This window comes from Camelus bactrianus, chromosome 11 (genome assembly GCF_048773025.1).
Source record: "Camelus bactrianus isolate YW-2024 breed Bactrian camel chromosome 11, ASM4877302v1, whole genome shotgun sequence".
Classification (NCBI taxonomy): Eukaryota; Metazoa; Chordata; class Mammalia; order Artiodactyla; family Camelidae; genus Camelus; species Camelus bactrianus.
The window spans coordinates 10,219,726-10,508,083 of NC_133549.1; the positions used below are offsets into that span (position 1 = coordinate 10,219,726).

The following is a 288,358-nucleotide window of genomic DNA, read 5'->3' on the forward strand; positions in this document are numbered from 1 at the left end:
TGTAAGAGCCCCTCCTCCAGAGCCCCCACTCCGGGGTCATGAGGAGTAAGGAGGTCTGTGTGTGGTGGGGCGGAGGAAGCTGCTTCCATAAAGGGGGTGGGGGAGCCTGGCTGAGGCCTCCAATCAGCCTTGGCTCAGGTGGAAGGGCGCCAACAGCCTGCTGACAATTCCGCATGCCCTGGAACTGGAGGTGAGTGCCCAGCGCTTTTGCCTGGGGACACCCCATTTTTGGTTGGATACAGACCCCTCATCCTGACAAGAAGCAGGGTCCCCAGGCCAGTGCCAGGGGTCTCACCCCCATGAAAGCATCTCACGGAGAGGTCCCCGCGTGGCCCACCTGGCCAGGGTCTAAGGAAGCTCAGAGACAACCTGGCCGAGGCCTCCTCTGCTCGGGACAGAGGTGCCCAGGAGGTTCCGGGGGTCATGCCTGGGCCTCCATGATCCACAGGTGACTCCCGAGGCCGCAGCTCCACACTGAGAAAAACCCCAGCTGTTATTCTTCTTTTTTAAATTTTTTTCCAATTGGGACAAAAAAGCTATTATTTAGTTTTGTTATTTTTCTGGTTGAAGTTCCAAGGGTCGAAGTGGGGGCTTCATTCAATCCGCAGGCTCTCGTGGGAGCTCAGCCACAGGGACGGTGGTCCTCCAGCCTCCCTCTCCCCGGCTCTGCCTCTTCCCCCATCAGCGGCCTCCACCCGGCGGGTCTGGGGGCCTGTGTTTCCAGAGCCCAAGTCTGGCCATCACTGTGGGGAAGTAGCCTCTCTCAGCCTGAGGGGAAGACCCCAGGGGGCTTCCTGACCCTGGAGAGCGGGGTCTGCTAACGGCAGCTGGAGCTCATGACTTTCACAGCAACTCACTTGAGAACACCTTCACCCGCGCCTTTCTCTGGGGCGTTTCCTGAATGGGGCATCCTGGATCCTCCTCTGCCCCTCGACTTCCCTCACACAGGAATCCAAACCTCTCCAAGCCCAGAGGCTGTTCGTTTCTCCTCCTAAAGTTGCATCAATTTGTGAGCCGCACAGAAGCCCCCCATTTCTTACAGCTGGCCTCCCGTGGACCCTTCAGGACCACAGCACCCCTCTTGTGACCGAGGGCGTTGGTGGATCCCAGCCCCCCGGGAGCACCCTCACTGTCGTAATGGCCTGTGAGGGTGCAGTGCCTCAGTAGAAGGGAGACCCATGACCACCTCCCCCAAGGATGTCCACCTCCTGGTCCCGGGAACCTGTGAGCACGTCTCCTTACACGGCAAACAGAAGCTAAGTAGCAGGTGGAGTTAAGGTTGCTAATCTGCTGACTTTGAGACGGAGACTCAGTCCTGGATCACCACGTGAGAACCTTTCCCAAGGACGTTCACGGAGGAGGGGGCAATCATGCCAAAGTGTACGAGATGCAACGTTGCTGGCTTTGAAGACAGAAGGGGCCAAAAGCCGAGGAATGTGGACAAGCTCTAGAAAGAAGCTGGGACAGGTGTGGACTTGGACTCCGCCCTCAGAGCCTCTAGAAAGGAGCCCAGCCCGGCAGACACCTTGATTTTAGTCCAGTGAGACCTGCATCAGACTTCTGACCTCCAGAGCTGGGAGACAGCGCGTGCGCGTTGTCTAAACCATTGGGTTTGAGGCAACTTGTTAGAGTAGCAACAGGGAACTGCTAGGTTCCGGAGAGATTTTGAGGGCAGATGGGACATTTAGGAGTTTCTCAGTAAATGTGGCTTTGACAGGTGCCCAGAACATTGTTCCCGTGGGACTGGTTTTGTGGAAAAGTGGGGTGAGCAGGTTTTAATGGAAAGAGTAGCAACCTGTGCACAGGTCACAAGCGAGCATCTGGCTTTGTCTCCAGACGCACACACAGAGGTCAGCATGGGGACCGCCTTCTGGTCTTCTGATTCGACAGTGTCCCCGTGGCTGGGACGGACAGAGAGCAAAGGGAAATTTAATTTTAAAAGAACCTTTCAGATGGCAAAGCTCTGTGACGGGTATCATCTCAGATGAAGCCTTTGGACTTTGCCATGAGTTTTTCTGTCACCTTAACAAAGTAGGATGGTCACACAGGACAGGCAGCTTGTGATCGGGCCAGGAGGAGCCCTGACCTTGAAGTGGCACCTGCCAGGACAGAGCCTCATGCCCAGAGTGCAGACCCAGAGGGTGGTTTGGAAGAGTTGGAAGGCGGACCTCCTTCTGGTGAACGACCTGGTCCCTCCAGCCCTCTCCCGGCCCCTCACACTGGTTCCCTCAGGGTGACCCTGCATTTGAGGGAGGTGGAGGAAGGACCTGGTACCACAGTGACGGGCCACATCTTGGCAAGGCGAAGCGGTTCTCCTGTGCCAAGAAGAAAGAGCCATGGAGCCAGGACTTTTTGTTTGTTTTGGGGAGGGTAATTAGGTTTATTTATTTACTTATTTATTTTAATGGAGGTACAGGGGATTGAACCCAGAACCTTGTGCATGCTAAGCACATGCTCTGCCACTGTGCTATATGCTCCCCCAAATGCCTCAAAGTCCAATCCAAGCTCTGTTGTCTACTATGATCTCGAGCCAATCGGGGTCCTCCTTGAACCCTCGGTTCCTCATCTTTTATAGGGAGAAGACGACCTTCCTCCTGGTGTGACTGTCAGGGTCTCCTCATAACACCCAACAGCTAGCTGAGTGCCCACCAGGCACCAGCCCCTGCCAAGCTCCTTATCTGCCTTACCAAAGGGGATAAAGTCTGGGGAAACGCTTTGTAAAGTACCTGGAGCAGCTGTAACAATTTACCAAAATCTCGATGGCTTAAAAAGACAGAAATGTATCACTCACAATTCTGGAGGCCAGAAGTCTGAAGTCAAGACGTCGCCAGGGCTGCCTCCCTCCAGGGCTTCTGGGAGAGTCTGTGCCCTGCCTCTTAGTACTGCTGCCAGCTGCTGGCAGTCCTTGGCTGGTGGCCCCATCACTCCAATTTCTGCCTGCATCTTCACATTGCCTTCTCTCCTGGGCGTGTCAAGTCTCCCTCTGCCTCTCTGTTAGAAGGACACTTGTTATTGCATGCAGGGCTCTCTTGCACAATCTAGGATCCTCCCTCCTTATCGAGATCCTTAAATTAATCACAGCTGAAGAGACCCTTCTTCCTTATACGGTAACATTTACAGGCTCCAGGAATCAGGACCTAATTAATATCTTTGGGTGGCCGTCACTCAGCCAACCTGCAGCAGTCTGTTCTCTGGTCCCTAAAGATTCATGTCCATCCCAACTGCAAAATATACTCATTTCATCCCAGCATCACCAAAGTCTCAACTCATTACAGCATCAATTCAAGTTGAAAAATCTGGGGGGTGATGGGTAGATCTCAGTGGTAGAGCTCATGCTTAGCATGCAAAAAGTGTATTTTTATTAAGAGTATGTGACAATACTTTTTAGCACAATTGTATCTTAGTTAATTATAGGCAAGCCTGACTGATGACCGTCACGCAGGCCACCTGGCCCTTATTTTTATTTTTTATTTTGAGGGAGAAGGTAATTAAGTTTTTATTTATTTTTTTAGTGGAGGTGCTGGGGATTGAACCCAGGACCTTGGGCATGCTAGGCAGGTGCCCCGCCCCACCTGGCCCTTACTGAATCGGCTTTCCAGCTCCTTTTTCTTTCTGGTCTGTAGGTCATCTCTGGCGGATGGCCGGCGTGAGTGGGATTATGATGGGGAGAGACGGCCGATTTGGAGTCCCTAGGGCAGCGGTCCACAGCGGTTTCTTTCCCTTCCGTGCAAGGGCCTTAGCAAACGGGGCCCCCCCAGCCCGCTCCAGAACCCATCCCCCACCCCAACACTGAAGAGCGGGAAGGGGTGGGGGCACCCACCCCTTAAGCAGGTACCTGTTTGCTCACAGCAACATGTGAGGCAAATCGCTTTGCACAGGGAAGTGGCTGAGCTGGGCTCCCGGCCTGGCCACCAAGTCTGAGCTCTTCTGTCACCCGGGCCCCCAAAGAGCAGGGTTTCCCAGGAGAAGACCCACAGGTTCCTACATGAAGGTCAGCCTCTGGTGAGGAGGCCCCGTCGACAAGGGCACGCGCCCTGATGGCGCCAGCCGAGTCCCTGCAGAGCAGGAGGAAGCAGGCTGGGACGTGGCCTCGCGGTGTCAACAGTCCTGGGAGTAACAGGCCCTCCTTCCAGACACAGGTCCATGTGCTTCTGTCCAGTTACCGCGAGACCAGGACGTCCCGAGTCCGCAGGTGTGACCGGGCTCTGCCCTACAGCAGTGTCCCCAGTGACCTTCTGCTCAGCATCTCGCCCCTCTCTGGATTCTTCAGGTGTCTCCAGATGCCCGTTGTCCCCTCATCCTCTTCTGGGTGCCTCTGATTTACCAGTTCTCCCCAAAACTCACCTGTCTGGTCCGCAGAGCCAACCGGCTAGGTGCGGGCCAGCACGGCACAGGGCTGAGCCTTGAGTGCACTGAGAAGTCCTGTCTTTTCCTAGCAGGAAAATGTTTTAATAGAAAATGTCTTAGGGAAAAGCATTTACGAGTTCTTCATTTCCACGATGACAGCGCGACTCACAGAAAGGGCCCTGGGCCGGGCATCAGAGCGCAGCCATGGTCTTGAGATGGAATGGAGGTTGGGGGCAGGGGGGGTGGTCTGGCTCATTTGCAGGTGTCTGCCCGCCCCGGCTGTCTGTGAGGCTGTCATCTTGTTAATCAGGGGAGCTCGGTGAGCAGGTGATAGTCAAGTTAAAAAGCACCGTGGCTCTCCCATCTAGAAGACACTTCTATCCAAGGGACAACTGATTTTAATGATAATGCAGCAGGTGGTGTGACAGATGGACAGGTAGCGATAGCTTGAGGCAGGGGGATCTTTTGCAGTCTCTCAATCCCCTCACCCTGGTAGCCTCTCCCTGTGCGAGCTGGCTTTGGACCCTGGCCTCTGAAATGCAGACCTGAACCTTGCCATCTGCTCCTGCCTCACTGATGTGACCCACATGCATGTCAGAGGCCCCCCTGCCACAACGGGTTTCTAACTATGGAGACATCCCTCACAATCTGGATCGTCTGTCTCTTGGGCCAACTTGGCTAAAGTAAAAGGAGGCAGCAGTGAAAGACTGCATTTGGGAGCAAAAAAGTCTGAGTTTTTATTGAGAGAGAGAGAGAGGCAGCTAATAAAATTCAGGTCAGGTATGTGAGATTCAAGCTGCCGGTCTGAACAGCTCTTTCCCCAAAACTATCATTATGAAAAGAGACTTTCAACAGACAAGAGCATTTATCACTGGCAACTCTGCCCCCAGGCCTCCCTCGGTGGGAGCCACCGGTCCTCTGCAGGAGCCCTGCTTCCCAGGAAGGGGACGGCATGGTGCGTGCTTCCTGCCGGGAGGGGTCCAACACGCGGGGACCTCAGGAACCCCCCTCCTCCCCTTCCCCAAACTGAGATTTAGATAGTCTCTTACCTTTAGTTTAAAGTGCTTTCTTTAAACACATTTCTCAGTTCGACTTCCTTCCCATTCCTGGGAGGTGGTGGATGAGGGCCCGTCTATGTTGTTTTATCACCTAAATCCCTGATCCAGGAGGGAAAGAGCAGAGCTGGTTGGAGGTGTGTGTTCAGGCACGTTCCACACAGACATACCCCCGAGCTCAGGAACGAGCCGCTGTCTCTGCCCAGAGCCCGGGAGCCGCTCGGGGTTCGATGCCCTGGCACCTGCTCAGATCAGGTTGTTCCCTGCCCCCCAGAAGCTCTCACCGTCCCTGTTTGAATGCTTTTTGCAACCCTTATTCATCTTTTTTTGCCTACTTTTATCTTTTTAAGTTCTGTCACTGAGAGGTCTAAGTGACACTAAGAATTCCAAATTAAAATCACGAAGTGCAGACCCGTGATACTACAGCCCTCCAAGTCCCAGATGGGGCGAGTGGTTTCCGGATGAAGCAGGTCAGAGGAAAGGCCCAGGAGGAGATGTACACCATGCTCCTTCTCTAATATCATCTCTCTATTTTCCTGATGAGAAAACAGCACAGGGAGGTTGAGACACTTACCCAAGGTCACACAGTCAGCGTCCAAGCTTCATCCCGTGAAGCTGGCCGGGCAGCAGTCTGGTTCCAGAGTCCACAATCTGAACACCACCCTCCACTGCTCCCCCACGCTGCCAGGTGACCCAGCAGCCACCTTTACGTGAAGAAGTGTGGGGACTTCCTCTAACAAGGGCTGTGAGCTAGTCTTGGCCTGAACCAAGGTGGGTGCTTCTCCAAGTGTGGTCCTGGAACCAGTGGTGTCACCTTCACCGGGGAGCTTGCTGGAAATCCAGTGACTCAGGAATTTTAGGGGTGCAGCCCAGGGATCTGTTTCAACAAGCCCTCAGGGGACTCCAATGCGCCGAGGTTGGAGAAGCTGGAACAGTTCACAACCCGGCCACTACTGCCCTTCCTTGGGGAGCTCTCCAGACACAGAGATGCTCAGCCCCACTGGTCTTGGGTTGGTGTGGGCATCTGTTTGGGTTTTGTTTGTTTTTCAACTCCCAAAGGAACTGCAATAAGCAGCAAGGTTTGAGAATTATGAGTGTCATATGAAGGGCAGGATTTTGGAGTCTGAGAACAGGGTTCAAATGACTGTTCTGCTGACCACAAACCAAATGACTCAGCTCTTATGTAAGCTTTCGACACCCCTGCTTTGTTCACCTGCCGAACAGGTGGAAGTGAGGGTCGAAGGGGGTCACTTAAGGCAGTTGGCGTGGTTCTTGGCCAACGACACGGGCTCTGTGAACATTAGCTCTCGTCTTCCAAATCAGCAGCCAACCCACACTCCCCAGCTGGTGCTTGAGCACATGGGGAGTGTTGGAAGGAGGGCTGAGATGCTGGGAGCCCGACCTTAGAGGGTCCAGTGCTGAGGGCTGCCCCCGTGGAAGCATGCACTCTGTGGCATCTGGTTTGGAGCTGGCAGGAGGCCAAGCGGAGCTGTGCATGTGGCTTTGGGGATTCGTTAAGGGCAGCAGCCCGTGCTGGTCGGTCAGGGCTGCTGGAACAAAGGACCACAGTCTGGGCGGCTTAAACAACACACATTTATTTTCTCACAGCTCTGGAAACTTCCAGATCAGGGTGTCGGCAGGGGTGGTTCCATCTGACGCCTCTCTCCTTGGCTTGTCCGTGGCCGTTTTTCCTCTGTGTCTTCACCCCATCCTCTCTGTGTGTGTCTGGGCCCCCATCACCTCTTCTTATAAGGACACCAGCCATACTGGATTAGAGTCTACCCTGATGAACTCATTTAATCCTAAAAAACGTATCTCCAAATGCAGTCAAATTCTGAGGCAGTGGGGGGTTAGGACTGCAAAATATGAATTTGGGGGCAACAGAATTGAGCCCCTAACACCCTGCTTCCTGGCCCCCCAAAATTCACATCCTTCTCATATGCAAAATAAATCCCCCCCCCAATAGTCCCAAAGGTCTGAACCCATTCCAGCATTAACTGTAAGGTCCAAAATCTCATCTAAGTATCAGCTAAAGAAATGGAAAGATATCCTATGTTCATGGATTGGAAGAATTAATATTGTTAAAATGTCCATACTACCCAAAGCAATCTACAGATTTAATGCAATCCCTAACAAAGTACCCATGGCATTTTTCACAGAACTAGAATGAATAATCCTAAAATTCATATGGAAACACAAAAGACCCTGAATAGCCAAAGCAATCATGAGAAAAAAGAACAAAGCTGGAGGTATAATGCTCCCTAACAGGCTGTACCACAAAGCTACAGAAATCAAAACAGTATGGCACTGGCCCCAAAATAGAGACATAGATTAATGGAACAGGATAAAGTGTCCAGAAATAAACTCACATACTCATGGTCAGTTACTCTATGATGAAGGAGGCAAGAATATACAATGGAGAAAAGACAGTCTCTTCAGTAAGTGGTGCTGGGAAAACTGGACAGCTACAAGTAAAAGAATGAAATCAGAGCATTTCCCACACCCTATGCAAAAATAAACTCAAAACGGATTAAAGTCCTAAAGGTAAGATCAGAAATCATAAAACTACTAGAAGAAAACATAGGCAGAACACTCTTTGACATTAGTTGTAGCACTGTGCTTTAGGATCTGTCTCCTCAGGCAAAGAAAACAAAAGCAAAAATAAACAAATGTGGCATAAACTTAAAAGTTTTGCCCAGCAAAGGAGACCATTGACATACTGAATGGTAGGAAATATTTGCAAATGATACAACGGATAAGGGATTAATATTAAAAATATATGAACGGCTCAGACAAATCAGTATCAAAAAAACAACCAACCTGATTAAAAAATGGGCAGAAGACCTGAATAGACATTTTTCCAGAGAAGACATACAGATGGTCAACAGGCCCATGAAAAGATGCTCAACATCGCTAATTATCAGAGAAATGCAAATCAAAACCACCGTGAGATAAAACTTCACCCCTGTCAGAATGGCTCTTGTCAAAAAGTTTACAAATAACAAATGTCAGCGGGGAAGTGGAGAAAAGGGATCTCTTGTACACTGTTGGTGGGAATGTAAATTGGTGCAGCCACTATGGAAAAGGGTATGGCGGTTCCCCCCCAAATTAAAAATAGAACCACCATATGATCCAGCAATCCCACTCCTATATATATATCCAGAGACCATGAAAACACTGATTTGAAAAGATACAAGCACCCAATGTTCACAGCAGCATTATTTACAATAGCCAAGACATGGAAGCAACATGAGTGTTTGTCAACAGATAAGTGAATAAAGATGTGGTATATGTTATATTAGTTTCAACATAGTAAATATATATATATATATATATATATATACACACACACATATACCCCTGAATATGTGTGTGTATTTACCATGTTGTACACCTGAAACTAATATAATATTTACATCAACTATACTTAAATAAATAAAAGAATAATCCTCATTGGCTCACTGTCCTTCTTTCTGGGCGCACCCCTCAGCCCTGAACTGAAATAGAAGAGGGGTCAGGGCTGCCCGCTGGTTGTGCCCCAGGCCAGTGTGACAGTGGAGGTGCTGTGACATTGATTTGCCTTCAAAGTCATTCTTCCCTCTGCTTGGAGGATGAGGCATGTTTGCAGGGGACGGTTCTGTGGTCTTGTCCTGTAGAATCCCAGAAGTCCAACAGCCTTCCTTCATTTCATCCTGTCTCTTCTCTGGTCCCCGTCAGTCCAAGCTGGTGGCATTTCTGCTGGTACAAAATTCTCAGAAACCCAGAGATGGGTCTAATGGGTCCAAGCCATCGAACCTGAGGGTCTTCCACGGTCTTCCCTGGATAAGCTCCTCTCTATCTTGGCTTCTGCTGAGATGGCTGATTGGATCTGTAGGTCACGTGCCCATAATCTCTTTAGCAAATATTGCCCAACTCACTCTGCGTGTTCTGTCCCATTTTTCATGATGTACATAGGTTGAGAATTTTCCAAATCCACAAGTTCTTGTTCCTTGTTCAATTTACCTCTTCCCTCTTGAATTTTACTAGAAGCAGCAAGGAGAAACCAGGCTGTGCCTTCAATGCTTTGCTTAGAAACCTCCAGAGCTATCTACGTAAGCTGATCTTACAGGTTCTACTTTCCACAAAACATAAGAACACAGTGCAGCCAAGTTCACCACCCCTTTATGACAAGGATGGCCTTCCTCCAGTGCCCCGTCTCTTGTCCCTCGTTCCCACCTGAGACCTCACCAGGAGCACCTTTAACGTTCATGTTTCTGCCAACGTTCTGTCCATGATGACAGACGTATACCTCTAAGACAAGAAAAACTCTCTCAACAGATCACCTCTTTTCTCTCTGAGCCCTCGAAAGAACCAACCTTTAGCAGGGAGGGTATAGCTCAGTGGTAAAGCATGCGCTTAGCATGCATGAGGTCCTGGGTTCAATCCCCAGCACCTCCATTAAAGTAAGTAAATAAATAAAACCCCCCTAATTACGGCCCCCCCCAAATGACCTTAAATGTCCATGTTGCTCCCAACAGTTTCTTCAAAGCAACCTAGACTTTTTCTAACATGCTCTGCAAAACTCTCCCAGCTTCTGTCCTTTAGCAGCTCTGAAGCCACTTGCGCACTTGTCAGAGCTTTGTTACAGCAGCAGCTCATTCTGATGGGGAGGTCCGCATTTGTCTGTTAGGGCCACTGAGACAAAGTCCCACAGGCTGGCGGCTTAATCAACCGGAATTTATTTTCTCATAGTCCTGGAGGCTACACGTCAGAGATCAAAGTGTTGGCAGGGTTAGTCTCTTCCGAAGCGTCTCTCTTGGGCTCATGGATGGCTACCTTCTCCCCGTGTCCTCCTGCTGGTCCTCCCTCTGTGCTTGTCTGTGTCCTCATCTCCTTTTCTTATAAGGACACCAGTCAGATTGGACCAGGGCCACCCTGATGACCACACTTTATAATCGAGTCACGTCTTTAAGGGCCCTGGCTCCAAAAAACATTCTGAGGTCCTGGGGGTTAGGATGCTGAGGTCCTGATGTCACCTTATGGATGTGGTGGCTGGGGAGGACACAGTTCTGTCTGTAACAAGCCTGATCACCTGCTCCTCGCTGGTCGTGGGCCCTGGTCGCGAATCCGGGGACTTGTCACTGCGCCCACGCACTCGGGTGTGGGGCCAGGTTGGTGTCGTTCCTTCCGCCGCCTCCCGCTGCCATCGGGCTTCCTCTCAGTCCCTGGCCGGGATTTAGCCTCCGCATCTGGATGGACGTCTTCTCCGCACTCCCGCCCTCCTCCTGTGCTGCCTCCTCTTCTGTGCCGCTCGGAGGCCACGTGCTGGCAGGCTTGGCGCCCCCGCTTGTGCCCCTAGTCCTCGCACCCCTGGCAGTGACATTCCGTTGGAAACTCAGCCCCTCTAACAAGCATCTCCCCTGGCCCCTGTCCTGGGCCCTGCCTGGACTGCCCACACGTGCCCAGAGCCCGAGGCAGGGACCACCCCCGGCAGCCCTGGGCCAGGGGTGCTTTCACATCTCACCTCTCATCTTGACAATGACCTTGTGAGGTGAGCGAGCTGCCCCCCTTTCACAGGCCTGGTGAAGTGACTTTCCTAAGGTGATCTGGGGGATGGGAGGCAGGAATTGGCCAAGAGGGCCCCCCTCTTCACTGACAGTGTCCCCAGAGCCTCCCTCCCACCGCAGCCACCACACCCCTGCCCCAACCCCGCTTTCCTCTTGGGCCACCCCTCCCAGCCTCCTCCCAGCGCCTCCTGCCCTGGGGCTCCCGCTGATCCGGTGTCCTCTGGGCCTTGCTCTCTGGCTGGACCAGGAGGACTCTCACTGGGGGGGAAGCAGGGCGAACCGCTTAACTGATCGGAGCCTCCAGTTTCTCCAGTGGTGAGACAGAGTGACAACTCCTTTGCAGGCTGCGAGGATGAGCGTGATTTGGATGGTGGGGCCTGGCCATCCTGGCTGGTGTCACTGCCCCGCATCCTTCCCCTGAAGGAACCTCCTTATCCAACCTGTGACGTGCGTGGCACCCCTTGGGGACGCTCACTAACAGGCACACTCTGTGCCCAGCTGCTCCTTCCGCTCCATTCTGCAGCCCCTGAGGAGGGGCCAGGCAGACAAGAAACATCTTTTAAAAGGCCCTGCTTCTCTTTACCCTGGTTCCTTGCTCCCGGCCAATTTCCACCTTCTCTCCCATGTGGCTCCAATAGGGAGAGAAGTTGGGTGGCAGCTCCCAGGCCCCTTAGGCCACGTGTGGGAAAGTCAGACAGTGGGGGGCCTCCCTGCACCCCTCCTGGCTCAGCCTCACCCAAACAACCTCCTGGGGCCCCTGTCAGCCGTTATTTCTCAATGTAAATGTACGTTTGGTGACAGCGAGTCTCTGGGACCTTGGATCATGCAGGTCCGTCCTCAAGGGGGCTCTCGTCCCACTTTGAATCAAGGTTGGAGCCAGGTCCAGGGCCAATGTCAGCTTGAGCCCTGGGCAGCCTCCTGACTGCCCCGCGATTCTCCTGGCTTCACACTGCCCCCTTCTCCATCTGTCCTGCAGCAGGAAGACACAGCCGCTGAGGCTGAGAGCTGGTCCCAGAGCAAGGTGTGCACCACAGGTGTCATCTCCACCCGGAGTCTTAGAATTTAGGGAGTCCAGAAACTTAGATGGGGAAAAATGGCATCTTTATTTTCATAAACCTCCAACTGAATATAGCCAATTAACTGGGAACTTTCACTCCCCCCAAAAAGAAAAATCACAGATATCTTGATCTCATGTTAATTGCAGACTTTAAAATACAGCTTATGCTCATCACCACCCTGAAATTCCAGCAGCAATGAGACAGGAGGCCTTGTTATTTAACACAGGAAGAAACATGTATCATAGAAATATTTTGATAACCGGCTCAGTCTGACTGGTCGTCCTTGTGGTCTCAAATCACATGTCTCGCTCACCTGAAATCCTTCTCTGAAGAGGCCCTGTGTGGCCAGCAGACACCAGAGGACGAGGGTGAAGCTGCCTCTCAACTGAGGTCCCAGGAACCAGGGACCGCATGGCTGCCCCGCCCATGCACCAACTTCCAGAATTTTCAGTGATGGCAAACGCGGTGGGCGCTGCGATTGCCCGAGTAGCTGCCCCTCCCCTCTGACCTCCTAGTCAGCAGGACCCAATCCATGGCTGAGGACGGTGGCCCTGGGAGGTGACCACTGCCAGGTGTCCAGGCAGCTGAGCCGGTTCTGGGCAGTGGGGGCTGAGAAGTCTTAGCGGGTGGGACGGTCACTGGGGAAGGTGTGTCCGCCCTCGGAGAGGAAGGGAGGGAGGGAAAGAGAGGGAATGAGAAGGATGTACAAAATGCTACATCTTCACGGTGTCTTCCTGCATCTTGGTGGGAGGCTGGGGAGGTGGGGGGTGGCCGGGCAGAAAGCAGTTTGTTCACGATTAAGTCAAGTCCCAGGATCAACATGGAACCCTGTCCACTTTGGACTTCCTGTTATACGAGATAATAAATGTCTCTTAATTTATGCTGCGTTCAGTTGGGATTTGACAGCCAACTGAAGGTGCTTTCAATAGAGAGTTCTCTACAATTCAAGGGCAACGTAGGCAGTTCATTTCTGGAAGTTCTTCAGCGAGCCTGCACCGGCCACTCTGAGTTCTCACATCTGGCCCTCAGTGGTGACCCCCTCCCCCTTTGATTCTTTTTCTAATTAGGTTTCTTATAATTTTTAACGGAGGTGCTGGGGATTGAACCCCGGGACTCAGGCATGCTAAGCACACGCTCCACCACTGAGCTCTCCCTCCCTCCCTCCCCCAGCTGATTCCTTCCATCACCTTCAGGAGGCAAGCGCCTTCCTAAGACGCAGCCTATTCTCCTAACTGCATTCCAGGTCTGGTTCACCTCCCGTGGGTGTCACTGGGGTGAGGACCGTGCTGGTTCCTGCAGCCCTGTCCCCGCGTCCAGGGCCGGGGCCCACACGTGCTCGGGCGGGACTCGCCGAGCAGGTACTTCTCATTACAGATGCAAAGGCTTTTGGAAACATGATGTTTATCTTTTGCAGGCACACATATTACAAACAAATCAAATACATATATATTGTATTATTAGTAAATTGCTCAGGAGTATGTAAGAATATCTAGAAGGATTTTCCTTTTCTCTCTTAGGTAAGTCCAAGGACAGAAAAGAGCATATGAGAACATTTTCTTTTTCTTGCTGATTATTTTAAAAAATGTGAAATATACTGCAGTCAAATAGCCGAGTTGGGTTATTTTATTCTACATATTTTTTGCAAATCTGATCCTCTCTGCTCATTGAGATCTGCTCCCCACCCCCCCAGAATCAGTTCAGACTCCTTCCTGAGCATTTGAGACCCCACCCCTGCCCAGACCCACCCAATCCCGACCCCAAACGCCCCGCCTCACCCTGCTGGGCACTCTGTTCATCCTTTTCTGGAATTTAACACGTTTCCTCCCCTCCTAGGTCTTCAGGGTATCAGGGCAACATCGAGAGTTTCTCAGGAAGTATTTATTGAATGGATAAAATTTTCCCCGTTGCCAAAGCAGGAATCAAACCCACACACACACCACCCCCAGGATTTCTAAAGGGCTCTGACGGGTACTGCACAATTATGCTAAAAGCCCTTCTTTCTAGATGGCAGAACAAATTTTGCTTGTCTCAAATGATGGAGAAAGGGGCTGCATAAGCAGGGCCTCCAGAAGTTTTAAACACTTGTTGGGGTCCTCTTTTCAGCTTCCCCAGTCTCAGTCCAAATCGCTAAAGAATTGGTCAGTGTTCTGTTTCCCTGACACCCCTGTGGGGTTGTTCAAAGACAGGTATTTTTAAAGGTCGAGGATGAGGGGGAAGAACTCAGCCTGCCTCGGATGGAACTGGAGAGTCCAGATAACAGGTCAATAGTGTGTCAATTTTAAATCAAGCTGTGAAAATATGTGCCCCTCAGCTTCTTCCCCTTTCCCCCTCCCTTGGTTTGGAGTGTAGGTCCTGGGTTGGAGTGCCTGGGGCTGACCAGGTGAGCATCTAGGAGTGGCATGACTTTGAGCAGGTTAGCCTGTGCCCTTGAGCAGGCTAAGGGCTTCAAGCACCAGCTTCCCCAGCCATCTGTGACAAGCAGCCCATGATGCTGTCTCCCAGGTTACGGTGAGAAGATGATGAGGATGTGTTTAAGGGCCTGGTGGGTCACAAATGCTCCACAAATGATAAGGGTTCTTATTACAAATGAGAATCAACATCCAAAGAGCAGAGCAGTAAAAGGTGAGTGCATTTGGGAAGCATGATAAGAAATGGTAACTGAGCAGCTCCCCCACCGCCCGACAGACCATAATCGCCCTCCTCAAACACCAGCCACATCCATCCCATAGAGACCAACAGGGACCGCGGCCGCCAAGCAGCGAGTTATCTATAAAGTATCTTCTCTTTATTTAAGTTAAACAATTTTCAAGGATGGTTTCCATCTATAAAATGGACAAAGTACAAGCTCTGTACAGCAGTTCTTTTTAAAAATCAACTGGAAAAAAAAATTACCAAACTATATTTTGAATTTGCAAAACATACTCACAGATACCATCATTTGAGCTTTTATGAAGACATAGGAGAGACCAGCACAGAGAAGACAACTAACTTGGCCACACTTTGCTCGAGGGGCTCTTAGGGGAGCATTTTTACTTGTAAAAACAGGAGTGGGAGGGCGGGAGAGTCCTGATGACTAGAAAGTAACGCAACCACAGTAAGTCACTTTGGCACACTGTGTCATGTAAACATAGCTCACCCGAGGGAGCCCTCCCAGCCCACCTCCGCTCACAACACCCGAGGCTGCCGCCCCCACCAGCTCAGGGATGGGGCGCTTCCCCCCTCCACTGACCAGGGCCGGGTGGACCCATCGTGATGGTACAATGTCTGTAAGACTTCTGGGTGGGGTGGAGGTGTGTGGGCAAGAGATTTGTCAAGAACCTGATGAAAATTTGTTTTACTTTAAAACCAAATCTGTTTTCCATCAGTGGGACTGTTTTCCCCTAACAGTAAGTAGTAGCTCAGGTGACAGGGCCACCTTCAAGGCGGCGCCTGTACGTGGCGGGGGTGGGCGGAGAAGGAAGCAGGGGCAGTGACCACGAGAGTGACCAGGGAGCCACTCTGAGGATGCTGCGGCCAGTCTCCTGTTGCATGTGGGGACACCTCGGAGGCAAGAGGGGCTCTGCAGGGACATTCCTGGGTGTCAAGGCGTAAGCCCAAGCACCTCCTCCTGTTATGACTTTTAATTCCCATGGTTTATACGGACCTCTCTGCTTCCTTGGCCACGGGCTCCTGTTTCGGGCCCTTGATCCTCAGTCGTGGAGCACTGTTTGGGCTCCACTTTTCCTGATTCTTGACCCAAGGCCCCAGGAGGCAGGCAGGTTCCAGGAACCGGATGACCTTGACAGTGGTGCCAGCACACCAGGGTCCTTGCCATTAGCCCAGTGCTGACTGTGACAGCCTCCCACCAACACTGGGGGCTGGGGGACTGGTTTTTTAATTCATTTAACCCCTGAAGAAAAGAAAGTACATCTAAAAGGACCCAAAGCAACATTTGTCAAAATAAGTAACCCATCCAGCTTTACAAATACTGGGGGCATGAAAAAGTGGATGCCGGCACAGAGCACAACTCCGAGCTGAAGCCAAACAGAGATGCCGAGATCTGAGCCTCGGGGCAGCACTAGGCTCCTGGGGAGGGGGGCACAGCAGCACCTCCTCACCGCTAAGGCTGGGGGCGGGCAAAGGAGGCCGCTTTCTCCCTCTGAGAGAGCCCGGTCCCCCCTCCTCACGACCGTGATCTGATGGGGCGGAGAATTTACAAGATGAGGATGACCTACAGAAACCACAGGGGGCTGACCCTACATCCTTTCTTTACATATATATTTATATTTAATGTCCCACCGTAGAAAAGTTCATACCCAAATATAGCAAGTACACCACATGAAGGAAGGGTCTGCGCTGGGGAGACAGGAGGGCAGGGAGAGGGGACCACGACGTAAACCTGCGAACCGGCGTGATCGCTATGGAAACCGTACGTGATTTCAGTGGGACCCGAGTGGAGACTTCGGAGCGTTTTCCTCGCGGTGATGCAGCAACTGCGCCCCTTGCCTCCCATCCTCCACGGTGCACGGTCGCTGTCGATGCGGATCGGGCGGGCGGCGGCGCTGGGGGGCGGGCCCGGGCCTCCGCCCTTCAGACCATGATGGAATACTGAGGTATATAGTTTCGCGGAAAGTTTAGGAAACGTGATCAAGGACGTGAACGCCGCCTCGGCCCGACGGCGCGGGGGGACGCGCGGCCCCGCGCTCTCCTAGGGCTGCAGGTTGAGCGAGAACTTCCACTGCTGCGACAGCGCCGGGCCGCACACCTCCACGCTCAGGCCCCCGTTCTTGGCCGAGCGGCTGTCCAGGCACAGGTTGCTGCCCACGTGCCGCAGCTTGGAATTGCCCTCGATCTGCTCCCATTTCTGCAAAAGACAGGAGGGCACCTTACAACCTGAGCAGCCGCGAAAGGGGACAAAGCACATCCGCTTTCAGGGTCTGCGTTCAAAATCAGCAAACTTTAAAGGATGGGAGTTTGCAAGAGATGCTGCGGGGCGCCCAGTTAGAAACCTGCGTTCTCTGCATGGTCCGCAGCTCAAAACCTCCTATCCGAGCCCTGCTGGCGACCAGCTCCCTGCCCCATCCTTTCCCGTTTGGGTGTCTCCTCTTCCAAGCCCCATGCTTAGGGCACCTGCCCCTCTCAGTCATAAAAAGGACTTGATGCAGAGGGAAATTTCTTGTATGAACTTTGCATTCATCCACAAGACGGCCTCATCTGATATCCACCCCCCCCCCCCAAGGAACTGGCCAGCTCCAAGAGGGCCCAGGACTGCCCTGGGGAGGCCGGCATCCCTGCTGAGGCTGTGCTCAGGCACCTCAGGGCTCCCCCTTACCCTGGGGGCCTTGTGCTGGACCAGAGGAACGGGGTCAGGCGAATTGAGAGGGAAAGGCGCGCTGGTGTGGACAGAACACCACGCTAGGGAACCGATGTCTCTAAGGTCTGTCCTCTCCGCAGGTTTTGCCTCCTCGGTGGGCATGAGAGGCCTATCTCAGCTGGCCTCGAGTCCCCCAGGCTCTGCACGGCAGGCCCAGGTGCCACCTGCCCGGTTCTGAGTGCGCCACTTGTGCGGTGCAGGATGGACAGCCTTCCTACCTGGGTGTGTGCACACCTGCGCCCCCGTCCACCCAAGCCGGCCAGCCAGGCCCACCAGGGAACAGGCCCACAGCCCAGCCATGGGCAACCCTAGGGCCTCTCACTCTGTTGTTTATCCCCTCACAAAAAAAAAAAAAAAATCTTTGCTTAAAAAAAAAAAAATTAAGGTGCCTCCTTCCCAAAGCTCTCCCTTCATTAATGTAGTCTGCGATTCTAATTAATTTTCCACACTGTTTGCACTGAAGCTCCTTTCCATCAGTATTTTGCAAATCCTTTTGACAGGGTGGAATTCAGTGTTCTTGCTCTTGCCTTCCTTTCCCCTATGACTGTAAATTCACACATAACACGAACACACAAATGTGCCTAGAATCCAAATGTCAACTGGCAGGACAGTGTGGCCTCCGGACAGAATGGGGTGAAAAGCCTCCTCTCAAAGGGCACAGGAATGAGGCGGGGAAGGAGGCAGAGCGAGGCCGGGGGGAGCCCAGCGCCCTGGGGACCGACCCACGCCAGGGCCCTGCAAGGATGCTCTCGGAGGGACCGGGGGATGCCTATCAAGTCAGCCTGACGGCCTGGAGTTTCCACCTATAGTGGTACACAGTGCGACCGATGGGCGCAGGGCAGGCTACTGGTCCGGGCCCATCATCTCCTCTGCTCCTGCCCTCTGTGATGTCAGTCATTCCTCCTGCCCTCTTTCCACCTGTGTCACTCTCAGAGGCCAGGGCTCGCCTGACAATGAAGGTGGCATGGATGGGCTCCGATTCCACTCTCTGGAGGGGCTCTGTGTGTGTCCCAACATCAGCCAAACAGAGGGGCCTAAAAATGCCCAAAGCCCAGCTCCGTCCCCAGAAGGCAGCGCCTGCAGTTCAGAGCCTGGGTCCCTGCAGGCTGTGGGGAGGTGGAAGCCCCCTGATGGGGCTGGGGCCTTCTCCAGTGGGCGAGGTCTCGGGGTTGACAGTTTAGCAGACCCTCACTCATGTATGCCATGTGCCCGGGAAAGCACATCGTTTGCAGGCCTCTCTCTGGGGACATGAGCCTTTCGGGGCTGAGAACCTGGACGTGGGCAGCAAGCTCTGACTAAGGGTAACTCCTCCAAGGGCTTACGCATCTGTCTTTTAAAAAGGTTCAGAGACCAGATAAAGTCATCACTTTATCCCTCCTTTAGCCACAGACATCCCTGTCCATCACACCCGCTCAGCCTGACACCGTGCTCACCAGTGCCGACGGGTGGGTCCCAGGAGGTTGGGTCCAGGGGACAGTGGCCTCTTTGTTTAACAGTCCCTCCTGGTCACTCGGGTACTACAGCCATGTGACTGAACATCAATACAGATGGACCCTAGGGACTGGCAAGTAGTGAGCCGAGCCCTGCAGAGGGGGCGGGGGTTCTGCAGAGCAGGGAGGGGCACCCAGGATGGGGTGGGAGGGACAGATGAGAAGTGGCCCTTTGCAAGTGTTTCCTGATAACCGGGATCCCAGCAAGGGACCTGATCCCGGCCCCGGTCTTCCCAATGGACACTGGATGGGAGCCCTGCTCTCCAGGCCTCAGTTTCCCTTCTGTGACATGAGCGTCAGACTAGATGCCGGCGGAGGTTCCTGGCTCCAGCAGGCCACGTGCCTCAGTCTCCCCACGCCCATCTGTCTCGTAAGGGGGGACGTAAGAAGACAGAGGGACATACTGCACTGTCCTCTGGGGGCTGCACCAGCCATCCCCCCACAGTTCAGAAAAGGCTCTGCCCCCAAGGTACCTCAGGGTGCACGTTGGAGAAAGACGCTGGAAAGGTAAACTGCGAGCTGAGAACTGGCTGGAAAAAGGAACAGACACGCTGGAGTGTGTGGGGTCTCATCCCTTTGAACTCTCACCGTTTACAATTTTGTAAACTTTAAAAGGAAAAATATTTAATGAATAAAGAAAAGTATGTTCAATTTCTCTCTAAAATATCCAGTGGTGTGGGGACGAGAAGGAGCATGTAACTGGCAAGAAGTGACATCCGGCCTGTGGATAAGACGTAAGGGCCGCTTCTGGGGGGGGAGCACGAGGGGCTGGGGAGTAAGACACACACGTGACTACATGCAAAGCAGATGAACAGCAAGGACCTACTGTGGAGCCCAGGGAACTGTATTCAATACCTTGTAATGGCCTAGAATGGAAAAGAACTTGAAAAGAAAGCATGTATGTATGTATACATGTGACTGATCACTGTGCTGTACACCTGAAACTAACACTGTAAATCAACCACACTTCAATAAAAAAATAAAGAAAAAAAAAAAGAAAGAAAGGCCTCTTTATACACCTTTTATAAAATATAGGTCTTCCTTTCAGGGCTGGGAGCTCACCAGTAACCGGCATGAAACAGGGTGAGAACACCCTGGAGACATTACCGTGGGTTCTAGATGGATTTGTAGGTCAGTGTTGCACTAACTTTTTGTGATTGAAATCACAGACTTTCATTTCATTTTTTAAAAAAAACTTGGGGGGGAGCAGGTAACTAGTATGTATGTATGTATATATGTGTGTATGTATTTACTGGAGGTGCTGGGGATTGAACCCAGGACCTTGTGCGTGCTGAGCACGCGTCCTACCACTGAGCTATACCCTCTGCCCTCATTTCATTTTTAAAGCAGAGTTTTAAGTCAGAACTTCCGCTCGCTCAGGCTGGCACCTCTCCCAGAGACCAAGGGGTGGGCTCTGAGGTCTGGCCGCGTCCCAGCAGGGTGTGCTGGCCGTGGCTGCCTGCCTGCCTGGCCCAGCTGTGCTCCTGGGTCTGCAGAGAAGCTGTTGCCCTTCCTCGCTCCTGGGCCAGGGCTCTGCGCCTCCGCAGGAAGCTAGGGCTCCCAGCACTCAGACACACACACACCGGCCACCAGCATCTCCTTCTGCCGGGTGTTCACTGGCGTCACCAGACAAATCCTTTCGAGGCGCCCATGTCTGAGTGCCTGGGCGTGACGGCTGCTTACCTAGCATGCCACGGTGAGGAGGAAACGACCCCAGGTGTGGGGACCCTCCGCTCCAGTGCCCAGCGCACGGAGGGTCCGTGCAGGCCCCCTCCAGAGCTGAACAGACAGATCACAAAACATGACCCTGCCTTTTCAGTCTTGTTGGAGGAGAGGCACAGATATAAGCAGATCAATCCAGAGGTTATGGAAAGAAAGCCCAACACAGATGGCCTCCCAGGAGAAGTAGCTCACGGGGCAGAGGCGAGAGAGCGAGCCGTCCGGAGCAGCAGGGCGGCAGACCAGCCCTGGCAACCCCCACGTCCCCACCTGTCACAAGCATCAGGGTCGCCCACGCGTCCCAGCACGGAACTTGCTGAGCACCTGCCCCGTGGGGGCACCCCACAGCACGTGGAGACGCCGAGGAGCGTGGGCGTTGAATGGGGCAGCCAGGCATCATTCAAACAAACACGCAAGTGCCCCCAGCGATCCCGGCCCGCGGGGCCCGGGCTGGACCTCGGGCGCCGGGTGTACCTGTCTGCTGTCGTTCTCTCGGCAGCCCTGCAGCTTGATGAGCGAGCCGGGCGCCCGGTCCACCACGGTCAGGCACAAGTCCATGTGCTTCACTGACTTCTCCTTCGTCAAGGCCCACTCCTGGAACACAGAGCGGAGGTCAGGGGCTGCAGGATGAGAGGATGAAATACGGGAGAGCCCGGAAAGAGGGCCGGTCATGCGGGGGAGCGAGCTTCAGAAAGCCCCGACCAACTCAGGACCAACAGACGACTTTGTGCCTAAGAGCAAACCTCCAACGGAGGAGGGGGGAGGGGGCCTCACAACTGAGCGATAAGTTGACCAGGTGACGTGTAGAGTGCTCTGGGGACCCAAGGGACAGACGTGAACAGCGTTAGCGCCTTTAGCCCAAAGGCAGCGCGGAGCCCCACGCCTAATTTCCCATCACCGAATGTGAGCCGCACACATTGCAGCTCACGCTGGGGTGCCCACAAGGCGGACCGTTCAGGGGCAACACTCCCTCGGGATGACTCCGCCCCCACGCAGGTGTGGTGTGGAAACAGCATTCATGGCCGTGGAGTGTCACGTCTGGCATATGTAGCCTCGTCACTGAGCACTACGTTGGCTGAATGATGCCCAGGAGGCGCCGTGCGACCCCAGGAATGGCTCAGGTGTGCATGCACGAGGCACTCAGCGGGCCCCAGGGGCCTGTGCCATGCCTGGCACGATGTTAGACAACCGCCCCCGAGAGGCTACTACCATCCCCATCTTACAGATGGGAAGACTGAGCCAGAGAAGGCTGAAAGAACTTGCCTGTCATCTTAGAAAATACACACACACCCCTTTAGGGCTGAGGCAGGGCTGAGAGCAGAACCACTTATTCTGACACTAAACAAGACCACGTGGAGGGCGGAGGCTGGGCGGGGCCACAGCTAAGACAGGAGACAGCTTCTGACCATCACGCGAGGACGTGGCCGTTTCAGATGGATAAAACCCAAGTGAGCCCTCAGGATCCAGAAGCAGCGAGACCTCTTCTAACTCGGAATCCCACCAGGGGTTCCCTCCCAGTGCCCCCTGCGGCTGGCTAGAGGCCCAGGAAAGCTGCTGCAGTCATCTGTCTGTCCAGCCATTCACCCATCCACCCCGGCGACTGTCGGCTGAGCCCCTGCGACGACTCAGGTGCTGTCAGAGTGCTGGGCCCCCGGCAGCAAACACACAGGTGAGGCCTCACCCTCCAGAAGCTCCCTCCCCAGTGGGGAGGGCAGGTGACACATGTGTAGTATGTAGCGCTGGGCACTAGCAAGTGCTTCAGACAGATTTTCTTCTTTCTGTGCGCAAGGAACAGAGCGAAGGGCGGGAATGCATCCTGGAAAGAAGCCTCAGTGCTCAGTCCCTAAATCACCTTGGAGCAAATGGTCTGCGATCAGGAGACCGTCAACACTGAAGGCTCTGTCCCGCCCACAAGGCCCATGAGCAGGCGTCCAGCTGGGAGGAGCCGGGTGCAGGGGCCGAGGCTCGGGCCCCATCCGGGACAGAAGGGAGAAGCCCCCCCAGCCTGGGCGGGCTTCCTTGTCCCCTCACGGGAGTCAGGCTCCTCATTCCCCTCGGCTTCGATTTTCTCACTTTTTAATTAGTGCATTTCAATCCGTGAGGAATTCTATGAAAAGTTGGTTCCAGGTTAAATAAATTTGGGAAACCTTGAATTTGGGCCACTTGTCTCTCCCGCAAATTCACAAGTGGCCGATGAGAGGCTCTGACAAGTCCTGGAGGGGAAGAGCTCGCTTGGCCTGCTTCCCATGGTTCCCCAAACTTGGATGCAGACAGCACCCCGGCTGGCCCCACTTGTCCCTTGGCTCTGAGCTCTGCGGAGCCTCCCTGAAAGGGCCGTATGTCGGCCCCCGAGGGGCACTTCTCATCTTCCGCGATGCTGTCCCCTTGTGGGGTGGGGGGTGTGGGGTGGGCAGGGTGTGTGCTTACAAAGCACCAACAGGCACCAGAGAGGTCCCGGGAAGGAGACCCCCACTGCACCTTCCATCGCAAAGACACCCCCCCACAACCCCCACCTGGGTAAGAGGAGGGATGGGTGGGGAATCTCTTTAAGGAGAAAGGCTTCCCATTGTTCTTGGAAGCAGGTGTTGGAAGATGTTGAGGCATTTGCTGATCTGCAGTTAAAGCTCATATCTGAATATTTCTGTAACCTTCTTGCTGTCGTGGGCTTCATTATTTTAAAGCAGACATTACACTGAATTCTAGAAAAACAAATTCAGCAAGGCAAACAGCAGAGGGAGTTGCCACTTCATTCCTCGGTTGCATTTCAATGATCTGAATTTGCAAAATAAAGTTCATAAATATTTACAGAAATGCTTTTTTTGAGCTGCCACTCCTGTGTGTCTGCTGAGGCCCGGCCAGAAACCAGATGACAGATCACTCCCTCGGAGCAAGGGCCTGATCTTCCACCAGGAAATGTTATTCACCCCTTGTTTCTCTCAGTTTGCGAAGCGCCCTGGGAGGTGCGCAGCTGGACACCTGCGAGCTGCCTGCTAGAGCCCAGCTTCCTGCCTCCCCCGGGACTGCACCCCACCTGATCTCTAAAGTAATTACAGTTACATAAAGTAAAGACGGTACATCCCCGGTCAACTCGCCGCGTTCCAAGTGCCCAGTCCCCACAGGTGGCCGGTGGCTGCTGTGCTAAGTGGTGCAGATCTAGAACATTCTCATCACATACAAAGGACCACTGGACAGCACTGATCTGGACGGTGGCTTGCTGGCCCAGGCTGGTCCTTGGAGGGGAATGCTCCCCGTGAGCACATGGAAGAGTCACACCGCCTCCCGTTACCTGCTCACGCGTCCTTCCTGCTGGGAACCCCTCCCTGGCCAGCAGCTCATGTCAGGTCAGCCACTCCAGGGCCCTTCAGACACTCTGCTGCTCGCTGACCCCAGACTCATGAAGTCAGGCTTTCTGGCCGTGGGGCCCAGGATCAGTCTTTCCCAGAAGCTCCTGGGCTCTTCCTGCCCGCAGTCAGGAGACAGCCGAGAGCCAGGGGGGGTCTGCTGCCTCCGGATGGCGGCTGGAGCCGGAGGGGGACCACCCCGCCCCGTGCCTCACTTGTCTGACTGCCCGTGTCCGGGCCGCTCCGAGCAACTGTGAAGACACCACCACCAAGTGGAGAGGGGAGGCTGCCGTCTGCCTACACACTCCTCCGGAGGGTGTGGACCAGTCAGCTCCACACAAAAGCAGGCTCCCTCTTCCAAAAACCATTCTGTTTAAAGAAGGCTCCGGAACCAATACATCTGGGATGCACTGAGTTAAAGTGCCTTTTTTTTTTTTTTTTAAACATTAGGCCCCCTGAGAGCAGGAGATGACAGCACATAGCCCAGCCTGACCATTTTTGTGTATGAAACCCTCATTTTACCAAATCCTTATTATCTCATGGGAAAACCACCTTCTCGAACATTGTCCTTCTGGGACACACAGGCCCTCACTCACCTCTCTCCTCTTGCATAAGGACAGAAGGTGGCGGGCTTTTATATTTAAACTGTTTTTCCTACAGGCAGCTGTGGTGGCCGTGGGACACAGGCTGGTGTAGGCGCAGACGTGGGCACAGAACAGGAGCTCCGGGCGGGATAAGCACACACCCCGGGGAGGACAGAGGAGGCAGGAAGACACCAGGGAGGGGAAGACTGAGGCCGCCCTGCAGCAGAGAGCCCTGCCGAGGCTCCAGGAGGACCCCAAGGCCGGCAGTGAGAGGGTGGCCAGCGGGACCCGGGCACCTCCTCGCCTGGGCCGTCTCCAGGCCCAGGAGAAAGGCGGCAGCAGGGCCGTGAGCTCAGGGCTCCCTCCTGCTCCCCTCGCCCCTTCGTGCACATACCTGGTTGCCCCCGGCATTGTGGCACTCGTAAACCCCAACAACACCGTCAGCAAAATGTCCCAGAGTGTCCAGGCAGTTGGTTCCCTGTTGCAAGGCCCCGAAAGCTATATCCTGGTGGTCAGGAACCCTGGAACCAACGAAAGAGTCACTCGCTCGACTCAGCAGGGCCACTGCCTCGGTTCCCACCCCCTCACAGGGCTCAGAGCCGTTGTCGTGGGTCAAACAGGACAAATCAAACAGGCAGAGCAAGGCCAACTGAGTCCCGAGGCAGCATGGCTCTGACTTTCTCTATCTCTAACCCTAAGTGAAGACTTCAGGTTGAAGCATCCTTTCTATTTTGTACCAAGGACATTGTTCTGGAAAGGAAACGCTCCTTTTCACGGTCACGCTGCTGGAAGTCATTCAGAAAAGCAATTAACGTGGTCAGAGCCTGCTGCCTGGAACTTTCAGACAGACTTAGGCTTGACCCCCATCTAGAAGAGGGGAAAGCACAAATGAGGGTGTCGGGGGCCCAAGAGAGCAGGCGGGCACAGAGGGTGCGGCCACACGCTCCAGGATCAGACCTGACTTGCAGCCCGGCCCTGGCCGCGCGCCGGCTGTGGGAGCGATTGCTCAGTCTCTCGGTCTGTCTAAGCCCCCGTTCCCTCTTCTGCTGTCCTGCTAAACAGGTTTGCTGCAAGGATTCCACAAACATTCCACCCGAAGCACTGAGCACAGAGTCCGGCCCACAGGAAGCACTTAGTAGACGGGAGTGATTGTCGCTGACATGGTCCAAACACTAGGCTGGTGTCTCCCTCGTCCGGCACGGGCAGGGGTAGCAGCTCCACCCACTGGTGTGGTGCTCAACCCTTCCGATGTGGTCTTAGGTGGCGCGTGGCCCCGTGTCACCCCACACAGGTGACCTCAGCATGAAATTGTGCATTTAATGTCATTCCATCTGGTGTCTGGTCGCCAGGGCACAGGCCACCAGGAAGCAAAAGCCCAGGGGGTGTCATTACAGGGCCGCCGCCCACAGCGGAGAGGCCCTCGTCGGCCGGGGGAGGGGCGGCGACCAGGGGCTTCCCACTAGTGGCCGTCCTGCCCAGAGGGGGCAGGGAGAGGACGTCCGGCTCCTCCCCTCCCCTGGGAGTGCAGCGTCGGGGGCCTCGCTTAAGCAGAGCAAACAGTTCCAACGAGCGATGCAGGTGAACAGGGTGGAGAGGCAAGGCCGCGTGACCTACGCTCAGGCAGATCTCAGGGACACGGGCACTGGAGGGACCGTCAGCACAGAGGAGACTGTGGGTGACTCCGGCATTCACAGCCCCCGGGCTGGAGGTGAGTGACCTGCTGCAAATGCCCTGGGGACATTCAGAAAGCGTGTGCTGCATTAAGGCAAACCCTGTCTGAAAACCTCTTTAAGAGGACGGAGTTCAGATGGAGCCTGGAAGCCGCAGACCTAGAGGTCCTCTGATGGGTACCTGCGCTCCCTGAGGACCCGAGGGCGTTCATTTAAAATGAAAGGCCAGCTGCAGAGACGGCTCAGAGGACTATTTCTGCCATTATTCATCCTCACAGAGGGGAGCAGGGGCCAGGGTGATTATTCCCATGACACACATGGTAAAAACTAGCCTGGAGAAGGGAGGCATGAGGGCGGGGAGCAGGGTGGGGGTGGGGGGCCGTCCTCCAAGCTCTGAGGAGTGGCGTCACCTGCTGGCCCGCAGGAGGGGAGGAGATGGAGCTGGCTGGGTGTCTGCCCCCAACACCAGGGCGAGAGCAGTGAGGAGGGTGAGGCTACAGAGCCGGAAGCGGGCAGGGAGGACCTGAGGGCTGGCAGCACAGAGCGCCCACCTTGGGGGCCGGAGCTGCCCCCGGCTACTCACAGAGCAGGGGAGATGGCATCCTCAGGGTCACTCAGCCATCATTCCACCAGGGGGACCGGCTAAATGAGGTGGCCCCATGGGGATGTTCCAGGTCTATGAAGAATGGGCTGGGGGGGAACCCCAGGAGAGCCACAGTTCATGAGCACATGTCGGGGGCCTGGGGGTAGTGGTGGGGCCCAGCCTCCGGCCCTGAGCATGGCCTCCACCCCACCTCCAGGCCCCGTGCGCCCCAGCACTGGCCGCGTCTGCACCCTCCAGCGTGGAGCCCGGCACTGGCACTCACCTTAACTCTGGGTAGACGTTTTCAAGGTACCATTTGAAAGGCTTGCAGCCAAGCTTCTTCCTGAGCTCCAGTCGGCTCTGGATACTGGAGAAGAAGGAGACAAGGGTCCTTTACCAACTTTAGGAAGGGACGGGCTGTCTATGTCAAACCTGGAAATCTGCCGATGAGAGCAGGGTTGGGGCAGGCAGTGGGGACCGCATCACCATGCTTCTGTCCCCAGGACCCTGCCGTTTCCCACATGCCCTTGCCAGCCATGAGCAGTGACCCCACTTTGGCACCTTGGTGGCTGTTCTCAGCTCTGACCACAGAATGATGCTTAGGGTTTAGGGTGTGGGCTGACCCCCCATCCCCCACCCCAAGGATCCCAAGCAGCAGCAAGAAGGGTGCGAGTCACACTTACTTTCCGTAAGGGACGTTTCTGGCAGAAGGCACGGCTGCATAATAGAAATTTTTGTACTCGTCCATCCAGACCTCTGCTGCCCGGCGGGTGTTACTAGAAACAAAACACACTGAGCTGGGATTTGCTCTCTTTCCATCAGCATCACCTCGTCTGCACTTGTCAGCCTGCAGCGCTAAGGAGGAAGGTGCTTCTGGTGTGGCGGCGGGGGGGGGGGGCAGTGTGGCAGAGGCATGTGCACAGAGCGGAGAGCGGGCTGTCCCCCCAGCGCCCCGGGCTGCATTTGTCGGGGCTTGCTGAACAAACAGAACCCGCCTCCTCGGTCTTTTACAGAACACAGCCGGTCAAAGAGCGAAAGTCAACGTTAGAGTTACAGCGCCGGTAGGTATTTTAAGGGGAATAGGGTTGTGCCATCAAGAAGGACAAAAGAGAATTACTCTGCAATAACTCTTATTATGTATCCACAGAGGGCTGGTGCCAGGAAGCACAGCCAAGAAATCCTTGGCCTCCATTCTCCTTGGCCTCTCTCATCATGGCTGAAGCAGAGAGCTACCACGAGAGAGCTCCAGGGAAAAGTTAAGAATAGACTGGAGTTATGATTAAAACGGCTGTTGGCAGACCTGAGCTGAGAGTGTCCTGTTCGGGGCCCGGTAGCTTCTGCCCCACATTTGGGGCTCCCCCTGCACAGTGCTGGCGGGGGGCAGAGACAGAACAGGCTTCTCCGGAAGGCAAGCAAGCCCACGTGTGTAGATCTCACAATCACGGCCAGAACCACGATCCACGACCAATACGCCCCCCGGAACGACCTACCTTGAATGTACGACACGTACTGAAAGCCACCACATTCACAGGCGGCAGCACCTTCTCCTGCCACCGTTCTCCCTAAAGCATCTACGAAGCAGCGTCCATACAGTGAACCTCTGCTCCCCTGTCCCCGGACTCCGCTCCGAAGAGGACTTGCCCCCTTACGCTTAGAGCCAACGCTCTAAGAACCCAGGCGGAAGGCACTCTGTTCTTCCAAAGCAAATACATCGGGGAGGCGATGTTCACCTTTTCCAATACCTGTCCTCCTTCAGAAAGGTCTCTTTTACATGGTGGGCCTTCCGGGGGGTGCAGGTACAGCTCAGTGGTAGAGCACATGCTCGGCATGCACGAGGTCTTGGGTTCAATCCCCAGGCCTCCCATTAAAAATAAATAAATGAACCTAATTACCACCCCTCCCAAAATAACATAACATAAAATAGTGTGCTTTCAAATCATCTGAGCTACAATTATTAAAATCATTTCTGTGTGGGGTGTGTATCCTTTACATAAAGTGATCTATGTGTCTTTTTTCTTTTCATGAAGTGGAAGATGGGCTGCTGTTCAGAACACCTGTTAGAGGCAGACGGGGCAACACGAGTCCCCCTGCCCTCTGACCAGGCAGTTTCTGCTTCTAGAAATTCACCTCCAGGAAACAATCACCTGGGAGTGAGAATCCGCTCAACTTGGCATCATTTATAATGGCAAAACCCACACCAAAACAAACCCCCCAAACTACATGACCATCAACAAGGAAGCGGTCAAACACACAGACTCCCCTGTGGCCATGAAAAATACACGCGTACATTTTACACGCTGCCACAGAATGATGTCCCTGACTTTTTGGGTGAAAATAAAATAGATAACAGGACAGATATGTGTGCAGAGGGAGGAGGGGGAGGAGGGGGAGAGCGATTGAAGGATGTTTCCCCCAAATTATAAGGGTGCTATCTTTGGTAACGAGATTGGTTAAGTTTTTACTTTCCCTGTTAAAAAATACCTAGATACAACAATTATTTAAACATTAAAAATGTAGGGGGAGGGGATATAGCTCAGTGGTAGAGTGCATGCCTAGCATGCACGGGGTCCTGGGTTCAATCCCCAGTACCCCCTCTAAAATAAATACATAAACCTAATTACCTCCCCCAAAACAAAAAACAGATTAAAAAACTCAATAAATAAATTTTTTTTCTAAATATTAAAAATGCCAGGGATACAGGATCACAGGTACTATTTCTCAGAAGAGTCGTTAAATGTCCCCAGTGGGTTCCAGGGCCTTGTGAACGGCCCGTGCCTTCGCCTGTGCCCGGTCAGCCTCTAACTGGCTGTGTGCCTCCTGTGCTGAAATGAAAACGGTTTGAGTCCAGAATCTCCTAGGTCCCTTCCAGCCGTAAGAGTTTTAAGGTTTTCTGAATTGGAATCACACAGTGGTTTTATTATTATTCTTTAATGGAGGTGCTGGGGATTGAACCCCAGACCTTGATGCAGGCTGAGCACGCGCTTGCCCCTGAGCTATACTCCCCCCACCGCCCCACGGTGGTTTTAAATCACCGAAGCCATTAAGTGATTAAGTTGGTTCTGAGCCCCCACCCGCAGCACAACCCTTTCCTGTCTGCCTCACAGGACAAGCTTCACGTGCTGCTCAGCACCGGTTTCAGCTCGTCCACGCAAACGTCTATGAGGCTCCTACTGTGTGCCCAACGGTCTCCTCGGGCTGCGGGGCTGGGCGCCTGGAGGCCCCCCGTCCTCTCTCCACGCTCCTCCCGCCTCAGCCGCCCCTCCCGCCCCGCTCCGCGCAGGTTACGCACCCGCACCGGGCAGCAGGCCGCGGGGAGGAGGGTGGAGGCGCAGGGCAGGCCGGCCCGCCAGTCGCACTGCGCGGCGGTCACCACGCCGGCCGGGTCGGTAAGAAAGGAAGTTTAAACCCGCGTTTTCTGTATTTAACGTCTTCGTAGTACCCCTCCCCATGAAAAAGTTAGGGCTCACTGTGAACCACTAAGTGGAAACCCAAATACCCTTCTAAGGCAGCTGCCCCACGGCCCCGCGGCCATTGTGCCTGGGACCTTGCCTGGCCTTCGGGGAAACTAATCAGCACACACGCAGGCGCCTGCACAACACTCTCCAAACTCTCTAAAGAGGCTTGTGAGGGGCTGACTGGAAATGCAGCTGTGGGGGAAAAGGGGAGGAAGCGGCCTGTGGTTCTCTATCACCTGGTCTCCAGGGATGTGGGTGCCACAGCCAAAGGTATGACGGGAGAGTCTGCAGGTGTCACCGCCAAGCTCTCCCGAAAATGACAGGTGCCCAGGGCACACGGGGTGGTGGTGGGGGGAACAGGGCAGGTCCCCACGCGGCCACTTCTCCATCCCTTCATCCCCGCCTCACTCTCGCTCGCTGAAGACCTCGACCTTCCATTCCAGAACCTACTTCAGAACCTGTGTCTAACCCCAGCAACCTCAGGTGCTACCTGCACTCAGGGATCCGGATAAAAGGATCACACGCACTCCAGAGCCGAACCCTCCCGTGCCTCAGTTTCCCTCACTCCCAAGTGGAAATTAGTAACAGTCTGTAGTTTGTCAGGTCTTACGAGGATCGCGTTACGTTAATATTTGTAACGCCCTTAACAGCCTGGCGCACGTGAAACACTCCACAAACATTAGCTTCCGTGGCCAAGTCCCAATTTTTAGACAATGAAAATATTTACACATTTAATGCCACATATTAGAGGGAATTGCAAGAGAACTTGGAGCTGGAAAGGGACCTCAGAAATAACATGTTCCACCTCTTTAAGATGAGAAAGAGGGCAGCGAGGGCCTTGCCGAAGGCCAGGCACAGGGGCCCCCAGATCCGGACCCTGCGTCTGTGTCCTCTCCACACCTCTACCACGTGGACTCCTGGGCTGTGAAATACAACGGAGCCGCTTTCCTTCTAAAAAAGAGGGCTTTTCATCCTTAAGGAAAAGTGTGTAAGGCAATGTTTTGTGTATTTTAACAGCCTGTTTTCTGAAACCTCCTGCTTTGATTTGGAACATCTGATGTGTCTCCACAGGATGTTTCTGGGAAGAACCCCACACTACCCCAGGGGAAAAGCATTCAGGTCACCGCTGGTTTGATTTTGTAGAGTTCATTGTGTAAGAACATAGTTTTGTTTTTTGTAAAGAGCAAAAGTGAAGTCGAGACAACATCTGGGAAAAGATCTGTACCCCTGGAGAGCAGGCACTTTGCTCAGAAGCACTATCTGATAGTTGGCTTTTTAAAAGTTTCCCAGAATGCAGATTCTTTACACTAAAAATCCGGTTTCTGTACAAGACACACGTCCCAATGAAAGTCTGAGAATGCCAGATGAGAGATGAGCTAGTCACCCTCCCCTCATGCATGCCCACCTGCTCTGAGGTTTCCTACGTCACTAGGGGTGTCCCATCAGCCGACTGTGTGACTGAAAGCCTGGGTGTCACCCTGGAGTCCTCACTCGTCCTCTCCTGTCACGGCCAGTCCGTCAGTGAGCACTGCCTGCCTCTGGACGCAGCTGGAACCTGGCCCCCAGCGTCACGGCTCCAGCCCCCATCCTGGCCGGCTCGTCTTTGCCTGGGGTGCCGCAGCAGCTCCCAGGGGCCCCCCACCTCTGATGCTGCAGCGGAGGAGAGAGACGCTCCATTCACACCATCGGCTCATCCTGGTGTCGTCCTCACTACCCTCTGCCCAGTGGTGGGAAGGATCCTCTAATGCTTAAAATGGAGAAGTCGAGTCCTTGCTGAAAACCCACAGCAGCCTCCTCCCGCATCAAAACACTGCCAGGTTTCCCTCGACCTGCAGGGGTGCAGAGCCGGCCGGTCTAGACTCCCGCTCCCCTCACTCTCGGGGTTCCACCCCACCTGGCATCCTTCTATTCTGCAGGTTGAGCTCAGCCCCGAGGACCTGCTCCCCCAACAGATGCGCTGTTCCCCAGGGGCCCCCTGGCACCTCCATCCTGCCCTTCAGGTCTGGGACGAGCGCTGGTCCCCAGAGGGCCCCTCCCTCCGGGTGCATGCCGCCCTGCAAGCCCGTCCTCCGGCGGGACCACGTTTCACCTAGTTCGCAGCATCCCTCAGTGTCCGAGGTGATCTTTTCAGCTGTGCCTGTGCTGGGCTGACTCCTCCCAGCTCCCCGAGGCCAGGCTGGCTGGCTTGCACGTGGCTTTATCTCCTGCATCTGAGAGGTCCCGAGGGAAATAAGTGGTTCCCCCCAGCCTGGTAATTTGCTGTCTTCCTTTTGAAAGCTCTTCATGTATTTGCTAAAATCTGTCATCTACTGTGACTCATCTCTGTGTACTGCAATGCCTTTTGGGCTTAAATTCAGTGTGGTCTGACTTTAATACTGTTCATAGGTTGCACCTTGCATGGTTATATGTGATTTTAAAAAGTCTCAGTTCTCTTCTTTAATATCTCCCCATAACACATTTCAGGCGAACAGTTTGGTGATCTCTCACATGTGTGTACATTTGTGCAGCTAGGACTATCAGGGTGCAGACCAGCCCCATCGCCCCCACCCCGAGCCCTGGCCACCCCAGGGCTGCTCTCCATCATGACAACCGTGTCTCCCTGAGACTGAACTGGATGCCAAGGAGCCTTTGGGACCAGCATCCATCACACGGCATAATGTCCCTCTCTATAGTTGCCCCTGGTCACTGTGGAGTGGCGGTGCCTTGAAGGACAGCTGTTTCCACACAGCCCAAGGTCTGCTCCTGTTGGGGGTGGGGGCGGTGGGCCATGACCTTGGCCTTGGCTGAGCTCAGCCTCTTGGCCACTTACCGGGCGAAGACGGTGCCGCTGCCGCCCGGGAAGGTGTAGGGGTGCTGCTTCCGGAACACGTGTCCCACGCGGCTGCAGGGGATGATCTCCAGGCTGCCGCCACACTGCCACACGCGGAACGAGATCTCTGCGGCCGAGAGTGACACAGGGTGACCGCCGGAGCCTGGGGCCGCCCGACAGGGTGCAGACACCCACCCACCACCACCACCACCATGGGGGCTCCTGGCGCCCCCGACTGCCAGAGGTGATGTCAACAAGGAGCAGCCTCTTTCCAGAGGGTCCTGACCGTCCCCCGCTGGGGACACCTGACACCCAGGCCTCTATGCTCCATGGCACAACTGAGAAAGTATGTGCAGGGCAGGGGGTGGGTGTCAAAACTCAAAATTAGTTTGAATACTGGGAACATTTCACAACGTATATGTGTATCCGACCAGGTGTTTACCTTAAATATATACAATTTTTAAATTGTCAGTGAAACCTCAATCCAGATGGAGAGAGAAAAAAGACTGAAGGAGAGATCACACGTCACGAAGAGTGTGTCTGCCCTACAGAGGGTTGTTTTACGGACAATTTAAAGTGGTGGAGACGAGGAAAATAATTCATGCTGAACAAACTACCCACACTGCGACATTTACTATCTTAGATTTTAGCGCTGATCAGAATTACGGATGCCGGCTAGTCTTTGTGTCGCCAAATCCCATGTTCTCACGAAAGAATCCTATTCCAAATTAAAAAGAAAGAACAAGCTGGTTGAAACACTTTTCAGACTAGAAGCCTTGGCACAAGAGTGATTCCCTGGGCTACGGTGAATAGAAAGGACTGTGGGCATCGGACCACATCTGTCCTGTAGCATCACAGACATTGTGGATGAGATGCGGGCAGGATTCCTCCGTAGCTGGCTCATGATCAGGGACATGACATTTGCCCCTGTAAGCGTCCACACTGTCAGAAAAGGCAACCTGGAGATGTGTGAACGGCCGTGACTCAAAGCACGAAGTGCCCACACTGAAGCCCTAATGTCGATGTAACAGGCAGCCAGCTGTATCCACCACCTTCCTCTAAAGCTCACTGTAAGTGCACTGATACCAGCACGCATCTGGGCTTTTCCATCCGGGACAAAAATCTCTTCCCTTACATCGCACAACATATTTTGTTCCTGAGCATCAGTCAGCAGGCGTCCAGCCAGCCAGCACAGCCCAGCGGCCAGGAGCAAACGGTGACTGACAGCCCTCGCAGCCACCTGGAGGAGGCAACACAGATTCTACCCGAGCAGGGAGGGGACACCTGGAGCTGATGCTGGTCACCACGATGTGCACATGCACGCGGCCCAGAGCATCCTCGCTTGGGAGAAGCCTGGATGCGCTGGCTTCTGGGCACACAGGCACCCCCACCAGGCTCCTGTCCTAATCGCCACCCATCTGAGCAGCTGCAGCCTGAGCCAGAGGTCTGACCAAACGTGGGAGATGGAGGTTAAACAGGAAAATCAAGATATAACATTCTGTAAAGTTAAGATTTTTCTTTTTTTTCCCCTGAAAGACTTCCCTGAAAGTCTTCATATGAAAGGGTCTTTCGTCTACATCACTTGGCATCCCTAACAACGTGGCGGGCAGCAAGACAGAACGATGGAATCAGCAGTCACCGCCGCCCGTGCAGATGGATGGGAAACAGGTGGGGGATCCCTGCGGACCACGCTGTGAGGCTGGGAAGTCCTCCAGACCAGGCTTCCTGCTGCCACGGGTGCCCAGGCTGCAGCTGACGGCCCGTGACACCCACCCAGGGGCAGAACAGCATCCATTTCTACCATTTCTCCCTGGATCCAGCAAACTAAAGCCAGAAACACCTCCCTCACTAGGAGCACGTAACACCCACAGCTGCTGTGAGACTTTACCAACCATTCCCTTGCACCATTAGGAACGTGTGCTCACGACCAAGCCCAGGCAGTGACAGCTCTCTGACTTTCCTTCTATAGTGTCAAACAGAACCTGACTAGAGGTTCTCTGGATCCAGGGAAATAAAATTCAGATATACAATGGCTTGCCTGGAAAATTCAAAATTGGGGGCAGCGGAGGTCCCCTGGCTTCTGTCTGGGAGTCTGTTAAATGGATTTTTATGGCTAAGTACATGCACAGTGACAGTCAACTCTGAACCCACGGAGCCCTGCCACGTAGGGCTGGTTACTCAAGAGCGCTCAGTGGCTTTTTGAGTAGGCAGTCTGTCCCTGCATCTCGGCTCTGCTAACAACCAGCTCTGAGAAGGTCAGGCTGGACCTCGGTCCTCCCAGAAAGCATGAAATGAGGTGATGCCCAGGAGGCAGTCACACCCTTGCTAACACGGACATGCCGAGAAGGACGAACAGTCCCCAAGGAGCCTAAACCCTCCATCTCATAGGGGCCAGGGAGCTGGTTCTTTGTCCCCTATTCTTGCTTCAGGTAGACTTATACTGTTGGTCAGGGGGCCCGGGAACACTAGTAGATTTGGGGGGGCACACCTGGAGGGGCTGTTTGGATTTTACTCAGGCATCCCCAAACCCCGTTTCTCCTAACACAGGCCCTCAGGCCGGACAGCCACAGGGGTATGCAAGCGGCACCCAGAAAATCAAGCTGGAGCAGTGCCGAGAAGGGAAGGACTCACACGTCAGGGACCTCCCCTGCTGATACCTTGTGCTGCTTCGCCCCTCAGAGAAGACCCCTCCAGAGCGGCCGTATGGGAGCCAGTCCTGGGGAGGGGGTGCCCGGAGGCCAGCAGTGCCCTGCTCCTCCCTGTCCCACCTGAGCCACTCAAGCCCTTCCAGGGAACTTGCAGGAAGCCCAGGTCCATAAACACGAAAACCAAACCAACAATGAACCTGGAGATGGGAACAATCCCTTCTCGCTGGTCTCCAGGTGCAGCAGTGTCTCCTTTGATATTTAATTCAACACTCTTTTTACACGCTGACACCAAATGCTGGCTGCCCACCCAAGCCCACTGCTGCCAAGCGTGTGGTGCTCTGGTCACCCAGGGGGCGGTGCTGGCTGCCGGCTCCCCCTGAGCCACAGGCGCCGTGAAGCGAGGGACACTCGGAGTTGTCTTCAGGACAATCAGCCTTCTGGCGCCTTTCCTGCGCAGAAGACCTCAGTCCAGTCCTGCCTCCCTGCCAATGCAGTGTTAAGAAAACCCAAAGGAGTTTGACTCGGGGTCCTTCATCCTGTGCAGTTACTGAGTCAGCCTCCACCAAGCCGGTTACACCCCACCACGGGTGAGGCGCCATCGCTCACAGTGACGCCATAAAGTGAGATAGAAATAATGGGCTTGTCTAGTTTAGTCTTTTCTTTTAAACTAAAAAAACCAAGAAACAAAGTCTCTGTTAAAAGCAAAAACTACTAAAAATGACAGTGGCACTCCCTCCTTTCCCTGCCCCCCGCTTCCTCCAGGGTCCATCCACCCAAACGAGAATAAAATGTAACAGCATTCAACAGCCGAGGAGACTTAGCTTAAAAGCTTCAAACGAAACAAACAAAACAAAATGAGACTCTTTTTATCTTTATGCAATAAAGATAATGCGGCTGCCAATACAGACCGAAGTCTATATAATTTCATTGTCCTTAAAACAAGAATAAAAATGATTTGGATACGTTATTAAACAAACAAACGAGAACCGTTCACAAAGTGGTCAAGAAGGGAGGAGATGCCACGGCCTCTCCACCACGTCCGATTCCCATGACCACAAGGCAGGCAGCGCAACAGGCTTGGCTGGGGCTCACCGTCCACCCCACGTGGCTCAAAATGGATCTCAGAGCCTGAAACCCCTGCCCTCAACTCCTTGTAAGCTTGCTTGCCAAAGCCCTGGATTCAGATGACATTTAAAAGTGTGCACTTTCCTTCAAAGACTGAATCTGTACTCTCGCGTCCTGCACTCTTAAGGCAACATATTCTAATGCCCAACTCAAGACACTTCTAAGAGTGAAAACTTATACTTTATAGGTGGACTAATTATGTCTGATAAATGGTCACTCTGACATCTTCCAAAACTTCCCCCTATCGGCACCCTGTGTGCCAGAAACTCTCGCTTAACAGTCTCTTCAAAGCTTCCACATTTCATTTCTGCCTGTCTCAGTGGGCAGGAAGAGACCACAGTCTCCCCAGAACTGGAAATGGTGTGGCGTCCGAAGACCAAGACTCATACGTACCCAGGTTCTCTCCTCCCCACACATCCATCATCATGTCATACTTCCCCAGTTCTTCAAAATAGAACTTATCCATCACGAACAACCCTCCAGCAATCATAGGGGTTCTAAAGAGGCAGAGAGGGTGGGAGGGAAGAGAGGGAGAGGTCGGAGGTCAAGGTTAGATCGCCAGCATTCGAATGCCAAGGTCAACCCGACAAGCTGACATTAAGAACAACAGCATAGCCAGGGTTCGTGGCTCAGAGCTCCAGGTGCCCCTCTTGGCTTCACCCCGACTGTCTCCAAATGCCCCCCACTTGCCCGCTCAGATGCTCACAAGTGCAAGGGGCTGCCCGAGCCACCCCATGAGAGTGGCCTGGGGCTGGGACACTCACTGACAGTGGCCCCAGGCAAGTGCTCGGCTTGTCTGTGATACCCTAGAGGATTACAAAAAATGGCAGGCGCAAAGCACCCAGCACACTTAGGACATGATCCCCTCAGTGGTCCTTAGTCCCCTCCCTACCACGGGGTAGCTTCTGCCTCTGTCGGATGGGACTTTCGCCTTCCCCATCAGCCTGGGACAGGCCAACAGACGGCTCACTGAGCCCCAGCCCTGCTCCCCAGGGAGACGCTGGGAGAGTCCAGGCTGCACGTCTGGACAGGGGGTGGGCAAAGTCTACAGGAGTACGCGGTGCTGGTGGTGGCAGCAGGGTGCCCCCTCAGCCACGTGTCGCGTAGAGGCATCCTGACCCCAGCTGAAGCTGGCTGGCAAGGAATCCACATGGAGGGCAGGGGCAGCTGCGGGGCCCACGCACACCACCCACCCTCTTCCCCGAGGTCAACTTGGAGACCCCGTCCAAGTTGCGGAAAATGCTCTACATGAGTGACAGGAAGGACATGGAATGCGCAGATTTGCCATCTGCATGTCCGTATGGAAAAGAAATCTCAAAGTACTTCATTCTATGATCTGGTGGCCAAGCCCCTCCCTGGAGCTAAGACAGCGGAAACAGAGGCCAGAAGGTAAGAGCTCAACCGGCTCCCCAGGGAACGTGGGGCGGGAGCCTGGTGTCCTTCACCTGTGACCCCAGGTGAGGGCAGCCCCGGGACGCCTGGCACTTACTTTATGGGGGCGACCGGGTTCCCTTGCCGGGATCTTCTCTGCTCAGGTGTCATGTAATCCCATTTGAACACCAAGTTCCAGTCAAAACCTGCCGGTCACAGAAAAGAAAAGAAACACAGGGTGCTGTAAGGATGGGCTGTTGCCTCCTGGTACCTCTAGATCTCCCAGCATAGAAATATTTGGTATTTACAGACACACAGTACTATACATGACAGAGATAAACAAGGACCTCCGGTATAACACGGGGAACTATATTCAGTTTCTTGTAATAACGTATAACCCAAGAGTCTGAAAAAAGTATATACGCATGTGTACGTATAACCAAACCACTTTGCTGTACACCTGAAACTAATACTGTAAATCAACTATACTTCAATAAAACCCAAAATTCAGGGGGGGAGGTATAGCTCAGTGGTAGAGCGTGTGCTTAGCATGCTCGAGGTCCTGGGTTCTATCCCCAGCACCTCCATCAAAATAAATAAATAAACCTAATCACCCAGTCCAAAAAAAATGCCCACAAAGTTAAAAAAAAAAAAAATGGAAACCACACAAAAGAAAAGGACAAAAAGAAGATGCGAAAGGAAGAGAGAGTGACTGGTGGGCGGAGCCAGGGCAGGGCGGCCAGCGGGGCAGGCGCACAATGAAATCTTGTCTTCCCGAGAAGCTGACCCCAGACAGAAAAATGCGGGTCAGGCTTTTCTAAAATCAAAACGCGTAAGAATGAATGTGAATTGAGAAAAGATGTGGAACCTGTGAGGGATGCCACTGCCTGTGCCAGGGCTGTAAGGAAGTGAGAAGAAAGGGCAACGGGCCAAACAAACCCACGTCTGCTGCGTGCCTCCAACACGTCCCGGGCAAGGGGAGGCAGGGGAGGGCCAGGATGATGGGTTCCCGGGGCCTGCAAACTCTGTCTCTTCACCCTCACCTGATGGCAACCGAACTGACTCTAAGGTGGGAGAGGAACACTTTCAGATGACAAGGAGCCAACAGAAGTAGCAAAGGGGACAAGCAGGCTTCAGTTTCTGATAACGTGGCCCCTGCCCCGGGGTCACTTTAAGAATCCACATGTTGCACAGGGTGGCAGAGCCCAGGCCTGGTATCTGGACGTGGTTTGTGGCTTTGCAGGCCCCTGGCCCACAGCTGTCAAGTCCTCACTCAGAAGGTACCAGCACACCCCACCTGCGGCCACTCTCCAGAGCCTGAGGGGCCCCTTCCTGGCAATGTGGCTCTAGGTACTGCGTTTCCCAGGGCCTGGCAGCCAAGCCTAATTACTCTGGCTCTCCGCCGTCAGGCCTTCTGTCTGCAGGGTGGGTGCAGCTCCCAGGTTTGGATTTCTCTGTGCTCTGAATCCAGGGTTTACCTGCCCTGATGGTCCCGGGGGCTGCAGCCTGAACAGGGCAGGATGGGAGGCAGGGCCTCGGGGATTCCTGGGCCAGCATAGAATCCTCTGTGGCTTAACCTAAAGGCACGGGACCAAAGAGCGTCCCCACTGTCACTGCAGAGTGGAGCCGGCTAGCAAGGAGGGAGCCGAGGCTGGCGGGGCCAGGCAATGAGGACAGTAATGCATAGAGAGAAAACCAACACAGACCGTGGAAGTCCTAGCCACAGCAATCAGAGAAGAAAAAGAAATAAAAGGAATCCAAATTGGAAATGAAGACGTAAAACTGTCACTTCGCAGATGACATGATCCTATACGTAGAAACCCTAAAGAAGCGACCAGAAAACTACTCATGTTGCATTTTATGAGCCTGGCTCTCCCCGGGCAGAGCCTGCCTCACACATGCCCGCCGCCAGCCAGACAAACAACGAACGTCCTGGCTGCGCTGTTAACAGAAGGTGAAGGCCTGGACCGGCCAGCTGACATAACATTACCGGCATTTTCTGGAATGTTCATTATTATTTTATTACTTTGCTCCAAAGAACCAAACGATATTTGATTTTTAAAATCTGCTAAAAACATCACCCTTGCTTTATTTATTTTTCCCCTAAAGGGATTTAGTAAGATGCTCTTAGAGTGACTCCGGCCTGGTTCTTCCGGTCCAGGAGGAGGCCTGATGGGCACCTCACTGTCCTGCACCTGCTCAGACAAGAGCAGCTGCTGTGGGAGAGAGAGCCCACCACAGCTCAGCTCCTGCAGATCTCTGATTGGTAAGACATTGTGGACACTATTGCTTTCTTGATACCCAAGGACCCGTCCTCTTTAAAGCCCCCGCATCCTCACCATCTATTAAGAATCCCCCCCGAATCCTACGTTCCCCAGCCTAAGTGCTGTCCTCCCTGCACCACCACCCTCTGGCCGAGGCCCTGGGAGGGGAGTGGCCGGGTCACGTCGCCGCCCTCCTCGGGTTCTCAGACGGGGATGCCAAGGAGCAGAGGGGACACGGCCCACCCAAAGGGGCATCCAAGCCCGGGGCTCCCCGGCTGGCCCCAGTGTTCTGTTCTCTGAAGGTCCCCCCAGTGTCACAGTCTTGTTGGTGTCCACTGGCCCTCTGGCCTGTGTGTGTGTCAGGAATAGTTCATCTTCTTATTGGCTCAAAATGTGAGAAGGTGGGAAACGAAGTCCCTCATTTTACATCAAGACACCGAGGTGCTGGGCAGCTGGAGGCGAGTTCACCGATCTCAGGTGTGAAGGTCAATAGCGAGGAAATCACACACAGAGAAGGCAGAGGCTCTGACGTCTCTTTCACATCTCTCTTTACGGCAATCTTAGCTGAATTCTTGGCTCTCAGTCGAGATCTGAGAGGCAAGGCTGCCAACTAGGTGAGTTTCAGAGCACGAAGCATTTGTCATAGGGCTGTGAAGGAGCCCTGCGGGCACAGGTCACCCTCCCCCCCTGCCAACAGCCCCGGGGACACAGGGACCACTGGGAGGAGCCATACGCAATGTGACCAGCTCCTGGAGCGGGCCAGCGTGGTTCCTGTGCCTCCATCAGCATCGTGAAGCACTTCCCAGGACCGGCGGTGGCCCAGGTGTGGTCCAGGAGCCCTGGGAACCTCAGGCCCTTTCGCGGGATCCGTGATGTCAAAACAACTCTCATATTTATACTAAGACCTTACAGGCCCCTTTCAACATCATGATCTCATTCTTTCCAAAGTGCAGGACGGAGTTTTCCGGAAGCTGCAGGACACCCATCAGCACTAACGGACAGAAAGATGTCCTTGCGTCGTCTCGTGTTTTCACCCTTTCTTGGCCTCGCTTTCTGACACATCACATGCTGACAGGTACAGCCCGCATGCACAGAGTCCTTGGGGCCTTCGATGATTTTTAAGAAGATAAAGGGAGTATTAGACACATCACTCTGGGGCTCCGTGGAGGTGGGTCTGAGGGCCACATGGAGGCCACTCAGACAAGAGGCTCCCTGGGAGGGAAGCAGAGATGAGGTCGGCAGGCCTTGGGGCCCAGGAGTCAGGGGAGAGCTGGGCAGATGGGTTTCCAGCAGAATGAGAGCTCCGCACACACGCCTGTCACCCGGCTCCCAGAGGGGAAAGCTCTGCTCACACGCCAGATGTCTCAGTGGCAAGGCAGGTCACCCCGGTGAGAAGAGGAAAGGCAGCGGCTCTCCAAGGGAAGCGAGGCTGTTCCCCCACCCCGTGAGCTCCCGCCGGGGGAGCACACATGCACGGCCCTGTGGAAGCTCTGTTGCCGGCCCTGTGACCCCAGGGGGGAGCAGCGCTCGGACGTGCAGACGGGCTGGGCCCCCAGCAGCACCTACCGCCCTTTAAGTCCGCGGATGCTCCCACGTACTGGAAGTTGTCCATGTTGATGACATCGATGATAGGGGACACCACGCGGGTCCTGTCCTGAAACGTGCCAAAGACAAGAGCAGTGTCAGTACCAACCAGGACCCAGCGCAGAGGAGGCCTGAGTGTCAGCTGTCCCAGCGCACCTGCCTGCCCCCAATCCCCGCTGGGCCAGGCGTCCACACACAGCCCCGCGCTGTGCCAGGGACCGAGGGCGTGAAGGATGCTCCCCAGGGAGAGACGCCCGAAGGCAGCCCTGCCTTTGTTCACCAGCTGGGGACAAGCGTGTTGGGAGCCTCTTGGACTGTTTTCCCAAATGTCAAACTTCAACCAGGGTACCTTTCACGCTGATGGACTCTAAGCTCAGCTGTACTTAAACACCAGTAATTAAAAGGCCCTTCGATGGAGGCATTTCTTCACGCCACACTGTCATCGTGCTGGTCGGAGTTTGGCAGGTGACACTGCCCCATGCTGACAGTGAACAAGAGAGCGAGTGCTTTCCCGAGCCGAGGAAAGAACTTGATTCAGCCAGAAGACGGACTTCGGAAAACAAACTAGGAACAGAACCAGCGGAGCTAAGAATGTAAGACGTCGGAGGACCGCACTCTGAGCATGTCACAAAGTTCCCGCACCACCCAGGTGCAAATCTACAGGGAAAAGCTGGTGCGATGGGCAGAGAGCAGAGGATGAACAGCGCGGGCCTGGCTCAGCCCAGCCCCAGGGGCGAGCATCACAGGATGTTACCTGTACCATTTCCTTTACTTTGATTTCTTTTGATAGGACTGGAACTGGTGAGGACTATTCTCAACTCTTTCCTATCTTTAAATTAGATAATTAAGTAATCCTGACAGTCTGATCACAGAAGCATGTGGCCTCCCTGCGCCCTGGGATCTAGGGGGCAGCTTTCCTCTGGCTTCTGCGTCCCTGGGACACAGCCTGGTAGAGTGAGAAGCCGGGGCTGGGGTGGAGGGCCCCCAGGATGGGACCTTTCAGCTGGGCGTGTGCATGTGTGTGAGAGGGCTTGGGAGGGATTCAGTGAAACACGCTTTGCCGTCCTGGCTCTGCCCCCTGTTTGATTTTTGGTTACGTTATTAAAGTTCCCTGAACCCCAGTTACCTCATCTGTCAAAAGGAGGTCGGGGGGACCTGTGTTAAAGGTAATGGACAAAGTGTTGGGCACTCAGTAAGCGGCAGGGGACGTGATGATGGCGATACTGGGAGCGCGTGCTAGTTCACCTCTCCTGGCTCACTGCCCATCAGCCACCCTTGCTGTGGTGTGAGAAGAATGACTTGTCCCCTTAATACGTCTCTAGTATTTTCATTAAGTTTGCTCTATTGTCCCCAGGAAGTAATTCCTTAGTAGGGAGGAAAGAAAGTCAATAAAACAAGCAGAAGGCAAGAGAAATACGACAAGAGGCTGAACGCAGTACTAGTGAGGGTGACGCCAGAAGGCACAGGTGCACAGTCCCGGATCACCCGCCTGCTCCAGGGCGGTCACTGTGTGGGTGGAGCTGGCCCTGCCCCACGAGCCTGCAGGCCGGGTCCCAGAGCATCGCTGCCAGGCTGGAGGCCAGGCCGGCTCCGTCCTAGGCACTCTGCTCCCTCTGAGCTTGGAGAATTGGTACCAAGCTTCAGGCAGGGAAGGAAGGCCCTCCGAAGAAAAGGGCTGTCTGAAATTAACCAGGCTTTCACCAGCCTCTGCGGACCCTCACCTCCTACTTGCCAAATGATTATTTTCCCTACAAAGAGATTTCCTACAGCGGATACCGTGCTCTTAAACAACACCCCAGAGGAACTGTCCCCTCTCCCACGTCACAGAGACCCTGGGGCCCGCCTCACCTCGGCCACCCTCTCCAGGAGGGGCTCCAGCCAGTGCTCGTTGCACTCACAGTGGCTGTCCAGGAACGTCAGCACCTTGGCCTGGGCCGCGTCGGCCCCCCGCACCCGCGAGCGCATCAGGCCTGGGGAGCAATTTCCAAAGCACATCAGGGGAGAAGACCTTGGGTTCCAGAGAAAAAGGGACACCCAGCACCTCCTTGGCCACCTCCCCACTCATCCCTCTTGCCGGGCATAGAGTTCATCGTGAACTTGAACTTGAGTGGTGGGATCAGCACTGCCCTTCAGTCACCGAGATAACAGTCCTGCCAGGACTTTTTTTACGTTCACTGGATGACTAAGAAGACGACTTGGGACGAGGGCCTTCCGCGGAGGGCCTTTGCATAATCGAAGTCTCCTTTATCAAGGAACTGAAATGTGCAATTTTTAAAACCACTTTCCTCGGACACAGCAATAGAGTTTTCTAATTAACGGGGAGAAGGAAAGTGTCACCCAGACGCTTCAAGTACTGATGGCGCCAATTTTAATGATGATAATTTAATGACAACAGTGTTGCCGACGCCTTTGCCTTCTACAACTTACCACAAGCTGAATGAACATAAATGACACAGCCCAGTTGTCTGGCTTTTGCCAAATGAAATGAGTTACGCTACTGGCCAAATTACACAATTTACCCTTGTGATCTGTCGTTAAAATACATTTTTTTATTATTGCACAAATTTTTAGCATAAATAATATATTTATCACTAGACGGTGTGGTCATAAGTGGCTTCTGCTACGCATGCAGGGTTTTATATGTGGAATACGATGCGATTATTCACAACCAGTGAGGACAAGGGTTCTAAGTTCTTCACACACAGTGGTCAAAATGGGTTTTCAATGATTCTTAAAAAGCTGCAGGCTAGAGTAGGAAAAAAAGGCAAAAGATTTCCAGTTTTGCAATTATAAAGTAGCTCGTATTAGGCAAACCCTTACTCAGAGGACAAGTACATACCCTGAGCAAAACGGAAGTGCAACTGTTGGAAAGAGACAGAGTAGCCAGAAGAGGGCAGAAACGAGAGGGGTTTCAGCCCTTCAAGGAAGAAAATCACACAGAGGGAAATCCAGGTTTGGACGGCATTTCCCCTGACATTATTCTCCAGTCCACTCCAGTGCAGCCTTTTTGGCTTGAGCTGTCAGGGGATAGAGTCTGGGGTTTCTAGAGTGGCTGGAGACAGGAGGAGATCCTGGAAAGAAGGTAAGCCCCAGATCTGGTGAGAACCCCCCCCCTTAAATCCTTGGCTGACTCCTGAACCTGCAGGTACAAAGGACCCAAGGAGGCCATGGAAAGAAACAGCCAGAAGCTGAAAGAACTGAGATTTCAGCTGGTATCAGGGACGCAATGTTTGGCACTTGAGTTCTGCCAAATTAGAAGGGCCCGGTGAACGCCTCAGTTCTACAGACACTCCACAACGAACACATTTAGGAATAGAGACTATGTCTCAGGAATAAGGGATTCACCCAAGATGTACTCATTCTAGAAAAGTACCAAGACAGGCCTACACAAGTTCAAGGTCACTGAGCTTTAATTGACCAATGTAACAAAGATCAACACTCGAAAGACCACAGAATCCAGTATCTCTACAACAAACCAGTCACAATATCCAATATAAAATTTAAAAATTAGCAGACATGAAAAGAGAAAAATGTAATCCATACCCAAGAGAAAAAAGTCAATAGAAAGTCATTCTGAAATGACTCACACGTTGAAATCAACGGACAAAGATTTTAGAGCAGCTATCATAATAACTATGCCCAAGAACTTCAAGGAAATGATGACTGTAATGAGGAAACAGATGGGGGATCTCAGCAGAGAAATGAAAACTTTAAGAATTAAATGGATATTCCAGAACTGAAAACTACAATTATGTGAAATGAAAAATTCACTGACTGGGTTTAATAGCAGATTATGGATGTCAGAAGGACCAGTGAACTTGAAGATGCTTCAGTAGAAACTGATCTATTTGATGAACGCAAAGGAAAAATACTGAAAGAGAAAAAAAGCTTAAGTAATCAATGGACAGTAAGTGGTATAACATATGTGATATGTGTACTCAGAGGCCAAGAACGAGCAGTCTGCCCCACTCCAGGGCAACCCAACACGTCCAAGAATGAAGTAGAAAAAAATGCATGAAGAAGTAAAAGGCCAACAGTGACCCAAAATTGGTGGAAAACATCAATTTACATATTCAAAGGGATCAGCAAACCTGGAGCAGAATAAATACAAATCAAATCAAATCTAGGCATGTCATAGTCAAACTGCTAAAAACCAAAGACAAAGAAAGAGACCATCTGGAGAGGAGGGGTGGGGGAGGGGGCAGAGGAAGGGTGGGGCCGTGGCCCCGGAGCTGGGGATAACAAGAGACAATCTGGAAATCAGCCAGAGGAAACAATCCGTAACACACAAGAAATCAACTATACAGATGACAGCCACATTTTAAACATGAAAACAGAGGCCAGAAGACACTGCAATGACATTTTAAAACTGCTGAAAGAAAAACAAATGGTCAACTCAGAATTCTATTCAGAGAAAATATTCTTCACTAATGAAGGAGAAAATGGGCTTTTCTGATAAATAGAAGTTGAGAGATTTTATTGCCTACAAGAAAAAAATAAAATTCTAAAGGTCCTCTGGGCTAAAGGGAAATGACACTAGATGGAAACTTGAATCTATGTAAAGAAATGAGGATCCCAGAAATTAAAAATACAAGGATAAATTCTGCAGTCCATTTATATATTCTAATTTTTATACGACAACTGATTATTTAAAGCAAACATTTTAACACTGCACTGTGGGGTTTAAAACATATAATAACAACACATGATGAAAAACACATGATGACAAAGATACACAAGACAGTAATAGAAATGGAAATAAACTGTTGCAAGGTTCTTACATTTTATGTAAAGTGGTATGGACTCTAAATAGACTGTTACAAGTTAAAGATGCATATTGTGACCCTCAGAGCAACCACTGAAAGAAATGTAGAATTAAAAAGCTACAAGAAGAATGAAAATGGAACACACACAAGAATAATTTCAAAGTATATTACAAAGCTATAGTAATCAAAACGGTATGGCATTGGCATAAAAACAGACACACAGATCAATGGGATAGAATGGAGAGCACAGAAATAAACACAAACATATGTGGCCGTTAATTCACAACAAAGGAGCCAAGAATAGCCAATGGGGAAAATACAGTCTCTTCAATAAAGAGTGTTGGGAAAACTGGACAGCAAGATGCAAAAGAATGAAACTGGACCCCACCTTACACCACACACAAAATCAAAATGGATTAAAAGCTTGAATGGTAAGACCTGAAACCATAAAATGTCTAGAAGGAAACAGAGGTAAGTTCCTTGACATCTGTGGCAGCAATAAGTTTTTGAATTTGACACCAAAACAAAGGCAGTAAAAGCAAAAATAAAAAGGGACTACATCAAACTAAAAAGCTTCTGCACAGCAACATCCAAAAAACTATTCACAAAATGAAAAGGCAACCTATGGAATAGGAGAAAATATTTGCAAATCGTGTAAGTGATAAAGGATTAATATCCAAAATATATAAAGAACTCGTATGACTCAATAGCGCAAAAAAAAAAAATCCAATTAAAAAACAGACAGAGGAATTGATATTTTTCCAAAGAAGACACACAAATGGCTAGCATGCACATAAAAAGGGTGTTTAACATCACTAGCCATCAGGAAATGCAAATCGAAACCACAATGAGATACCACCTCGCCCCTGTAAGCATGGCTGTCATCAAAAAGACAAGAGATGATAAGTTTTGGTGAGGATGTAGAGAAAAGGGAACTATTCTGCACTGATGGTGGGAATGTAAATTGGTGTAGCCGCTATGGAAAACAGTATTGGGGGGGGGCTTCAAAAATCAAAAGTAGAACTACCATATGATCCAGCAATTCCAAGGAAGTGAAATCATTATCTCAAAGAGATATCTGCAGCCCACGTTTACTGCAGCATTATTTATAACAGCCAAGACATGGAAGCAACCAAAATGTCCACAGATGGATGAATGGATAAAGAAAATGTGATACATAGACACACACAGAGGAATGCTATTCAGCCATAAATAAGAAAGAAATCCTTCCATTTGCAGTGATAATGTGGATGGGCCTTGAGGGCATTATGTTACGTGAATAAGTCAGACAGAGAAAGAAAAATACTGTATGATCTCACTTATATGTAGAATCTAAAAAAAAAAAAAAAAAAAAAAGCATAGATACAGAGAACAGATTGACGGTTGCCAGAGCAAGGGCGTGGGGGAAATGGGTGAAGGTGGTCAAAAGGTACAAACTTCCAGTTACAAGATAAGTAAGTCCTGGGGATGTATACAGCATGGTGACAGTAGTTAACAATACTCTATTGTATATTTGGAAGTTGCCAAGAGAGTAGATCTTAAAAGTTCTCATCACAAGAAAAAAAAATTTGTAACCGTGAGGTGATGGATATTAACTAACCTTGTGGTGGTGATTCCTTCACAGTATATATAGACACATCAAATCATTACATTGTACGCCCCATAGGATACAATGTTATAGATCAATTATATCTCAATAAACTGGAAAAAATCAATTAATTAGGCAGAATAGTAGGAACAGAGGAATAAAAAGCACAGACCGTCATTCTAAGTGAAATAAGCCAGACAGAGAAAGAAAAATGCCACATGATACCACTCATATGTGGAATCTAAAAAAAGAAAAAGAAAAAGAAAAAAGAAGACACTAATGAATTCATCTAAAGACAGAAACAGATTCACATAGTAAACAATCTCATGATTACTGGGGGAAAGGGATAAACTGTGAGTTCGAGATGTGTAAATACTAGCTACTATATATAAAATAGATAAAAAACAAGTTTCTTCTGTGTAGCACAGGGAACTATACACAGTATCTTGTAGTAACCTACAACGGAAAAGAATATAAAAACAATGATATGTATGTGTATGTATGCCTGAAGCATTATGCTGCACACCAGAAACTGACACACTGTAATGGACTATACTTCAGTTAATAAAAAAAAGCACAGGAGACAAACAGAGAACTTGGCCTATAAACATGGTTTCAACCCCACTAGTCATTTAATAGGTGGCTGACGTTGAGAAATTAGTTGTCACTAAATGGCTGGATGATCTTGAGAAAGCCACTCAAACTCTTTGGGCTTTAATATTTCCATCTGTAAAAGGAGAAGGACTGGTTTTCAGCTTTCAAAGTGTATCAGTATCACCGAAGCAGCTTTCAAGATGCAGATGTCCTGGCCCCACCCCTAAAAATTCAAAAATATTTCTTCAGTTGTGGGCAGGATCAAGGCCTGGCCCTCTTTTAACTTCCCTAGGCGATTATAATAATTAGCCAGATTAAGATGGGTGGCACAATGAAATCACCAGCACTAAATGAGCCCAAGGCTGCTCCTTCACTACCATGTTTTATGCCACTGATTTTCTCCGATCTACCGGTATCTACATGAGCACTTGGGCGTATGTTGAAATATATGGGTACACACACACACACACACACACACATGCACAGGTATGCATTTGTGCGTGTGCGTCTTCTCACTGGACCGTCACATTTCTTCACCTGTTCCATCAGGCCTTCCGTGATCTGGCTTCCCACAACTGCCCCTCCTCATTCCTTCCCAAACAACACATCCATGTGGGTTCTTCCCCGAATGAACAGCCTAACTTAAAGCAAATGGTAAGTTTATATTCAGAAGCATTGCTTTTGATTGCTAAGCAGGTTAAAGGCACTCTTTGATAAGGCTAGCAAGTGATTTGTTAGTTACAAAATGCCAACGTGAAAAATGTCTTTTTTTTCCTCCTCCTCTTTTTTTTTTTTTTACCCCTGTGCCAACAGACACTTTGGGTTTGAATTCAAAAGTTACTATGTAATTTCTTTAGGGGCAAACACAATGCGAGACTTTGGTTTGATCTCGAGAGTTTGGTTTAATCTAAGCTTGGGAAACAGATGTGAGTTCAGCAAACAGCGCTTGCTTAGAGGCAAGGCTGACCCCGTTGTTTATGCATCTTGAACATCTGGATTGATGATCTGGGTCGGTTAAAACATAGTGTTGATGATACTGCCCTAACAGGCTGAACTGCTTTTACTGACTGGATTCTTGCTAAGAAAAACTGCATTCCTTGACTCCAGCTGGACTGCACCGGGGACCAGCAGAGAGAGAATGTTCACTGCTCAGAGAGCACAACCACCAGTCTCGGGATCAACAGACTCATCTTCAAACAGCAAAAATGGCACATGATTTAAAGCTCTGTGGTTTTCCTACAGAAAGACTTCTCAGGGCTGTGGAGGAACCCAGAATCCAGCCGCGGAGCTCTCCAACAGCACAGACACCCTGGGTGTTAATTACACTGAGATTCCAGTTTCCCTTCCAGACACTTCAAAGCAATGCTTTCCCCTCTGGAGTCTCTCTTCTAACTGCCAATAAAGTGGACTTGATGAGCCCAGCTCCAGCCAAGCCAAGACTGACAGCAGGCTCAGAGGCTGGCATTTGCAAAATCCAATAAGCATGTAATTACAGTGCTCTTCCCCCCTCCACCCCTTTTTTGGAGGGTTCACCTTCAGCTGGCTGTCAAATTTGAATCCCAATTATTTAATCACATGCCTGGAGCATGGAGTCATTAAAGTTCTCATCGCTAAGTCTCTGTTTTTCTTCTAAATGCTAGTACTCAGGGGACTGATAAGACTTCTGAGGTTGTGAAAGAAAGAGAGAAGCCAGTTTTCTAAACACATAAATAAGAAAGCAATTTGAACTCTGGCCCAAGTACACAAACAATTTCAATTAGTTAAGCTTTAAATGTCCTTCCTGTGTTTGCTGGGAGAGGCCCCCAAGAGGCTCTGCTAGGGGCAGGCAAAAGGATGAGACAGTTCATTGTTCTTGTAGCGGAAACATTTCTGCAAGTTATTACTGGGCTCAGGAAAGGTCAGAATTCAACCGCCTTGGTACCAAATTAAGAGAAGTCTTACCTTCTCGCCGATCATTTCTGAGAACCCGCACCTTCTCAATTTTCCCCAAGAGGGCCCCGTCTTCGGCTGGGAAGAGGAAGGAAGCAAAGCGATCTGAACACGGCAGGCAGGCACAGTGCTTCTCCACCACCCACACGCTGATGATCCCCTCGGGGCACCGGAGAGGCACCCTCTTTTCCACAGCCCCGATTTCTGGCCTTTTCATGAAACTGGTCCTTAGCACCCACGGCGCAGGAAGGCTGGCGCCCGGGAGAAGAGCCCGGCGCGGGCCCGGGGGCGGGGGTGGGACCCAGCTCTACTTACGGTCATTGCTGTAGTCGTCCACCAAGATGATTTCTTTTATGAGGTGGGGCGGGCTTTTCTTAAGCACACTGAGGAAAGACAGAAGGATGAAGCTGTAGGCCTTTTCGGGATATCACTCGGAGTGGGCAATTCTCTTAGGGCTCCAACCCTGGCTGGAGAAGCCCATTAGCCACTCTTTGTGCTGCACAGTCAGGTGACCTGTCTGCACCCCCAAAGACAGCCCTGGCTGCACTGGGGGCCTGGCCCTTGTCCAGCATTCCTGCCAAGGAACGCCCCCCTCCACCCACCATTAACCACAACCAGTGGCATCTCCTGGCCTCACCTGACCACTGTCCTCAGCAAGGCTGACCTGGCTTCATTGTGAAACGTTATCACCACGCTGGTGGCTGGCAGATCCACCCGCCACTGCTTCCGCTGACACCTGAAGGAAGAGAAAAAGCGTCCTGAACAAAAAGCCTGGAGAAGCCAACGCAAGGCTCCCGATGGCCCGGGCAGCCAGACCTGAAAGATGGGTGCTCCGGAATGGACTTGGCGTCTGCAGAAGTCACTGGCCTATTTTGAGACACAGTGACAATGGGACATAAGGAAACAGAAGAACACAATCAGAGCAACATTAAAAAAAAAAATACTTTTACTGAAGTATAGTCAGTTTACAATGTTGTGTCCATTTCTGCTGCACAGCACAGTGCTTCAGTCATATAGGAACATATATGCCTTTTCATATTCTTTGTAACCATAAGTTCCTACAAGATAACATTTTAAAAAAGGAATGAGTTCCCTGAAAAGTAACATATTGAGAACATCTTTCTAACATGTTGGGAAAAAAAGCATGTTTCAAAACAGTGAAATCCCGTTTATTCTCACATGCAGACACACCTCTGTGGATGTGCTTTCCACGGCTCGCGGTGGCTATTTTTGAGGGGCGGAACCAACTGTGTGCCGCTGCTCTTTTCTCATTTCCTACTCTGCCTGCGACAAGCATGCGGGACCACGTGATTCTCTGCAAAGTTGCATCCGGTCCTGGGCACCACCCCACCGACTGCTCCCCCTGCCCCTGGACAGGAGGACGCACACCCCTCCCCTGGCCCGACTGCATCCAAACGGTGCAGGTGACAGAGGTGCAGGCTGGTGCGTCCGAGGGAAGAACGGATGGGCACCTGAGCACGTTGCTCCCTCCGTGTGCTTAGGGCAGCAATGAAAGGACCCAGGACGGCTCTGAATCAAGTCGGTTCAGGCCTGCAAACTCCGGGCAGACTACAACAGGCACGTCTCAAGTCTGGGCCCTGCAGACGGACCCGAGACTGCAAGGGCCCTGAGGGGCTATTTACAAACACGACTATGGCTCTAGGCTGATGCTACCAGAGCATTGTCCCCCAGGAGACGGAAACCACCTGAAGGCGACCAGGCTCAGCAGGACCCATCACGAGGGGCCCTCAAGTCCCTCGAAGGCTCCATGAACTTGACGGACAGACCAGTGCTGTTGAGGTGACGCTTCCAGAGAATCCTGAGACGGCAAGACCCCTGCGGCGGGCTGACAGCGCCTGAGGACCGCCGGGGACAGTCCAATTGTGGTGTGAGTGTATTCAGAGAGATCCCTGGCTGGCGAGACTGCTGATACCAGCCTGAAAAAGAGGCTGGGCCGACAGCTAAAGCGTCTTGGCCTCTGGGAAGCAGCTCTCAACCAGTCTTTTTTTTTTTTTTTTAATTGAAGTCTAGTCGGTTTACAATGTTGTGTTAACTTCTGGTGTATGGCATAGTTATTCAGTTATACACATATACATTCCTTTTCATACTCTTTTTCATTATAGCTTATTACAAGACATTCAATATAGTTCCCTGTGCTGTACAGTAGGCCCTTGTTGTTTATCAGTTTTATATGTGGTAGTTAGTATCTGCAAATCCTGAACTTCCAATCTATATCCCTCCCCACCCCCTTTCCCCCCGGTAACCAAGAGTTTGTTTTCTATGTCTCTGAGTCTGTCTCTGTTTTATAAATAAGCTCATTTGTATCTTTTTTTCTAGACTTTACATATAAGTAATATCATATGGTACTTATCTCTTTCTGGCTTAGTTCACTCAGAATGACGATCTCCAGTCGCCCAGTCATTTTGGACCCAAGGTCAAGAGGCTGAATGGTCTTGCCTGCAGCGGGGCAGGGACTATCAGCTGGCCTCCAGGATGCGGTCCCTCCACGCTCATCATCTGAGAGTCCCTGCACTGGTACCAAAGGAGCTGGAAAACCTTCTGTGGGTTTCCAATACATTTTCAAGAACTCGTTTTACTCCTTAGCGCGTATGTGGTTGACCACAGCTGTAAACAATCTGCTCCCAGAATTAAAGGTATCTACCTTAAATGGGAAATCCGTAGGAAAACGAGAAAGATTAAAAAAAAAACAAAACACTTTGGTGCTCAGCCATGGCTAAAAGCGGGTAAGCAATTCAGATGCTTGGGCAGCAAGTGACCAGGAATTCCACCCGAACGGGCTCGCCTTGGAGGACAACGTTCAGCAGACACTGATTTTCTCTCCCTCACGACTGGGAAAACTGCTTCAGAGAAGCATTTTGAAAATGAGCAAGAAAAGCAGTACAATTAAAAAGCAATTAGGTCAGATCACAAAACGGGCTTTTGTTTATTTTAGTTATACGGAGAGCTTGATTTTAATTAACCGTGAGACAAGTATGTAACACAGCAGTGGCTGTTGTCTGGGAAAAGAATGGATTCTGGAATTAATATCAAGTATCACCATGGCTCCTGACGGCTAAGTCTTTCATGACAAGTAGATGGACAGGCCAGGGTGGTGGTGCTTTTTTTTTTTTTAATTCCATTTCAAGAATTTGCCAACTGTTACATTAAGGAAGTAAGACGTTAAGAATCTCCAAGGTTCGACTATAAACAAATTACCAACAAACGTCACTCCCAAGAACTCGATCTGTAACGCTAATGAAATAAGAACTCTGCGATGGGAGGCCAGTATCCTCTGCAATTAGCTCCCACTTGACACGGCGGGAAGGGCTGAGCTGAGCAGTCTGCGTTGAATGACTTACTGAACATGGGCTCCTGCAGCCACGTGAGATTTCAAAGAGACAGAAGGCAAAGAGACAGAAGGCAGCATTTTTCATGCTCAAATCATAGTAAACCCAACCGACCCAATCACGTCCTATTCTCTCAGTTTCCTTTTCTCTGCAGGAAGCCTTGTCTCCCACGAGCATCTGGAAGTCGTGAGGGGGCTCTGGAAACATTTTTCAGAACACACAGGGCTGCCGCGCTCCCATCATTTCATTAAAATTCCTCTACATGGTCATAGGGCACCAAGTTTTGCTCGGGATCGGCCATCAGGACGTTTAGGAGGGCTCCCATTTTTGCGGTGAAGAAGGATGACAAGTAGAAATGGAGGAAGACTTCGGCCCCCGTGAGTTGAAGAACGTTATATGCATGTATATGAATTCAGATCCTATGTCCTCACACTGAGCCAAGGAAAGAGGGGGAGGGGGGCGGCTTGAAGACTTTCTTTAAAAAGAAACAGACTAAATCTCACACGTCAAGAGCCCTGTCCCTGCCAAGCCGTCTTCACCGCTCCAGGGCTGTTGAAAGGACGCCCAATATAGAAACACGCCGGGGGGGGGGGGGGCGGGCTGCCGGGGGTCCTCTCAGACGCGGGCTTTCTTTGGGAACTGAGTAGAAGCCGTAGTTTATTTGAAATCAGCAGCAAGAAGAGCTGGCGCTTAGCCCTGTGCTCCCTCCCAGACGATGCGTGGAAGCCAGATGATGCTGAGGCCGGGCTTTGGGTCCAGCTCACTTGGGTCTCCAAGGGTCATTCTGGTAACTTCTGGTCCAGTACAATGGAGACTTGGAAAAAACTGGACACGTAAGGATTTTTTTTTAATCCCCAGTTTAGTTTTAAATGTCTCTGAGACCAGATGGCTAGCGTTATCTGAACTCCTGATTGGCTGGGAAAGGAAAGTACGGTGCGAAGGATGAAACTGCCTCGGGGGAGGCTTGTCTCTGATGCAGATGTTACACTGGAGGTTGGTCCAGACACTGATGGATGAGGACACGCATGTCTCCAGACCGGGCAGCCAGGCGCTCTGTTTAACAACACGAAAGGCTGGTCCACGGGAAAGAGCACAGAAACACGCTCTCTACCCCGCACCCCGTGTGCCCTCCCTCACCCCCTCCTGGGCTGGTCCAGCCTGCGGTTACCGTGGTTACCCACTGGGCGACCTGAGGCCCTTCATCCCTCCTCAGCTGTGAAAATGGCACTTACAATCTTGATGGTTATTGGGGAAATCAAACGATGATGAAGGACTCTGAATACTGCAAAAGTCCCTGTAACCCTAGCGAGGGTTAGAACGTGCACGTGGCCGCTGTGTGCCAACGGGGACTGCTGAGCCTACATAAGCATCTTCGGGTTACCCAGCACCTGGCACTCAGCCCTTCTCTGAAGCCAGTGGGGTCCGTGGAGAAGGGTTTGTAGACCCCATGACCCCTAAGCATGTGACACCCAGCCAGCATTCTGGTCATTGTCTGCAGGAAATCTGACAATGGAGACCCCAAAAGTCAGTCTCTTTGGCAGTGACTTCTTACTGTGAGCCCACAGCAGGCCTTCCGGCCCTGTCGCAGCCTCCCATGGAACAGCTCCAAGGGAAACCGGGATCTCTCACATGTTTCAAGATTCCGGTTGCTGTCACATGTACTTCATTTTACAAATTCCAAATTCTCACACTGGCATTCTGGAGTCATTCAGTCAGAGAACTGAGTCTGAAGTCTGCCCCTGAGACATAAATTCTGCTTTGATTTATTCACAACAAAACAAAGCAAAGCATGGGGGGGGGCAGTAAAGGAACAAAACAAAAAAATTTTTTTTTTCTGAGTTTGCAAAGCTCAGAGTCAGGTCTTGGACCCTGATGGACTCAGTGCAGTAATGGACGTGCTGTGGCCTTGTGAGGGGCACAGCCAGCCTGTGTCTTCCCGGGCAAGCCCGCCGCCACCACCATCACTGTGTGCGCACGTGTGCAAAATATTTCAAACAAAATCTAGAGGACATTACACAAGCACCTGTGCTCCCTCCACTCAGCTTTGTCAAACCTTAATAATTTGCAACAGTGGCATTTGACTTGGATTCTTTTTAATGAAATGAAACAGGACAGACAGTAAATAGTCCATGGTACGCCTTTCCCACCGCAATCCCCGCCTTCACCAGCAGTAACCACCATCCTCAATTTGGCACTTCAGTGTTCCTACGTATGTCTTCAACAAACCACATCTGTACATCTTCACAAATAACACGCAGTATTGTTCCGCACGTGTTCAAGACGTGTTCAAGACGTGTACGGAGGGCCCTGCGCTGTGGCTGGCTTGCCCTCTTCACCTTTGGGGATGTATATGCTTTGACACACACAGCTCTGTTTCAGTTCACACTGCCATGTAGCTTCCCCCTGGAGGAACACACCCCCTCAGTCCTTCTGCTGACCATCCGTTCCTCTCTGTTAGGGATCACGCAGCAGGGGACACTCAGTTTACACACGTGAGAAGTTTCTCTGCATCACTTGCCCACAGGTAGGACTGCGAGTCACAGGTGTACTCGGTACAGCAAAGTCATCTCTGAAGGGCTGTTCCCAGCATCACCCCACCCACAAGGACACGTGTTCATATTAGTCCATGTTATCACCATCCCTCAGCAGCATCAAATTTTTACATTTTGTCAAACCAGACTGGTATAAAATAGCCTCTTATTATCCTAATTTCCATTTCCCTGATTACTCGTGAGGCCACACATCTTGTGCTAAGTTTATGAGCTGGTCAGACTGCCTCTTCTGTGAGCTGCCTGCTTGTACTCTTCGTCCTCTTTGATCAGGTTTTCACCTCATTTTTATTTGATTCCAGGAATTTATATACTCTGGATATTATCCTTTGTCAGCCACATGTGCCCTGCAAAAATCTTCACATCTGGGGCAGATCCTTTCATTTTGTTTAAGATGTCTTCTGTCAAACATACTTTTTAATTTTGATTTTTTTTTTTCACCCTGTGGCCCTGGGATAATGTTTAGGAAAAGGGTTTCAAACCTAAGGTCTTGAATATAGTCTTATAGATTTTCTTCCAAATGTTTTAACATTCACAAATGCTTTTAACAGTTAGGGTACCCATCTACCTAGCTATGAAAATTTTTAAGCATTCTCATTTTTTTCTATATGGCTAGTCTGCTGTCTTGTCTATGTCATTTAATAGTTTGTTATTTCCTCGCCGACCTGTGACTTCCTTGCTCTCGTACCATCCCTGTATGTGTGGACACTGATCTCTGCCTCCACTTCTGTTCTGTCCAGCTGTTTGCACCTGTCCCACACTGCTCACCGGCTGTGGTTCTGAAGCAGGTCTATGAGCATCTGAAAGGCAAGTAGCCCCCTTGTGCTGTGCTTCAAGACTTTACTGGCCATTGGTGACCATTTGAGTTTAAGGACCAGTTTCTTTAAGTTCCAGGAAAAAGCACTGTTTGATACCGCTCTGAATTTACAGGTTAATTTGAAGGGAATTTGTTTCTTTATAACACTGAGTATTTTTGAATGTCCTTCAATTACGTTCTGTAATTATCTAATTTTCTCCATAGAAGTCGTGCACATCTCGTGTTGCGATGGCTCTTAAGAACCTTACAGTCCTGTCGTTCCAGGGTCCGGGGTCCCTGCTCCTCTGACACTTGCTCAGAGGCCGCTGCTGACTGAGGCTCTTGTATGTGGAACCCGCACTCGGCACCCTCACTGAGCGATCTCAGTTCTGAGAGTCTGTAACTTCTCTGGGATTTTCCGCCATCAGTTCATCTATATTTTGTCTTTGTCTTTCCATTTCTTATACATCTGTGATTCTCACCTTAAAAAGGCAGTGCTTATGGCTGGCAACACAATATGCAATAAAAAAGGTGGCAGAGAGCATCCTTGCCTTGCCCTATCTTTAGACTGACGACAACTAGATTTTCACTAAGCATAATGTTTGCAATAGATTTTTTTTTTAATGATACCTTCAATCAGGTTAAGGAAATTCCCTTACAAGTGCTAAATTTTACGCTATTTTTTCCCCATGTATCCATTAAGGTGATCATATAGCTTTGTTCCTTTAATCCACTGAGAAGGAATATTGTATTAATATATCTTCAGTCGTTCAATCATTCTTGTATTCCTAAAATAAACTCCACCTGGCTATGATTTTTTTTAAATAATAAGAGGTACGTTAGCTATGCCAGTATTTGGTTTAGAATTTTTTGAATCTATAACTGTAACAGTAATAGGCCTAAATTTTTCTGTTCTTTTACTTCTTTCCCACCCAGTTTCACAGCAAGGTTGTCCCACCCTCATAGACCCTCGTTTTCTATGCTCAGAAGTAGTCTTGTGTTTTATGCAAACCCACTTGAGCCTTGCGGATTTGGGGAAGGCAAACCTTTTATCGCTGAAAGGGTCGTTCGTGGCTAGTATGTATTCATATTTTCCACTTCTTGAGTGATTCTGGTCATTTCTACGTTTTTAAAGAACCATCCATTTCACAGAGGTGTTCAAATTTATTTGGATGAAAGTGTGCTTACAATTTTCTTACGATCTTCACAAACTACTTTTGCTAGTTACATCTGCTCTTTTATTCCTAGTATTATTTAATCATGGTTAATTTTATCAGTGTTAAAGACTTCTATTTTTTGAAAAATCAAGTCTTATATAATCCTTGTATTGTTTCCTATTTTTCTAGAGCACAATTTTTTTTCTTTTTCCTTCATTACTTCCTTTCCTCTATTTTGAGGCTTGCCCTGGTCTTCTTTTTTGGGGGGGTGCCTTCTGGAGTCGCAGAGCTGACCTACGGAATGAACGAGGGGCTTTAAATCCAATCAAATTCTATCAATGGAGAAACAAAGGCAGTTCTGTAGTGGGGCGAACGGGAGAGGTGCCAGCAGGTGGAATGAGTACCTTTAACCCTGGGAAAGAGCGATGTGGCACCTGTCTCTGTCCTGTGCCAAGGCACAAACGTGGGGCTGTGCCCTGGGAGATGGACGGCCAAGGGAGCCCCAGGTTGCTCTGACCCTGATCTCTGCAGCAGACTCAGTCCCAGAGAAGGTGCCTGCCTCCACGTGCACCCTCGGGCCGAGTGAGACAAACCTGGGGCCCGAGTAGGGGCCAAGTTCAGACGGCAGGGCCGAAGATTCCAAAAACCAAAAGAACCGATTAAAATTGATCGTCACTTCCCAGGCCGTCTGCCCTGCTTGTACATGGCGGTGTTATCATGCGGGGACCCTGGGGTGAAGGCGCTGAACAGCAGGTGACCCAAAGGAGGCCCTGAACACACTTCCGGTTCCTGTGTCCTCACCTACAGAGAACACTGACATGATTTCCTTTTCAAAGGAAGAAAAGAAAAAAAAAAAAAGGGCAGGTCTGCTGTTTGAAGGACCGTGTCCTGGCAGCCAGACACAGCTGTCCCCACGGGAGCTGGAATTTCCCATGTGAGCTGTGCAGCCCGGGCCCTGGCCTAGCTGAAGCCAACCGTGGGCTGGGCACGCACGGTGTGGACTCCCCATCTGGACCTCACTTTGGGGGTCAGGCAGCTGCCCTGGCATGGACCACCATCACCACCCAGCTGGGACACTGAGTGGCAGACTCCCTGAAGAGCACACTGACCTTAAGAAGGGCTGGGTGGCACCTGGGAATCTGCATTTTAGAAGCTCCTTGTCTATGCTGGGTCCCTCCAACCTACCATGACTACAAAACACAGCACCTAGAGAGGGAAGCCCCTACGGCCAGGAACAAGGTCGAGGCCACAACTGGAGTCTGGATCCCAGCAAGAGGGGTGTGGACTTGAAACAGGCTCCCCCTCCACCCCCAGAGCATGAGGAACCCCGGGCACTTCCACTCTAACACAACCTAAACAAGGCGGCCACTTCCAGTATGCGTTTCGCTATGGAGTCTCTGGGGAGGCTGGGTGGTCTGTGGGATAAAATGGGAGTTGAAAATGGAATTTAAAAGAAAAAAGAGGAAGAAAAAAAAAGAAGAAGAAAGCCAACAGCTGTTGTATAATGTTCATTTAATTAAAATACACTCTTAATAATCCTTCAAACAGTGATAATGGCATAATATTCTACCTAATCAACTAATTTCTGATCAGTCCTAATAGCGAGAGAGCTTATTCTGCAGAGGTCTTTTAAAACGGAAGAGAAGTGGATCCTCAGATATTTAAAAACCTCCGCAGGGCCCATTTGAAATTAAGCTTCTTAAGAAGCTAGTTGGCAGGAGATTTGAATAAGCCCCATTAATCACAGGGGGTCTGTCTCACCCTGAAATTATGAGCATAAGACAGCTTTCTCCCATCCCGCGCTGCTTATGAAACAGGCATGTTCTTTCAACAAAGAGATCCATTCTTCCTGGGACACAAACCACGGGCGCCTACCTTCTCTACTGTGGTCCCTCTGAAGTTCTCTGATCCCCTGAGAAGCCAAGGGTTCCAGAGGCGAGAACGGCAGTGGATAGTGGACAAGACTCGGACCCATGCTCCCCGCTCAGCAGGCACCCCAGCACCGGGCACAGAAAACATAAGCGGCCCCGAGACACGGTGCTCTCCCTCCGAGGAGGGGAATGTTAGGTTTCCACCGGCCGCTCTCGGCCAGCACCGCTTGCTGAAATAGAACTGTTTTTCCATTCCAAGAGCATCACCTGCCCTTTACCACCACCAGTTTTACAGACACTAAATTTTTACGGAAAACTTTTTCAAGAGTCAAGCGCTATTGAGTGTTGAGAAAATAACAGCCCTGGATGAAGCCAGGAGAACTTCCTGCTACCTCCACGCGGACTTCAGGCATCACCTCCTGCACACCACTAGGTGGAGTCCGTGCAGAGAGAGGAAAGCACAGCACTTTAAACTCTCCTTCCTCCTGGTGCTGGGGGAGCCGCCCTCTCGGGATGGGGGCACACACTGGCCATCAAACAGGAAGAGCCACGGGTTTCCCCACCTCTGCCCCAGGACATGAGGCACCAGCAGTCCGCTCGAGTGCACCAGCTCTCCCTCCGGGGGCCTCCACCTTCCCCCTGGACCACGGACTCTGCTCTGTGGAGAGATGCTCCCTGCTGTCTCACAGTGGTTGTCATAAGAGTGCCCCTCTTGGGTTTAGCAGGGCATTCTTCTCTGTCCTGAATCCTTCTCTTTTGGTCCTCCCTCTAAACTGCAGCCAAATAATCGACTTGGTGTGGCCACTCAACAATGGTTCTGACTTTTAAAAGCTGGTAAAAGGACGCCTACATGCTGTTAAGAATAATGCTTTAGGGGGCTTTCCAAAGATCATTAACTGCTTAGTATTTCTGCTTGTTGTGCAAAGATCAACTTTTCAAAAAAACCTTTCTTTTGTAGAGCACAGGGAACTATGTTCAATATCTTTTAATAACCTTTAATGGAAAAAATTTGAAAACAAATATACATATGTATACGCATGACTGGGACACTGTGCTGTGCACCAGAAATTGACACATTGTAATTGACTACTTCAATTAAAAAAAATCAGCTTTTCAATGACACTGTTACTAGTAACCGAAGGTTGCTCTGGAACAATTTACTCACAAGGATGAGAGACAAACAGGTCATCTTGTCACTGGTAAGGACAAGAATGTAAACTCGAAGCAGAAGACTCACTGCTCACTGCTTTAACCCCCTCTTGGCCCCAGCCTGGCAGGTTCCGTGTGAAGAACCCAACAGCCGGCGCGTGTCTTGCCATGACTTGCTCCCACCCTCCGCAACCAAAGCCAGGATAATGTGTTTGGTTCCCTCAGACCTTGCTCGTGTCAAATGGAACAGCATTCTTTTGAAATCTTGGGGGGAAAAAATTAACTTCCAGTCAATGACAGAATGGTACGTTATGGTAAAAACGATAAGGTTATTTGATACATGCTTCCTGGACACTGGGAGTTACTACATGGACGCTCAGTCCTTCTGACTCTACAGTCTTGTGGAATGCCTTCTGTGTACACCTGATGAAGGGTAACACAAAAACCATTCCCCTCTTGCTCCTTTCTCACCGATTTTGTTTCAGGGGAATTGCTGAGCCCCAGAAGTGAGTCCTGATGGGCCAAAGACAAACTTCTCTCCCTAGCTGCCATCAGGGTCACACATAACCATGACTAAGTTCTGGCCAACAGACAGGAACAGAAACCTCTGCTGGGGGGGCGGGGCTTCCAGAAAAGATGTGCTTTGCTGATAAAAGCAGAAAGTCGCTAAAGAAAAGGCCACTCCCGATCCCTCTGCTTCTTGCCTTGAAAGTAATCATGATGCATGGAGCTATGGCAGCCTTCTTGCAACCAAAGAAGGAAAAAAGGATGACACAGAGAAGCCAAAATTCAGAAGACGGTAGTGAGGGAATTTGTCATTTCATAAACGTAGCTGCCAGGAGAGGTCAGGTTCTTCCTATGCGGCCAGCGGAGACCGAGTGTAAGTGGGCTTGCTAAACACACCAGGCGCAACATGAGCTGCTAACTAGTCTCCAGGGTAGCCTTGACCCGAGGTCTTCCAGGAGATCGAGCTGGCTGAAGACTACCTGGGGGTTCCTACTCCCTTTGATGGCTTCCCTGCTACCATCTCATACACCTAAGAGCTAGCCTGGGTTGCCTCAATCCAGACTCTGGTGACCCCGGAGTGGGCTCGGGTTCCTCCAGGACTTTCTCTCATTGTGCAGCAGCAGAAAGACATTAACTTTGCTCTTTTTCTTTTTGCCTGGTAGGGGTCCATAATAACTAATCTACAGGCCTAAAGTCTGAGCCCCCTAAAACAACGTTGTATTTGTATTTGGTTGCGAAAGTGGACCTGATGCCTGATCTTTATATTACCCTGTGTGCATATGCGTAAATTCCGCTGCAAAAATCTTAGTGTGTCTGATGATAAGGGACTGCCCCAGGACTGAAGGATATTATCTAGTAAATTTGGAATGTACCATAACACCTCCCTGGAGTCAAAAATACCTACTGAATTCCCCAAGACTCTGAGGTTTTGAGGAGATAGCCTCTGCCCCACAGAAGCTTCCTAGAGACGCTGGGAAGCAAGGGAGCCCGTCCAGTATGCAGCACAGACGGTGTGGGGTGTCTTGGGGGGGTAGCCAGAGGTTGTCTGTGGAAGAAGCCAGGCAAGCTGTGTCTGGAGGGACACTTCCCTTGGGGAAGGTTCTGGAAGAACCAGAATACCGTGAAAGAAGACATGGAGCAACCAATGCTGCCTGTTTGGAAAGAATGCCAACTCTGCTGGACTACATCCCATTAAAGGTCAAGAGGGAGATGAGTGGGGAAGAGGCGGAGGCCGGCGGCAGGATGTTTCTGCCAGGCCAGGAAGGCGTCACAGCTGCTGGTGTCTGGGTGTCTCTAGTTGCTTCTTGCAAAGGAAGAAACAGGCAGGGCTGGCACGTCGGGAATATGGGTCTGGGGGACCCACCGGGTGACCTGAGGGGCGCCTGCAGTAATCCTAAGGGGAGGAACCAGGGGCTGTATGGACCAAGAGAGGCAGTGAGAGGAAGAAGCTATCGAGAGGGATGCCAGAAAGGCACCCTAGGCCACTCGGCACTCAGGGTCCTGCAGGCTGGGCTGTGTCCATTCCAGCCCAGAACAACACAGGGAATTCTCCAGGGTCTACTGCTAACACTTGGATATGAGTATCAAGAACAAGAAGTACCTTGGCCAACAGGCACATGAAAAAACGCTCAATATCACTGATTATCAGAGAAATGCAAATCAAAACTACAATGAGGTATCACCTCACACCAGTCAGAATGGCCATCATTCAAAAGTCCACAAATCACAAATGCTGGAGAGGCTGTGGAGAAAAGGGAACCCTGCTACATTGCTGGTGGGAGTGCAGGTTGGTGCAGCCACTGTGGAAAATAGTATGGAGATTCCTCAAAAGACTAGGAATACACTTACCATATGACCCAGGAATCCTGCTCCTGGGCATGTAACCAGAAGGAACCCTACTTCAAAATGACACCTGCACCCCAATGTTCATAGCAGCACTATTTACAATAGCCAAGACATGGAAGCAACCTAAATGTCCATCAACAGATGACTGGATAAAGAAGCTGTGGTATACTTATACAATGGAATATTACTCAGCCATAAAAAGAATAAAATAATGCCATTTGCAGCAACACGGATGGACCTAGAAGTCATCATTCTAAGTGAAATAAGCTAGATAGAAAAATACTATATCACTCATATGTGGAATGTAAAAAAAAAGGGACACTACGAACTCATCTATAAAAAGAAACAGACTTGCAAACTTAGTAAACAATCTTATGGTTACTGGGGAAAGGGGATGGGAAGGGATAAATTTGGGAGTTTGAGATTTACAAATGTTGGCCACTATATATAAAAATAAATTTTAAAAATGTTTCTTCTGTATAGCACAGGGAACTGTGTTCAATATCTTGCAATAACCTTTAATGGAAAAAAGTGAAAATGAATAAATATATATATATGCATATGCAAGACTGGGACATTGTGCTGTGTACCAGAGATTGGCACATTGTAACTGACTGCACTTCAATTAAAAAAATGAAGAAGAAGTACTTTGGCCTATGCCCTTGATCTGAGAGGATTTTCAAAAGAATGACCAACAAGAAAAAGGTGCTGGTTTGAAGGGTCAGAGCACAGATGCCAGAGGAAATTTGACAATCACCACAAGAGAAAACCTCCGCACAGAACAAAGCTTGAGTCACTTAAGCTGACTCTGGTGGTCAGAACATCTCCACGTTTACTACCACACGCTCGGGGATGCACAACAAAATGGTTTTAAATACCATCTATAAGTGCCATGAAATCCCCGACGCGTCCCCGGACTCAAGTGTTGTGTATCTCCATCCACCCACCTGACACTTGCACTTGGATCCTAAATCCTGCCCGTCCGAGCAGCTCCTCCCTTGGCCTAGAGACGTCCTACTACGTGCTCAGTGACCGACAAGCCTTAAGTCACTCAGTCCTCACAACGGCCCTGTGAGATGCGTGCTGTTCCTACCCTAACTCACACCTGAGGAACTCGACATGCCCCGGCCGCGCAGCGGGGAACGGAGGACCAGGGTCCTAACGTGGGCATCCTGGGGGCACCCCCCCACGCCCCAACCATCAGGCTACTCCGCTCCTCCTCTCAGGGAACAGCCCGTCCAGCCCTGCCTCGCCCTCAGCTCCACACCCAGCCCTGCAGCACGTCTGTCCCACCACCTCCACGACGCGTCCAGAATCCAACCACAGCTCACTGCTCACCACCTCCACTGCTTCCCCTGTCCACGCCCCGTTACATCCACAGGCTTCTCCACTTCCAGCCTTGAATATCCCACCCACCCCCAACTCCGCCCCATCAGCCTGGCCTGAACGCAGCAACCTTGGAAAGACTGAGCCTTCACAAGCCTCACCCGGACCATGCTGGTCCTCTGCTCTAAAATCTGCAGTGCCTCCACCGCGGAGGGAGCCCCACACCCTCGGGATCAGCCTCGTGGCTTCCCAGGGCCCAGCTCCCAGCCGCTCCGGCGCCTCGCCGTCCCTGCGCGCCTGGCACACCCCTTCTTGGGAACTCTCCCTTGTTACTTCGCCCAATGGGAACTCCCTTCCCTGCTATCCAAACGGCCACCTCCTTCTCCCCTCCCTCAGATCTCTGCCTGAATGCCTCCCTGTCAGTGAGACCTTCCTTAACCACCTGTTTGTGATTTCCCCCTGGTTTTATTGAGATATAACTGACCTACAGCATCATATACATCTCAGGAGCACAGCTTCATGACTTAACTTACATATATTGTGAAATGAGCACCACAATGTTAACAGCAATCATTTCCTATAGATACAAAAAAGGAAAGAAAGGGGGGAAAAAAACCTTTTATTCCTTGTGATGAACACTAGGATCTATTCTCTTAGCAACTTTCAAATACACCACACAGTACTGTTAACTGCAGTCACCACGCTGCACACCCCATCCCCGGGGCTGATCTACAGCTGGAAGTTTGCACCTTTCCACTACCTGCATCCAACTCCCCCGCCCTCCACCTCCAGCTCTGGTAACCAAATCTGATCACTTTTTCTAAGAGTTTTTTTTTTCTCCTTCTAAGAATCCACATATGAGATCATATAGTATTTGTCTTTCTCTGACTTATTTCACTTAGCACAATGCTTTCAAGGTTCATCTATGTTGGTGCAAATGGCAGGATTCCCTTCTTTTTAAGGACAAGTAGCATTCCAACGTATGTGTGTGTGTGTGCGCGCGCGCGCACGTATGTGTCTGTGTGTATAACATTTTCTTTTTTCAGTCACCTGTCAGTGAACGTTTAGGCTGCTTCCACGTCTTGGTCATTATAAATAAGGCTGCTGAGAGCACGCGGGTGCAGATTATCTCTTCCAGACAGTGGTCTCATTTCTTTTGGATAAATACCCAGAGGTGGAGTTACTGGATCGTATGGTAGTTCTATTTTTAATTTCCTGAGGAACCTCCACACTGTTTCCCATCGTGGCTGCACCCACTTACACTCCCACCCACAGAGCACAAGGGTGCCCCACAGCCTCACCACCACCTGTGGTCTCTGGTCTTTTTGATGACAGCCATTCCGGCAGGTGTGAGGTGAGGTCTCACCGTGGCTCTGATTTGCATTTTGCTGATGGTTAGTGATGCTGGGCACCTGTGCATGTCCCTGTTGGCCAACTGTATGTCTTCTTTGGAAAAATGTCTATTCGGGTCCTTTGCCCATATTTTAATAGGATTATTATAATTTTTGTTATTGAGTTATGTGAGTTTTTAAGGATTCTGGATATTAGCCCCTTATCAGATACATGATTTGCAAATATTCCTTCCCGTTCCATAGGCTGTCTTTTCATTTTGTGGACTGTTCCTTTTGCTCTGCTAACCACCCATTTAATACTGGACCTTCAGCCTTGACCCCACATGCCCTGACCTCCACCCATATCTCTCTACTGCATTTAACACTGTCTCATTCCCTATAATTTGGTGATTTGTTTTGCCGTCTTCTCCTGTCACTCCCTTAACGTAAGCTCTGTGATGGCTGAGAATTTTTATCAGTTTTGTTCACTGCTGTTTCCCCGGTGACCAGAAGACTACCCGTCACACAGTAAGCACTCAATGCTTGCTGAATGAACGCCACGAATGCGAGAGTAAAAAGAAACCAACACTGACTATAAAGCGTCAGATCCAAGTGCAATACTCCTATTGGAATACTTCCTTCTTTTAACAGACTTGAATTTCCAAAGACACGTGAATTTCTTTTCTTATCATTGTCAGAAGGAGGAAATCACGGTTGACCCAATGCAGTTACGACGGGTGTTATTTTAAAAGTCTGCACTTTTAATTTTACCCATTGCAAAGGGGAGCTGGGTTCTCGCAGATTCCATCACTAACATGGGACACTCCAGAGCACACGTGGACCGGTCAGTGCCACAGTAAGCAGGCAGGTGTTCTGGCGTAAGGCTGCACGGATCCTACACTGACGCTGCTGCTGCTGCGTTCAAGCTCACCAGAGAAGCCGAGAGGAATCCCTGAGACCACGTCGTTTTAGAAAAGCTGAAATATGCAGCCTAAGTGACGACAAAGTTGAAGCCCTCAGGAGGCTGAGGGCGCGCCACGTCACACGCGTGTTGGGAGCAAGGCTTAATCGAGGACCCAAAGCTGGCTTCACACACTCACACACAACAGCAACGTGACAACATCCTGTGCTTGTCTGCCGTTTATAAAGTCCTTTCACAGAACAAGGGTAAGATGGGCAGAGTGGGCGTTACCGCTTTGCAGATAAGAAACCCAGGGTTTAGAGAGATTATTTCAACCTTAGTCTAGGAGTGAGTGGCGGAGCCACTAACAAAAATTACACGCCCCCCCCCCACCTTCCAGCTCATTGTTATTTCCATGTACTACTGTCCTCGGGGGACAGACACGGCTCCTCAGGGCAAAATTTATGAACCATGAACTTCATACGGAATTTGGTTCCAAATAAAACACTCAGGTTTTTTTCTCGCTCTCAGCGGTAGTCAAGTTCCCTGTGGTGGATCCACCCACCCACCGAAAGCAACAAGAAATGCTGGCGGAAACACACTCAAAAAATCACTCTGAAGGCACTGGAGGTTAACAAGGCAGCCAGGGGCTGGAGGGCCAGGCTCACAGGAGGAGGAGGAGCCCCCGAGAGTAGGTTCTGCCCTTTCTCACCCTCCTCTCCCCAAGCCCTGTGGAGCCCAGAGGATGAGCGAGCCCGGGACGTGCCGGCTCTGCGGAGGGGGCCACGCTGAGCTCCTGCAGGAGTGACGGGGCAGGGAGGCTAGGCTGCAGGTGACGGTGCCGAGGAAGACAGCCTATGATATAAACAGCTCAGACTTCCAGGGAGAATCCCAAAGGGCTGCTTCCCAGGAGCACAAGAGGGCTGGAAGCTCGCCAGCCCTCCCACAAAGGACGGGACCCAGCTTTACTCCAGCTCAAGTGCAGACTTGAGCTAGTCGACCTGCCCTATTTTAACCGCCTGCCAGAGAGGAAGACTAGGTCCTTCTGGGAGGAGGAAGACACCAGCGAGAGCCTTGAACCATCTCTGCAGTTGTTCACACACAACAAAACACAGTCACTGAAATTTAAAATTCAAGAGATGGGATTTGAAAGCAGAGAAGATTTTTTTTGTGTCGTCTTCAATTTCTTTCATCAGCGCCTCACAGTTTTTGGACACAAGCCCTTTGCCTCCTAGGTGTTTTATTCCTTTTGGTGCGATGGTACAAGGGATGGTTTCCTTAATTTCTTTTTCTGCTGTTTCATTGTTAGTGCACAGAAATGCAACCGATTTCTGTACATTCATTTTGCATCCTGCAACTTTACTGAATTCATTCATGAGTTTTAGTGGTTTTCTGTTTGATTCTTTAGGGTTTTCTATGTATAGTATCGTGTCATCTGCAAACAGTGACAGTTTTACTTCTTTTCCGATTTGGACTCCTTTTATTTCTTTTTCTCCTCTGACTGCTGTGGCTAGGACTTCCAAAGCTATGCTGAATACAAGTGGTGAGAGTGGGCATCCTTGTCTGGTTCCTGATCTTAGAAGGAATGCTTTCAGCTCTTCCCCATTAAGTATGATGTTAACTGTGGGGCAGAAAAGATTTTTTAAAAGTGGAGGAAAAAATTAGTGAACTGGAAATGAAGCCAACAGAATTATATCCAGGCTGAAGCTCAGGGAATAAAGCAGAATAAAAAACACAGAAAAGAGTATAAGAGGGACCTGGCATGTGGTGTAAATTAGGGCCCAAGGGAGATGGGGCACAAGAAAAACTGACGAAAGACAAGAAGCTCCAGCGTCGGGGGCGTCTGCAAACCCCAACCGGGCTCAGTGCAAAGAAAGCACCTCGGCGCATCCTGGTAAAACTGCTGAAAACCAAAGACAAAGAGGAGCATCTGGAAGGTGGCCAGAGGAAAAAGTCAGAATGTTTTCAGAAAGCAACAAGAAGACAATGGTTGATATTTCACCAGAAACAGCAGGGGCCAGAAGACAAGGAAAGGACAGCAGAAGAGTGCAGACAGCACCTCTCAACCTGCAAGGCTGTGTTCAGTGAAAACACTCTTCAAAAACCAAAGTGAAGGAAAGATGATTTTTCAGGCAAATAAAAGGATAGAATTCATTGCCCGCAAACTGGCAGGAAGAGAAACACTCACAGAGGTTCTATGAGAACTGGGAAAAATGAAAGGAGGAAAAATGGAAATACCAAATGGAGATAAACCTAAAGGAGATTTACTGCACAAAGCAGTAAGAGATGGCCAGTGGGGTTTGCACATAAAGAGGGAATCAAAGCACAGGACAGTAAGGCATAAAAGGGAGAGGAGAGAAAGTAGTACATCGTTCAGGAGGCAATGAAAATATTCACCTGTATTACACTTATTAAAGTCAGACGTAACAAGCTAACAGAGCGGGAAATACGTAATTCCAAGGAAGCATGAAAAGAGAGGACAAGGAACACAAAACAAGTGGGACGAACGGGACACAGGGACACGCGACGATTAGACCAAAACATCCCACCAGTACTTCCACTAAATGTAAGAGGACTAAATACTCCAAGACAGAAAGCCAAAAACCCCAACTCTCTGCTACCTATAGAAAATATACTTTAAGGGCACAAGAAGGTTGGAAGCTGCAAAAAAAATTGAATTAAAGGAAGGTGGTTCCCTGTATGGATGCTGAGCAAACAGAAAGTGTTATTAGCGATAAAGAAGGTGCTTCGCAATGACAAAAGGGTCTTAGGAGAGGATAACGGAAACTCGCCAACAGGTCTAAGATGCAAAGAGAGCTCTGTGAAGCCCGATGCAGAGTCGGCTTGTTACCCTGCCTGCTGCGGAGCGCCGGCCTCTCCTACCTCTCTGCAAGATCCCGAAGGACACAGACAACGTTCAAGGTCATCACTGTTACCCCACGGTGGTGGGAAGAGGGACCAGAGAATAAAGAAATAAAAATACATTACTCGTGTAGAACCATCCCACCTCTGCCCAAATGATAACCCCGAGGGACAGCTGGGGAGACCGAGCCACAGGGTGGACAGGCCCTCGGGACCAAGTTCTACAGACATGTTTGCTGACAGACACAGATACAGACTGGGTCTCGACTGCCTAAGCCTCACCCTCTCACCCAGGCACAGAGCATCCTTTAACTGACATGCAGATAAGGCCCAAAGTGGTCCAAAAGGAAGTACACATAAAGGGGAAAGAAGAGTAGTCTGGTGCTAAAAACTTGGAGTCGGCTTTATAAAAACATGAAAAATAAAAATCGAACAACCAAAAAGCAAAGGGACATGGTTTTGGTCTGAATTTTGCACATAAGGTGCAAGTTAGGCCCGGGGATGGGCTGGGAGGGGGTGGCGTTAAAGCAAAAAGACTTGCAGCTGGTCAGCCCCAACTGCCTGGCCGCACGCGTCCTGCACCTGCCGAGCCTCCCCCGGCCGGGACAGGGAGGTCACATGCATGACACACAAGCCCGCGGTCTCACCTCCCCAAGGTCATGAGCAATGTTCCTGGGGGACGGAAACAGTGCATTTGGCCATTGCACTTCCTTGGGGAACAAGAGGTGGGAAAAGGAGAACAGAAGCCTCACTTGTTCTCAGCTTCTTAGGACTGTGTCAGCAGGAGGCGAGTTCTCTCGGGAATTCGGCCGCCAGACCCCAGTACCCAGCTCTTCCTGCTTTTTGGGTGCACTCAGGCCTCGTGCCAAAGACTCATGCCCGAAAGCCGGGAGTAGAAAAGACGCGTATGCAGGGGAGGCGTCGAGGTGGCCACGTCTAGGAGACGGGACCGTGAGCGGGAAACCTAGGTGCCGAGAGCTCCCATCCCTCCCCGCCCCGCCCTGCGTGACCTCAGGCCTCACAGACAGGTGACAAACCCCATCCCATGCCCCCCGGACACAGGTGGCACCTGGACAGGGGCCCGGGGCTACCCCAACCGCCTGCCAACCTCCACCCCGACCCTGCCCGCGCAGGACAGGGGAGGAGCTGCCTCCGCCCAGCAGGTGGGGGCCACCCAGAGCCGTGCCTCCCGAGTCGAGGAGGCCCCTGCACTTTCTGGACGTGGGCCCTGAATGCAGGGGTGTGACGTCAACCAGAGCGTAACATCCCTGCCGACTTCGGAGGAGGGCTCCCCAGACTGAAACTGAACGCGCATTAAAGGCAGAGCACAGGCTGTGACACCACCACCACGGCGGTTAGTGCTTTGTTACTGTTATCCCGGGACAGACGTTTAGGGCTGGCTGTGACGCCACAGCCAAACCCCTTCCAGCCCCACCAGCCACAAATGCCACCAAGGCCACCTCAACCCGGAGCAAGCAAGCGGGCCCTGCTTTGGGAAGCACTGTCTTTTTGGTTTTTTGTTTTTGGAGTTTAGTAGGTGTGCGGTGCTAGGTCACTGTTGTTTTAACTTGTTTCCCTAATGCTGTATGATATGATGTTGAGTGTGTCCCTGTGGCCTTATTTCTTATCTGTGTATCTTCTTTGGCCAACTCTGTTCCGACCTTTACCCGTTTCTAATGGGGTTTGTTCTAGAGTTCTTGCTGCAATCTGAGCACAAATCCTTTATCAGGTATGTATTCTGCTGACATCCATCCAGCCTCGTTCACCGGGACCCTGCCCGGGGGGACATCAGAGGTTGGGGGAGGGTCTGCCAGGCCCGGGGGGCGGTGAGCTCAGTGAGCCCCGCAGAGCGGAGGCAGGAGCAGGTGGAGCCTCGGCCACAACAGAGGCCCAGCTGTGACACTATTTTCCTAAATAAGATGTGATGTACAAACAAGGCCCTGGGCCCCCCGGGGGGGAGACCCCCACTCACGGAGCCACCAACAAGGGGCGGGGACGCCCTCTGGCGCTGGGCTTCCTCTTGTTTCCCTGGACCTTCTGGTCTCCGAAAAACAGGACCCTGGCGCTCACAATGACTAGGCCTTCAGAGCTTCACGCCGAGCTGCCGAGGTGACGCTAAGAACTCTTCCTTGGCTTCAGCAGTGTTTACTCTTCCCGAGTAACAATGAGACGTCTGGACCGCATCCCTGCCCACAACGTTTAAGCCTGATGAACCGCTCGCTCTTTTAAAACGACTGACATCAACGCTGACATCCCACCGGGGGGAACCGCACAGCCCATTACTTAAGTGTCTGCCCTCAGGCTGAAATTTTCTAAAAAATAATATTAAAAAAAAAATAGCCCCTCAGCAGTTCTGATCTCTTGTTTGCACTGCATTAAAGACAGACATCTTTAGAAAAAACTGGTCAAAACGAAGTCTTTTAGTCATTCTTCTAAACGAAACCGAGCCAAACCTTACAACTGTAATTTATAAACCGAGTAACACAATCTGCTCTTGATGGAAAGGCTGCCAGGTACATCTATCAGGTGCGGGGACTCAGACAGAGTTCTCTCCGGGAGGAGGACCCTGGTGCAGACACGGTCCAGCCAGCCCCAGTCTCAGGAGCAACACTTGGATTTCAGACACAGAAATGTTTTAAAACCCTTCTTTTTTTTTTTTTTTTTTAAAATATTTATTTATTTATTTTCTGGGGGAAGGTAATTAGGTTTATTTATTTATTTTTTAATGGAGGGGCTGGGGACTGAACCCAGGACCTCGCGCATGCTAGGCACGCGCTCTGCCACTGAGCTGTCCCCTCCCCTCATAACCCTTCATTTTTAACTTAGTGATAAAAGGAAAGGGTGGAAACACAAGGAGGAGTTTTCTGATGATCTAACTTTTGAAACCTGCAGGAAATCAGTTCCTTTACCATGGGGTCCTCGTTTTTAAGGGACTTATTACATAACTAAATGAAAAGGAACAGTGTCGGCCGAGGCGGAAAAAAGAAAACAAGATAGCGTTTCTCCCCTGAAGGGTTTATTTGATTTTGCTTATATAAACCACTTCAGAGTAAACCATCTCTGTGGCCAACAGAATCGTGTTCCATAAACTTCCCGGGTCCCACTCCACTTCCAGCCTTCACTTTCCCATCAGATGCAGTCCTGGGCAAACACAGACACAGACACACACACCCACACACACACACACACACAAAACCACACCCAGCCCTCTGAGTCAGCTCCTAGGAGGCATCACCTCCTCATAATGTCCCTACTTGAAATTGAAATCCAAATCTAAATCTAAATCTAAATCTAAACCATCTAAATCTAAATCTAAATACTCAAAAACTGAATCTGAATCGAGCAGCAGAGCATTTCTGCCTGGGGCCTTGGCACCAGGGGAGGCCGAGAGCCGTCTGCGTGTGGGACTGTACTCCAAGGCAGCCCTGGCTTTACATTCGAGGCTGAGGACCTGGTGCTGGAGCATCCAGAGCTCGGCCCCTGGCCTCTCTCCTCCCTGCCAGGGGGACAATGTCCCAGCTCAGGGTTTATTTTATATATATATATATTTTTTTGAAGTACAATCAGTTTACAATGTTGTGTCAATTTCTGGTGTACAGCACAGTGCTCCAGTCATATGGGAACTTACATATATTCATTTTCATATTCTTTTTTACCATAAGTTCCTACAAGATACTGAATATAGTTCCTTGTGCTATAAGGTATGAACTTGGTTCCCTCTCACGGTTTTAAATAACACCTGTACACCAAACACTCCCAAATTCCCATTCCCACAAGACCTTGTCCTGACACATTTCCAAACACCTACAAAACAGACCTGCCCACGTTAGAAGCCTAGAGCATCTTGAACTTTACAACATGTCTGAATTTTAACTTCTGACCCGTCCCCTAGGCGGGCTCCGGCTCACAGCCTCCTCCAGCTCACGGGGCCTGTTCCTCGCCTGGTCGTGAGCACACCCTGTCGGCTCTGCCTTCAGAACACACAGACAGCCTCCCATCGCCTTCAATGCTGCGTCCCTTTTATTTTTCACCAGGGCAACAACGATAGCTTCCCCGAGGTGAGCAGGAGATGGAATGAATCGTCTGAAAAAGCACCTTCAAATTCCCCACTGGCTTCATGTGCTTTTTAAGTCATGATAATTTCTTTGAAATTTCAAATAACATTAAACAAGGTAGACAGACACTTTTGGGGGGTGTGTGTGTGTTGAGAAACCGCACTTTCAAGAACAGGATGTTCTGCCGTCCTTCTGATTTTAGAGAGTCTCATAGTTGCTGTGTGTCATATTGAGTATTTCACTCACTGCGGGCTTTTCTACACGTCCTCCTAAGTGTAAATGTGTCTTCTTGGCACAGTATTTGTTACATACTTAAAAAGGTAAATAAAGAATAGCTCCGGAGTGTGAGGTTTTTGTTTGTTTGTTTGCAAGGCTCTCAACCTCTGACTCCTTGGAGCTGCCCCAGGGGACAGTGAATAAAGGGGCAGATTGTACCAGTGTCACTTTCCAGTCCTGGGAGAACCCAGCACAGAACCGTTATCTGCGGATCACCTTGGGGTTCGTGTGACCTCCCTTATTTACTGCTTACAAATCTCCCTTTTGTTCTCCTTGTTCTTTTAAAAAAATTTATTAATTTATTTGTTTTAATGGCGGGACTGGGGACTGAAGCCCGGATCTCACGCATGCTAAGCACGCGCTCTACCCCTGAGCTAAACCTGCCCCTCTCCTTGTTCTTTTCCGACTCTCCGTGTGTTAATGACTTACTGGGCACTCACTGTATGCCAGACACTGTACCAGGCCGTTCACCCAACTCAACAACTCAACAAATACTGAGTTTATCAAGTGCTGGGTGTGGTCAGAATGACGATCCCAGATGGAAACCACTGCTCCATGAGTAAATTCAGATGAACGCATGCAGAAGCCAGACACGTGGGGTGTAGGTGGTGAGGGGCATCACGGGGATCAATCAAGCGGGGAAGAGGGCTGGGGGTGCTGGGGTGGGGCTGGGGGCCGCACTCCTGGGCAAGGAGGTTGGGGGGTGCTCTGGAACACAATCTCAGGGGAGGAGGAGCCAGCCCTCGGGAACATAGCGTTTAACCCTCACAGTAACCAGCCGTCATAACGTTACATCATCTCATAAATAACAAAGGCGTCAGAGTTAGGAACTGGAGGGTCTGATTTCAACCAGAGTCTACATGACTCCGAAAACCCTGATCTTAATTAACCTCCATCTGCCCTGCTTTCAGATTTATCACGAGTGAAGGCTGAGTTCCGCCAGGCAAGCGTTTCCATAGGTCTCCACAAAGGGAGATATTGCAGAGCCAAAAAAAATACAGTATTTACATAGGAAGGTCAAGTGCTTCAGCATCTATTAGATCTACCGGGGGGGGGGGGGGGGTCGGGGGCGTAGTCAAAGCCGTAACTTGATCTCCTTAACCTGACATTCGATGCTATTGGTTCTTCTGAAGCTTAGACTCTGAGGACAGGACACTGGCTTGGCTCCAGGCATCCAAATGACTTTGGGGGAGACTTTAATTTAGCCCAAATCCAACCAACGTGGAAGGCATGCCAGCTGCTCCTTTAACACATGCAAATGAACACGACACAGTAGCTGGAACTAAAATTAAAGCCACCTAAACACAGCCCACTGCGGGGTGAATATTCAAACATCTGTTGGGACAAACGCATATTTCAAAAACTGAAAAAAAGAAAATATATATATATACACACACACATACATACATATATATATGGTTTGGGGGACATTTAAGGGACTGGCTATGGAGACAGAACCCCAGCCCACACGTGGATGAGCCGCGAGAAAGGACAGCCTTTTCTCTCGGCTCTAAGGGAAAGTCACAGCAGGAAAACCAGCCCCTAAACCATCACATGAAGTGCAGCTCCTGCCATCCCACGGAGGTGTAATTCCAAGCGGCTGATTCCAGGCATTTCTGAGCTAGGTTCTGCTAGAAGTTGAACCACCCTCCTGAGCTAGGCCACGCCCCTCTTAAAAGCGGTCCTGACCCTTTCTGGCCTCACGTCAGCTGCTCCTCATCACTGGGCAAGTTACAAACATTCCTCTCCATGCAGCGAGGACAACCTTCACGTTCAGTGCCTCCACTGGGTGCAGAGGATCCAGTCAGCCTGGGGATGAGGGCGGTGGGGACGCATGCAGCTGGGCTCCTGGGCTCCGCCTCTGCAGACGTGAGGGCGGGTACCACCTTGTGGTTGTGCACACAGCTTCATTCAGGAAACTCCCAGCATCCCAGAGCCCACCACGGCCCCTGGGGGTTCCTGGATCCCAGCTCAGCACCTGCTACTCTGCATAGGGTACCTACAAGCTACCCATGCTGACTTTGACCAGGAGCCCAGCAGGTTACAGGAAATATTACACAAAGACCATCTTCTGGGCTGGATTTAGAAAAATGATGAGATTCTTGGTATCACGTATGGTATGTATGCTCATAAAACATTATTATATCACACACACACACACACACACACACACACACACACACACACACACACACATTTATTCCCAGGTCTGAAAGAACTGTACGTCTACACATCTGGGAGCTGCTCTGGGTAAACAGAGCTGACTAGAACCCAAAAATGCTATTAAGAGCAGGGAGAGGCACAAAGTTCCCTAGAAAGCAGGACAGAAGTGGACAATCTTCCTTTGATGTAAGCTAAAAACTTAGAAAACAAAGCCAAACATTAACACGTGTTCCTGCGCAGCTTGGTGGCTCTCATCTCTTCAGCTTACCCATCCCCAATCCCTGGAACTCGCACCCAGAGACACAGGGCCCCCGGCTGGCCCTCCAGAGGCCCAGGGCTGCGTGTCACAGCTGGTCCCTGTCCTCCTGCCCGGAGTCCTCCAGCTCAGGACTCACCTGGGCCCCGGATGCACTGATCTGGGGCAGACCATCCTAGGGCAGCACTGCACACCCTCAATTCCCACTGCCCCGTCACCGCCACCTCCCCACCAGCCCCGGCAGGACAGACTCCTCTGCCTGGAACCCCAGGACCCCAGCACAGCATCTGAGTCACGGTGGAAGTGTCTTCCACATGCCCTTCCACGATGGATGAACGACTCTCAAGGTCCCCGGGTGAGCAAGGAGGCCTAGCAGGCACCCAGAAAAACAGCTGCCCTCCTTACCTCTTAATAAAACCAGACTAACCCCCTGGGGACCCCAATGTGAACAGCCTCCCAATCAAAGAGCCTTACTAGCAAGCCCCATGGGTGCAGAGTGGCAGTGAGGGTGATGGACATGGCACTTCCCTGCTGAGTGGTGACAAAATGCACATGAGAGGGTCCTGAGACATCCCAGTTCGTGAAGGAACCAGAGGAAGGGTGCGAGCGAAGCCTTCCCCCGGAGCATGCGGAGGGGGGAGACGGCCCCGGCCCTCCTGCCTCTGGTTTCTGCTCAGTTGAACATCTGTCCTGCCGGGCTGTTTCTTTCCCCTTTCTAGTCTCTAGAACATTACACGAAGCAAGACTTTAGATCTTCCTCCCAGGGAGGCGTGGACAATGGAGAATTATGTTCTATGAATGGGTTTTAAAAAGGACAAATGCTAGGGACACGAGGGCCGTAACACAACTTTCTCTTGCTGACTCTCAGGCTCTGACCAGCAACCCACAGCCTCGGAAGGACGAGGACCTGATCCCAGGTAGTTCCTTCACTTCCTTCAGGGCAAGTTCCAGGGCCACGTGCCTCGGAACTGTCCTTGTTTCGGGACCCTGTAAAGATCCAGCACGTGCTCAGAGCCCCAGAGTAACCCCAAAAATGAGCCTCACGGTAAAAGGGACCGGCTGTGAGGGAGCCGGTGGCCCTGGGTGGCGGCCCGGCCGCAGCTGGCTGAGCACTTACTGGTCATGCCTGGTGTCAGGGACGGCTCTGTCCATCCGCAGCTTGTCACTCTCCACTTGGTTGAACTTGTTGCGGGCATAGGGGTCCTGCCCGGAGCGCACCATCGTCCCGCCGACGTAAGCCTCCTGGTTGAAGTCTCGCCACCGCACTTTCCCTGGAAGGAGCAGAGCAGAGGCTGTGGGTCAAGGATGGACGAGACCGGGCGCTCGGCACACAGAGCGCGTGTCAGCGTTCCTGCTGCTTACGGCGATTTTAGTCAGCAAACTCTCTGCAGACAGCCCAAGCAAGCCCCTTCACCCCTAAACGCTGACTACTGAACGGTGGTAGTTCGTACTGTGAAAGTTAAAGGCTTGGACTGCGAGCATCTGTCCAGTGAACAAAACCCTACGCCCATCAAAGTTCCCACGAGCATGGCTCCACGCACACCTCGTCTAAGGGGAGACGCCATCTGCGTGCCCTCCTTTCCAGGGAGCACGGAGATGCCAAAAGCATCTCAGACACGGGGACAAACAGCCCTGCACAAATGAAAAGCAAGCTATCCCAACATGTGACATCAGGCAAAACAAAGTACGTGTTTAAACAAACAAACAACACCCGTAAAGGGCAGGGTATGACTACACCCCGGGGAGACCTCGGCAGAGACACTCCCTGCGGCCACTGCTGCCCTGACCCCGCGAGGAGGCAAGCGAGGGCCTGCCTGGCTGCGCTCTCGCCGCCTGGCACACACCCCCAGGCACACAGGCGGCTTCGCACACTCACAGTCTGGCGCACACACACGAGGACACGCACAGCCTGGCACACGCACGCTGCCATCAGGAGGGAATGGCGGGGAGGTGGCCTGGCAGGTCCACACACACATCAGCCTCGACTCAGCTGAGCAGCTCAGCCGTTGTGGCTCTAGAATGCCCAGCACGAGGTTCTGCGAGGACACACAGTGGCCTGGGAGTTTGTGCCAGAGTCCGGGGTGAGGGGCAAGCATGGACAAGCCTGGGAGTAAGACGGCAGAGCCAGAAAACTGAGCAAAGGCATTGATGCTCAGAGGGAGACAGGTGGAAGGAAAGACGGACTAGAGACAAAGAGTCGGGACTCACTGTCCACCTCGGGCTTAAATCACTTATACCACTTGCTATCTATATGATCGTGGGCAAGGTTTTCATTCTTTGAATTTAAGTTTCCTGAAAATAAAGAAATACATAAAATGAAAAAAAGGTTTTTCACGAGGATTTGAAGTGCCAGTTTGGGAGATGTAGCAAACTCAAATCAAATTAAAAAAAAAAAAGGGGGGGGGGAGAGAAACAGTAACAGCCACCCTGCCCCCCATGAAATGGTAAGATTCTAAGTGGTCACAAGTGCTGTGAAGAAATTGGAGGCGAAGCGCAGGCACTTCTGGGGCTGCTGTTCTGTAATGGCTGGTCTGACCGGGAGGCACCAGAACCGAGGGAGGGAAGAGCAGCCAGTGCAAAGGCCCTGGGGTGGGAGCAAGCTGTCTGTTTTAGAACCAGCCAGGAAGTGCTGGTCAGGGAGGCAAACGGACTCCCCACTGCAGGCGTGGGGGGCTTGTGGGAGGCAGGGCAAGGTCTCTTCAGCAACACCTCAAATGCTGGGTTGTTTGGTCCAAGATCAATAATGAGAAATGACACTAGTGTGTGGACCTACAAATGTGCTTTCCAAACACAGGTCCCTTTGTACACAATCGAAAGAATGTTGCCGCGTTCCTGCCTCTGTTTCAGAGATGAGAAACTGAGATTCAGCTACGTGTGATTTGTCTGAGGCCGTGGAGCGGGAGAGTACATTTTCTATCTAAAAGCCCATCCGCTTCTTGTTACGATGGTTCTGCCGGGTCAAAATCCACATCTCATCACAGCTGCTTGTCGGGGAAATGATGCTCAGGGTCACAGAGGTCTGGCCTCCCAAGTGGGAAAGCAATTCCAAAACCCGCAAGCTCCCTTCCCCCCCACTGACCCCCGCCCCATGAATGTCTGGCGACAGGAGCCAGCCAAGTGCCTGCGTCCTCCTCCACCTCAGAGAAAATGTTTCCGGCACATGGTTTTGGAAACATGTTTTCCATGCTAAGACAGCCCGAGAAATACTTGTGGATCTTGTTGTAACCAGGAGGAGCTGCACAAGAGAAGCCCACCGTGGTGTCAGAGAAACGCATCTTTCTTCAACCTCCAAAGACGGTGCAACCCACTCAGAGGTACCCCACAGGGACCCGTGCCCTCTGACCGGACATCCTCTTCTGCTCTCCGGGGGGCCCTGCCTTGCCCGGTGGCAGTGAATCTCCCAAGGCACACACCGTTTTACTGGAGACAGGCGACGCACAGCTTTCCTTTCCTAAAAGCTTGGCAGTCTGTTACAGCACAGCGGGGACTTTCAAACATGCTTGACCATGACGTACAACTTACATCACAGCCTGATGTCACGATGTAAACGCAGGCGCATTATGACCTGCGAACACATACATGCTACTGTTTTGTGTGAGTGTGGCTCACAAAACTGGCTCCACCCTCTACTGATGGGTCACAACCCACAATGTGAACAACGCTAGGCGGAAGGACCATCCTAGGAATCAGTTCTTTCTGTGTTACACAGACTTGCTGGGGCCACAGCAGGTGCAGGAGAAAGCAGACGGAGCAGGGTTCAAGGAGGGAACACCTGCCTGGTCCACTCCCAGGCCAAAAGGGGCGCAGCCAGGCGTGCACACGACTGGGAACTGGGCGGGCACAAGTTAGAGGCTGGAGAGAAGCAGTCAAAACAACAGGTGCCGCGTCTGAATAGACCAATTTTTTTCTTTAATGACATCCACTGTATGTAACTTGCTGCTTTTCCAGAAAGAAAAAAAAAATGACATTCACAAATCATCCTGCACTTTCATCACCTCTTTAAAATTTTCAGAAAGACCATCAGAAGTGAAGACTTTCCAGAAATACCCCAAAATCTAGTGAAAATGGGCTTGGCTAAGCACAAGCAGTGGATGGAAAATACCCCAGAGATACAAAATTTGACACGAAAAGGCAAAAACCACCAAGATGGGAGGAAAACAGAACAGGCACCGCAACTTTATTACACGAGCGTATGAAAATACTTATGACGAGATCCATTCCCAGCAGACAGACCGGTCTTAGAGGTGGTCTGCCAAGCTGGAGGAGGAACTGTGCGACCCCGAGTGTTGATGCCTCTGGTTCTGGAAAAAGGCGATGCTTCCTGAAAATTCTGCCATGTGAGAGGACCCACCTGCGTGCCCTCGTGCGGACCCCACTCCAGCCAAGCCCGCCCTCAGGCAGCCTCCCCGCCCTTCCAGGCCAAGCTCGCCCCCCGAGAAGCACGAGGGCCCCCAGGCTGCTGCACCGTTTCTCCCGGGGTCGGGAGGGGCTCCTGGCAGGCGGGGACCAGCCTCCTGCCGGGTTCTGCTCCCACCCACTGCCCGCAGCCCCGGCTGCACCTGCGCCTGCTGACCATCTGCTGCCAGGAAGCAACCGAGCCCTGCACGAGGCTCCCACAGGGGGTCTCCTGCCACTGACACCCACACCTGGAGAATGTTCCCATTCCGCGCCGGACGGTGGGCCCTAGACCTCCCTGCATTGGTTTGCAGGCATTTCTCAACAGTGCCCTCTGAAGCCCGCCCACCTCCCGTACCCTCAAGAAGGAGCTACAGCAGCTCCAAGTGCGGCACCTCTGCCTCTGACCTGTCAGCACGAATTACAGAGATCGAATCACCACTCTGGTCAGCCTTGTCCCCCAGCCCTCCAAGGCCACCTGTGAACTCCTACTACACCGTGTCTCCCTCCCCTTGCCGTCCACCAGAGCCCTCGCCGGGTGCACTCACACAGGAGAAATCGTGATCCTGGAAGGCAGGGCTGTTTCGTTTCAATTCACTTACTCTGTTCTTGTGGCTGCTGAGTTGCCTCCCAGTGCAGCCACCTCCTCCAGGAAGCCCCCCTGGTGTCCCCAGCTGCAGCCTCTCTCTGGGACCTTCCTCTTCCCTCTTCCCCACACACTGCTCCCTCCTGACCACGGCCTTCCCACACACCTACTGTCAGAGGGCCTTGCGGTGTTCGCCACTCCACCTCAGAGCTTAACTCAAAATTGTGCCGGGGCAGAGCTCAAAGTGGCTCACCTCTAACTGCTATTTGCCCTGCTCTGCTGGCTCGGGGGGCCCAGAAACCAGGGACCCCTGTGGGCCCTCACCGTGCCCTGTCTGCACATGGTCTGGACTCAGAGATACATTCATTTAAAGCAATTTGAGATGCATTCTTGGCGTCGCTTTGCTGGGCTCAGCCTTCAGTGTCCTCCCTACGGCATCCTCCGGCCCTTCCCAGTCTGGACATCAGACTCCCTCTCCCTCCTGCCCGGCCCTGGACAGCGACTCGGCCCAGGACCAGCTGCTCACTGCTCTCTTCTCCCTGGGGGCCCAGCCTGGAACCAGCAGACATTTAACAGCGAAGGCGAACCCCCTGCAAAGCCCTTGTACGGTGTGGACATTGACCCACTGCCTCCACTCATTCTGCTGATAATTCCAGGGACCCAGGGCACCGCAGTCACTCTGGCCTGCTCTTCTGCCCACCTGGTCTCTGATGGGAGCGGAGGCCAGTCCAGGCAAGGGCTGGGCTACTGGAAGGAGGAAGCAATGGTCTTCCTTGTCCAGTACCCTGACCCGTGGCCTGGAGCCGTCCAGTCCAGCTGACCAGCTGGGAAGGTCACAGTGCAGCCTTTCCTGCCCCTCTGGCCGCACCACGCCACGTCCAGGCAGGGAGAAGACGGGTCCAGGGTGATTGCCTCTGGGAGAAGAGAGCCAGGCCCTGAAAGAAGGATGAGACATCCCCCTGCTCCACCACCACGGGCCTGACCAGTCCCTGCTCGGACCTCTGCGGGGAAGGTGTCCTAAGGTGGGGACCAGGAGGATGACTCCTGCCACTCCTGCCTGCTGGTCCCCTCTGCAGGATGCATACCTGTCCACTGACCACCCCGCTGTCACCACACGCTGCTCCCTCAGACACACAGCTCAGGCCCAGCAATTTCTTCTCTTCCCATCTCTGACTTACGTGGCAAACCTGCCCACTGATACTCTTCCTCTATCACCCCTGTGTCCCCCACAGAGCAAGCCTCTGCAGTCGGGTACTTCCTGGAATCCAGTTTCTTCTCTCCCCACTAACCCACCCACCAGGCCTTGAGTCACATCTATCTTTTCCTTCCAAGCTGAGTTCTGGGGTTTCCCCTTCCGCCCATCTTAACCCAACTGGAGAACAGCACAGCACCCCTCGAGCAGAGACCAGCTGGCCATCACACCCACGCGTGGTCCAAGGCACCCGGCAGGCAGCATGGGCCGGGGCGGGGGAGGCCCCAGCTCTGTGCCCCGCAAGGTCAGGGCATGGGCGGCTCACAGGGTCCTGCCTGCCCCTCAGGACCTCACTGCCACGGGGAGGCTGGTTCTGGGCTCCTGATAACCAATCCTCAAATTCACTTTCAGAAAAAACACTTTTACATTCAGGTTGCTGCTTGCCTTTGGATGACTTGTTCCATTAACTTCAAAATAATATTACCTTTCCAAGTATCATCACCCCTTCCTTAAAATGTTTGTTTTTACTAAACTTTGTATTTAAAGGAATGCTGTAAATCCGTGAAAATGAAATTCCAAAGGATTAACACCACAAAGCATAGAAACACTAAGACACACGTGGTCTTCAGATTAGAGGCCTCTCTGATATGACGGGCTGCTGGCAAACTAGGATCCCACCAAGGATGGCCTCCTGGTCCACCACCCGTAGGGGTGGGAGGAGGGGGGCGGCCCTGCTGGTGCAGGCCCGGCCGGTGGCGGCAGGAGACTTCTGCACTCGGAGCTGGCATCACGGCCACACTGCAAATCTTCACTTAAATCCTCCCCGGGAAGGACAGCTTAAACAAACTGAAAGCTAGCCTGTGTGAAACAGAGAGCCTCTTCTGGGAAAGGAGCCAAGAAGGGAAATAGAATGTATTTTAAATCAAAGGACAAAGCTCTCAGATTTATTTTAACCTCTCAGATGATCTCAAGTTGAATGTAATTTTACTATGCTTAAAAGAAAAAAAATTCCTCCTGCTCTTCCTCTAAAAGGTCACAATGCTTCACTACGAAAGAGAAGACCAGGGCAAGACGGGATTACAAACAGATATATCCAATTAAATGACCAAGACATGTAAATAATACTCTATTATTTGTCACTGGATATCTGGTATGACAGGAAATTTCGTTCACCCATGAGAAAAACTGTCTCCTGAAATAAGGCATTCTACACAATTCATCTTTAAGGATGAAGAAAAAAAAAAAAACCCAGAAAATTCAAAGAAGTGATTAAAAGCCAGTTAGAAGAAACTATGAGAAGAAAATCAGACGTTATACGGGAAACACTCCTAATTTATTTAAAATTATTTGTGCCGTCAAAATAACTAAAACCTACCGTGAAACAGTCTGATGTGCACTGCGAGGCTGACACCTGACTTGAAACCAAGAAAGTCTTCACATACATATTTCTCTTCCTAATTTTCAATAGAAACTCCTCGTTCATCCTCTATGTGTGCAAGTGTCTAGCCATGATAAATTTAGTTTGCTAAAGTACATGGGTTTTCATCCCAAATATTAGTAAAAGCATCAAAGTGAAACTCTGGCTCAGAATTGAGGCTGATCCTTGAACAGGAGAAGGCGAGAAAGGGCATTGCTAACCGGCGCCCCCAGGGAGCTGCTCCGCACGGACCCAGCCCAGCCCGACAACCCTGCAAAATGGGTATGATGATGGCTGTTCCCGTTGCACAAACTGGGAAACTGAGACTTAGAGGCCAAACTGCAAAATGATGGAACCACACCTCAAATGCAGGTCTCTCTCTCCCCAAGGCTCTGTTCCTTCCACGGTGGCCGACAACTCACTTGTAAGTGGGTGGAATTGTAGCCAGGCGCCACCAAGCCACCCCGCAGTGCAGGTCCCACCTCCCCCAGCAGATGCCCTCCCGGGAGGTGGGGGGCACCGTCCCTGCCTGACCCCTGCAGCCCCGTCCTGGTTGCTGGCATAATGGGGTCCAAATGGAGGATGCGTCCCTCTCCTGAACGCTGACATCCCAAGCTGCTGGAGTCAGAAGGCACCAGGCATGTGATCTCTCTACACACGTGTGAAAATCTCTTCATGAAAACCCCTAACAGCCGGCCGGCCGCAGTGCCGGGGAGCTCGCCAGCCGGCGGGGACTGCGGGCCTGGGCTTCCGTACGCACCACACTGCTTCCCCACAGCTCTCACTCTCTGGACTCCCAAACAAGAAAAGAATTCGTCTCAGCCTCTTTTCTATGGCAGCCTTTCAAATATTTGGGCATCGTGACCCCATTTCGCCCTTCTAAGCCCTCTGTAAAAACATCTACTTATTTTAAATGCTCCTTCGTTGTTGGACGCTCTTTCCGGCCCCTCCGCATCTGAGGCACCGTCATCCGGACCCACTGTAATTCACGACCATCTCCGAAAACCCCGTGCCCAGGACAGAACGGAAACACTGCCGGTGTGGGTGGCAACTCGGAGCACACTGGACGCTGTCTGAATTGTTCTGGGTCCTATATTTCTACTAACAAAGCTCAGAACAATCTCATTTTAACATTCCCATCCCTCTTCTGGCCACTGCCCTGACCTAGGTCCTGGGTTTTGCTTTCTTACTCATTGGAATGGGGGAAGGACAATGGAAGATTTGTTTTGTAATGCTGCCTAGGGTGCCAGAAAGCAGGCCTCCTCTAGAAGACAATTTGGCAATTAATATTAAAAAAAAACAAAACCCTAAAGCATGTCTTGCCAGTGACACTGCAATTTCACTTTTAGGAATTTATTTCAAGGAAACAATTAGGACATACACAGATTGATAACCTTCCTATAAAGATATTGGCTAGAAACCGTCTCCATGTCCTATAGTATAGGAAAAGTTCAAGCTTATGGAAACGGATACCTTGCTATCCCTCAAAAAGTAGGAGATGTTTAAGGACATGAAAGGTGTTTCTGATATATTATCCTAGGAAGAAACGGGTAAAGAATAGCGTGGCGTCATTTCTGGAAAAATCTTGATATGAGCAGCTTGCAGGGGCTGTTGTCTCCAGCGGAAGAGGGAGCAGGAGGCCCCAGCCAGAGATCTGAGGAGAGCCCCGAGGCGCTGTAGCCGCGAGGGGGGCACGTGTGGGCAGACTTCGCAGTTAATTCATGAGATTTCTGGCAACGTCACCAACTTACTAGATGATCTGGATTTTTTTTTTTTTTTGGTAAGAATTCATGAAAAGACCAAACTTCAAATGTGGGATAATGTGGACAGAGAGGCCCAAAGGCCCAGGAGCCGACTCAGAGATTATGTCCAGGGTTCCAGTCCCTCTGTGCCTGGGCTCGGGGCACCCAGGAGGCTGCAGGCATAGCTCACCGCAGCCGCAAGGTTAATCGTGCCCAGATACACGCCCAGACGAGTCTGGAGGAACACACAGTGCGAGAGTAACAGTGGTTATTTATTTATTTTTGGTGTTAGAGTCAATTGTATGTTTATTCAATTTATTTAACAAAGTACTTCCAGAGGGAATCCGATTCAAAAATATACATGCACCCCAGTGTTCACAGCAGCACGATTTACAACAGCCAAGACATGGAAACAACCCAAATGTCCATCGACAGATGACTGGATAAAGAAGTTGTGGTGTATTTATACAATGGAATACTACTCAGCCATAAGAAAGAATAAAAAATGCCATTTGCAGCAACATGGATGGACCTGGAGATCTTCATTCTAAGTAAAGGGAGTCAGAAAGAGAAAGAAAAATACCATATGAGATCGCTCATATGTGGAATCATAAAAAAGAAAAAAGAAGACACTAATGAACTCATCTACAAAACAGAAACAGACTCACAGACATGGTAAACAATCTTATGGTTACCGGGGGGAAAGGGGGTGGGAAGGGATTAACGGGGAGTTCAAGATTTGCAATACACACTACTATATACAAAGTAGATAAACAACAAGTTTCTACTGTAGAGCACAGGGAACTATATTCAATACCTTGCAGTAACCTATAATGAAAAAGAGTATGAAAACAAATACATGTATGTGTGTGTATGACTGAAACATGCTGATCAGCAGAAACTGACACATAGTAACTGACTATACTTCCATTAAAAAAAAAGTATTTGTGTTTCTGACATAGTCTGGGCACCGTGCTATTTCTAACAAGCGACAGTATTTATTTTGAGGTGGCAGGATTATGTATATCATATTCTTATTTTTGCTTATCTGAATTTCTTAAATTTCCTACAATAAACACATTGCATGCTTTTAAGAAGATGTTTCTCTAGGGACACTCAGAAAAAATGATAAAACTCATCTCCATCAGATAGACTTTCAAAAAACAAAAAAACTGATGGATAAATACTCCATGTGAAATAACACTCTGAAAAACGGCATTGGAGAAAAAAAAAAATCAGTGGTCCCGGCTGGAAAACTTTCTGCAGGAGGAGCAATGGTCACAGAATCTGAGGGCAGAAGTCCTCCACGCTGGACCTGAAATTTGGGGTGAGGCTGGCAGAACTCGAAGAGGAATCCCCGGCCCTTCTAAAAGACACTAAGCTCGGTGCATCCTGATCTGGGAAAGGAAAGTAAAAGGAACCAGAAAGGCGGGAGTGAGAGCGACAGGATCCAGGATCTCAAAGCTAGAACATGTCTTCGATTTACAGATGAGGAAAACGAAACTGTAAACTCCCAGGCTGCATCACAGGAGCAGTGCTGAGCCCGGAGCCCCCCTCCCCCCAGGCTCCCCGTCTTCATCCCTGAGCCCCGTGCTTCTCAACGCAAGCTCTCGGATCCCAGCTCGGATGCTGCCAGGACTGCAGGAAGGGGAAAGGCACTGGGAGAGGCTGTGGGCGAGCCGTCCAACACGTTCAGGAGTTCAAGAATCTGCCGGCTTCTCCCCAACGTCTCCGACGCAGGAGCCCTAGAACGTGTCCAGCTCTCGAACACGGAGCTGCCGTCTCCCGGGAGGGATCGCAGGACTCTCCCCACGGCCATGACCGTGACCTGGCCTGGCAGGCGCCAGAGATGCCCAGCTGGGAAAGACAGCAAGCCGCCCCCCTTTCTTCAGTCAATCGGCTGAGAGCTATCTGACCTATAAGCTGCTGCCACCCAGACCCAGAGGAGGCACAGCGATGAAGGGGGAAGGCAGGACTCGCCAGGCGAGCCCTGAATGCAGGGAGCGCCCACCCCACGCCAGCATCACAGCCAGTCAGCCACCACGCTGGTCTCAACTGACCCCGTCGATCCCACATAGGTGAAACTGACCAGGTCGCTCGCCCCAGTCGCGAGCCTTCCTTATGACGGGGTTTCGACCAAAGAACCAGGTGAAAAAATGATGGATCTCTAAAAGGCCAACACTGTGGATCTGGGTTGTTTAGAAATTCCTTTGCTGGTGCTCACATTTGCAGTTTTATTTTTTTTAATGGAGGTACCGAGGATTGAACCCAGGAACTCATGCATGCTAAGCATGCGCTCTGCCACTGAGCTGGTCCCTCCCCTCGTACTTCCAGTCTTGCTCCTGTTTGTGAAGCCCTTCTAAGCTTCAAAGCCTCGCTCAGGCCCCAAGCAGAACTCGGCGTGCGCCTCCAGCCCGTGAACTTCCTGCTGAACATGGAAGCCTGAGCTTCCAGCAGACACCCAGGCCACAGGCCTCCTGTCTGTGATGGCCACTTGGCTCAAGTGCTTTATCGGAATTTCAGACTCTCCCCAAAAGTAGGGTGGGCTGGGAGAAGACACTGAGTCAAAGTGATCATCTGGGCTTTTGTGGCCGTGGCCAACGAACGAGCAGTGGTGTCCAGAGTGGGGCCACACAGGACCATATTCTGGGGGCACAGGAGGGAAACAGGAGACGTTTTCCAGTATTTTTCCTAATGCTTTATAATATCTTTATTTAAAACATGCTTCAGAATGTATCAACAGATGAGTATGTGATGTGTGCGTAATCTGTATTTTAACATACGTGGGGGAGGGTCATCTACACTCAAATACTTTTGTTCCTAGACAGGGAGTGTGGATAAAAAACAGTGGAGGCCATGGCCTGGGAGCATCACTGCTACCTCAGATCTGGCTCCTCCATCGTCTTGTGGCCACGTTGAAGGACACCGGGGCTCCTGTATTTGGCTTAGCGCCGCCACCTCCCACCTGGCCGTCCACAACAAGCCAGACATCCAACACGTAGAACACAGGAAGCCACTGACTTCCAAACAGCCTACGTACACAGTGCAAAGTGCTGGGACCTGTGGTTCCTTGTGGACCACAGCATTCTGTCTATGCCCATCATTCTTGGGGAAAATATACTTCCTGACTGTAACAAAATAGCTTCTAAAAGAAAGAAAAAATCATGTTTATGTTGGTTTAGTAAGAAAAACGATTTCAACCAAGAAAGAAGACTAAGTCCTTTAAAGGCAAAATAAAAGGACATGGTGCATTCATCAAAAGTTATTAGGACATGGTGCATTCATCAAAAGTTATTACCTCAACGAAGAGGAAAGTCAGTACCTTCCTATCTCTTTGAAGAAAAGCAAATCCACTGCGTAACAGTTAAGAATATGAAAGCCAGGGTCAATGCCGCATTGATTTTTATCTATAGAGTGTGTCTTAACAGTCACATCTAATACACTCCTTGAAGACAGCGTCTCCTTCCTCTCCACATATGCCTTAAAATCCACTGGAACACTTGCTTTGGTTAATACAAGACAACCCACAGGAAGTCTCTCATTAATCCACACAGTAGAAGCACAATCTATTATTATAATAAAGAAATGCTTGTTAGCTAAGTATTCTATTCAGATGCTCCCCACTGCGTGGGTAATGCCTCTCTCACATAGGAAGGGAAGGAACTGTGGCGCGGGGCTTTGTGACTCAGCCAAGAGTCAGGGGAGAAAGGAGGGGCAGACCTAAGGGAGATGTCTAGGGTGCGCGCGCGCGCACACACACACACACACACACAGTCCCAAGTCTAGTGTGCCTGGGACAATGTGGAGGGTGTGGACACAGGAGCGCCTGGACTCCCTGGGCCGATGCTGTCCAACCCCAGTAAGAAACGCTAATAATCAAACTCTCTGTCACCATCCAAGCAAAACTTTCATGCACCAAACCAACTTCCTGTATCCAGTCCTGCATGTATGGAGTTTGGAAGTCATTTCTCCATCTTAATAAGTGAAAAGCTGAACAAGCTGAAAAGTCGACAATTCCTCAGAGAAGGGAGGTCACAGGGCAAACCGCCACCCCCAAATTGGGGAGACCAGCAGGTGGATACAGGGAATCATAAGTAACTGGAGCAGCGCCCGCTGTGGGAAGCAGTGGCTGAGAAATGAAATCTAAGCTGTAACAGATGAACGGCTGGAGGCTCACTGAGCACAAGCCTGAGAGATTAAAAGCTCACTACTATATACAAAATAGGTAAGTGACAAGTTTACACTGTAGAGCACAGGGAACTGTATTCAGTATCTTGTAGTAACTTATGGTGAAAAAATATGAAAATGAATATATGTATGTTCACGTATGACTGGAGCACAGTGCTGTACACCAGAAATTGACACAACACTGTAAACTGACTACACTTCAATAAAAATATATATTAAAAAAAAAACTAACTCCAGGGCAACAGTTACAGGAGCCCCCACACTTCTGTGAGCTTTACCTCCGGGAGCTTAACCAGGTTTCCCGCAGTGACTGCGGGAGACAGATCCCTGCATGTTTTCAGCAGGGGAGGGAGGGAAAAGGAGGTGCCTTGAAATAGCCAGAGAGCTCAGTTGTCAGTAAGCCTGCCCTCCAGACACCTGACCTACCGGCTGTTAGCAGAGCCTAAGCAACCTGGAGGAAGGGACATCCCCAGCTCCCATCGACTCTAACCATCCTGTCCTACCGAGTGGGAGGACAACTGAGATGCATTTGTGACGCTGGCAGCCCAGGGCGCAGACTCCCTGGGAGACAGACCTGTCATGTAACTACAGCATGCTTCCCCTCCCCGACACCTTATCACATCACCAAAGGCTTGGTTACTGGAGTTCTTTTACCCAAGACATTGTATCTGGCTTTGAAGAAAAAATTACAAAGCACACTAAAAGGCAGAAAGTACAGTTTGAAGACACAAGAAAAGCGTCAAAAACCAGACTCAGACCTGGTAGGATGACAGAATTTAAAACAACTACGATTAATATGTTAAAAGCTCTAATGACAAAAGTAGACAATATGGATAAATGAATAATGTAAGCAGAGAGATGCAAATGCTAAGAAAGAATTGTTTTTTAAAATGCCAGAGCTCAAAATACTAACAGAAATGAAGACTGGCTTTGATGGGTTCATTAGGAGACTGGACATCTTAGGGCTTGAGGATATGACAACAGAAACTTCCAAAATGAAAAACAAAGATTAAAAAAAGACTGAGGGGAAAAAAAAAAACAAACAACATAGAACAAAGTGGAACAGAATATCCAAGAACTGCTGAATAACTACAAAAGGTGTAACACCTGGGAATACCAGAAGGAGAAGCGAAAACAATAGAAGAAATATTTGAAAAGCGATGATGACTGACAATTTCCTCAAATTAATGCCAGACACCAAACCACAGGTCCAGGAAGCTGAGAGAACACAAAGTAGGATAAAGAATAAAAAACTACACTCAAGCATAACACATTCAAACTGTAGAAAATTAATGACAACGAAAAAAAAAATATCCTGAAAGAAGATGGAGGGGAAAAAACAGCTCTCGAGAAATGAACACATGAATGACATCCAACAGAAACCATGCAAGGAAGAAGGGAATGTAATGAAGTATCTAAAGCGTTGAGAGAAAAAAAATCATCAACCTAGAATTCTGTACCCTGTGAAATTAATCTTTGAAAGTGAAGAGGAAAATAAGGACTTTCTCAGACCACAAAAATTGAAGGACTCTGTTGCCAGTAGACCCGCCTTGCAAGAAATGTTACAAGAAGCTCTCCAGAGAGAAAGAAAATGATTTGGGTCAGAAATGCAGATCTCCAGAAAGGAAGGAAGAGCATTAGGACGAATCAGTGAAGGTAAAATAACAACTCCAATTTTTCTTATTCTTAATTGATCTAACAGATAACAGTTTGCTCAGAGTAACAACAGCAACAGTGTGCTTGATTCTGTTTGCTTATATATGCTTTTGTACGTGAATGGCGTATGTGAAATGAATGACAGCAATGGTACAAAGCATGGGAGGGAAAAAGTAATGATATTTTGATGAAAGATCCTTGTGCTAACTGTGAGGTCAGACAGTGTTGTTTGAAATTAGACTCAGATTAGTTGTAAATGCATACTGCAAATTCTAGGGCAACCATTAAAAAAGGGTGAAAAAGAGAAAAATGGAATCACATAAAATGCTCAGTTGACACTATAAAAGGCAGAAAAAGAGTGGAAGACAAAAATGAGAACACAGAACAGGGGCAAGGAAAAGAAAAGAATAACAAATATGGTAGACATTAATACAACTATAATAATAATCACATTACATGTCAATGGTCTAAATACACCAATTAAAAGGCAGAGATTGTCAGAATGGATCAAAAAACAAGACCCAAGAAACTACATGTTGTCTACAAGAAATCCACTTTAAATATAAAGACATATATAGATTAAAAGTAAAGTGATGGAATCTTCATACTGTTTTCTATAATGGCTGCACCAAACTGCATTCCCACCCGCAGTGCAGGAGGGTTCCCTTGTCTCCACAGCCTCTCCAGCATTTATTGTTCATGGGCTTTTGAATGATGGCCATTCTGATTGGTGTGAGGTGATACCTCATTATAGTTTTGATTTGCATTTTTCTGATAATTAGTGATACTGAGCATTTTTTTCATGTGCCCATTGACTATATGTATGTCTTCACTGGTGCAGCCATGATGGATAATAGTATGGAGGTTCCTCAAAAAAACTTAAAACTAGACCTACCATATGATCCAGCAATCCCACTTCTGGGCATATATCTGGAGGGAACTCTAATTTAAAAAGATACATGCATCCCAATGTTCACAGCAGCACTATTTACAATAGCCAAGACACGGAAACAGCCTAAATGTCCATCGACAGATGATTAGATAAAGAAGTTGTGGTATATTTATATAATGGAATACTACTCAGCCATAAAAAGTGTACAGTAATGCCATTTGCAGCAACATGGATGGACCTAGAGATCGTCATTCTAAGTGAAGGAAGCCAGAAAGAGAAAGAAAAATGCCATATATTACTCATATGTGGAATCTTAAAAAAAAAAAAGGAACTCATCTACAAAACAGAAAGAGACTCAGACATAGTAAACAATCTTATGGTTACTGGGGAAGGGAAGTGGGAAGGGATAAATTTGGGAGTTTGAGATTTACAAATGTTAACCCCTATATATAAAAATAGATTTTAAAAAAAATTTCTTCTGTACAGCACATGGAACTATGTTAAATATTTTGTAATAACCTTTAGTGAAGAAAATATGAGAATGAATATATATATGTATATGCATGACTGGAACGTTGTGCTGTACACCAGAGATTGACACAGTGTAATTGACTGTACTTCAATTGAAAAAAGAAAAGTCAAGGGATGGAGAAAGAGGTATCATTGTAATGCTATCAGAAGACAGCAGGGGGAGCTGTATTAGCTTCAGACAGAGCTAACTTCACACCAAGGAAGTTCCCAGGGATAAAGAAGGGCGATGCATAATGATAAAGGGGTCAATTCTCCAAGATGATATAAGAATCTTTAATGTGTATGCACCTATCGGGAGCATTAAAACACATGAGACAAAAACTGACAGAGCTGCAAGGCCAAACAGAGGAAGCCACTGTTACTGTTGGAGACTTCATCACCTCTCTCTCAGGAATGGACAGATCCAGCAGGCAGGAAATCAGTTAAGACGCAGTTGAACTCAACACCACCATCCACTAACTGGATGGAAATGACATCTATGGACTACTTCAGCCAACAGCAGCCGAGTACACATTCTTCTCAAGTTCACATGGAAAATTTACCAAGATAGACAACATTCTGGGCCATAAAACACCCCTTAACAAATTTAAAAGAATAGAAATCACACAGCGTCTGCTTTCAGACCACAGTGGAACTAAAAATCAGTTAACAGATAGCTGGAGAATCCCCAAATAATTGGACATTAAGCAACATACTTCTAAATAACAGCGGGTCAAAGAACAATCTCAGAGAAATTAAAAAACGTTTGAACTAAGCAAAAATACAACTTATCAAAACTTGTGTAATGCAGTGAGATCAGCGCTTGGTGGGAAACTGACAGCACTGAGCACAATATGGGAAAAGAGGGAAGACCTGAAATCAGTCATCTAAGCTTCTGTTTCAGAAACCTAGAAAAAAGCAGAGCAGAATAAATCCTAAGTAAACAGAAGAAAATAAATAATAAAAATTATAACAGACATCTAAGAAACAGAAAAAAAAAAAAAACCCTAAAAACTAGTTCTTTGAAAAGATCAATAAAATCAATGAGCCACAAGCCAGGTTAATTAAAAAAAAGAGAGAGAGAAAGAAAGAAGACACAGATCAGAATATCAGAAACGAGGGAAAGGACATCAATACAGATCCCATGGACATTAAAAGGATAATAAAAAATATCATGGACACCTCTCAGCCTGAAAATTTGATAACCTAGATGAATAGACCAATTTTTTTTCTATATCTTTTTTAAAAAAAAATTTGGGTGGGAGGTCATTAGATCTATTTACTTATTTATTATTAGGTTGTTCTTTTTAATGTAGGTACTGGGGATTGAAGCCAGGACATTATGCATGCTAAGCACACACTCTACCATTGGAGCTACACCCTCCCCTGACCAAGTTCTTGAAAGACACCAAAAGTCAGTCAAAACGAAACAATTTTAATAGGCCTGTACCTAATTTAAAAAATTGAATCAATAATTAACCTTCCAAAACAAAAAGCACCAGGCCCAGATGGTTTCATTGATGAATTCCACCAAGCAGTTAAGGAAGAAGTTATACTAATTCTCTACAATCCCTTCCAGAATATAGAAGCAGAAGGAATACTTCCTAACTTATTCTATGAGGCCAGCATTACCCTAATAACAAAACAGATAAAAGTACTATAAGAAAAGAAAACTATAAACTAATATCTCTTATCTCTAAAACCCTCAACAAAATATTGGCAAACTGAATCCAACAACGTATAAAAATAATTATACACCATGACCACGTAGGATTCATTCCAGGTATGCACGGTTGGTTCAACATATGAAAGTCAATGAATGTAATTCATCACATTAAAAAGTTAAAGGGGAAAAAAAATCACATGACCATATTAATAGATGTCAAGAAAAGCATTCGACAAATTTCAACACCGATTCATGATAAAAACTCTCAGCAAACTGGCAACAATGGGGAAACTTCCCCAACTTGACAAAGAACATCTACAAAAGACATATGGCTAACATCATACTTAATGGTGAGAAACTAGAGGCTGTCCTGCTAAAAACAAGGCAAGGATGTCCTCCCAATCCTTTTCAATGTCATACTAGAAGTCCTACACGATGCAGAAGACAAGAAAAGGAAACAAAAGGTATAATATAGATTGAGAAGGAAGAAATAAACTGTCTTTGCAGAAGACAATTGTCTACATAGAAAATCTGAAAGAATCAACAAAAAATTCCTGGAACTAACAAGTAATTATAGCAAGGCTGCAGGACACAAAGTAAATATATAAAAGTCAGTTGCTCTTCTAAACATGAACAATAAAGAAGTAGAATGTGAAATTAAAGCTACAATACCATTTAAGTTAGCACCCCTCAAAATGAAATACTTTGGTGTAAGTCTAACAAAATAGGGATAAAATTTCTATGACCAAAACTATAAAGCTCTGAAGAAAAAATTTTAAAAGAACTAAATAAATGGAGAGATACTCCATGTTCACAGAGAGGAAGACACAATATTGTCAAGATGTCAGTTTTTATGAACTTGATCTGTAATTCAACACAATCCAAATCAAAATCTCAGGAAGTTATTTTGTGGGCATCAGCAAACGGACTGTAAAGTTTATACGGAAAAGACAACAAAACAAAACAACAACAACAACAAAAACCCAGAAAAGGCACAGGATACAGGAGAAGAACAAAGTTGGAGGAGTAACATTACTCAACTTCACTACCTAATATAAAGCTAAAGCAGTCAAGACAATGTGGCATTGGGGAAAAAACAGACGAATCCATGGAACAGAAGAGAAGGTTCAGAAAGAGACCCAAATAAATATAGTCAACTGATTTCTACAAAGGAGTAAGGCAATATAATGGAACAGAGACAGCCTTTCAACAAACAGGACTGGAACAACTGGATAGCCACATGCAAAAAAAAAAAAAAAAAATCTAAACACAGATTTAACATTCTTCTTAAAAATTAACTCAAATGGATCACAGACCTAAATATAAAACACAAAATTATAAAACTCTTAGAGGATAACATAGGAAAAAACTCTAGGTGACCTTGGGTATGGTGATGACTTTTGAGATACATCAAAGGCACAATGATCAATGAAAGAACTGATAAAGCTTAACATTATTAAAATTAAAATTTTCTGCTCTGGGGAAGACACTGTCAAGAGAAGAAGAAGACAAGCCACAGACTGAGAGAAAGTATTTGCAAATGATATAATCTGATAAAGGACTATTGTCCAAAATGCACAAAGAACTCTTAAAACTCAGCATTTGGAAACTGAGCAACCTGATTAAAACATGGGCAAAAGACCTGAGCAACCCAGACACAAAGAAGTCTGACAGATGGCAACTAAACACATAAAAAGTGCTCAGTATCACGTGTCACCAGGGAACTGCAAATTAGAGCAACAAGAGCTACCACTTCCAACCTATTAGAGGGGCCGGAATGAAAAACAACGCAACACCCATGCTGGTGAGGCCGTGGAGGAGAAGGAATTCTCATCCACTGCTGGGGGGCATGCAAAATGGAAGACCGTTTGGCAGTTTCTTGTAAAAATAAATGTATTGCTGCCACGTGATCCAGCAGGGACACTGTGTGGTATTTAACCAGATGAACTAAAGATTGGCACACAGATGTTTATAGCAGCTTTATTCATAACTGCCAAAATCTGCAAGCCACCAAGATGTCCTTCAGGAGGTGAATGGATAAATAAACTGCGATACAGCCACACAGTGGAATGTTACGCGGCACTAAAAACAAAAGTGCTAGCAATCCGTGAAAAGACGTGGATTAACACCTGAGGCACGTTACGAAGCGAAAGAAGCCAGTCTGAAAAGGCTGCGTACTATATGATTCCAACTATGTGACACTCTGGAAAAGGCAAAACCATGGAGACAGTCAAAGGATCAGTGGTTGCCAGGGATTAGGGGGAGGGAGGGCTGGACAGGCGAAGCACAGAGGATTCTGAAAGCAGTGAAATTATTCTGTGTGATACTGTAGTGGTGGGTTGATGTCACCGAATGTACGCCGTGCGTGAATCCCAGAGTAAACTATGTGATGTATCAGTGTTGGTTCACTGACTGTAACAAATGCACCACTCTGGTGGGATGCTGACGGCCAGGGAGGCTGCGCCTGTGTGGGGGCAGCGGTGCATGGAAAGCCCTGTACTTTCTGCTCAGTTTTGCTGAGAACCTAAAACTGCTCTAAAAAAAATCAAGTCTGTTACAAAAAAAAAAAATCTATGAACCAATACCTACCATCCTGTATTTTTTATTTCATTCGATTTTTTTCTTTCAAGAAATTCTGGTCACCTCCCAGTAAACTTATTCCACTGCCCACTAAGGACAACAAAACATTGCCCTAGGAAATCCATTCTCCACTGCACAAGCATACGCTCCAAATGCCACATTCAGCACATTCGCGATCAGAAGGCCAGACAGTGTCCCCACCACCGCCAGCAGCCCCAGGCTGGGCTGGGCCCTGTCCGCTGCTGCAGTACCTGGGGGGAGGGTCTCCACGCCTTGAGCTTTGTCGTCCCCGGTGCTGTGATGAAGGTCTTTCTTTTTAATCGGGTCAATTTCATTCCAGTCCTCCTGGGGGAACAAAGACACCAAATGAGTTGACAGGACCTTGAGGCACGCCTCCATCATCAGTTCAATAAACACCAAGTCTGCTGCCAGCGGGCCCTGGGGACGCAGTGATGGCGAGACTGCTCCCACCTGCTGGACCTCACCCCAGACCGCTCAGCGTGGGAGACACAAGGAGAGAAGTGTGGCCATGACCTTTCCATGGAAGGATTCGCATTTCTCTCTTCATTTTCTATTCATATTGCATATCTATGGAAAGAAATACTGTGGAAACTCCCAGGGCATTGAGGGTCCGTGAAGGTGGGGAGGGGAGATAGGGAAGGTGAATTAAATAAAAGAATTCAATAGTGGTTAAATCAAAACCATTAAAATCAGGGTAGGGCTCCAGACATCCCAGGACCAGGTTCGCCCTTGGGGCCCCGGGGAGCTCTCCCCAGAGGTTGTTAAATGATTTAATTCTACTGAATCACAGCAGAGGAAGGGAGGGGACAGGATGGCCAAGTTTCCCCCTGGCTCACCCTAACAGGACTGCCAAAGGAACAGAGCTGCAAATTAAGGGCTTAATGTGAAACCAGAATAAGATAGAAGCTCTGGAAGAATTTATTCAACTCATCTGTGCAAACAACTTACTCTAATCTAGCAACATTAATCAAACTAAATAACAATTCCATGACCACAGAGCTAAATATACTTTTCAGCCACTTGCGATCTGATTTCTGCAAATACAAAAAGAAAGATTTCTGTATATAACCCACATCAGGAATACCCCATGGCTAGTAATTTCCCCACATGGACTTGTGTGAGCCAAGCACTGTCCGCTGGCCGCTTCTCCGGGGGAGATGCTATCAGGATGTTGGCAGCATCAAGCCCTCTGGGGTAGAGGGGCGGGGAACCCAACCAGTTCTGTTCGGGTTTGTTCCACCAGCCTCCCTCCAGACCAGCGTGGGCTGCGTGTTGTCCAGAAGTGGACGGCTGGGGACGTTCTGGGCTCAACAATGTAAACTGAGATCCTCAGGAAGAGTAATCCTTGGCAGCTGGGCCAAGTCATACATTTTTTTCCCCAAAAGCAACTGGCTCTGCCAAAAATCTGCATTTTTACTCCCAAGGTAGAGCAATGAAAGAGAAACTGTGCCTTAACTTCCTTTCCTGGAGGCCAGCTTTTCCTCCAGTGGCTTCTCCTGGTTTATCCCAGCCAGGCTGAGACAGGAGGGAAGAGGGCAGGCACAGCCATTCAAGGAATGACAGCAATTAACACCAAAATGGTGGACGATTCAACCCCCAGTTGGCCTTGAGGATTAAGTTGGTAGGTTTGACTTCTAGACCTTGAGCTTCGTTATATGCCCATTGTAATATATCAGCATGATAAATGACACGTCCACAGGCACCATGACAGTCCCAAGGCTGACCACAAAAGGTCAGAGAGTGGGCAGGGGCCCAATTCCTGGGAATCCCAGCCCCTTCCCCAGGGTAGCTGGAATAGTCCCACCTGTAGGCGTGTGAAGCTACCGAGCCCGTAAAAACTCGCACCACCACACCTGGCGGCCTCTCGCTCCCTTCTTGGAGCCGGCCCATAGACTCTGTCTATGGAGTGTGTACCTATTTTTACTCTAACCTGAGCACCCAACCCCCACGCCTCATGGCCTTTCTCTTGCTTTTCGATGTATCTCTCTAAATAAATCTACCTTTACTAAATTATGGCTCGCTCTTGAATTCTTTCCTGTGCGAAGCCCAGGACCCACACTTGGTGGGGCACGTCCCAGGGACTCCACCGAGACCTGGGACACGGCTCTCCTTTAACCCCACATCCGTTTTTCCTGCACCAAGGCCATCAGGGACATGATGGGGGCGGGAGGGGGGGCGTGCACCCCGAGGGTTACTCCGTGCAGACCCGGGGTGCTGGCGAGGAATGCCCCGCCCTGCGAGGTCCCAGCCCCACCCATCCGTTCACCAGCCCTTCTCAGGCCTCCAGTTGCCCCAGGTGCTGTGACTTTCGAACATCCTATCCCATAGCGTAGCAAGCATGTTGAAATGCATCTGTATCTCGATTTAAATACTTTTTGCTGCAAAACAATTTCAAAGTCAATTTATAATTTAGCCTTTGAGATTATTTGGCTATAGACAAACTTTCAATTTACTCTTGGCAAAGATCTCACGGCAGTCTTGGCAACCAGAAGGCAGCGAGAGAATATGACCTACTCTCTGCTTTCACAGTATAAGGAAACATGTGAACACTAAATCCAGCAAGTAATGAGGCTACCAGAGTCATGCTGTGTAGACTTTTAACCAGGCTTATTAATTTTTATTTTGTAGCTTGCTTGTAACATCTTGTGGCCAATGGCTTTCTCCTGCAGACATCTGGTCTGCTACCCGCCATGGCTCATGCACCACACCATTTGACCTTGTAATAAGATACAATCAAAAGTGAACATTGCTGGTGGGCCAAGGATTCTAGTCTTATTTTCTACATGTAAGAATCAAGGCATTTGCTGTAGTGTTCACCAAACTGACATGTACAAGCCAACCAGAAATGTTTTCTTAGGAAATAAATGTTTCATTCTTCACACAAACAAGATGGACTGTAACACTCCATCTATAACACTCCTTTACCTGCCTTCCCCCTCCTGATGAACCATGCCTGCCGAGAAACTAAGGCCAGAGAGGAGGACCCGCCATACGACCAGGGCATCACAAAGTCCCAGCAGGAGAGATGGTGCTAAGTCTACTTAGGAACGCCTCCTTGGCACCAGGCGTTGCACACGGGTACCCTCTCATTCCAGCAACAACCGTGCCATTTTATAATTCCTATCTGACAATGGGAACACAGAAGATCAGAGAGGGTGAGCAAATTGTCCAGGCTGCACAGCAGGCAAGCAGCTCAAGGTGGCCCTTTATAAATCAGAATGGGAATGGCAGCCCAGGGCCCAGTCTGAACCAAGTTACAAGAGCCTGATTCTTACAATGTCATAAAAATCCAAAAATATGTTTCTAGGTGGTCATTCACAAAGGTCATTCTGGACTCTCCACCAAAAACTGCAAATTTCCATGCTCATTACCTGCTGCTAGCATGGAATGAGGAGCGGGGGGAGCACCTCCCATGGGCTCACGCTCACGGGGCACTAACTGGGTGCCGAGCCCCATCCTGGACGCCACGCTCCCATTCATCTTCCTTACGACGCTATTACTACCCCGTCCTACAGATGAGGAAGCTGGGGCACCAAACCTCTAAGTAACACAAAGTACGTGATGGGGCTAGAGTTGAACTCCAGGGGATTTAGCACTGGTCTCAGTCATTCCACTGCCCTGCATTCAGATAAGACAGCATCCCCTCCAGCACCAAGACAGCCCAAGTGAAACACAAATGGTGTGTTAACCCTTCCGCTCAGAACACGTCATCATCAGTTCTCCTAGTCCAGGATGGCTGACAGATTCACCAGCTGAGACGGTGCCCATGCACAACCCACCTGCCGTCTACAGCTCACCTGGCCGCACACCTGTCACCCCCACTCTTTTTTTGTCACCCCGACCTACCACCTTCGCTGGATGTCAGGGGAGCACCGAGGGGGCGGTGGGAACTGGGCAGGCTCGCCTTGGCGGGACAGACACACCTGGCAGGACGGTGCCCAGAGCCCGTGCCCAGGAAGTGACCCCTCAGCAGAGGCTGGAGGGGGCCCAGAACGAGCCTGACAGGAAAAATGAGGACACGGTGAAAGGTGGGAAACAGGAAGCCATGGAAGTGGAAGATGCTCTGAGACTTGAGACATGTTCTAGAAACACGACTCTGGCTGTGGTGTACGGAGAGACTGGGAGGACAAGAGAGGACCAGAGGGATGCAGAGGGTGGTCGGGGGTGGAGTAGGGGGGACCAGCCGGCTCCGGGCAGTCCTGGGATGTGTGGAGGCGGCGGCACCGCTGGGAGGCGGGAGGGAGGAGGATGGACCAATCAGAGATGGCTTCGGACCTGGACGGTTCACGGACGGGGTGACACTCACCCACCAGAAACATGGGAGAGTCCTGTGGGGGGGGGGGCGGTGCCAGGAGGTAAAGGTGAGTCTTTGGGAAATGCTGGGGTTATATGGGATACCAAGAGGCATCTGGAAAACAGATGGAACACACACACCTGGAGCTCTGGAAAGGCATGGGGCACTCACAGCTACAGCTGAGCATGACAGTGACCACGGGCGGGGGTCGGGGTGAGCTGAGTGAGAAGGGGTCCAGGGCGCGGGAGACGCCAACATTCAAGGGACAAGCAGGACACGCAGCACGGCGGGAAAAGCCCTGGCCTGGGACTGAGGGCCTCCGGTCCCGCAGCCTTGCCAGGGATCCTGGGGGTCTCAGTAAGTGGCCTGCCTTCTCTCACGATGGGACGCTGGGTTGGTTAAGCGCCCGGAGGTCCCCTGGGGTCCCTGCACGGCAGGTCCACGCATGAGCACTTGGCACACTGTCTGCCTTTCCCACGCACGGTGGGTATGAGCAGCGCTGCAGGTACCAGCCACGAGGATGGAGGGCTTCGCCACGTTTCTCTGTACCCCTATAGCACCAAGCATGGCGGTGATCTTTCCAATAATTGCTCAACAATTAATGCAGTTGAAAAAAAAATCCTCACCCTGTTCATTCAGATCGCTATTACCAGCTTCGCCCACTTTGCAGTGGAAGCTTTTCATGACAACAGTCCCCCTCCCAGACATTTACACACATTATGAGACTAATTTACACCAGTGGAGGCGCCGTTTAAAAATGGAAATGCACTGGATACAAAAGTATAGAGACGCTCCCTCGCCCAGTATCCTCTGGTATCCAGGACGTGCTACAACTGATGTGTTTAAAATAAACATGTTAAGAGAAATGACGCAGTGACAGACAGGGTTTCTTTTTCAGGGACACAGATAAACTGCTGAGATCAGGGGAGTCATGATGTGGCTTGATGCTGGGTCAAAAGCTGCAGAGGATTCAACGCCTGGCATGGGTAAGTCTGTTTTATTTCCCAGGAGGCGTCCCCATCTCCACTTTGCCCTTCTTGCCCCCAGAGGGATGCTGACGCTGAACACGTAATGATGAGCCCACACACAGACGGGTTTCAGACGAAAGCAGACCAGGGTGGGCTCGCTGGTTCTAACTGAAGACTGGATTCTGTCAGGAAACTTCACCGGAGGTCTAGGATTCTCTGCCGACCAGACTGACAGGACACTGCTGCCCTGCTCGACTACACCACCTGGGCCACAGCATCCAATGCACCCACATGCAACCTCCAGGAAGACCCAGAGAGCCTCCACCACCACACCGAGACTCTCCTCCCATGTGAGATGCCATCTGGCCCAACCAGATGCTGCGGACTTCCTGCCCTCCTGCTCACTAACTTACCTAACCTGGTGGTGGTGATTACTGGATATTTCAATTTGGTTGGTTTTCAGTCCAAAAGCTCAAGAAATGCATTATTCTTACAAACGCATACCACAGAAGCAGTCTATCGCCTGAAACACAAATGGAATTAAATCAGGCCCTGAGTGAAATCAAATGAAAATTAATGACGGAGCGGTATCTATTTATCTACTGTAATTAAAGAGTACGGCAGCCCCAGTCCATCCTATTTCTAAGTCGTAAAAGAGCAATGACTCCTCCCTCCCACGCCCCGATATACCGTATTTTATTTATCCATCAGTTGATGAACATTTGGGCTGTTACCACATTTTGGCTATTATGAATAACATTGCTATGAACATTCATAGACAAGTTTCTGAATGAACCCAAGCTTTTCGTTTTCTTCAGTGTAAACCTACCAGTGGACCTGTTGGGTTTTACGGCAACTCTGTTTAACTCTTTGAGGACCCGTCAGACTGTGGTCAGAGAGTCTGCACCGTCTCACAGGGCTACTAGCAACGTATGAGGTTTCCAGTTTCTCCACATCCTTGCCAAACTGCGATTGTCTGTTGTTGTTTTTTTATTAAAAAGACCAATGACTTTTCACAAAATGACCGTACTTTCAGAAACAGTAAATCCCAAAGAGGCTGGTGTACTGAATAGTTATGAAAATGAATTAAGTGTAGACATAGGTTTCGTTATTAAAAGACTATTTCCCTATTATATTCCAAGCATGATCAGTCTCTGTTTCAGAATAAGAGGAAATAAATAAAACGTGGGCTTGGTTTCTGCCAGAGACAACATGCCCGTGGCTGAGGAAGGAGGGGCCATGGAGGGATGCTCTGGTCAGAGGTACGGAGGTGGGAAGGGCGGAGTCGGGGGAGCAGAGGGTCCAGCTGGTGGGCGGAGCAGCCTCGCAGGCACTACAGCCTGCCACCAACTTGCTAAGGGCACTAGTCCGACCCTTCATGTCCCAGATGAGTGATCCAAAGGGCTGGGTGACACTGTGTTATCAACTGCCCCCAAACAAATTCCCTTAGAACTCAGCAAATTGAAACAATCCATATTCATTATCCCACACAGCTCTGGAGGGTCAAGAATTGGGATGGTACTGACCCAGGGTGCCTCACAAGGCTGCAGCCAACCTGCCGGCCAGGGCTGCCCCCCGACCTGAAGGTCTGACTGGGGCCAAGGGGCTGCCTCGAGGATGGCGCCCTGGCAGGGATGTTGGCTGGAGCCCCAGGTCCTCACCGCAGACTCCCCCCCCAGGGCTGCCTGAGCGTCCCCCAGCATGGCAGCCGGCCTCCCCCAGAGCCAGTGACTGAGGAGGGGAGAAGAGACAGATGGGGCAAGAGAAGGACACCAGGACTGGTCTCAGAAACCACAAACTGCCACACCTCCACATCCATTCACTGCAAGTCAGTCAGCAACAGGAGGGGACCCAGAATCCATGTCCCAAGACGAGGACGGTCACAGGGCTGGGGAACCTTCTCTACAACCACTACATCTACCAGTGTCACAGGCTTGATCGCGGCAGAGGAGAGGCCGGAACATTCCACAGGTAGACAGAACCCTGCTGCACCGTCATTCACGCGTGGGGGCGGCGAGGGGAAGCGAGTCCAAGGGCTGAGTCACAGAAAAGGCAAGTCTGCGCAGTGAAAAAAAGGTCATTTCATCTCACGCTGACCTCTTATCCACATTCCAATATAAAGTCTATCACCGCCTAGGGTAACACGTCTGAGTTACGAAACACCACCAAGTAAACGTGCCGCACACATACAACTAGATCAGAAAGAATAAACGTCTCGGTTCCAGAATCCAGTGCCCGGCCCTCCCCGCCTTCCCTTCTCATCAGTCAGAGAGGCAAAATAAGAACCACCCTGGAGAATTTTGCAGAAGAAAAGGGGAAAAAAAGCACAAAAAAAGAATACATGCCTACTGCTAAACCGTCAAAGGCCACCTTCACAAATTTAAATGCCTAATGTTATATTTGTTAACAACGGCAAAAATACCACTGCGGAGGAAAACAGAAAATAAACAGGTTGTTTCGCTCTTCCCGTACTGAAATACATCTTGTCGCCGTGAGATGCTTTCAGCCGACTAGACCATATGCGCAGGGGCGGGTCAGGTTACCAAAAATACCATCTCACTGACTACCTGATTCCTTTCCCATCAACTGTCTCCTCTTGGCTGCTCTTTAATGGCTGTTCTGTGATCACCCCCACCGCAACCGCTCCGTACAGCAGATCTTCCAGTTTGGGGGAGGAGGGCAAAGGCCAAGGTTGTCAGATCTGTTACAGAGATGTGGTCCTTTCTAGTTCCACAGCCCATTTCTTGGGCGCACCTGCCAAGCGAAGACCCTGAAAACTAATAAACGGTGTGCTTGAAAGCAAAGTTTCAAGAGTGGACTGAGTTTCCAGCTAAAACCCAAGGCCTCCCAATCTCACTTCCCTTCTCACCGTAAAGTGACCAGGGCAGAGCCACGCGGACTGCCCGCTGTTCTAATCCCCACCAGGTGGGGCAGGGGAATTACCTGTTTTACCAGAGGATAAAAAAAGGCTAATCGAAGGTGTCACTATCTAAACTTCTCCTTTTTTTTTTTTTGTCTTCCTATTTTATTTTATTTTTCATGTATTTTTATTGAAGTATATTCAGTTTACAACGTTGTGTCAATTTCCGGTGTACAGCACAGTGCTTCAGTCACATGGGAACATACATATATTCGTTTTCATATTCTTCTTCACCATAAGTTACAAGATATTGAATATAGCTCCCTGTGCTCTACAGTAGTTAGTATCTGCAAATCTCCAACTCCCAATTTATCCCTTCCCACCCGCTTCCCCCACTGGTAACCATGAGTTTACTTTCTATGTCTGTGAGCCTGTTTCTGTTTTGTAAATAAGTTTGTCTTTTTTAGTTTCCACATATAAGTGATATCATATGGTATCTATCTTTCTCTTTCTGGCTTCCTTCACTTAGAATGACATCTCCAGGTCCATCCATGTTGCTGCAAAAGGCATTATTTTATTATTTGTTTATGGCTGAGTAGTGTTTCATTGTATAAATATACCACAACTTCTTTATCCAGTCATCTGTCAATAGACATTTAGATTGTTTCCATGTCTTGGCTATTGTAAACAGTGCTGCTGTGAACATTGGGGTGCATGGATCTTTTTGGATATATGCCCAGGAGTGGGACTGTGTGATCATATGGTAAGTCTTAAGCTTCTACTTTCTAAACAGGGCGTGTAACCCACTAGCCAGCTGACAAAGGCAGTTGTCACTCACTGGGAGAGGGTCCTGAGAATAGAAGGCTGAGTGCTGGGGGTGGGGGGCCCATGAGCCAGGCGAGGCATCAGGTCACCCAACCTCCGCCAAACTTCTCCAAAAACCAGAGCCTGGAGTCTGCAGACACTGACATCTGTGCTTTTATAAAAGACGACGGTTTCTGCTTCTAAATAAGAGTCCCCACTGAAACAGCGACTCGGCTTAGGGGGAAGAATGCTGTCTTCCCTCCTCGGCGTCACTGGAACAGGAAGGGGGTACAATGTCCCTTAGAGGCCAGACCCCGGCTGGGCTCAGTCCCTCAAAGGCTTCTGAACCCGCACCCTGTGCGGGGCAGGGGCGAGCACTTCCCCCACCCCGCCCGCTTCCACCACTGAGGGAGGAGCTGGTGGAACAAGGCGGAGGCGTGAGCTCCCAGAAGCCAGCCTCTACTCGGGTCACAGTCACAGAGATGAAGGCTGAGGAATCCGGATCTGGGCCGTGCAGCAAGTGAGGGGGCAAGACGCAAAGGCCAGCCTCCTGGCTCCCTCCAGGGGCCTGGGCCACCCCAGCCCGCTTCATCACAACCTCTGGGCACAGGGCCAGACCTTGGGTGGTTCCTAGAAGCTCCCCAGGCAGCTCTAAGGTACAGAGTTCAGAACCAGTGGCCTCACTGATGGACTTAAAAGTTTTACAGTCCTTCTTCCTGCTTGGTCTGTAAAACTCAACGTTGCTAAGATGCGAAGAGGGCATGTGTCCACTGTGGGTTCATACGGAATCACTTGCTCACAAATAAAACGTCTGTTATGATAAAGGTCATCGCTTTGTTTGTTTCACTGTGTGCCGTCGGAGAAAAGCGGGCTGTGAGAAACACCACGGGGCTGCTGGATGCTTGGGAGCTGTAACAATCATTTGAACAGAAGTCAAGAGCTGCAATAACACAGTTACTGATCCTCCACTATTTGACTTTTCTAACAAGCAGGGGGGCTGGTGCCCCACCTGCAAGCTTGCTGCCTACTCCGTCAGCCAGCTGCCTTCATTTAGTGACAATCCTCCGGTCTGAATCCTGGGGGCTGCACAGATGAAATGGCCACGGTGACGCGGGCTGCTTGATCTAGAAAATCGACACGTGGTGTACGAGGAGGCAAGGTCTGGACACGTGCCGCTGGCCTGGCAAGTGGTCCCGGCCCATCTCCATCACCCTAGGCTGCCCAGATGCCGCTCTGGGGCTCGGTTTCCCGATATGTAACATCGAAACTGAAAAACACCTCTCTCCCACCCCTGAAATGATGTAACCGGCAAGTCCCTGTTGAACCACAAGGCGTCGCACAAGTTGGACGTTCAGTCCCGTCACTGAGGGCTCGTAACATGCCTTCTCCCATTCGAAAGATCCAGCCTTTACCCCTTTTAATTATGCCACCCCGGCTACTAAACTTCCTTCTTTCCACCCCATAATTAGCTCACCCTCTGACTCGTTCAAATCTGCACGTATGTCATCTCTGTGGTCTTCCTCCCCAAACCCATAACTCCAGTCTCATCATGAGAAAATCATCAGACAAACCCCAAATGAGGGATATTCTACAAAACCCCTGACCAGGCCCCCTTAAAACAGTCAAGGTCATCAAAATCAAGGGAGGCTGAGAAACTGTCACAGGCAAGAGGAGTCCCAACACAGAGGATGGCTAAATGAAATGTGGTGCCTGGATAGGGTGCTGGCACAGAAAAAGGACACTAGGGAAAAACTCAGGAAACCTCAATCAGCTAGGAGCCCTCGTCAATCAGAACATTATCAGTATTAGTTCTTTCACAATATGGGAAACTGGGGAGGGGCTGTATGGAAACTCTGTGCTAGGTGCCCTTTTTTTCCTGCAAACCGAAAACTTTTCTCCAAATAAAATATGTGCCTAGATCTTATTTACACAGAAGGGAAATAATTACATCAAACACTGCTGAGCCAACACCTATCAACCGCGTATGTCCACGCCGTCTGTCCATTTTCAAGGGCAATTTTAAGCCCTCTCCACTTCCTCGCCCTTCAGGGAACTAAGGGGTCAATCAGCATTTGCTGGTCTTAAACCAGTCCTGCAAGGAGACACACACGCAGGAGCAATCTCTCTCGTGCCACCATCTGCTTTTTGAAAGCAATTGATCCATCCTAAACTCGTGGGCCCACAGGAGGCAACCAAGGCAGCAGGTGGCCCGGAGCTGGGGGAGCACAAGGCAGGCTGTTCATGTGCCGCTTTGCCTTAATTCCTTGTTCTATAACAAGTATTTATGAAGCAAGACGGCTCTTGGGCTGGGTCCTAAAGATTCCCGAAGGCCAGAGCATCAGGCCCCTGGATGCACAGGCCTGCGGTGATGGGATGAGAGCACACAGGTTAACTGAGCACCCGCCACTTTAAGGAGCCATTTTTGGCCTCATTCTTCATCACGAGCCCTGATTCCACCTCTTTCTTCCTGCAAAGAGAGAAGGGGCTGCTCCTGTGAGGGGGTCTTGGACAAAGCCCCCTCTTAACTGGGGCTCCTCTTCTTGTTCTAGGATTCTCAACACTAGCTGAAGCAGCTTCTCTTACTTTACAGGGACGATGAACTTGACCAGAAAATGTCTCTTTACAAAAACAAACAAACAAACAAACAAAACAAAACAAAAAAAACAAACCCCAACCCTCCCAAAAAGTCTTTTAGAAAAGTTTCCCCTGTGACTTATGCAGAAGTCAGTTTTTTAATTATTAAAAAAATAATAATTCCCAATAGATGAGGGGAGAAGTGGCAGGAGAGAGGTTCAGCGGGCAGTCACCTGGCAGGGCACTGAGCCACGCTGCAGGGAGAGGCAGGGGGCGTCCTCGCCGGCCTCGTACCGCCACGATCTCCCCACCGCCTCCAGACACCACACCCACGCCGCCCCATCTGCCCCACCCCAGTAACCTCCAGGCCTCCTCCAGGCTCGGCAGCACCCTGACTTCAAGGTCAATGTCCCAGCAAAGCCGCTTCCCCACCTGGCCTGGGCTCCCAGGCGTAGGTCTCATAGAACTGGGCTGCAGTGCCAGGCTGTCACCACTAGGTGACACCACCTTGCACTACATTCACTGATTAAATCCCTCCCACCAGGGGCCCCAAGGTCCGGAACACTGATTGTTCCTTCCTCGCTCTGCTCTGTGACCACGCGAGTCACAACTGGCTGCAGGAAAAGATGGGTAGGAATCCTCCATGGACACCAGATCCTGAGTCTGTGAAGAGCATCTCCAGGAGAAAAGTAGGTCGTAGAATGACGGACTAAGGGCTCCCGGGGGCCCAGGGCTAGCAACAAAATGAACAATTTGTAATTAAGCTTCCCCCTTCTCTAATCACAAATCATCACACAGTCAGAAATTCCTGATCGCTCAGCCCCGGAGCCCCCACCAAGTGGTGGGGGGTGCCTGTCATTCACTGAACACCCACCAGGCCAGGAACAGGCGCTGGTGTCACCTTGTAACTCCTCACAGCTGCCCACCCAGGCAGATGCAGGACCTCTTTCCCACCCTTGCAGTGAACTCCCCCTGCTCTTCAAAGGGAAGAGTCTCAGTTTGCGAACAGCGTAGATGTCAACTCACTTCTCTTCTGATGCAATCGGAATCAGAGAGACCTGCCTGTGGGGAAAAGGGAAGACGTGGGGAAGTCAGGGGAGGGGAGGAAACTTCCCCAGAACAGCCCTGGAGAGAAGCGGGCAGGGCACCCAGCACGTGTCCACGGTCAAGGCCAGGCCAAGGCTGAGCAGGTGTTTGAAAAATATCTGGTAATTCATGTCAAGGTCTGCAGGTAAAACCAAGGTGACCACGTGGATTCTCTATTTTTTTTTTTAAAGAAAATTACTGAATGTGTCTGGAGGACCAGAAACACCGTGTATGAGGCACATCTCAGAAAATGAACATCAGCAATAACCAAGGAAAATAAACTCCCAAGCACCTCAGTGGGAGGGCAGAGAAATTTTCTGAGGTTTCTAGCAAATGAGCAGCAGTAAACGGGAACCTTAAGCATTTTTCTTAATTGAAAATTTACATGTTATTATTAACATTCTCTTGATTTGGGGGTTGGGAGGGTATAGCTCAGTGGCAGAGTGCATGCTTAGCATGCACGAGATCCTGGGTTCAATCCCCAGTCCCTCCATTAGATAAATAAACAATGAATAAACCTAATTACCTTCCCCCACAGCCCCCCCCCCCAAAACCCAACATTCTCTTGATTTAGAGGTCAATGGCTATTTGCTATGTGGATATTATCCCAAAACCCCAGAAGAGTTGTCCTCACTCTGTTTCTCTCAGAAGGTCTTTATTTCATTAATTACAGATTCCTCGTTCACAACGGATTCGTGCCAAGAGAATACTCAGGCGTCGTGAGCCCATCTGACAGATAAGTGAACACCTGGGGGTTGATGTGGTACCACCAGAGCCTGGATTCCACCTGAGCCTGTTCCAAAATTATTTTTCCCCCCACGGCTCCAAGCTGTCTTCCTGGAAGGTTATTTAGATCAGATTCCAGAAGCCGGGTGGAGCATTCCCTTCCAATCCCTGAAGACAGCGATGTGTAGCAGGACTCTGCACAGAGAGACCTGCCCCCAGGAGCAGGGACAGCCCAGCTCCACCAGGCACTGGCCGCCAGCAGGCTCTGGGACGGTCCCGGTCAGGGACAAGCGGCTCGATTTTTTACCTCTGACACACTTATCTGCATATCCATTCTCTGCCTGGGACATTTTCTACACAATTCCAGTATGTGCTATTACAACATGGGCTACAGATGTTTCGCCATCTTATTTAAAACCAAAAGGATAGACTGTAAATTGGTTGAACTTGACTGGAAAGCAATCTGGCACCACGTACCAAGAACAGGAAAGACACGTAGCCTTTAAAAGGGCAGAAAAATTTCATTTCCGTGAATTTATCCTCATGAACTAACCCAAACTAAGGAACAAATTCCACACATCGGTGTTGCAGCATTGTTTATAAGAGAAAAAGAAGAAGAAACTTAAATATTCACCAACAAGAGGTTAGTTAAATTACATTACAGCTCCTCAAAAGAATATTATGCAGCCATTAAAATTATAATAACCAAGATTACACAACCATATGCAAAATGCATATAATACTTCAAATGGAAAAGCAGGAGACAAAATTTTATGTACACAATAAAACAAGCTATTAAAAAAAGTATCCATATGGATTAGTCTGGAATGAAATGCACTAAAAGAAAAATGGCTGTGTTGAGAGTGGAAAATGATGAGTGTTGTCTCTGCTTCTCAGACTTCCTGACACATGTTTACATTACCTTCAAGAATAATAAATTTTAACAGACGTGTTTAGGTTGGAAGTTCAAACCCATGCACCATTGCGCATCATGAGGGCATGAGGCCCACACCTGGCCTGAGGCGAGAACGCTGTCCAAGGTGCCACAGGGGCCGCTTCTAGATGCAGGAGTGAGGTGGAGGCACCATCCCAGAAGCCAGGGAGGCCTCCCCTCCCGCTGGCAGTGGAGAAAGGGCCCGGAGAGGGTGTGCTGTCCCGAGCAGGGCTCGGCGCTCCCGCATTCAGCTCTGACAGGCCCACCTCCTCTGTGTCCATCTCTTTACCTGTTGAGCGTTTCTGCCAAGAAAATGGTCAACAAAAGACCAAGTTGATCTCGTGTGCTTGTGGCCATGGTTGGCACTCATCTTCTAAGCTGAAGGGCACGCTGGTCCCTTAGGCTGAGTTCACCAGCAACTGCATGCAGAGAAATCACAGCACACTCTCTCCCCAGGCTGCCCATCCCCGACTCGACACAGAACATGGGGGGACAGGAATGACAATGACAGTGACGCCCCCTCCGTGGAACTGACATCCCCCGGGAGCGCCCAGCGTGTGGCGAACGGCAGAGCGGCTGCGTGTGTGTATCTGTCATTCTTCCCGGCAACCTCGGGGGCAGTAGTGAAGTCCCATTTCTAAGACGAGAAAACTGAGAGTCAAAGAGACAGAATCAAGGGCAAGCAGCAAAGAGCCAGGGGGGGCACCAGGGTCACAGCCAGGTCAGACTTACCCAGAGTCACGCTCTGTCCACGATGCCAGGCCAGCTGTGGGCTGGACTGATGGGCCCCTGCCCTCCCAGGTATTTACAATAACTAAACCCCGCTCACCTGCCTGAAGTATCCGGCCCACTGAGGACAGACTGCCCTTCCACTTGTCTTCTCTTATTCAACTTCAGACAATTACAATCTTACACTAACACCTGTTTCCCAAGGTTGCTTTTCCTGCCCACACACTTTATCTTGTTTATTAAGGAGAAAGCGGGGGTGAAGGTGGCCGGCTGCAAGGAACTCAGGCTTTGCAGGCAAATTCAGATTCCTGCCCTGGATCTCAGAGCAACAGGAATCATGATTTCTACCCATGGGGCCGCTGTAAGAATCTGACGCAGTAACACGTGATGGACGACGCTGCTAGTCTGGCACATAGCAGGTTCTCAATAGAAAGTGAGCCCCTGTGCCACACGACAGCCTTAGAAGTTGTAAGGCACTCTGTTCTCTGCAGAGAAAAATAAAGCACAGAAAATCACCTGAGTTACCCAAGATTCCACAGTTCTGAACGACCAGTCACAAGACTCCTTCCCACTGCGGACCCGGAGAGTCTGCGGAACTCAGGAATCACCACCAAGATACACCGGCCCCATGGCGTTTGCCTAAGTGGTGCCTGCAGCTTGCCACCGCTGCACAGGGAAGTCTGCGAGTCTGGACTGCCCAGGCGGTGGCGGAGAAGGACGCAGTGCTCACCCTCTCCCACAAACATGACAAAACCTACGTCTCTATACGGAACAATCCGCACAAAAGACCTACTGAACCCCAGCAGAACATCTCTTAGTATTGAAACTACAAGACAAGCCAGTTTCTACTGTACAGCACAGAGAACTGTATTCAACATCCTGCAGTAACTTATAATAAAAAAAGAATATGAAAACGAGTACATGTATGCATATGTATGACCGAAACATTGTTCTGTTTACCAGAAATTGACACAACATCGTAAACTGACTCTACTTCAATGAGAGCAAAAAGAACTCCCCCCAAAAAGGTCTGAGAATGTAACCACCTTTACTGACATGGTTATTTTTAAATGATGAGCTCCAAAGAGCACGCTGACCTGTTGCTCTCTATAAGCCAAAGGTTCATGAACTTTCTAAATTATCAATCTCTCCAATTCTCAGTAGCATTAGGCAGAATGCTAGATTTTGAGAGGATTAAAGAAATAGATGGAATACTCTGAACACAGTAGGTGTTCAGACATAAGAGCCTCATCCTAGCACCTTGAGGATGTGTTGGACCAGATGAGTTAAGCACCAGAAGGAACGTATTGGGAAGAAGGTCGGCCTTCCATGGCTGTGAAACACAGCAAAGCTGACCTGAGGCAAACCAAGCGGAACGCCAAGCTCACTCTGACTCACGTGCACACAAGGACGTGTGCACAACAGTGTGGGAATCCTGAGCCTTCCCGGCAGAACCAGTGAACTGGGGCCGCCAGGATTTATTTTTAAAGAAATTTTGCTCGTTTGAGCCTTCCCGAACGTTTATACCCCTTATTCTTCCAAGAGGGATTCGGTAGCTTAAAACAAAAGATCTAAGTAGAAACGCAAAAGAAATGGAACATCAAGGTTGAGGAAATGCGGAAGCAAAAATGCCGCGGTCGACTGGAATTTTAACTCGGCCTCCCGCAGACAGAAGTAAAAGTAACAGGAAGAAGAAACAAGATGTAACAAGAACCAGTGATGGGCAAGGAACCTGCCAAAGGCAAAAAAGACACAATCTAAGCAAGAATCCCAGTTCAGACCAGACTCTGAAGGCCAGGCCTCAACTAGCCACGTTCTCGTCATCCAGGTCAAGTCATTAGTACCTTAACATCAGGGACTGGATCTCTGGTGGGAAGTCCTAAAATCTGTCACGGGAAGAACGGACTTGGAGTAAAGGATGACAGCGGATTTAAAATACTGCATTTCTTTGCTGCTCCTTCTGCAGGGAGCTGGAGTCGCGGGCCCTGGCCCTCGTGGACTCTGGACGTGGCCTTGTGACTTGCTTTGGCCGAGTAGATGTCGGCAACCACAAGGCACGGAGGGGCTTGCAGGCGCCTGTGCACTGGGCTGCCCTCTCAGAACGCGGCCCTGAGACCACTATGTGCAAGGAAGCTGGCCTAGGCCACCAGACTTACGAGGCCACCCAGGGAGCAGAGGCGCCCCAGGCAACAGCCAGCAATACTGCTGGGACCTGTGATCGAGGTCATCTTGGACCAAACAGCCGACTCAGTGGTCATCTGACTGCAGGGACACATGTAAGCCTTGGGGAGACCAGCAAAGAACTGTCCAGCCAACCCTCCGCATTGCGAGAAGTCGTAAATGACTCCTGCTCCAGGCCACTGTGTTCAGGGTGCTCTGCAAGGCAGACCAGAAAACTGAGACAAGGATGCAGAACGAAGTAATACAGGAATCCTTCAACAACCACTTGACAGGCATCAGGAAGCCGACCGAATACGGCTGTTGCCCATAAAAACCTTGGGGGTATGACATGGAAAGGAAATTCAGTCAGAAGATTCTGCACAGAGCAAAACCAGGACTGTCTGCACGGTTTGAGCAACAGCCTGCATTTTAATTACTATTTTGAATATGACACCCCCCACGGTAAATGTAAAAAGGATCTGAGGGGGCCTGTGCCCCAGCAGGGCTAGAGGAGCCTTTGGGGTTTAGAAGCCATCTCTGGTGCAACTCAATTTATTTAAATGATAGACTGTTTTTTGGAATGTTTACGATGGACTAGGTCCTTTTACACGGGGTCAGGTCAGAGATGTGGTGGGCACGAGGCATGGCGTGTGATCTGGGCCACACCTGTACCCTCCCTGGGGACAGCAGTTAGTGGCCACCACGTAGGATTTCTGTCGGCTCTTGGTATAGTGGCTGACATGCCACACGTTCAGTAACATGAGCGTTGTGATCAGTGCCAGCGTAACAGCTTGTAAGCGGATCACTCCACCGTGGTATGGAAGACGAGTTGGAGAAGTCGTAGGAGGGAGGAAGGGAGGAGGGCTCTCGGGAGATGACCATGGTCATCCTAGAAAAAAAAGAGGTGGAAGTCTGGTGAGTGAGCAGAGACTCAGGACACTGGCCCAGGGGCCAAGAGGAGCCATGTGGGCAGGACGGCTCCTGGACTGAGAACACACCCTTGCGGGCCTCCCTGCCAAACTCAGCATCATTCTAGGTCAAAAGGCAAACATGGAAGGCAGGCCAGCCAACTCTTCCAGGCCCGGAGCAAACTCTGGCAAACAGGGCTCAGCCAGGGGCCTGGGAGAGCTAGCACCGCCCAGGATCTGGTTCCCAGAGGCATCTTGGTCCCACAGGTCCCCAGGAAGAAGGGGAGTAAGACAGAGAGGGGCCCCCATGGCCAGGGGTGGCCAGCCTGCAGGAGGTGGGCACACGCTGTTTCTCTGGCGCCGACCAGCACTCAGCTGGCCCTGCTCCACCAGAGCCAGGCTCCCCACCACACAGTCCTCACCGCGGGGCAGCGGTGCGGCCCGCCCGGTCAGAGCCAAGGTGGCCCCGGGCGATCCGGCACCCTGAGGCCGTGGCACACCCCAAGGGTCCCCCGCACACTCTGCGTGTGGTCCTGCGCGGTGTGGAGCCCTAGGGCCCAACACGAGCAAAGCGACTGTCCCCTGCCCACCCCCGGCTGAGAACAGTCTGGCACACCTGGTCCCAAACTAGACTAGTTTTCAGTGTTTTCCTCAGGCCAGGCCAAAATGCAAAGCAGGGACCCAAATAAAGACACAGAACTGAGGGGGAGGGAAATAGCTCAGTGGTGAAGCACACGCTTAACACGCATGATTCTGACCCTGGGTTCAATCCCCAGTACCGCCATTAAACAACAAAATAAAATAAAACTTTTTTTTAAAAAAAGACACACGTTACCATATATAAAATAAGCAAGGACCCACCGTATAGCACAGGGAACTATATTCAATCTCTTGTACTAACATATAATGGAAAAGAATCTGACAAGAAAATACACAAAAATGTACGTGTATAACTAAATCATCTTGCTGTATGCCTGAAACTAACATTGTAAGCCAACTACAATTTGATTAAAAAAAATTTTTTTTTAATAAAAGGGTGAAATTCTCTGTTGGACCCTGGCCTCACACTGCAATGTCTCCTTTCTTGAGATTTTCCTAATAAACTGAAGAGGGCACTGAGCATTTCGAGAGAAAAGCAAAAGAAGGCTCTGGCGTCACGTGCAACTGTGAGAGGTCATGAGACATTAAAGGTTTCTGTGGGGGAAGAGCCAGCAGGAAGAGGAGCCGGTTCCCGAGGCAAATCCAGCATCGCACCCGCGGCAGCCCAGGGTGCGGGCTGGGTGACGGCAAAGCGATGTTCACACATCACAGGTCAAAGAGCGTGCTTTCCGCAAAGCTCAACTGCAGCCGCTGCTCTAAAAGCAGCGTCAGCAACCTCGCCAGACACAGGGAACTTGCCCCTTCACCTACTGCAAACATTCGGTGGAAGGAGAAGCAAACTGCTGCCCAGGCTAGGAGATCGGACCGGCCCGGGGCTGGGGCGTGCTCACAACACCACCTGCAAAGCTCAGTTCTCTCTGGTGCCGGTTATTCACAAATCCGTGTAGAGGAACGAAGCCTTGCAGACAGCACTCACCCAACCAGCGGGGAGGCAAAGGGCACAAAACCCCAGTGATGAGGGTGGCAGGACACGAGCTCCCGGGGGAGAGAGAGGAATGGGCCCCCAGCCTGCGGCTTCACAGCCGGACTTGTTTACAGGAACCCTCACCAGAGGCCAGGCTGTCTGTCCAGTGAGGTGGCTCAAGCTTGGTGGCCCCAGCTGGCCACGTCGGCTCCCTGGCTGAAAATTTTGCAGACCATCCACAGGTCCAGAGTCCAGCAGCGTGTCTCAGCCAGCCTACCCTTCACTCCTATTTTTGGCATTTCCCCCCCCCAAAGTTGGTGACTTCATGGCTCCATTCCTGTCACTAAGGAAGGGCGCCCACGTTGGCAACAGCCTCGGGCCCCTCTGCAGCCCCAACAGGCTACTGTGCTCAGGCCTCGTCCACGTGCTGCAGAAGTGCTCGGGCCCCTGGCTGGGATCTTCTCCGACCCTGCACGACACAAAAGCCACCCCTTACCCTGCCCCCCGACTGCCAGGTAGTCCCGAGGGCTCACCGTCTTTCATCCCATCAGGGACAAACACTCCTTCAAGGCCCCTGCAGCCAGACTCCACCCCCACCCCTCAGGCTGATTTCCTACTGATCCCCGACTACTCAATTCCGACTACTGAATTCCGGCGTGTTCCAGCAGGTTCTCTGTGCACGGCAGGACATCTCACTTCCTTGGCCGGACTCATCACCTTTTTTTTTTTTTAAATAAGGTATACATGCAGTTTGAGATTTGCAAATATTAACTACTACATATAAAATAAACAAGTTTATACTGTAGAGCCCAAGAAATTATGTTCAGTATCTTGTAGTCACCCATTATGAAAAAAGAATATGGAAAGGAATATATGTATGTACACGTATGACTGAAACATGATGCTGCACACCAGAAATTGACACATTATAACTGACTATACTTCAATAAAAATTTTTTAAAATATATGCAATTAGTAAAACTTGCAGTAAAAATTACTCTTGCATACGCAGTGAGTTCTGACAATTGTTCACAGTCCTGTAACCACCACCATGAGCAAGATACAGAGCAGCTCACACCCCCCAAAACTCCCCTGTGCACCGTCACCCCCACCCCCGGCAACCCCGATCTGCACTGGGTCTCTCTAGCTCTGCCTTTTCTAGAACGTCACATAAATGGAGTCCTGCAGGGTGCGACCTTTGGCCCCTGCTTCCTTGGCTCACAGGCTGCACTGAGATCCGTGACCACGCGGGCTGTCCAAGCTCGCTCCCCTCTGTGCAGGGTGCTGATAGCTGCACAAGCCACGTCTCCTCTCCGGGCATCCCCGGCTGCTTCGTCCACTCCCCAGAGGGGTGGTTGAGGAGTTTCCAGTTCAGGGCAAATATGAATAAAGTCTTGCGAATTCTGTGAGCACATACATGTCCATTTCCTTCAGATATATACCTAAGAGGCACTGTTGGGGGCGAGGGTGGGTGGCACACAGGAGCATGTGTTTAAATTAACTCTGTAAGAACTGCCAGTCTGTTTTCCAAACTGGTCCTCCTGTTGCCTTCCCACCAGTGCCGTGTGAGAGTTCTGACTGCCCTAACCCTCACCATGCGTGGTGTCACCATTTTTGGTTTTGTGTTAAATTATTCTAATCGGCGCAGAGTGACATAATGAAGTTCACTTATTTGCTACAATTATACTTACTATGTACCAAGTACCACGCTCCGTGGGTAACATGCATCTCAATCAATGCTCATTTTAACTCTACACAGTAAGTGCTTTTATTTTAAATTCTTATTTATTTTTTTAAACATTTACTTCCATTGCAAAAAAAGTGGATAGGTAAATGGAATTATTGTTATTATTTTTAATGGTTTACTGGGGGTTGAACCCAGGCCCTCACATGTGCTAAGCATGCGCTCCACCACTGAGCTATACCCTCCCCTAGTGAGTGCTTTTAAATGAGGAAACAGAGGTGACACTTGATCCAGGGTCAAATGACTACAAAATTCACGGCTGGGATGACCTTATTTACTCGGTCACGGAGTCTCCACACTCAGGCCCCAGCTCACACCTTCCCTCCTGTGTGATGGGTTCTGCAGACCAGTCATAGTACAGCCCTGTCTCACCTGCCTTCTGTTGCACTTGGTCAGCTCCCTAACTCTCCCATTCATCTCTAGATAGAGAACCCAAGCAGTCTCGAAGTAACCCGTGCCCCTTGTCTCCCAAACAGTCCGCTTAGCTCCTTGAGGCCAGAGCACCTGTCTCAACACTGCTTCCTCGTCTTGTGTGTTTCAGGCACTGAAATGGATCAGAGCACGTGAAGAGCGAGTGGAGGTCAAGGGCTGGGAAAAGCCTGTGCTGTGAAAAGCAGACGCCCCACCTGCCTGCCACACCCCCTGGGCTGCACGCCCTGCCAGGGCGTCACTCAGGGCAGCGGAGTTGCAGGCAGTGTGGCAGGTTATGGGACAAGGTAAAGCCCCCCGACCCCAACAAGTGATCACAAATGCCCAGTGTCCAGAAAGCAGGGTGCAAACAGCTGTTGATATCACGAGGGAAGACTCAAGATTTTAGGAAACAAACACTGGGCGAAAGAAACACAAGAGTTAAGTAACCAATTAACAACCTCCCAGGGACAAGGAGACTCCTTGTCCTGGTGCTAACGTCAGCCGGGTCCTGATAACACCGGCCTCAGCCCTGTCCCTGGAAGGCGCTGGAAAGCAGCCCCACCGCAGCCCCGTCATGCAGGTCCCCGCAGATCACTCTTCTCCCCGGGCTGCAGGAGCCAGGGCCTTGCTACGTACCCACCTCTGCAGACTCCATTCCTCACCCTCTCCAAACCCCAGCCCCACATCACCAGCACCCCAAGGCAAGGCCAACTTGTTGCTCTGATCAGCACTTGTAATCAATGCCCCGCACAAAGCCCCCACACCTCAGAGAAAAAAAGCCTCAACCTCTTCATCGTGACCCGCAGGAGCCCCCAGGCACCTTTACCTCCACCCTCCCCTCCTGCCCCGTCTCAGCCACAGCCTGCAGGTGTTAGCATGGTTCCCCCTGAGACCCCTCTGGCCACCCTCACAGGCCAGTGCACCCCAGTCCATAGCCTGGATCCGTGGTTTTCCCTGACCTGACTCAACAGTTCCCTCCTCTCTCATCTGCAAGCCATTCTGGAACCCGCCCCTTTGAAGAAACACTCACCCTCCGCTCAGAACTCTACGACCATTTGCACGCCTTGCACGCCGGGGCTGAGTCTCCCCGCAGCCCTCAGGCCTCCCTGGACCTGGTCCCTCATCCAATTTCCGTCTCCCTCAACCGGCTCTCTCCCCTACTCAGGCTGGGAGACCCCTAGCTCGGAGCTCCTTGATCTAGCTGTTCATGTGGGAATCCAGTTTTGGGTTTATAATCTCTCTCTCTTAGAGATGGTCTTCAGGTTACAAAAGCTTCAGGCCCACCCAGCCTGGCTCTGCCCATGCTGAGTCTGCGCTGTCCCGACCAGCCCCAGGGACGAGATCCTGTTTGGCCATAATCCCCCACATCTCTACGCCCCATTCCAACAGTGGGGAGGACGGGAGCTCAAGGACCTGCCCCAACACAGCCCAAGTCCTCATCTGTTTTTGAAGGTCCTGGAAAAAGCTAAGATTTTATCTCACATTTCTGAATTAATGGCTCATCTAAAAAGGTTCCTGGCTGAGCTGAATTTCAACGATCGGCTCATGGACAGCCCAGCTGGAGCACTGACCAGGAGGAAGAGGTGAGCTGTGATCAGGAAGGCTGAGAAAGTCTGCTCTCCAGGACAGGGAGGTGGGTGAGGCCCAGCTCCAGGGACCACAGAGAGACAGAGGCAGCAGGAGAGATGGGGAGAGATGGGGACAGCCCAGCTCAGCACGCGTGGCTTCCAGCGTCCTCAAGCAGAGCCCGTTGGGGGCTGCCCTCCGCTTTTTGCTCTATAGATGTCGGGGAGAGTGACCCTCTCAGACAGGAGGGAAGGCACGGACCTGGGGAAGGCTCACACCTGCACTGAAGTGCACGCTCAGGAGGACGGGGCGGAGGGCCAGCCCTATGGGGAGGGCCCTGATGCTTGGAAAGGAAAGCCCCAAACTAGGCCCCACCTGGCACAGACCCTGCGAGGCCACAGAAAGTCTTTTAGGTACTAGTGATTAAATACCACAGCAGTGAGGGGTCTTGGAGCAGCACGCCAAGCGCTAAAACCTTGGATAAAGTCAATTCATAATAAACTGACAAAGAGCACCTGAGTGAGTTTGCTGGGGCCACCATAACAATGCAGCCTGGGTGGCTTAAACCACAGAAGTTTATCATCTTGATTCTGGAGGAGACAAGCCCCAAGTCAAGGTGCGGGCAGTGCCACGCGCCCTCTGAAGGCGCAAGGGGGTCAGCCCCAGGCCCTCTCTGCAGCTTGCTGGCGGCCCTCTCCCCACCGTGTCTTCACGTGGCCTCCCCGTGTGTGTCTGTACCTGGGTCCAAAGTCCCCTTTTCATAAGGCACCAGTCGTATCGGATTCGAGCCCACGCTAATGACCTCATTTTTCTTCTTTTTCAATTTATGTTTTTGCCTCATTCTTTTTTTTTTGGCAGGGGGTGGTAACTAGGTTTATTTATTTATCTTAAAGGAGGTGCTGGGGACTGAACCCAGGACCTTGTGCAAGCTGAGCGTGCCCTCCACCACTGAGCTATACTCCATCCCCCCAGTGACCTCATTTTAACTTGATCATCCCTGTAAAGGCCCTGCCTCCAAATGAGGTCACGTTCTGAGGTACTGGGGGTAGGTCTCCCACACCTTTGTTTTTTGGAAGGACACCGACAACACTCTCTCTGCCCCAGAGATTTCGCAGCAGGGACAGAGCACACGACAGAAGGGCCGGGACACCTCGCGCTCAGCCTCTGGCTTTCCCGCTGACGGGTGCTATCTGTTCACGACCACCTGACTGAAGACTGTTCCGGGGAAAGGTGGAGCGGCTCGTGTGCAGATGGGCCCATGGTCCTTCTCCATTAAGGAAGTGTCCCCCGCGGAGGAAAATGTGATCACCCACAGTGTGCCTCTGAGTCGCATCTTGGCTCCAAGCACAGGGTGTGGCAGCCTGGTTTCTGATGGGACCAAACAGCCAAATATTTCAAACATACAATATGCACACCCTCGGTGCCCACTGGGTAAGCTCTCGGGCGTCTCAGCTCAACAGACGCTCTGATTATGCAAGTGCTTTTCAAAAGGCTCCGAGCCTCCAAAAAGCTAATCTGACAGAGACGTATTATTCTCTCTAAATAATGGGTGAAAAGAGAAACCATTTCTGAGTCTTTATAAGATAGACACCCAGGCAGACAGGCCCATACGATAAATCTGCATAAAAGTTGGGAAGCGGGCCTGGGCACCAGTGGCTTTCACGAACGTATCAACTCCACCAGCCCCTGTGAAGGAAAGCCAGTGAATGCTAAGGGCCACCGGATGGAGGCCCCAGGCCCCCCACTGCTGCTGGCGAGCCAGGGGAACCGGGCAGCGAGGACAAAGGCTGTAATCCATCTCCCGGGAGTAGGGAGAGGACCATGGCCAGACGGCTGAGCTCACTGGGTCCCACAAAAGAAACTTTTCACGACTCAGATCTTTGGGCTGGATTTGTGAAAAGACAGCAGGGGAGGGGGAGGCCCGGGAGGGCACCGGGGGGCCTGATGACTGATGAATTAGAAGGCGTCCTCAGACACAACTGGACGATCTCAGCGGATTGTTTTTTGAAAGGACCTGGTAAATTAACACCAAGGTCACTGTGATGCTTGTTTCTACGTAGAAAGGATTTGGGGATTTTTTTTTTCCTTTCTTTCCCTAACACACACTGGGAATCAAAATGTACTCAGGGAGAAGGAAGGAGGGAGGGAGGGAAGGAGAGAGGGAGGGAGGGAAAGGGAGAGAGAGAAAGAAAAGAAAGAAAAAGAAAAGAAAGAAAAAGAAAAAGAAAAGAAAGAAAGGAAAGAAAGGAAAGAAAGGAAAGAAAGGAAAGAAAGGAAAGAAAGAAAGAAAGAAAGAAAGAAAGAAAGAGGAACGGAGACCTTTAAAATGTGTAAGGATGAGCCCCCATAACTGGCTCACTTCAGAGCATCTGTGGTTGTAACCTGACTACAGAAACACACTCACATGTAAGAAAAACAGAACTGACAATCAGGGACTATCTACCGAGTCCCAGGCATGACACCAGGCGTATTTGGTTTCATTAGCTCATTTAATTTTATCTCATTTAAATATATTTAAAAGGAATGAGTGCATTTAGTCAAGTATGAAGTTGTACTCAGTGGTGGCCCCAAAAACCTAAGGCACAAGGAGATGGGAGTGATTTTCCCGAAACCAGAGCCCAAAAGAAGGGAACAGAACAGGTTAACGGGGAAGGAAGCCGGAGCCTGAGACATAAGGAAGACGGGCCAGGCGCCCTCCTGCAAGCAGACCCGGGAGCCGGGGGTCAGGAGAGTCGTGCAGGGCGGCCAGGTGGGCAGAACACAGGCGCTGCCCCGTGAAGACAGGCGGGGTGTCGGGGGGCCGTCTGCAGGGCAGACCAAGGGTGGAGAGGAGTGCGACACCTGTCACACACCACCAAGAGGTCGTGTCATCAGCCAGATTACCTGTTCCCTCACCATCTCTCCTTTATCCCTCTCCTGGCGATGCACTGCCAGCCCAGCAGCTTTTAAACTTTTTTTTTTTTTGCCACAGTAAGAAATAGATTTGAGGTAGAGCAGCACACAATTCATGTAATAAATAAATATGTGTAATATACACACACACACGCACACACGTGTATGCAGTAAGCTTCACGCAATGCCACCCCCTTTACTGTGTACGATGTGCTAGTATCTCCTCTCTCCTGTTTATTTTTTCTTTTAAATACTGATGCTGCCCTCCTAAGTTAGCTCCACCATCTACTTAGTGGGTTGAGACTTAACAATTTGAAAAACCTGCCCTAGTCTTTGGAAGAGTCAGGTTCCAGGTTCCAGCCTCTGCACCTACACACCATGAGCCCACGCCCGAGCCACAGAGGTAGAAGGAAGCCTTCTTTTTGTTCACCTGTAGCTGAGATCATCCAAGAACCTCAGGAACCTCAGGCAGGCGCAGGCTGAGCAGGGGAGACGCCCCAGGGGGCGGGAACGTCTGAGCTAATTATAGAACCGGAAGTCCTCCTCCCAGTGGCCTGGAGGAGGGGCGGACGGGGTCAGGGGCTCAGTGCTTTATTAAGGAAACACGGGCCCGGTATTACCTCCTCCACAGCATCCTGTGCTCTGAAGTCAGCTTACATTTCCGGCAGGGCCACCCTCCTGGGCTTCCTGGAGGCGCCTCAATGGACGACCAGACCCTTTACCTCCCCTACCATTGCTCCGGTCCGGATCTAAAGCAGCAGCCCTGTGTTTGAATGGAAACAGCAGTCAGAGCAAGAGACGCAGGAGTGAGGTTCCACTGGGACCTCGGCAGCGCTCTTCCCTGCAGGAGGGCGTCCTGGAGGCCCTGCGAGTGGCAGGGGACGGGAGGAGCAGACAGAGAAGACAAAGAGGGCCCTGGCAACCGCCAGCTGCCCCGTAATCAGCATGCCGACGAAGCACTAAATCCAAGCCAAGAGGCCACATGAAATCCGGAATGTATTTCCCGTATTTCCCAGAGAGAAAAAATACAATGTTGCAGGAGCAACTTGGGTAGTGTACCTTAAACAAAGCCACACACAGGCACAAGACACACCTGCACCCCCACTGCAGCCGCCTAGTCCGCAGGTGCGAGCGGTGGCCCCGACGGGGTGTTCTTCAGGACGCTTTGAGACCACAAGGACCGATTCCCCGGGGAAGGAAGGGCAAAGATGGGGTCCTCTGTGCTCAGAGGACAGCAGGCTTCCATTCCTCACCACACAGAGACGGGCGGCAACGCCCCTCAGTTCTGAAGGCTGATGCCTGGGATGGGAGAAGGGCTGGGCTGGTCCTGAGTCTCCTGCCACCTTGAATGGGGGAGGGGAGGGCTGGAGGTCCCCGCCCCCACCTCGAGTGGGTGGCCAAAAATAAGACAAAGCAAAAAAACAAAAAACAAAACAAAACAAACAAAACCCCCAGAACTCTGAAACTACTGCCAAGGGAAAAGAGATCTCTGTCGGAAAGGTTTATGCCGCACAGGAGATGAGACTTTACTTCCAGAATAAAACAGGACGCACATCCCTTCCCAGTCCCGAACTGGACTCCCGTTGAGAACTTTACTCTTCAGAAGGAAACAAAGCACAGGGTGGAGGAGGCCCTGGGTTCAATCCCCAGCACCTCCATTAAAAATTAATTAATTTAAAAAAAACCCTAATGAACCCCCCTCAAAAAGTGGGTGATTAAAAAACAAAACAAAAAAGCACAAAACATAAAATTTTAAAAAATCAAAGCATAAGGACAAAGGAAACAGAGGTTATTGTTTTAGTTTATCTTCTTAAAGTAGTTTCCAGAAACAGGTTCAAAACTCTTTTTTTTTTTTAAAAAAAGAGGATTTTTGTTTGTTTTATCCAAACACAACTTTCTGTCTCTCCCCTGGGGAGACACGATGTATTGCCCGAGACGTCTCTTCTGGGTGTCTCTCTCAGGCTCTCCTATTTTCCATACAGAGAAAAGAAGCACACGGAGGTGGGCAGGCAGCGAATGAGGGACCCAAACTGTCAGCTCCCAGCTCCGAAGCCCTGGGATGGAGAAACCAGCCTCGCAGGGCTCAAGGCCCGGCCAGCCCCCTCCATCCCGGGGGCTGTGACTCTACCTCGCAGCATCCTCAGGTAAGAGGCCGGCACGATACCAAGTGTGTCTAAGGATTAAACCAAGGGTGGGAGGCCCACAGGGGCACCCCCACACATCAGGACTGATTGCTCTGACGCCTCCCGGGAAGCCCTGCCGGGGGAATCCAGCGATCTGCCCGGGCGACGGATCCTATGGAGGCAGGCAAGACCAGGAGGTGGTTCCATGGGTGCCCCACGCTGCGCTATTCTGACAGTGAAGAGTGCCTGGCGGCCACTTCCCGCCTGGATGCAGAATTGTGCAACAGATCTGCTTATATTCACGTGGCTGAGACATAAAATAACAAAACCAAAACGAAGCCCGCCGCCCACCTCGGTAAGCCGACCTAGGTGGCACACTACGGCAGGACACACACACACACACACACACACACACACACACACACACACACACACACACGTGGTTTTTCCACTCCTCTAACACAAGGGTCCTTGACCTTCTGCTGAGTCCTATGCACCAGAGGCCCACCCAGGATGACTAGGAGGACGGGACCTCTCTCCCCAACACCAGACCCGAGAGTCACCGCAGTAACACGAGGCTCAAACCACCGACAGCACGCACTGTGGCATGGCCCATGGAAGGGCACCCTGTAAGCTGGTGACAAGGCGGCCACCGTGACCGAGGCTCCCGTACCCTCGGGGGCCCCACACTGCCCCTCCCAGGAGACATGAGGTCCAGTGAGAGAGCAGCAGGCAACTGAGAAGACTCAGACAAGGAGACCCTGCAAGAGGCTGGGCTTGGAGGCACGTCTGCAGGACAAGGCGTCTGGCCATCTCTGCAGCAAGGAGGGTGGGAGGGGGGCACACCTGTGCCAAACAAGGGCTTTGTCCAGTCCTGCGGGGCCCAAGCACACGCTACCCCGGCTCACAGATCTAGAAGAGGATTCCACCATCACTGAGACTGCGCTGAAACGGTCTAAAGAAGGCCCGACTGTGTCCTGGAGGGAAAGGAACTCGTTAGCACGCAGCTCTCAGGGGAGCGTGCAGAGCACCCAGCTTCCAGGTCCATCTCCCTCCTAGTGGGCAGCCTTCATGTCTGGTCCACCACTCAGCCCTTAGCTGGGGCGCTGTCTCTGTCTTTTAAGACTGGAAGCCGAAAAATAGGGAAAGAGGCCGGGGTCCGCTGGGCTGGGCACACCGCTCAGGAGGTAAGAGGTCACACTTGTATTTACTGCCATCGACACCTATCCTGCGGCCAGGGAGTGGGGACAGTTTCAGGAGTGAATAGGGATGACCAGGGGTGAGGGTGGTGGTCAGTGTTTGCCATGAAGCCCTGGGACATGTGCGTCTGAGCACTTGTACGAAACCCCAGAACACAGCTCAGTGCAAGCTCCCCAATAGCATGAAGCTGAGCCGCCCCCACGAGACAGAAGCCCACCGGGAGGCGGAGGAAGGAGGAGGCAGGGCAGGAGTGCTGCCTGGGGGAGGAAGGCAGCCTCGACCTCTGCAGAGGAGCGCAGTGAGGCCACCAGCCAACAAGCTCCAGCTGAGAATGAGACCATGGCCCTGGCCTGAGATTTTAAAAGGGAAGGGAATTGGGGAGGGGAGGGGAGGGGGGAGAGGGAAGAGGTACCTCGGGGCTGAGGGGGAGATGCCCGCTGCAGAACAAGCCTGTGCTCTGTCTCTTGTCTCCTGGGGAGAGGCACTCGCCAGGTCCCACCACTGCGGTCCCCACATGATCTCTCCGGCAGTTTCTGCCGGGAGTCCGGGACCCGCAAAGTGAGCCCACAGCAAAAAAACCTCACCTTCGCCCCGAAGCAGGTGTTTTTCTATGAAATGTTTTCACCACAATCAATGCTTTTAATAAAATGAGATCATTATAACTCAAGATCAGTTAAACCAGGAAATGCCAGAAGAAGAGGCTTGGGGGTAAATGCCGTATTTACCAGTCCAGGGGTGACATCCTGAAAGGGGTACAAAAGCAATTCCTCCAAACTGAGCATGGTGTCAAATCTCAGAACATCTCCACCACCTCCCCCAACTCTGTGACACCCCCATCAGTCCCCCACCCCCATCCCAGACTTCACGCCTCACCAGCCGTCCGGTGGTACAGGGTCTGTGTCCTCACATTCTCACGGCCACACTGAAGGCCCGTCTGCCCTCTCACCTGGACTCTGTGGGACCCTCCTAATGGCCCATCTGCCCCCACCCTGGCTTCCCTGACACCCCCTTTTCCTGCACAGGGCTGCTGGAGGGGGGAGCGCTGCCCAGAGCCACCCCTATCCGGGGCCCTGCACAAGTCTAATCCTTCTCCTCCTCCCCAGTCCCATTTCCAAGCACAGCCCACAGCACGTGAGGGAACATGAGCTCGGTCCCAACGCACCATCGCCCTGCTCATGCGCGACCATCCCGCTGGCTTAGCCCCATCACACAGCACTGCAACCACCTGTTTGCACCCCTCTCCTTCCCAAGACATCAGCCCCCCACAGCAGGGCGGGCTCCATCTCCGGCCAGCGTGCGGGGCATGCGCAGCAAAGCGGGAACAGAAAAGGACCACACGGGGTCTCCTATGAACCCGGCTGGGAAGGGCCCCAGTCAACACTTAAAAAGATTTCTCAGCATAAGGAAAGAATCGGATGTATGATTTCATTATTGAAAACGACTGGAGGAGGAGGGGTGGTCGCAGGCGGACCTGGGGTGGAGTCGAGACTCGAGCCCCCCGGCCGAGGGCTCCCTAACCAGCCAGACAGAAACGGGGAAATGACCAGCCCGCGGTTAGTGACCGATCTCTCACGGCCAACTCCAAACAGCGGAAGTACAAGCACTGGCTTTTTAAATTCCTAGCCCAGAAGGAGGAAGGAAAAAAGGGCTTATTTTTAGCTGGGCCAGTAAACACAACCCTCTGCAGATCAGTGAGGAGCAAAGGAGAAGAAAGGACCCAGCAGGTCAGACCTGCAAAAACACCCCACACGCAGCCCCGGAAACGTGCCCCACCCAGCGCCTGAAGCAGCCTGGACACAGCGGGGAGCTCATCTCCGTACCCCAAACGCACAGGTGAGCATGCTGACAGCACACCTGCCCAGAGGAGGGCGGATGAGAATGTGAGTGGTGGGAGCCCTCTTCTCTGTGATTAAGTCACTTACAGAGACCTGGCTTCAAACGTGACTTGCCATGTCCGGACAGAACCACTGCCACCAGGACGACAGCTGACACTCCGTGGAGCTTCCCACCTGGGCCTGCAGACACGACCCCACTTCCCCTGGCCGGGCTGCCCAAGGCAGCGCCCAGAACCACAGAGCAAAGCCCCACTGGCCGTGGATCAGAATCCACACGTGAATGGCTGAGCCCCAGGCTCAGCGATGGAACAGCCAGGCCGAGGACGCCCAGGGGATTCTGAGGGGCGGAGGACCACCAGCCTGGCTGCATTTTCTCACTCACCACCACATGTTCAAAAAACAGAACATAACAGGAGCTGGAGACTGGCTTCGAACACCAGACACACAGGGAACCACAGGATGCAGAAAGGACCAGATTTCCACAACAAACTATGTTGGAAAGTCTGGGCCTGACTCAGAGACTCCAGGTTTGGGGTCCCTAGGGGGAGCCTTCAAATGCAGATTTCTGGGCCACCCCCAGGGCGTCTGATCCCCAGGCCCTGGACAGAACCCGCCTGTTCTCAAGCAACTGGAGGCTGGGGAGCGGACATTCTGAAAAACAGCAGTCCCTGACAATCTACGCACCGAGAGGAAGGAATGAGCAGGATGAGCATCGCAGCAGGACAGCCGCCCTGGCCCTCAGGGCCCGCTGGGCGCCGCTGGGCCCTCAGCCCCTTCCCTCCCTGGATTTGCAGGTTACTGAGCAAGGGAGCCCAGCGTCACTCGGAGATCTCTCGCGGAGGGGGAGGCATTTGAAGGCTGCGGAGGATAAACTCAGTCACATCACCCCCACGGTAAGTCTGGAAACCACTCTTTCAGGAACGCTCACTGCACCCCCTGCCGCAAATCAGCCACCGCTTCTCAAAGGTGTCAGAGGCAGGAACGGGGACCACCCTTCACCTGGCGGCCACTGGATCTGTGGTCATCTGGTTACAGACAAGCGACCCCATCGTCTTGATCTCCAGCCACTGTCCCTGTGTGATGACTCACCCCTCGCCTTCCCTCTCAGAAGCACTCGGTCTGAACAATGAGCTGTACGTTCACAGCAGGGTCATCATCCCTCTCAAATGCGGCCCCAAAGCACCACAGTAACGCCGACCCCCCGACCTGCTCCACGGCACGATCCAGGCCAGAACGCCGAGCTGGCCCTGCTCCCACACGCCCCTCCCCGCAGACGTCAGGCTGCAGACCCCCACGGGTGGCGCTCTGTACGTCAGGTCCAGTCTGGCAGCTTTCGGGGCGCTCAGATTTCTGAAGGTTCTAAAAAGCACCACCTTTGTTTGAAAGGGTGCTATTTTTAACCTGATTAAGATGTAAAGGTTGGCGGTTAAAGCCACTAAAACCAAAACTCTGGGTAACTGACAAATGCCCAAATGACAGGAGGCACATCCCCCAGGAGACACAAAAGAGCCGTCTCCTGCTGAACACAGCACTGGGCAAATGCTGCCCGAAAAGAAACATCAGTGAATGGCTGTCGCAGCTGGAAAGTCTGGGACTCTCACGGACCTTCCCCTGTGAGGTGTCACCGATAAAGGCAGGCACCATGTCCCCTGAGTTATCACAGCACAGCAGAGGCCTGGGAACGCCGGGCCAGGCCGCAGGAAGGGTGTGGGGCTGACACTTCCCCACATGGAAAGCAGTGTGCGGCGTGAAGCTGGAGGAGACTGGCCGACAGACATCTTTCTCCTTGGTCCCCTCCTTGGTCCCGTCGCATCCATTACATCTCTTTACAGAGCAATAGCGGTGTTCACACCACGCCAGCTGCCTGCGCGTGGTGTCTCTTGGGACAGGAGGGTCACCTGCAGGGGGGGAGCCGTGCCACCTGTGCCCCTGCACATCCCTCACCCCTGCTGCCTCCGCAACATGTGGGCAGAGCGCCCCTCGAGTCCCTCACCAGGAATTAACGGCTCCTGCCACGGAGCCCGTCAGATGGTCTCTTCCCCTGAGCGTTCAGCAGTGGAAACCGACAGTCAGAAAGTGGGGACCCTGCCCAGGTCACGAGGCTCCTGGGTGGCGAGGCAGAGTGGCCTGGCGCCCCGATTCTCAGCATCTGCTACGAAGAGATGACTGCAGGGTTCGGCCTCTGGATTGGCCTCTGGGAACACCAGGGCCACATCGAGCAGCACGTGGTCCCTGCCAGCTGTCTGCACACAGGCGGCTGCCCCCAGCCCTCGCCTCCAACACAGCTGGGCCAGGGCGCCCTGCTCGCCAGGGCTCGGGGCGGGGGCGGGGGGGCGGGGCTGGGGGGGCGCACTTAGCATCTCCTCCCGGAACGCAGACAGGCCAATCCCTACTCTGGACGTTAAAAGGATAACTTATGAGTATTCACGAAAACCAGCAGACACAGGCCCCCAGGTAAGGCGGGGGAAGGGAAGCCACTGACCACCAGGTGCCCAGAGAGCATTCAGCCAATACGCGAATGTACTTCACGAAGGAACTGACCAGAGCAGGTAAGGCGCTGTTTATGAAGTTAAATTCCAGACTTCCAGACTCACCAGAAGGCCTATCTCCCCCCATGATGCAGCCCCACCTAAAAAGAGCCTGCCCTGTGCGTCCTAGGTGCTCCACCCAGATGAACGCGGGTGGTCCTCAACAGCCCTAGGGGGCGGGCACTGTTTTACCGACTCCCCCCCTTATACAGGAGAAACAGAGGCACACGAAGGGGGGAATGGAACGTAAAGTCAGCCTCTGCTCCAGACTCCGCCTTAACCACTGACCACAGGACCTCCTCCTGCGGAGGCCCAGGGCTCCCCTCCCACTGGACTGCTGGGCGGGGAAGGGCTGCCGTAAGACACAGATGGAGAGTCCCAGGACCCCGTGTGATGCAGGCACAGAAGCGCACGCAGGGGTGGGAAGGAGACGGGCCAGGAGCACCCCACCCCCCACCCCCACTTCCTGGCAGATGGTCCGGGAAGGCCCTCCTGCCACAGCCTCCCAGCCTGTCTGGAATCTCCTCCCTCACCCAGGCCCCTGCCTCCTGCAGCTCTGGCCTTCTCCCCTTCCCGCCCCCCAAGCCCCCGCCTCCGCTGGTCCCTGGTCCTGAGACACAGCCCTGTCTCTTGCTGAGCAGTGCATGGCCTTTCTTGACCGACTGATACAAACACCAAGTGCAATGGTCCTCCGAGTCCCACATAATCCGCTCGCGGTAGAGTGGAAACTCTTTACAGACCCTTTGACATCACTCGCCAAAAACGAGGAGAGCCTGTCACCACGTGGGGACCAGGAGACAGAGAAGACTATTCTATCCAACCCTCAGGACGTGGTCCCAGCGGGGCAGGCGGTGCTGGGTGGACCCTCAGCCGGCGGCCTGAGGAGGGGCAGGCTGAGGTGCGGTCAGGGTCTCTCCTCGGCTTCCCTGTCCTCAAACTTGACCCAGATTGCTTAGCAAGGCTCTACCAGTGTTTACCAGGCTCTGAACCCCTTACACGTGTTTACGCATTTCATTCTCTCAACAAGCAACAAGCCAAGCTGAAAAAGCAAAGTAAGCCTATCAAAACAAAACAAAAAAACCCAGAAAATAGCAAGTGGTGGAGGTGATATGGAGACATTGGAAGCCTGTGTGCTGTTGGTGGGAATGTAAAACGGTGCAGCCACCGTGAAAACCGGTCTGGAGGTTTCCTCCGAAAGGTAAATGCACAAATAGCACTTGAGCCGGCAACCGAGCTCCTGAGGGCACACCCAGAGGAGGCGAAAAGACGCGGACACTCGCGTTCGCAGCAGCACCGCTCACAAGCCCGCAAGGTGGAAACACCCCGAACGTCCCCTGAGGCGGGATGGATAAGCAAGGTGCGGTCTGTGCGCACAACGGGGGGTTATTCAGCCTCAAAACGGAAGAAAATTCTGACACATGTTCCCGCATGGATGCCCCTGAGGACATTATGCTAAGGGAAATAAACCAGTCACAAAGGACAAACGCCGTATGATTCCACTTTCAAGAGGGACCCAGAGGAGTCAAATTCACTGAGACAGAAAGTGGAATGGTGGTTGCCAGGGGCTGGGAGTCGGGGGTGGGTGGGGAAGTAATGTTCAGTGGGGACGGAGGTACAGTTTGGGGAGATGAAAAAGTTCTGGAGGTGGACAGTGGTGACAGTCGGACAATGATGTGAATGTTTCTGATGCCTTGCACTCGTACACTTAAAAATGGTGAAGACGGTAAATTTTATGTTATAAATGTTTTACCACAATTTAAAAAAGTTTTAAAAGCTAAAAGTAAGGGGCACAATCAGGGTGTGAACCCCGTGTCTGGACCCAGAGCCTGTGGCTACCTTAAATGATGCATAATGTCTCTTCCTGAACTCCGTGACACACTGTCAGCAAATGCTGCTAACATTTCCAGAACAAACGGGCACCCGCTAGTCTTCTGCAGAGGGACCTAAATCACATGTACTCCCATCCTCCCTTGAAAAACCACATCACCTAGGATGTTGTTAAGAACCTTTAACTACATAGCTGTGCACTCTTGTTTCGGTTGTGGTTTGTTCCAAAATACACACATCTTCAAAGAACGCGGAAATTCTTCTATGATGCACAAAACCAGAGAAATAAGGATACAGCTCTTTTCAGAACCATGAAGGGCCCAGGGTAGCAGAAGTTCTCTTTTTTCCTTCTCTTCAACACCACCGTTTGGTTATCAGACAGGTGATCCTCTGAAGAAACTTAAATACTGTGTAACTGGGTGGGTACAGGCACGCATCGCCGAGAGCCGCCCTATTCTGCGTTATGCTAAGTGACTCAGACAATTCATTTATCACTGAGGCGCGCACCAGCCTCTCCCGGAGGAAGAGGGTGAGGGGGGCCTGAGGGGAGGTTCCTAAACAAGATGGTATCTAAACACTGACACACGCAGGATTGGGCATAGGAGGGGACGGATGAAACTGTAACGCATCTACAGGAAAGCCTCCTGCGGCGGGAGCCAGCCGCTCCAGGAAACGCCGCCTGGAGAAATGACAAGTTTTCCCCAGCAGTTAACGATGCTGAATTTCTATAGCAACAGGCAGCAGGCTTCAGAGGGACGTCACAAGCCACTGTGTTTCTGTCCCCGCGGGCACACACAGGCCGGATCAGGTCCACCTGGGCACCGCTGGACAGAGAGATGCTGGTGGAAGGGGCTCACCCAGGGCGGCAGGACCAGGGAGCGGCTGGAGCAAAATCAAACACAAGTTCTGGGCCAAACCTCCGTGGCAGGGACTGTCATGTGGTTAACTCTTGGCTGTCCCCAAATAGGAGGCATGGGGGTGGCAGGGATAAACCATTCTCATATATCCAAACCCACTACTCCTCCTCTGGCAGGGGTGGGGGAAGAGAGGCCTGGAGACCAGTGGGGAGGCCCACCCTGGGGGGTGCAGTGGCAGATGGCTCTGTCCGGCTGCAGCAGGGACACAGTGGCCTGGGAAGCAGAGCCTCTCCGGGCCCAGGTTGTCGCACGATGTCCAAAGAGGGCTGGACCAGTTCATCTCTGCTGTCCCTCCCCGGGCTGCACAACTCCTGTCTGTGACTACAACCCGAATGGCCGGCCACAGGGCGGGGAGAGGCTTCCTGGGGCTTAAGGAGCCCCATTCCACGTTAGAACCCAAAGCAAAATGGTTCACCAGGAACCCGAGTTCACCGACAGCAACAAGACCAAATTTCCTTTCACGGCATCGTGGAGTCCCCTCTCTACCCCCGAGTCCACGCACTGGCAGGTTTCTGGGCTCAGCACTCTGCTCTTTCTTCCCTAGATGTGTATTTAAAAAAACAAACACAAAGAGAACTCCTCTTACACTGCTCTTTTCACGGGCATTTTCTCACGATCCCACCAGCTCTGGGCTGACTGGGAGGCTGGAGAGTTTCCAGCTTATGGGGGAAAAAAAGGACAGTGTTCAACTACAGTGTACCCTGAGGTCAGGTGTTCGGCACACCTGGCCCACAGCACTGAAGATGCTGGCAGGTGTTCAGCATGCCTGGCCCACAGAACCAAAGATGCAGCAGGTGTTCAGTGTGCCTGGCCCACAGCACCAATGATCATTCCACTCTGAGGAAGGTGGGAACCTCCGCAGCCGAGCCACCAAGAGACAAGGCTTTCACTCTCTCTCTCTCTCCTGGAGAAGCCACAGACGAGGGGCAGGGTCCTGCCATGATGCCCGGCAGTGCGCCTGCTGGCGATTCTGAGGTGGAGAACCAGCCATCCATGCCCTCCGCTCCCACCCACAGACCAAAGGGCACATAGCAAGTCCTCTCACCCAGATGGAAAGGGACCCTCACCTACACAGGGTTCTTTTGTTTGTTCCAGTTTTGCTTGATGCTCATGGATTTTTCACACCTGCTTCCAGGCCATCCACGGGGCAGGTTAAGTGAGGATACCCCATTCTCCCCTCACAGGGCAGGAGGAGCCAGCACTGCTGAAGGCAGGGCCGGACCCCCAGCCCGGACCACCGGGACCACCGTGCGCCTTGCCCAGAGCAGGCGTCTCTGCGGGGCCCACACAGCTCGGGGTGGGGACAGCGGACACAGAACGACGCGCCTCTCATCAAAAAGACACGATTACAGTTCCTGTGCTGTACAGTAGAAACCTGTTGCTTACCTATTTTTTAAAAAAACTTTTTATTGAAGTATAGTCAGTTTACAATATTGTGTCCATTTCTGGTGAACAACATATTTCAGTCATTCATATACGGAGATAAATTTCTTTCCACATTCTTTTTCATTATAGGTTACTATAAGATATTGAATATAGTTCAATAAACTTATTGAAAACCGTGTAAGTTTATTATTTATCTATTTTATACACAGTAATGTGTACCTACAAATCTTGGACATCCAGTTTATCGCTCCCCACTCTCTCCCCCTCCGGTAACCTGTAATGAAAAAGAATGTGAAAAGGAACATATGTGTACATGCGTGACTGAAACAGATGCTGTGCACCAGACATTGACACAACATTGTAAACTGACTACACTTCAGTAAAAACTTTTTTAAAAAGAGAGAGAGAAAGACACAGACAGGAAAAAGTGCTCGGGCTTCAATGCTAAATCATGATTCTTCAGATGCAGCAGCGAGACCCTGGCGTTCTCACCCACATTTCCTTCTTCAAATATACAGACAAGGGGGTGAATCTACCAACCCCACACAGGGAGGAAACGGATCAGGGAAGGGAAGTGGCATCAGTGGTCCTTGTAAACAGCAGCCAGAAAAAGCCCAAGGCTACCAGTTGGTCTCATTAGACCGGAGTCCCCGGAGGGCGGGTGCTGGGAGCCATCCCTCAGTATCGCCATCACCGGCAGCTGACGGAACCATGGAGGGGCTGCACCCAGAGGACTGGGGAAAGGTGTCAGCAGTGACAAGCAGGGCTTTCTATCAAGCCATCGCTGAACAAAATCCAAGGAGAAAAAGGGAAAAGGGAGGGTGAAGGGGTGAATGAGGAACAGCCACTGGTAAAACAAAGCACAACCGAAACATGAGGGCACAATGATGATGCTGTTGAAAGACTTGAAGGAAACCTTTATTTCCCAGAAGTCGAGGGAGAAAGGGTTTCAGTTTTCATCCATGAAGGAAAAGGAAAGCTGAGCCCTACCTCCACCCCGAACCAGTCCTGTTTCATCACTGGCTTCTCCCTCTTTTCCACGTGTTCAGTTAACCGGGCTGCAATCTGAGCTGGACGCCCCCAGGAAGGCTGGCAAATACCCAGGGCCGTGTCAGGACATGAGTGTCCCTGCCGGGGGCTCTGGACACTCCAGCCAAGGAGGGCCCTTGACTAGAGAGTAACGGACTTTCTGCAAATAATTCAGTCATTCACATCCACTCCTGGGCCTTGGAAGAGAAAGTATTTCCTTCCTGGTTGCCGCGGCAGGCTGCCCAGCTGACGGTCACCAGCAAGCATCCTCTGGGGAGGTTGCAGGTGAGGAGGTGTGAGACCCGTCCCCCAGCCTCAGCACCTGACCAAGCGTGCCTTCTGGGTGACAGCGTGGGGTGACATCTGTCTGATCACAGCTCCCAGGAAAATCCTCCTGCCGCATCTGTCACCCCGGCCCAGACCCAGGCCACACTCCCTTCAGGGACGGGGCCCCAGAGCAGCAGGACTGACCTGACGACTTCTCTCCGCCAGCATCTGTGCTCCCAGCTCCTGACCACGGCCATGAGCACGCCGCCTGCTCCGCCAGGGAAACCTGGGCAGCCCTCGCCCGGGGAGGGGTTTGCCTGAGCACAGGAGAAGGACCAGCCCTCAGTCGCCAGGAAAGTCTCTTAATTTCAGAACAACACACGACCCTGACAGCTCCTCTCGCCCTGCACGCCAGCCTCCCTGCCATGCACCAGCCAGACAGGCCCACAGGGGAAGGAGGCAGAGAGGAGCCGGCTGAGCTCTGGGAAAAGCTCTTGGTTCCAGGGTTATTTCGACACACTCTGCAGAATGACCTGGGACCAGTTTCCTGTAAAATGCATGACCAGGAACCTCCTCCCACTGGCTCCACTGCAAGTCCCGGGAGGCTCCCAAGGAGCGGGGTTTTCAGGGGTCTCAGAAGAGCCTCAAAGCAGAACGCTGGGCCCACGATCTCTGAGCGACTCTCCTGTGCCCAGGTCTCCGGGAGGAGCAGGGCCTCGAGTCTGTGCTGTGAAGCTGACGCCGCCCTCTTCAGAGGGGTGTACTCTGATGGGGACTGTGGGTCTGGGCCAGAAAGAGGTCAGGAGGCCACTCCGTATGCGAGAAATCCCACCAGGAAGGGGACGCGGGACACACAGGCCTCGTGGACGAAGCGCACTGGAAACGCTGGGTTAAATACAAAGAGGACGGCCCGACAACTCTGGAACAAGGTGTGGGCCCACCGGTCGGAGCTCCACGGCAGGGTCACCGGCAGTCAGCCAGCAGCCAGGCACAGCTGGACCGGGAGACCAGAAGCCAGCGGCTCAGGCATGTTCTGACACGGTGTTAAACGTCAGTGCAGGACCAGCTGGGGCTACCTGACACCTGACACCCCACCAAAAGGGCAGGACAGACAGCTCCTGCGCGGGGTCCCCCTCCAACTCCCAAGCCGGGTGAGGCGGAAAGGGATGCTTACAGAGTGTCTGCTGCTCGCCCAGGGCCTCACACACTTCAGCTCACTTCGCGCTCCTGGCAAGGCTCCAGAGCAACTCTTTTTCTCCTCATTTTATAGAAGGGAAAACTGAGGGTCGGAAAAACGCCCTTGTCTCAGATTCCTCAAGTAATAAATGGCAGAGACGGATTTCAAGTTCACAGCCAAGCCCACCAGACTGCAGCAGACACCCCTCCTCCCCTCCGTCTCCACAGGGGACAGGAGGAAAGGCGGTCACTGAGGTCATTAAGAGATGCCACCTTCCTGACCTGCCCTCCCTGGGGAAGGCAGGGCTCACGGCGTCTGTGCCTGACAAGCCAAAGGAAGAAAAGTGGGAGGCACCAGGGCTGAATCCAGCTTCTCTGTCAGCACAACAGAAATGAGATGAAGAAATGTGGAGAACGGGCTCAGCTCTCAAATCAGCATCACAAAGTGGAATCACAGAGAGAAAGAGAAAGAGCTTCAGGAATCGGGGCAAGACGAAGATTCTGCATGAGACTAAAGGATGCGTACAGGTCAACGGCTGTCCTCCTCCGCAGCTCTCATCCGAGCACGAAAACCCACGCTGGCGGCCAGGACAGCATCTCCACCACCCCTCAGCCCTCAGAAGGTCAGCGCCACACGGCAAATGTGATCTCTTCCTACATGCATGCTTCTCATTATTTAATATTTAGATGATTCTAAACACTCAAATACTTTGTCTCATTTGAGCTTAAGAGATAAGACAAATAGTTTGTTGTTTTTTTTTAATTTCCACTGTTCTTAAATAACAGTGGAGAAACTGAGGCAGATCGCTCAGGGACTTTTTTTTAAACAAGTGGCAGCACCAAGACTGGACCTGAATTTTCTGAGCGCTGGGCCCATGGGGAGGAGCCTGGAGCGGCAGTGCAGACCACGAAGGTACAATGTGCACCCTGAGTTCTAGCCCGACCCGGCGCCTTCCAGTCACACAGCGAGGAGGAGGGACAGCCTGACCACGAGACGTCTCATGAGCTGAATCGGGGGAAGAGCTCTGTAAATACAGAGCATCACCTGCCTCAAAAGAGGCTGAGTCACGGAAGCTAGTCCTCCCCACGGAGGACACTGACGCCAGGGCACCCTCCACCTGGCCCCAACCCAGGAGGGAAGGGGCAGGAGGGAAGGTTAGAAACTGGCCCCCGAAACAAAGCAACAGCGCATGGCTGTCATGTGGACCACAGGTCAGCGACTGAGAGAGGGGGCTTGACTCCCCTTCCACCCCGAGTAAATTCAGAGGGACAGAGTTTAATGTGGAAATCAGGCAAACAAACCAAACACCAGAATAGTATGGAAGTAAATATCAGTTATCTGATTTACGTATTTTCTTTTTTAAAATTTTATTTATTTTTCTATCGGTCCTTTTTGGGGTGGGGGTGGGGGAGATAATTAGGTTTTTATTTACTTATTTTAACGGAGGTCCTGGGGATCAAACCCAGGACGTGATGCATGCTTAGCACAGGCTCTCCCACTGAGCAATACACCCTCCCCCTCATTTATCTGATTTTTAGATGAGAAAGGCATTTCTGAGCTTAGAAGCAGTGGAAGAAACCACAAATGCAAAGAGTAAGAATTAAACGTCAGTAAGAATTTACGTAAAGTTAGGTCTCCTGTTTAAAAAAAAAAGAAAAAGGGGAAAATATTAGCCCCCAGAAAGAGATGGAACAGTTGAAATTTGTAATATTATTAAACAGCATATACAAAGTGATGAGAGAAACAGGCTATGAGGTCAGTTAACACATATGAGAAGCTGTTTCATTCAATAGAATTAAAGAGTTGAAAATGGCCACGTCAACTGCCACCCACGCAATGAACAAAGATTTGATCTGCAAGTGTTAACATTTATTGTGGCAAAGGTACAAAAGAATCTCCTGGCCCAAGTATAAACTGGTACAGCCCTTCTGAAAAGGAGCTGACATCTACCTTATGAATGTTCAAACTCTCTAACTCTGTAATTCTACTCTTAGGAATTTATTTCAAGGAAACAATGAAAAATGCAGCCAGGTTGCTGTAAAAAGGCATTCCTTGTAAGTTAAATGAGCGACAGAAATCAGCTAGGTAGGCTGGAAACATTGTTAACAAAACCTTTTGAGATTGTGAAAATATCCTTCTGATGTGGCGCTAACATTTTCAAGGCAGGAAAAAAACTGTACATATTATTATCTCAAGTATATTAAAAAAAAAACGAAGCAAATAGAGTTTAGGAGTCACGAGAATGTGCCTTCGAAGCATGTGTTACTTCTTTTTACATTAACATGTATCAGTTCTATAATGGGGGAGGGGGGTAACAGACAAAGACCCTCACCCTCTCATCCAAGGCAAAGGGAGGCTGTCACCACAGATACTGGAATATTTTTGGTGGTATTCAGAAAGAAGCATCTAATATAGCAGTGTTTTATTTTGCAACAAAATGTTCAAAACATTTTTTAATCACTGGTTTAATTCTTTCAACTATTGGCTTTACCTCCTTCAAGAGACGCACAGATCACCCCTTTCTAAGTACATGTCACCACCCTCCACTTCCTTTCCCCACGTCAGCTCCAAAATAGTTTGCAAGTCACCAGGCTCACTGAAGTCCCTTCCTTAAGGCTCCTAATTTCACATTTATCAGCAAGACCCAGACTTGCAGCAAAACCGGGGGGGGGGGGGGGCAGGGCAAGCTGACAGGCAACTCTCCCATCCCACAGCCATGCAGGGGCCAGCTGGAGGGGCTCGGGGGCCAGCCTCCCATGGGTTTTCCCAGGGTTCAAGGAGCTTCAATGCATAGCAGGCAGCCTGCCCCACTGTGGGGACCCCTGTATCAGCCAGCCAGATGGCCACCGAGCCCCCGCAGAGAGAGGAATCAGCAGGGATGTTCTTTCTCCAGAAGTCCCTCCGGCTCTTAGGCTGGAGGTCCCAGCATCCCCCGTCTCTGTGTGCTCCGGGACTGTGAGAATCAGGTCAGAAGAGGGTTACCCCAGGGACCCACACCTGGACCAGCCAAGTCCCTGCTTCTCATCTCTCAGGAACTCAGCCTCCAGCCCCCGCCCCCACACACACACCGCAAAACAAGGGAGCAGTCAGGTAGGGGGTGAGGGGCAGGGATGCAGGACTGGCCCCTCCCTCTGCCTCTGCCACTTCTGTCCCCGTCCACCCTGAGCGCCTCCTCCAGTCCCCCCCGCTTCCATCCTGACCCGGGTTTGCTGTGTCACTGGTGGCCCACAAACTTACCAAAGCAGGTTAGCCATCGTCAGCCAAGCTCGACTAATCACTCAGAGCTGCTGCTCAGCCCAAGTGGAAATTCCAGACACTCAGTCTGCGGAGTCCCCCTGCGGGGCACAGCGGACAGGAGCTCCCTGCTCGGGGAGGGGCCGGACCCAGTACGCGCCAGACACAGGGCGACGCGTGCTGGCGGCCTCCTCGGCGGCCCCCAAACCACCTGTGTCTGATGCGTGGGCCTCGAGGCCCCCCACCCAATAGTGGGGGTAAACCCAAGCCATCCAGATGCCTTCCAGCCGGGCTCCCAGCACAGGGGACCCTTCGCCTAAGTTCGTGCACAGTAGCAGCCAGAAACAAGCATTTAATGAGTGCTTTCTAACTGCCAGACTTCATGGTGAGTGCTTTTCCGAGACCAGCTAATTTGTTTAATAAGGAAGGCAACGTAGGCCCCATACTCTGGGTGGGCAGTCAGCTCAGTTCACATACAAAGAGACACAGCTCCAGCTAAGCTGCCTTGAGCATGCAGGCGATGGGACAGTGCGACAGCGCGGGGTGGGGGGGCAGCAAAACAATTTTTCAATACCCTAAGATGTGAAGGCACTACAGAGGTTTAACTTACAGAGGGAAGAGCGGGGTGGCAGGAGCAGGTGGCCTGAGAGTACTTCTCAGCTATTCGGGAGATTTCCACGTGCAAGAGGGATCAGGAGCAGGAAGCTCCACGTGGTGCGTATCAGCTAACGGGAAACTGGGGACACAGAGAGGACCCTAAGTCTGCACTTTACAAATAAGGGAACTGAGGTCAGAGTAGGACCACGAACTCGCCTCTCCTCGCAACTACAATACAACCACAACCGACTTCTGAACAGCCATCGAGAAAAAAGACTGGAGCCTAGCAAAAAGGATCTGCTTCAACTGGAAACACTGAGACGGAATCACAACAGGAAGGTAGGAGGGGCGTGCTCACGATGTAATCGGGCCTCGTGCACCCCGGGTGGGTGACCCACAAACTGAAGAACAGTTAAGTCACAGAGGCGCTCCCCCAGGACTGAGAGTTCTGACCCCGACATCAGGCTTCCTAGACCAGGGGAGGGAGGAGGAGACCCCAGGCCATCTGGTTTTGAAGTCCAGGGGGGCTTAACTTCAGGAGCCCCAAAGGACTGGGGAGACAGACTTAACTCTCTTGGGAGGCGCGCACGGGATCTCATGTGCACCAGGTCCGGGACAGAGACAGTGATTACACAGGGACCTGGACCAGACCAGCCTGCTGGTTTTGGAAATTCTCCTGGGGGAGGTAGGGGACGGCTGCAGCTCACCCAGGGGACACAGAAGCTGGTGGTGGACATTCTGGGAGTGTGCATCTACATGAGATTCCCTGGAGGGTGACATCTTGATTGGATTAATAGCACCAAGACCCAGCCCCAGCCAACAACCTGAAGGCTTAAGGGCTGGGAACCCTCAGGCCAAACAACATACTGGGTGGGAACACAGCCTCACTCATCAGCAGACTTTCTGAGCCAGAAATGCCACTAGGCAGGGCCCTACCCACCAGAGGTCAAGCTTCACCCAGCAGTGAGCAAACACCTACCCCTCCTGCCAGGACACCTGCATAAGCCTCTAGCCCAGCCCCAGGCACCAGGGCAGAAATAAGAAAACAGTAGCCCCAAGCCTGTGGAAAGAATCCACAAACACAGGCCAGATTCTACACTAGGACCAGCTCGACCCTGCCCCTCGGGTGACAAGAGAGGAGTGTACTGCTGGGGCGCACAGGAAGTCTCCCACAGGGGGCCACTTCTCCAAGGTCAAGACTCATAACTAGCCCACCTAAAAACACAAAGAGAAAGACAAAACGAGGCGGCAGAGGAATGTCCTCCAGGCCAAGGCACAAGATAAAATCCCAGAAGAAGAAACAAGTGATGAGGAGACAGGCAAGAGTTCAGAATGATGATGGTGAAGAAGCTCAGAGAACTCAAGAGGAGCATAGGTGCACAGAGCAAAGTTTTTAGCAAAGAGCTGGAAAATATAAAGAATACGCCAACAGAGCTGAAGAATAAAGTTATTGAAATGAATAACACACTGGAAGTGTTGACTGAAACAAGTGCACAGCCTAAAAGTTAAGAGTTATGTTTCATTTGGCTGGAGGACTGGAGCAGGGATGACAGCCTCTCAGGTCGCCCTGAGGGACTGCTCCGAAGAGGTAGGGGAGGAGCTAGGATATACAGGAGCTTTACAACAAAGACCAGGGAGTTGGAACAATAGAAGATCACTTGTTATCTAAAGAAAACCAGGCATCTCAAGTTAAAGAAGTTAGTGCTTTTCTACGTATGGGAGGAAGCAAACATTTGGGCTCATTGAATTCCAAGCTTGTCACAGGGCCAGCTATCTAGGGCCAGTATCCTGTCCTCTCTTATTCTGAGTCCCTTCAGAAAGCACCGTTGTGAGTGGCTGCAGCGGCTGGGCCGCAGGCCTGTCTCCACTGGGGGGTGGCGGCAGCCTCTGATGACTTGACGGCCTCAGCATTCTTTGTTTACTGATATTTGCAGTATTTTTCACTCACAGAAGGAACCAAGAATAGACTAAATGAGGCAGAAGAACAGGGACCAGTGAGCTAGAAGACAGATTAGTGGAAATCACTATTGCAGAACAGAAAAAAGAAAAAAGAATGAAAAGGAATGAGGATAGTTTTAAGAGAACTCTGGGATTACATGAAGCACACTAATATTCACATTATAGGGGTCTCAGAAAGAAAAGAGAGAGAGAAAGGACCTGAGAATTTTTGAAGAGATATTAACTGAAAACTTTCCTAACTTGGGAAAGGAAACACTCACCCAAGTCCAGGAAGCTTAGAGAGTCCCACACAGCTCAACCCAAAGAGGAACACACCATGGCACACGGTCATCAAACTGACAAAAATTAAGGATAAGGAGAGAATATTAAAATCAGTAAGACAAAAGCCAATGAATAACACACAAGGGAGCTCCCGTGAGTTTATCAGCTGATCTTTCAGCAGAAACCCTTCAGGCCAGTAGGGAGCGGCACGATATATTTAAAGTGCCGAAAAGGAAAAACTTACAGCCAAGAATACTCTATCCAGCAAGGCTCTCGTTCAGACTTGAAGGAGAAATCAAACGCTTCACAGATAAACGAAAGCTAAAAGAATTCAGCACCACCAAACCAGCTTTACTAGAAATGTTAAAGGAACTTCTCTAGTCATCAAAGCACAAGAAAACAAGAGGAAAAAAAAAAAAAAAAAAAAGACCTACAAAAACAAACTCAAAACAATTAACAAAATGGCAGTAAGAACACAACTATCAATAATTACCTTAAATGTAAATGGATTAAACGCTCCAACCAAAAGACACAGAGTGGCTGAATGGATACAAAAACAAGACCCATATAAATGCTGTCTACAAGAGACCCACTTCAGAGCTAGAGACACATGCAGGCTGAAAGTAAGCGGATGGAAAAAAATATTCCATGCAAATGGAAACCAGAAGAAAGCTGGAGTAGCAATACTTATATCAGACAAAATAGATTTTAAAATAAAGACTGTTACAAGAGACAAAGAAGGGCACTACATAATGCTTAAGGGATCAGTCCAAGAAGAAGATATAACAATTGTAAATATATATGCACCCAACACAGGAGTGAGACAGGAAGGAAGAGGGCAGGGCAGAGCCATTCAAGGAAGGACAGCCATTTAACACCAAAATGGTGGAGGATTCAACTCTCAGTTGGCCCTGAGAATTAAGATGGTGGGAGGTTTGACTTCTAGCAGGCCTTGAGCTTCATTATATGCTCATTGTAACAGCGTGACAAATAACATGCCCACAGGTGCCATGACAGTCCCAAGGCTAACGGAAAAAGGCCAAAGAATGGGTGGTGGCCCAATCCCTGGGAATCCCAGCCCCTTCCCAGGAGCAGTTGGAATGGTCCCACCTGCAGGCGTGTGAAGCTACCAAGCCCATAAAAACTAGCAACACCACACCTGGTGGCCCTTTATTCGCTCCCTCCTCTTTGGAGACAGCCCGCACTCTGTCTACAGAGTGTGTACCTACTTTTACTTTAACCTGAGCACCCAACTCCCACACCTCTTTGCTTGCCTTTCTCTTGCCTTACACTCTATGCAGTGTGTATCTCCCTAAATAAATCTACCTTTACTCAACTGTGGCTCGCACTTGAATTTTTTCCCGCATGAAGCCAAGGACCCACATTTGGCGGGGCACATCGCAGGAGCTCAACCAAAGCCTGGGACACGGCCCTTCCCATGCCCCACATCCGTTTTTCCTGCATCAGGAGCACCTCAATATATAAGGCAACTTTTAACAGACATAAAAGGAGAAATTGACAATAACACAATAATAATGGGGACCTTAACACCCCACTTACACCAATGGACAGATCATCCAGACAGAAAATCAGTAAGGAAACACAGGCCCTAAATAACACATTAGACCAGATGGACCTAACTGATACCTATAGAGCATTCCACCCAAAAACAAAAGAATACACATTCCTCTCAGGTGCCCGTGGAACATTCTCCAGAATTGACCACATGCCGGCCCACAAAGCTAGCCTCGGCAAATTTAAGAAAACTGAAATTGTACCAAGCATCTTTTCCGACCACAATGCTATCAGGTTAGAAATCAACTACAAGAAAGAAACTGCAAAAACTTCAAACATGTGGAGGCTAAACAGTATGCTACTACACAGCCAGTGGGATCACAGAAGAAATCAAAGAGGAAATCAAAAATATTTTAAGACAAATGAAAACAAAAACACAATAATCCGAAACCTCTGGGACGCAGCAAAAGCACTCTCAGAGGGAAGTTTATAGCGACACAACCCTACCTCAGGAAACAAGAAAAATCTCAAGCAAACAACCTAAACTTACACCTGAAGCAGCTGAAGAAAGAAGAATAAACAAACCCTAAAGTTAGTAGAAGAAAAAACAATCATAAAGATTAGAGCAGAAATAAATGAAATAGAACCTAAAAAAAAAAAATAGAAAAAATAATCAGTGAAACAAAAAACTAGTTCTTTGAAAAGATAAAATTGATAAGCCTTTAGTCAGACTCATCAAGAAAAAAAGGGAGAGGGCCTAAATTAATAAAATCAGAAGTGAAAAAGGAGAAGTTACAACTGACACCACAGAAATACAAGGGATCGTAAGAGGACACTATGAGCAACTATACGCCAACAAAAATGACAATGCAGAAGAAATGGGCAATTTCTTAGAAAGGTATAATTTGCCAAGACTAAAGCAGGAAGAAATAGACAATATGAACAGACCAATTACCAGGACTGACATTGAATCAGTAATTAAATACCTCTCAACAAACGAAAGTCCAGGGCCAGATGGCTTCACAGGTGAACTCCACCAAACATTCAGAGAAGAGTTAACACCTACCCTTCTGCAATTATTCCAAACAATTACAAAGGAAGGAACACTTCCAGACTCATTCTATGAGGCCATCACCCTGATACCAAAACCAGAGAAGGATATCACAAAAAAAGATTATAGGCCAGTATCACTTATGAATATAGATGCAAAAATCCTCAACAAAATACTAGCAAACCAACTCCAACAATGCATTAAAAGGATGATACGCCCTGAGCAAGTGGGATGAACCCAGGGACGCAGGGATTTCTCAGTATCTGCAAATCAATGTGACACACCACATCGACAGACTGAAGAATAAAAACCATATGATACTCTCAATAGATGCAGAAAAAGCTTTTGATAAAATTCGACATCCATTTATGACCAAAACTCTCCAGAAAGTGGGCACAGACGGAATATACCTCAACACAATAAAGGCTATACATGACAAGCCTACAGCCAACATCATACTTAATGGCGCAAAGCTGAAAGCATCCCCTCTAAGATCAGGAACAAGACAAGGATGCCCGCTCTCACCACTTTTATTCAACATAGTTTTGGAAGTCCTAGCCATAGCAATCAGAGAAGAAAAAGAAATAAAAGGAATCCAAATTGGAAATGAAGAAGTAAACCTGTCACTGTTTGCAGATGACATGATACTATACATAGAAAACCCTAAAGAAGTGACCAGAAAACGACTAGAGCTCATTAATAAATGTAGTAAAGCCGCAGGATACAAAATTAACACACAGAAATCAGTTGCATTTCTATACACTAACAATGAAATAGCAGGAAGGGAAATTAAGGAAACAATCTCATTTACCATCGTGCCAAGAATAAAGTACCTAGGAATAAATCTACCCAAGAAGGCAAAAGACCTGTATGACAAAAACTATAAGACACTGATGAATGAAACTGAAGACATAAACAAATGAAAAGATATACCATGTTCTTGGATTGGAAGAATCAAGATTGTTAAAATGGCCATACTGCCCAAGGCAATTTACAGATTCAGTGCAGTCCCTACCAAGTTACCAACGGCGTTCTTCACAGAGCTGGAACAAAAAAATGTTAAAATTTGTATGGAAACACAAAAGACCCCAAACAGCCAAAACAATTTTGAAAAAGAAGAATGGAGTTGGGGGAATCATGCTCCCTGACTTTAGACTATACTACAAAGTTACGGTAATCAAAATACGGTACTGGCACAAAAACAGACACATAGATCAATGGAACAAGACAGAAAGTCCAGAAATAAACCCACACACGTATGGTCAATTAATCTATGACAAAGGAAGCAAGAATACACAATGGAGAAAAGACATTCTCTTCAATAAGTGGTGCTGGGAAAACTGGACAGCTACATGTAAAAGAATGAAAGTAGAACATTCTCTAACACCATGTACAAGATAAACTCCAAATGGATTAAAGACCTCAATGTAAGACCAGATACTATAAAACTCCTAGAGGAAAACATAGGCACAACACTCATGGACCTATATTACAGCAATATATTTTTTGAGCCAGCTCCTGAAGTATTGGAAATAAAAGTAAAAATAAACAAATGAGATCAATTAAACTTAAAAGCTTTTGCACAGCTAAAGAGACCATCAACAAAAAGAAAAGACAACCTACAGAGTGGAAGAAAATATTTGTAAATGATGTGACTGACAAGGGACTAATTTCCAAATATACAAACAGCTCATACACCTTAATATCAAAGAAACAAGCAACCCAATGCAAAAATGGGCAGATCTAAACAAGCAATTCTCCAGTGAAGACATACAAATGGCCAATAGGCACATGAAAAAATGCTCAGCATCGCTAGTTGTCAAAGAAATGCAGATCAAAACTACAATGAGATACCACCTCACCAGTCAGAAAGGCCATCACTGAGAAGTCTACAAATGATAGAGCTGGAGAGGGTGTGGAGAAAAGGGAACCCTCCTACACTGTTGGTGGGAGTGTAGATTGGGGCAGCCACTGTGGAGGACAGTATGGAGGTTCCTTAAAAAACTGAAAATAGACTTACCATGTGATCCAGCATATATCTGGAGCACATATCCGGAGAAAAATAAAATTCAAAAAGACACACGCACCCCAATGTTCACAGCAGCACTGTTTACGACAGCCAAGACATGGAAACAACCCAAATGTCCATCAACAGATGACTGGATAAAGAAGATGTGGTGCATATATACAATGGAATTCTACTCAGCCATAAAAAAGAATACAATAATGTCATTTGAAGCAATATGGATGGACCTGAAGATTGTCATTCGAAGAGAAGTGGGCGGGAAAGAGAAAGAAAAATGCCATATATCACTTATATGAGGAATCTAAAAATAATAATAATAATAACAACAATGACACAAATGAACTACTTATTATTTATAACTAAGATGATTGATTTCTTGAATATGTGTCAGCACACCTGACTGTCCTTTATTTATGATTGGATTACCACATTCTGTTAATTCTTATTTTGTAGTTGGCTTTATTCCTTTGATAACTATGTAAGTTTAAAAAGCTAATCTGTTCTTAGAAATGATAATTAGTACATATACGTAAACTAGAAAAAAGTGTAGTATACTGTATATATGTATTTACATGCAATATAATGTGTATGTGCAGTCAGAAAAAAAAACGAACAAGTTCAGCAAGATTGTAGGATACACAATCAAAAGACAAAAATAATTTGCATGTATACAGATTAGCAATGAATATTCTGAAAGTGAAATTCAGAAAAAGATTCATTAGACTCCCAAAGAATAAAATATTTAAAAACAAATTTAACAAAGTATAAGATGTGTCTACTGAAAACTATAAAACATTGTTACAAAAAATTAAGTAGACCTAAAAAAACAGAAAGAAATCTCATGTTCATAGATTGGGAAACTTAATATTGTTAAGCTGAAAATACTTCCCAAATTGCTTTACAGATTCAACAAAATTCCTATCAAAATACCAATTTTTTTGTTATAAATGGACAAGCTGATGCTAAAATTCTTTGAAATTGCAAATGATCCTGAGTAACCAAAACAATCTTGAAGAAGAAGAGTTGGAGGATTTACAGACCTCAATTGTGTTACTTACTACAGAGCTGCAGTAAACAAAACAGTGTGGGTAAGGATGAGGATGGACAAGTAGATTAATGGAATTGAACTCCGAGTCCAGACATAAACCCATGCGTCTACGCTCAGCTGAGTTTTGACAAGAGTCCCAAGACCATTCTATGGAAAAGGAATCTTTTCAACAAATAATGCTGGAAAATTAGACATCCACAGGCAAAAATAAATTGTGTCCCTACCTCATATCATACACAAAATTAACTAAATATGATTATAAGACCTAAGTGTAAGTTACAACAATGAAAACTCTTAGAAGAAAATACAGGCATACAAAAAGTAAATAAAAAGGACTTCATCCAGGCATAAATCCTTTGTCCTTCAAGTAACAAATTAAGAAAGTGCAAAGATGACACAAGATAGGAGAAGATTATCTTCAAATCACATTTCTGATAAGGGACTTGTACCCAGGATTTATAAATTAATACTACAACTCAAAAATAAAATGTCAAATAACCTAATTATAAAGTAGACAAAGCATTTTGAGTAGGCAGCTCTTCAAATACAGCAAATGGCCAATAAGCACATGAAAAGATGATCAAAATAATTAGCCACTAGGGAAATGCAAATCAAAATCATATTAGAAATCCCTTCACACTCATCAGAATGACTAAAAGAAAAAAGCAAAATAACATGTTATTAAGACTTCTGAGATAGCTCAACTTGCATACATTGCTGGTGGGTTTTTAAAATGCTATGGCCACCTTGGAAGCCAGATTCCCGGTTCCTCAAATTGCTAGTGAGAGGAACCACATGACAGATATTCCACTGTCATGCAAACATACATCCACACAACAGATTCATGAATGTGCTTAGCAGTAATATCCATAATAGACTAAAACTGCAAATAACCCAGATGTCCATTAACAGATAAACTAAGTAAATCACAATCTATCCATACAATTGAATTGCATTATGCAAATAAAAATAATGAAGTGCTGAAACATGCTGCAACACGGACGAATCTTGAAAACATTCAGGGAGCCAGTCACAAAAGATCACGTATCATTTCCACCAACGTGAAATGTCTGGAACAGGGGCGCCGTTGTGACTCTGTGCAGCTGAAAAATGTGGCCCCTTTGTATCTTCAGAAGGTAAACTAGAAGGTCCCTTGCAAATGTTTTTGAACTTTATTGTAAGTGCAGATTAGCTGACAGAAGTTTAGCCCTGTAAGGATGTTAGTGTTGAAATAAAAAACTGTCACTGGACAAAGTTAAAAACAAAACAAAACAAAACAAAAACTGAGGCCACACGGATCTTTCTGCATGGCTTGCAGGACACCAGGCTGCAGGCCTGCCTGCTCAGAATGTCCCCGCAGGAGGGTCCTCAGAGGTGCTAAGGAGGAAGCACCTGGACGGGGGACCAGCTGCGTCACTCTCAGATCTAATGCTCTGATGCTAAATGAGTGACAGAGTGAGGAACTGGGCACCTGGGCCCTCCCAAAGGACACTCAGGTGCACTGTCTCCTCTTGAAAGATGTAGGTGTGTGGATTTCTCCCCAAAGAGCACACAGGCTACAGGATAGGAAGGAAAAAAAAATATTAAGAAATAGAAAAATTCACAGCATATCTGCAGTCAGAATTTGGCTTGAAATCCTGGCAGCATAATCTATTCTGAGCATGAGACAAGTTGGCTAATTCCTGATGAGCCAGATTAGAAAGACTACAAACGAACAGCCAACTCATCACAAATTACGAGCGGGCCCGAAATACCCCGTGTCACGTCTGCGCTGCGAACAGCAGCACGTGGCTACCAAATGACCCGAGTCCCAGCGCCCAGGGAACAGGGCTGCGAGTCATCCAGAGAGTCCTGCCCACTGACCCCCGCGGGCCCAGAATGCCCAGGGGGCGCTGCCCTGAAAGACACGGAGGGACGAGAAGTCCCAGACAGGAGAGTACAAGGCACCCTGGGCAGCTTTTTTGCGGCTCAGGCCCAGATTCGAGAACGTGGCGGTTCCAGAGGGCTGTCGTGAGCTGGGCCCTTCAGGGCACGTGGGAGAGCAACTCTGGCAGAGGGAACTCCAGAGAAGGGGGGCCTGGAACCGGAACACGGACGGGTCTGGAAGAAAGATGCATCCCAGCCAGAGCTCCGGTGCTCTGACCGTTCAGGAAGACGCACGTCGGAAAAGAGCGAAATGCCACATAAACGTCCCTGGCGAACTCCCTTCTTCGCTCTGAGTGGCTTCTGCATTTCTCTCCCTTGCACCTCCCCACCCAGGAAGTGGCAACTCTCTGGAGACAAACCAGAACCGAGGGGCTCCAATCCCAGGACATGGGAACCAAACGGGGGTCGTTATTCCACGCCTGGGGATGCAGACACCTGGGCTCCCAGCGCAGTGCCGACCCCCAGGGCCCGAGCACCAGTGGAGAGCCACCAACACCGGTGAGACCAGAGCTTGACCCCATCGATGCAGGAATGATCAAGGTCCCGGGGACACCACTGTTCCCAGTCCCCACAGGCACCTGCTCTGGTGCACATGCATTTTAGTGCACCTGGTGAGTGGGCTGTGCGAGCAGCTGTAACGGGAGGCCTGCGGGGGACAGAGGACAGAGGGCCACAGACGGGCAGAGGGCACCATGTCGCAGCCGGGCCTGCACAGTGGCCTCCGGTGCCTGCATGCTCCCCACCCCACGGACACTAGAAGGGACTCAGAGATCATTCTTCCAACCATCCAGCTTAGGATGAGAAACCCTATAAAGGAAAGGAAAAATCACATCTATTTGTTCTCGTGTCCCCACCGCAGCTGATGGAGGCCGCCGCGGGGTCAGTGACTCCCCAGAGGGCAATGAGCTCCCAGTGCCCGCTCTCGGGACAGGACCACGGGGACATCCTGTCTCACCTGCAAAGACACGCTGTATCCAGCACCGCAGAAGCAATTCTGTGGCCACGAGGAGTGAGTCACAGCACAATAACTCACCTGGAGGCTCCGGCCCCACCATGCACGCGGCTGGAGGACGGCGCTGATGAATGTCTGATACGGGGACGTCACCGGGAGCGATGAAGGCTCACAGCAAGGGCTCCAATCTTTCAGTCTTTTTAAAAGCAACTTCATGATGAATTTTAAATCCAACATGAAGACAGTCCTGCCAAGCAGGCGAAGGGGCAAGCCACAGAGAGGAAGAGGGAGGGGACAGCCTGTCACACAGTGGGATTAGGAGCCTCTGGCCCCGTCAGTCTTTCCAAATGAGGTGGCGCAGGACCCACAGGGAGGGAGCCCTGGCTTTCTGGATGCCCCTCAGGCTCCAGTGCTGTGCAAAACATCGACATCCACCCTAAGAGGCGAGAAGATGCGTCTGGGCATCCTCATCACCCTCACCAGGAATACGGAACCCCCAGAAGGAGCAACAGGCTGTGAGTTCACAGGAACGAATGGCTGAGGTCTGGGAACAAATGCAGGCGCAGAGGGAGGGGGCCGTCCTGGGCACTAGTCACACGAGACGGTGCCACCCCTCGACACGCCTCAGTCCCTCTCACCAGCCCCAGGAGGTGCACCGTGGAGGCCAGGTGCACCTATAAGCCGACAGCCGGGGACCCCCACACAACTCGGGGACTCGGTTTTGTCAGCCTGCTCATGGGTGTGGACTCTGAGATGGCCTTCTCACTCCTGCTCTGCGGCCCAGTGGCACCAACGTATTTCTACCTGTTGTGGGGTGGGGGTGGGGGGACCCTCTCCTCAACACCCCAGTCCTCTCAAAGCATCGGTGAGTCCTCAACTGCAGCCCCTTGATGGATAATCCAAGTCTGAGACTCACATGGTTCCCCGGCCTGCAGGTTCCATGTCCCATCCACACACGCCCCCTCACACTGTGCCCTAGGGAGCCCCAAAGCCCACAGCTGACCTCCTTCCTGGACCACATTCTCCACCATCCCCTCTCTGCACTCCACAGAGGGGTAGCGTGCCCCCACCCCAGGCTTTGGACCACATGCTCCCACAGCCCACCCCTCCCCAGGCACCTCACTCTGTGAAGCCCCCTATTTTGGGGCCTCTTCATGGGCTGTCCCATAAGCCAGGATTATCTCATCAGGGGTCCCCTCTCCAACAGGCCTTCCCGCATCTTCCCTCCACATCGGTCCACTTACTTCCAAGTGGCCTCTGCCCAGACTCTGGGTACTCAGGGAGGCCACCACCTTCCCCACCATCTGGCAAGTTTTGGCCACAGAAACATGGAGCTGAGGGAGCAAACACAGAAGGGGAAATCAGAACTCTGCCGAAAGTCCTTTCTAGGAGGGATGAGCACACGTGTTCCGCTCTGAAGACAAGAGATATGTGTGAAGAGGGCTTAAAAGGAGCGTAATTTTTCACTTAAACGGAGGCAGAACCATCGCTGCTGGAAACTCAGAATGCGCTCAGCTAACGCCAAGCTTCCTGTGATCCTTTACAACCCGATACACTTTCTCAGTGGCTGAAGGCAGCGACCAACCCCCTCTAAATGCGCAGCTCTCCCGCCTGCCAAAATCCACGACCTCGGATGCAGCACTCCCACTCGGCCTCCATATATACAACTCGGGATTTTTTTCAACATTATTGACATTTCCATACGTGCGATAGTACAAGATATAAAATTTAAGACACAATCTTGGCTGAAAGGCTCACAATCCAAACACACTGAGTCAACCTTTCACCTCTCATGTATTCAGTCTGCCGTTAATTTAAACCTCATGATGCTCTCAAGCCCCAGCCTGGCCTGGCATGCGTGGCACCGCTCGGGGAGGGGCTGAGGGGCTTGGAAAACACAGGGACCTTTTTATCAGGTGCTCTTCCCTTCTCCACGCCCCCTCCCCACGCTGGACAGCTCCCACCCCGGTCGTCTGACTCGGGGAAAGGGCTCCTCCGCAGACACTCCACCACGCCTTCATTCATGAACGCTCCCATCGGTACCAACTTCAGGCGTTTCGAGGTCTTCTTTCGAAGTCTACTGACTTCACACCGGACTTGAGAAGACTTCAAGTTTAACCAGAACAAAGAAGAAGAACTTAGTGGAGACCATGTTACATGACGAGTCAAGTTTTTCCAACTTCTTCAACCAGTAAAGCAAACTCTGAAGGAAGGAGGGGGTCTGCTTGGTCAGCAAGAACAGAACTCCTGGAAACCGAGGTGGTGCAGACAGACGTGAGCTCTCCCCACGTCCGGACGACTGACTGGAGCACAGTAACCTGGATTTAACAGCCACACAGGTGGGCTCCGGAGGGAAAGACCAATGAACCCTAAGCAGCCAGAGGGGGAGCTGGGGGGTTCCCAGGAGGGTGAGGAGGTCTCCCCCACCCCCAAGGAATTGTGTTTTGGTTGGTGGATTCCTGGTAAGGACTCAGGCCAAAAGTAAGCAGGAGGTTCCAAGACCCTGGCCTTTACTTCTCTAAGGACCTGAAGGAATCCAGTGCGTTCAGGAACACTGCAAAGACCTTCCAATCTAAGGAGAAGTGCCACCTGCCCGGCTGAAGTACCCAGAGACTCAAAAGTAACCTCTGTTATACTTGGTCTCAGCTACTTTTGGACACAGTGCAACCAGGGAGATTTTCCACGCCCTGAACAGACTGGGGGAGAATTCCTAATGACATCTTCTTTGCTCTTCAGTAACACTTAATAACACAGGTGACAAGGGTACATGCCAGCTTGTCACAGCCCAGCACAACCACAGCTCGGCTCAGGAGGGCTCTTCCAGTCCAGGGACGGCTTTTTCAGCAATGAGTACCAACAAACCAACACACTACGTTCTTAAGAGTTGGCGTCCTCCCCTCTCCCAGCCTCCATGTTTGCAGCAAAATGAAAGAGAAGGAAATAATAATATTGACTTCAAGAAAGCAGCCATCAATACCTTTAATTCATCTCCATCTCAACCTGTGCTGGGAATACTGTTCACGTGGTAGAGATCTGATGACAGCATTTTTGTTCTCCTTAAATTTGAGCTGGGCACGTGGTTGCTGTCAGTGCCGCTGGAAGTCCAAAGGGCAGGGGCCCACATCCAGCTCGCCAACAAGCCACTACCTTCGTGCTTTAATTACACTCGGGAGCTGCACTCTGGGGCCTGCAAAGTCCACCAAGTGAACAGAAGACTAGGAGACCAAGCCCACGGTGTTCTTCTCACACTCTGAGAGTGCTTGCACGCTGTGGTCTTGGGGGTTGGTTTCTACATCACACCTGCCAAGTGCACAAGTCATTTTCAAAACTGCAGGTGCCGAGAAACTAACAAATAAGAGTTATCACTGTGAGCCTAAAGGAAACAAAAAAGGCAATTAGAATACTCTGCTCCCCACGATATAGCAGAAAGAAGTAAGTATACTTGCTGCGTTATAAATAATATATATTTTCCCCCTTTCCAAATCGGCAGAAAATGAGAAAGCAAAAAAAGACCTCCAAGACATGAAGGGAAGGTCCGTGACAACACGGGCTCGGGCGGGACGATCTCAAGTGGGTATGGAGTGAAAGACAAGACTGAAAAGCGGGGTGCAGTCCGGCTCTCAGGAGCCAAAACGGTTCAGGAGTCTGAACTGTAGGGGCAACGTACACACACGTGAGATTCACAGGTGGGCTCGTTCCAGATCCTGGAACTCATTCGCCGATGGTGTGAGCGGCTGGGCCAGCGGGCCCGGGGGCAGAGCTCTGGCGTGGCCACGATGGCGCCATTACTCAAAGCATGTCTGGAACGCGGCTAACGGATGGGACCCCAGAGCCAACAGCATCGTTTTCATCCTTACAGGCTTATTTGTTTTGGGGAAGCAGCTAATAATCGCTCAGAGCCGAGAGTCATGAAGAGGTGGGTGATTAAGTTTGGTAATTTCATTCTTGGTCAGGAACTCACAGTGGGTCGAAAACAACAAATGCGTGTTCTCGGATGGCTCAGAAGCCAGCTGGGACGTCTGGTGCTCTGCACCGTGAAAGAGGTGGGCAGCCTCCTCCCAAAACCGTCTCTGTGAAGATCTGTGCGCCTCGGCTCAGAGCGCGCACATTCTGATGAGTCTATGAAATCCAGCCTTCTGATTTACAGCCGATCCGTGATGAACGCGTCCCCCAGTGCATGCAACCCCTGACAAGTTGCTCTTAATGAGAGGACAGGGAGCCCTTGGACGCTAGTCCAGATCAGCGCCGCAGAGACGCCAGCACCAGGTGGGTGCACACCAACGCCCCGAAGTGTGTGCAGAAACAAACGTGCGCCACACACGAGCACAGATCAGCTCTACACACACCGCAGACTCATCCCCAGACCATCTTGAGTGGGCTGATCCTAAACATCAGATAATAAATTCAACGTTAATAATAGCTGAGACCTTTAAAAGCCTCTGTGGGAAAACAACCCCGCAGCGCCCTCTTGCACATTCCAGCCCACGGATTGACTGGCTGTGGTTTCTCTGGCTTCTCCACCCTCGGGAGAAAAAACCCGCATTAAAAAGGTGCAACTGAGGAACGTAAGACAAAGTGTAAACACTAACCCAGGACTTCCCCAGAACATTTGATTCCTGAGCTGATGACTTGAAAATGTGTGTGTTTCCCCGAGAGACCTGGGGGAGAGGCGGGCGCGGCGAGCAGCCATCGATCTGGGAGCCTCCAGGCTGGGGATTCAGATCCTTTAAACCTGGATCTAGCAGAGAATGAACTGTTTCAAGGGAAAGTGACACCACTTTCTTCTCCAAGAAAGGAAATGGCTGGAATACAGCCAGCTGGGCCTCCTTACCATGATGCCACAGATACCCCTGTGCACCCCGCGTGCCCCCTCCCTGCCCCTGCCGAGGGACACACACAGCACGAATGGTTCTGAAGGTCAGACCCTCCCGCTCCATGAGGATCAACCTGAGGACGCCTGCCCAGAACGAAAACAGACTTCAGCGTTCTCCTGCAACAAAAACAAAGCCGTGCAAGATGCCCAATGGCATCCTGGCCTAAACCTCTCGTCCGCAACCCCACCCTGAGGATGCAGGACCAGGGCCAATGCTCTTCTTGTCAACGACGCAGCCGGTCAGAAAACTGATGAGCAGAAGAAGGAGAGATTCAAGGAGTGAGCAAGGACTGCGGCAGAAGCAGAAGAGGAGGGAGGAACCTGAGGAAATGAAGAGGCGAGGACAGAAAGCAAAACAAAGTTGTTTGTTCAGACGTTTAAACCCGGCAGGTGCTTCTCTCGGTGCTGGACAACTTCCCCTGCCTGGTGCGAAGGCCAAGCTCCTCCAAGGGGGTCCAGGGACCCGCACGTCCTCACGGGCCTCTGCCAGAAGCAGGCACGTGGAGCACCAAGGCTCCGGCAGAGAAGAGGAGGAGCCAGAGCGGATGCCCAGATGCAGGGAGTGGACAGAGAAGGGCCCCATCCCACGAGGACATGGGCTCCCCGCTTTAAGGTCATCCCGACACAGGGGCCCTAGAAAAGCACTGTGAGGCCAGCAGGACGCTGCGCCCACCCTGAGGGGGGCTTGGGACGAGCGAGGAGAAAAGCGAGACGTCCTAAACCAAGGCTGATCGAGACCGAGCCTGGCACCCACATTAAAGCTTGCTTCGAGGCAGTCGGCCCATCAAAAAAGTGAGGAAGTGCCTGGCGAGTTTATTTTAAGCACAGGGGAGAAGCTGTGCCAGTACAGCCTGGCCATGTCAGGTCACGTGTGAGGGCCTGGGGTAGGGCCGCTGGAGAGAAGCGCGCTGGAGGGTGTGTGTGTGTGCATGGTGTGTGTGCACGAGCGCGTGTAGGAGGAGGAGGGACGGGGAGCCGCTGAGTCCCATGCAGGGAAGGGCAGAGGGGAAGCTGAAGGACCATCTCTGTGTCCCACTCTGAGCTAGGAGGGCCTAAACGGCAGAGTCCAGGAGGCCCGGTGACGCCGGAGGGGAGAGGTGCGCAGGCCCCACTGAACGCAGGACACAGTGTTCCGCAGAGCAAGGGCGCCAGGAAGGATGTGCTGCCGGGGCACAGGCCCCAGGAGGCTTTGCGGTGGGGGAACCCCAGAGATGCACCCCAGGCAGGGACCGCATCCTTCTCAGGAGAAGTCCTGGCTGGGGCTGATGGGGGCACAGACGCCACCCCGCAACCCCAAAGGCGGTTGGCGAGCAGCCCTGGGACCGTGGATGGGACTGTGGGAAGAGACGGGGTGGCCTCTGGCTGGGGGGCAGGGCTGGAGAAACTCAGGTGTGCCATGTGGCAGGGCTAGGGCGGGCTGAGAACACAAAGATGGACCAGCCTGACACTGAGCCGGGACACTTACATCTCAGGGAAGGACCATGAGATTAACAGATCGTCGCAATTTGGCGGCAGTGCCCGCAGAGGTATCAGCCGGAGCTAAGACAGCACGGGGGGAGGCTCAGACAGTGGCTGCACACACCACGTTCTAATAGAAAGAACCAAGGCTCTTTGGGGAGAAGGCTGATTCCAGGTCTGGGGCAGGAAATATACAACGTGACCCAGGAAATCTGGTCGTACCACATAGCAAGCTACCAGGACCACACCAAAAGGACCCAGGAGCCACCGAAAGACGCTCCGCTGACCAAAGCTGGGACGATTTTAACAGTAATAAGGACAGTAACAGCGATCAGGGGAAACCCAGGTGCTGAAACCCCTGCATTCATAACGCTGCCAAAGCGAACACACACAGCCCCCTGTGTGGTCACCCCTGATGGGAAGCTGGTAACACGCAGAGAACCAGAAAGTGTGCTGTCTTTCCCAGCTGGGCAGCACCACCAGGTGAGCAGGCAGGGCAGGGGAGGGAGCGCCGTCCTTTCCAGAAGTTTGCTAACAGGGAAGTCAAAACGGCTGACAGAAGGAAGGGCCACGCTGCTGGGCCCCGGGGGAGGGACACTGACAGCTGCTCGGTCACAGAGACCAGCCGCCTGAAGGCCGCCCGGCCACCCCTGCGAAAAATAAAAAGCTAACCCCGAGTCAAAGTTCCAGATCCAACTTCCAATTCGCAGGACAGAACAGAGCACCGAGGAACTTGCTGAACTCAACCACGGAGACGCAGCCCACAAAACCGAGACCATGGAAACCAGTAGAGCAAACCCTGGTCCCCAAAGTGACAAAGACCTTACAGAAACCAACCAAACACACGCCAAAAACACAAAACACGAGAGAGATAAAGGAGGAAACTGTGACTTCAAGAAACGTAGATAGTTCAGTCATAAAGGGGTGACTCCATCTGAATTCTGAAAACTATATGATAACCTTGTGACATTTATAAACCAACTGGAAATTTGAACAATAATTGAACATTTGATGATGTAAAGGAATCTGTTCATTTTGGGGGTATGATTTATAGTATTATTAGGTTTTTTTTTTAAGACTCCTTATACTTTAGAGACACATATAAAATACTTACAGATAAAAAAATGACTTCTGGAGTCTGCTTGGAGGGGACATGGTGGGCCAGGGGGAACGGTGAGTCAGGTTCAAAATACCATTCTGTCTGCTTATGTGTATTTGAACTTCTCCGTAAGAACTTTCGTTAAAGTCAGACTGGGCTGGGAGCCAGGGCCTCCCAGAGGAGGTGGGATCTGGACAGAGTCCTGCATGAGAGCAACCACAGGACTGGGACGGTCCTCACAGGTGGTGTGAGGACAGGGGAGGAGGGAGGGCAGCGACACAAGGGGAGGACAGCCAGCCAGCCTGCCACGGCCTGAACGTGGGTGTCCCCAGCATTCACAGCTGGAAGTCCTAACGCCCACCGTCTCGGGAGGTGGGCTCCTGGGAGGCGATCAGGTCCCAAGGGTGGAGCTGCTGAGTGGGACCAGTGCCCTCATCCAGGAGAGAGCCCTGTCCCTCCCACCCGCGAGGACACAGAAGTCTGCATCCCGGAGGAGGGTCCTCACCAGGGCCACCCTGCCGGCCTGGTCTCAGCCTCCGGCCTCCAGAACCATGAACAGTCCGTGTCCGTTCTGTACCCAGTCTGTGGCGTCGTGTGACGGCAGCCTGAACAGACAGGCACAGTCCTCACGGGGCCAGAGGGGAGCCCCGCTGAGGCTGCAGAGAGTGGGGGACAAACCTGGTCATGAGGGCCCTTCCGCCCAAGCCGTCAGGCTGGGACTCTGGGATGGGGAGAGTGGCCCTATTTGGGACTGGAATACCGCAGGTCACCGTGGTGACCCTGCCTGCGGACGAGGGCACTGGTCACTACGTAGGACTAAGCACCTTGCCAATAGGGGAGGCCTGCACACTGGCGATGGTGACCCGTGCTTCCATTACTGTGGATGCCACACCACCCCACAGAGACCAAGAGCTGAGTGCCCCGTTCTGGACTAGGCGAAAGGCGAGCTGAGGACATGTTTTCTGGCTCAGGGGCACTGCTGTTTCCACCCCCGCAGGCCAGCTCACCATGTCAGACCCAGGACCCACCAGCTCAGTGGAACCCCTGCCCACGCGGTCCACCCACCCCTACTCCGGCGTCCCTGTCAATCCACTGCCCAGTTATGCCCAATGGCCCTCCTCCCAATAAGAAGGCCCTCCTATCTCACTAGCATGTAAAAATAATCCTTTCAAAGCTGAAGGTAACAACACGGAAAATGTCTGTCAGTTTATTAACCTCAAATGCCTTCCTGAATTTCACCCAGGAAGACTCACTCGGGAAAATTCCTTCACAGACAGCAGTGTGGACCCAGCAGGTGACAACAGACGAGGGCGGGACGATGAAACCTCTCAGCAGAATGAGGTGTGACGACAACAGGAAAGCCAACCAAAAACCTGACATTCAACGTGGTCAAAAAGGAACCACTGGGGGCATTTCCCAAACCTCAGATCACCAGGGACACAGTTAAGTGTGTGGGAACCTCCAACTCTAGCTGAAAGCAGCTCTGAACTTAAAGGAAATACCCGTTAAAACTGGCTTCCCTTAAAATGAGGATCCGACACTCAAGGCTTGTAACACAATGGCTTTGACGCCGTCACGTCAGTTGCTGCACAGAGATGCACAGAGAGTAAGTCCTTCATCCTCTGCCCCTCGCCCCGTGTGTCAGATGCGCAGCACATGGTGACATTACTCTGCAAAAGACAGACGCGGTGACTAGCCTTCAGCCACGGCGAGGAGTCGAGTCACAGCAGCCCTGGGAAGTGAGGCCCCTACCTCCCACATCAGGGCTCCACCCACAAACCCGAAATCCCAGACGCCGTCTGCGCTGGGGACGCTGCGCTCCCAAACGGCTCTTGGCGATGACCTGTCCCCGGCCACCTCTTCTGCGCTTTGTCCGGACACCACGCTGTAACGTCCTGACTGCTGAGCTCAGGCCCCAAGACGGCCTCCGGCTGTTCTGCGCAGACTTCTCGTCCTTGAGGGAGGGTCACATCTCCAGGTCCTTTCCTGTCCCCCTACAGCCCCTCCTCAGGGCTCCTGGCAAGAGTGGCTGTTCCCTTTGGCTCCAATTATAGACTGGACACAAACGCCAGGAAAACTGGACCGCTGGGAGAGGGAGGAAGAAGCCATAACGATGACTGGGGCCCAGGGGAGAGCCGGCCTGCCCTTCCTCAGGGCCCTGGGCTCCAGGCTCAATTGGTGGAGCCCTGGTGTCACCCAGGAGACCAGACCAGCCACTCCCCCACCAGACACCACTCCACACACAGTGATCTCCTCACCCACGGGCCCGGACTGTCCAGGCCTTCTGCCCAGCCAACCTCGAGCCATGTGGGTGCAAAGCTCCCCGGGTGCACCAGGAGTGGGCACCCACGCCAGGCCAAGCCAACCCGTTCCTGCAGGGAGATGCGGGCTCTGTCCAGGCTGGTCACTAAGGTCCTGTCCACGGCCCAGTCCACAGTCTGGGCTGTTTCCAGGCCCTGGTTCCCGCCCACCTTCTGAGGCCAGACAGCCCGCCTATTCTTAGCAGCATGACATACCCCCACATCCCCACGATAAATTCTCTTTTCTGCTTAAGCTAGCCTCCAGCAGGCTGTTTTCACTTGTAACTAAGAGGATCTTTTAAAAGGAAATACATTAAAAATCCAGTAACAACACAAAGAGGCTGCTGGTGGGCGAATCTGGTGGCCGCCGCTCGTGGTACAGGAAAAGAGCCATGAACATTCTGCTTCCAGATTTCAGGTCCTGAGATCTGCATTCTGTATTCAGAATATTTCTCTCTTTCCTCGGTGAGAGTCTTCCTTGTTTGATCTTACATAAATTACCCGAGTGATACAGTTTTCATTTTAAGAAGCTTTTGTTCAGGCAACCTGACAATTAACTCAATGCAACAAGCTAATCAGAGAAAGAGGTGTTAACAGCAAACTCGTTTCTATTCAAGTGCTGGCTCTGGGATTTGAGAGTGAAAAATCAGAAGTTAAGACTGAAATAAGCCCTCACGATTTCAGCTGGCAAGAGAAAGCCTGCCTGGGTCCCTGTCCTGAGGGTGCAGTGCTCTCTCTCCGGGCGGTGCCTCTGAACACCCGAGAGCATCACTGGTCAGACTGAGCAGGGACCATCCACACACAGGCACACAACTACCTGTACACACACACACACAGGTATATACACACACACACGCACACATTCCCAAAGATCAGGAATGACCAACACTTTCAACTCATCCTTTGTCAGCCTCTGTTGGTAGTGGTGCTTCCTGCTTTTAGAGAGAAGAGCATGAATGTCCCCCCGGGGGCGGGGAGTCCTCTAGGGTGCCAGTGACCGCACCTCTGTGCAGAGCTCCGCCCGAGGTGGGGGGCACTCAGCACATGGGGTCTGCTCCACCTCTGGTCCCTCTCCGCTTCTCCCAGAAGGTCGGCTGATGTCCAAATTCTCTCAACGAATCCTCCATGCACTTGCATTCCCAGTCTCACCTCAACCAGAAAAGTCCCTAGAAAAATCTATTGGGGGTGGGGGTGGGTGTGGGGTGGGAAATAAAACCCAGAGCAGCAGCCACATGAGCCTAGGGCTCTCCCCACGGAAGTGGGGACCCTGAGCGCAGGGTCAAGTCCCCACGACAGGGCTGGGGTCTGACCGCAAGGAGCCAGGCTCTGACTGCTCGAAGTGCTGGCCTGTGTGACATCCTCAGAGCTCGCACTCAGACAAGAACGGCCCAGAAGAGTCTCTGCTCCATTGCCAGCCTGCAGACAGCAGGGATCCTGTCCTCCCCCGACCAGCCCTGCTGCACAGGAAGACCAAACGAGGTGGGGAGGGGGCAGCCACAGACCTGGAAGACTGGCCCAGCAGCTCAGCCAAGGGCTGCAGTCCAGACGGATGGAACTGGGGCCGCTCAACTTATATGTCCCTCAGGAACCAACATTCTCAGCCCTGAGTCAGGTTCCCTGGTCCACCCAGAGCTCCGCCCGCAAGGCCACCACCCAAGCCATGTGCCGCACGTGGTTCTGCGCCAGACCCCTGTCCCCACTGCAGGAAACAGCATCAGGCCTGGCATCTGGACACCCGGGTCCAAAAAGAGGCGGAGGTGGGCACGCTGCGAGATGCTGCTGCCGCCGGGCCTGCCGACCTCGGGCTCACGGCTTGCATCCCTCACCCGCACCTGGCGGACCCCGTGCGGCCAGCTCCTCCTTCCCGGTCCATCCGGTCGCCGGCATGGGGCCCTGCTTCCCAAACTGACTCCACTGCTCTAACTCCTCTCCCTGCTACCCCCTCGAGGGCTTTGCTGCCACCAGGAAGCACCCTCTCCCAGCCAACCCCAGCCCCCAGCCTTCTGATACCCCAGGCCTCCGAGGTCCCCCTCCCCTGAGCGCCCCTCCACCCCGCCCACTCTGGCCGCCTGGCCCCAGTGAACTGCACAGGGTGCCACATCGCGCCCGGAGACATCCTCTTGATTACTCTTCCAAAAACTGATTTAACTGATAAAACAGAGGAAATGGTCCACGCGGTCACATCGGTTCTACTAGGGCTGGGCTGGGGAGCCAAGCAGCAAAGTTCCAAAGCGTGACCTTCACCGGCTTCCTTAAGACAATGTCCTTTGCACCAAATATCATCAGTGGGCAATGGTTCAAGCAGCCTGCAGAGGCAGGAGGCGGAGTTCTCAATGTCCCTCTTGGGACAGTTGGGCCAAAGCTCTCAGCCGGCAGAATTCTCTCCCATCGCTTCTGAAACCAGCCCCCACCACCCATCCGTCTCCAGTTAACATGCCGACCTGTCCTGCGCCGTTTCTGCTGTTCTAGGCAGTCTCCCTCCTCCACAGCCAGCTCTGGTCACACCAGGCAGGGCACCCACAGGCCTCATATCACAGGTGTGGGTTACTCTTCTGTGGACCCCACCTTCTCATGTGAACCACTAACGTTCTCCAGCGTGCTCTCCTGGGGAGATCACTTCTGGGCAACCACTGCGTGTCAGATGCTCTGTGCTCCCGCCTGTGAGTGGGGTCATCTGGGGAAGAAACGAGTTTAAGGAGATATAGGTGGCGGGTGCCCTCCTGCCTGTGCTTGGGTCTGGGACTCTGAGGGTCTGGAGACCTGGGCGGATGTCAAGAAAAACAGACCCGCACTGTGCTGGGTCAGCGCCGGCGCCAGGCTAAGCCTCTGCGAGCAGCTCACGGGGCCAGTGTTTGTATTCCCCTCCCTTCATGGGTAAGGAAACGAACGCTCGGACAGACGGGACGCCTGCTGGAAAGGCAGCAGAGTGGCCGTGAGAGGGGCAGGTGGGACTGCAAGCCCCCTGCGGGCAGGGCGGCCGCACCCAGTGCAGAAAGGCTGGGTGGGGGGCAGGCTCCCACCCAGGAGGGTGGTGGGATCTAGTGGGGTTGCTCCCCCAGCTCATCTCACGGCACAGCCCTCTGTTAAAGTCCCCAGATGGGCCCGGCCATTCTACAAGACTCGGCGCCAGAGGTGTGTGCTCACGTCTGTGCAGGAGAATTCAAGGCGAGCCCTCCAACCTCCAGGCCAGCGAAGGGGGCCGTGACTGGGAAGGGGCCGCAGTGGACTGTGAACCTGGATGGGTCACTGGGGGCTTCCTGCCTGCCCACCCACACGCCACCCTTTAAGGCCCAGGGCCTGATTTTATTGAGACAGGGTATCCTGGACTTACGAATTCCGGGGGTGGAAAATAAACAAGTAAACACCGATGCTAGGAAGAGAGGAGCCAAGTGCTGTAAGGGATACGGAAACGGCTCTGGCAGCCGCAGGGGGTGATTTATTTTAGAACAATGGTTCCCAACCTCGGCTGCTGATGCCTGCCCCCTGCCCCCAAGAGATCCCGAGCGTGGACGAGGGCTGACCAGGCAGCAGGCCTTCCGCAGAACGAGCCTCGGGGTCACATGCAGCCAGAGTCACTCCCCTTCCTCACGGGGGAACGAGGACTGAGCACCTCTTACACTTCTCCTGCATCTCCCACTGAGCCCAACACAGCCTTTTAATAAATACGGGTTGGTTTCTGATGAAGCCCGATGAGCGATCTGCCACTCAAAGGCACGTCCCTGAAAGGAAGAGCAATCTTTAACAAGCAGGGTCCGCCTGTACTTCTACCACTAACCATTTAGTGTCAGAGCCGAGCCACGCCCCCTGCCCCACTTCATCAGGGTCCCTAAACGTCAGTAGGCCTAAACCGATGTCGCGATTTCATGACATTGCAGCCAGAGTCTCAGCCTAAATGATAGCCAAGCAACCAAGCCATGGCACCTGCGAGGGAGCCCCCGCTGGGCCAGAGACCCCAGGAGCAGCACCGGTTCCCGAGGCACAGACAGGTGTCGGGGGACTGACCGCGCAAACCCGTGCACATGGCACAGCTGCCTCCCACAGCGCTGGCGGCCCCATTCCTGCAGCCACTGATGGGCCCGGGCACACCCCACAGGGGGCTGCAGCGCCCCCCTGCTCCCCCCCACCCCCCAGCGACCGCGTAACAGTCAAAAGCAGGAGGAACACCCAGGTGTGCTCAGGCCCTAGTCAGCTTGCCTGTTCCTCCTGAAACATCTCGCCAAAACCCGCCCCTGCTGAGAAAACCTCCTTAAGCAGCTAGGTCCCGTTTACAGGACCCCTGTTGTTACATCTCTTGGGGGAGGCACGTGTCTCACAGGAGCGCTTTCCAGCTGCGGGGGAGACCCACGGGCGGGGTGAGAAATCAGCGGCGTGGGTTGAACACACACATTTTTTCATGAAATAGGGAAAAGAAAAAGGGCAGACAGTCCACCCAGAAAGGATAAGGATGGAAGGACAGATTTCACCTTCAAAAAAAATTAGAAAGCCTCTTCCTAGAACACCCTGTTCTGGCTCATGGCAGACCCTCTTCCTGGAACACCCTGTTCTGCCGGGCTCCCAGCACGACCACCCCAGAGGCAGCCCCGCCCTGGACACGGGCCTGCCCGGGCTCTCCTCTCTTCCTCCAACTTTGATTCTGAGTTCTGTCCCAAGTCTGGTGAACAGGGCGTCTTCTAGGGCGATTTTTTGTTTTAATTATTCACACAAACCACCTTCCAAAATGCCTGCTGCAGCAGCAAATATGTAAACCACTTTTAATCGTCGGCAACCTATCTGGAAGTTTAAAGAGCTCTGTGATTCTCTGCTCTTAATCAACATCTTATACCACACGCACGCGGCCTGTGAGAAGAAACGACAATTCACATTTTCCTCACTCGAGTTCCCTCTCAGTCCGTCCGAGCAGCCAGCCCCCTGACAAGGAGGAGGTGAGCACCTGCACTGACCAGGCAGCGTCAGCCATAGCTGCTCCTTCCTCCACTCTGCAAGCCACCTCCCTGCGATGGGTAAGATTTTATACCTGGGGGACGGAGAGGGTAGAGCTCAGGGGTAGAGCACGTGCTTAGCACGCACGAGGTCCTGGGTTCGGCCCCCAGTACCTCCATTAAAATAAATAAATAAACCTAATCACCTCCCCCTACCCACCAAAACAAACAAACAAACAAACAAACAAAACCCAGAGGCAAGATCTTATACTCCCAGAGCACCCATCCTGCAGACGGACGCCACCTTCTAAAGGGACTGTCGGAGCAGCCCAGCCTTCCTGGCTCTGCGGTCGGGTTTCTGGAACCAGCTTCCTTTTGTTCAACCTGGAGCAGCGGGCTCAGGGCTCAGACCCTCAGGGTGACGGCTGCATTGCTGCGACATGCCCGCCGCATGTCTCCAGACTCCACTTTGGCTTTATCACCGAAAACGGGGAGACTAATGGCATCTCTTCCAGGCGCTGTTGCAAGGGCGGAACTTACACGCCGCCATCCAAACTGGGATACAAGAGGGGAAGGGAGAGTGCTGATCCAGGATGCACCCCAGGACTGTCCCAGGCCACCAGCGTGGTCCTCCTGCTGACTGAGGGCTGGGCACAGTGCTTGGCAAGAGTGACTGTTAGATGGGGGCTGAGGACAGAAGCCACCAACAACAGGAGTATCAATGAACGCCCTCGCACGCATACCTGGCATGTAGGAAAGGCTCGGTAATTACTCATCACTCCGCATCATCCGCTTCCCAGCTCAATCCCCGAAGCCTCTGACAGAGTGAAATGAACAGGCACTATGGCTGAACACACAACAAAAGCACTGAAGCACCCCCAGGGGTGGCTGGGTTTCCAAGGCAGTGGTCAAATGACCATGGCTTTCGGCTGACTGCAGGGACGCAGAGCCTCGGGCGTCCAGGGGCCCAGCCAGGCCACATGGATGCTCCAGCTCCAGCTGGCAGCCCTCCCCACACTGAAATCTCCAGCGGATGGAACGCCTTCCCCCACAGGCATAGCCAAACTCCCGTGGAGGGATAAACTCGGCCCAGAGACATGCGGCTCACTCATGTGGAGAACACAGAACTCTGTTATCACCCGAGTTCAGGAAACCGACGAGGCCTGGCTACCGTGCCGTGCTTGGCCCTGAGCAAAGAGAGCCGGCGTGCCCTTGTTCATGGAGCCCAAGGGGTTCATATGCAACTATTGCACAAGACCAGCCTCTAAGAAGTCAGGTTCGAAGACAGGCCAAGAAAAATGAATCTTTACTGCTCTGGCTACAACGGCCATGGAGGCCCAGAAGGGCTGAGGATAAAGGTGAGCGGGAGAGGCTGGAAAGATAAAGTGTGCGCGCTGACAGGCAGGCGACGGGGCGCTGGACGCGACGTCAGGCAGAGCTAGGTCTCTGTCTCATGCTAGGTGCCCATCCCGAACCAGGCTGGTGTCCACACCGCAATGTGTAAGTGGGGGGTAACCACCCTTATCAGCCAATGGGACACAAACCGCAAAGCCGAATACAAACACAGGTTAGTCTCCCGTAAAGCCACACTGCGAGGACACCGACAGAAGCCCTCTCCAGTGTGCTGCTGTCTGCGCACCTGCTGCCCTTCAGCCCTGCTGACCACCACGAGGGACGAGGCGGATCGGAGAGAGTCCGTTCCCGCAAAAGTTTAGGCAAAAGCAACACGGATCATGGAATCCAGGGCCCCATCAACTGCAGGGCACGCCATGAACGTCCCCTAACACTTAGCAAGAAAAATGCTATCAATGAAACAGTGACGCACCGTGCATCATAAGATGCATCCTGATCTCAGAGATGTTAAAATGGGGAAGCAGGTAGGAAGGGGTAAACTGGGAGTTCGAGATTTGCAAACATTAACTACTACATATAAAATAGATAAACAACAAGGTCCTATTGTGTAGCACAGGGAACTGCATCCAATATCTTGCAGGAACCTATAATGAAAAACGTGAAAACGGGTATCTATATGTATACGCATGACTGAATCACTATGCTGTGCACCAGAAATTGACACAACATTGTAAACTGACTCTACTTCCATTAAAAAAAAAAAAGAACTAAAAAAAATGTGAGAGAAACAAATGTGCATTTCAGAACCAAGGAGACACATGTCATGAGAACTCCAGGGTTGGGGGCCCTAGAACTCGGGGTCTGGTCTGGAGAAAAGATGTGTCTGTGCCCACTGCACCTTGGGCCAAAGTCCGGCTGGGTTAACAGAACAGATTCCACACAGAGGTCCCCTCCCGCCCCCCACCCCGACCTCTGGATCGGGACACACCTCCGGCGAACAAAGACCCAACAGAACAGAAGACAGGATCTTCACACACAAGCCCTCCCACACTTCACTCCTGGCGAGTCCCTCTTGTCCCCTTTCCCCGTATCTGATTCATCTTTCGAGTGTGCAGTCGCAAACTTCCCTCCAGCACAGGGGGCTGAAGGCGTGCGCCTTACGCGGCATTTCCCAAAATCAGCAGTGACTCAGCCTGGCTGAGCCCCAGGTGCCTTTACAACGAACGGCTGCCTCCTGCCCCTTTATTAGCTCCGTGAGCAGCAAAGACCAGCAATAAGCCGATCCCTGCTCGATCACTGCTCTCGGGCAGACCTGCCAGCACCTCCTGGGATGGGGAGAAAGAACAGGAACGCGGCTCCTTCCTGCCAGCTTGGCAAATTTCATTTACACTTTGAAGCAACAGGGGATGAGGGTGGAACTCCGGGGCTGGTGAATTATGCATTCCAGGATTTCTGAAGCTTATTAAGAGAGGAGAGCCAACGTGGGTGGCAGGCACAAAGCAGCTCTGGCCACCTGTTTCCCTCCTCTTGCCCCCACCCAGCGCATCGCATTTATTTTGACTCAAGGCCTCCTGCTAGGCAGGGGCTTTAAAGCTTCCCATTCCTGAGGCTAGAAAGCCAGGGGGCTGAGATGGCAGATCTCCAGGCTAACAGGACAGCCAGCCCTCTGAGGCCCTCCAGCTGGTTCTGATAACCTATTTCACCACGTTGGGAAAGGATTCCCCAGCCGTCTCCACCCAGATCCCCCGGAAGATAGGATTTGGGCTTTTTTAGATAGTGGTTCCATTCAGCTTTGGAGAAAGGAGTCAGGAGGCACTGGGTGAGAGAGCCCTGTGCCAGAATCAGAGCCCACCTCCCACGCCTCCTGCAGCAGCTCCCAGCCCGAGCTCCACCCCCGCCACCTCTGCAGATGCAATAGCCTCACCCGGCATCTTTAGAGAGCACGAGAAGCTTAAGGATACTCGAGAGGCAGAGGGAATACCCTGCTCGTTGCTGAGCAGGGGCACAGTGCCTGCCGAGCTCGGTGAGTCCGCAGTACACACTGGCTGAATCAGTTAGTTAATTAAACCAAATCTGTGGCTCTTTGGGGTGAGCACCTCCACCCGAGCAGGGAATTCTGCGGGAGGAAGAAATCATCGCTCCAGGAGATGCTGAGCAAAAATCTGCAGAAGGTCAGGTAGGGGCAACTCTTGCCAGGTAAATGACTAGGGGAAAGGAATAAAAGACATAAATAACAACCCATTACCCAATAAGGGGTTTGTCTACCTCAGCTGACTTGTTCCAGAATTGAGGACAAAATCAGGGTTAACTGCGATAGGGCCAACATGATAATTACGTGTTTTTTTGGTGTTTTTAAAGCCACCAACTCTTCTCCTTAGAGCCACACACAAATCCTGCAGGAATCTCTTTCCTGGAAGCAGAAATACATCCTCGGAGAGCCCTAGCCCTGCAGCCCACCAACACCTGCCCCAAACCAAGCAGGAGAGGAGCTGACTGGCATTTCTTCCCATCCCTGAGGCTGAAGATGGAAACGCGTGCGTGGCTGTGGACGATCTGTCCAGGAGAGAAGACGGCAGCTGCAGGAAAGCATCTCCACGCTCAACCCTGCGCCAACTCTTGCTGAATAAAAATAATCACCTTCGCACAGAAGCAGCAGTCGCTCGTGGATACAAAATAAACCACAGCAGAGAGAGTAAAAGCCTCGCTGAAGGTGTCTGATGAGCAAGCTGAAATTCTACAAATGTTATTCAAATCTATTAAGGTGATTTTGGCCTCCGCAAAATCTAAGGAGCGATTACTAAAACACAGAGAACCACAACTCTCTCACCACCCCTGTGAACAGCTCTTTCTAGCAACTGTTTTTCTGGACAGTCTCGCCCAAGAGGAGGACAAGGCTGCTCTAATTCTGCAAAAGCAAACAACGAGGGTGATAAGCATCCCTTAGTAAAGGGCTGTGTTTTAAACACAATCTCAGGAAAACCAACGGATCTTGGTCTCAGCCTCAGGACGACCATCAAAGCAAAATGTCACTTCTCCCGGCCCCAGAGGGAGTCCTCAGATAACACACCCCTGTCCACGCTGCTCCTGCCGCCCACCCCCGCCACAGCCCCCCAAACAAAGAGGCCCTCAGCACTGCCCCTGTTACAGCAGCTGGAAAGTTTCCAACCTCTCCACTGTCCAGACTCTCTGTTACTTCTCCCAAAGAATCTGCGTTTCCATCAATGCCGAGAGAAAACACGGGGAATGACTTAGTTTGTTCTCTCTTGGGAGAAAAAGGAAAAGCCACAAGCTGCCTTGAGTTACCACACTCAATGCGTGTCCTTCCACCCAGACTCAGAGGCAGCTGTCACAAAGCCCTTCTATCTCCTAGCTGCTTCTGCAAATACTAACTCTTCAAAGACCCCAAACTGGGAACCCCTGATGTATAAAGCTTCCCCACCAGAAACATGTCTGTTGCGAGCTCTTCCAGAAAATAAACCAGGAATTCTAAAATGGGAACCTACCCACTTGGGCTGATAATTTCAGAGAGACACAACTTCACCCTTAAGACTAAAACCACCACACTTACTGTGAAGCTGAAGTTGCTGTCGCAAGAAGGTCCCCTTGCGATGCGATGCGATGCGATGCGCCGCTCCGGCATTCACAGCGTGGGAAATCCAATTTCCGGCCAAGGCTGGGGGGTGGGGGGGGCACGTGCCCAGCTCCCGCCAGGATGGGAGACTCAACCGTACACAGGGCATACCTGCGCTCGTGGGCGTCATCCACTCTCCCCTCTCCTGACTTTAAAAGGAAGAGTCAAGCTGGTTTTTCAGGGGTGGGGGAGGTTCTTTTAAGAGAACAAAAAAGATTTTGAGCCTTGTAAGCCCTGAAAACTTCCCAGCACCTAAAAGTAGCTCCTGGGATATACAATTTGTCTTCGCACTTTAACATGATGCAGACGGCTCACCGGGGAGGGCAACCTGGAGGGGACAGCTCATTTTAGGAGGCAGCAATTCACTCCATCCTCTTTTCCTGCTTCTGTCTGACAAACGGACAGAATTGGAGATGAGGAAGCTGTCCCCTAAATCTCTCCTACGACACATCCATCCTCGGCCCCAGGCCACCCTGCTCCAAAGCACCGGGAAAGGGGTCCGTGTTACAGACTTTCCTGAGGTCAGAGAGGGAAATTCTCAGGAGGAACAGGAATCACAAAAAGCAGGAACGATAGCCCACCATAAATTCACAGAACCCACAGTTCCACGTAAGCTACCTTCTTTCCTTCCATCACCCTTATGCTGTTTATTAAACATTTATTCCTGGTCCTGAGCTTGGGTGACCAAGGACCTGAAAACTTGTTAAAACACCGTCAGGACCATGTCAAGAATCTTTTAAGTATTTTCCAAAAAAAAAAAAAAAAAAAAAAGCATGTATCTGTCTTGACAAACTGGGAATAATAATATTCTGCAGGCTTAAGAATTTTAGTTCAACAAACACACGTTGGCACCTGAGGAATTCAGGAGCAAGGAGGTGTGTCCTCGAGTGGCCAGAACCCAGGGGCCACCTGATAGGAGGGGACCACGAGGCCCAAAGGGTCCCACCCACTCAAAGGAAGGAAAGAACGGGTGAAGGGGGTGGGGGGTGGGGGGAGTAGATGCCTGTTCAACATTTACCGCAAAAGCCAGAATTACAATGAGGCACCCCTGGTGTGACACCTTTAGGAAGTGGGGTGGAGGGCTATCCATACATACACACACACCTATATGTACATACATACATGCACATATATATGTTTATGAATATATACACATATATGTGCCACACAGTTATGAAGTGACGGGAAATATGTGCATATACACACATGTATATACCTACATATCCACACGTGTATTCCTCCCCCTACACTTCCTAAATATGTCAGACACCAGGAGTGTGTGTTCATGTAGGTTTGTGTATATATGGATATTCCCCCTCAAACACTTTCCGAGTGTGTAGATAGACACCCCCATGTACCTGTGTGTGTGTGTGTGTATATGTATATATATATATATATATATATATATATTTACAAGTACACATACATACACACAGACTGTGGAGTGATGCAGCCCTGCGTGTTAATTATACTTCTCTGACTTCAGAGCCTTGTGACCTAGAGGAAGTTCTCCACACCTGCACCTGCTCGTTTGCAGAATCAGGTCAATAACTCCTATGTCTCCCCGGAAGTCCGCGGTGGGAGAAAAACACTGCGCGTGCCCCACTCGGCACAGAAGGCACACGGTAGGTGCAGAAGCAACAAAGCTTCTCCTGTGTCCTTGGGAACCACCTGAGAAATAATCAGCTACACCTTAGAATTTAGAAAACCGAGGCACAGGGTGCTGGGGCAAGATGCCTGGAATCATAGCCAACTGGAACGACTTCCAGAACTTGACGCTTCATTTTTCAAATCGTTCACTGAACAAACAAGATGCCAAACTCCCACCCTTCTCCTCACTGTGTGGGTAGCCGTGCCAACAGGTTAACCGTGGGCCTTGCCCTCAAGAAGCACTGGGCCTGGTGGGGAGGAAAATGCTAACTCGATGCTCGCGCGGGCAGTGTCTGCGGCACCGGGCCACAGGGAGAGAGGTTCCTTCGAGTCGGGTGCCTCAGAACCCCAGATGGACAGAAGCTGAGATGCATGGGCACAAGACCGGCCCCTCCTGCAGGCGTCAGGCCCGAGGGGAGGGCTGGGCCCTGGTGCCTGGGTGTGCAAAGCCATCTGCAGAGCCAGACAGAGGGGGACTCTGTGAGCACGACTGAGAGGCAGCCTGCCTGGCAGCCACCACGATGTGAGGAAGAAAAAGTCTCCTTCCAGGAACAAAGGCCAGAATTACCGTTAAGCTGTGCACCTGTCGCTGAGAGCCTCGGGCAGACTGCGGTCACCACGCCACCCTGCCCGGCCTCCAGCGGGCACCTCCCGGGCATCAGAGCTTGGACACACGGACAGCTTTGACGAGGGGAGAGAAGTCCTCCTGGGCCAAGCTACAGAGCTGTGCGGACTCGCTGGTGGTTCGAGAAACACACCAGTGTATTAATGGTTTTGAGAAACTTGCAGCAACGAGCGTATTCGGCTGCTTCCTGCCCTAGACCCCTTCCAGCCACTCATCCTCCCGGGCGCCCAGGACCCTGGACTCGGACTCACCACTGTGGACGGTGGGTGGCCTGTGTGCACAATGCAAATGAGAAAATGGGCAAAATGGGGCCTGGAGAGAAAACACAGCAGGGCAGGGCCCTAAGACTGCCGCAGGGACACAGGTAGTCCTCCCAGAGCACGCAGCGACCATCTGTCCTTTGTGCAAACACTGATACCAGAGACCACGAGTGTGATACAGGGGCTAAGGACGGGCAACTCTTCTGAGAAAGAAACCAAGTGCATGGTCAGAGGATGCTGTGAGAACTCCGACGCCCCCCGCCTCCTCCGTGTACATAATTCTGCAGGACTGGGAGCATCTAAGCAAGAGCATGACAAGTGGATTCAATGAATGACTGGGTGTAGACACCATACCAGTCGAAACTTCAGCCAACCTCCCAGACTCACTTCGGAGTGAATTCCCTCCTGCCTCATGCCACGTCTCAGGCAGTCTCTGGCACACAGTCAGTGCCTGGTAAGTACATCCTGGAAATGGATATAGCAAATCCACAGGCTACACAATTCATGTGCACAAAGTCGAAAAAGACGCTGTCCCACAGCATGGACCCCACACTCTGTGGAGCAGATGGAGTCGAGTGAGGGCAGAAGACAGACCATTCCCCACAGGACGCTGGGATTCTGCACATTTACTCCAGAGAACCTACGTAATATTTAAATATGTCTTCAAACCTCCTAATCCCATGAATAACCCCCCATATAGTTCAAATCTGTGCTAAAAAGAATGTAAAGTGTCTGAAGTTTCCAGAAGAATTCAATTATGCCAAGTCTCTACTATGAATGTCTTCTCACCAGTATGCAAACAAGAAAATTCAGGACTTATTCTGGTAATAACCACTAAGAATTACTTACTCCTTTCTAAAGTATACACTCTTACATATTAACTCATCTTTGATCCCTGAATAGAGTAGGACTAACATATGCCAAACCTAAAGACTCAGAAATATAAATGTTGCCGCATCGAGCATTAAGGATACAATGTATATTTGGTACATGTTAACCACAACTCTCCGCTACTAAAAGATATTGTAAAGTTTCTTGATATCAAGGATAGATTAAATCATGATGTTTCATTTTAATGTTAAAATATAAGAAACAACAATATTCTTAATAGCCAAAAGGTGGAAGCAACCCAATTGTTCATTGATAGATGAATGTATAAACAAAATATATACACACAATGGAGTATTATTCAGCCTTAAGAAGGAAATTCTAACACATGCTACATCATGGGAAAATCTTGAAGACATACTAAATGAAGTAAACTGATCACAAAAGGATAAATATTCTATGATTTCATTCATACGAGATCCCTTTAAGAGTCAAATTCATAGAAGCAGAAAGTACAACGGTGGTTGCGGGGAGGGGCAGGGAGGAGTTGGTGTTTAATGGGGACAGAGTTTCAGTTTTATAAAAAGATGAAGTTCTGGAGATAGACGGTGGTGATGGTTGCAACAATACTGTGAACATTCGTGATGCCATTGAACTAGACACTTTAAAATAGTTTAGATGGACAATTTTATGTTATGTATGTTTTACCACAATTTTTAAAAAAAATTTAAATGATTTTAAAAGGAAAATGAAAAAAAGTAAGGAAATCTACTTGGTTCACTGAAAACTGATCATCTCAATATGATAAAAATTGTATCTCCTGAGCAAAGTACATAGTGTTTTAACAATTTGGATGGATAGTTAATTAAATTAAGAGGTTGTCAAGTTTCCTGTGATCTCAGGTCTGAACTGTGAGCTGCCAGTCAAGCCCCTTTCTCTGTTGGTTCCCATCTCCCCCTCTTCTCAGCTGCAGTTCTGGACAGTAACTCAGCAGGATCCTGAGGTTCTCACAGCACATTCAATAGGAAGAGAGAATCATCTTGTTTGCTTCTAAACAAACCATTTAGACAGCAGTGAAGGAATTACTCATCCTGCAGAATCTGTTTACCATCTGTCACTGAAGGGAGGTCTTCTCTGAACTGGAGGACCTCGACGTGAATTAAACCCCAAAGAAAAACACAACTTCTAGGTGTCAAGTCTCCTTGATTCTGTGACTGTACAAAATTCTGACCAAGATGAATCCATCCTGGGGAAGAAATAAGTGAAGGGATACTGAGCAGGGTCAACATCAACAGTGCCCTGGCTGCTAAGGATTTCCAGGCAGAGGCTGGAAAAACGGAATTAAGTGTGAATTAAGAAAGCTTCTAATGGATACAAATGGAATTAATTGTGAATTAAGAAAGATTCTAATGCCTAATGGATAAAAAAATTTCTAGGAAGACAAGGGTCAGAGGCAGAAACATTGAGGTGCTAGTGAGGAGGAGGGAGGGAGGGAGGAGGGAGGGAGGGAGGAGGGAAGGGAAGGACCGAGGGGGACCCGAGTACCATCCTCCGCCCTCAGCAGTCAGCAACATCACTCCTCGTGGTTACTGGCCCTTCGTGATTCCCGCTGACAAGCTGTGCACATGAATAGATATCACACTGAAATCACTTGAGCAAATGACTCAGCTGCACTGATAAGGAATTCTCTAGTCCCAGTGATCACAGAGAAGAACATTTTTTAATATGTTCGGTTCAGGAATTAAAACCTTCTTAAAGGGGTGTATTTTCTACTATGGCTCGACCAAAACGGGCAGGTCCTAAAGTGAGAAGACACTGCAAACGCAGGCTGATTTATGACTTTTCTTAAAATTGAAAGCAAACCCAACAGCAGCTGGCGTGGCTCAGTGAGAAGGATCACTCCAGCAAACACCTCCTGACACGTGGCTGAGCACACCCTCCTCACTGCTCAGCACGGCGCGTGCCAGTTCGGCGCCCGCACAAACAGCCCTCCCCAGACAGACTTGGTGCATCTCAGGGCCCTCCGGGCACCTGGGCACTTCCTGTACTCCAGGTGTGGGCACCTGGCAGCAGGTGGGGCCTCTCACCTGTTGAGGACCGGCAGGCTCTCTCCGGTCCATCCTCTCGGGTCCCCTCTGGCCGAGTCTCCCGCCCTCCAGGGGGGACCACGGGGCCCCATTCTCTAGTGAAACAGCCTGGATGGCTCACAACCCGGCAGCTGGGCCCCAGGGTCACACCCACAGCGACCCACTGGGCAAGGAAGCTGCCAGAAGGCCAGATTCAAGGTGGGGAAGAGACTCCAGCGGGAAGGGGTGTGCAGAGCACACAGGGAGGGGGGCTGCTGGGCCAGCACGGGGCACCCCCCCCACCACGACAGGCACTGGGCCACTTCACTTCAGAGCTCTTCCTGGCTGCTGGCTGGTCTAAGAGTGGGTGCTGGGACTCGGGACAGGGAGGGTGCCGTGGAGGTTGAGGGTCCGGGGAGCTGGCGGGGGAGGGCACCAGCCCCGACTCAACCACCTCCACATGTGCACCGAGGCAGCCCATGAACCCCTCCTTACCTGGCAGGCTCTTCACCCATAAAACAGGATGACCACACTGCCTCGCAGGGTTTTAAAGGATTAAACGAGCAAACGCACACAAAGTGCCTGAAACACCCCAGGGGGCAGTCTGTTCCCCGCTGGACGGGGGGGGGGGGGGTGTCACACCAAAGTCCTTCCAAGCAGCGGAAAGGACAGTCACAGACCTGTGAGTCTGCTGGCCACAGCCACCACCTCCGACAGCAGCTCTCAAAAGCCAGGCTCTGGGGCACCTTACTCGACCCGACCCGCACATTCAGAGACGGAGAGAACAACTTAGAAACCAGAACAGCAGGAGCAGAAGGGCCAGCCAGCTCACCCTGAGAAGCCAGGGGCCACGGACTCTGTGAGGGGCTCAAGCCCGGAGCTGAGAGCCTCACCTGCGTCACCTCATTTCATCCTTGCCGCCACAAAGCCAGCTACGCGCACACCTGACGCAGGTTAGATCCCGCATTTCTCAGTCTGCTTCCCGTCTATAAAGGCGGCATCAGCAGACCCGTGTGAGAGGCACCTGACTTTGCTCGGGGCTCATCCCCACCTATCCATCTATCTCCCTTCCAAGTGGTCTGCCTCTGTTTATTTCTCTTCTGATCACTTTTTGTTCTACCATATACATTCCTTTTAACATAAGCTCTCCAGACATTTTAGGAAAGCACATGTATTTGAATCCAAAGAACAGTAACCTTACTGTCACCCCGATTTAGTAAGTGGAGAAGCTGAGGCTCAGAGACTAAGCTCCTCGCCCAAGTTCACCTGGCCAGCGAGTGGGGGAGGGCGGATGCAAACCTACCTCTCAAAAGCCTGACCTCAGCAACCACGCTATGCTGCCTGTGAGGAGTGAAGTGACGTGGAGCATGAGGAGGGGGCCCACGTCACCCTGAGCAGGTCATAGTGGCAGGCCGGGCCCCACAGCTGCCTCTCCACGGCGCTGGGGGTGCTCCTGCTTCCGCTTCAGGGAATGATTTAAACAAACGGCCACTCCGCACCTCTGCACTTGGGGTTTGGTATTTTTTCTTCCCCAACTGACACTATCCATTATGATGTTTAGTGATCTTTAAATTAAGGTCTACTAGATTCTTATCAAGTATGAAGATAAAGAAAATGTTTCATTTTATTAGAAAGTGAGAGCTATGTGACCCACCATGGTTCCTCTTTGCTTTGGCTCTCAAGATACAATTCTGCAATCAACTGGAGGACTTCCCTTGGTCTCCCATCTGCAGACCTGCTAAGAATGCCCAGAGTGGAGCCCTGCTCGCCTGGCCCTCTGGGGCTCAGGGGACAACAACCTTACCTGGCAGGATTAGGCCAAGGACTGGGCTCAGCACAGACAGGAATAAGATGCTCAATGTCAGTTCCCCTTCACCCTTCATTCTCCCTCCACTCTTTTCCCTTCTCCTTTTTCTCCCCACTCATTCCCCACCTCCCATCAACATTATATGGTCCTAGATTTTTAAACTCTTATTTTAATGAATCTGTGTTTATACATAACATATATGCTTTTTTCATATAAAGTGCCTCAAGTCTTTTTAGAGGTACATGTAGCTTAAATACACCACAGCCATCATCTAGAAAGTGGAAGGGAATTTCAGAGCTCTTGCGTAACAGACACAGAATCTGGAGACAAGGGTGTAAAACGTCACCTTCCAAAAGTAAAGCCAAAAAGAACCAACAGAATGAATGACATTAGCCATCACCGGTGATCCTGCCAAGAAATAACTCATTCTAGCTGACGATGGTTTACACAAGGAGCCAATGAGGAGAGAGTGTGTCTCAAACCGCACGGAGGAATCTCAGCAAAAAATCCAAGGAACGTAAGGTAAGCTGCAATCTGATGAAGTATAATGCGTCTCGGGAAATAGTTCTGCTGACTGACTACTAAAGAATGTTGAAAAGAAAGTCAGATGTGTCAGTCAGGAGCCAGTGTCTAGAATTCAGACAACAGAGAAGCTTTTTAACAGAGGCTTTACCGTAAATTGGTAAGTAGGTTATCGGGTTGTCAGCTAGGTAACTAAGAGGGTACAAAGGAAGCTCTGAGGTCTCAGGCAGGTAGCAACTGCAGGAAGCAACCACCGCCCCTGGGATGGAAGAAACCAAAGGAAGAAGGGACTGGGTGAGCTTAAACTCAGACGAAGGAGCCCTGAGCCCGCCCCCGGAGAAGCTGCTGGGATTTCTAAGATGGGTGGAGGCCATGAGGCTGTTTCCACCCGTGCTGGGAGCTGCTCACGGAGGCGGGGGGGGGGGGTTGGGGACGACTGCCCGGCGGGGCTGCCAGGGCAGGGCACAAACGAGCTGTGTGGAGTCCCAGCTCCAGAGCCACAGAGCAGAGTCTAAAAAGATTTGGAGCTGAGACAACAGTTTAATAAATTGTACACTGGGGTTTTTGAGAAATGAATCTCCATCACCACCCTGGGGAGAGGGTATTGATTCTACACACAGAAATATCCCAGGAAAGGTGACGGCCAATTCATCAAGCTTCCACAGAGGGAGGGAGTGTAGCCTCAGAGAACACAGTTGTTCACACAGCAAGGCTGGTTCTCTGCGTGCACGTGCCTCCGGGAGCCTTCTCACACAGGCACGCTTCTCTCCATCCACTGGTGAACCGCCGTCCACACTTACCAACGCATAATAATTCTGGTTCACGGAAACCTCAGTCTTTGACTGATAGCTCCCTAGGTGAACTAACAAAGTTGAGTCTCCAAACCTCTGAAACCCGGAGACCCAGGGTGATTCTCTCTCTCCCAGTTCTGTCTGAAACAGCTCAGTGGCCTCTCTTTACACACTGGAAAATTTACGAGGTCTTTTGAAGAAAATGATCCTATAAGCCTCAAATGTTTCTACAAATGTGTTACACACACACAATTGTGCAGAATGAAGAAAACAGACACAATCTTCCAACCTCCCCTCGGAAAACCTACTTTATGGCATTCCTAAATTCTGTGCACTTCAGTCTCCAACAGAGGGGTCAGCCGGAGTCCAGGAACTTCAGGAACCTTAGAATCCACACCACCCAACCCCTCCTGAGGTTCAAGGCTACTGGGAGGGCGGAGGGTCCTCTACTTTCTATTCCAGTGGGTGCGTGCGGGGCCGTGGAAGGGGAGCAGGTGGGGCGCTGTGCGGGGCGTTCAACGTCTCCCACCAATTCCAGGTCAGACCGGAAGGGACAGCTTTGTTCATTTCCCTCCAAGGCGCTTGTAGGCCATTTGACAATGAGCGTCAGAGTCCTCTGATCATGACGCCATTCCCAACACTTCCAATCAGCTGGAACTCGACCAGGATTTTTCCTTGAGAATTACATCCTCTTAGCCGCTGACTCACACGTGAGGTCAAACCTCCCCTCTCAAAACAACAACGAAAACAAACTAACCCCAGATTAAAACCAGCGAGAAAAGTAGAATCCTTGACTGCTCGACTACTGAACACTTCAGTCTACTCTGTGTGTTCCTTCAGGCCGGTGAGAAAAGCTGTGTTTTCTTTAAGCTCCAAGCTGTCATTTTCATATCTGTTGTTCATCACTTTTATTGTAAACATCAAGCTTCTCGGAGTTTCCTGAATAACTACTTACACCTAACAATCAATCAATGCCTATCAATATTCCACCCTGAATAAAAAGGCAAGTACCCAAGTTTTTCCAAAGAAAGACCAAACTCAAGCTCAAAGCCCACAAAATAGACCAAACATATACCTGAGGGCTCCAGGAGTTTTTAAAAACACACTTTGGCTGGGCAGCCTGACGTTCTGATTTAATTGGCCTGGGGTAGGTCCTAGGTATCTGTAGTTTTTAAATCTCCCCAGGTGATCCTAACACGTGGCCAGATTGAAAACCACTGGACAACAGTTTGAGCTGAGAGGGGAGGGCCGAATAAAGGGATGAAAGACACAAAGGAGAATCGAGGAGCAGGTGGGGGAGAGAAGGGAGGAGGTGACAGCAGACAGAGTCCGAGGCTACCGCCAACCTTGGAATTTCATTTTAATGCAGCAATTCAAGCGCAATCAACAGGCAAATTCCTTCATCCTGCAGATATTTCATTGGTGAAATTCAGTCATTAGGGCTGGTCATCGACAGCTCTTAAAATGAGAACACGAAGCAGGCCCTGACAGGCATGCCTTCTCTCCAGGGCAGCAACTTGTGTTGGATTCGAAGGAGCTGTGCCAGGCGCCTGCTCAGGTCCTGACACGTGAAATAAAAGCCAGCTCCCAGCCAGGACCCCATCTCCCCACTCTGTGGGCACCTTCCCAGGGGAAGCCCGCTCCTCCCTGGGATGGAAGGAAAACGCGCTGACCCCCAAGCAATAATTTCGCATTTCTAATGACACCTGCTACTACGCCTTTTTGGCCAGGAAGGAAAGATGCGCAAAAGCGTGCACGTGCAAAAGCGTGCACGCGCACGCGTCTCGTGCACGCGTCCGCACAAGTGTGCGTCTATAGCTGCAGACAGAAAATGACTTTCCAGCAGCTGAGTTACGGTGCGCGCGCGTGCACACGGTACCGAGCACCTCCTCTCGATGGGCACAGGGTTAACAAGTGCCTGACAGGCAACCCTTCACTTAACACCTGCCACAGCCCGGTGAAGCAGCTGCAGTCTCCGCCTGGCAGACACGGTGACAGTCTTAGAAAAGACACCTGTGCAAGGACACAGCAGTAAGTAGGGCTGAGACCGGAATCGGGCAACGGCTCCAAAGCTCAGAACCGCCCCGCCACCTCCCCAGAGCGCACTCCGCATCCCCCAAGCACAACCAGTGGGGCAGACACGCGGCCTGGGAGACACTGCTGCGCCCTGAACATGCTTTGCTGATGACAAGTCATGAACTGCTAGCTCTAGGGGATCCCACCCAGGAGAGCTGGTCTGCAACTGAATCCTCATCACCGGAGAAGCTACGTCCTGTGCGGGGCTGAAACTAAGAAGGAGGAACAAGGAATGAAGAGGAAATACATCCCCTGGGGACACACAAGGGAAACCACTCATTCTACAGCTATTCTCCTCCGCAGCCAGTAAGAACCACCCCACTAAAAAAAAATAAGGGAGAGAAAGCCTGATGCCCAACGTGTGAGCCAGTCTTGCAGAAGGAAGCCTGCCCCCCAACCCTAGTCTTGCCTCCTGTGCCGCCCTCCCCTCCTTTCCCCAGACTTACGCATTTTTCTACCCCTCAGCCCCCCACTAATGGACTGGAAGACTTACTAGCAGGGTGTATGCTAGTTCTTAAAGGCTGAACCAGCCGCTCCTGAGCTCAGGGCAGAGTGCCGGGCTGCACACTCATCTCCATCACCCACTCTCGCTGAATCCTTGCTCAGCTGACTCAGACGCCAGCGTCTCCTATGATTCTGCACCTTCAAAGTCTCCAAATAACTGAGGGCATCATTTTCTCAGCCCCTCCTCTCACACCCCCAGAACACCGAGTCCTGGAATAGGTCCTATTGTTGGTTGTCTACAATCCCAGAAGGTGGACAGAAATCTCACCCTGCATTTCTCCCTTAACTTGGCAGGCTGGCTTCAAACCCTCCACCAGTTGCTTGAAGTGTTTCAACAGACGTTAAGGAAGAGTTTGCTCCCTGAGGCAAGCAGTGTCAAATTACGTCAGGGGGCGCTGACCGAAGCGGGAGCAGACTGTGAGCCCACCCCAGGTGCCCCCGACATTTCAAACATAAACCCACCTCCATCCTGTCTGTCCAAAGCCCTACACTTCCAACCGTTTATACCGCTAGTCAGTGGTGTATCAACACAGTCTTACTTATAAGAGGCCATCCATGGCACAGAGCATTAAAATACCAAGTCAGAGGTGGCTCCAAACACTCTGCAATGTAATGAACAAAAGAACATCAGGTGCCTAATCCCCGGTGTAGCACCGGGGCAGACTAGGCTGCCCAGAAACCATGTTAGCCTAAGTGACTGCCTAGAGATTACCTGCCAGATGCAGCACCGTTTTATGATGCTGAGTTGGTGGAAGGGGGGTTAATAATGAAAACCTCTTTTCTACAGGCAGCGGGAAGGGACGAGACTGCTTAAACACAACTTATAATTCTACCGCCCGAGACCTCTTTCCTCCACCTCAGCATCCCAGCGCATTCTCTGCCCTCCTCGGAGGAGGTGAAGCGGCACCGCCACCGACCAAGGGGCAACGATTTAGTAGCCCAGCTTACAAACACAGCTGGGCCCAAGAGCACCGCAGCGCTTCTGGAGGAAAAGGCGGAGGCTGTGGTCTCCTCTCGGTCAACATTCACACTGCGTGCAACCAGGGAAAAGCCGGCTCTGCACCCAGAACTGACGGTGGCTCCCTACCCTGACCGCTTCTGCCAGACCACAGCTGTTACAGGTTGTGACGAAGGTGTGAAAAAGGACACAATGTCGTGCTAACCCCAGGGTTGGTCACTCTGCAGAACAAAAGCCCAGGAGAGAGGGACCACAGGGGCCAGGACATCTTGTGCAGCTTGGTTCCCCGAGCAGCATACCCACCACTGAGCCCAGATTCATGGCTGTTCTCACCACCATGAGCCAGCGGTCTGATCCTCATCTCGTTCATCAGTATTTATGGAACACCAACCAGAGCACTAACCGTGTGCTGGGGGCTGAGCCACACCCAGGGAATCTGATGACACACATAAATAAATTCCTAAATGCTTAGCATGTCCCAGCCACTCTCTGACCCTGGGCAGCCCTTGCCCACCATGGGCCCATTCTCTGGCCTTCTTTTTGCTTTAGATTGTCCATGCACACAAAGTTCATTCTGGCCGCAGGACCTTTGCACATGATCTTCTCCATGCCTAGATTGTCTTCCACCACATCTTCATGGTTGGATCCTTCTAGTCATCATCTGTCCCCTGCCAAATGTGCCCTCCTAGGTCCTTTCTGACGATTCTGGGTCCCCGTGGAACTTCACTTAAGGCTATCTGATACTTCCTCAGCCCCCAACCCTCATCCCTCCTGGAATGCACACGTCCGCCTCGCTTCCCAAGGCCTCCCTCAGGCCAGCACCCCACAGCTGCTAATGAATCTCTGTGGGAGGAAGGAGGGTAGGAAGGGGAGGAGCTGAGCATGTGCTGGCCTCAAGATGCTCCCAGTCCAGTGGATGCAGGTGAGCAAATAAAACTTACACTACAGTGCTCAGCAGGTTGGGAAGTCCTGGGTGTCAACAGCAGCACGTGGTAAGGGACCCAGGGACGCTGGGAGGCTCTGAGCCCTGCTCTCTGCTGAACCAGCTGGATCCCAGAGATGCAGACCCCCCACTCCATGCACACACGGCCCAACATCCGAGGGCTGGTGGAGAAGAGCTGAGGCCAACCCAGGGCTCTAGCTCCTCTCCTCGTTTGTCTCAGGCAGTGTTTCCCTCTACTCGCACACGATCAGAGGACGGGACAGTAGGGCCCCCTCCAGGGGAAGGGCTAGGAGATACCACGGGGACCTTCCTGCACATGCAGTTACCGTTGGTCCCAGTCACTCCAGGGACACCAAGTAAACACACAGCACCCACACTGTTATCACCCAGGAGAAACCACATGCTGAATGCTAACCATCTCCTCCTGTCCTCTCTGGGTACCATCTCACAGCCAAGACAGCTTTCTTCAAGGAAAGATCAATGTCTTAAAACAGGGATTCTAAATCTTGGAACATTTCAGTGCACTGCAGGGGTCGGGGGCTGCGGGCCATCTTGACAGCTCTTAGCCTGGCTCCCCGCTCCATCAGCCTGGCTCTCTAATTAGCACTCAGATGTGCACGTTCAGGGCACATGGCTTTCTAACCGCCAGCGTGGGAAATGGCTGGGCTTCTAGGCTTTGCCCACGATTTCTATGTGTGCAGACCTCTGGAATCAATCCTCTCCTCACGGCTGCAACACTCCCTTCCTGGAATAAATAAGTAACACAGAAAATATAGGAGGTACCGGAGTCAGGCTGTCCCCCAGCTCAGTGCTGAGGGGAAGAGGACGAGAGCCCCCAGGGGGCACATGGAGCACGGGGATCCCACAGGGTGGCTGGCTCTGAGGTCTGTGGAGGAGACGGGCCACCGTAACGACTGTGAACTAGAAAGGCAGGACTTAAAGCCAGACACCCATGAAATTACCATCCCTTCAGTCCACTCCATCACGCCCATTAATCTATCAGGTCTGCTTTGCTCTCGGTGCCCCTGGGAACGCACACTGCACTTCGGCCAATTACACTATCTATCTTAAAATATGTAACTCAAATGTGACACTTCTGGCCTCACTCAGCACCACAGCTTCACCTTAGGAGAAAAAACAAGGTTGGGGGGGGGAGCATCCTGAGCCCACAGGGATGCCATAAGGCCCCAAAGATCTCAGAGACAGGCCACAAAGGGAGAGCTCCCCTCCTCGAGGGGCCTGCTCCAGTTTACATCCCCCGTCAGTGATCCGCACCACGAAGTTCCCCTCCCCCTGGGTGTCTGCTCCCAGAAGCCCCCTGCTCCATCAGAGGGGCCCAGAGCCACCCCCTCTGGGGACAGAACAGCGAGTACACGCACCAGTAAGACAAAGGAAGCCCGCGTGAAACGGCGCCAGCATCATCCCCACTGTCTCACTAATTTCCATCAACCCTCTTCCCAGCGATGAAGACACGAAGGGTAACAGGTAGAAACAACAGGACCTGAACCCGGGGCTGACGTCCCAGCCAGGCTCCTTGGAGCATCACCACCAAACGTCCAGGCTTTCACACCGATTATTCTCCTTGAAATCATCGCACAGTGCATCTATTCATCTGCAGTCTAGTTCTAAGTTATCTTAATTAGAGGCATCCGAGAAACCACAGGAACACTGTGCTAATTGATAGAACTAGCCCTCGGCCCTCACAGGGGTGCTCTGCTGAGTTGCCACAATTATTAATTTGTCTTCCACTTGTCACTCACCTACAGTTTCAAAAGCAAGCCAGAAACAGAACTAATGAAACTAAAAGAACGTTTACTAATTAAAACCTTGTGGAAAAGTTTTCAAATAACGTGCTATATCCAGATAATCACGGCCCCAGATATTAAAGAAACCAATTGCCAATGAGAGTTTAAAAAAAAATTCACTACACAGTCACATAGTTAAAAACCACATCCGGGTATAATTTTCAAAGACAAGAGACTAGAGGGTAAAATGGGGAAATAATCTCTGGGGTTGAGAGCACTGGGCTGCAGTTTCCGGCCTCTTCCCCCTGCAGACCCAGGGTCCGCTTGGCGCCCCCACCGCCACCCGGGGCGCTGGCCGGTTCACGCACCCCTCTCTGGGGCTGTTTTCTCACCAGAGGAGTAAGGGCTGCAGGCTCACCCTCATTACAGAGCTAAGGTCCCAGGCAAGGTCCCTGGTGGCGGAGGTGCCCCCTGGGAGAGGAGGCTTTGGCTCAAACACAGCTGAGGGAGGCTGGCTCCAGTGAGCACCGAGGCCCCCGGGCTGGTGATGCCAACCACAGAGGACAGCGCCCGGCAGCCCGGGGGCCAGCACCTCCCGCCCTGATGCCATGAGACCTGACACCCACACTTCAGACGTGGGTACCAGGCCCCGCTGATTTATTCCCCACTGAACAACTCGATGAGATGCGGGTGTGCGGAAACCGAGGCAAAGAGGGATTAAGCAACTCGCCTGAGTTTACAGAGCCGGCTGCAGAAGCCAGAATTCAAACTCAGGCAGCGGTCCCTGGGTGAAGCAGCCTGGTGGCCACTTCAGCCTGACTGGCCCCAAGCCAGCCACCCTCGAGAGCTTCCCTACACCATTGCCCTGGGCTCCTCCTGGAAGACCCAGGAGGCCGGAGCCAGGAGAAGGCCAGTTTCCAAACACCCAACGTGGGTGTGCTGAGCTGCCCTGCAGCCCACTGGGACCCAGCCCCCCAACACCCAAGTGGGCAGAGCCACCCCCCAGCCCCACCCTGTGGGCAGCCTCCCCCTCCCTGCAGAAACCTCAGCTCACCTCCGCCCGCCCACCAGGAGAGCAGGGGGAAGGCCGCCTGCAGGCCCAGGCCCCGGCCCCCGCAGTGTATCAGGAAGTCCCTCTGGGGCAGGACCCACCACCCACTCCCCACTGGTTAGGGAGAAAAACTGTTTAAACTGAAAATTCTATCTTAAGTACAAACACTTCCATGCCAAGTCAGATTTACCACCAGGGACTGAGGATACTTCACCTACATTCCTTTTCATTTGAAAACAAGAGACCCAGCTCACATCTTGATGCAGACTGGCGGTGGGGGGGCGGGGGGGCGGGGGGGCTTGGAAGTCACCAAGTACAGACGGAGGACAACCCAGCAGCCCTCCGCACAGGGAGGCCCCCACGAGGCCCCACCTGCCTCTGTGAGCCTGTTCAGGAGGCCTGCACAGCCCAGCTAGGCCCCTTCCTGCCGCCCAGCCGCAGACCCTGAGGTCAGACCACCCAAGAACAGCTCCGGCTGGCTCCCCTGTGTCAGCAGTCTGCAATAGCAAGGTTAAGGAGATGATCAGCAGCCCAGGTAATCAGCACCTTCCAGGCTGGAGGTGCAGCTCTGCACCAGCGAGAGAAACCTGCGATTTGGAACTTGTCAACGATCCGGGACTGCAGTGGCCGACCTTCCCCAAAGCCGCAGCTCAGGTAGTTTGGGGAACATTAACATTCCAGCCCCAACCCTACTACTGCACGACCGGTGCCGCAGGTTAATAACCTTGGGTCCACGGGAAACCGCACGTGTGAGTGCGGGAGGAGAGCCAGGAAGGCCGCAGGAAAGATGAATGAGCAAAGGTTCCCAAGTGTTCCAGGCATCTGAACAACAGCGCTGTTATGAATCTGAGGTACCAGGAATTACCCCTTACAGAGAACAGGCAGCATCGTATGTCTGTCAAAAATCTCTAATTTACAAATATGAGGGCTTGGCAGTAATATCCTGTTAGGGAAACAAAAAAGGAATAATATGTATTGACTGAAGGTCTCCCACCGTGGCTTCCCAGATCATCTGCAGCTCTGAAAAGCCCTGTGTGACAGCCGGCAAAGCTGCCCGCAATGAGTGACAGAACTGGCAGAAGGAATGGACGGACAGGCATGTTTTCTGCCCGCCGGGTGCCTGTCAAACAAGAAGCAGGCAGTCGACGTAATAAAACATCCAGGTCAAACTCTGCTGAGCGACAGGGTCTCTGGGCCACTGAGCAGTCTGGTTAAAAGTAAGCGATCTCACCAACCACCTAAATTGATACTCTGCCACCAAAAGGTTCATAAGAAGTAGCAATTTCCAAAGAATTTCAGGAATTCTTGGAGAAGCAATGGTACTAAATCTAAGAATGTTTTCCTGGTGATACAGGTGACAATTCCAGATCTCAGACAACCCCTGAAGTATCCTTTTAAAAGAATCATCGCTGGATCTTCCTAAATCACAGAAGACATACAGTATATATATTTTTACTGACTGTGATATTGCAATTTATAAGAAACATATATTTGTTCAGATGACTAAAACATATTTCTCATATACATTTGGTTTTTGTCCCTGTTTCTGGCTCACAGCTCCCAAACCCCATGGAATTCCCTGAGCAGTAAGAGCAGCGGGGGCATCTTCTGTTTTATTTGGTCTCTTATCCCCAGTTCCTGACATCGCTTCTGAGCCTTAAAGGTGAAATGTGTGTCTTGTTATTCACAACGAGCCCCTTTCCACCACTGCTGGGTGTATGTCAATAAGGTGACTTTTGGAAAGCACCTATAGATGGGGGCTGTTGCCGGGGTCACCAACCGTGAACAGAGGGGTGGGACTTACAGTCCCACCCACCTGATTTCCTGGGAGGAGAGACGGGTTGGAGACTGACTTAGTCACCAACGGCCAATGACTTAATCAATCACTCCCATGTAATGAAGCCTCCATAAAACCCCAAAAGGAGGGGTGCAGGGAGCTTCCAGGCTGAGGAACCAAAGCACTCCCAGGTACCACTGTGCTGCGCCCTAAGCACCACGAGGATGGAAGCACCTTTCCTCGGGATCTCATGCTATGTGCTTCTTCATCTGACTGTTGATCTGTATCCTTGAATATCCTTTGTAATAATTCAGTAATCTAGTGAGAACTTGGTTTCCTGAGTTCTGTGAGCCACTCTAGTAAACCTGAACCCAAGGAGGTGCTCATGGGAACCTCTGACTTACAGCCTGCACGTCAGAAGTACAGGTGACAATCTGGGCTTGTGACTGGCATCTGAAGGGGGCAGGGGACAGTCTTGTAGGACTGAGCCCTTAACATGAGGGACCTGATGGTATCTCTGGGTGGACAGTGTCAGAACTGGGACACCCAGCTAATGTCCAAGCACTGACCAGTGTGTAGAGGAGGCCCCCGCCCTTACCCCCACCCCCAGCATACACATATGTTGGGAATTGGGAGCAGAAACCTTTCACTGACCCTATCACAAAACCTTAAATCTGCTTTTCAAAAACTCCTAGTTTTGCAGGGAGGGTATAGCTCAGTGGTAGAGCACATGCTTAGCAGGCACGAGGTCCTGGGTTCAATCCCCAGTACGACCATCAAAATATGTAAGTAAACAAACCTAGTTACCCCCCCCCACCAAAAAAAATAAAATAAATAAAATAAAATGTTTTTAAAAATCCTAGTTTTCTGCTCGTTTGCTAGTTTAAGCTACATACATCTAAATATTGTTTTAATTTTTTAAATAAAACTTTCTAAGTTTGCAAAAATAAAATAGTGTGCTGAACCCCAGGTGCCCATCAATCAGTCACTCAGCAACACACTCAGCCCGTCCTGTTTCCTCATAATTTTCCCACAGGTATCACTGCAGGCATAAATACTTCAGTTTGTGTCTACGAAAGATGAGGATCTTCACAAGACATAATTCCCAGGCCATTAGTGCCACTAAGTAAAATTAATAATAATGCCTTAAATTTTATCTACTACCCAGTGCCTGTTTACGTGAATTCTGGGGATTTAAGTGAACAGATGCATATGCACATGTTTTGATGAGGCTACGGGGGTCTGGAGCTGAGATCCCAGAGGGGGAAGTAACTGACACTTACTTCAGACAAAGACAGCCCCTAACTCAAACTCAACGATGCACATTTTTTTCATAGTCTGACATGAAACGGATGTATTTCACAAAGAATGACACCTTATGATGCTATGGCCAGGCACAGGCTACGATGCCCCTTGTCACTACCCACACACGCTCAAACGTAAAACATGCTACTAGCAAAGCCTGCAGGAGGCATGTCAGTGCCTTGGAAGAAAACTCCAGAAGCAAGGATGAAGCACCAGTAATTCCAAGACACTAGATCGAGTGGGAGAGAAATGCCCGGTGAGCTGGGGGGTTGGGCTAAGTCCCCAGAAGGGTCTGAAGTTGGCCAACTCTAGGAAAGGCCCTAGCGATGGAGAGAGCCCAGAAGCACGGGCTCTCAGCGCTTTTCTGGGTGCTTTTAGGAAATGCTGCATCCACCAAAGATCTTGGTGGCACAGAGGATGGATGGCTCTGTCTCAGGGAAACAGGCACTAACATCTCTTAGGCAAAAAGCAGACACCGAAAAATTGTAAGGAGCCCCTCACCCAATGTATTTCATGTGTATTTTCCTTTTTCTCTATGTGCAGGAGTGATAAATGGAAAAATCAATGTCTAATTAAGTCTAAAAGAGCCCCTTAAAGAAGTAGAAAATAAAACTGTTAACTGATAAGAAACCATGTGCCAAAGGTCAATGGACAGTGTTTTTTCTTCCCTAGTGGTACATAAAATAATGGTTTTTGCAAACAATGGCATCTTAGATTTGGGTACATCCCAGAGACAGGGGGACATCAGTGATCATCAAAGTGTGACGGGAAAGAAAACAAGTGGACTGCTCATTACACAGGGGTGGGGGGGAGTGGGAGGTGGGAAGGCGGTGGTGGGGAGGGGATCTCGAAGGTCACAGAGCAGGAGCTCACAATCTAGGTCAACAGGAAAGCCCTGGAGGCAGGAAGGACCAGGGCAATGACCTGACGGCCTCCCACACTGGGCCAACCGGCTCACCACCCGGGACAGTGAGACCCACCCCGTCCCCCGCTCCCCGCCAAGAGTCGGTGTGTTCCTTGATGGGCGTCGCTAGGACACAGGCCTCTGCTTTGCATCTGCTCCTCCAGCTCCCACAGGGTGACAGCTAAGAAAGCGAGTCACCTCCGCTTGAAGTGCGTCCCCGCCCTGGAGCAGCGCTCTCGGAAGAGACGCGATCACTTTCAGGGCTGGCCCCTGCAGCAGACAGAGATGAAGCCTTGATGGCAGCCCGAGTCGGAGGCCTCTAAAAGCACCTTTTCTCTGCAGCCACATACACTTCCTTGGTGTTTCACCCAGAAATGCGCTGAGGCACGGCGCACACCCTCATAGGCATCTCACAAATGCCAACGGCTTCTACAAAAAGCAGCTGGATGCGCTCACTTGAGATCCAGGAGGACCTGTGATTTCCCACCGCCCCACTCCCTAAAGGGGCTGTGGGCAACAAAGTCACACGTCCATTTTATTCTCAATGAACGTCATGGATCACGGCGCCTCAACATTACCCCACTGCCAAGATCAACCTCTCCAAAGCCCAGGGACCAGGCAGGCGTCTGCCCTCCAGCTTCCTAAGAAATCCACAAGCCCCATCATCCAGAGCAGCTCACAGAGCCGACATCCCAGGGGAGACCCTGTGCGGGAGTAGGTGCACAGGGACCAGCGGGATTTCTCATTAAATGACAGCGTGTGTGGAAAGCAATCTACAAATGAGGGATGTGATTTAATGGTGTGCCAACAGTGGACGGTGAACGGATGCTCGCCCGGTCCACCGGGCCCTGCAAAGATCAGCTCAGACGTCATGCAACGAGACTGCTCCACAAGCACATTCCACAGAGTCAGTCAGCGACTTAACCTTTGGGCACCTAAAGTGGTCCCGGCTCCTGGCGGGGAGGGTGGTCTGGGGGTGTGCACAGCGCATTCACTGGGACGAGTTCACACCTCGCCCGAGACACCTGCCGAACACCAACAGGAGATCCAAGGTTCCCGTAGGATGGAGGAAACTCCACCACTGACAGAGCAGAGGCAACAGCCTCCAGGAAAGAAAACTGGCTTGTTTATTTAGCAAAAGAAACCAAAGCATTCAGAGATCACCAAACAGGCCAGACCCAGCTGAACCCAGGGGTGCCCCTGAGCAACCTGAGCCAGGGACGTGCCTGCTTTGGGTCTCAGCTCAAACCCATTCAAGTCGCACCTCCCCGTGGAGCCCACAGGACCCCCAGTGACACTGCAACCCACCCCTCACCTGGTCCCGTCTTCTCCATGGCACTCAGCCCCTTTTCACACTACGTAACTTCCGTATCTACCACATTCCTGCCTAGCTCCCTCCCAGAGTGGAAGTTCCCCAAGTGCTGAGATTTTTGTCCCTGTTCTCTTCACTGCTGGATCCCCAAATGCACAACCAGCACCCGGCACACAGCAGGTGCACAAGGAGTCCTCAGTGAAAGAACGGGCGAGAGGGACCAGGGCCTGTCTTCACGTCTGCTCCTGCCAGGGGGCAGCTGGGACTCCAGGACAGGCAGAGGCCTGAGGATAAGGACACACGAGACATTTCACAGAGTAAGTGGTAAAAACGGAGAGAGGAGCTGAGGGGAGCGGCCCTCCCAACAGGGCACGTGCTCCAGAGCGCCTTCTAGGAACACCGCCGCGGTCAGCAGGACGCACGCACCGCTGGAGTGCAGAAGGGGCGCGGGAATCCCAGGACGTGACAGCCAGCACAGAACCACACCGGCCGGCCCAGGGGCGAGTCCTCCCAGCAGACCACCCTGGCGCTGCCACCCAACAGCTCCGTGACCTTGGGGAAGCGCCTGAACCTTTCTGTGCGTCAGTCTTCCTCAGTGCAATGGGAGGCCTAAAAGGACTGTTCTGAGGGGTAAACCAGTTGATGTCTGTCCAGCATCAGGACACGCCTGGCACACAGTGGGTCGTAAGAGTGTTGATTAAGTCGAAACGCTTTCCGAGGGGTCCACCCCAAACTGCACCGAGGGGCAGCCCTGCTCCGTGAAGACAGCAGGGGAAAAAAAGAAATCAAAGTTAACATGGACTCTGGCAGTGGTTCTTAACCGAGGGCAGTTCGCCCCCAGGGGACACTTGGCAGTGCCTGTAGACACTGCTGGTTGTCACAGCTGAGGCAGGAGGCGGGGACCACCAGTGTCCAGTGGAAGCTGCTAAACATCCTGCAGTGCGCAGGGCGGCCCTTCGCGACAAAGATGATCTGACTCCAAATGCCAGCCACGTCGAGGCTGAGACGCCCTGAGTCAGAGTGATCCCGGCCCCCTAAGTACCTCAGTCCCTGCCAGACGCTTGTCCTGATTTGGGCTCTGGGAATTCAGCAACTCTCTCCCCAGCCGTCCCGGCCATTCCTCCTCTCAAAGTGGCACTGGGCAGGACCTGGCGGCCAGCAGGAGGGGCCCGGGAGACACTCCAGGGAGGCCAGGGTGGGCGGCCTAGGCAGGCTGAGCCCAGACTGAGCCATGAGCAGCCCCTGCAGGAGCCGCAGCCCGGGGCACATGACTCCTGCAGCCAAGAAAAGCGGATTAAATGTAAGCCCAGGAGTGAGATTCTATGTGACCGTTTTTCGGTTCCTTCAAACCCAGCCCTGATGAATCACTGCCACCTACCCTCCGGCACGCTGAGAAACCCAATCCATACAGAATGACACACGTTCCCGGGGCCTGTAACCCTGCTCGTGACTAAATGCAGAAATGCCCAGTGTCTCAGCCTGCCCTGCAGGAGGCAGATGTGAGCAGGAGCCCAGACCCGCCAGCCTGCCTCGGGCAAGGGGCGCAGAGAAGAGCAGGTGCCTCCCAGGGCAGGACTTGTGGGCTCTGTGACCCGGGTGGGGAGGAGACAGGTGGGGGCTCTCTTGACTGGACAGATAACCCAGACAGGCAGCACTGGTACCTCCACGCCTGGGGTTAATCCTTAAGGTCAAGCACGTGGCCAAAGGGCAGGGAATCCTCACGCCAGCTAAGAAAGCAAGGTCAAGTTCCACTGTGAGGCTTGGACCAATGCGTCCAACATCACTCTCGATGGAGGAGAGCTCCTCATCAGGCTGAGCCTACCCTGGGTCCCACCCAGGAGGGCTTGCCCGTGGAAGTGCCAAGAGGTCCTCCTTAAGAAAGCTCAGAAGGAAGGCGGTGTGGGAGCCAGGGATCCAAGACCACAGCAGCGGAACGAGGATCCCCAGTGGCAACAAGGAATCAAAGACTTGCTCACAGGGAAAGGCCATCTTTCAGGTTATGGAAGTGAGACCAGGCCAGCCCCTGCTTCGATCCAAGCAGCATCCTTACAGGACCGATGCTCAGCTGTCTAAGGACCGCTGCGGCAGGGCACGGGAGCCGGGTCCAGGAGCCCCCACCCGGCCGGGCTCTGCCTCTTTAGTTGCTGACCGTGGAGCTGGGCTCCCAAAGGAGGAGCAGAGCAGCTGGGGCTGGGGGCTCAAGAGACGTTAATTTAACAAAGTATCTCACTGTCTTAATCCGTGCGGCATGGCTGTAAGGGTGTTTCCATCTCGATGTCCGCCCAGCTTGTACGTCTTAGCATCATCCAGGCAAACGGAGCTTCCAGAACAGGGTTCACAAGGATAAAAGCAGAAGAACAAAAGGGGGAGTGGGCTTGGCCAGGCTGGCGGCTTTCTCACCCCACAATTTCTGCCGGGCCGGCTGGGAGACTTCACAGACGTTTCCCAGGAGCACCTTGCCTCCTTCCCGGGATCTCAGCCAGGACCTCGCGGTCAGCTCCTGGGTTCCCCAGGCCCCTGCCCCAGGCAGCCGCTCCACCACCCCCACCTCCATCCACAAAGCCACTGCCGCTGGACTTGCTAGAAGTCAGGCAGCACCGCACTGCTGGCCCTGACATCGACCCCTTCCCAAGCTGAGTTCGCTCTCCCCAGAGACTGAGAAACGGTTTATACACGAGTGTGTATGTCTCCCCCTCCCTGCCCCGATGGTTTTTCCGACCACCTCTCAAGTACCTGTTCCTCTAACCCGAACAGGAGCCCCCCCACCACTCACCAGGACTGGGGGCGGAGAGATTGCCGGGGGGCCCGAAGCCCCGGCACTACGTCAGGCACTCCCCGGGCCCCCCGGCCCCGCCCCGAGGCCTGAGAGGGCTCAGGCAAGCTGGCCCGCCCGGTGCTGGGGGAGGCACACGGGGCTTTTCCATTTTCACTAGAGGGCTGAGGGGAGAGCTCGTCATTCCTGCCCCGTGTGAGAGCGGGGAGGCATGGGGGACGGCGCATGACATCACTCCAGTACAGCAAAAGAAACTCTTTTTCTTTAGAGCAAAGGTCCTTTGTGTGCCATCTGTCACAATCTCTGGCTATACGGGGTTCTTCCCCCACGACTGCGCTCCTGACCTCAACTTCAAACTCTCCTTGCCCATGGAAGTCTTTACCTGATCCTAGGTGGCGGGCTGTGGCCTGGGTCTCCCTTCCCAACCCCCCGCAGACATGCTCACAGATCTGCTGACGGCCATGAAAGTCCACGGCGGCCTGTGTTCAGCTACCGTCCTGCCGCAGGTGGGGGGGGCACCCAGACACCGGGTGGGAGCAGAGCAGGCCAGCCTCCTCACCACAGGACCCCCACTGAGGGACACACCAGTGACACCCCCAACTATCTGTGCTCTGACCACTGAGTACCCACCAAAGAAAGGTGTGTCCTGCACCCACTTTCCTGATGGCTGCCCACCGATGGGACGCCCACTCTGACACCACAGCTGGCATGATGTCCCAACCACTTCCCAGAAAGGCAGTCCTTGATGTCATTCAGGGTTCATGGTACAAGTCCAAATGAACAAACCAAGTCAAACCTGGAGGAGTGGATGAGGGATTAAAAAAAAAATTCCAGAGATCAAGAAGACAGTTAAGATTCCTGGTTCACTACTTTTTCAAGATGTTTAGGCTCTTCCCCTTTTTCTTTCTGCCCCCCAGATACCATCTATTCAGCACCTACTGTTTGCTGACACCTACCAAGGGCGTTTAGTCTTTGGCTACAGGAACTTTCCCCGCTATAAAGATGAGGCAATGAGGGTCAGAGAGGTTCAGTACATTAATAAAGGTCACTAAGCAGAAAGGGGTAGAAAGCTAATTTTAGTGCCAATAAATGGATGCGTGCCACTCCCCTTCATTTAAGTTTCCACTGCCTGGCTCAAAAAATCATGAATGGTTCCCTGTGATCAATTAAAGTAAGGCCAACAAGTCAGCTTGGCATTCGAAGCCCTCCAGGATCTAGTCCGAAATGCCTTCTCCAATTTGACACCCTAGTAACACCCTAATATTCTCCTATACACTACCATGCTCCAGCCAAGTGAGAACCCTCACCAAGCCAAGAGCCCCTGCCCTCGCTCTCCCTGAATGCCTCCGACGGGCTCTCACCCCACGGCCGCCACACTTGGACCCCGGGCAGGGGCTGCGGCACCTACCCCTGCTCATCCAGGAGGGTGGGTGGAAGTCCGGGCGGCCAGGCCCTGGTCACACCCATCGGGAACACTGTCCCTGCCTCCCATGGGGGTGGGAGCCCAGACAAGGGGCCCTGGGCTTGCCACAGTGTCTCAGGGGAGCTCACTGGCACATACTGGAAAATCCTCCCCTTTCCAACCTAAAGAGCCACACTTTACCCAGAGGCAGGTTCCTTTCAACAGAAATCCCTTCCTCTCCCTGTGGCTCCATCCACTGCCAACACACCAGGGCCCAGGGGAGACTTAACATGATTAAAATTTTAAAGCATTTAAGATGCTCAAAGGAAAAGCATCCTTGAAGTGCAAATCATCAATTTAGGGGGAAAGAGCAAAATATGGGGGAGGGAAGGCTCTATACAAATGTAAATAAAATAAAACAGCGGTTTAAACAATATTATGCACAAAAGGGCTGACCTCACACCCTGAACTTGAGCGCTGAGTCCTGAGTGGTGCATCAGTGCCTGGGCTGGTTTCTGGCACCTGCTCTTGCTTTCGTTTATTAAATTTGCACTTGAGGTGAGCTGGCTCTCTGGGTTCCTCCAAACGGAGAATAACAGCCCTGCGAGGAGTTATTTAACAGGCCGGGCACACAGTGACAAGCCCGGGCTGGGTGCTGAAGCAGCAGAAACAGCAGTCAGGCTCCCGTCAGACAACCAATCCCCCAGAGGCTCATCCCGAAGCCTGGAACCCCGTGAAAAACCTCAGGGCGAAGAGAAATTGGCTCAGTATGGAATCAGAGCCTTGCCCCGATCGGCAGGAAACAAGAGAAGAAACCTAAGTCCACTTACATCTAAAGAAACTATCGCTAATATTTAAATTCTGCCTTTACACGCACACCACAGTATCTTTTTATGTCCATACTTTACAAGCTAGAAAATCTATATATTTCCTTTCATCACGAGGATGAACTAAATTTGAAGAGACTCTCCAGTCTCTGAATCCATGGAAACAATTCAGAAGGAAGAAAGACTATGCAGTTTTACATTCCAGATGAGGAAACGCAGGACAGCGGGTTCTCCTCACCCCTCCAGAAACAGCCTCAGGGCATTTACTTTAAAGATCAGGGTCCACCACGCTAGGCTAGCGAGTCTTCCACTCCAATTTCAAAAGCTATTGCGTTTACACGCCTCTTCCTCAAATGACAAATCACTAACCCATTCTAAGGGCTAGGATTAAATTTTACGGTTCGTTGACAGAAAGAATAGAATCCCAAATCACCAATCCAGGTGTAATTGTTCGTCTCCCACATTTTTTCCTACGTGGTCACGGTCCCTTCCTATTGCCACCAGGCCACAAGGAGTTTTCAGATTATTTTTTTTAAAACTAAAGATCCACGTGGAAGACCCTGCAAAAACCGCCCACCAGCTGAAGCCCACCTCCCCAGATGCTAACACCACACTGTTGCCGCTTCTAATCCCCTGTGCCAAGGAAAGTGGCAAATCAAGGAAAGGGAGACACTTGTAAGCAAGCATGGCTTATTTCCTTGGTTTTCTTTCACAAGACAGGCGAAAAGCTTTGTCAGGTTTCACCAGCACTCCCGGCTCTGTGGACCAGCGAAGGCACCGTTTCATGGGAAGAAAAGCTTTTAAAATAATTCCAGTTTAACGTGACCACAGTTTTAAAAGCTGCGGGGCTTTTACTGGGAGCAATGCTCTTTACCATTCAAGAATGAACAGAAAAGGGAGACTTCATGTACATGAACAACAGTCCCCTGGGTTAAAACAGAAGAAAAAAAAAAAAAAACAGGGCTGAGAGTACATGTCAGTTCAGAAATAAGCCAGGCCAGTTCTGGCCATGAACTTCTCATTCCTGCCCCTCTAGAGAAAGCAAACCTCTGAAACTTACCACGGATCAAACAAGATACCTACCTTCATCTAAAACCTTCAGCTGAGAATGAATAAATGAATGAATGAATGACTCAAGGAAGGAAACCTCTGAAGCGGAGGAACCTCAGCGCTGACATTTAAGGTCTGATTTTTAAGTTAGTCTTTTTATCCAATTACTCTTGTCTTGCTTGTTCCAAGATACCATTCATTCCCTGATTCCAGCCCAACTCATGGTCCATCTCCAATAAGCCAGAATTTCCTGGGTTGGCAGTGACACTAAATGTCACAGTAGAGGGGTTCCACGGTTTAGGGGCCGCTTTCGGAGCCCATTAGCCGCCAAACACCACAAACACCCTTGGTGGCGCGTGCACAGCCGAGATCCCTGCTGTCCCAGCACGATCACACCGTCGGGCGCTCTGGGCGCTCCATTTTCTCCCGAAGGCGCCGGGCTGTCCAGAGTGGCTCACAGGTCCCCACTGCCTAACCCCTCGATCCTTGGAATCTGTCAAGCCTTGGAATCTGTCAAGAACACACTCAGCAGAGGGACCACCCCCGCGGAACGCGGGCGTGGGGCTGGGAAAGGCAGGGGCCGGGGACCGCGCGGGAGAGCGGGCCGCGTTGGGCAGAGCGAGCGCGGGGGCCGGGAGGGGGCCGTCGGGGGTGTCCGCGGCCGGCCTCACCCGGGCACAGCGGTGCGGCGGCCCCCCGCCTCCACCGCCGGGGCAGTCCGCTGCGCCCCCGCCCCCAGAGGTACTGGGCAGAGACCCAGAACTGCCCCCTCCCTGGCGCGGCGGCAAGGGGGGAGAAGAGGGGGTTACAGCGGCTGGTATCAAAGGGCCGAAAAGAAACTTGAACTCCTCTCTCCGAAGGTACGTGACACGTTGGAAAGGCAACCGCCTCTCCCCCCTCCTCCCTAACCCCCTTTTGTGTTTCCCAACACCCCCAACCCTAAACTTGCCACCGCAGGGGATGGGGCTCCCGGCGGCCGGACAAGTCTCAACTTAAATTACGTGGAGCAGAGAGAGGGATCGTCGGGCGACAAGGTGTCCGCGGCCTCAGCCCCGCGGGGTTGCGCTGGGTCGCCCTCTTCCGAGCCCGGCCAGCGCAGAGGGGCCGGGGACACCCCCCGCCCTGCGGACTCGACCTAGAGGCCCGAGGCGGGGGCGGGTGGCTCCAGCGGAGGTCCGAGCAGAGAAGAGCAAGAGGGACCAGGAAGCCCCTCTGTACCCCGCGGCACATCCGAGCGAAGCAGGGGTCCGCGGCGGGGCCGGGGGCGCGTGAGCGCCAGGGATTCCGGGGACCGGGCCGCGGGCGGGCGCCCCACTCACCTTCCTGCCGGCGCCGCCGCCCGCGCCCGCGGCCAGCGCGGAGCCGCCCCCCGAGTACATGTAGTAGGCGATGCCCAGCACCCACAGGAAGGCGAAGCAGAGCAGCATCCGCGAGCGCCGCCGCATCCTCCCAACTCGGCCGCCGGCCGCGGCCGCTGCTCGCGAGTGCTGCCTGGGGCCGCGGCGGGCGCGGGCCGGGGAGGAGCGGAGGAAGGGGAAGGGCGCGGCGGCTCCTCCTCCCGCGCGGCTGGCGGCGAAGGCGGCGCGCGCCCGGCGCCCGAGCTCCGCCCCGGCCGGGAGCGCCGCGCGGCGCCCGAGCAGGAAGCGGCGGCCGCGGAGGCGGCGAGGGGGTCAGGGAGCAAAGGGCGACCAATCGGCGGCGGCGGCGGGGGCCTGGCGCGGGCGGAGGAGGGGATTACCGCGTCTCCATGGCGGCGGCACGCCGGCCCCGCGGGGAGGGCCTCCGCCGGCCGCCGCCCCGCCTCCCCGCCGGCCGCCCCCGCCGCGCCCCTCCACCCCCGTGAGTGACAGGTGGCTGCCCGGCCCCGGGGGGCGCGCGCACACGTGCGCACACACGCGTGCACACGCACAAGGGACACCGGGTCGCCGCTGCCTCGCGCTGCCCGGCTGGCCGAGGGGACCGTCTCTTCAGTCCTCGGTCTTCGGAACCACCCCAGATCCCCAGCAGGCTCGCTCTTATTGGCCTACCGACCTGAGTTTTTTGGTGCAAATCCCCCTCCTGGACCCGACTTGGCTGCTGCTCGATGCAGTTCCCTTACTAATCTTGCAGTCAGACATCACCGATCCCCAGGTGTCCGTTTTATTTTTTATTTAGGCAGAGGTGCGGGCCTAGACGTGGAAACTGAGAGATGATTTTCAAGGGAACGTTTTTCCGGGGATGAACAGAGCGCTTAATAGCAGGGTTTTCTTTTTGGTTTTTAACTAAACACGAAATGAGGAAGAAGGAAGGCAATGTATATACATATTTAAATCTTTTCTTTGTGGTTGGTTGCTTTCTTAAAAGAAGAAAGAAGAGGCAGCACATAAAACATCTTTAAAGATGCAAGAAGACAGATCTGCCTCGTAACAGAATCTGTGTAACCTTGAAGGTGCCCTTGTAACAGCGAAGTTTCCAGTGTTCCTAAGAAAGAAAGAAATGTTACTTGGCATTTTAATAGGGATTCCAGGAGCTGCCCAGTCTAGAGGATAAAGGAATCTGATTCTCTACTCAAGTCCACAGCAAAACACAAACACAATAAACAAACAAGCCTTCACACTAGTAGGGGAGCAAACGCCATGAACTGAACTTCAAATTACTTCTTAAGTGGAAGAAAGAAAAGACAGCAGATTCCAACAGGGCTCCCTCCACTGTTGCCAAGGATTTAAGTGAAACCCAGGCTTAAATCCCTCTGTAAAGAGGAAGTCCAGCACCAAGAACCAAACACTGAACACAGGTTGGGTACTTGACTGAAAAAAGGAAGAGGTTTGAAAGAGAATGAGACAGGAGGTGGCAGCCTTGAAGAAGCCTTGCTTCTGGGAAAAGTCAGATAAACAGAAAGAGCAATGCCCTTCTGAGGTCTGGTGGTGAAGGGAGAGAAGGAAGACAGAAAGGAAAAGTAAATATCCCGCAGAAATAAAAGACAATCAATCCCCGCCGCCCCCCAACCGCGGTTTGTCTATTTAAAACTGCACTTCACGGTACTTCGATTAAAATAATAAAAAATGATTTTTTAATTAAAAAAAAAGAAAATTAAAATTGCACTTCAGAGTACAGATAGCAGGGCACACTCTTGAAATATGACCCCTGTGTCAAAATGCCTAGTAGCAGAAAAACATCAAATTAGCTGCATACAAAGCTACTGCGAAAAGAAAAAAAAAATTGCATTTCTTATGGTGAGAAAATGAATCATAACATTTCAACTGATGAAAATCCCCTCTGCCCTGCCAATTAAACCACAAAGCAGAGGAAAATTGTAACACCACAGGTCTAACCCTCAAGATGAACAAAGTATCATGCATTTGGATACATACACACACACACACACACACACACACACACACACAACTAGAACCAGAAATTCAAAAACTAAGATCATAGTAGACAAAAATTAGGAAGAAATGCAGCCAGAGTTGATCAAATTCAGGAAAGAAATTGAAAATAAAGACAAAACTATCCCAGGAGCAAAGAATTACAAGACACCCAAGGGAGAATATATCCAATATAAATATGTAAGGGGACACTGAAGAATGGCAAGAAAATAATCAAGAATTTGAAAATAAAGGAAGAAGTAAAAAGCTTTCAGAGATAAGTGGTTAAAGTGAAAGCCAGGAAAGAAGAATCAAAATCCATGTTGCTGGAGTCCCTAAAGTAGAAACACCAAACAGTGGAGCTGAATTAATATGAACGCCATCATCCCAGATGATAAGCATAGTTACCACCATGTTCATGTACATTACAGCATGCTCATATACATGTATGCATGTACTCATATACACATAAACGTACACACATGCAAATACTCGTATACATATACATGCCCATATACATACACTATGTACATACATACACAGATACATACATACACATACATACACATATACATATACTCATATACATATACATGCCCGTAGACATATACTATGTACATACATACACATATACATGTATACACATACATATGCATACACATATACATATACTCATATACATATATATGCTTATATACAGTATGATGCACATAATTACCACTGCTGTATGGTGTTTTCGAAAGTTGTTAAGAGAGAATATCCTGAATTCTCAACACAAGGAAAAAACCATTTTTGTTTCTCTCCTTTTCTGTATCTAAATGAGATAACGGACATCCACTAAACATTGTGGTACTCATTTCACGATATGTATTAGTCAAGTCATTATGCTGTGCACAGTGCTGTATGTCTATAATATCTCAATAAAATGGGAGGGAGGGGCGGAGGAAACTGTAGTCCTAGAAAATAATCTAGAAATAAGAGAGAATTTAAATTATATATCAAAAATACCTTCCATGTACCTTGGGAAACTGGAATAAGCCACTCCAAAACATATCTAAGTAAAACTACTAGAGTTTAAAGGCAGAAAAGATCAAATTACTTCGAGAGATAAAAATATAAGCTGACAACAGACAAAGCAAGGCAACAGTGGATGCATTTACAAGACACTCAGGGAAAGAAAGGACCAGCCAGGGAGTTTTGTGTCCGGGCATCAAGGATCAAGGCTGTAGACAAACAGAAGAGAAGTGAGGGCAAAAATTTAGAGACGATCATATGACTTTCCTCGAGCATGAGCTCCCCCCAAACGAGACAGCAGAGGAAACCACCAAGTGACCGGTGGAGAGCATTTAGGTGCTTAATTGGTGGAACAACAGTACGTGCACATTGCACTTCCTAACCAAGTACAACAAGTGCAACTGAAAACAGTTGAAGGAGGGGGGAGGGTATAGCTCAGTGGCAAAGCGTGTGCTCAGGATGCACAAGGTCCTGGGTTCAATCCCCAGTCCCTCCACTAAAAACAAATAAATAAATAAACAAATAAAAACAATTGAAGGAGAAAGGAGAGAGAAAAGAAGAAACAGAATCATATAATGGACTGCTAAGTAGGTATTAGCTGGGAGTCAAATGATCCCATATAAAATGGCCAGACCAGATGTTAAAGGGTCAAGAGAAAAACAATGGAATTAAAAGCGATATAAAAATATAACAACTTAACCTCTAAAGCAAAATGTAAATATTCCAAAATTTAGGGAGCCCTATGCCAAAACCCTAAAAGAAAAGATTTTAAACAACAAAGAAGACACACCAAATAGTGATAGAAACACAGTAAGTTTACCATAATACATGCAGTAATTATAACAGAAAGTAATAGGACAGAGTTGAGACCAAATCATATCAGTTTACAAATGCACTTAATTTGCCTGTTAAGAGATTTTCAAATTTGGTCATAAAGGAAAATCTAATTGTAAAGGAGCAGAAGCTATCTATGATCCTGTCAGGCAGAGCAGAACAGGCCAGAGAGCACTGAATGAGGGGAAGAAGGCTGGTTTACAGCCAATGCTTCAACTCCATTGTGCATGACAGCGGGTCTGAAGTCACTGGAGGCTGCAGATCTGAAGTCAGAGGAAAAGCTGGATGCGACATGGGGCAGCATAAGGACAAAGAAACTGCGTGGATAAAATAGACTTCGTGACAACAGCGAAAATCCATGAAGGCAAACTGGAGGCTACCTCCAACGCTGAGTATGCAAAAACAAACAAACAACCCCCACAATGAGCTATCACTTCACATCCATTAGTATGGCTATTATTTAAAAAAACAAAAACAAAAACATAGAACATAACAAATAGGATGGGGAGAAGTTGGAACCCTTGTGTGTTGCTGGAGGGAATGCAAAACGGTACAGCTGCTGCAGAAAACAGTATGGCTGTTCCTTAAAAAATTAAACATAGAATTACCCTATGACTCAGCAATTCCTCTTCTGGCCACATACCTAAAAGAAGCGAAAGCAAGGACTTGAGCAGGGCACGAACATGTACGCCCATGTTCACAGCACTGTTAATCACAGTAGCCAAAATGTGGCAGCAGCCCAGTGTCCATCAATGAATGAATGAATGGAATGTGACATACAGTGGAATATTAATTAATATTTAAAAAGAAAGGAAATTCTGACATAAGCTACACCATGACACTATGTGAAATAAGCCAGGCACAGAAAGACGAATACTATGAGTCCACTTAATATGCGATACCTCAGACTCACAGAGACAGAAAGGGTGGCTTGGGAGAAGGGGAAGGAGGAGTTACTGTTTAATTGGTACAGAGTTTCAATTTGGGAAGATGACAAAGTTCTGGAGGTTGATAGTGGTGCAGAACGAGGTGAATGTACTTAATGTCCCTGAACTGTGCACTTAAAAATTATTCAAATGGTAAATTTTATGTTATGTGTATTTTACCATCATAAAAAGAAGACATGACAAATTGGCAGAAATTATTTCCACACACACCACAGACAGGGGATTAGGCAATATCCCTAATATATAAAGAGCTTAAACACCGAGATGGGCAAAACACATAAACAGACAATGCACAGTAAAGATTTAAGAGCCCGTAAATATATGAAAAGATGTTAAACTTTACTCATAAAAGAGTTGCAAATTAAACCTACAGAGATACAATTTTTCCCCCAACAAACTGGCAAAAATTTGAAAGCTTGACAAGACACTCTGTTGGCAAGACTATAAAGAAAAATTGAGACAGTTTCTACGAACAGACATGGAGTGATTTCCAGGATATATTATTAAATATGAAATAAAAAATCAAATGAAAAATGTGAAGTGCAATACTTACATATTACATGCTACTCTTTGTGTAAGAAGGGAAAATAAGTAAACATACAAATACCTGTTTATGTTGGCAGCCCACACACTGATGATAAACCAGGAAACCATGAAATGAGTTCCGCGTGACAGGTGGGAGGAAAAGATGGAAGGGACAGGAGTGACACTTGTCCAAGAATACCTTTTGTCTATGCTTGACTTCTGGAAACATGTGCATGTCCTACATATTCAAAGTAAAAGAAAATCAGCGAAACTATGGGGAGGCCACTAAAAATGGAATCCAAACAGAAACGGAATCCAAACAAATATGTGAATAACTATATTTCAAATAGATAACATACCCACATTGAAAAGGGATTGAAGGAGTAATATGCATGACTTTCAGACAGAGTACTTGGGCTGGATCCCCACAGTCTAGAGAACAAAAGAACGACCATTTTTGAACTCTTCTTTATGATGTGTCTTCATAGTGTCATGGGTGTTGCAATTAAACTATTTTATGCATATTGTGTAATTGAGCAAGTCAGAAAACGCATTGTTTTAGGGAGCTAGGGTTCTCATTATGGAAGAAGGGAGATATGATGGAATGAGGGAAGGCAAGCAAGATTCCTTCTGAGTAGATTTGGAATTAGAACTGCATGATCTGATTATTTTATACACATATATACATATACACGTGTACACATATCCATGCTCAACTACATGTCCACATATAAACAAATATTCATACATATACCGCACACATGTATGTATGTCCTAGATCTGTCCACTAAAAAGACGCAGAGCAATGATACCCTGGTAGCCATGAGCACATTTTGCAACCGGATCTTGGTTTCTAAATACCATTCTCCATGATGAGAATGTTCCCTTGCAGTAGCAATTGATCCATGGGTGGGGCCTGGAAGGTCCTAGGTGAGCCTTAGGGAGAATTTAAAAGGAGGGGGGGCAATGTTAAAAGGTTTCAGGAGCCAGCTTGAAGGGCACCCATCGGCTGAATCTGGGACATATATGTGTCAAAATAAACACGAAATAAAATAGAAATCTGAAAGTACACGACGATAATAAACAGAGAAATTCGTGGAAGAGACGACAGGGCTCTTTCTTCCAGGAGAAAGCAAACTGGTAAATGTGAAGGGAAGGGTGAGGAAGAAAATCACTACTGTGCAGACGTCATTGTAAAGACCGGTCGGAGGAGACTGAGCAATAGATACTAACCTGTCGGTAGGGAGGGACAGGGGAGAGAGATTTACAAGATGAGAAGGAGGGGATTTACAAAGTCTGCAGACATCTTCCATCAGAATGCTTACTAGCTGCAGAGGGAACTTGGTAACTGTACGGTGGAGAAGCTGGACAACACCTTGGCCAGATGATCAGCGTGACTATCACTCATGAGGGTCAGATGGATGTCCTGGGTCTGCAAAGATGTCCCGGGAAGGACTCAACACACTGTTTCAGTCTTCTGGCCAAGGATACATAACCTAAACCGGATAATGAATACATACTGGAAAAAACAAGATTGAGGAACATTCTGTAAAAGAACTGGCTTGTGTTCTTCAGAAATGTCACTATTACGTGAGACACGGAAAGGGGGAGGGGCTGTTCCATACTAGGGGCCTGAGGAGAGTGGTAACTAAACAAACACGTGACATGGGCGGCTGAAGACGCAGTGGAGGGCGTGACAAGGACAATTAACAAAAGGGGACGAGGAGTATTCCATTGTGTAAATATACCGCAACTTCTCTATCCAGTCATCTGTTGATGGACATTTAGGTTATTTCCATGTCTTGGCCATTGTAAATAGTGCTGCTATGAACTTTGGGGTGCAGGTGATCCAACATTGCAAACTGACTATACTTCAGTTTAAAAAAAAAAAGTGGATGAAGAACTGGAGGATAGGGAACAACAGTGCCAGTTCTAGCAGGCTCCAGTCTACTAGAGTGTTACATGTTCTGATTTTGATAACTGTACCGTGATTATATAAGAGACTCTTATTCTTAGGAAATCTGAATTATCAGAGGTTAAAGTGGCATGATAAACACAAATGACCTTCAAAAGTCCAGGGAAGATATAGACAGAGGATAATAAAAGAGCTGTGGCAAAAAAAAAAAAAAAAAAAAAAAAAAAGAAAAGAAAAGAAAAGAAAAGAAAAGAAAAGAAAAGAAAAGAAAAGAAAAGAAAAGAAAAAAGAAACCCAAAAGGCGGTAAGTCTGGGTAAAGAACTTATGGGAAATATTTTTGCAGCTTTCCTGTAAGTTTGATTTATTTTCTTTACAAAGTGATTTAACTTGCAGGGTGGTAGATGCTGATGATCCACTGGATTTTGCAAATTAGGAAAGACGCAGAACCCTGAAAACATTCAGGTAAAGCTACACAACCCAGGCCTCTAAACAGCACTGCATCTTGTTTCCCTAGTAGCTCGCACCACAGACAGTTCTCCTTCCCATTTGTTTCGCCTGCGTTTAGTTTCCCGCCGCACCTCCAGGCCCACCTGCTTGGGCACGGGTTCTGCATTCTTCTGGGTGATGGGCTGAGCAGCAAGCTCTCCTTAAGCGCTGACTCGTCCTCTGCTCAGGGCCTGGAACTGTGTGGCTCCATGGCTGTCATTCTTCTGGGGACTCCTTCCCCGCTGGAAGCCCCCAGGGCTTTTTTCTGGAACGTATGGTACAGCAGGAACAGTGCAGACTTGCAGCAACACGTGAGTGGAGCGGAGTGCTTCCGTGGCCATTCGCTGTATCGGCTGCTGTTGTCAGAGATGTCGGGGGCCCTGTGCAATGTGATGACACATTGTGTCTTCACGCAACAGAAACTTTTTATACTCTGATTGTCCAATTTTTCTTCTTCTAAAATATTTTAATAAGAGAAAATACACAATTAGGAGAGAAAAGAAAAATGAAATTGTAACTGCTTAAATAGGACTGAAATTGGATAATCAGAACTCTTCCCCCTCCCCCTTGAAATTTGAAATGCATTTATACAGAGGCTACTGTCAAAAGAAGATGTTAAAGAGGGCTGCTCAGCTCCCATCATGAGCTGGCTTTAATGGGAGGGCACACTTTGAAATAGAGCAATTCCATCCTCAGCAAGTTGAGGACGACTTCTCTCAAAACAGGACTCCTGTCCCCCTTGTATGTAGTGGATCCATACATTGACCACCTGCCAAAATCCTCCCAGAAATGTCCTGACTTGAACTGAGATGGAGAAACAATTCATCAGTGGCATTTGGGTTAAAGCATTCAATCACCCTGAAAATACAGACGTTCACAATGAGCTTACCCCACGCCAGGCGCTGCTCCAAGCTCTGTTCATGTATTCTTTTACGTGATTATTATGAATCTTCACAACAGCCTGACCAAGTGAATGCTGGCATTACTCCAGTTTTACAGAGTGGCCCAATGCTGTTGTGTGACCCGCCCAAGGCAGCTCAGCGAGCCGCAGATTCTTCAGGGAAACTGAAGACCTCTGGGCTCTTGATCTGGGAGCTGGTTACGTGATGTGCTGAGTCTGTGAAACAGTCCAGCGGGTTGAACACCTAGAAAGACGCACTTTCTACATGCAAGTTATACTTCAGTGAAGCAGTCAGGAGGGATGGGGAATCCCTGACCGCCTTTCAGCCTCTACAAAGCCTCAGTGAGACTCACCCCTACTCAGCAGCCTTTCTGGAACCACTGCAGACCGCTGCCTCCTCTCACTGCTTGCCTTCTTCACTGGCCCTCGCAACCCACCCTGCTTTTTTTTTTTAAATTTGAGAATTTTTATTTTGACAAATAAGTGCAGGATAAAAAATTTGACCCAGAGGTTTTTTTTTTTAAGTAAAAATAAATATGTTTACAAGTTACTGTAGAAATAACGCAAAAACGGGTTAAAATTCTGAATATCCTGGAAGCATCCACACGGTCTCCTGGGCTTGCGGACACCAAGCTCCTCAGCCCACATTAGGGGAATGTCGTTGAGGGTGAATGAACCTTTCTTCATCCTCGCTGATTGCTCCACCCGGGGCTCACCACCAGCAGCCCCTGCAGAGAGGCGCTCCAGGCTAGAGCTGGCAAGTCGGCGCGACAGTCCCTGTTGTAACTGGGACGAGCAAGTCTGACTCGTGTTAGATCTGTTCCTTTGGCTGTAACCCTGTGCTCTGTTCCCTGGGCTCAGTCATGCTGGCTCTGCACCTTTTGTAAAAGAATGTTGCCTAGAGCCTGAAATACACAGGACAGCCCATTTTCCAGGCTCTGACCTTTAAGGGTATAACTCTTTCCCATTCACAGAGAGAAAAAAAATTTGCAGAGCAGAGGATAACCTTTGTCTTGTTGGAGGTTTGTAGGGACACCATGACCTGACCTAGGTGGACAGCTGCTAGAACAAAGGATTCTGACACCAAGAAGTTTGCAACAACCAACTGCACCCCCTCCCCTTTTTAGTGTAAAAGAAGCCCAAATTCTGACTTGGGGAAGATGGTTCTCCAGGACATTAGTCCCGCATCTTCTCCATCTGCCGGCTTTCCAAATAAAGTTGTTATTCCTTGCTCCAGTACCTCATCTTCTGACTTACTGGCCTGTCGTGCGGTGAGCAGAACAAGTTAGGACTCCGTAACACTTTCATTCTGGATAGCTCTTTCCATCAAAACGCCTGGGATAAGGAAAACATCGCCAAAACAGCCTAAAAAGGAATTCTCTCCTGTTGTCAACTGAGAGATGTTCTTCCCCCCGCCTCCCTCCCACCCCAGGCTCCCGGGGAGCCTGTCCCCTGGGGAGGCCATGTCACCAGCGCTCCCTGCCATACTGGCTCTGTCGATGCTGGTGCGGGGCGGGCTGCCCGTGGTGAGTTGTGTCAGCAGATTTGTGGACCTTGCCCCGTCCACATTCCGCAGAGATGATAAAGAACCAGTTCTTTCAGTTTTTGTACACTCTTGTAGCCCTTTCCGTGTGTCCCAGACAGGGAGGGGAACCTTCTGATGTCCGACAGCTGCTTCCCTAACTTCAGAAGTACCAAGTTTCCCGTCCTCCCTCCAGCCCAGGGCTGCTGCCTTCCCAGGAGGCCTCTCGGCTCACGGGGTCCATGAACTTCTGGCGCACTTGCCCCAGCCATCCCCCAGGCAGACCTGGGTTCTGCGGTGAATATACCTCCAGCTCAGCTGGACTCCTGCTTTCACAGAGTGCGCTGACAGGCACAGCTCACGGAGTCCTCATTCCTCTTGTTCATCTCCGAGGACCACTGGAGGCTCAGAGAATTCAGGTAAGTTTCCAAACCTTTCATGTAACCAGAAAATGGCAGAGCCAAGTACAGCCCCCCGCCGTTCACTCTAAGCTCACAGCAACACCCCTCCCCACTACTGCAGGGACAGAGAGGCCCAAGCCTGGAAAGTCAGCAGGCGTGGATGTTCTGAAGAAGCCTCTCATTTATTTATAGTTGATACAACACTCACTTCCGAAGATAATTGGAATCATCTTACAAAACCCACAAACACAGACACGGAAGATGTAGGGAGAAGCGTTGTGTGGGCAGACCGTGTAAATGGGGGGTTTTCCATTCCCCTCGTCCCCCTGCCAGGTTTCCAATCCTGGAGAGCTTTGTAAAAATATAGTTCCCTGTGACTCCCAGCCCAGATCTACTGAATCAGAATCGGCAAGAGGGGGCTGGCTCGTTACAGTGTTTAAATTCTGCAATGAAAACAGGTAAAGGATACTAGAAACAGATTTAAGAGCAAGGATTATACACTGTACAGTGTAGGGGCTTAGAAACCCTCACAGATGTGGGGCCCAGGCAGGCCTCAGGGTCCCCAGAGCAACATCCCCCTTTGCCTGCTCAAGAATGGACATGGTCTGTTCTGGAAACAGCCCATCCGAATAACCCTTTATCCTCCCAGAACCAGAGACTGCAAGAGTTTTCTATGAACTGTAGATCTTCCCCGTCCCTATAAAGTCTGGTGGATTTGTAAGGAACAGGAACTGGAGAACAAAGCCATTGTGTAATCAAAAGGCCAATATCTCCAACTTCAGAATAAATGAAGGGATATTAGTTTGTATTTTGAAACAGTTATTAATTTTTAGCTGTGATAATGCAATGCTGTTGCAGTTATGTAGGAAAATGTTCTAATTCTTAGCAGATGCAAGCTAAAGTACTGAAGGGGTGACGTGTCATGATGTCTGTGATTTACTTTCAGGTGACCCAGCAGAAAAGTCCTTATAGAGAGAATGATAAATATATGGGGAGAAAACAAATACGCAGAAATGCTACTTGTTGAATCAGGTGGAGAGCATCGTAAGGCTACTGTTCTAGTCTTGCAACTTTATCTATATTTAAAATTATTCAAAATGAAAAGCTGGGAGGAAAGAAAGAATAAAGAAAAAATGAATTTAAATTAGAAAAAAAAAATGAGGGAAATCTGGTGAATGACTGCAGAGCAAATAATCACAATTCTTCCTTAAAAAAACAAAAAAACAAAAAAACAAAAAACCCAGACATCGTAGCCAGACAGAAACATCCGGCATCCTCGGCTGGCTGTCAGTCAACCAGTTATTCAACAGGTGTTTATTACAGGTCTGTCTCAGGCCTAAAACTTCTCTAAACAGTGAAAGGGAAACCAAAATATACACTATGCAGTTCTTGTCCTCAAGCTGCTAATGATTAAGTTCAGCTCCATGAAATTTTTTTGCTCTGGGTCTAATTCCTTGGGAGATTCTAAAAAAGCACCTCAATTAGACATACCTCTGTTAGCAAAGACATTTCAGCTCCAGGAAGAGTGTCTTTATCAGAAGCTTCTTAACCAGAAAGAGGAACAATATAGGATGTTCCAGGATGCCAGGAAAGAGAGGTTAAACTAAGAAAATTCCTGACTCAGCTCCCAAGGAGGGCCAGACGTGCCACACCTGTGACACAGTGCGTGTGGATGACATGGGGCGTGTGGATGACACGGTGCGTGTGGACTTCCTGGGAAGGAGGCGAGCACAGAGCTGGGTCAATGTTAAGAATGAACTGGAGAAAGTCTTGACCTCTGTAGGGATGAGGATGGGGGAGCCCTGGAGAGAAGAGGGCTGGAGAGGGAGCCCTAATGAGCCTGCGGACTTGATGAGACAGGGCGCCGAGAAGGAGGCTCGGCCACAGGACCAGGCAGTGAGCAGGGCAGGCGGCCGGCCGTGAGGAAGTGCCTGGAAGTCAGCTCAGCCCCGGGCAGGTCACCTACAGGATCAGTTGAACAGGCCTTCAGGGGTATTTTCGCTTTAAAAGGCATAGGGAGGAAAGACATTTCATGAAGATAATGGATAATTCCTGAGCGTTTCATTGAATAATTGGGGATAACAGGTTCAAAGTATAAACTCCCATTGAGATGAGTCACCCATTCCCCAAAGACGTTTTTGAGTCTGTACTTTTTCCAAGCTGTGTTCTAATTTTTTCTTTTTAACGGAGGCGCTGGGGATTGGACCCAGGACTTCGTGCATGCTAAGCATGCACTCTACCACTGAGCTACACCTTCCCCAACAAGCTGAGTTCTAGATGGCTGGAAACATTCATGAAGAGCACAGAGGAAAATCTCATACCTTCTAGTGTGATGTATACACTGCTGAGGAAGTGAGTTTCAATTCATCAGTAAACGGGAAGGACCCTCCACCCTGGTTGAGGTCGCGGGAGTAGGGAGCTGGAGGTGGGTAAGGATGAGCCCAAGAGTCCTGAAGGTGGTGCTGCAGAGGCTGAGGAGGAGAAGGAAAGACTCCAGGCATCCAGGGCGAACCTCGCAGACTCCGACACCCCCCAAGACCAGCCGTGTTGACTTCAGAAGGGACAGAGACCAGCAGAAACCGCACCGGAGTATTTCCGCCATGGAAGCAAGCAGCTCTGCCTCGGACGATTTATGAAGATGTTTTGTTTTTGTTTTTGAACATAGTTAACTTGGAATAAATGAGCCTTGTTCCTGAGGAATTTCTAATCACGGTATCGCTGCATAAAGACAGCTTTTAGCCTCAAGGAACTTATTGCCTTGTTTGAAAGACAGAGCACACCCACCAAGAATAGATGAGAAAGCAGTAAATAAAGCGGCCAGATGCTGGGTGTGGACAATTAAGAGGTCACCGGAAAATTTAAAATGCAATATATGTGATGGAGGGCAAGCCAGGTTTCTGTCAAAGTCTCTTTTGGATTTCCAAACGAAAAAAGGTTTGCTGTCCTTAATCTCCTGCTGCATCGATCTGGCTTTAAATCAGAAGCCGCCCTCAATTGTGGTTATGAGAATTCAGAGAAGAGACGTGTCAGTGTGGGCTGGAGTGCCTGGGATGGGTCTTGGGGGAGGGTTTGAGCTGGGCTTTGAAGGATGAGTATAATTTAGTCTGAAGTGTGAACATTCTGGGAGGAAGAGTGGACCAGGAGGGGGGCCAAAAAAGTGGGGCAGGTGACTGGCAGGGAGGCAGCAACCATGCAGATGTGCAGACAGCTGTGGGGACGGCCCCTGGATGGAGACCGTATGTAGCTGGAGACTGACTCACAGACCAGTGCTTCTGAACTTGATCCAACAGGCATTGGAGGATGAGGTGTGTGAGAGACTAAAAGCAGCATTTTAGGGTTTTAAAAAAGATTAATTTAAAAGGTGACTTCAGGATGTATTGGGGTTACACACCTGTTGAGCAGACTGCTGGGGGGTGGGGTGGGCCTGCACTTGTGTAGGCCCTCCGAGAGAGGAGTTCTCAAGGACAAGTTGGGGAGACGCAGCGACTGTCTCCAAGGGTGAGGATGTTTCTGGAGGGAGGACCATGGTGGGTGGACTTCAGGGAGGAGTTCTGCTGACTTCTTCGGCCCATATTATGAGGCACATGCTTTGTGCCAGGCACTGTTCTAGGAACTTGGGTTACAACAGGGGACACAAGGGGCTCAGGTGGGCGGCCCCACAGCGCCCAGACTGGATGGAGAGGAGAGAATTAGCCAGTGAGCACCTGGGGGAGGGCATTCCAAGCAGGAGCCAGAGCAGCCAATGCACCTCCAGGGCTTGTCTGGCCTGCGGGGTGAGCACAGCGAGGCCAGTGTGGCTGGAGCAAAATGAGAGTGAGGGGAAAGAGGTCAGAGATGGGTCAAAGGTCACAGCAAACTCAGAATGTGGGACCCCAGGGGCGACCATAAGCACTTGGCTTCTACTCTGAGTGAAACAGAATCTGGGGCAGGAGAGAGACATGATGGACGCTGAGATTTGACTCTTGGGTGCAGGGCAGGAACAGAAAGATCTTTCAGGAAGGTACTGAAACAGGATGGTGGCTCAGACTGCAGTGGGAACACCAGAGGAGGTGAGAAGGGTCAGCCTCGGGTGATTTGAGGGGAGAACCAAGGAGACTGCCTGCAGGTGGAAAGTGGGGGAATGGGAGAAAGAAGGAAGCTGAGGTGGACCCCAAGGACTCTGCCCTGAGCTGCCCGCAGCAGAGGAGGGAAGGCGGAAGGCAGGGCCACTTGAGCTATACCCACCAAGAAATGATCAGGAGTTGGTTGTAGGGTGCGTTGGTTTAAAAAAAAATTTTTTTAGAGGGGGAGTTAATTCAGCTGATTTAATTTTAGAGGAGGTACCGGGGATTGAACCCAGGACCTCAGGCATGCTAAGCACACGCTCTACCACTTGAGCTACACCCACCCCCTAGGATGTGTTGATTTTGAGATGTCTCACGGGCTCCCAGAGGAAGACGTCAAGTAGCGGTGGGACATGTGTCGGGATTTGAGGGAGCGGTATGAGCTGGAGATGGACGGCTGAGAACACCCAGGAAGCCAGTGGGGTGGGGAACAGGTGGTCAGGGACCGAGCTCTGGACTCTCTAAAGTTCCTTAAAAGTGAAATGCCATAGAATACAGCTGAAAATCTAACAGCAAATAAAAACAGAGAGGATGGGAGGGGGGAAGTGGAAGGAGAGAATTTAGTGAACGCCTTGGAGTTTTGCAGCAAAGGAGAGCAAAGAATTGGGGTGATGGGAGAGTCAGGGGTCTGGACACTAACAGTGTGTTTGGTGACGGAGGGTTTGTAAGGGAAATTGGACTGGGAGGCAAGGTGACCAGCCATCTCCGTGAGAATGTCGGCCACGGTCTACTGATCAGGCCCAGCTGAGGACAGTGTTGTGCTGCTGAAGTCATTGGTGCCTACTCCACCGGGCCTGTGGGGCGGGAGGAAGGAGGTTAAAAATGAATGGAGAGAAGGAGAAATGCCATATTGATATCACTTATAGGTGGAATCTAAAAAAGGAGGGAAAAAAAGGACACAAAGGAATTTATTTGCTAAACAGAGACAGACTCACAGACATAGAAGACAAACTGATGGTTACCAGGGGGCAAAGGGGGTGAGGAGAGATAAATTGGGAGTTTGAGATTTGCAGACACTAACTACTAAAAATAAACAACAGGGTCCTTCTGTACAGCACAGGGAATTGTATTCAATATCTTGTAGTAACCTATAATGAAAAAGAATATGAAAATGAGTGTGTATATATGTATATGTATGACTGAATCACACTGCTGAACACCAGAAATTGACACGACATTGTAAATCAACTGTATTTCAATAAAAAAAAGAATGGAGAGAAAATAGAAGCTGTGCCTGGTCACCAACCAGCACATCACCTGCGGAAGGAAGTCGAGGGGTGAGACGGGGCAGAGAAGCCTGGGCAGGAGACGTCTCCCAGGCACACAGGAGGGGCAGCGACTCCTTGAGGGGCAGGGAGTGGGCCCTGAGGAAGGGCGTGAGCAAACCCCAGGCCAGGAGGATGGAGGTCTATCGTATTGGGTCTGCCGGGGCCACCACTTAGATGGCTGCTGGCTCAGGGTTCTGGAGGCTGGAAGTATGAGGTCAAGGCGTTGCCAGGGCTGGTTGTTCCTGAGGCCCCTCTCCTTTGTGTGTGGATCACTGTCCTCTGTGTCTTCACATCTTGTGGGTCTGCGTCCTCCTCGCCTCGTTCATAAGGACGCCAGTCAGATTGGATGAGAGGCCACCCCGATGGCCTCTTTTTAACTTAATTACCCCTTTCAAGACCTCTCTTTAAATACAGTCACGTTCTGAGGAACTGAGGGTTAGGACTTCTGTATATGAATTTGGGGAGGGGGGGGACATGATTTAGGCTGTAACACATAGATATCGGATTAGATCAAATGTCCCTTTCAGATGGCAAAGCTAGAGTCAGAAGATGCTCTCAGCCAGATCTTCCCACCAAATTGAGTGAGGTTGGGTGCAGCAGTGGTTAAGGGTACAAGACACAGAATCCCGTCCCCAGTATAAGCAGAAAAGGGCGAGGACTGGGAGTCTGGCCAGGCTGCGAAGGGGCTGGCTTTCCGAATGGAGATGCCCCAAGACCCAGCTTCCCCGCCGACTCTCAGCGCCCCCGGGTTCTGCTCTGTGCTTCATGCATCTCTAAAGTAGCTCCTCCCTCGACCTTGGGGCTGGTGGGCCAAGCACGGCCCTCCTGGCTCAGTCCCACCATCTCACAGATTTTAGGAATGATCTTCGAGGCTCAATTCCAGATCCCCAGGAACTGAAAATCCAACTGGCTAGATTGTGTAGAATTCACCCGCCTCCCCAGTTAAGAGTGTGGAATACAAACATGACTGAAGGGTCCATCCCAGGATGCCCGTGGAGAGGGTCTGCGTAGGAAGAGGTCCAAGGAGCCTGCTAGTGAGGGGTGGGGCGGGGCCGAGCTGGGTGCTTGCAGGGAGACAGAAATTGTCCCTGTGCCGAGCCGATGGGAGCTGGTGAGGAAAGCAAAGCGGATCTGGATGGCTCTGGGAGGGTGACTATCAAACGTGACTGCATAAATGAGGCTGGACCGCAGGGAAACACGTGGGGCCTTGGACACGCCCAAGACACCAATACAAGTAGCTTGCTTTGGTATTTCTTCCTTTCATGTTCTTCAAATACATTGGGCAACTTCAGGCAACTTAGATTTTTTTCTGTATAGAATAAAAGAAAAAAAAATGCCGCAGGGTATGCAGTTACCAAGTAGCTCAGCCCTCCAGCAGACACCAATCCATTACGGGATGAAATGAATCTGCCCGAAGAAGGGGGATATTTGGGAATATTCAAGCATTTTAAAATGATTGACTTTGTTTTTTGATGGTTGAAATTGAACAAATTGAACAAACGGTTCTGCATCCTCTCTTTGCCTCTAACCTGCGACAGGCAGAGCCACCGGGGACAAATCTCTTCTTATAGGGCCTTGTCGCACTCACCAAGCTGGGTGATTTAGGGGAGGACAGAGCTCAGTGGCAGAGCACATGCTTAGCAGGCATCAGGTCCGGGGCTCAATCCCCGGTCCCCCCATTAAGAAAATAAAATAAAAATACAGTAAAATAAAATAAACTATTGGGAGTGGGGGTATAGCCCAGTGGTAGAGTGTGTGCTTAGCATGCATGAGGGCCTGCATTCAATCCCCAGAGCCTCTATTTAAAAAAAACAAACAAAAACACGTGGTAGGGGTGAGTTACACTCCGGTGGAATCTTAGTTCACTCATCTCCGAAATGAGTGTCAGACCGCCTGTCCTGCCTGCCTCTCCAGGAGACCTGAATCTCACCTGGGCTCACCTGAGAGGGCAGAAGGATTTTGCAAGTAGCACGGCTAATCTGCCCCTCAGCCCATCTGCCCCCGAGGGTGGGTGTGCGACATTCCCCGGCGGCTGGCTCCACCACCGTGGCCGTGGCTGTCCGGCAGCAGGCAGCAGGCCAGCTGTTGCTGTCCCACTAGAAGGACCTGGAAGGGGCGCGTGGCTGCAGGGCAGGCTGGCGGGCTCCCTGCCCAGACCTGCAGGGGATGTGTCGTGTCACGTGCATTTCAGTGGCAACTGTAGGTGACACTGACAAGACTCCTCCACATGCTGGACGCACAGGAGACGGTTTCATAAACGATTCGTGAGACCCCCCACCTCCCGTACCACCCCTCCATGCACGCCCTGGTTCATGGAGATCTGTGTTCAGGGAGTTCTTTGTCATCTGGACCTTGGTGCTGGAGCCAAAATACCCTATTTACGGAAGGAATGCACAGCTCTTTCTCACCGAGGCTTAAAGCATTAAATCCTGTCTCTCATTTAATAAATAAAATGATTTTATTGCTCTCCCTTTCTGTCGATTCAACTATTTCTCACTCCTTTGTCCCAGCCCCCCAAGGTAAAATGGGTTAAATCCGCACTCCTACGAGGGAAGCCCTAGCCGTGTGCCCTGCCTCCCTCTTTTCTCAAATCAAACTTATTCCAAGTACTCAAAGACCACTTCAGAGTTTAGCTGCCATCAGAATGGTTTTTGGCACCCATAATGGACACTGCCGTTCTGTACACAGCAGCACATTACACACACCATTTGCAATTCAAACACAGACCGTTTCGGTTTAGAGTTACATGAGACAATAGTACTGATTGTGTCGTCAGACCTTCAATTGCCGTGCACACAGTAAACATGTTACCTAACACTAAAAAAACACTAGGGCATCCGCTCCCAACCAGCTCAAACGTTCTCTCCTAGGAGCTGCCGAAAGCCTCTTGGATCAGGTAGGATGCTCTGGCTGCAAGCCAGGTTAGAAGTGGTAAAGGTTACTGCTCACCGACCTGGGAAGGCTGGTGATGGTGGCTAATTGTACATCGGTCAGTCTTGGCTGCTCAAACATCCTCCCCGCATTTTGATGGTCAGTCACACTGGGAATCACATCTTTTCAACACAGAGGCCCGGGCCCCTTACTGCCAGGTGGCCGTGGGTTCCGCCAATCAGCTGGGCTCTCCTGAAGCTTCAACTGGATGGGAGGGTGACCAGCTGTCCTGCTTTGCCTGGCACGGATGGTGTGTGAGGTTATCGGTGGTAAAAATCGGCAAAGTCCCGGACCACCCTGGCTGAGCTGGTCCCTATCTGAAGCCACCTGTGTGTGGAGCAGGCTGGGGTCGGGCACCCACCTTGCTGGCCAGGGCAGAGGCGCCCCGGGTTGATGGATGTAACAGGTGCCCTTCACACCGGTTCTGCAGATGGGTGAGTACCAGGAGCTGTGCCTGTACGTGCAGCCTAGAGTCAGCTTCCCGCCACGTGCTGGCCTTCTGCATACGCTACGATTTTATGTCCTTTGCACTAGCCAGCGAGAGCTCTGTTGACTGACAAGACAGAAGGGCTTCCGGTTTAGCATCAGAGGCTCAGGGACGACATCAAAGACCATTTCCGTTTCTCCAGTTAGCTGTCCAGTCTCGGAGGCTCCCCGTGGGGCTGTTGGATGGCTCCCTTATGCAGAAAGACTTTTCTCAATGGTATCCAATGTGCTTCTGCCCCAGAATCCCAAGCAGGACTCTAGAAATTTACCCTGATTGGACCCACAGAGTCCATACCCCGCAACCGAAACAATGATGTCACCAAGGGAACGGCTTAACGAGAGTTAAACATTTCCGGAAGCCCACGGACTGTGCTGGCAAGAGGTAAATGCCAGAATTAAGTCACTGTTCTGTTAGGAAGTGGCAACGTGGGAAGCGGAGGCTAGGGAGGTGACAAGAAGTGTCATGACATGGCTGCCTATGAAACCTGAAATCCAGCTCAAATGTGGCCTCTGGCACAAACCCTGCTACAGACCCAACCCACAGGAGCTCTTTCTTGTCTGAGCTCTGTTCTGCCCACTGAGTACAGCATGCTCACATGTTTCATATCTGTTCCTCTGCGGTAATGATCCCTGTACCTGTCCATCTCCCCAGCGGTTCCGTCAGAAGAGGGCCGGCCCCACCTCACAGGTCTGGGCATCCTCTTCCTGCCACCCCTGGTGCACCCAGCAGCAGAGAGAGGCTCCTGAATGACTGGCCCCTCGAAGTTCCTAATTCCAACCCCTCCCTGGTGTCTGAAGCCCGCTCCACCCAGAACTCTGTTCTGTGAGAACCCGCACTATGAAAACCTGAACTCAATGCATGTTTTCTCAACTTTCTGGTTTCTTTTTTCAGCCCGTTGCTCGCTGCTGAGGACTGGGGCCTCCAGCTTTCTCCAAATACCCTGCATCCCACTGTGACCACTTCTCTCCTGACAGATCAGTCACCACGGCGCATCTTCATTCCAGAAAGCAGAGCCCTCACCTGCTCATTAAAGATGGAGCGGCGCCAGGAGGAAGCCCTGTTTTGATGTAGAAAGAGGCTCTGCCCTCGGCTCCGCCGAGCACGCGGCTTGGGGTGGAAGTCGTGGCTCATTCTTTCCAAGCTGCTCCTCCCCGTCATGTTCTTTCATTGGTGGGGTGGGGCTGAGAGCTGAGAACTGTTTAAAAAGACATCTTTAATCAAAGAGAGCTCAATAAAAGGGCTGAAAGAGAAAACCCATCATTTTGAAATGAGCAGGGCAGTTGTTTCAAAGGGAAGCATTAGCATATTTCAAGAACAGCGTTGTTCCAGCAGGTTTGAGAATGCAAAAGTGAGAGAATCAATCCTGCGTGCTAAACACAGATCAACCAGGTGCTGAGGGGTTTGCACCCAGAGCCAGCAGCAGCAGCAGGCGTCTCCGGTGGTTCCTTCTCAGCGTTACCAGCAGCTGACAGGACCGCAGAGGGGTCCAGGCTCCCCCCTCACCTGAGGAGTCCCAAGCAACAATCCCTGATAAAACAATGATGGGAAACAGGGAAGGATCTGCAGGCCACCTTTCCCTGAGAGTATTCCGCAGAGCACTGGCCCTGGGACGTGCTCTGTAATCAGATCAGCTCGGGAGGAGCTGCGCTCCGATCCCCTCTGCAGGTACGGTACAGGTATTTGCACACTAAAAGCCCTGAGAAGTCCTGCAACAGAGGAATCTATTTAGCTGCTTCTAATTCTGGATTTCTCAAATATATTCGATCAAATTCTTTTTTTTTTCTTACCCATAAAATGCCCTGTGGAACTAGTGTTTCATAGGAGCGATGAAATAAAATTCTTATTTTATGGCAAGACAAGAAAAATTTAAGCATTGAATTTTTCTGTGCCCACCCATTTGGGTCTCCTCTCTCCCCTTTAATGTGTGTTATGTATCTTAAGTGACAACATTCCTTCTCAGTCTTGTGAAGGGTCACCGGTGACCCATTCCTCAGATAACTCCTTAGGAGATAATTTTCCCTCATTTTTTTTCAAAAATTTTTTTTATTTGGGAGTCTTTTTTTTTTTGCTGAATTTTTATTTTATTTTTTTGGGGGAAGTAATTAGGTATATATATATATATATATATATATATATATATATATATATATATATATATATATATATATATATGTACAATTTTTTTAAATGGAGGTACTGGGGATTGAACCCAGGACCTTGTGTGTGCTAAGCACGCACTCTACCACTGAGCTATACCCTCTCCCTGTAACTTTCCTTCTTAATCTTGTAAAGGCTCATGGTGACCTACTACTCGCTTTGTACATGTAGATCTGGATTGTATAAACTGTCCATGCATCATTTGCTGTATAACCCTTTGTCTCAAACACTGCATAACTGCACTTTGACCTCTAATGAGCAGAACAGTCCTCAGAGCTTTCTGAAAGACTTTCTTCCGAGTTATAATCCTTAGGTTAGCTACAGTAAAATTGTCCGTTTCTTTCTTAGGTCAATCATTGATTAATTTTTTTCATCAACAAGACACAATTGAGAAATATTACCTTGGCCCCTTTCCAGGCCTCGTTTTTGGCCATCAACTTCAGACCCTTCTCCCACCAAAACTTTCTCAAAGAACCACTCTAAAGTTTGACATTGGACTTTCATGGTTCCATGTGTCGGTGTTCCCAGGCACTGGGATGGACCCAAGGAGCAGGGGACGATCCCTAACTAAACGCTGAGGTCAGGAGAATGAAGACCCCCTGAAAAGACACCTGCGGGTCAGGCTCAGGGTCACAGGATGTCTGGCAGCATCCGGGTGAAAGGTCAGAACGAGGCCCAGCTGATCAGTGTGGTTTGAGGGGCATGGCCCAGGCTCTTCTGGACATGAGAGTGACCAGCAGGAACACAGAAGGATGGAAGGCCTGGCTTGTCACGTGGATGGACAGCCAGTGGTGGGGAGGGTAGGAAAGCCACAGCTCAGCTCCCCAAGGGGTCCCAGGAACTCAGGTTGCCTCAGATAGCCTGGATGGAAGACACTGGCAGACACTAGATCCCACACCCCCGGGAGAGGCAGGTTCTCCTAGGACAACCTGCCCTGACCATCACTGGCTCAGGGATTAACACCTGGGTGGAACCGGGGCCATCCTGAAAGGGCAACTGTACTGACCTACAGGAGGCAGCAAATTGAGAGGCCAGGACCCTGCCCGGCAGGTGACGCCACTAGAAATTGTTAATATCAAGGAAGGAGTTAGGAAATCAAGGCAAGAAGATCAAGGGTGTGTGGCAGCTGTGGACAGTTGCGGGGGTTACACACCGCACCAGTGTGGCCAGCCGAGGAGGTGGGCGGGGGCTGAGCTCTAACTTCCATTCTGCTTGTGAAGCTAGGAACCCCCATGAGACCCCCTATGCACATTTACGAAAAGGACCACCTTTTACTAATTCATGCAAAGAGGCTCTGAAGGGATGCTAGACCTCAGCTTGTGAAGGAAAGAATGGGGACCTGGCTGGGGCCACTCCCACACTTGGATATAAAATTTGGGCAAAACTTGGGTACTAAATAGAGACCAAAGGCAAATCCAGGGCTAAAGCTGGTGAGAACTGCCAGCAAAGAAGGTCCAGAGGAAAGGCCTCGTGTATGGTCAGTTCATGTGAAGCCAACTGGCCTCTTCAAACAGTGCCTCTTTGAAAGCCCCACCCCCCACCCCATGCCCTCCCCGAGGGGTGCTCTTTCCCGAGGGTTAAAGGCGTGGTTCTGACCTCAACGTCTGACCATGTATGAATGTTTCACTATTTTTAATGGAGTAACAGGAGCCAAGAATCTGGGGAAGGCTTTACAGCCAGACCCAGAGATAGGGCTGAAAATGCAGCCCCTTCCACCAATCAGCCTTGCTTGGATGTCTGTCTGGTGGCTGTAGAAGCCCTGAGCAGTGATTTCCATCAGTCTCAATGTCTGTGAGCCTTGGGTTTGTGGTGCCGTGGTCGCATGATCAGGCACCTCATTTCACACTTTCACACGGGGCTTCCTCCTGCCACTCAAGTTACCTCGCTCCTTGATTAGCATCGTTACAAATGTATGCTTTCCAACATGGGTCCTCTAACCTGGTCACCCGTTTCTTTTTCTCTTCCCTGGTTAGCTCGACTTGGTCCTCCTTGCCTTTACTAGCTGCTCTCTGAACCTTACATCTTAACACCATTTTTACTGGATTACTGTACCTCCCACATCGCAGAGAAAATAAATGTCACCTGAAGTGAGCGTCTTGGAACTTTCCACCCAGTATTGCCGTGATACTGTGAGATAGTAAGAAACAGATATTCTGGTCTTGGTCCCTGGCTCCTGGCCAGAGCTCCTAAAACCCTTGTAATCACCTAAGCAGTGAGGGCAATGGAGCATCTTTTGTTGGAATATTTGGAGTGGAGTGATAAAGCTGAAAGCCACATCTTTTGTTATTCATAACAAGCCCCTTTCAACCACACCTGAGCTGCTGTTAGTGAGGTGGCTTCGGGCACGCCACCTAAGGATGGGGACTGTTTGCCGGGGTAACCAACCACGGGACGAGAAAGCTGGCACTTTCAGCTCCGCCTCTCACTCGTGGGAAGGGGAGAGGGGCTGGAGGTTGAGTTGATCACTAATAGCCCGTGATTTAATCAATCCTGATGTCATGAAGTTTCCATGAAAGCCCTAATTGAGGGGGTTGAGAGAGCGCCCAGGTTCCTGACCACACAGGGGTGTTGGAGGGGTGGTGCGCCTGGAGGTGGGGTGGGAGCCCTGTGTACCCCCATCTCAGACCTCGTCTCGTCCATCTCTTCCACTGGCTTTTCCTGAGTTGTATCCTTCATAATGCGTAAAATATGTAAGTAAGTGTTTCCCTGAGTTTTGTGTGCTGTTCTAGCAAATGACTGAACAAAAGGAAGGAATTGTGGAAGCCCTGATTTATAGCTGGTTGGCCAGAAATACAGGTCACAACCTGGGACTTAAAATCGGTGTCCCAAGTTGGGGGCAGTTTTGTGGGACTGAGCCCTTAACCTGGGAGTCCATGCTAACTCCAGGTAGTTACTGTAAGAATTGAGCTGCTCTGCGCCTACCCACCACCCCCCACACAGTGTCAGAAGTGTTGTAAGAGGAGAGAAAACAGTTGTTTTTCTTTCACTTACAGCCTTTAACTCTAATGGTTTGTTCTCTCTTGCCTGCAGAAGGAAATATCTTTTCCAGCAGAAAGAAAAAATTTCCCTTGATTCTGTCTAAATTTTAAGTTAGTATTCCTACCCCCCTACAAAATGTCTTAAAAGAATAACATAGACTTCTTCCTCATCCCATGATAGGATACAGGGACTGGATTTACCTTCATGCCTTAAGAAAAGGTCAGAGAAAACTGGACAAAAATTTTTTAAAAACGTTTTCCAGACACCAGACAACAGGCAGTTCATGACTGATATTTCTGAGAGAAGGGAAGTGAGGTAAGCCCTACATTGCTCTGTCTTAGTGCCTGGAGACACTGTATGGCAGGGAGCGGGTTCCCAAACCGTCTGATGATCAGGCTGAGTTCAGGATAAAGAGACCAGAATAGGGGAGGGGGAGGCAAGGATACTAAAATTTGTGGGACAGAATAGTGAACAGAGAAGAGTTCTGGATATCTGTAGAAGGAACCACTCAAGTGTCTAGATGAATACCGATCTGCCGCTTTGTGAAAAGGAAGTTACTTGAATCTCAGAAAAGAACCTTGCAGAGAGAAGGCTAAATATTCTTAGAGCTCATATGTAGATAAGAATAATTTGTGTTTCCACCAGCCAGCCTGGACAGCCTTTGTGATACACAAGACATCAGGTACAGTCCTGAGGAAGATGCCTCCTTCGTAGTTGGGTTGTATTAGACCTGGACTGAAGACTGCTCCAGACCCAAGAGAGAGCTTAACAGCAAAGCATGAAAGGAGCAAAGATAATCCAAGGAGCTTAAGAGAGCTTAACAGCAAAGCATGAAAGGAGCAAAGATAATCCAAGGAGCTTACAGCCTCCTATAACTAAGCCCTATATCTTTTAAAGGAACATGAAAGATATCTAGCACCCAAAAATGTGAAAATCACAATGTCCGCCAACCAACCAAAAATTGTGAGGCATGCAAAATGCAAGAAAATATGAACTATTATTAGGAGAAAAAATAACCCATAGAAACAGATCCAGAAATGACAGAAATGATAGAAATAGCAGACAAGGATATTAAGAATTATAAATATGCTCCACTGTTCAAGAAAGTGCAGGAAAAGACAAATATGACAAGGTGAGAAATGCAATGGAGCTTCTGAAGATGGAGAATACAATATCTGAAATGAAAAACACACTAGAGTTACCAGTAGATTAGATATAGCAGGAAGAAATACTGGTGAATGTAAAGACATAGCAATGGAAACTCTTCAAAATTGAGTACAGAGAGAAAAAAAGATTGGAAAAAAAAAAAAAAACCAACCTCCAGAGTTTCAGTGATACATGAAAAAATATCCAGCAGTCTGATAAACTTATAAGCAGGATCCTAGAAGGAATGGAAAAGAGAGGGAAAAAATAAAGATACAATGGCCAAAATTTTTCCAAATTTGATGAAACCTATAAACCATAGATTCAAGAATCTCAATGAAACCCAAGCAGAAGAAACAAAACTACATGAAGGAACACCGTAATTAAATTGCTGAAAACCGAAGATAGAGGGAAAATTTTTCAAGCAGCCAAAAGAAAAAGACACCCAGAAAGAAAAATAAGAATGTCAGAAGAATTCTTGTCAGAGACGATGTCAGCCTGACGACAACGGAATGACGTATTTTAAGCACTGAACAAAGAAAACTGTCAATCTAGAATTTCATACCCAGGAAAAAATAGCTTTCAGAAGTGAAATAGAAATAAAAGTTTTTTCAGATAGTAAAATATGAGCTGTTTATCACCATCAAACCTACCGTAAGAAATATTACAGGAAGTTAATTCTTCGGGGGGAATATGCTACCAGATGGAAATTTGGATCAATACAATTGAATGAGGAACACAGAAAACTTTGGAAATTAAACAACATACTTCTAAATAGTCCAAAGAAGAAGTCACAAGGGAAATTAGAAGACAGCTGACCAATTAAAAATGGAAATATAACACAGCAAAATTTGTTGGTTTCAGTTAAAGCAGTACTTAGAGGGAAATTTATAGCATTATATACTTATATGATATAAATAGCTCCAAAAATCAAAGAATGAGGCTTCCTTCTGAACAGCCTATATAAGGAAGAGCAAATTAAGGCCAAGAAAAAAGGAAACAGTGAAGATAAAAAAGAAATGGATAAACTGGAAAATATAACAATAGAAAATAATCAATGAGACCAAAAGCTAATTCCGTGAGATCTATACAATTTATAACTCCCGAGTCCATCTGATAAATAAGACATAAAAAAGACAAGAAAAGATACAGAAAAAATTAAAAAGAGAAAAGACACAAATTACTATTATTAAGAATGAGAGAGGAGCACCATTCCAGATTCTACAAACATGCAGAGGACATAAAGGAGAAGTATGAACAATTTATGTTAATAAATTCAGCAACTTAAACAAAACGGACAACGTCCTTGAAAAACATAAACCTAACTTAAGAAATAAGTTATTGATAGCCCTTTATCTATTAATGAAATTAAATGTATCATTCAAACTTCCTAATAGTAAAATTAGTAAATTTACAGTGAAGAAACCTGAAAATCAGTTCTCAGCTGGGTGATCAAAGTTAGTATCAATAATGGTAAATTATGTTAATAGGATGTATCCTTAGTATCATGTGATAAGAGTGGTACTTTAGCTCTGTGGTCTTCTTCCCCAAAACTCACTACCCCAGTCTAATCATGAAAAAACATCAAATAAGCTTCAGTTTAGAGACATTCTGGAAAACACTTTGGACAGTACTCCTCAAAAATTCAAGATCATCAAAAACAAGGGAAGTCTTAGAAACTGTCACAACCAAAAAGATCCTAAAGTGACACGATGACTAGAAGTATTGTGTGCCCTAGATGATCTGGAAAAACAACAAAAAAGGACATTAGGTAAAAAATTTTTAAATAAGAGTGAAGTATGTTTCATTAGGTCCCATTTGTTTATTCTTGCTTTTATTTCTATTGCTTGAGCAGACTGTTCTAGGAGAACATTTTTGAGATGTATGTCAGATAATGTGTTGCCTATATTTTCTTCTAGGAGGTTTATTGTATCTTGTCTTATGTTTAAGTCTTTGATCCATTTTGAGTTGATTTTTGTGTATGGTGTACGAAGTGTTCTAGCTTCACTGCTTTACATGTGGCTGTCCAGTTTTCCCAACATCATTTGCTGAAGAGACTGTCTTTATTCCATTGTATATTCTTGCCTCCTTTGTCGAAGATGAGTTGACCAAAAGTTTGTGGGTTCATTTCTGGGCTCTCTGTTCTGTTCCATTGGTCCATATGTCTGTTTTTGTACCCATACCATGCTGTCTTGATGAATGTAGCTCTATAGTATTGTCTGAAGTCTGGGAGAGTTATTCCTCCAGCCTCTTTCTTTCTCTTCAGTAATGCTTTGGCAATTCTAGGTCTTTGGTGGTTCCATGCAAATTTTATTATGTTTTGTTCTAGTTCTGTGAAATATGTCCTGGGTAATTTGATAGGGATTGCATTAAATCTGTAGATTGCCTTGGGCAGTGTGACCATTTTAACAATATTGATTCTTCCAATCCAAGAGCATGGGATATCTTTCCATTTTTTAAAGCCTTCTTTAATTTCCTTCATTAATGGTTAATAGTTTTCTGTGTATAATTCTTTCACCTCCTTGGTTAGGTTTATTCCTAGGTATTTTATTACTTTGGGTGCTATTTTAAAGGGAATTGTTTCTTTACTTTCTTTTTCTGTTGATTCACCATTAGTGTAAAGAAATGCAACTGATTTTGGAACGTTAATCTTGTAACCTGCTACCTTGCTGAATTCTTTGATCAGCTCTAGTAGTTTTTGTGTGGACCTTTTAGGGTTTTCTATATATAGTAACATGTCATTGGCATATAGTGACACTTTTACCTCTTCTTTTCCAGTTTGGATCCCTTTTATTCTCTCTCTTGCCTGATTGCTGTGGCTAGGACTTCCAAGACTATGCTGAATATCACTAATTATCAGAGAAATGCAAATCAAAACTACAATGACGTATCATCTCGCATCAGTTAGAATGGCCATCATTCAAAAATCCACAAATGACAAATGCTGGAGAGGCTGTGGAGAAAGGGGAACCCTCCTACACTGCTGGTGGGAATGCAGTTTGGTGCAGCCACTGTGCAAAACAGTATGGAGATTCCTCAAATGACTAGGAATAGACTTACCATATGACCCAGGAATCCTGCTCCTGAGCATATATCCAGAAGGAATCCTACTTCAAAATGACACCTGCATCTCAATGTTCACAGCAGCACTATTTACAATAGCCAAGACATGGAAACAGCCTAAATGTCTGTCAACAGATGACTGGATAAAGAAGAGGTGGTGTATTTATACAATGGAATACTATTCAGCCATAAAAACCGACAACATAACGCCATTTGCAGCAACATGGATGCTCCTGGAAAATGTCATTCTAAGTGAAGTAAGACAGAAAGAGAAAGAAAAATACCATATGAGATCACTCATATGTGGAATCTAAAAAAAAAAAAAACAAAGAAAAACAAACAAACAAACAAAGCATAAATACAAAACAGAAATAGACTCATAGACAGAGAATACAAACTTGTGGTTGCCAAAGGGGCGAGGGGTGGGAAGGGATAGATGGGATTTCAAAATTGTAGTATAGACAAACAAGATTATACTGTATAGTACAGGGAAATATATACAAGATCTTATGGTAGCTCACAGAGAAAAAAATGTGACAATGAATATATATATATGTGCATGTATAACTGAAAAATTGTGCTCTACACTGGAATTTGACACAACATTGTAAAATGATTATAAATCAATAAAAATTGATTTATAATTAAAATTAAAAAAGGAATAAAGTACGGATTTTTGTTAATAATGTATCAATGTCAGCTGGGAAACCATTCTAAATAAAAGTGTCTTAAAAAAAACTTCTTACAAAGTAACCTCTAGGCTCAGGGGTTCCGCTGATGAATTATACCCAACATTTAGAAAAGGAATAATACCAATTGTATACAAACTCTTCAAGAAAATAAAAGAGGGATAAACAACAAGGTCCTACTGTATAGTGCAGGGAACAGTATTTGATGGCTTGTAGTAACCTGTAATGAAAAAGAATATATCTATGTATCTATCTATCTATATGTATATCTGAATCACTAGGCTGTACACTAGAAATACAACACTGTAAATTAACTATATTTCAATTAAAAAAAAAAAAAAGAAGAGGGAACATTTTCCCAACTCATTCTCTGAGGCTAATATTGTCCTGATAACAAAACCACACAAGACATTACAAGAAAAGTAAATTGCAGACTAATATCCTCCAGGAACATAGAAAAAATTCTTAGCAAACATTTAGCAAGTAAAATCTAGTAATATAATTCAGAATACAGCATTACCAAGTGAAGTTTATGCCAGGAAAGTAAGATTTGGTTAACATGTGAAAAATCAATGTAGTTCACCATGTTAACAGATTTACAAGGAAAAATTATACGATCATCTCAATAGATGCTGAAAAAGCATTTGACAAAATTTAGCACCCATTTATGGTTTTGAAAAACTCAGCAATAAATGGATTGGAATGGAAAGCAGGAATGGAAGAGAATTTCCTCAATCTGGTACATCTAACAATTATACTTCGTGATAAAAAATAGAATGCTTCGCCTCTACGATCTAGAGCAAGACAGGAATATCTACTCTTGCTTTTTCTATTTTACTTCATACCAGATGTGCTCATCAGTTCAGTAAATTCAGAAAAAGAAGTCAAATGCATAGGCGTCAAAAGCAAAAAGCAAAACTGACTGTATTAACAGATGATGTGACATGATTGTATATGTATAAAATACTAATGATTTTACAAAAACAGTAGCTAAACTCTTAGGTGAGTTTAGCAATATTGACATATAAAATTATATCTCTCTAGCAATAAACAATTAAATTTAAATATTTATTGATATAGTTTGGAAAATACGTTCAAGATCTGTACACTGAAGACTACAAAATAGTGTTGAGAAAAATTAGAGAAGACCTAAGTAAATGGAGAGATATATCATGTTTATGAATTGGAAGACTCAATATTTTTTAGTGTCGTTTTTCCCAAAATTGATTTATAGATTTAGAGAACCCTAATCAAAATCCCAGTTGGCTCATTGGGTAAACACTGGCAAGTCACATCTAAAATTTATAGGTAAATGCAAATGACTTAGAATACTGAAAACAATTTTGAAAAATAAGAACCAAGTTGGAATATTCACACTACCTGACTTTAAGATTTAAAGATGCAGTGTTCAAGGAGACATCTGTACCTAGACAAACATGTAGATCAAAGGGACAGGATGTCAGAAAGAATGGCAGAAGAAGAACCTCCAAAAACTTCTCTTCCATAATGGTGGTGAGACCACCGGGAAAATTAGTCAGAGTCAACTTTTTCTTACTCTGGAAATTAACCAAAAACTTTCAGCACATGGAGGAGCCTTTACTCAAGAAAAGTAGCTGAATTTCAAGGTTTGTGGTATTTTAATCTCCCCAGTTTTCATGCCCATTTTCCCAACTCTTCAGTAGCTCTGAAAACAAACAGCCCACAATCACAGTGAAAACCAGCAGCCTGGTGGCCACTAGAGGGGGCAAAATGGGGTTGGGACTCAAGCCTCATTCCCAGAGAACTGTCATTTTTTGACCCATTCGATGGTACACTGAAAGAGACCACTCACAAGATTTCTATTTAACCTGACTAGGAGCTTGCCCGGTGCACAAAGCCTTTTCCCTAGGGGTGTTTGCTGGAAGCAGTCACAAGCAACTGTCTAACATTGCAGCCGTCTGAGGCAGTGATATAGCATTTGGGGCAAAGAATACGTTCTCCAAAAGCTTAAAAGTAAAAGCTGGGTAATGAGATGTCCATAGGAGGCTTTGAAAAGCTCTGACCTGTTGCTGGGAATCTAGATGGTCATGTGCCCATGGAGGACAGTGTGCATGCTCAGATCTATGTGCATCCTCAGGAGAAACCTGCGAAGGCTCTCTGCGTTCATCTCTGGCTGACCTTGAGGCTGTGTGCAAGCAGCAAGTGAAGACCAAAGCAGAAACGTACACTGTCTGGCTGCATGTTGAATGTGTTCCCCAGCATACACACAGAGCCCCACAGCAAAGACTGGGAGACTTACTGGTTCCAGGCATTTAAGGAAATTTCTGATGAGCTGACCTCTTAACTAACCAAGCAGAGACTTCAGACGACATACATGATTACAAACTACAGACTCAATGGAATTAGTTCAGAACAGTCAGTAAACAAACATCAACAACCATAAACCCTAAAGAGAGGGTGATTCTGACTTTCAGATGAGCCACATTACATAATTTCAACAAAACGTTTTGAGAGATGCAAAGAAAAACAAAATATGCCCCATGCACAGGAAAGAAAAGTCAGTCAATAGAAAATTATCTCTGAGGGGGTCCAGACTTTGGACTTACTAGACAAAACTTTAGGTCAGATATTTTGAATATGTTCAAAGAACTAAAGGAAATCATGTATAAAGATCTAAAGAAAAGTGTGAGAACAATGTTTCAACAAAAAGACTAGGAAGAGATAGAAATCGTATGTGTATATATCTACTATAATTATATATGTATATACACACAAATAGAAATTAGAAATTTGAGAATCAAAGAGTATAATCCTTTAAATGAAGGCATTAATGGGCTCAGCAGCAAATTTGAGCAGAAAAAGGATCAGCAAATTTGAAAATAGGTCCATTGAGATTATCCATCTGAGGAAGAGAAAGAAAAATGAAGGAAGGAAAATGAACAGAGTCTCAGAGATCTGTGGGCACTATCAAACATACCAACATACGTATGATGGGAGTTCTGAAAAGAGAGGAGAGAGAGAAATGGGCAGAAAGAATATTTGAAGAAATAGTGGCTGAACACTTCCCAAATTTGATGCAAAACATTAATCTACATGCTCAATAAACTCAACAAATTTCAAGTAGGATAAATTAAAGAGATCTACAGCTGGGCACATCAGTCACCCCACTGAAGGTCAAAGACAGAGAGAGACTCATGAAAGCTTCAAAAACTAAGCAACTCATGAGTATGGAGCCTCGCAAAGATCAGCAGTGTACTTCTCATCAGGAACCGTGGAGGCCAGAAGGCGGTGGGATGGCATAGTCAAAATCTTGGAAGAAAAAGATTAATCAAGAATTCTAAATCCAGCCTAGCAAGCCTTCCAAAATGAAGGAAAAATTAAGACATTCACATGCAATAAAACCTGAGAGCATTTGTTCCTAGCCAACCCCCCCCTCCAAGAACTACTGGAGGGAGCATTCCAGGCTGGGATCAGAGGGCTCTAAACAGTGATTCAAATCAGCATGAAGGAACAAAGAACTCCAGTAAAGGTAACTGTATAGGCAAATAAAAGACAATATACATGTATTTTTTGTTTCAAATTCGTCTTTTTCCTCTTAACTGACTTAAAATATAACTGCAGAAATCAATAATTAGATCAAAGGGGAAAAAATAGAGACCAGAAAAGCAACCATGTGTATATGCTGAATTGATTTTTGGCAAAGATATCAAATTCAATGGGGAGTGGATTATCTGTTTAACAAATACTTGAACATCATATAAACATGAACCTCAGATCATATTCAAACTTAATTCAAATTGGGTAATAAACCTGAACTTAAGATATAAAATCATAGAGGAAGCTCCTAGAAAGAAAAGTAGGAAAAAATTATAATTTGGGTTGAGCAAAAAAAAAGTTAGGACAAAAAAATCATGAACCAGAAAAGAATAAATTGAGCATCACCAAAATTAAAGGTTTTGCTATTTTTAAAATGCTGTTAAGAAAATGAAAGGGCACACTACAGCCTGGGAGGGAACATTTGTAAACACACAAATAAAGAATTCAAATCTAGAATATACAAAGAACTTTTACAACTTTAATAATAAGAAGACAAAAAACCCAATTAAGAAGTGGGTGAAATGTTTATTGACACATCACCAAATTAGATATATAAATATGCCTATGAAAAGATGGCCAACATTTTTCATCGTGAGGGAAATGCAAATTTAAATCCCAGTGATTTTCTACTGCATACCCATTAGAATAGTTAAATGTAAAGAGATTGTCAATATCAAGTTTTGGCAAAGATGTATAGCAACTTTGCCAAAACTTGATATTTTTGGTAGAACTCTCACCAAAAATGGAGGGGATGCAAAATGGTACAGCCACTTTGATGAACAGTTTGACAATTTCTTATAAAGTTAAATAGAAACTTACCTTATTCCCAGAAATCTTTCTACTAAGTGTTTACCTAAGAGAAATGAAAAAAAAATGTTCACATGTTTTCATATATTTCTAGCACCTTTATTCATAATAGCCCCACACTGGTAACAACCAAATGTCCATCAACTGGTGAATGGACCAACACCTTTTGGTATATTCATACTAGGGAATACTATTCAGTGAGGAAAAAGGAGCAAACTGCTGAGACAACAGTTGATCCTGGGTTCAATCCCCAGCACCTCTATTTAAAAAAATTTGGAAAAAAAAATTCCAGAAAGTTCCAGAAAGCAAAGCTTGAATTTGCCACACACTGGAAACTATTTGCATAGTATTTTCATTGTGTTTACAATTACTTACATAGTATTTACATTGTATTAGATATTATAAGTAATCTAGAGATGATTTAAAGTGCCCAGAGGATTGCATAAGGGTTATGTGCCAAAACCCCACCATTTTATATAAGGGAGTTGAGCACCTGCTGGGGGTGGAGAGGGGGGTGGCTGGAACCAATCCTCAGAAGGTACCTCAAGGGATGATTATATATACGTTTGTCAAAGTCATCAAAATGTACACTTAAAATTGGTGACTTTTATTGGTTATAAAATTATATCTCAATAAGGCCGACTTAAAAACACACACAGTGAAAAATATGAAAACGAATATGTGTATGTATACGCATGATGGGGACATCGTGCTGTGCACCAGAAATTGACACATTGTAACTGACAGTACTTCAATTAAAACAACAACAAACAAAAACAAAAACAAAAACAAAAACAAAAACAAAAACAAAAACAAAAAACCCCACACAGCGATTCCTTCTTGGGGCCTTTGTACTTCAGGTTCACACCAGACAGAGTACTTTGCACAGATGTCTGTGATCCACTCCGTCCCTGCAGTCAGCTCTCTGCACAAGTGTCACCTGTCCTGGGGCCTCCTCTGAGCCCTCCATTAAAAATAGCACCCCATTTTATCATTATCTATCCCTTTATCTTGTATTATTTTCTTTGCAGCTCTTATCCCTACATAAAATGTTTTAAAAAAAAAAATCATGCACACACACACACAGCGGTAACACAACCCCTGCTTCACCTTCACCTCCCCATCACACTTCAGCACACACAGCCATTTGTTTTGTCCCCACCTTTCTGCTGAGGTTTTTTCCAGGTTCATCACTGCCTCTACATGGAGTCTTCAGCAGTCTTGCCTCGCTGTGACAGTTCATATTTTCAGTCTCTCCCTTTCCTCCTGACCTGTGTCCTCTGGTGGCTGCCGTGCTTTCCCCCTCTCCTGAGCTGCTGTCCCCTTTCTGGCTGCTCCCTCTTGGCTTTCTTTCCAAGCCTCTCCTCCACTGCCCTGTAGAGGTTGGCTTCTACCAGGATGTTTCTTGTTTGTATTCTCTGTTCTCTTTACTAAGCGCTTGGCGTGAATTACCTCACCCCCTCACAGGATCTCACCCACCGCTTCCAAACGTAACAACCCAGACCCAGCCCCGTCTCGGCACCCCCAGCATGTCTTAAATTGTCAAGGGATATAAGGAAAACCTGAAAAGAAAGGAGTTTAAATTTGCTTTAATTTAAACCCAATATACACCACACAACTGGAAGGAATGTATGAGAAATACACAATTATAGTAAAAATCAAAGGAACATCAGTGTTGCAACCCCAGTGAAAGTTTATAATCACTACCCTCCAATCTAATCCCAGTCTAAAGTTACAGCCACACAGGTGAGACCTCCACCCTCCATCATGATAGCATTAATTTCCCTTGCAGCCCCCTCCCCCGTCCCCATGACAACTGCATCCCTTCTTCTGCAGAGCCCTTGGCACATGTGCATAGCTAATCAGGAGGACTCCTGGCCCCTGGGACCTTTTTCCAGACAAGCAAGCCTCCCTTTGCTATTCCTTCTCCTTTCCGTTCCAGGGTGCTTCTTAAACCAGGGAGCTACCTCAGAAAGCAGTATGCATGAGTCAAACGAACATGTCACCACGAGTTTAAGAAAATAAAATCACTGCCCACAGTAAAATGGATTTAATGGTCACAGGGGTGTTCATAAAACACCTCTCTTCAGCTTCTTAAGCACGGACTTTAATAATTTAATTTTTTTTCTGCCGTGACACTAAGATTTTCTGAAACAGAGAGAAAGCCCACAGTAAGATGAAGCCTACATCTTCCCCCGTTTCATGGCAGCAGGACTAATGCCTTTTACTGCCTCCTTTTAGAAACTTCGCTGTGCGCAGTCTCTTCACATCAGTGCGCAGTCTCTTCACATCAGTGCGCTGATTTGGGCTGCGCACCCCCTCCCGGGCTGACCAGGATGAAAACCCCAGTTCTTGAAAAGTTTAGCAGAGAAAACAGATTTCAGTATTTGCACTTGACCTAAAATTTATTTATTTATTTGTTTGTTTGTTTAATTTTTATTTATGTTAGGATTTTTGTATACATTTTTTAAATTTTATTTTTTATTGAAGTGTAGTTGGTTTACAGTGTTAGTTTCAGGTGATTTCACAGCAAAGTGATTCAGTTATACATATACATACATTTTTTTTTCAGATTCTTTTTCATTATATGTTATTACAAGAAATTGAATATAGTTCCCTGTGCTAACCTAACTTATTTATCTAAAATTTTTTTCAAATTCTGAATCCCTACCCTAAAAACAGAAATAACAAACATACTACAAAAGTATAAAAGGAAAACAACACCTGGGCACCTGCCAAGCTGACCAGACATATGTTTCACTTTCCCTCCGGTGGCTTTATTATTGTTACTAAAAGTTTCCCAATTAAAGCTATGTATCCAAGGTTTTGAAACATATTAAAATATATATAACCACCTTTTAAATATAAAAAGTAATAAATATTCCCTTTGCAAATTTGGAAAATAGAAAATATTTACAAAGAAGAGACCAATTAACACCCATATCTCCACTGGTGAAGAATTACTGTCAACATCAGTTTATGGCTTTTCAGTTTTTTATGAACATGTACATGGATTTATATGTATATGTGGTCATGCTGTATATACTGCTCCATAACCTGCTGCTTTTAATAAGTCACCAGGAGCTTTTAGTCATCACATAGTCCTCCAAAACCGTATTTTAAATGTCTTTATAACATTCCATCATATGTCTTGCATCATTTATACAACCCAGACCCAATTTTTTGAAAAATGTTTCAGTTGTTCCTATTTATTTGCTTATAAATAATACATCCTTGTGTATTTACCTTTAGCACGCCTCTGTTTCTGTAGGATGCATTCCTGGATGGTATACCGTAATTTTTGACAAGATAAACCTCAGATTCTGAAACTCCTTGGAAGGTCTAGGACATTCCAATTAAGAGCCTGGGCATCCAATAAACTTTCCAATGATTTTCCTTCATGCTCAGCTGCAACCCTGTCGTTTGCAGAAGGCCTTTAAGAGCATGTACTGAATCACCTATTTATTCCCAAACCTAGCATCCCAAGACCCTTCTTCCAGTTGTATATATCAGGTCCTTTACACACATTATCCAGTCCTCACAGCGGTCCAAGGCAGGTGGTACTGTCTTCATTTTATGACTATGGAAACATGTTGAGAGAGGGTGCATCACTTGCCCAAGGTCACATCACTAATAAGCAGATGTTTGAACCCAGGTCTGTGAAGCACGGGCTCTTTTCCTAAGTGGCTCTCACTCACGCTCCACTAATCCTCCAGAGGAGAGGCAGGCAGACACTGCAGGAGCCGGTCTGCCCGGATTTGAACCTGGCTTGCATCTAGCCTTGTGACCTCATGCAAGTAATTGTCCGTGTCGGCCTTTGCTTCCTCATTTTAAAAATGTGGATACAACAGCACCCACGTCATGGGGCTGTGGCGAGGGCTAAATTAGTCAGAGCAAAGTGCTTAGACTTGTGCCCGCTGCATGGGAAGTACGAACTGCATTTTTCATCACTGTCATCGGTGTTTTTACTATTACGTTCCAGGCAAGCCAGCTTTCCTGGCCATTTCCCAAACACAACGTGGTTACTTGATCTACGCCTCTGCTCACACTGTTTCCAACCTGGCCTGCGTGCCCCATCCCCTCGTACAGCGCGCTTGACGGCTGGAATTCATGGGCGGGCTTGATGAAATAAATCCTCCTTCTCCTTCGTAGTCCTTCCCCTTTTTTTATTGTTGATGATCTCTCTCTTCCTCTTACATCACCTATTACTCTTTTATAATTTTCATCCTGCCTGTATGGTTTAGAGTTGCCAGCTTACTTCCTTGCTAAACCAGAAGCTTGCTGAAGGCAGAGACGGCCCTGGGGGACATGGTGTGTCCAGAGGGGAGGACACTAAGGGGACAATGCCAGGGAGTCCATGATTAACCCCAGGTCTGCCCCTTTACTCTATTGCGCATTATTTAACCTCTCTGTGCCCCAGTTTTTCCATCCATAAAATGGACATGATAATAAGACCTGCTTTGTAGGTTTTTTGGGGAGGATCAAATGTAATATGCTTGGAATTGTGTCTGGAGCATAGTAAGTGCTCAGTAAATGCTAACTGTTACCATGTTACATAGTCGGCACTCAGTAAGGTTTAGCTGGCTGAGTGCAAGCACCCATGAGTCATGATTGGTCACTGGACATTTGTCGGAACCGTCCCCTCTGTCATATCCGCACGTAGAGCTGGGCAGACTCTCTGCAGCTATCATTTGGTCCCATCAGGGATTATTTCCTAAAATTAGTCTTCTCATTGGTGGTGCTAATGGGGTTGGGGTAGCTGGGTTCTAATCTCTGGGTCAAAAAGTGAAGATAAACATTCATTTTTTTCACATTGTTTTCATTATAAATTATTACAAGACATTGAATATCGTTCCCTGTGCTGTACAGTAGGACCTTGTTGTTTATCAACCATCCTTTAATTAAAAAAAAAAAGTGAAGATATAAATACATCTTATAAAAATAAAAGAGAAAATAAACCTTGGCAAATGACCCTTTAAAATTTCTCCAAAAGTCACGCTGTTTCTGAGAGCAGAGTCCTGCCCCAAGGCCAACAGCAGCCGTCTAGGTGAAAGCATCTCGGGTCCCAGGAACAAGCCGGTCTGGCTGTTAGTGCTACACCCAGAGGTGGGGCGAGGGTCAAGTATTTATAAGCAGAGACCAGGGAAGCTGCAGCTGTCCAGTCCCCTGGTGTTTCCCGGGGAGCAACGCGGCTACCGCGCACCGCATTCCCCTATTTACCTGTTGGTGTTCTGACCTCCGAGTTCTGGCCTCTTGTTCAACTTGAGCTCAGTCCCCGGCTCTCAGGCTGTCACATTTCCCTGTCTTAGTTGGGGTGCTATGCAGTCTACTTCTGTTCTTTTAGTGGCTACCCTAGGAATCACAACATATGTTCTTTTTTAAAAAAATTTTTGTGTTGAGGATAGGTAATTAGGTTTATTTCCTTATTTTCCTAATGGAAGTGTACTGGGGATTGAAGCCAGGACCTCATGCATGCTAGGCATGCACTCTACCACTGAGCTATACCCTCCCTCCTTAATTTATCATAAGCTAGGGTTAACTCATACCTTTACCTTCCTTCTGGATAACATATTGCCTCTCTGCAAAAACTACTCTTTTATGTCACACGGTACAAAAATACATTTCTCTGGCTATAGTGATGGAGTCCTACCAGTCATTAAAGAGGTTATGTCAAGGATGGAGAGCAGATTTCAGTTTCCATGTCCACATCAGTTAGTAATAACCAGAGTTCTGAGGCAAAGTTCAGGTTCAGAGGAGAAAAAGAGCCTTGAAGTCTCATGGGAGCCTAGGAGGATCCCGGCAGAAAATAGCGATTAAGTCAGAGAGAAATCAGTAATCTGGCCAGAAACATACAACTTATCAAGCCTGAAACATGAAGAAGAAGAAAATCTGAACAGACCAACTGGTAAGGAGACTGACTCAGTAATCAAAACCCTCCCAGCAAACGAAAGCCCAGGATGAGATGGCTTCATTGGTGAATTCTACCAAACATTGAAAGGAGAATTAACAACAATCCTTCTCAAACTCTTCCGAAAAACAGAAGAGGAGGGAACACTTTCCAAACTCAATTTATGAGGCCAGCATTTTGGATACCAAAACCAAACAAGGACACACCACAAAAAAAGAAAATTACATGAACATGGATGCAGAAATCCTCAACAAAATGTCAGCAAACTGAATTCAACAACACATTAAAAGGATCGTACAGCATGATCAAGTGGGGTTTATTCCAAAGATGCAAGAACGGCGCAATATGTGCAGATCAATCAGCGTGATGCACCACATTAACACATGAAGGATAAAAACCACGTGCAGAAAAGCCATTTGACGAGATTCAACATCCATTCATTATAAAACAGTGTGGTATTGGAGTAAAATAAACACATAGATGAATGGGTCAGAATAGAGAGCCGAGAAGTTAGCCCACAGATACATGGTCAATTAATTTATAACAAAGGAGCCACAAATATACTGTGGGGAAGGGACAGTCTCTTCAATAAAATGGTTCTGGGAAAGCTGGACAGCTACATGCAAAAGAATGAAACTGGACAGCTATCTTACACCATACACAAAGATCAACCAAAATGGATTAAAGACCTGAATATAAGACCTAAAACCATAAAACTCCTAGAAGAAAACATAGGGGTAAGCCCCTTGACATTGGTCTTGGCAATGATTTGTGGAGGGGGTTGGGATTTGACACCAAAAGCAAAGGCAACAAAAGCAAAAATAAACAAGTGGGACTATGTCAAACTAAAATGCTTCTGCACAGCAAAGGAAACCATCAGGAAAATGAAAAGGGAACCTTCTGAATGTGAGAAAATATTTGTAAATCATGTATCTGGTAAGGGATTAATAGCCAAAAAGATGAAGAACTCATACAATTCAATAGCAAAAACAAACAAACGAACAATGTGATTAAAAAAATAAGCAGCGGAACTGAACAGACTTTTCCAGGGAAGACGTCCAAATGGCCAACAGACGCATGAAAGGGTGCTCAGCATCACTGAACACCAGGGAAACACAAATCAGAACAACGAGATATCACCTCACACCTCTTTGAATGGCTTCTATCAAAAAAAATCAGAGTTAATAAGCACTGGCAAGGATGTGGAAAAATGGGACCACTTGTGCGCTGTTGGAGAGAATGTAAATTGGTGCGGCCACAACGGAGAACGGTATGGAGGTTCTTCGACACAGAACTACCATATGATCCAGCAATGCCACATCTGGGGATTTAAAGGCAGGAAATGAAATCACTATCTCAAAAAGACATTTGCACCCCTATGTTCACTGCAGCATTATTTACGGTAGCCAAGACGTGGAAGCAACCTGAGTGTCCATAGATGGATGACTGGACAAAGAAAATGTGGCACGTATGTATATAAAATGGAATGTGACTCAACCATAAAAAGAAGGAAATCTGCCGTCTGCAACAACATGAATGGAACCTGAGGGCATTATGCGAAGTGAAACAAGTCATACGGAGAAAGACCAGTACTATATGATCTCACTTCCATGGGAAACCTTAAAAAATAAAACATTGTTTCAGAGAACAGATTGATGGTTGCCAGAGTGGGTGTGCGTATAGGGAAATGGGTGAAGGTGGTCAAAAGGTATAAACTTCCAGCTATAGGAGAAATAATTCTGGGACTGTAATATACAGCATGATGACTATAGTTAATAATACTGTCTTGCAGATTTGAATGTTGCTAAGAGACCTTAAAAGTTCTCATCACAAGAAAAAAGTGTGTAACTCTGTGATGGATGTGAACTGAATTTATTGTGGCAATCATTTCACATTACATAAATATATCAAATCATTATGCTGTACCCTTTGGACTAATACAGTGTTCTATGTCAGTTCTATCTCAATAAAACTGGAGGAAAAAAAGATTTGGCTAATGAAAGACTTAAGCAATACGAAGTCTTCCCTGGGGGTTGTTGGAGGGCTTCCTGGCTCGCTGGGGACTCCTTGCAATAAAAAAAATGTGTGCTTTCGAGGACAGGGTGACGGCTTGTTGGAGGGGGCCCTGCACCCAGAGAGATTGTGAGTGACGCAACGCGTGCTTGTACCAGACTGGTCACCGTCTCACTGGAGGGACTGAGATGCAGAACGGGGCGTTAGCAAACAAAATACCAGGACAAGAAAGAAGGTAACTCATTCTGAGCAGCTCTTGCTCTTAAGGGTAAAATGTGGGCACAGCTTACACTAAGGGTGAGGGTGGAGTTCAGCCTTGAGGCGGCGTTAGGAAGACTGGGGTCTGTTTCTTCCATTAGCCAATATGTCACAGTGAGATTTCTTTAAATTACTGTGGTGTGAGGTTGACTGAGAGATAAACAGGCCATTTGGTGGCCAGGTGAGAAAAAAGTTAACACCCCTGCTGGGCACAGGCTTGTGAAGACCCTGCGGTTGCTGACAGGGTAGTCAGCCCTCCTGAGGCACCCAGAGCACGGAAGAACCAGACTTTCTTCTCTGGTCCCCATCCCAGTCTGGAAGCCTTTGAAACTCCAGGGAGCAGACAGTTAAGCAGAATGGGGTGAATAAACACGGAATCTTCTAGAGAAGTAGGCGATTCTCTGGAGGCAGCGTGTGTAGGCGGAGGCTTGCAAATGCAGGTCCAGGAAGACACCGGGGGGAGTACAAGCCAGGAATTGTAGCCCTTCTTTAAATTACTTTAGAAAGAGAAGGGACCACAGGACACTTTCCTCCACCTCCACAGCTTTCACAGAATGAAGACACTGAAGGAAAAGCTTAACCTGAAAAAATGTTAAACAGAATTGGGGCCTAGTTCTTAGCGTTCCTGGGGTGCAAGCTGGGTACCACTGAGAACTGGATATGCCTAAGTGGACTGGTATGCAGAACTCGGGGGCACTGTCCCCCCACTCCACCTCCCACCGAGGTCAGAGAGCAAGAAAAGAGGTACTACTGAGTCCAGACTCATTCTACTCACTGCACGACAGGCCAGTGAATCAAGAGACGAGGTGTTGGGGCAAGGAATAATGACTTTATTTGGAAAGCCGGCAGATGGAGAAGATGGGGAACTCATGTCCTGGAGAACCATCTTCCTCAAGTCAGAATTCAGGCTCCTTTTATACTAAAAAGGGGGAGAGGTTGTGGTTGGTGGCTGCAACTTCTTGGTGTCGGAATCCTTTGTTCTTGCAGCTGTCCGGGCAGGTCAGTTCACTGTAAACCTCCCACAAGACAAGTGTTATTTTCTATTCTGCAACTTGTTATCTCTATATGAATGGCAAAGTGATATACCCTGAAAGGTCAGAGCCTGGAGAGTGGGCTGTCCTGTGTATTTCAGGCTCTGGGCAACATTCTTTTACAAAAGGTGCAGAACCAGCATGACTGAGCCCAGGAAACAGAGCACAGGGTTAGAGCCAAAGGCACAGATCGAACATGGAGTCAGATTTGTTCTTCCCTGTTACAGAAGGATTAATGATAATACCCTAAGTTGTCGCCACTCCCAGCGACTTTGCATTTAACTGTCCCAAACCATCAAACGGAGGGATGTCTGAGAGACGGGTCTCTCCCTTGGGTCCCCAGACTCTGGGGGACTCACCAGACTTCCTCAGCATGTGGCCCAGGATGGTTCTAGATAACAATGACTGGGAGCCCCCATTTCTGAGAGGCTCAACAAAAGCCAAAATAAATGGGTACCATTCGAATGTCCTTTTAGTCCTCCTTTCCCCCATCCAGCTGTCGAGTCTGAGCCTCCCAAGTGCATTCACGCAACAGCCAGTTTATTTCTGCCTTCCATCTGACTCATGTAATCTAATTTAAAACTGAATCAGGTGAAGCAAGCAACACAATATGGAAATCCAGGATTTCCACCCACTTGCATAATGCACAAATAAGGAGAAAATATATTTACCGGAATAATTAGTTGTTTCAAAGTGTCTAATAATTTAACTTCCTGCTGGGAGAAGCCTTTGGAGCAGAGGGGGTTAACTTAGGAGGAAGATCAAGAAGGAGCTGGAGAGGTTATTGGAGAAGAACGAACAAGCTGACTCTTTCCCCTCAACACACACATCGCCCAGAACCCCTGTCCGAGGCAGACAGGAAAGCTGGTGAAACCCCCATGAGGACACTGAGAATGGGCTACGATGCCTGCCTCGGGTCCTTCAAGTCTTAATCTGACCATCAGTCCTGGCCCAGTGCAAGGGGCAGTGAATTCTGCCTCTGGAAGGTCTGTCTCATCATCTTCAACTCCCTGTGGGAGCCTCAGTTTTCTTTCTTTCTTTTTTTAAATTTTATTTTATTGAGTTATAGTCAGTTTACAATGTTGTGTCAATTTCCAGTGTAGAACACAATTTTTCAGTTATAGATGAACATACATATTTTCATTGTCGCATTCTTTTTCACCGTGAGCTACCACAAGATCTTTTATGTATTTCCCTGTGCTATACAGTATAATCTTGTTTATCTATTCTATATATGCCTGTCAGTATCTACAACTTTTGAACTTGCAGTCTGTCCCTTCCCTCCCCTCTTCCCCCTGGCAACCACAAGTTTGTATTCTATGTCTGTGAGTCTGTTTCTGTTTTGTATTTATTTATTTATTTATTTATTTATTTATTTATTTATTTATTTATTTTAGATTCCACATATGAGTGATCTCATATGGTAATTTTCTTTCTCTTTCTGGCTAACTTCACTTAGAATGACATTCTCCAGGGACATCCATGTTGCTGCAAATGGCGTTATGTTGTCATTTTTTATGGCTGAGTAGTATTCCATTGTATAACTATACCACATCTTCTTTATCCAGTCATCTGTTTATGGACATTTAGGCTGTTTCCATGTCTTGGCTATTGTGAGGGAGCCTCAGTCTTCTTATCTGGCCAACAGGGACCCCATCCCTCTCCATCACAGTTGTTATAGGCACCACCTGGGTAACAAACCCAAGTGGGTTGTCAGCACGGCAGCTCTCCGCAGATGTTAGTCATTTTCATTAGATGAGACTGATTATACAGGAAACAGTCTAGAAAGAGGTTGCATAAACTGAACAATGCTGTGTGTTGGGAACCTCATGCTGGAGGAGCACAGGGAACCCAGGCCATCCAAGGGTGTCCCCGGTTGTGTGCAAGGCTGTGCTGGAAAGGGGTGTCAAATGAGTTCTGAGGAGGGGAGGATGTCTGAGCGGAGGGAGGAGTTTAAATCTATAAGGATGAGGAAGGAGCTTTTGCAGGCAGACAGAATCGCAGGATTCCCTCACTCATTTAAAAAATTATTTGCTTAACAAATGTCTATTGTGTGTTTGATCTGGATCAGGCAGAGGAACAAACGCCGCAAGGCACGGATGTGTGACGCATGCCTAAAGCCTCGGAACAGAGCTCTGAACGCGTTAGAAGAGAGAGGGAGAGAGAGGTGCGGGGAAAGCCAAGTGGGAACAGGCAGGTTGCAGCCAGATCAAGGAGTCTGCCTGCGTGTGTGGCTTTGATTCCATCTGCGCAGAGCCACTGCCCTTGAAGACAGACCCAAGGAGAATGAGCAAGTCTTCCCTTGGTTTCCGTGGATGCTCACCTCGCTGACGGGGCTGTGTTCTGGGAGTGGACTGGGAGGCTGGTGAGCAGCAGAGTGCCCAGAGCAGACTTCTGACAGGTCCTGCAGTGAGCCCAGGAGAGGTCCCAGGGCCATGCCAAACGCGGGCGGCCAGATCACAAACACAGTAGGGCCTGATGCTATGACCCGTTCGTTACATGCTGGAAGTCCTGGTCCTGGCTCCCTGAAGCCCCTGAATCTTCGAAGCTTCTTAGGATGGAAACACATGTTTCTGAGGAGGGGGCCACATGGGGGCTGCTTTGCTGTCAAGGCAAAACCGAGGTCCTGGTGAACACCCCATTAGCCCAGAGGGGTGAGTGAGAGGCACCTACAGCCAGGGAGCGGGCAGAGGAGCTCAGACACGCTTGCTCCCAACTTGTTTTCGGTTTGGAAATAAAACAGGTACAACCCAAGTCATCATTGTGCCCTCATTCCCCTCTAAACACTGGGCAGGAGTAAGGGAGGATTGTCATGGCTGGTTGAGCTGGTCCCACCGTGGAGCTAACCAGAATGCCTGGCATCTCTCGCTGCTCCCGCACTGGCCAGTCTTATGACTTCCGGAAGTCATCTCGTCCTTCCGGGTCTCAGTTTACTTGCTTGTAAATCGAAGGTGTTGGGCTTAGAGCTGTGGTCCTCGCTGGAAGGTGGCGTGACGGAGAGATGGGGAAATCAGCCTCTTAGATGAGGTCAGAGGAGGCACGTGCGGATCAAAACTCCCCCTCCGCAGCCTCCCTAACACAGCCTTCACCCTTCCCGGCCAACCCCCCCCCCCCCCGACCACAACCTCTAACTCAGTCCACCCCAGGCTGGATGGGAACATTGCTGGCAGTGAGGTGGCTGAATGAGGAGGAGGACATTGGGACCCTAGGGAGCCTGTCATCTTACCCTGATGCCCTAAAACACATGTTGACTTTTTAAACTCCAGGCCATTTCCCGTCAGATCATTATCATCCCCAAGGCAAGTAAAGCACGATTGATCGTCCCTGTTTCCAAAGAGGAAATCAATGAAAAAGTGACATTTTAAAGGAAATGGCTGAATCTTCAATCTACAGAGAGGCTACAGTACAAACCATCAATCCCCAAACTTCAGAAGGTCACAGAGTTATAATTGAAACAATTAAGTGATTGCCCTGACACCAAGTTGGAACTTCCCTCCAGGGAGTGACATCTCCCGAGGCTTTTGGGGAAACGGGAGTCGGAGGGGAAGACTTCAGTCCTGGCCTCCCCAGAGGCTTTGGTTCCAGTGCCGTCTTTTCACGCTCTCAGCAGTGTGTGGTCCACCCTCCCCGCTCCTCCGCCCTCCTCCCTCCCCAGACGGTCCACCGCTGGGCCTCCTCGCTTTGCCTGTCCTTCTGAGACAGGAAGGAAGACCACTGAAGGAATGACACAGCCGCTGAGGACAGGACACACTGGTTACAACCAAGATGGCGGAAGATTCAACTCCCAGTGGACCTTGAGCCTCAGGGCACACCTGCAGGCGCCGTGACAGTTCCTAGGCTGACCTTGAAAGATCCAAAAGTTGGGGGGGGGGCAATTTCTAGAAATCCCCACCCCTTCCCCAAAATAGCTTGAATTGTTTCCTGTGTGAAGCAAGAACTCACTCTCCAGCAACACGTCCTGCCCTCACCTGGCTCCCAGGGCAGGACCTGGCCAGGTTCCAACCCTTCTTGTCCCAATCATTTCTCTCACATCTTCTGGTACAACCTTGCCTCTTATTCCACACGAAAATGGAGCCCATCTGGAAGCTACATTATCCTGTCTCCCTGCTCTCCAAACTGAGCAGGTCCCTGCTGTGCCCCACTCGCTCTGGCCTCAGGGTCTGTGCTCTGAAGCCCCTCCCCCAGCTGCCGCACGCCCTTCAGTTTTTAGGTGCCCATCTGTGCAGCCTCTGGAGGATAGCACAGAGGTTAACACAAGGAGCACAGAAGTGCTCTGCCTGGCGGTCAGGACAGCCATGCCCGGAGGATGGGGCAGTCTTCCTGCCCACCGGCTCCAGTCACCTCAGCCACGTGGAGCCCCTCTGCCCACTCCATGCCACCCCTCCCCTGGCCTTGGGACCTTGCCTAGACTTCGGGTCCTGCTGCTCCTTGCTCTGGGTCCTGAGGGTGGAGAGAGGGGACAGAGGAAAATGGCCCATGATGGGCAATCCAGCTTCCAAATTGTCAGAGCAAGCAGGTAGCTAGATATGGGCAGAGAAAGGGGGATGCAGGCCAGATGGCAGGAATTGGGCAGAAAGGAAGGGCACAGGCCAAATACAGGGAACCATGCTTCATGTAAGCTCCAGAAGTCACTGGACAGGGAAAGAAAATCAGGAACCTCTGGGCTGATAAGTGGTCACACATTTTGGGGTGACAAGTGCCCTGGAGGTTGACAAAGAAAGGTGGGAAAAGGCAGGAATTTCCAGTGTCCGAATGTAACCTTTTGCTCATTGTGCCCTCATTACAATAAAATTAGCCTTGCAGATTAGAGGTACCCATCATGCACCGAAACCACGACACTTCCAATCTAGACTAAATAGGGACAAAAATCCCTCCTTCCCTCAGGAAGGTGGAGCTGGGGTGAAAATCAGGGAATATGACCCCTTCTCTCCCCAGTGAGCATTCGCCCATTCATTTTTACACCCGAGTAGCCAACTTGCCAAAGCAACTTGGGGCAGCCTCTCACCTGGGCCTGCCCGCTCTCCCCTTGAGCGTGCGCTGTCCACCCCTTAATAAATCCTCGCTTTACCGTCTTAACCTCTGCATCCTGTCTCTGAATTCTTTCTGCGCGGAGAAAAGAACCTAATCACTGTCAACAAAATGAAACAAACACAAGACAAGCCAAGCTTGCTTCCCTTGATATTCACAGTGCAATTTTATTCTTTGAGATGGTCTTTTCCTCTCTCTGATCAGACTCTTTTCATCATCCTCCCTTGGCATGATGGTGGGATGAATGCGTCTCTGGGCCATCGTGGAGAGGAAGAAAATCTCCCTGTTATAAGAAACTACAGAGGAGGTGGTGGGCTGTGGGCTCTGGATTGTCTGGTTCACACTGGAAAGGTGCACTCCAGGAGGGCCGTTCACGCTGGAGGAACTGGCCAGTCCAGGGAGGGCAGTGCCCCCAGGGTCAGCAAGACCCAGGTGTCGATTCATCAGAAATACAAAAAATAAAAAGCAGAATACACCTGTGCTGCTCTTAGCTCCGCCCGTCTCCTCCTTCCAGGTGCAGCCTAAGTACCACCTCCTTGGAGAGGGCAATGGGCAGGGGAGGCTTTTCCTCCTACTTCTTTCAAAGAACCCAGCCCAGGTGATGGTTATTGCCTGAGCTGTGGGTCCCCAGAAAACAGAATGAGGCAAAGACTTAGGGCCAATGTTCTATTTGGGAGGGACGAGGTGGAGGCAGCAAGAGTGAGAGAGGAGGGGAGTGAAGCGGGGAGGGAGGCATCACATGTGGGTACACGGACAGTGATGCGTTGCCCTCTTGGCTGCAGCTTCAGGGGGAGTTTCCAGGGGACACAGTCAGCTGCTCAACAGAAGCTCCCTTCTGGTCCCCAGCAAAGTGCTTACACCCAACAGGTGCAGAACCCCAGGGCTGCAATTCCAAGCTCAACTTCTTCGAGTGGGTTTCTGGGGCCGTGTGCTCCCTAGATGATCTGATTCACTGTTGTCTCCACTGTCTATTCAAAGCTGGGCTGTGAGGGCCCCAAGGACACTGAGCACCTCCCATCATCCTTTTTTCCTAGTTATTAACTCAGAGCTGGACGTGTAGTAGGTGCTCAATAAACGTTTGTTGCCATTCACAGACAGATGAATGAGCGGATGCAGCCTGCAGCGGGGGTGACTAGACCTTCTGGATTATGGGCCCACCTGACTTGCAAGACACTCTCTTGTGCTGCTTGCTCAGGCACACGGACAGTGAAACCAAGATGCCCCGACCTGGAAAATGCCATCTCATTTGTTCATGACTCACTTGTGCCCGTAAGGGGTTCCTTTTTTGGCAGTCTGCTGGATCAGACCAGCTGGACACCTTCCTGCTGATAGAACACTTAGAAATCATGATGGAAATATTACTGCCTTTTGGGGAAATGCATAATCAAGCTTTCAAGGAAGTAAGGAGACTCCCCAGAGGTAAAAGCAAATAGATACATTTAATCCACATTATTCGTGGATTCCATATTTGCTAATTCGCTTATTGGCCAAATTTATTTGTAACCCCAAAGTCAATACTTGGGGGGCCTTCATGGTCATTTGCAGAAGTGTACAAGCAAAAAAGAAAAAAAAAATCGGAGTCACCCTGTGTGCCCGTCCCAGCCGAGGCTGATCTGGGCCACCTTCTGGTTTCAGCTCTCACACTGTGGACAAGCGTCCTTTACACAGTCTACTCTGTGCTGCATCTTCACATTTAAGTGCTTTGTGTTGTTGCTGTCTCTGCTTAAAATGGTCCCCAAAAGGGCAGTGTGGTGTTTTCAAGTGTGAGAGTTGCAATGTGCCTTACAGAGAAAAGACGTGTGTTACGTAAGCTTCATTCAGGTGTGAGTTATAGGACTGTTGGCTGTGAATTCAACACTAATGCAGCAACAATGATATTTAATACAGTGTCCTTAAACACACACACACACACACAGATCAAAATTATGTGTTGGTCAGTTGATGAAAATGTGACCAGAGGCTCACAGGAACCTCACTGTATTTCTCCTGGGAGCAGTGGCTCAATGTTCGCCAGTTCAGAGATTGCCTCGACCTTATGCAACATGACTACCACCAACAGCGATGATCAACTGTATCAAGTAGGAGTGTCAGGAGAGACGAGAGAAAGATCGATATTTGAAGAAAAATGGATGAGAATTTTCCAGAATTGGTTTAAGACACACATCTTCAGATTCACGAAGTACTGTGTGTCCCAAGCAAATTCAAGAGCAGTAAGTTCACATGCTGGCCCATCATACTGAACCTACAGAATACCCAACCGAAAGATTTTAAACACAAACACAGAAAAAAACCCGATAGTATTGTTACTGAGTTCAAACTTGTTCTGGTCACCACACGACAGGCCAATAAATCGGGAGATGAGGTGTTGGGGCAAGGAATAGCGACTTTATTTGGAAAGCCGGCAGACCGAGAGGATGGTCGATTAATGTCTTTAAGAACCGTATTAGTCGTCAGAATTCAGACTCCTTTTATACTAAAAGGGGAGGGGGTGTGGTTGGTTATTGCAAATTTCTTGCTGTAGGAATCCTTTGGTTTTGCAGCTGTGCATGTGGGTCAGGTCATGGTGTCCCTGTAAAACCTCCAACAAAACAAACGTTATTTTCTATTCTGCAACTTGTTATCTTTATATAATGGCAAAAGTGTTGATGTCCTTAAAGGTCAGAGCCTTGAGAACTGCTCTCCTGTCTATTTCAGGCTAAAGGCTACATTCTTTTACAAAAGGTGCAGAGCTGGCAAGACTGAGCCTAAAAAACAGGGCACAGGGTTAAAGCCAAAGAAGCAGATCTAATGTGGGGTCAGATTTGCTCTTTTCTGTTACCGTATAAAAAGTAGATACTCTTAGATTGACAGTACAGTTCTCAATGGCAGCAACAGAAGATAGAATATATTGGAATTTCATTTCAAAGTCCTGAGAGAAAATAACCGATAACCTAGAAATCGATGTCAATATAAACATTATTCCAGAATCAAGGGAAAACAAAGACATTTCCAGACAAATGAGGATTTAAATGATTTTCTGCTAGCAGAATCTCGCTGAGTTACTAAGTATATGCTTCAGGGGGAAGGAAGCTGAACCCACAAGGAAAGGGTGAGAGGCAACAAAGGGTGGGGAAGAAGGAAATTAATCAACAACGAAGTAAGTCTACAGAAACACTCCACTGTGTTTAGGTGTAAAGCAAGCACAGATGAGTTGGAGCAATATTCTCAACGTTCGTTTATTCAATAAATATTTATCAAGCATGCATGTAAGATGTGCCAGTGAGTCTTTTAGGTGCTGGGAGGATAATGGGGAGCAAAACAGACCCCAAATGACTGTCTGCATGAAGATTATAAATAAATAAAATATTTAGTAGGCTGCAGGATGATACATGCAATGGAGAAAAATTAAGCCTGGGGTGGCGGGGTGGGGAAGGAATGCTGGAAAGAAGGACAGAGATAAACAAAGCACCATCCTTACTTTCGAGAAGAGACAACTAAAAGGGTAAGTGTGCACAGAGAGCTGCAAGGAGCTACCTGGAGGCTGAGTGTAAGATACTTTGTTTCCCTCTCTGCCTTCACCATCTTAGAGGCAGGACTGTCTCCCCTAGCCCCATCCAAAGACTGGAAAAAAAAAAAAAAAGAAAGAAAGAAAAGAAAAAGGACACTATGAGCAGCCACCCTTGATGTCCTCTTAAGGGGACAATCTGTGAAGATTAGTGCAAGTGACAACATCACCGGAAATAAAGGAAATCACCATCGGGCAGTTTGGGGGTGGAAATTGTCTGCAGCCAATCTGGTACTTCCCAGCTTTAGGGAAAAGGCAGCACCTAACTGGGCAGAGAGCCGTGGGACTGAGAGGGTCCTGGTAAGTTGGAGTGTTACTAGAATTCAGCGTTTGGAAAGGTTTGGGAAGAAGGGTGTTTAAATCAAACGCTTTTGGGAGAAAGTGAGAAACAGATTTTGTGGGTTGTGGTCAGTTGTAAATTTGTTTTAATGCCAGCGTTTTTGAAAAGTGGATTTTACAATCTATAAATCAGTTTTATTTATGAACTTAAACTTGATCTATTTTCTTCCTGCTTCTTTGCATAAAATAGGCCGAGCTTGCCTGGCGTTCCTTGGACTGTGAAACAGGATGATTGTGCAATATCAGAGTTCCCCCAACTTGTAAAATGTGGATTTGTCTACTCTATAAACAATATTTATGAACAGTTTTGTAGGATGGGAGCTCCTCTCCTCTATCTTCCTGGCCACTTCTGGGCCCTGCTGTGCTCAGCCAGGTGGGGGAGCACCTTCCGGGGACACAGGGAGGACTCCCTGCCCTGCCCACGAGGCATCTAGGAACTGACATCCACCACCCTGTGCGTGAAATGGACTTTATAATAAAAGACTATGCTGGCAGTTAACTTCCATACAAATGGGGTTTCCATGAGAAAACAAATTCTGAGTTACAAACAGCTGAATTAAATCAATTTTTGCAACTCACACGCACATGAGAGGGATGCAAAACAAGATGACAGTGACATAAGATCAAAAACTTCACTGAGGGAATTGCTTTGGTCTCAGGCCCCAGATTCCCTGGACTTGTCTTGAAAAGCCGTACCCCTCCAGGTGGGGGATGGGAAGAAAGTCAGTCTAGACAAGCCAAGGAGAATGCATTATCCTTTCACCACCTTGGAAGAGGCAAGAAACCGGCCCTGAAAGATACCAGCTAACCAAACAAAAGCAGTGAGCCACACCCCCATCTGACCCTAAGAAGCAACCGGTTCTGTCCCCTGTGGGAGGGAGCGGGGTGTGCCCAGCAGCCTGGAGGAGAGCGAACCCTGGGAGCTGGGTGCCTGCTGCCTCCCTGGCTGGCAGGGCTCTCCTCGGGGGATGAGGGGAAGTGGAGTGTGAGCCAGGGTGGGCTCTCTCAGTCCCTGTTCTCTGTGTCCTCTGAGCCTTTGTGAGAACACACCTGGGAATGGCCACCATTGATGGAACTAGGAACTTGGAAGTTGAAACCCAAGGCTCTTATCTCGTCTCAAGGAGATGGGAGCTTGTGTTGCAGAAAGGGAAATCGGAATGAGTAAATTGTGCTGTCCTGGAGCCAGACGCTGAGGGATCTAAGCATCTGCATCCCCTGGGGCTCGAAGAAAGTCGGCAGATATTGGGCCCCACCCCAGACACACCAGGTCAGCTTCAAAGTCCAGGACCGTGTGCTTTATCAAACTTCCCAAGTGATTCAGATGACAAGCCAGGTCTGGAAAGTCTGATCTAAGGAATCTAGCAGGAGGTCACACACTGCTGGTTCAGTCATCAAGACCCTGTTGGCACACACAGCGCTCTCCTAAACCAGTGTGGAAAATATGGTAGTCCCATGGAAACATAAGAAAGGTGGCTTTATTTTAAAAACACAAGTGGTCAATAGTTACCCGGAAAGATGTTCATCTGTACGACTAAAGAAGCAACCTGATGTAATTGTTTCTACACAACAAATTGGCAAAGATGAAAACAGTGGCAGGTTCTTAGCATGACAGGGTGTGGGGAGACCCACACTCCTGCACCCCGTCGGTGGGGCGGTGGAAAGATGTCACGTGTTCAGTGTGTGGTTTAACAAACTCTGTCAAACTGTGAGCGGATAGTGAGACCCCTAAATGAGGAAGCCCACCAAAGTGTGGGTCCTTGCCGCCGGCTGTGAAAGAATCCACAGCAGACAGAGGGACAAAGTGAAAAGCTGCTTTACTGCTCTAAAGAGGTGAAAGGGAAGAACGCGCTCGAGTGGGAGCTGTCGGCCAAGATGACCGGTCAAGATCGCTCCAGCTCCGGGCTGGGCCACGTGGACCTCTCTAAGCTTCCGCCATCGAGTCCTTCTGGGTGTCCTGGCACCAATTCCCTTTCTTTCGTCCTTGTATGGGCTTTTCTGGTTGTTGTCATGGCAACTGGCAACTGTCCTGGTGCCAGTGGGTATGTCACTCAGCAGCTATCGCATCACAATGAGCGTATCGTGAGGCTCACGTCCACTGGAAGTCAGATCCTCCGCCATCTTGGGCTCAGCTGGTTCTAACCAGTTCTTGTTTCTTCTCTTTGCAGCAGCTTCCTGAGACTTAGATAAGAGTAATTGGTTTCTTCTCAAAGGAGGGGCAGGGGTATGATCCTGGGGGCAACAGACTCTGTAACATGGGGATATAAACAAGAGGCAGGGGTTGTGGGGGGGGCAGCCTGCAGGGTCCTATTTGGTATCAAAATTTTTACATGAATATCAAATTTTTTCATAAATGTAGTTTTCATAAAACAATTTCAAGGACTTTACTCAAATACATACATATATTTGAAGAAGCAAGCAAAACATATGTGTGTAAGATTGGACCTTGAAGAATTATTTATCACAGCAAGATCTGGAAACAACCCAAATGTCCATTAATAGGAGACAGTTGCACATGTTATGGTGGAACCACACAATGGTTTATTATTCAACATTTAAGAAGATTGAGCCAGGTGTATATATATGTGCTGACATGGGACAGGCTCCGGGAGATGCTATGTCATGAAAAGAGCAGTACGTGTGGGTGGAATTCATTTTAGGTAAAACAAATTGGGTAGAAAGAGATCCTTATGTTTATAGCCATATAATGCTGACAAAGGAACGCAAAACTGTGAGGTGGAGTTACTCCGGACAGTGGGAGTAACGGTTTGGACAAGAGAGGCGTCTGTTCCTTAGTTTTCATTTGACAACCTTATAAATGATTTGAATTTTACCATAAGCATGTATTACTTTTGTGAAACAAAATAAGACACATAAACTCAAGTAAGGAAGTTGGAACTGAACACATGTCCACACGCAGCCGCCGTGGGAATGGTGCCCTCGTTTTGGGGTCTTACTCTCCACAGCAGCCGCATCTCCCCGCTCACTTTGGAGTTTTGCTGCCTGAACTTGGACTCACCTTGAGCAGTTAGCACTTGCCACTGGCCTGTGTGCTTCTGCTTGTCTACCCCAGACCCTCACTGATGCCCTGAGTTTGAAGTCCAGGGGATTCCAAGCCCCCGGGAGCAGCCGCTGGCGGGAACTGGGTGGGTGGTGACACCCTGGGCTCCGCGGAGGCAGTGTGCGCTCTTCCCAGAGGACCCCTCTCCCTCTCCATCCCCTGTCCCCCCTCCCTCACTCTTGCTCTGGGTCAACACCCAATAAACCACCTCACCCAGGAACTCGGATCAGTGTCTGCCTTGCCGGGAACCTGGTCAGAACTGCATCTCCTTGGAGGGCACTGTTCCAGCTCAGAGTGTGAGCAGCGTGGACAGTGGTGGTGACAGTCAGTGACGAAGACACAGCATCGCTGCAGGCCCCGAGCCAGGTGCCGCCCCACTTCACCTGCGGGGTGGGCGCCCTTCCCATCCCCATGTTACACTTGAGCAAACTGGGGTGCCTGGGATCACGGAGTCGTCTCAGAGAGCTGGGGCAGACAGGCAGGCAGTGCCCCCGCTGTGACTGAGCCAGCTCGTGCTCCTTGGGCTCCTGCTCGTGGAATTAGCTGCTTGCAGGTCACGCCCGCGGGGCTGTGGTGGTGGGGGTGCTCCCGGTCAGCAGCACCGAGAAGAGGCTGATAAGCAAAACTAAACTGGGCGAAACCAGTTTAAGATGCGAGAGTCCAGCAGTTTGGGAGCTGTGGGGCTAAGATGCGGAGTGCATCCTCAGGAAGAAGGGAGGTGAGCTCAGGAGGAATGCCCTCAGCTGGGGGTCCAGGGAATCACCCCCTCACCCTTGTAACTGAGCAGGACCCTGTGGGGGCTTCCCAGGATCAGACCCTCATCGCTATCCTCTGCTGAGCTCCGCTGAAGCACTCAGATAATAGTATCTCATGTATATTTCCTGAGTTTTTCAGATGCTAAAACCACCACCAAAGGGAAAAATTTAATTACTTGATGATCCAGAGCATGTGAGCCCCAGACCTGCTGGCATATGTAGTGGGTGATGGTGTTGACGCCCTGTTCCCTCTACATCAGCCAATCAGAGGACTGTGCACGAGCTGGTCACACGCCCTGTGACCCCCTCCCTTACCTGGCCTTTAAATAGGCTTTGTTGAATCCCTTTGGGGAGTTCGTGGTTTTCTTGGGGCTGATCCAACCCATTTTCCTTGCTTGGCCCTGCAATCAACCTTTCTCTGCTCCAAACTCATGTTTCAGCTTGGCCTCATGGTGTGGCGGGCACACGAGCTTGCCTTCAGGAACACCCTGTGTCCACAGCTTTAGCCATGGGCCTGGGTGTGGCCTGCAGATTGGGGAGAGGGCGAGGGGACAGGGTGGGAATACTGATCAGCCTGACCCTGAGAGGCAGATGTGCCTCTAGGGGTTGGGCATCCAGGAACGAGCTGGAGCCTGAGAACAGGGTCCTGACTTGAGGAGGGATCCATCTGCTCCACCAAAGTTCCACAAGAACTCCCTCTGTAGTCACCCATCAGATAAATGAGACTGTTCTCCAAGCAAAACCATCTTGTTTGCTCTGCAAACATGGCCTCAAGATGAATCCCCGGCTCTCCTTCCAGCCCTGATGCGGCCTCCGATTTCCCCCGCCCCGCAGATAATTTGGAGCTTCCTGTGGAGAAGAGGGCGGAGGTGCTGAGCCAACTGGTCTTGGCTCTGCTTAGCCATTCCTGCAAGGCCCAGCTGGCAAGCCCTCTGGGTCTGAGGCCAGTGGGGTGGGGGGTGGCTCCAGGGCTGCAGGTGTCACACACACCTGGCCTGGCTTCCTGGGAGGGTGGCCTCGCTGCGGGCATCACACAAGCCGCGTCCTTGCAGATTTCCCTGGAGTCTAAGATGACAGCCGCCGCTAGCTATAACCCCTCCCCCCCGAGCCCCAGGGTGTCCTCCTGAAACCTCACGGGTGAGGAGTCCGACAGGGGTACCAAGCAGGAAGGCAATTGTGAAGAACAAGGGGAAACAATTTTATTAGCAGAGAGCTCCAGGAACAGGTTATTCTTTTACGCTGACGAAGGCTCCAAGTGTTCTTTGAATAATATTTATCCAAAGCGATACTTTCCGGATAGACAGGCAAACATCTGAACCCAGGATTGCCTAGCATTCTCTCAGGTGTGAGAGAATGTGAAACCATTTATTCTCAGGGGGTCCTGGCTCAACAGTCTCCAGAGAAGGGAAACATATTGGGTCTGGGCAGATCTGGTCCTGCAACCACCTGGAGTCCTGTGCCCCCCAAAGCCCAAAGATCAGGCCTGACAGGTGCCGAAGTTTCCAGCCTGGAGCTTCCTCCAGTAGCTGGAAGGTTCTGATCCTCCTTTACGGGGCAAATACTGGGAGGGGGTGGGGCCATGTGACTCTTAGCAACTCTTTCCTCCCGCTGGGCTCGAGGGCCTTGTGAAAAGAGAGAGACAAGGGATGTTAGCGGTTGAATTGTGCCCCCCCCCCCTGCCCCTGCATCCATATGTTGAAGTACCTCGGGCAGTCAGGCTGTTGCAGGTGAAATTCGTTAAGATGAGGATGGCTTCCTAACCCAGTATGACTGGCGTCCAAAAAGGGGGACCTTGGACACGGGGAGAAGAACACCATGTGGAGATGGAGGCAGAGATCAATCAGGGTGATGCTTGCACAAGCCGAGGGACACAAAAGATTGCCAACAAACCCCTGGAGGCTAGGGAAGAGGCCTGGAACAGACAGCCCACCCCACCCCACCCCCCTCTGGAGAAACCAACCTTGTCGACACCTTGGTCTCGGACTTCTGTGCCCCAGATGGGGAGACAGCCAGTTTCTGTTGTCTCTGTTACTGTAATAGAAAAGAACGAATCTGACTCCATGTTAGATCTGTTCCTTTGGCTCTAACCCTGTGCTCTGTTTCCTGGGCTCAGACATGCTGGTTCTGCACCTTTTGTAAAAGAATGTCGCCTAGAGCCTGAGATGTGCAGGAAAGCCCATTCTCAAGGCTCCGACCTTTAAGGGTATTATAACACTTTTCCATTCATATAAAAATAAAAAGTTGCAGAATAGAAAATAACATTTGTTTTGTTGGAGGTTTCCAGGGACACCGTGACCTGACCCGAGTGGCCAGCTGCAGGAACAAAGGATTCTGACACCGAGAAGTCTGCACCAACCAACCACACCCCTCCCTTTTTACTATAAAAAGAGCCTGAATTCTGACTCAGTGAAGATGGTTCTTTAGGACACTAGTCCCCCATCTTCTCGGTCTGCCGGCTTTCTGAATAAACTTGTTATTCCTTGCCCCAGCACCGTATCTCCCGATTTATAGGCCTGTCGTGCGGCGAGCAGAATGAGTTTGGACTCAGTAACATTACCGCAATTACCGCAGCCCTAATACAAGGGGTATGGACCCCGGGTCGGGGGAGGGGGTAGCGGGACACAAGGGAGGACAAGGGCCACACCTGGGAAACAGGGGCCTATGGCAGGCTGCTGTCCTGGGGGAAAAGTGAGCAGTCCTGGGGGGCAGTCAGGAGCAGCTGTTTCCAGCCAGGCCAGGGGAGTGGAGAAGAGTTGGACTTGGTAACAGGGTGAACACAAGCAATGAGTGGGGAGGGCCCCCGGTGACCATCATGGGGTAGCTCTGCCTTCAGTCCTGCACTGAACGTTCACCTACCTGAGCCTGTATTCAAGGTGGAAAGGAAAGCTGGGCTCCTACATGTCCCTCAGGTGGTCCGCTCATCCTGTGGAGGAGGGAGTTAGGATGACTCACTGCTCTCTGAGGCCAGACACAGATTACTGATGGTAACAAGCCCTGGGAAGAATCAGGCGCTCCCATCGCAGCCAGTCCATTTGGGGGGAAACTATTTTATCCGCCTCCAGCCCGCCTTCTTTTAGGATTTGCTAAATCCTAAAAAGATGAATTGTGGTCCATGTGGGGAAAACCCTTACAATGATTTATTATTTTTCCAAAAAGTCTCCCTGAAAGAGGTTTCATTATCTAGAATTGTAGTTTTTTGGCAAAACTCAGGATTTCATCTGCCTCCAACCTGCCTTCTTGTAGAATGCACTGATAAATTTTAGTCTGTATGGACAAAGCCCTTATGATGATTCATTATTTTTCCAAAATGCCTCCCTGCAGGGGGTTTCACTGTCTAGATGTGTAGTTTCACACTGGGGCACGCAGGTAGGAGAACCCCGGAGCGCTGGCTGTGACCCTGCGGGATGAAGAGCCGTGATGAGCAGAAGGCAGCTCAGAGCCCGGGGCAGCCTTTACCAACCCCAGACTACAGTGAGCTCCCCCCCGGGGAGGGGGCACAGGGCGGGGCAGCCTTTACCGACCCCAGACTGTACAGTGAGTTCCCCCCCGGGGAGGGGGCACAGGGCGGGGCTACTGGGCACAGGGGCAGGACATCTCACTGCCAGTTCTGAAGCCCTGTGACCTTGGCTTCCCCCACGTCTCCTCCTCGGCCTTCGGCTTGACCTTGTGCAGAGTGGAGAAACCCAACCAACCCGAGGCGGCCATCTAACGTGTCTAACAATTGGTAGAGGGCTGCCCTGCCTCAGCTAGCCCCCGACTAACTTGCCTGCCTCCTCAGCCACCCCCGACGCACACTCAAGAACCCCTCCTCCCCGTTCTTTCCTTACTCAGCTGCCAGCACAGACATCCTCCAGCCTCAAAATGGCAGCCTGATCTGTATCTCTTGGCTCCCCTGAATCCGCCACTTTCTGACTATGGCGGGCCCCTCCAGCTGCCTCTCTCACTGGTCTTCATTTCTTTCCCTCCTCTTTCCCTTTTCCAGGATTCAGGTCTTCACCAGGGCTCTCTCCAGACTTCGCTGCTGCCTGGCCCCTCCCTCCCCCACCCTGATCTACGGGTTGTAGACCCCGAGTACCTTCAGGAAGTGCAGCTGCTCAGCCCAGATCCCTTCAGTGGCTCCTTAGCATTTGAGATGCTGTCAATCTGGGCTTGGGAATCCAGCATAGTGTGTGTCTGAGCTGGGTTTTTGTTTTTTCCCCTCCACCTGTCCTCCTGTGGGGAGTTTGGCAAAAGGGAGGAACGAAATTGCTCTTCCATTAGCAGAACACTGCCCCAGCCTTGTTCTGGGGGCTCACACCTGGTCCCCTCTGAGATGCCTGAAGGAGTGAGCCAGGGAGAGGGAGCGGTGAGACGGCCCAGCACTCGGGCGAGGGGAGAGATGGCGGTGAGCCCAAGGGACAGAGCAGGACTCACATGGCCCCTCAGTTTCCAGGTGGGTATCAATGCCAAGTCAGGAGAGTGCTGTCCCGGGTCCCCAGCGGAAGCAGTGGCGATGGGCAGAGGGCGAGGCAGTGGTTGGGGTTAACAGCTCCCTTCTTCACCCTTTGCCTGTGATGGGAACTGAGGCAGAGCCGAATCTTGGGAAAGAAGGGAAGGGTCCAGCGCGGGGCTGGAGGCCGGGGAGCTGGCAGGGACCACCTCTCGTCTTAGCTCCTGCTACCCCAAGACAGGCACCGGGGGCCTCCCGACTCATTGCCTGTGTTCACCCTATTACTGAGTCCAGACTGATTCTGCTCTCCCCCGATAGGCCAATCAATTGGGAGATGGGGTGTTGGAGCAAGGAATAGCGACTTTTCTCGGAAAGCGAGCAGACCGAGAAGATGGGGGATTAATGTCCTGGAGAACCATCTTCCCCAAGTCAGAATTCAAGCTCCTTTTATACTAAGAAGCGGAGGGGGCATGGTTGGTTGTTGCAAACTTCTTGGTGTCGGAATCCTTTGTTCTTGCCGCCGTCCACATGGGTCAGGTCACGGTGTCCCTGTGAACCTCCCACAAGACAAATGTTATTCTCTGTTCTGCAACTTTTTAAAATCATTATGTGAATGGGAAAGTGTTGCACCCTTAAAAGTCAGAGCCTAGGGAACGGGCTGCCCTCTATATTTCAGGTTATAGGCACCGTTCTTTTACAAAAGGTGCAGGACCACACCCGGGAAGCAGAGCACAGGGTTAGAGCCAAGGGAGCAGATCTAAGATGGAGTCAGGTTTGTTCCTCCTTACTCCCTCACGTCCCTCTGTCCACGCGGCTCTTCTCCATCTCTCGGCACTAAAAGTCCAGCATCACTTAAGACCAACTCAAAGTGTTGCTTCCTCTAGGAAGTTTTCTCTGATTTCCCAAGTCAGGATTAACTCCCTTCTCTACGCTCTCTTGATACTTTGTCAAACCATGTATCATGCTCACGTATGTTTGCATCATAGCGTGTGAGACCCCAGACCTTGGCACAGTGCTTGGCAGTAGGCACCAAATAGATGCCTATGGACTGAATAAAGAAAAGAATGAATGGATAGAGTGGAAGCCATGTCCATCCTGGACCCCTCTGCAGTGACCAGCATGGTCTGACATCTGGTTGCTTCTCAATCTATCTTGGCTAAATTGTTACTTTGATGGAACTTGTGATTACAATCATCTTATTTTGTATCATTATTTTTACCCACCTTCTATGGGAGAGAATAAAGGACCATGCACTGCCCCGAGCCAACGACAATCATGTTTTATGAATATTTCAGGCAGCACAAACTGTTTTGGGCCCTGCGGCTTGTACCAGCCACTTGGGGAGGCCCCGACGGCGGGGCTGCTTTCTTGAAAGGCACCCAAACACCGCTGACGAGAGTGTCTGGGATTCTGCGGAGCACCTCTGGGTTATTTTCCCAAGTCTTTGTACTCATGTGATCTTATTTACAGTTCCAGTGCCAGGAGCCGTGGGCGGCCCTGGGCAGGGCAGCCTGGCTTCCTGGATGAGGAGGGGCAGACAAAGGGCCTCCCCCTGGGCCACGGTCAGGGAGCTACAGAGACCTGGCTCCACCCAGAGCCCAGGCAGGACGCCTCTTGTTCAGTCTGGGGCACAGGGAGGCCCCATCACAACTCACGGCCCTCAGGGACAGGTTTCCTGGGGCTGCCCCCTTCTCTCTGAGGGCAATCTTGCTGTCCCCTCAGTGCAGCAGTGAAGCTGCCACACCGCCCGTGCCACCTGGGTCTTTGTCGAGAAACTTCCATCAACCACTCCCCCTCCGCCACCCCCCACCCTCGCCACCTTGGCCACTAACCCCTCTCACTCGCAGGGTCTCAGTTTATTTCTTTTCCAAGTCACAGCTTTTGCAAACCACTGGAGAGAAGAAAGCCGTCTGGAATTTTAAGCTTCTCTGCATGTCTGGCCCTGCCTGCAACCCCCGGAGGGAGGCTGGAGGCAGGAATAGAATCACCCTCCCGTTTGTCAGCTTGTTCCCAGGGAGGCTGTGATTCAGATCACAGACTGGGCACTGCGACTCTCCTGGCTCCTCCCGCTGCACCTGCCGGGGGCCTGGGAGGTGGGTTCATGATCAGGGAGCTCACAGTGGTCGACAGCCCGCCGTGTGCTGGGCATCATGCAAAGTGCTTGAAAGGTGCACCCCCTCGTGTCACTCTCACAACCAGCCTCATGCATGGTCCTCACCGAGGAAATGGAGGCTGGAAGCATTTGAGGCACTTAGAAGCCCACTCTGTCTAACTCCCGACTTGAGCTCTTAACAGGACCAGGTTTTAGGGTCTGGATATATGCGTCCCTTGGAAGAACCTGACCCGGAAGTCTTGCTTCCTGGAAACCTCTTTTCTCCCCGCAGATCTTATTGTAAGACCTTAAATCGGACACTTAGGTTCCCGAAATTCCTTTCTTTCCTTGCCTTGGGTGTAGGGTGTCGAGGCTGGCCTCCACCAGCCCTCCGAAGTCTCTTTGTCTAGTGTCCTCTTTGTCTAGCGTCCAATGTCATTGCTTCAAAGACCAGTGATGGAAGGGAATGGTCTGACCCAGCATGAGAGACTGGGAGACAAGGTGGTATCGGGGGAACAGTGGCCCCTGGAACTGGTCTGCCACATCCAAATGCTGGGCTTTCTGTGTGACTTAACCGATCTGTGCCTTGGTTTCCTCAGCTGAGAAATGGGGGTATTACGGACTAATTTGTGTCCTTGCCAAATTCATATTTTGAAGTCCTAACCCCTGCTGCCTTAGAATGTGACCATATTTGGAGACAGGGTTTTAAAAGGTAATTAAGGTAAAATGAGGCCATTAGGTTGGGTGGGTCCTAATCCAATCTGACTGGCATCCTTATAAGAAGAGGAAATTTGAGCACACACAGAGTCATCAGGGATGTGTGCCCACAGAGGAAAGGTCATGTGAGGACATGTTAAGAAGGTGGCCGTCTGCAGGTCCAGGAGAGAGGCTTCAGGAGAAACTGCCCTACTGATACCCTGAACTTGGACTTCCAGCCTCCAGAACAGAGAGAAAAAAGTTCCCATTGTTGAAGCCCCCTAGTCTGGACACTTTGTTATGGTGGCCCCAGGGGGCTAAGACAGGCACTAAGGTGTCTAACTGTAACTGTCCCGGTACCCATGCTGGCTACATTCTTTTTAGAACCAGACCACCTGGTATCAAACCCCTTACTAACTATGTGACCCTGACCAAGTCACTAACCTTCCTAAGCTTTACTGCTGCTGAAACACGGCCTCCGGAGCCCACTTACTGAATTGAGACTCGAGGACAGACTTTTGGATGAAGTAGAAAAGGCAGCTTTCTTTCGTTGTCAGCCAAAGGAGGTCACAGTGGGCTAAAGTCTCTAAGACTGTGAGCCTGCTGGGGAGAGAAGGCAGGAGATTTTACAGCAATAGTTCAGTTGTAGGGGTGGAGCTAGTTTCCATAGAGATTGCATACAGAGCAACAAATTATTGCAAAGTTGTTCTTGTTTTTGCAGGTGCGGTGGTCTCCTTCCCTCTGCTGGGTATGAAGTTCACCTCTGGCTTTGGGGCTCTCTTCATATTCTTGTACCTAGAACAAAGGATGCGTAGGAAAGGGCTCCATGGAAAAGAGCTCTAGAGAAAAACTTGTGCAGTTTAAAGTCAGATTGGTAAATGCTTTTATCCTTTTAAAAAGGCTGAGGCCTGGGATCTCTTGCTGCAGGCTGAAGCCTGCAGCTTGAACAACAGGATAGAAGGAAACCACAAGGGATCAAAAGGAGAGCACCGGGGTCACGAGCAGGGCACTGGGATCAAGAGGAGGGAACTGAGCGTGATCCCTGCACACAGCACCACAAGGGGGTTGGGTGGACCACCGAACCCTCCCTCCTCTCCAGCCCAACCCTGGTCAACATGAGCCTGAGAAAAACCCTTTAAACCATGATACAGTTAAGCAGTTACAAGCACCATTACAGATGTCAGGTGCTCACGGATGACAATAGGGTCCAGCTCAGTTACATTGCTTGTTCAATCTGTGCAATGGGGATACACATAGCACCTGGTGTGAAGTCTGAAGAGTTTGTGGACATCCAGTGCTGAAGACCACAGTTGGCAAAGGTGCCAGGAGGGATCTGAACACAGGCAGTCTGGTTCCAAACAAATGCAACCACAGTAACCCTACAGCAAGTCTGTGTTTTTCATCATCAAATTTATCCCCCTAGAGCTGTGAGATGTAGAAACAAAAATAACATTGCCCTCTGCTCGTAACTCTCAGCCAAGACTTGACTTTTCTTTGGCCACTGAGCAGAGGAGCGGGGGTCTCTGTTGCCCTCTGCCCCCCCATCTCAGCTCCCTGCATCTCCTGAGGTGCTCCCCGGACCTGGGCCTCTAGAACTGTCCATCCGGCACACAGCACAGAGCTTCCAGAGAGAACTGAAAACCCCTCATGAGCAGAAGTGATTTACCTCATGTTAGGCAAACATTGGAAACGGGACCAAAAATAGCTTCGGCTGTTGCTCACCAGTCAAACAGAAGCAGTTTTTCTCAGGGCTAGTGAGACCTGTAAGTTTTTAGAAGTTGTGTTAACTCTCCCAGACTGTAACTAAGAAGGACCCTGTGGGGTCTTCCAGGGTCAGACCCTCCCCCATGTCCTCTGCTGCAGCCCCTCTCTGAAGCACCCAGATCATGGTAGCTCAGGTGTATTTCCTGAGTTTTTCAGATACTAAAAACCACCACCAAAGGGAAGAAATTAGCTACCTGATGATGGAGAACACGTGACTCCCAGACCTTCTGGCTCCTAGAGGGTGATAATGTTGATGCCCTTGTCCCTCCACATAAACCAATCAGAGGATTGTGCACGAGCTGATCACAAACCTGTGAGTCCCCCCACCTCCCGCCTTACTTGACCTTTAAATAAGCTTTGCTGAAACCCTTCAGGGAGTTTGGAGTTTTCTTGGGCATGAGCCAACCCATCCTCCTTGCTCGGCCCTGTAATAAACATTTCTCTGCTCCAAACTCCAACGTTTCAGTTTGTTTGGGCACACAAACTTGCCTTCGGCAGCAAGATCATCTGATGGAGATTGTCAGGGGCAATCTCCTGACCCACCTGCGGTGGGCTCGTCGGTGAGGGCTGTGCAGGTGCTGGGACAGGCAGGTCGACTGCATTAGAAGTAACTGGGCTTTTTCAGCACAGGGTCCCTGGGTGGCACATCCAGTTCCTACGAAGCCGGGGCAAGCCCTTATTCAGAGACTACATCCCATTCTGTTTAGCAACTACCAAACGATGGTAAATGGGCAAAATGCAGGCCCTTTCTTCACTCTGCCAAGCAGGGTCCGCCAAGCAGGAACTCACAGCCCGATATGGAGACGGAATTTCTCTTCTGCTCTGCGGCACGTGGGTGCCCAGGACACCAGCACAGCCTGCCAGGTTGCTGCGACATGTCAGCAGCATGAGAAAACCCCACTTCAACCAATATCTGCTGACTATGCCTGGGCCTTAGTAAGACTGAAAAAAGAGACCGCGTGTTTTCTGCGTCCCAGCTGGAAAAGCGCAGTGCAGTGTGAGGCCCCTCGCTGTCTTGGTGCTCCCCCATAAGGCTGTGAAATCTCTTTGCCTCCTCTTGCTTCCATGCAAATAGTTCACCACAGGGCTGTGACTGTGTAGACGAAAGGGAGAAAATAAAGGAGGAGTCATGCCAGCTCGGTGACAGCGTTTGCTTCTGTGAAGACCACTACGGGGTCCCCGAGCACAGGGGGGCGTATCCCTGCTGGGCTGGTCGCCAGGATGCCCGCCGTCCCTCCAGCGTCCTTCCACTTTTGGTTTTCAGCAGTGATGTCAGTTTGTGAGGGGAAGGCAGGTATTTCTTGAGGTGGCGTAGACAATACATTTGACCTTTAGGAGAAAACAAGAAGAAATCAGGAGAAAGAAAAGGAGAAGAAAATTTTCAACGCATGATTTCTTTTTTTCTCTCTCTGGTAGAACTGGGGCTGGGAGAGAGGTGCCAAGCCTGAGGCTTTGGCTCTGAGTGCAGTGATTGAGTACAAATTCCCTGTTTCCTTTTCCCTTACTTCCCCTCTGATTAATCATGGGAATGTCTGGATTTTCCCCTTGAAGGATCACGGCCCAGAATTTTCCTTGGCAGTCAGTTGTAACTGCTTCTAAAAAGGTTCTTGTGTTTCTCTGAGGCCATTTCTCAGAGCTTCCGAAAACTGTACAGAACCCAAGTGACTCAAACTCGGTCAGTGAAATGTCTGTGTTGTTTCTCCCACCGCACGGCTGCAAACCCAGACCACTTCAGGTAGGTCTGGCCCACATGTCCTGAGACCCAGGGCCCCTCCAGAGGAGCACATGAGGGAAAAGCAGGAAAGAGACCCTGGGTGACTGGGCCTTTCCTGAAAATGTAACAGGGAAGAACGAATCTGGCTCCATATGAGATCTGTGCCTTTGGCTCTAACCCTTGTGCTCTGTATCCTGGGCTCAGTCATGCTGGCTCTGCACCTTTTGTAAAAGCATGTTACCTGTAGCCTGAAATCTACAGGAAAGCCCACTCTCAAGGCTCTGACCTTGCAGGATATAACAATTTTCCATTCATACAGAGATAAAAAGTTGCAGAGCATAGGATAGCATCTGTCTTGTTGGAGGTTTACTGGGATACCGCGACCTGACCCACATGGACAGCTGCAAGAACAAGGGATTCTGACACCAAGAAGTTTGCAACAACCAACCACACCCCCTCCCCTTTTTAGTATAAAAGGAGCCTGAATTCTGACTTGCGGAAGATGGTTCTCTGGGACATTAGTCCCCCATCTTCTCGGTCTGCCGACTTTCCAAATAAAGTCGCTATTCCTTGCCCCAACACCTTGTCTACTGGTTTATTGGCCTTTCATGCAGCAAGTAGAATGAGTGTAGACCTGGTAACAAAAATTGTTATTACAGCTACTAAAACCCTAAGTAAGCCCTCACCAGTGAGAAGCAACAGAGCAGAGGCTCAGTGCCTCTCAGCTGCCTGCTCCTGCTAATGATTGGGGAGGGGACGGGCCACTGGATCCAAAGCCTGGAGACCCTGATTGGCCTGGCCCACCACAACCTACACATCACTGTGCCCCAGTGGCTCAGGTAAGTCACCTCCTTCTCTGAGTCCCGCCCTGAGACGATGCATCAGCAGGAGGACCCAAAGTTCCGCAGGGAAGATGCTGCGTGTAGCGATGTGGCGTGGTCTCCCCCAACCCTCCAAATGTCATTTATATTATTTTTTTTAAATGAAAACACAATGTATCAAAATTTATTGACTGTAGCTAAAGCAGTGCTTAGGGAAAAATTTATAGTTTTTAATACCTGTATCAGATAAAAAAGATCTTAAATCAAATCCTGAATTTCCATCTTAAAAAATTGAGTAAGATGAGCAAATAAACCCAAAATATATAGAAAAAGAAATAATAAAGATTATATCAGAAACCAATGATAAAGAAAACACAAAAATAATAGAGAATATCTATAATCATTTATATTATTGGCTTTGTTTTTTGGGGGCGGGTGGTAATTAGATGTATGTATGTATGTACGTATGTATGTATTGATTTATTTTAATGGAGAGACTGAGGATTGAACCCAGGGCCTCATGCATGCTAAGCACACACTCTATCACTCAGCTATATCTTCCTCCCTCCGCACTTCATGTATACAGTTACGTACACACATGCACGTATATGGTATGTTAAGTATATAACACAGCTGTATGTTCTTTCTTCAGACAAATAGTAGCATTTGCATGCTTCCTTGTTGCACCAAATACAAGAATGAGCTCTTTTCACAGCAATTCATTTTCTTTTTAACAACCGCAGAACATATCTCATGGTATAAACCGTAATTTCTACACCGGCGCTCACTGATTGACTCTCAGGTTGTGCCGCTGTTTTGCTATGACAAGTATTCTAGCAGATTCCTTGTTTTGCAAGAGTGCGGCTGTGGTGGGCAGACCCCCGTCTTCTCCCAAGTTGCTCGTCTCTAATCCCTGGTACTTGCGACTGGGTTACGTTATGTGGTAAAAGGGACTTTGCTGATGAAATTATGGTCTGCACCTTAAGAAAACGAGATTATCCGGGATTCCCTGGGTCTACAGTCTAATCACATGAGCCTTGAAAAGCACAGAAGTTCTTCCAGCTGGAGGTGGGGGAGGTGGGGGTGCCTGAGAGATGGGAATCATGAGAAGGACTCAACTCACCAATGCCGGCTGTGAGGACGGTGCGGGTCATGAGACCGGGAAGGCAGGCCGCCTCTGGAAATTGAGAATGAACCCTGGCCCGCAGCCAGCAAGGACACAGGGCCTCAGTGCTGTGATCTCTTGGCACTGAATTCTGCAAGTAACCTGAGTGAGCCTGGGGCTAGGTTCTCCCCCCGAGAGCCTCTGCACAAGAGGCCAAGCCACCACCCTCCTTGATTTCTGCCTCCTGAGGCCTGGAGCTGAGAAATCAGCTGACTCTTCTGACTTTCTGATCTACAGAACTGTGAGACGAAATCTCTGTATTCCTTTCAACACCCAGTTTGTGGTGATCTGTTACAGAAGCAACAGCACATGAATATACTGCTGTGGAGCAGCTGGGGTCAAAGGGTAGCTGCCTTTGACCTTCTGATACATACATGCTGTCAAATTGCCCGCCTTGGAAGTGTATCCAAGTTGCAAACTCACCAGTTATGTATGAGGGGCTCTCTCCCCACATCTTCACCCACTCAGTCTGTAATCAGACTTTCTGATCTTTGCCACTTAGACAAGATTGCCTTGAACTTGCACTCACACAGCAAGGCCGCTGCTCTGATTTAGACTGTGTGCTACTTGGAGTTGTTTGGGTGGAGAGACGGTCCTGGTGGAAGACGCCAGTGCTCTCCTGGGGGATGTCATGGTCAGTCTGGAGGGACAACTCGGCTTCCCCTCCTGTGCAGTGAGAGGTAGGTAGGGAAGGTCAGGTAGGGGAGCCTGGGGCCATGAGGTGTCAGCTGAGAGAGAGACTGAAGTCAGCCACCCAGGTGCAGGTGGGCACAAAGGAGGGGCTCTGTGCTATCTCCTTGGGGACAAGGGGTGGACAAAGCCATCTGAAGCCAGCTGCAAGAGATGGGGTGCAGGGTGTGCACTGTGAGGCTGAGCTGGGGAGCCCCTGAGACAGTGAGAGGCAGAGCATGGAGCTTTCTTCTTTTTTTCTTTTTTTAAAATTGAAGTACAGTCAATTACAATATGTCAGTCTCTGGTGCACAGCACAACGTCCCAGTCATGCATATACATACATGTATTAGTTTTCATATTCCGAGCTTTCTAAAGAGCCCCGAAGCCTTGCCGAGTTTGGACACGGCTGTGGACTGTGACCTGTACAAGGGAACCGGGAACGAAGGGAGTCTGGGGGCAGGCTCAGCTCAGCCCCAGAGAGGATGCGGTCCGCTCCAGGTGGGAACCAGGAGCCTCAGTCCCTCCTTGTCCCCCCAAGCTGGGAACACGGGCAGGTCGAGGGAGTGAGAAACCAGGCGAGGACCCGAAGGGAGGGACACAGAGTTAACAAGAAGCAGAAACCGCAGGGTGCCGGTGCCGTGAAGGGAAGGGGCAGCTGAGGGTCCAACCGGCCAGGCAGCCACTACAGCAGCTTCAAAACACGGAGCCCCTCCTGGCCCCGCAGCCAGCCTGGGAGCAAGTCAGGGAGCTGGCGGACTCTAACTGGAGCCCCGTGCTCCCAGCGTGGTCCCCCCGCGAAGCTAGCGCAGAGGCACAGGATGTAGGAGAGAGAGGCTGGACTGTGGACTCAGTCACTCACCGGCTACCAGACCTGCCTGAAGATGCCTGCAGGCTCCGAGCTTCACTTTCCAAGCGACAAAACAAGAATAATGACAACTTCAGGGATCCTGGAAGGATGTATACACACAGCACACATGTGTATGTCCATATGCACGTGTATCTTTGTGTGTGTATAGACTTACATGCATGTCTGTATATGTATGTCGATGAACGATTAATTGATCTAAGAAAGAAATGGAAAATTTTATTCAAGCCAAGTTGAGGATTCTAACCTAAGAAGAGCATGTCAGAGAGCTCCAGGAGCTGTTCCATCCGTGAGAAGTCAAGACACAACTATATAAGCTTTTTGACACAGAGGGGTGCAGATTAAGTGATGTATTATTGACAGTTTACACAATGTAGATCTAAGCATCATGAGGAATGTTACCTTTTAATAAGCTGCCTTGTTGGCGCTGGGAGAATGTTGCTGTTTATGGTTGAGCAGATGTTCCTGACGACAGGGGAGGTTAGGTCCACACCTAACGCAGACACACCATGCGTGGTTGGGGCGGGGGCAAAGGGCAGAGAAGAATTTTTTAAGTTTAAATTTTTCTTGTCTTGCCATAAGATGTGAATTTTATTCGACACACATATCTGTATATATAAATACACACACACACGTTAGAGAGAGAGACCACTTGTATGCCTTGCACCTGGTAGGTATTTGGAAAATGATAATTGTTATAGTTTCAGAATTCACTGAAATGTATCTGAAAAATCACCACGTGTAACCGCTTTAGTTTACAGGTGGAAAACAGGGCTCGGGAAAGCCTGGCGATGTGCTCGGGGTCAGGTCACAAAAGATGCACACCCAGGTCCTCTGGTACCGGCACCGTGCTGTTTTACCCACCCGCCTGGGTCCAGATGCGGTGGGGCAAGGACAAGCTCCCTTTGAAGAGGACAGGCGTCCTTTCCAGGGAGAGCACTGCAGCGCTCCCCTGCAGAGCGCTAAGGGTGCCCTGTGTCCTCCCGTGGTGCTGGGATTCAAGCCACGAAATGCAGAACTCAAAGAGAAACGTCACTGAGACAAATCGAGCTTACTGGAGTAAGTCCTTTTCTTGAAAAGATTATTATAATTGACCTCTCCTTGGGGCAGGGCAAACTCTAGAGAAAATAAAACCTTGAAATGAGCCATTTTTAGATTATTTATCTAAGTGTCTCCCGAGTGCCAGTTCACACACTATGGTACCAGAGCCTTCTCGATGCTCACTGAGAATATAAATTCTGGGCTCCCCCAGACCCGCTGGGTCTGTGTCCCCAGGGATGAGGCTTGGGAAGCTGATGTGTGACACGCTCCTTGGCGTGATTCTGATTTGCATCTGGGAGTGGACGCTGCAGCCGGGCACCTGTCACAGAGGCAGTGGTCCAGGCAGCTGGCTCTGAGTGACCAGAAGCCCCCACACCAGGAGCCAGCCCGTCTGGCGTCGCAGCCCTGGTAGAAAGTTCTTTCCAGGGAGCTTCTTGGTCCCTCTAATTCTCACCAGTTCAGCGCGCCTCCTGGAAAAGTAAACGCAACGGCCTGCCAAGCGGTCGGGGTCAAACCGGCGGACCTCGCTCCTCCCGGGGTATCACTTGCCCTCACAGGGGTGCTCTCAGGCCTCCTTCCACACCTCTTTCCTCCCTCCACTCAGGGCCCCGCTTCCTTCCACTCACTCAGGGCTCTGCCGTCACCGTGCTGACGCACTCGAGTGCTGGCAGACCAGTGTGTCACTGGGTGACACGTCTGCTGTTGACAGGAGGCTTCTGGGGGTGAGATCTTCGTCCAGCCAGGCTCTGGGGTGGAGACAGCAGTGCTATTCAGGTCGGGGGGGCTGCAGGAGGAGCTGGGGCGGGTCCCTGTGGTTCTGTCCTGGTGTCGCTGTCTACAGTGAACCCTACATCAGAGGTGAGGGAACGAGACATCTGTGCGTCACTGCCTTGTCACCGTAATACTCCCAGTGTCTTGGCTCCTCTGTTTTAACCCCTTCTTGCTGTTGCAAAGTGGTGTTTCCTACCATTTCCATTGTAACCGATTTTCTCTACAGGACCGGGCTCGGCTCTTGCTTTTAGGTACCGATGTCCCTCGCTGACCCGCAGTCCCGTGGTGGGAGATGTGGGCGACGGGTCAGGTTCCCAGGGGCTCCTGTGCGCTCTCAGACACCACACCTGCCATCCAGGTACCAGGTAGCACGTGGCCGGGGAGGAAGAGCCCGGGAAATATTTTGCCAGTTGGATGTAGCTAAGGAAACACTTTCAGCAACAGCCAAGAGCTCAAAGACCGGCGAATCCACTTTACAGAAGGAAACACTGAAAATCAGAAAAGTAAAATGGTATTTCTAAGACTGCAGAGTTAGTAGCTGAGTTAGAAACGGAACTTGTAGAAACGTTACGCTGTCTTCTTATTTTATTGCATTTGTCATTAGGTCACAGACATAGATATTCATTGAGATGCCTTCTTACAAACCCATCCCTGTCCACCTCTTTCCTCTCCCATCTGCTCCATCTTCCTTTTTGTTCCTTATGTACCTTCTAGTGTTTCTCTTTGCAGGTATAAGCAAAGAGGAATATGTATTATGATTTTCTAGCCTTTTTTTGCACGAAGATAGCATATTGAATCTACTGCTCTCTATTTTGTCTTTTCTCTTATGAAGCCCCAGGGAACATCTTCACTACCTTCAATATTTTTTTTACAGCTACATTGTATGTAGTCCTTTCTCTCGATTTAGCACAGTTTTTAAAAAACGGTTTTGTGGAGATAGAATTCACACCAGAAAATGCTCCTATTTAGAGTCTATAAATCAGAGGGTTTTGGTGTCTTCAGAGATGTACAACCTTCGCACAGTACCATAACTTTTCAACCAGTCACCTATCAGGAAACAACTTATTTCTAATTTGTCACTATTACAAAAAAAAAAAAAAAAAAAAAGCTGCAGGAACGTTCTAGCTCACGCCTGTCTGTGCACGTGCTCGGGTGCTTCTCTAGGGCAAATGGCTGGAAGCGTAATAGGATTGAAAGGATGCGTCTTGGAAGGTCGGATGTCCCCACTGTTCTCCAAGCTGAGGATACCAATTCATCACCAACCATGAGGGAGAAGACCCTCCCCCCCATCCCTGCCCTGCCCCTGCAGGCCAGCGCAGAATAGTATTCTTCTTTTAAATTTTTACTTATCCGAAGAATAAAAAATGGCATCTCGTTGTCATTTTAAGTTGTCATCAATCACACGTTTATTTTTAAAATACATTTTCTGTTGTGGTTAGCCAGCCTCCACGATGGCTCCAAATGGCCCTCAACTCCCCAGATGTTCCCTTCCGGTGAATCAGGGCGGCCTGTGTACCTGACGGAATACGGCAGGGGCAGCAGGTGTGACTTCCAGGACAGGTCGGGGAACTCGCTGCCCCTTCCACCTGGCCTCTGGGTGGCTTGCTCTGGGGGAAGCCAGCTGCAGTGTGGTGGGAACACACGGTCCAGAGGCTGACGTGGCGGAAACCAACCAGCCCACAGCAACGTGCCTGGCATGTGAGCGAGCCACCTTCCAAGTGGATTCTCCAGCTTCGGTCAAACCTTCCGATGACCGTGGCACCAGCTGGCATCTCACTACACCCCGAAGAGAAGGCCTGAGCCAGAATCGCCCAACCGAGGAACTCCTGGACCTGTGCCTTCAGAAACAGTGAGAGAGAACGGAGTGATTTCTTATGCAGTGAAGGATAACTACTATATTCATTGAATGTGCACAGCAAAGCTGCTCCTCTTAGCATATGTCTTTAAATGGTTTAACATAGATTGAGTTATGGATTCTCACACCTTAATATAAATCAGCACTTTCTGTCTCAGCTTTAGCTGTTGTTGACAATTACTTGCTCCTGAATTCTGCTTCAAGGAGAAATCCTAGCGTTCCAGTTTACACTGAGTGGCACAGGGTGGACGTCTCATTCCTGGCTTCCGAGCTGTCCAACTTGGCCTTCCCAGGAGTCAGGACTGCTAACCCGATTTCCCCTAACCTGAGAGCAGGTGTCAGTTTGCTTCTTTGGTTGTAATGACGTTGTCGTGAGGGCACAGGTCACCCATCCACCCTGCCCCTTTCCTGAGGGTTCCTGACATCGGCTCCAGGGAATCTGTGTTTCTGGTGTAAGTGGTTCTGGATTTGTGCTCTGGCAGTGGCCCAAGTTATTTGTGATTGTTTCCTTTCCAAGCGGGACAAAGATTTGGTTTGGTTTTTTCTCTGCCAGACCCACTTCTCCATCCCAAGACCTGCCGTCTCTGGGACTCTCTTCACTGAGCCATCCTCCGTATTTTAAGTTATGAGTACAGCTTAACAACAAATTGATGGCGAACAGAAAACCAGTAGTTGGCACTGGCAGGCTCTTTTGTCAGGAGAGCTATTAATTTACAGCCACATTCTACAGTTTAAAAAAAAAACCACACAGTTACGGTAGAGCCTGAAGAAAGGGGATGTTCTCTGAGGGTTCCTTGTGAGCCTGGGGCTTGTCAAGAAATCCACTCTCTGCTCCTGTAAGCAACTGGGATACAGGGTCACTCTGAACAGAGCATGAACCCCACCCCCACCCCCATTAGGGGTCCAGTAGTTTTCAAGCCCGACTTTTCTAGAGACTTTTGAGAGTGGCCAGATATGTCTGCTTTATTGATCTAAAGCTCATTTTAGAAGCCGAGTTTAAAACAGGGACGTATAAATACTTTCCTTGTGGCTGCAACCTCTCCTATGTGTGGAAACTGAGGTGTTAGAGCCGTTATGGTAACCACTAGCCACGTGTGGCTGTTTAAATCTAAATTCAAAGTAATTCCCATGCAACTAAATTAAAAATTTCATCCCTCAGTGACACCAGCCACATTTCAAGTGGTCAGGAGCCACCTGTGGCTGGTGTGGCTGGTGGCTGCTGTGCCCAGGACTGCAGATTACAGGTCAGCCTCCCAACTTGGGAAGTTCTAACAGTCACCTCGTGTTGAGTTTTGCTGGATCTTTTTTGTGTGAAAACAAACAGAACAAAACATTTCCCCCAGAGTCAGAATTTTCTGGCTCAGATTTGGCTAATACGTCCTCAGCAGGGAGACTCAATAGTTAAAAAATAAACAAATTTTGAATATTGAATATATGCAAAACCAAAAAGTAACTCTCTCTTTGCTGTTAAAAACAAACAAGTTCAAAAAAGAACAACCACCAAACATGAGGTTCACTTAGTGGGTCCCCCAGTGGAAGAGAGCTCACACTCCCCTAGTTCACAGAAGCGATGCTGAGAAGACCTGGGTAATGCTTGCAAATCCCTTTGAAGATGGAAATCACAGGTACATAAGCGCCAAGTGCTATTTCATTTATTAACACCTGGATTAATAGCAGGCAAGTGAATGCCTTGTGATGACTTGTGTGTGTGTGATGGGTTTTCTTCAGATATGTGAACTCTAAACTATATTTCAGGCATTCATTTCTTTTAGAATTTAAAAGAGGAAATAAAACAAAATAACTCAAGAAAAGAAGGCATGGAAAATCTGCCAGGAAAGCAGACACTGTCCATTTACAAGGGACAAATAGCTCTGTGTTTCATACACGTCTCATGTGATCATAGGCTACAGTCAAGAATATCCTCTAGGGAATACTGAGTGTGTTAAGAAAAATTTTTGGCTTCTCCTTGCTTCACAGAAACAAACCTATATGAGTGGCATGCCCCCAAGCCAGCAACACTCATGAGCAAGTAGCAGCAATAAAAACAAGTGACCATCCTTTAAGAACTTATGTCAAGCTCTGGCTAAGAGTGTCACATGAATTATCTCGTTTAATTCCCACAAGATCCGCAAATTGGAAATTCAGATATTGTCCCCACTATAGAGATATGCCAACTGGAGCAACACAGGGTTTTCCTGAAGGCCCTGGGAGACTGGGAGACAGCCAGAGACAGCAGTCTATGGCATGGCTGGAGTTCTACATTCTGTGAAAGGATTTGGCTCTGGAAGTTTCTGGAGGAAGCCTGAAACTGAGCAGGGCCCTGCAGGACCCTCTTGGGTACAAAAGCCTCTCTGTGACCCCCAATTCTTGTTTGTAAGAAAAGGCTTTAGTCTCCTAGGCCTTCCCTAAGTTCCAAGGAGCAGACTCAAGCAGTTACTAATTAGGGAAGTAAGAGAATGCAGAAACTAAAGGAAAGCAGTCAAGACACAACAGTTCAGGGATAAAACAGAGTCCTAATTCCTCCTCAAGTGATATGCATAACAATCTGATGCTTATCTCCGAGTTGTTCTGCAGAAACTCCCTGCAGGAGTAAGGCCCCTACCAGGTGGAGGATGGTGGCTCCATGCTGACCATAAGCATGTGGACACCAGACTGGTTGGAACTGGAAAGCTGATGATTCAGACTCCTGAATCATCACCCTGTTACCTCACCACCAACCAATCAGAAGAAACTCATGCCCCCTCCAACCCTCACTGCAAATGTTGCTTTTAAAAGCCCTTCCCTGAAAGCCGCTGGGGAGTTCTGGTCTTTTGAGGATGAGCTACTCATTCTCTTTGCTTGACACCTGCTAATAAATGCTGTACTTTCCTTCACAATCTGGTGTCAGTAGATTGGCTTTACCGTGTGCAGGTGAAGGGACTCAAGTTCGGTTCAGTAACAAGCTCTGAGCAGAGGAGGGTCCACTTTTGATGCTGTCCAAAAGAAAAGGCAATTCACCTGGGACCCCAAACTCATTGCTAGTGATCCAGACAAGAGTGAGAAAAAAAAATTAACAACAACAACAAAAAGTCATGGTGTTCTGGAGACTCAGAGGTTTCCCTCACTCAGAAAGAAAGAAATTTGGAAAATTGGAATAGCAACAGAGGGAAGCTAATGTCTTCAGCCACAGTTGCTAAAGTTTACAAGAAATAGAAGACAGTACTGAGAGAGTCGGAGGGTTAAACACCTCTTAACTACCAGCCCCCTGGGTGATCACCAGGTGAAATACTCTTGCAATCCTTTACAGGGGTAGAATACTCACACAGATATAGCAGCTCACCCTCCCACCTTCACGCTGTTCAAGGATGGCAAATTTCACATTCAAATTTCTCAAAACAAGAAGCGCCACCCCTCATACATAAGTTGGTGAATATTTGAAAAGTAAGGTTCTGGTGCGCTCACCACCTCAGTTTGCCTAGAGGGCGATATACGAATAAAATCTCTTCTGAGAGCCTTTTGAATGATGGATAGTCTGGAAGGTCTTTGGTAATGGGGAAAGCGCTACGATTCCCACAGCAGAAAGGGCCAGCAGAATCCCAAAGACAAGGCCGCCTGGTTTTATGGAGGAGAACTCTAGGAAGAGGGTGTTACGGAAACGACAGGCCAGTCAAGAAACAAGCACCACTCAGAGGGTTGGAGTACTCAGATGTATTACTCCGGCGAGCTCAGAGGGGCTTCTGCTCCAAAGCTCTGAGCACCTCCAAGACGTGCACATGAGGTTTTATAGGGTAAAGTACAAGCTTGGGGTATTTGGCCAATAGGCATGGAACAGCTTTAGCAGCATTATCATCACAAAAGTGGAGGCAGGGAGGCAGCAAACCAACATTCCAAAGCCAGATATGTATCTTTGAAAATCCAGCTGGCTGGCAAAAAACATAAACAGCAAACCAACACTGATAAACTTAGATTTACAAGTTAGTCCAGCAGAACTCAGATCAGTATTCCAATACTTAGACTTGTGAGTTATCTTGTTAGCCCAGCCCAGCCTCTCCTTCACATTCCTAGACCTGTGAGTTATCTTGTTAGACCAGCCCAGCTTTTCCTTCACAAGGGGACTCCTGGAAAGCCTGGGGAGGTCCACAGCGGGCCAGTGCTGTTCCCGGGGAATTGCCCACAGCCCAACCTCCTCTTTCCTTCTTCTCTGGAGAGCAGGGGCTCAGAGATGAAAGGCCCCCCAACAAAGCATAAGGAGACATTTAGGAAGCAAAGCCCAACCCCGCCCTCACATTTGCCGCCCCCTGTCTTGTCCATGGGGCTGTGAGTTGCCATCCATCTTGGGGTCGGTCTCCCAGACTTGCACAGAGCCTGCTGGGGCCAGCAATGGTACTGATGACTACTTCAAAGAGAGGAAGTTGACAAAGACGGGGCAGGTCAGGAAGACCCATGTTACTCCTGGTGCCTACAGAGGAGGGGAAGGACATTCAAGCTCACTGATTTCATTCCAAGCTTTAATTATTTTCACGTAAATTACAGGAAGATTTTAGATATGAATAGGTCAATAAACCAAATCGCTTTTACATTCCCAAGCTCCTTTCTCTCCCACCTGCTCATTCAGCCTCCGATGTTCCCCTCCTAGAGCAAGAGGAGCAGCTCAAGTGCTGGGAAGGGCTCCGGCTGCCGGGCGCCTCGGATGCCCGAGTCCTGGGGGGAGTGATGCCGCAGTGGGCTCAAGGTCTCCTCAGCTGCTAGAAACTGCGAACTCCAGGAAAGCAATCTGTGCAGTGGGAGCTGCACTTTCAAAGACTTTTCTCTTATTTGATTCTTTCTGGCTTCTTCAGGGGTGGTTCCCACCCTCGGGGGCTTGCAGTCCCCTGGGTAGGAGGAGAGTTCCCAGAGGGCAGGAATCACTGACCTGTTTCCTGGTGTGCGGCCAGCACCCCGAACAGTGTCAAGCAGTGACAGATGCTCACCGTACGTTTGTTAAATGAATCTAAGGACAAGGAGACACAAGAAAGATCCCTAGTGTTACGGACTCAGCAGGCGGAGGTCCTAACTACCAGTGGGAGGACAAAGAAAAGATTTACAAAGAAGGTGGTACTTAGTGCTCTAGTTGTTTTACCAAGTTAACTGACTTTACCACTTGCCAGTTAATATGTACATAAGTGACAGTAGTTTACCAACCCTGCCAACTAGCAATGGAACCCTTACTGAACCCCACCCATGTGTTCTCTTTATTAAAGCATAATCTTCCTGAGGCCGCATCTTTTTGAAGTTTTACAAACAAATGTACCTTTCCTTTAATAGTCAATTCCAAGTACTTTTCATCTTGGGCTTGCCGCTTATGGGTTGAAAGAGTTGTGGAGTGGGATAGGTTTACTGAAATCAAGCATTACCTGTGTCGTATTTATTGGTAAGTTAGAGCACGAGGCGGAATGCTTGACTTTAAAATGGAAGGTTGCATATATGGGACTGCATCCATCATTTCATCCAGGAAGGTCTGTGGGTGAATATCGCATGGGGAGACAGAGCTCTGATGAATGACGGAGCGTCTTCCTTGAAGGCCAAGTGAATCATCTTTGTGTAGTTGCTTGAAGGTGAGACGATGAGCAGGGTGAAGTCTCAGCTCCATGATTCAATCCGATGCTGCCCACTGTTGAATCGTAACAGCCAAGCATGCCATAGATATTTATTTACCGAGCACTGTGTGCAAGGCCCATGCTGTTTATTAAAAATGCATGCACTGAGTTGTGAGAGACGGACTTCACACCGCCTGTAAGGAGCTCCGCAGGAGCACACTGAAGGGCAGGCTGTATTGTTATCGAAGTTGTCAGATCCTAGCCTGGGCCAAGACCTCCGGTCCTGGACCGGGAGGTTCCTTTTCCCATCAGATTCGTGCAGCCAATAACAAAACCAATGCTGAGACTGGAAAAGCGCAGGCTTTACTCAATGGCCAAAGAGTGGAGAAGCAGGAACCTAGTTTACAAGTCAACTTCTCAACCCAATTCAGGTGGAGACACCGGGTCTACAGGAGGTTTGAGGTAAAAGGGAGGGAATTAGAAAGAGTGGGAGGAATATTCATGAGTTATCCAAGAACAGGGGTGTGGTTTGGACACGAAACTGACACAACTCTCCTTTTCAGTCCTTGTATGGGCTTTTCCGGTTGTTGTCATGGCGACTGTCAACTGTCATGATGCTGGTGGGTGTGTCATTTAGCAGCTAATGTGTCACAGTGAGCATATAACGGGGCTTTAGGTCCACTGGAAGTCAAATCCTCTGCCATCTTGGGCTCAGCTGGTTCTAACTGGTTTTTGTGTTTTTCCTCTTTGCAGCTTCCTCCTGAAACTTAGATAAGAGTAATTGGTTTCTATTCGAGGGAGGGGCAGGGGTATGATCCTGGTGCGAGAGCCCTGGCAACCACATGAAGCAGTAAGTGGGAAATGCCAGTGTTTGTCCCAGCCACTGCCTCCCCCAGCTCTCTGACGCCCCTCAGCGCAGCCTCAGTCCCACCCCCGACCCAGGCAAATTCTCACCGGCAAGAGCGTACAGGTAGCCCCAGCCCCATTCAGCTCCAGCATGTGGGGGATGTTGTGCAAAGCCCTGGAAGTCCCTGACACAGTGAACGCTCAACAAGGGACTTCTGCATGAGCGCATGCACGTGTTCAGGTGTGCAAGAGCGAGTGGGAGTGGAGGGGACAGGAGGGGAACTGTGCCTATGGGAGATGGGGGACACACACAGGATGCAGGCAAGTCTTGATGGGAGCTGCTTGGGTAGGTCAGGGAAAACCTGAAGAAGACAGGCTTGGCCCATCTTGAAAGCATTTGCCAGGTGGGTGTGGGAGGCATTGCCTGCAGGAGGATGCCAGCATGTGTGAATCAGGAGGGTGCGAGGAGTGGCTGAGCTCGACTATGGTTGGGGATTGGGTTGGGGCCAGTCGAAGACTCCCCGGGGCTATTCACCACAGGTGCCGTGTGTGCAGGGGGTCCTCAGGGAGCAGGAGGGAGGCACCACCTGGCTGTGTGGGGCTCAAGTTGGGGAATGAATGAGTGAGGGAACGGGTTCTTGGTCCAGTGATGACAGTGTTCTCCGCCTTCTGTCTTCCCTGAACCCCCATCGCTGCGGAGCACCAGTGGGGGTCCCAGTGAGAGGAGGAGAGGAAGGTTTCCTATGAAACTAGGGAGGCCTGGGTGTCAGGCCCGCCATCAGCCACGGGAGAGAGCCCCAGAATGTGTTCACTCTGTCCTATGGTTTGTAAAATTTGCAAAAGTGAGATATTTATATATTCTTTTTCTTGAGCTTACTTTCAAAATTGTCTTGGCTTCAGGCCTCACAACCCCGGACCCTGCTGCTGCTGCTGCTGAGCAGGCCTGGGACGCTGTCAGCCTGGGTACCCAGGCGGCCCGACTCCACAGCGCCCCCGCCCGCCCGCCGGCCGCCTTGCAAGTTGAGTTTCCTGGTCCTTCCCCGCCTCCGGATCTCCAGACCAGACTGCGCTCTGAACTGCTCGCCCACCCCTGGTTCCCGGTTCCCCTGGGGGCGACGGGAACGGAAAGGAAGGCTGGGCGGGTGAGGTGGCAGGAGGAGCCAGCAAAGGCAGGAGGCAGAGAGCCGGAGAGTCCTGAGGGCGCCTGGGCTCCCGGCTGCGCAGAGGGCAGTGGGGCCAAATATTAGCTCTTCAAATCGCCGCTGGAAATGGGAGCAGAGCACCCCAAAGTGCAACAGACTCTCAATAAACATAAATTGACTTCACTGCGCAGCTGACAGAGTGACTTGGTGATGCGCCTTTCAGCTGCGATAAGAGATCGTCCTTAAGGAAATGCTGGGCTGGCGTGGCCCCTGGAACGCGTGGGGCCGGCGGCTGAGGGGTTGGCCCAGGGGAGGAGGTCTTGGTGGGGGTGGCTCCAGCCTGCTGAGGGGGAGCCACACTGCCGCAGGCTTTTTGGATGGAGTCCCAAAGAGGGAGGCTCACGCTGCCATAGAGATGTTAGAGGGCAGGCGGCCGTCCTGAGGGCGGGATATAATAGAGCCCAGCAGCAGGAGTAGTCAGTCTAGACTTCAGAGCTGGCTTTGTGGCTTGGTATTGATCCGTTCTCCTACTGATCATTCTTCTGCTTCTTCTGGTTAGAAAATATGCTTACCTCTCTTCTTATTGACCCTCTGCCCTCATTTTACCCAATGGGAGCCCCAGCCTTTGCTGCCCTTGAAGTTCATTGCCAAGTACTTGCTGGGCAGCCAGGCATTTGTGGTACGCACACCTCCAGGGCACGCCCCTGACCTTCATCAGCTGTCTGGCATATCTGGGCCAATTATCTCCAAAATAAATGTTCTCAGCATGGCATTCAAAATCCTGATTCCAAAAATGCTCTCCACTGTACACGTGCCTTGACCTGGCTGATCTTCCACCAGCCCTGTATTTTCTGTCCTCCCAGCTTTGCTCAAGCTCTTCCTCTGATTGGAATGCCCCACCCCCATCACTGGGTCTACAAATCCCATTACCCCTTCAGAAACGACGTCCATTCACGCATTCAGAATCTTCCAGAAAGTTCTCCTGATTCCGCCAAGTCTTTAACCAGGACTGGGATGGAGGGCAGGGGCCTGGAAACCAACACATTTCCAACCACAACTCTGCTTCCTTCTCTTCTGGAATCCCCAGGGGGCCCAGGGAGGGACTTGACAGTGGTTTTGGCCTGGAGATCAAGCAGATAAAGCCTAGAGATCAGCAAAATGCTGCCAGCCAATCACCGCGGGTTGGCTTTCTTGGTAAAGGAATTAGAAGCAGAAAGAGCATTTGGCGTTAAGGGCAGGTTGTGCGACAAAGGTGATGTGATCGGTTGGCCCACTGGTCTCTAGGCAAAAAGCACACAAAGAGAGAGCTGTGTGTCTAGTTGGGAGATTCAATAACCCCCTGATAAGCCTTCCTAAGGAAAGCTAGAGACATCTTTTGGGGGTTAGAAAAGGACGTCTGTTTTAGACAGTGGATGGCAGGCAAAGTGACTAAATTTTGTGAATTACTCTGAATAATGGAAGTTCTGGTTAAAGTAATAAGATTTTCAAAGCATCCATCATTCCTTCAGCATATGCTTACTGCCTGTGTGGAAGCCACTGAGATGTGTGCCCTGATCACCTTCCATGAAGGGTCTGTCCCTGGTGCTGGGGGTGCTGTCAGCAGATACCTTCACCTGTCAGCCCCTTCAGGGTCACCTGGTGCAGGAGCTGCCTCACCCCAAATCATGCTCCTTTTCAGGGCAGCCCATGTACAATGACTGATTTGGAGGTATAAAGTCCTGGCCATCTTGGCTCATGGTGGGTCACGTCTGAAGGGTCAGTTTTGTTCCAGAGTTCCCTGCAGGGTTGGTTGAGTCCACTGGGCCTGAATCCCAGTTTAATTTCTCCCTCTGCCCAGTCTTACTTCCCTCCCCTCTCATCCATAGCGCTGATACCAAGGACATTCCTTAAAACACATCTTACATCCTAAATTTGAACTCAGTGTCTACTTCCTAAGAGATCCAAAGGCATGCTTTGTGCTGGACCAGCACTGTGGATGATTACTAAGGGTTTTTAATCTCAATGATACATGTATGAAAACTATTTAGAATTTCCCATGGATTTACATACAGCCCATCCCCAGATCTCTATAAATATTTAGTCAACAAAAGAGTGAATAATTGAGTAGATCTTCAAACTGGATTGGAAGGCACCATGCTAGTCTGACCTTCCCCACTGACACCCTCTTTGAATCATGCCCATGTGCATTGGTTGGAGAAGATGGCCTTCCCAGAGAAGGGACATGGCTCTTGAGTTAGCATGAATGGAGTACTTCAGTTAGATCCCGGTGTCAAAGCCAGAAGCACACAGCCAGACAGTGGCAAGATGAGAAACGGAGCATCCTCTGCCCAGTCCAGCCCATCTCCATGACTTCTCTGAATTCATCTGGGGGACTCTTGAAGAGTGTCAGTTATTTTTGATTTAGTTTGTCAAATCCTATTTCACACAGCCTTGCAGATCAGCAAGGACCCTGGCCTTGGGCTGCAGTGGCAGACGCAGGCATCGCTGTACACAGCAAATGTTGGCATCCTTGGTACAGCAAGGGCTTCTGGCTGAGGAGTCCAGACCAGGCCTCCCAGCATTCAAACAGCCCTCTAGCTGCTGAAGTGTGAGAAGATGTGAAGTAGGTGGAACCTAGGAGTCAACCACTAGTCCTTGCAACTTGGAATCCCAAGTACAGGTGTAGGTCTTAAAAACCTAAGCAAACATCAAATGTGCAATTTTAAAAGTTTCATGGAAGAAGAACTGGGCTAAGAGTCGGAACGCTTAGGTTCTGAGCGTAGCTCTGCCTCTAACCATTTATGTACCCCAGGGCGAAACAAGCCACTCACTCATAGAATTATGAATTTTATAATCATTAGTTTTTTATAGATAAAGCAAAAGTGATGAATTAGATACTATTTGAGGTCTCTATCACTAAACAAAGCAAAGGAGGGGTTTCTGTTTAAGGGAATTTATTTCAATAGGTCATTCTGCCTCTTTTTTTTTAAATGAATGGACTTTATTTTTTAGAGCAGTTTCAGTTTTAGGTTTACGTGGATCTACTATTACAGTATCCTGCAGAATGGTTCCACTGCCCTAAAACTCCCTGTGCTCCTCCTTTTTGCCCCTCCTGCCCCCAGACTCTTGGCAAGAGCTGATCTTATTCCTGCCTCCACAGTTTTGCTTTTTACAGAACGTTATAATGTTGGAATCATACAGTATGCAGCCTTTTCAAGCTGACTTCTTTTACTTAGTAACATGCATTTAAGGCTCCTTCTTATCTTTTGGAGGTGTGATAGCTCATTTTTTAAATTGCTAAATTATTTACTTATTTTTATTGCTGAATAATCCGCTGTATGGATGTACCACAATTTGTTTATCCATTCACCTACTGAAGGACATCTTGGGTGCTTCTAAGTTTTGACAATTATGAATAAAGCTGATATAAACATCCATGTGCCGGTTTTTGTGTGGACATAAGTTTTCAACCCCTTTGGGTAAATACTAAGGAGCATGATTGCTGGATCACATGGTAAGAGCATGCTTAGCTTTATAAGAAACCACTAGACTGTGTTCCAAAGTGGCTGTACCATTTTGTATTCCCACCAGCAATGAGTGAGAGTTCCTGTTGCTCCACATCCTCAGAACATTTGATGTTATCAAAGCTTTGGGTTTTAACCATTCTAATAGGTGTATAGTGGTATCTCATTGTCATTTTAATTTGTAATTCCCTAATGACATAAGATGTTGAGCATCTTCTAGTGTGCCTATTTACCATCAGTATATCTTCTTTGGTGAGGTGTCTTTTCAGGTATTTTGCCTATTAACATTGTTTTGTTTTGTTTTGTTTTCTTATTGCTGAATTTTAAGAATTCTTTGTATGTTTTGGATAACGGTCCTTTATCAGATAGATATATGTTTTGTAAAGATTTTCTTACAGTCTGTGGTTTGTTCATTCTCTTAACAGTGTCATTAACAGAGCAGTAGTTCTTAATTTTAATGAAATCCAGCTTATCAATTCTTTCTTTCATAGCTCATGCTTTTGATGTTGTATCTAAAAGTCATCATCAATCAACTATACTCCAATTTTAAAAAATCTATAAATAAATAAATAGTCATCATTAAACTCAAGGTTACCTAGATTTTCTCCTATATTATTTTCTAGAAGTGTTATGTTTTGCATTTTACATTTAGTTTATGGTTCACTTTGTTTGTATTTTTTTTTTAGTGGAGGTACTGGGGATTGAACCCAGCACCTTGTGCATGCTAAGCATGTGCTCTACCACTGAGCTCTACCCTACCCTTGTTAATGATTCCCTTTGAGTTAATTTTTGTGAAAGGTGTAAAATTTGTGTCTAGATTCATTTTTCCCATGTGAATAGCTAGTTATTTCAGCACCATTTGATAAAAAGATTATCTTTTCTCCACTGAAATTCTTTTGCTCCTTTGTCAAAGATCAGCTGACTACATTCCTGTGGGTCTGTTTCTGGGCTCTCTTTCTATCCCTTTGATGTATTTGCCTGTTCTTCCACCAATACTGCACTGTCTTGATTACAATAGCTTTATAATAAGTCTTAAAGTCAGGAAGTGTCAGTTCACCAAGTTTGATCTCCTTCAATATTGTGTTCAATATTCTGGGTCTTTTGTCTTTCCATATAAACTTTAGAATCAGGTTATTGATATGCACAAAATGAGGTGCTTGGATTTTGACTGGGGCTGCACTGAATCATGTTTAGAAGCACTGATATCTTGACAATATTGAATCTTCTTGCCCATGAGTATGGAATACGTCTCAATTTATTTAGGTCTTCTTCGGTTTCATTTATCAGAGTTTTGTAGTTTTTCTCATTTAGATATTATAATATTTTGTTATAATTACACTTAACTATTTCATTTTTTGGTACTAGTGTCAATTAGTGTTTTAAATTTCAAATTCTAATTGTTCATTGCTAGTAGATAAAAAAGCAATTGACTTTTGTATATTAATCTTATATCCTGAAACCTTATTATAATTACTTATTCCAGTTTTTGTTGTTATTGAGTTTTTAAAATTTTCTACATAGACAATCATCTCTTTTGAGGAAAAAAAGCTAATTTTATTTCATTCTTCTTGATCTGTATGTATTTTCTTTTCTTGTCTTGTCTTCTTGCATTAACTAGAACTTCCAGTATGTTGAATAGGAGTGGTGAGAATGAACATCTTGATTTATTTCTAATCTTGGTAGGAAAGCATCGAGTTTCTCACCATTAAGTATATTGTTAGCTGTAGATTTTTTAATAGATTTTTTTTTATCAAGTTGAGGAAGTTCCCCTCATTATTCCTAGTTTATTGGGTTTTTTAAAATCATCACAGGTGTTACACTTCATCAAATGCCTTTTTCTGCATCTCTTGATATGTTCATGTGATTTTTCTTTTTCAGTCTGTTGATGTAGTGGATTACATTATATTGGGTGAATTAAATTGATTTTTGAATGGTGAACCAGTCTTGCGTACTTGAAATAAATCCCATGTGGTCATGGTATATAATTTTCTATACATTTATTGGACCTGATTTGTTAACTTTTTTAAGGCTGTTTGTGTCTATGTTCATGAGAGGTACTGGTCTTCAGTTTTCATTTCTTATAATGTCTTTTATCTAGTTTTGGTATTACAGTAATGCTAGCCTCATAGAACAAGTTAGGATGTATGCCCTCTGCTTCTGTTTTACTGGAAAGATTGTGGAGAATTGGTATCATTACTTCCTTAAATATTTGGTAAAACTCACCAGTAAACCCATTCCTGGTGCTTTCTGGTTTTGAAGATTATTAATTATTGATTCAATTTCATATAAAGATATAGGCCTAATTAGATGATCTGTTTCTCCTGGTCTGAATTTTGGCAGATTGTGTCTTTCAGTGAATCAGTTCATTTCATCTAGGTTATCAAATTCATGGTCT

General features: G+C 49.7%; 1 protein-coding gene, 1 long non-coding RNA gene and 1 other non-coding gene across 4 annotated transcripts; 2 read left to right on the forward strand and 1 right to left on the reverse strand.

Moving 5' to 3' along the window:
* Positions 1 to 14,769: 14,769 nt before the first annotated feature.
* GALNT2 (polypeptide N-acetylgalactosaminyltransferase 2) lies at positions 14,770 to 201,600 on the reverse strand. Of its 2 annotated transcripts, none has more exons than XM_074373197.1 (16): positions 201,322 to 201,600; positions 98,346 to 98,439; positions 78,388 to 78,541; positions 51,517 to 51,615; positions 51,195 to 51,262; positions 50,892 to 50,957; positions 43,851 to 43,972; positions 41,985 to 42,072; positions 38,273 to 38,360; positions 37,177 to 37,280; positions 33,011 to 33,137; positions 27,430 to 27,522; positions 27,030 to 27,113; positions 24,888 to 25,014; positions 21,043 to 21,162; positions 14,770 to 16,849 (listed from the first exon to the last, which is right to left on the reverse strand). In XM_074373197.1, exons 1-16 carry the CDS (start codon positions 201,445 to 201,447, stop codon positions 16,694 to 16,696), a joined length of 1,716 nt encoding a protein of 571 aa, XP_074229298.1. In that variant the 5' UTR covers positions 201,448 to 201,600; the 3' UTR covers positions 14,770 to 16,693. The 2 variants fall into 2 exon arrangements, with proteins under 2 accessions (XP_074229298.1, XP_045378465.1); XM_045522509.2 differs by lacking the exon at positions 201,322 to 201,600 and adding an exon at positions 137,652 to 137,886.
* Positions 201,601 to 204,786: 3,186 nt separating this feature from the next.
* On the forward strand, positions 204,787 to 204,859 carry TRNAP-AGG (transfer RNA proline (anticodon AGG)). The gene has a single exon. It is a non-coding gene; the product is annotated as a tRNA-Pro (tRNA).
* Positions 204,860 to 211,564: 6,705 nt separating this feature from the next.
* Positions 211,565 to 217,225, forward strand: LOC141579025 (uncharacterized). The gene is made up of 2 exons (XR_012509912.1): positions 211,565 to 211,913; positions 214,086 to 217,225. It is a non-coding gene; the product is annotated as an uncharacterized LOC141579025 (long non-coding RNA).
* Positions 217,226 to 288,358: the final 71,133 nt, after the last annotated feature.

Coding starts and splice junctions, on each gene's coding strand:
- GALNT2 (XM_074373197.1), bottom strand. CDS start 201,447: ATGCGGCGGCGCTCGCGGATGCTGCTCTGCTTCGCCTTCCTGTGGGTG. Junction 43,973..50,891: donor CAGAAATGATCGGCGAGAAG/GTAAGACTTCTC, acceptor ATTGCTCCCCAG/GCCTGATGCGCTCGCGGGTG. Junction 16,850..21,042: donor GAGAGAACGACAGCAGACAG/GTACACCCGGCG, acceptor TGTCTTTTGCAG/AAATGGGAGCAGATCGAGGG.